Genomic DNA, 288,358 nt, shown 5'->3' with positions numbered 1-288,358 from the left:
TGGAAGACCAAACTGGAAGCAAACATCACAGCAGCAGTCAAAGAATATTTTGAAATCTCCTTAAATGTACAAATCTGGCAAAGGATTTGTAACTAGAGAAAAATATAAACTGGGTAACCAACAATCAGATAGTCAAACATCAGTCAGATTCCATTGTTCTGTACATTTTGGAGACATGAATCACCTACAGTGGGTACCTTAGCATCTCAAGAAGGACCTGAAGAACAACCTTTTAACTCAGAAGAGTGGTCCATGTATAACCATATAATCATTTACAGCGTGTGAACAGGCCTTGTCGGCCTTTCGAGTCTGCGCCGGTTCACTTGAACAACTTCACTAGCTCCCACCTCCCGCTCTCCGCCCATAACGCTCCAACCCCCTCACATCCATGTACTCATCCAACCTTCTCTTAAATGACAGAAGGGACCCTACCGCAACTTTCTCTTCTGGAAGATCATTCCATTCTGCCACCACTCTCTGAGTGAAGAAGCATCCTCTAACATTTCTCCTAAAGTTTTGCCCCCTTACCCTTAACTTATGCCCTCTTGTTTCAACCTCCCCTACCCTCAGGGGAAAGAGTCTATTTATGTCTAGTCTATCTATTCCCTTCATAATTTTAAATACCACTATCAAATCCCCTCTAAGCCGCCTGCGTTCCAATGAAAAAAGTCCCAGTCTCCTTAATCTTTCTCCGTACTCTAGATGCTGTAAGCCAGGCAACATCCTTGTAAATCTTCTCTGCACCCTCTCCATCTTATCTATATCCTTTCTATAATTTAGAGACCAGAACTGAACACAATACTCCAAACCTGGCCTCATGAATGCCTTAAACATTTGTTTAAGGCCGCAGCATCACTTCCCATCTCCTATACTCTATACTATGATTTATGAAGGCCAGCATAACATATGCCTTCTTAACCACCCTGTCAACATGGGAATCCACCTTCAATGAACTCTGTACCATAAACCCCAGTTCCCTCTGTTCTTCTGCGCACCTCAAGACCCTCCCCTTAACTGCATATGTATGTATGGAATGAGCTGCCAGAGGAAACTGTAGAAGTGTGCACAATTTCAATATTCAGGTGGATAGGAAGGGCTTGGAAGGATATGACCAAATGCAGGCCACTGGGACTTGATGCCAACTGATCAGTATGGACGAGTTGGGCTGAAGGGCTTGTACCATGCTGTATGACCCTTTGACTACCTCTACAAAATCCCCTAGATCCATCAGCATCACAAGTAAATCAAAGTCAGTGTCCACTCCCAGATCAACATCCCCCACATCAATGCTCTAATTATTCCAAACCACCATCAGTGCGTCAACATCTTGTATGCACCGAACATCAGAACCCTGACACAGGCAGTCGATTTCAAGTTTGACAAAGCAAGAGATTACTGGGAAAGCAGATAAACCACTTCAAACAAAATACCATCTGCTCTGATTCTGGGGAATTCCTGGTCCATGACCAGTCAAATTAATTGCAAAACATCCAGGAAGACATTGAGTTTCTTCACTGGGAGCCTGTGGAAACTGCAGAAGAATCAAACGGTATTACCCATCTCTGGTAAACTCCACAGATCACCCTGGGACTTCATCTGCCACCATGCAGCCACACAGAAAAGGAGGAAGTCCAGTTCCTGAAACTGATGAATTGGGATGAAATCAGTAAGCTTCAGCAATGCGTGTATCTATGAAGATGAGCTCGCACAGTTCTGTTAATGGTAAATTTTACTCCATAAGAACATTTGAAGAATTGTGCTTCGTGCAGTTTCAAGCACTGGGGTCGATGGGAGTGTATTTAGGAATCAGCCCCTGCTCTAAAGTATGGTTAGCACTGATGACTGAAGGTGAATTTTCAACCTCAAAGGAGTATGAAAAGGAATGTGGACAGGTTAAATAGATGAGGAAATGGAAAACTAAATTTAATATGGGGAAATTATTTGGAAGGACAAACAGAATAATTTTTAAATAGGCGTGAACTATTAAATGTTTGTCAGAGAGATCTGGGTTTAATTTCATTTGAAATATGCAGTGTGTACATACAGCAACAAGCAAATTGAAAGGCAGACAGGCAAGAAGTTTGGATAGGGGAGTGTGGAAATTTAACTGCAAACATCTAACTCCAGGACTTTACCGAGACCTCCACTGAAATAGAGTGTGGAATTGTGGTCTTTCTGGCTGATGAAGGATACACTTGCCGAGGAGAGGATGCAGCAAAGTTTTCCTCATATGATTCGTAGCATGAGATGGTTGCCATGTGAACAGAGATGGTAGGATGGGCCAATGAACTTTACTGTACCAAAGAATGGACGATGAAAAGAAAAAGTAAGATACTACAAAGGTTTGACAGGATAGATGCTGAGACATTATTACCCTGCTGGAAATAATTTCACAATAGGGGCTGGCTATTTAGGACTGAGCTGGAGAGAAATTTCTTCACACCAAAAATTGTAAACCTTTGGAATTCTCTGCCTTAAGGGTATTGTGGATGTTCAGGCGTTCAATGTGCTGAAGCATAAAAATCAAAAACCTTTTTTGGCAATGAGATGTAGGGGTGAGAGGGAATGTAGAACTCAGATTGAGGATCAGTCATGAACTACGATTGGGTTTGAGAGGTACAACTCCTACTCCCATTCCTACTCCTTATGACCGATTGCACACACCAAAAGGATGAAAACAAATGGTGCTATATTCAAAAATGTAAAGACAATTAATATGGTGTTTCACCTGATTAGTTGGAGAAGTTGAAACAGAGCTAGAATGTTTTGTAACCAGGAGAAAATTAAATAGCCCACATTTTTTAAAACTGCAGACACTGGAAGTATATAAAAAATATAGAAAACACTGAAAATATCAAGCTGCATCTCTGGGAAGAGGCAGCATTTCAGGTCAGAAACCCTTAATCCGAAATGAGAAGTTGACCAAAGCTGGAGACACTGCATAGAGGGTGGGGGAGGATTGTCTCTGAGAGGGGAAAACTGGGGTGACCACAGAGATAAGCTGAAAAGAGGGTTATCTGATTAGTGAGTTAATGGGAATAGTGTGAGCATTGACAAAAGAACCCTAACAAAGGAAAGTGGGACATGGATGACTCAGAAAAGGATGATGTACCTCGTTGGCCAGTCTACACATATCATATGGATGACAGATATATTCTGAGAAATCAAGTTGCCTGAAGTTGTAAAATTTAATAATTCCAGAAGCCAGCAACATGCCAGACAAAAAAAAATAATCGAGGTGCTATTCTTCAACTTTGCACTGGGCCTTACTGTGACATTACAAGAGACTACAGACTGATAGGTTGGAGTGAGAATGGGATGAGGAATCAAAGAGGCAGGCAATGGGAAGCTCTGGGTCGCATCTGTAGATGGTACACTGATGTAGGATATTGTTTAACAAATATTTAGAACACTAATTGTGCATTCTATATTTTTTAAAAGAAGGGGTTGACAACGTTTACGAATGTGCAACTATGACCCATTGTCTGCTTTTAAGATAAAATTAAGGGATTACAGGGGAAATTCAGTTGTTAAAAACATTGCCAAATTTTTCTGCAGTCCCTGGCAAGGTACCTGTACTGGGAATAACTCTCTCTCTTTCAATCTTTTTATTCAGTTTTGAAGAACAAGCACACATTGTATAGAGAACACAAGGTTACCAAGTATGAAGAAAATAAGTACATTTCCAAAAATAAAACAATAGCGATATACCCCTTCCCCACACAATGTTGTCAGAATGACAAAAAAGGAAAAAATAACCAAAGAACTCTAACCCCCTAAAAAAAAACTGAAGGAAAAATCATATACATAAATAAATACATTCAATGATCAAGACAAACAGATTTAATGCACATGAAAATACTTCATAAAATGTCTCCAAATTTTATGAAAATTAGTGTTAGCGTACAACACAGAACACCTGATCTTTTCTAAATTAAGACATGACATAACCACTGAAAACTAATGGGTGGACAGGATCTTTCCATCTAAGTAGGTTAGCTCTTGGTGCCATAAGGGTTATAAATAGTATGACTTGCTCATCTAATACTCCAAACAATGCCGTTAAAGGATTAGTTTCAAGATTAATATGTAATATTATTGACAAAACACGAAAAATATCCTTCGCTCCAAGAGCTTGACAAGATCAGAACATAGGTATCAAAGTTGCTTCCCTGTTGTTACATCTGTCACATCGAGGATTTAGATCAGCAAATGTACAGGATAATTTGTCTTCAGACACGCAAGTCCAATCTACAACTTTGAACTGAATAAGAGAATGTCGAGCACAAAGTGACAAAGTGTTAACTCATTTAAGAATCAAAACCCTTTTTTTCTCTGAGATAGAAAACTGTAGATCGTGTTCCCATGCTACTTTTAATCTTATCAGGGGAAACGTGATGTGATTTTGGAAGATGTCATTATATAAAGGTTATTAAGCCTTTCTGTAGGATTGTAATTTGAAAATTACATCCTACATGTTAGATTCACAACCCATGCGAAAATTTGGTAAACTGAACCTGTAAAAAATTTTTGATCTGCAAGTATCTAAAAAAATGTGAATTTGGTAAATGCTGATAACTGTTCAAAAGACAGGAGACAACTGTCAACAAACCAGTCTTAAAAACACTGAATACCATTATCACACCAATTGACAAAACATTGAATCATTATAAGGGAGGAGGAAATACATAATTAGATGATATAAAACTTGATAAGGAAAAACTTTTTAAAAATCCAAACAGTTTCTTGAATTGAAACCAGGTACGCCAGGAATGTTTTACTACAGTTAACTTTAACGAAGAAAAGGAAATGAAACTCCTAAAATGGATAAAACGGAAAACTTCTTGGCCGACCTCAATTCCAAAGAGACCCAAACTGGGCGATCTAATCTATTAAAATGTTGAATCCAAAACAAGATAGAACCTGTATTGATCGCCCAGTAATAGCATCTAAAATTCGGCAATGCCAAGTCTCCATTCCTTTTAGATCTCTGCGAATGAAGCATATTCAACCGAGGTTGCTTGTTTTGCCAAACCTCTTCCTATATTTGGCAAAACAAACAAACTTGGCCAAATAATCTTCATTTGCAGAGATCTAGGAATAACTCTCAGTGCTTCATTTTTGTTGGTTTTTGAAGTATGCTGTAGCATTGTTCTTTAAAAACTGTTTTTTGAAGGTACAGATATGTTTCAGGGTTCAATTTTTCTGTCTTTTTTTAAAACTTGAGAGTATGTTAAAATTGTTATCTCATTGTCTTGTATTTTGAAGTCAGAGAACATAGAACACTACAGCACAGTACAAGCCCTTTGCCCCTCAAGGTTGTGCCAACTTATATATTCCCACCAAATAAATCAAAACAATTCCTACCCTATAAACCTCTATTTTTCATGCCCCTATTGTTCCAGTCTCCAGAATTACCCCTGGCTAACATTCCAGACGCACACTGTGTAAAAAAAACCTTACCCCATGATGTCTCTCCTAAACCTTTCTCCCTTCACTTTCTAGAGATGCCATCTGGCATTTGCTACTTCCACCCTAGGAAAAAGACATGAGCTGTTCACTTCATCCATGCCCCACACAATCTGGTAGACCAGTATTAAGTCATCTCTCATCCTTCTTTGCTCCAGAAGAGTCCGAGCTCTACTAACATTGCCTCAGAAGAATTATTTCTCCAATCCAGGTAACATCCTGGTAAATCTCCTCCGTACTCTTTAAATAGCTTCCACATCTTTCTTACCTTCTTACAGTGAGGTGACCAGAACTGAACACAATATTCCAAGTGTGGTCTCAACTGAGATTTGTAGAGTTGCAACATGACTTCTCAACTCCTGAACTCAATTACCTGACTTAAGAAGCCCAGCATCCCATTGGTCTTCTTAACCATCCCATCAACCTGCGTGATCATCTTGAGAGATGTATGGATTTGGACCCCAAGGACCTTCTGTTCCTCCACATTGTAAAGAATCCAACTATTACCCCTGTACTCAGCCTTCAGCTTTGACCTTCCAAAATGCATCTCTTTACACTGATCCAGATTGAACTCCATCTGCCACTTTTCTGCCCAACACTGCATCCTGTCTGTATCCTTTTGTAACCTATGACAACTTTCAGCATTATCCACAACTCCTCCAACCTTCGTATCAGCCACAAACTTAATAACCCAACCTTCCACTTCTTCATCTAGGTCACTTATAAAAACCACAAAGAGCAGAAGAGATTCCTGCGGAATTCCTCCAGGCAGAATATTTTCCATCCCCTACAACTCTCTAATTTCTACAGGCAAGCCAATTTGGAATCCACACAGCCAAGGTTCCATGGATGCCATGCATCATGTCTTTCTGAATGAGTCTCTCTTAGGGGAACCTAGTTAAATGGCTTACTAAACTCCATACACACCACATCGCCTGCTCTACCTTCATCAATTTATTTTGTAACCTCCTCAAAGAACTCAATTAGGTTAATGAGGCATGGCCTTCCCCTCACAAAGCCATGCTGATTATCCCTGAGTAGACTGTACTTCTCCAAATGCTCATAAATCATGTCCTTAAGAATAATCTCTAATAGTTTGCACATCACTGACATAAGACTCACTGGTTAATAATTCCTAGGATTTTCTCTATTACCTTTTAGAAATAAGGGGACTACATCTTCAATTCTGCAATCCTCCAGCACCTCCCCTGTGGCCAAGGAAGATCAGAGCCAACAACTCTGTTATCTCTTCCCTTCTTTCCCACAACAACCTTGGGTATATCTCATCCAGCCTTAGGGACTTACCAATCTTAATGTTTTGAAGAAGAACCGGTAGATTACAGATTTATCGTCAGAGTACATACATGACATTACAAAAAACCCTGAGATTCTTTTTCCTGTGGGCAAAGCAGAATTACCAAGTTAATAAATAAAGAAATGTAAACAAACTGACTGTGCAATGCAGAGAGAAAAACAATCAATAAAATGCAACGGTAAGAGTCATTAAATGAGTCCCTGATTGAGTTTGTTGTTGAGGAGTCTGATGGTGGAGGGGTAGCAGCTGTTCATGATCCTGATGGGGTGAGTCTTGTGGCATCTAGGCCTCTTTCCTGATGGTAGCAGCAAGAACAGAAAATGTGCTGGGCAGTGTGGATGCTTGATGATTGCTGTTGCTCTCAGATGACAGTGTTCCCTGTAGATATTCTTGATGGTGGGGATGGCTTTGCCTGTGTTGTCCTTGGCTATGTCCGTATGTAGTGGTGGTTATTCCTTTTTCTTGAGGTTGAATCGGGCATAGAAGGCATTGAGTTAATTTGGGAGTGAAACTATGCTGTCTCTTACTGCACCAGATTTCGTTTTGTAGCAGGTTATGTCATTTTGGCCCAGCCACAGTTCTTGAGTATCCTTCAGTTTCCATTTCATCTGGAAACTCCACTTCACCCAGAAGATGGCTTTCGGTAGGTCATACCTACTCCTTCCACAGATTTAGATAGCTAGACTGTGATCTGGCTCTCAGCAAGTTCCAGATTTAATGTTCATCCAGGGCTTCTGGTTGGGGAAAACCCTGAATGATTTGGTGGGGACACACTCATCCACGGCTGTTTTAATAAAGCACTTCCTATTTCATAATCTCAATATGATCCAGCCCACGTTTGTTCTATTCTGACCTCACCTTGACCAAGGTCCTTTTCTTTTGTGAATACTGAAACAAAGTAAGCTCCGCTGCCTCCAAGCACATATTGCCTCATTTATCCTTACGCTGCCCTTACTAAAATTGAGCAAAGTGAATTTTAATCACTTTGTTTCTCAAAAAAAAGACAACACTGATGCTCAGTAAATCGATTATTTAATCTGTGCTTGATTTCTCCAGTTTTGGGGGGCCCATATTTTAAACATAGAAACATGGGAAAAAGGAGCAGGATACGGCAATTTATCCCTTCAAGTTTGCTTCTCCATTCAATGAAATCATACTGATTATATGCAACTTCAGTCCCCTATTCCTGCTTATTCTCCATTGCTAAATTAACTTTTCAGCTCTTTGTCAGGTGTTCATTGTGGGGTAAACTCCAGACTTGATGGAGTTTAGCTAATAGGGCCACATCCAACTCCTTTTTGATTAGGTCAAATGAACTGGCCCCAATGACTTTCTGTCATAGGAAATTCCACAAGTTCATGACTTTAAGTGGAAATGTTTCTCCTCATCTCATTGGATTGGAAAATGTGAAAGTGAATTGCTGCTTCACTTTGAAAGTCTGCTTGGGTCCATGGATGGGGAGAAAACAGTCCCTGCCTATCCAGATAATGCTTGTAACTCAAGCCCTGTACTCCTAGCAACAACCTTGTGAATCTTTTCTTCACTCTTATATCTGCACGACGACCACAAATGCACACAATAATCGTGTGGTCTCACCAATGCCTTGTACAGTTGTCACATGATATCCTAACTACTGTACTCAATGCTCTGACCAAGGTCTCCTTCACCACCTTGCCTACCTGCGTGGTCACTTTCAAGGAGTTCTGCACTTGCACCCCTCAGGTCCCTCTGTTTCACAACATTCTCCAGGATCCTACCATTCACCGTATACTCTGATCAGTTTTATCTTCCCAAAACACATCACTTCATCCTATCTGAGTTAAATTCCATCTGCCATTTCTTTGGCTACTTTCCCAGTTGATCTAGATTCTGTTCACTATACCACCACTTTGATGTTATCCATAAACTTGTCACTCATGCACCTACATGTTCATCCAAATTGTTAAAATACTGATGACAAACAACAGTGGAGTCTGCTCTGATCACTGTTGCACACCACTGGTCACAGGCCTCCAATCTGAGCAACAGCCCTCCACTACTACCCTTTGACTCCTCCCACCAAACCAATGTTATATCCAATTGATGATCTCACACTACATCCTGGGTGATCGGACCTTCTGGACTAGCCTACATGTTAAAGGCCTTGGTAAAATCCAACAGAGTGACCATGGCCTGATATTCAATGGAAGTCATAATCGAAAGGGAGGGAGCTGACATCTACAAGATAGAGGTCAGTTTGGCAGGCACAACAGCACCACCTTTGAGTGGAGCAGACTGATGTGGCTTAGACTAGAAAAGTGTTTCAGACCTACACCAAAGGACTGTGCTGGTTTACTTTGGAGACTGGTACATATTTAAGTTGTGCATGTGGCAAATGAAATCTTGACCTTTGCTATTGACTCAAAAATAGTTTTGGCAAAGAGCGAGGAGTTCTGTTATTTTAGCACTCTGTCATTCACACCAGAAAGAAATAGATTCGAGCCCCACTATTAATAATAATATAAAAAGAAGAGAAAAATAAATTATTTAATTTTATCCCATGTGTTTTAATTTGTTGTTTATCTTTCTTAGCTTTCAGATTTATTGTCAGAGTACATGCTGTACATGACATCCCATACAACCCTGAGATTCTTGTTCCTGCAGGCTAGGCAGAATTACCACTTATTGGTAGTGCAAATAAAAGCACTCAACATACACATGTACTCTATGTGTCCTGTGTAAAGAGAAATTAATATGGAGGGGTATGAATCGTGAATGGATAGATGTGGCATTGTGTAGAGCACAGACATTGTGTGAGCCACTCCCCTACTATGATGTGTTGCATTCAGCAAGTATTTTTTTAATAATGCACTTGTGGAACCTAATAACGAACAAGAGGGCATTCCAAAATTAAGGAATTTTAAGAAATTAGAGATGTTGTTGCACTTTCTTGGCTAATATCAATACAGAAGGCATTGATCTAAAGAGAGCTCACAAAATTAGTGAAGACCATTGTAGTGTGGATTGTGAAGGCTCATGTGATCTCTCCCTCTAAAAACTGGTGGGAGTGTGGATTGTGGGGGGCCATGTGACCTCTCCATCTGGAACAGAGTTGGAAGATGCATCACCAGCCAATCAAGGTTGGATTCTCTCTACCCATTAATGCACTCCTGACCTCTGGCCCCTTTAATCACCTATTGATTATCAGGGCTGGACCCTACAGCTTATTGTACTATAAAGTCCACCATATGCAGTAGCTTTACTTCTTTGCTCTTCAGTCTTGAGACAAACACTTCTCCATTGTAGGTTGCGTGGACAACACTGGAGGATTCATTGGTCAGGTGCTCACTACACAGAGATCGGGGCTCTTAAATAGCGTTGGAGCCACGCCCAAGTTCGACAGGAACGGCGGGTAGAATATTGTAATCTTTGGTTGTTATAAGTCTGTATACAGTTGCTAGCATCAGTCGTGTTAATTCGGATGTGACCAGGTTATACTGTGATTGTAAGAGTGTAAGCAGTTGATAGTATCAGTGGTGTTAAATCCGATCTAATTGATTATGCTGCATTTTGTGATTGAGAGTACTAGTGTGTGTTATCCCTGTTGCAATCCCCTTATGTGTGTTTTAATAGAGATCCTTCCTGTGCTCAGCCTGTGCCTAGACTCTTTGAACCCACTGAACTTTTCCCTTCCCACACAGCAATCCTGACCACACCACATACAGTATTTTTCATCGAGAAAGAGATACAGAAGTATCAGAGACAGAACCACCAGGCTGAGAAACAACTTCCTCCCATGGGTAGTGAGACTATTGAACAACTGCTGAACTGCTCATACAAACCCTCCGAGACTCAACTTTTTATATAAACATAATATTTATTAATTTTAATATTTGTACATGTGTACTGTGTATATGTATCATTTGCCTCAAAGTGTGTTATATCTGTACAGGTGGTTGCAGTGTGTTGCACCGAGGACTGGAGAATGGTGTTTCTTCGGGTTGTACTTGTACAGTTGGATGATAAATAAACTTAAACTTGAATTTGATGTGAAGGAAACGAAATATAGGCTGATGACTAGATTAAGGACTGAAAAACTCAATGGAGATTATGTGCTGTTGATAAAGTTGTAAAAGAGATGGGTATAAGAGAGAATGTATACATTGTCCCAAGATTCTGGAAAGGATAAACTAGATTGGAAAATAGCAATGGCAATACCTTTACTCAGAAAAGAGAAAACAAATTGGCAATAACATCAGCTATTTTTAAGAATGTGATAATAGAGCACATCAAAAAACGTATCTTGATGAGACAGACTTGGCATGAGTTTGTCAAAGAGAAATCAGGCTCAACAAATTTATGAGCACTGTTTGAAGATGTGAATTAATAAGGTTAGCATATATTGTACATTTGGATTTTAAAATGAATTTGATAACATGTCATATAAAAGGACTCTTTTTAAAAATATTTTATCTTTGATTTTCCAAGACTCGCACAAATCCAAAAAAACTATGATATATTCCATTCAGAGCCCCCTTCCTCCCCTCAACTTTCTCTCCCATACCCTAATATCACAAGAAAAAGATTATTTAAATTAAACAAACATTAAAAAAAAAATGCACCAAGTGCAGGTTGGTGCAATACAATTTTTTTTGAATATTTTATTTTTCATTTTCCATCAATAAGTAAGGAGATAACATCATTGACTGTTGCAGAATATATCAACATCTCCCAGCAATACTTGACCCTTGAAGGAACCAAATATAAACCCAAAGTAACATAAAATAAAATTTAAAAAGACAAGAAACAAGAGCGCGCATTCTGCACTACAACTCACTTAATTTATCTCAGTTATTTATTCTTAGTACAGATTTTTACCTTTCTTTTGTTTGGAAGGGGATATGTTCCAGATAGTGTGGCCATACCCCAACAGATGTGTCATATTTCCTCCTTAAATTAAATGTGATTTTCTCAGGGAAATACAACTCTGCCTTTCTGTATTCCACCGTGTGATATTTAGTTGGGAGTCAGACTTCCATGTGACTGCTATATATTTCCTGGCTACTGCCAAGGCGACCTTCACAAACTGAATTTGGTACTTGGACAGTTTAAAATTCCTGTCCATAATGTTCCCCAGAAGGTACAATTCCTGATCCTGTGGAAAATCCACCTTTGTAATATTTTTCAGTGTGTCCCCCCCCCCCCCCCCCCCAGGTCCTCCCAGAAGGATCTCACCTTTGTACACAGCCAGATTGAAGATTGAATGGTAAAGGTTCCAATCTCCACACCACACTTAAAGCACATTTCCAAAATTTCTGGTTTGAATTTATGTAGTTTTGGGTTGTGTGGTGTAGTTGATGCAAGAAATTATATTGCTTTTTTTTTTTGCAGGGTGTGGGAATGGGAGGGGGAGAAACACCGCAAGTATTGCTGGGAGATGTTGATATATTCTGTAACAGTCAATGATGTTATCTCCTTACTTATTGATGGAAAATGAAAAATAAAATATTCAAAAAAAATTGTATTGCACCAACCTGCACTTGGCATTAATAACTGCTGTCATGCTGTCCCGACACACGTCTGACAACCACAGCTCATGGATTGTTATGCCCAAGTCCGTCTTTTTACGTAAGCCTGGCTTTGAGCCGTCGCTTTGGAATAGGAGATACATCATAGAAATAAACTTAATCGTATTCACGCTTCGAATTAGAATCTCTATGTCACTACAAACATATAGGGCCATAGATGGTACCAAATTTTCTCTTAAAAGTTATCTTAACTAAAGATAGCAGAAGTAAATTTTAACAGCACAAGAACTCATTATAAAGCTGCAAATAGTGGAGCGCCTCACAAGCTATATCAATAACAGATGAAAGAACTGAGTATAATGTATATGCTAAGAGAGATGGGTGGGAAATAAAGTGTATGAGGACACAGAGCATCTGCAAAGGGATGTTGGCTCATTATGCAAGTGGGAAAATATTCAAGGCAGATAATAATAGGGGACACATGACATTCACTTTGTCAGAAAAATTTTTTAGAAAAGTTGTGAGAGAGAATTAAAAGAGTACTCAGGGAAATGGTACAAGAAACACAATAAGTAAGTTTACGTGTTCAGCAAGGAATTTAGAAGACAAATTATAGTTTTACCTTGAATGTAAAATGGATAAAGCCCATAAATAAACAATTTACATAGTTGTACAGGACTTTGATGAGATCACTAAAGGAACAAATTTTTGGTCTCATTAAGAGGTTATACTTGCCTTAGAAACAATGCACGGAAGGTTCACAAGATCAATTCCTCTCATAAGGGAGTTGTCCAATCAGCAAACTCTAAGCTCTGGAATTGAGGAAAACCACATGGATCTAATGTAATGTAATGAGAGGTCTTGAAACTGTAGATGGGTGTGCGAATGTTTCCCCTGTGGGTGTACCTAGAACTAGGGCATACCATCTCAGGTTAAAAAATTGACACTCAAGACGGATACAACATTTTTAGGGCCTTCACTGGATGGATTCAGGGATAGTTCCCTCTGGAATGAGGAATCGTAGTGTCTCTGTGGAGTCTCTTCGAAGGATGCCTTCCCTGAAGAAGCTCTCCTCCTCTCTTTGAAGGAAGATCTCTGTGAGTCTCTCTCACTGCTCCTTATTTGCAATCCCTACTGGTCTCAAATTCTACACTCATGTGATCACCCAAACAGCTCCCCATTCTTCCCTTCTCTCTCTATTCAGAGAATAACATCTCCTCCCATCACTTCTCAGCTTTTTTCTCTTTTATCCTCCTGGCTATATCCACCTCTTTTATGTTAGTCTGTGCCCCTCCCCCTACCTCCCTTCTCTCCTCTCCACCCCCCCCCCCCCACTGACACTTTATTCAGGCACCTGCCTGTTTATTGCTTATATTACGATGAAGGGCTTAGGCCTGAAACAGTAGTTACCCTTTGCCTCCTATCCTTTGCTGAATTATCTGCTAAGTTTCTTCAACATCTCATTACATTACATTACATTACTTTAGTGAAGGTATGTTGGCCTTCATATCAAGAGGGTTTGAGTATAGGAACAAGGATACCTTACTGCAGCTGTACAGGGCCTTGGTGAGACCACACCTGGAGAATTGTGTGCAGTTTTGGTCACCTTATCTAAGGAAGGATGTTCTTGCAATGGAGGGAGTGCAGAGGCGATTCACCAGGCTGATACCTGGAATGGCAGGAATGACTTATGAGGAAAGATTGCGCAAATTGGGATTGTACTCGCTGGAGTTTAGAAGATTGAGAGGGCATCTCATAGAGACATATAAAATTCTGGCAGGACTGGACAGAATAGATGCAGATGGGATGTTTCCAATGATGGGAAGATCCAGAACCCGGGGCCATGGTTTGAGGATAATAGGCAAACCATTTAGGACCGAGATGAGAAGGAATTTCTTTACCCAGAGGGTGGTGAATCTGTGGAATTCATTGCCACAGAGGGCAGTGGAGGCAGGTTCATTAAATATATTTAAGAGGGAATTAGATATATTTCTTCAGTACAAGGGTATTAAAGGTTACGGAGAGAAGGCGGGGACGGGGTACTGAACTTTAAGATCAGCCATGATCTCATTGAATGGCGGAGCAGGCTCAAAGGGTCAAATGACCTACTCCTGCTCCTATCTTCTGTTTCTATGTTTCTATGTTTGAGTTTCATTCAGACATGTACAACTGAGAAGAGAAAATATTTCAACATCTAAAGTGTAGTAACCATCTGGACTTCTTCGCACAAACAATGTCAGTCAGTCACTGGGTATTTCCAAGGCACAGATATTGAGGGAATCAAAGGATAATTGGTTCGGAACTATTGTCATTGGGAACTCTTGGGGCAATTAGATTTGAAAACTGCAGCATTGAAAGATTAAGAAAATAAGTCCCATGACTTACCTTGAATAATTCACTCTTCATCCCACACCACACCACTTCCAAAAACCCACACAAATCTCACCCCAGAGCCCTGATCAGCTCAGACTTTTCACCAATCACCCTGCCCCTCAGCAAATCCATTGATTCATTGGGCGCTTGAAGCTGAGGCCTTGATCTCGACCCAAACTCATTCCCACTGACAAAGTGCTCATCTCTAGCCATCTGAATGCCACATTCATGCACCCACTTATTCTACAGCACCACCCCTGGCCAGTTCAACCCTCTAGATCCCTCAGCACTCTCTAGTCTTCATCATACAAATAACCTCCCAAGGATGTTGGGAAACATAGAGACTAATGCAAGGGAGGAACTGAAAGAAATCAGTATCTCTAAGGACATGGTCTTGGGGAAATTGATGGGATTGAAGGCAGATAAATCCCAAGGGCCTGATAATCTACATCCTAGGGCACTTAAGGAAGTGGTCATTCAGATAGCAGATGCTTTAAGAATTATTTTCCAGAACTCGATAGACTCAGGATCAGTACCCATGGATTGGAGGGTAGCTAATGTTACCCCATTATTTAAAAAGGGGGGTAGAGAAAAAGCGGGGAATTATAGGCCGGTGAGCTTTACCTCAGTAGTGGGCAAAATGATGGAATCCATTATTAAAAGGGGGAGAAAACAACATTGCATATATTTAAGAAGAAAAATGTCTGTATGTATCTTGGTCAATATGGTTTATAGTGTGAAAAATAATTTAAAAAAAAAAGGATGTAATAGCAGAGCATATGACTAGCAGAGAAGGGATCAGACAGAGTCAACATGGATTTACAAAAGGTAAATCATGCTTGACAAATCTATTGGAATTCTTTGAGATGGTGACAGGTAAAATAGATGGGGGAGAGCCAGTGAATGTGGTGTACCTGGACTTCCAAAAGGCCTTCGATAAGGTCCCGCATAAACGACTGGCTTCCAAAATCAGGGCTCATGGAATTGGGGGCAAAGTATTGATGTGGATTGAGAACTGGCTGTCAGGTAGAAGACAGAAAGTTGGGATAAATGGCTCGTTTTCTGAATGGCAGGCGGTGACCAGTGGGGTGCCACAGGGATCTGTACTGGGACCCCAGCTGTTCACAATTTACATTAATGATCTGGATGAGGGGATTGGATGTAATATCTCCAAATTTGCAGATGACACTAAGCTAGGAGGGGTTGTGTGCACGGAAGAGGGGGTCAGGAAGCTCCAGTGTGATTTGGATAAATTGAGGGACTGGGCAGATACATGGCAAATGCACTACAATGTGGATAAATGTGAGGTTATCCACTTTGGTAATACAAACCGGAGGGCAGATTACTATTTGAATGGCAATAGATTAAGAGATGGGGAAGTGCAGAGAGAGCTAGGGGTACTTGTACACCAGTCTCTGAAGGCGAGCATGCAGGTACAGCAGGCGGTTAAAAAGGCAAATGGTATGTTGGCCTTCATATCAAGAGGGTTTGAGTATAGGAACAAGGATACCTTATTGCAGCTGTACAGGGCCTTGGTGAGACCACACCTGGAGTATTGTGTGTAGCTTTGGTCACCTTATCTAAGGAAGGATGTTCTTGCAATGGAGGGAGTGCAGAGGCGATTCACCAGGCTGATACCTGGAATGGCAGGAATGACTTATGAGGAAAGATTGCACCAATTGGGATTATACTCGCTGGAATTTAGAAGATTGAGAGGGGATCTCATAGAGACATATAAAATTCTGGCAGGACTGGACAGAATGGATGCAGATGGGATGTTTCCAATGATGGGAAAATCCAGAACCCGGGGCCATGGTTTGAGGATAATAGGCAAACCATTTAGGACCGAGATGAGAAGGAATTTCTTTACCCAGAGAGTGGTGAATCTGTGGAATTCATTGCCACAGAGGGCAGTGGAGGCAGGTTCATTAAATATATTTAAGAGGGAATTAGATATATTTCTTTTTTTTAAGACTTTATTTAAAATTTTACAACATGAATACAATAAAGAATTACATTTAAAGAAAAATAGAAAAAAAAATTTTAAAGATATGATTACAATATTACATCAGAAAACTACACAAAATAACCCACCCCGTTAATTGTAACACAATATTAATAGTCTAACTTAAAATTAGTCCAACCCTCCCCCCAAAATAAAGAGTGAAGAGTTAATAAAATTAACATTATATATGAAAAAAAATACCCACTTACAAAAAAAGAGATAAAATTTAACCTAAAAAAATTCTAACAACAAAAAAAAATTGTCAATACTAAAAATTGTCAATACTTAAACAAATATTTAAATCAAACTTAAATGCATATAATTAGCAAACGGATTCCACTTTAACTTATAAAAAGACATCTTATCCTGAATTGAAAAAGATATCCTTTCCATAGTCAAACAAAATTTCATTTCCAAATACCACTTATCTAAAGTTAGTATATTTCTATCTTTCCAAGTAAGTGCTATACATTTCTTAGCCACAACTAAAGCTAAATAAATAAATGAAATCTGATAATCCTCTAAACCGAAATCGATTAATGATTGCAAGTTCCCTAATAAAAATATATCGGGATCTAATACAAGATGGATATTATATAAACTGTTAAAAACAGATTGAATACCTTTCCAAAACTTGTTAAATGTAGATTATAAAATTGTAGCTAAAATTATGGCTAATAGATTAGCTCAATATCTGCCTAAAATTATACATGGTGATCAAATGGGATTTATAAAAAACAGGTATGGATCAGATAATATTTTACGGTTAATAACCTTGATAAATAAATCTAAATTTCAGTTGAATTATCCAATAGTGGTTTCATTGGATGCAGAAAAGGCTTTTGATAGAGTGCAATGGAAGTTTCTGTTCAAAGTACTTGAGAAATTTTGTTTTGGTTCTTCATTTATTGGGTTGATAAAGGCTTTATATAATAGCCGAAAGGCTAGAATTGCTGTTAATGGCCAAATTTCAGAATCTTTTAGTTTGACAAGATCTACTAGACAAGGATGTCCATTGTCATCTGCTTTATTTGCTATAGTTATTGAACCTTTAGCACAATTAATACATCAAAATGAAAATGTTAAAGGTATGAGAGTTCTGAATGAGGAATATAAGATTAATTTATTTGCTGATGATGTTTTATTATATTTGGTGGATCCGGATATTTCTTTACCTGCAATTCAAGAATGTTTAGAAATTTATGGCCAATTATCTGGTTACAAAGTAAATTGGGCTAAAAGTGAAATTTTACCAATTTGTAAAGGTGATTATTCAGTATATAAAAATATTACAAATTTGAAGTGGACTACACAAATTAAATATTTAGGAATTAATGCTAATATGGAATTTCAAGAATTATATTCAATTAATTATTTTCCTTTAATAAAAAGAATTAAATTAGATTTGATTAGTAAACCTTTGGGTTTACTAGGGAGGATTAATACCATAAAAATGAATATTTTTCCTAGAATACAATATTTGTTTCAATCAATTCCTTATTTTTTAAAAAAAAGTTATTTTAAGGATTTATATAAAGCGATTAGAGAATTCTTATGGAAGGGAAAATTTCCGAGAGTAGCAATGAGAAAATTGATGTGGGATTTTCAATTTGGAGGTTTAAGATTACCAAATTTTCAGCATTATTATGAAGCAGCTCAATTTAAAGTGCATTAATGAATATGGATGACCCACCTAGTTGGGTAAAGATAGAAATGGCGGTTATTTAAAAAAAATTTCCTCATGAGTTTTTGTTTCGATGGAATAAAAATTTACTACGAACTTACGATATGCCAATATTGAAACATTTATTGAATTTATGGACAAGTAAACTTAAAAAATTTGGACTTAAAAATATATATTCTGGAAGATTGCCATTATATAATAATCAACTTGTTCCTTTTACGGTCTCCAATGCCACTTTGAAACAATGGGAAAAGAAGGGAATAAAAAATTTATCTGATTGTTTTTCTGAGGGTTGTTTTTGTTCCTTTGACGAATTACAAAGGAAATATAGTATTAGTGCAAATTCTATATTTGTATATTATCAATTAAGATCTTTTGTAAAACAGTTATGTGGTCGACATATGATTTTATTGCCTGAATCTAGTTTTGAAGAATATGTACTTTCAATACCAAAAAAGGGATATATATCTGATTTGTATTGTATTTTGGAAGTCAGCCTGAAGAAAACTGAGGTCCTCCATCAGCCAGCTCCCCACCATGACTACCAGCCCCCCCACATCTCCATCGGGCACACAAAACTCAGAACGGTCAACCAGTTTACCTATCTCGGCTGCACCATTTCATCAGATGCAGGGATCGACAATGGGATGGACAGCAGACTCGCCAAGGCAAATAGCGCCTTTGGAGGACTACACAAAAGAGTCTGGAAAAACAACCAACTGAAAAACCTCACAAAGATAAGCGTATACAGAGCCGTTGTCATACCCACACTCCTGTTCGGCTCCGAATCATGGGTCCTCTACCGGCACCACCTACGGCTCCTAGAACGCTTCCACCAGCGTTGTCTCCGCTCCATCCTCAACATCCATTGGAGCGCTCACACCCCTAACGTCGAGGTACTCGAGATGGCAGAGGTCGACAGCATCGAGTCCACGCTGCTGAAGATCCAGCTGCGCTGGATGGGTCACGTCTCCAGAATGGAGGACCATCGCCTTCCCAAGATCGTATTATATGGCGAGCTCTCCACTGGCCACCGTGACAGAGGTGCACCAAAGAAAAGGTACAAGGACTGCCTAAAGAAATCTCTTGGTGCCTGCCACATTGACCACCGCCAGTGGGCTGATAACGCCTCAAACCGTGCATCTTGGCGCCTCACAGTTTGGCGGGCAGCCAAACTCCTTTGCCTTTTGTCAGTGAGGTGGGCTCTGCGGTCTTCTTCAAAGGAGGAAAAACCCAACACCCAACCCCAACCAACCAATTTTCCCTTGCAACCGCTGCAATCGTGTCTGCCTGTCCCGCATCGGACTGGTCAGCCACAAACGAGCCTGCAGCTGACGTGGACTTTTTTACCCCCTCCATAAATCTTCGTCCGCGAAGCCAAGCCAAAGAAAAGATTGTATTTTACAAGGAATTCGATCTATTTCTTCCGTATAAGGGTATTAAAGGTTACGGAGAGAAGGCGGGGACGGGGTACTGAACTTTAAGATCAGCCATGATCTCGTTGAATGGCGGAGCAGGCTCGAATGACCTACTCCTGCTCCTATCTTCTATGTTTCTATGATTCACTGCACACCAAGGAAGGTGTTCTGGTTGGCTGAACTTTGTAACCCCTGTACAATGCATCTCTGTTAAACTCTACATTTCCATGATGAAGAGGCTATATAGGCAGTTCCCATTATAAATGTTGATATCAGGTTTTGAAATAGAAACTCAGAAATATGGTCAGAATGAATAATTGTAAAATAAGCACTGAATTATATCAATGAACCTTTCTCTAATTAATTATTTCTTATCCCCTGAACATTATTCTTCTAAGCATTACATCTGAGGGATACTTTGGAAGAAAGTGACAAACATACAGAAAGTTACAAACAAACAAAATTTCCCTAGAGAACCAAGAATGAGGAGAAATATTTTTACAAGGTTCCTTTGTTATCATGTACATAAATACACATTTATTAACTGTTGCCGTAAAGGCACCCAAAGAGCCCCCACCAATTAGAGAAAAAGAAGCAAAGGAAAATCCCTTCACAAACACTGAGTGTCCATGGATTCACCTCCTGTGCACCCTGAACCGCTTCAGCTGCACAGCCCCCCCATCTGTTCCAGCAGTAAACCCGAGCTCCTAGTTCTGAACCTCCATTATGAAATGGGAACCATCAGCCCCTGAGGTCCTTTGGATTACTGCTCATCATCGGCTTTCTCACAAATCATGGACCTGTCACCTGGTTCTCACAAGCTTGTTTCCAGTAGCCCATACGCCCTAGCGCGAGTCCTTCAGCCTCCGAGCCCCAAGCCCCTCACTGGTCTGCTGCTGTGTTCACCTTCCCTGCCAGGTCCTCTCCCAGGTTTTTCCTTCTCAGCAGGGGTAGTTCTCCCCTTCCGGTTCCTTGCACTGGTCCACTGATCCCCAGGAGCCAGCACCCCCTCTTAGTCAGCTGCCAAGCATAAACACTGCTATCCTGGGCACTGACTTCCATGAGCTCAATGATGTTAAAACAAACACTGCTGACCCCTTCTTCAGGCTGTTTAAAACCTACACGGGATGGATGACACGGGAGTGCTGTGATCCCTTCCCCACTCTCCCATGTGCCTTTACCACAGCTGTAGTAGTGTTGCTTTTTTTTAAAAAAAAAACTTTGACATCAAGAGAGAAAATATCATTCTGGGACCTAATTCTATGAATTAGTAGACTAGCACTAATTTTATAAACTTAAAACAGTATTAGTGCAATTAAATGCTTGCTTCAACAACATTTAAAAACTCGACAACAACTAGGAAAAAACGGCCCACTTGTCTGGCACTTTAAATTTTTTATTTTATTTTAACTTTTAAATTTACACATACAGCACAATAACAGGCTCTTCCAGCCTAAAAGCCCATGCTGCCAATTAACCTGCAAGCCCCCATACATTTTGGAAGGAGAGAGGAAACCAAACATGGGGAGAGCCATGGTTGCTGGCGCTGTAACAGCATTGCACTAATCTCTACGCTAACTGTGCCCCCTTCATTCACTAGGCTAAACCTTCAGCCCCAGCACCACAGTGAACTCAAGCTGCAGTGCGTATCATTTCCAAAATACACTGACACACACTTCTCCTGACAGCACTTACAAATGTATGGAATGAGCTGCCAGAGGAAGTGGGAACAATTGCAACATTCAAAAGACATTTAGATAGGCACATGGATCAGAAAGCTTCAGAGGGATCTGGGCTGAACACAGGACAATGGGGCTAGATTCGTCAGCCTGGACAAGTTGAGCTGAGGGGTCTGTTTCAGTGCTGTGGAACTCAATGATTTGTAACCTCTACTGCCTAAAAGGTAAAGAGTAGCAGACAACTGGATAAACCTTTACATGCGAATCCCTTTTCTAAGTCACACACCTTGCTGCCTTGGCAATATATTGTCCCTTCATCATCAATAGGTCAGAAATTTGAAAAACGCCATCTGTATGTTCTCTACATCAACTCAAGAATGGGGGAACACCAGCACCTGCTCACGGACAGTTGGCGATGGGCAATTAATGCTGGTCTTGGTCATCAATGTCCATAGCTTGTGTACAAGTTTCAAAATTCCGACTTCGACTCTGTCCTTGGGCCTGGCATGAGCCAGGATGCTCATTAGCAATGATCCATCTGAAGATTTTGGAATTATAACCCTGCAAGGAATATCCTAAAAGGCTTGGCCCACCGCTCATGTGAACTGTCTACATTCTACTGAGGAAATTCAAGGTGCAGGAAAACCTCTATTGATTCCTGTGGTGCACTGTTAGCCAGAATCAGACACACACAAGGTAAAGACTGTACAACAGGCTTTAATCCACAAAAACTTCCACAGAGCCAGGCTGGCTGTAGCTGCAGTAACTCTGAGTGAGCTTCGGGAGGCCGGCGCTGGCTTATTTCCCGGAGGGTGATTGACACCCGACCAGGTGGGGCTTGATCCCTGCAGGCCGACTGATTGACAGCTGGCCAGGTGTTGTCCTTTCCCCTTACACTCCTGCAGGTACAGAGGTTTCCCTCTGCAGTAGGCCAGCCGTACACTCCTGCAGGTACAGGTGTTGCCCCCTGCAGTAGGCCGGTGGTGTACCACCACAATTTCAATCCTTGTAGGGAGATGAAGACAAATAAATGCTTCCTTAATATAAAGTTCATGCAAGATTTCCCTTCTGAGAGGAATTGAAAATGTGAATTTGATCTTTGGAAATCCACATTCATTTCATGCCCTGTCACAATCAGGTAGCCTGTTCATTAACACACCATTTATGCGAGTTCTCCACATCTCAATCACTTCTTCCTCCCATAAGATTAACAGTTAAAAGTTAGCCTGGAAATTATGAACAATTTGTTTCCTGAATGAGAACACAATGCTATTTATATTTAAAACATAAAATGACTATTGGAGAAATCATGTCTCATTTTTATGGAATTCTCCAAGTGAAATTAATTCCTCAAAGCATATACATGTCTTGTACAGTTTTCCAGTGAATTCATCATTTTGAATGAAAGAAGCTGTTTCTTGCTGACACACAGGGGACTGACTGCAGATGCTGGAATTTGAATTTGCTGGAGGAACTCATAGGAGTGGAAGAAAAAATGGTTTCAAATCAAAATCTTTTACACTGACCATTCTTTTTCTCCCATTGATGCTGCTTGACCCATCGTATTCTCCAGCAGATTGTGTTTAGCTGTTTATTGTTGCCATTTTATCGTTAATACTGGTTTCTAATTTTACATTCTTTAAGTCAGTTCAAAGTTGCAGCTTTCTGCCATTAAACTAATGTCTTGAGGCCATTAAGAAATTTCTGCTTGAACTGCAGTAACTTCAGTCTGAGCACAGCACCAAGGTGTCAAATGATGGGATAACCTTTTCTGAATTGAAGAATGGGAACCGACACTCGCCACCAGTCAACTTTTCTCTCTACGTGGGAATTAATAGATGTGTCGCTTGACACCTGCCCTAACCATTTCCATCTCTCAGTTGTCTAATTTTAGTCAGGAGATTATTTCTATCAGTCTGAGAGACTGGCTGCTACTAATAGAGACTTGACTTTGGTTTCCTGTGTCCTGATTCAGATATCAATGTCAGAGATCTACATTAAGAAGTACTTTCCTGGCCCACTCTTCTTCCATCACAAACCACTGTCAGGCACACTTTCCCCACTGTTGGTTGGATATGTATTTTATCCTATGTTACTGTGCAAAGAACTGGCCTCCAAGATTTTTGGGGGGATGTTTAACATAAAAAACATAACAATTACAGCACGGAAACAGGCCATTAGGCCCTTCTAGTTCGCACCGAACCAAACACCCCTTTCTAGTCCCACCTCCCTGCACAATGCCCATAACCCTCCATCTTCTTCTCATCCATATACCTGTCCAACCTTTTCTTAAATAATACAATTGACTCCGCCGCCACTATTTCTCCCGGAAGCTCATTCCACATGGCTACCACTCTCTGAGTAAAGAAGTTCCCCCTCATGTTACCTCTAAACCTCTGCCCCTTAATTCTTAACTCATGTCCTCTTGTTTTAATCTTTCCCCCTCTTAACGGAAATAGTCTATCCACATTCACTCTGTCTATCCCTTTCATAATCTTAAATACTTCTATCAAATCCCCTCTCAACCTTCTACGCTCCAAAGAATAAAGACCTAATCTGTCCAATCTCTCCCTATACTCTAGATGCTTAAACCCAGGTAACATTCTGGTAAACCTTCTCTGCACTCTCTCCACTCTGTTTATATCCTTCCTATAATTAGGCGACCAGAACTGCACACAGAACTCCAAATTAGGCCGCACCAACGTCTTATACAATCTCAACATCACCTCCCAACTCCTATATTCCATGCAATGATTGATAAAGGCCAGCATACTAAAAGCCTTCTTCACCACCCTATTCACGTGAGTTTCTACCTTCAGGGAACGATGTACCGTTACTCCTAAATCTTTCTGCTCTTCTGTATTCCTCAATGCTCTCCCATTTACCACGTATGTCCTATTCTGATTCTTCTTACCAAAATGAAGCACCTCACACTTATCAGCATTAAATTCCATCTGCCATTTTTCAGCCCACTTTTCTAAGCAGCCCAAATTCCTCTGCAATCCTTGAAAACCTTCTTCATTATCCATTATTCCACCTATCTTAGTATCGTCTGCATATTTACTAATCCAATTCACCACCCCATCATCTAGATCATTAATGTATATAACGAACAACAATGGGCCCAATACAGATCCTTGAGGCACACCACAGGTCACCGGCCTCCAACCTGACAGACAATTATCCACTACCACTCTCTGGCCTCTCCCTTTCAGCCAATGTTCAATCCATTTGACTATCTCAAAATTTATACCTAAAGACTGCACCTTCCTAACTAACCTTCCATGTGGTAACTTATCGAAGGCCTTACTGAAGTCCATATAGACAACATCCACATTCTTAGTCACCTCTTCAAAAAATTCAATCAGATTGGTCAAACATGACCTTCCTCCCACAAATCCATGTTGAGTGCTCCTGATCAGACCCTGTTGGGTGTTGGTATTGTGCATATTGATCAGTTAGAAGTCTCAAACCACAGGTTACACAACACATAATTTTGAGCCATATATTTTTACAGATATTGCCTGTTTTTCAGTTCCAGTGTAATGTATCATGTTTTAATCATACATCCAAAGTTCAAATTTATTGCCAAATACATACATAACATCAACATACATGCCAGGCAGAATTTCTACTTAACTGCTTTAAAAAAAACTGTACTCAAGAAAAGATGCATATACAAAAACGAGAAAATAAACAAACCCTGCAACACAGAAAAAATATTCAATAATGAATAATGTGCAAATTAAGTGTATTAAATGAGTCTCTAATTGAGTTTGTTGCTTAGGAGTCATATGGAGGAGTAGCAGCTGTTCCTGAACCTGGAGGTATGCGTTCGGTATACCTCTTTCCTGAAGGCCACAGCGAGAACAAAGCATATGCTGGGTAATGTGGATCCTTGATGATTGCCACTGCTCTCCAATGGCAGTGTTCCCTGTAGATTTTCGCAATGGTGGGGAGAGTTTTGTCTGTGATGTACTTGGCTGTATCCACTACCTTTTGCAGGAGTTTCTGCTCAGATGTATTGGAGCTGCCATAACCAGGCTGTGATGCAGCCAGTCAACACACTTTCCACTACACATCTATAGAAGTTTGCCAAGGTTTTTGATGTCATACCGAACCTCTGCAAACTCCTGAGGAAGTAGAGACGCTGACATGATTTCTTCACAATGACATTAATGTTTATCCAGCATGTGGTCTGCCTGTTGAGGCATAATTGATTAAATAGATAATATAAACCAATTATAATTATTACCATGCTTCACCCCCCCACCCACCCAACAACACTCCCTCCCAAAATAAGCAACAAAATCATCGCAGGGCCCCAACTAATCCATGGTTGATACCTTGATCTAGAGCTGTTTTGCGTATAAAAGTATTCTAAAGACTTTCTCTTTCTGACTATGACTTTAGTACTACATTGATTTTAATGGCTGTGTAATCCAAAACTCTAATTTAAAAAAAATCTACGGTCAAAGCAACTTCTTAGTGTGTTCCTTGTAATTAGAGACATTGTGGACAAACCTCTTGACACTGAACGAAAAGACTACAGGCAGTCTGACATAACACACCAGGTGCAAGACAAGTAAAGGGAAAATCATTAAAATCTAAAATATAATCAGACAAAGAATTAACATGCTTGCAGGCTGCAACATGTATTGATTAAGAGTGCTGCCTGATATGCTCATATTATTTTCCTCAGGATCGTACATCCTCCATCAGCAGAAGCAGTATTAAAGTGTCAGGACTGTAAATGGGACACAATTTTAACACTGCAGCACAAATAATAGCTTTCCTCAGGAAAGCGCTCGCTGTTGCAGCTCACATATTAATCATGGCTTCTCCACAACGTACGGTGTTTTTAAACTGTACCTCACAAATATGACAAGAATCTCATGTAAAAGAAAAAATACTCTACTTCAGTAGGTTTACTTAAGATCATACTGCAAGTATACATTTGCATTGAATGAAGTAAACTTATCTTGCTTAATGGGAATGACTTATCTCAACAAATATTATGACTGATAATAGATTTACATTAACATTTCATTTTGTGCAATGATGAAGATATGTTCATGGGGCATGACATAGCAATATGCCACAATGTCATCAATTCTAATTTATCATAATTAACAGGTTTACAGTGGGAATTTTTAATCTTATCAGTTCTGTAGACATATACAAGGACGCCTAATGGCAGGGAGAAAGAAAAGTGTAAAAAAAAACCTTTCTGGTCCAGCTATCAAAGAGAACACAGCAATTTTGAAGAGTATGTAGCAGAACTGGTTTACAATGCCCAATGATCACCCTGCAAGAATACCCGATTTCAGTTTGAGCAACATTCCAGCTTACATTCAATTTTTATAAAGCAAATATGTTCAAAGATCATTTCTGTCCTTAAACAAATTAATAAATAGCTTATTTTCAATGATGGAAGAAAGCAATTCAAAGACAAATTGAACAAAATTCAGCTAATAGGACTTAGAAATGTCAGATCTCTGAAATTTGAACTTTCATCTGAATGTCCTGCACTGCCTGATATTTCCTTGCATTTTGCAAAAAAGAGTGATTAATATTTTGAACAATTGATATGCCATAAAGCCCTTTTCCTTTTTGAACCAAACAACAGCTAAACTACCTAGAATAACACAGAAAATACTTGGGGGGAAAAAAAAACTTAGCAGATGACTTTTGAACAGAAAGGTTAAATTTCTTTCTCTCACCACAGTTGCTACCTGATATGCAGAGTATCTCAAATATTTTCAGTATCTGCAATATTTAGCTTCTGCAACAGAAAATTCTGCACGTCTCCAGGGTGATCATTAATAAATAGAACATGATTTGATTTATCTGTTTCCTACACAGTACCCTTTTGTTATGAAAGGTACAAATATGTGCATAAAGACCATAATCTGGAGGTGAGCGCATGGTTACCAATGCCACTAAATCGATGAAATAAATGACACAAGCATATTTGCAATCATGTACATAATCTGTTTCTGATTATATAAAAGTAATATTTTAGTTCTGTAAATTCAAGAAAATATAATGGTAAGAATATTCATCAGGTCATGCAGCATATAAAGAGAGAAATAAACCATTAGGGTGGCCCTTCATTGGAAATGAAAAAGTGAAAAGAAAACAAGTATTTCAAGTTGCAGAGAAGGGGGAGTGATGAAGAGAATAACCCAAATAGGGGGAAGACTAAGATTGACCACATGATGTCGAGGCAGAAGAGAGAGTGAAAACTGCAGGTTACACTGGACAACAAAGATTTTGCTTCCTATACACTTTGGGTGGATATTATGGATTTTGGGCTCCTGATCATGAAAGTCATTGTAATGTTTTCCTATCATGTATTTTTTTAAAAAGATATAACTCATTTTTGCAATTTCCTGTTATATTTTAAGTCTACAAGATTCAATTTATCATCATTGTAATAAAATGTTGTCCTATTGCATGAAATTGATTTTGCCTGCTGTAAAGCAGACATTCGCCATCGGCAGAAATGGACTCTTACGGTCAGAGAAAGAGAAGCAAAAGAGAGTCCCCCCCAGAGTGACCGAGTGTCTGTAGCTTCCCCTCCAGTGCTTCTGCAGTCCCTGAAGCCACACAGAGTCCAGTCCAAACCATTGCCAACCCAAGCTCCAGATCCAAACCTCCAACACGGTCAGTAACCCTTCAGCACCTTGGCACCCCCTTGCATCCATGTTCAAATAGCTGGTACCCCTTCAGGGAGTTTAAAGCCAGTCTCAAGCAGCCCGCAGTCTCCATGGATTCTTTGCCTCGAGGTGCCAGCTGCCCGCCTCCCGCATGGTTCTTGCAGCCACAGACCCCTCTCACTGGGCCACCATCCTGTGGGTTGTCTCCTCCGCTTCTCCTTCTCAGATGGGGGATGGTCTCCCCATTTTCTGGTGCCCTGCACCAGTGCTCCATTCCCCTGGTGTCTGCCGCCCCTCACAGCTGCTGTCAATCAGATGTGCCGCCATCTTGGGTGTAGACCACACAGTTGTGGAATTTTAAATGAAACTACCGTTGGCTCCTTTAATGGGCTGTTCAAAGCCTGTGTTGAGCTGGAGGCAGTTGAATGGGTGATTAGACCCCGTGGGAGCACTGTATCCCTGCTCCCCACTGGTCTGCACCAGTGGTACTGCCAGCATTACAGTAGTTCCGGCAGTGCCACCATTTTCCATCCGGGCCACACACAGCAAGCTGTTTTGTTCAGTTCAAGCATGCCTGGGCATCTACTCAGTGGAGGTGCTATGCAAATGTTGTCTTCAGCTTGGGGATGCTTCATAAGAATATATGCAGACAGGCTGTAAAAGCAGCTCATATGCACAGATGCTGTGCATTATATTATTTATAGATTGAACACATGTCGATGCACGTCCTTCAGGCAATGGCATAGTGAGTGTACTTAATAATAGCATTTATTGTCTTCAGGAAGGTTCAATGGAGAAGAAATGTCTCGTCATTGTCACAACAGTTGCAATACATTCTGTTACATTTGTGGTGAGTATATGCTCAAGTCTCAAAGACATAGCGCGGCCTCACTTATTAAGGAAGCCTATGAGCTCTATTTCAGTTGTAACATTGGTGACCGAGACAAACGCTGGGTTACTCCCATCTGTTGTGCAACATGTGCAGTCAACCTGAGCACTTGGCTCAGCATTATTATGTGATTAAACATGCTAAATTCAATAAAAAAGTTAATTTAATGATTCACCAAATTCCTATGTGATGCAGCAGATCTGAGACTATCTTTGTGTTGAGCTTGAAGATGTCTCTCATAATCCCCAATTTGTTTTCAGGAATCAAACCTTTTGAAAATGAAAAGTTGTCCAGTGTTATCTTAGCTGGTCTGTCTGAAAAGTTGCAAACAGGGTGAGAAATTGAGTCTTTAACATGAGCACTACTTGGTCCTGCATAGCAAAATATCTTCCTTTCTTGCCCTCTTCTCCCTTACAGTATTGTAGTGGATATAAATTATTCCATTTTCTAGATGGTTAGGTTTAGGGCTGGGACCTTCTGATTATCTCATGTCTCTGACATTGTGTCGTTAATCTCTACACGCATTACCTATGTTTGAACATTCTCTTTGGAAGACATTCCCCCTCACTCTCATTAGATGCTTGTTTGTTGATGTAACTTCAGATCAACTGGATCGATACTGCTTAAATGACAACATTGCTACGTTTTTTGGTTTCTTCTTGGCATTGTTAATATTCTGCACACTTTCCATCAGTTCTTTTTGAATTGGGATTTTAACATCTAGGCATAACAGGAGTAGTACAGAGTTGATTGGAAGAACGTAAAAAGTTATTTTGTGTAGTGGAACTAGTGCTACTTGGACCATTAGCTGATTTGCCATGGCCTCTATATCTCTTCCTATTCCTGCACAGCAGTTAATCATGGCCCCCAGTTATATGAAATGCCTTTTTGTTTCATTGCTGTCATCCCAGTCTTGACTTGTTGTGCCAACTTGCATTAGTTCAGCTTTTCAATATTTATTTATATACATGGTCCTTAATTGGTTTAGATCATCATGGAATATGTTCTTACAGTTGATCTTGAGCAAGAAGGAGATGATTGTGATGTGTTGCTTCTGGGATCCTCCTGCGAACTACTCATCTGCAATAAATAGACCTAATATAGTCTGCTCTATTCCTGACAATTGAGAGATAAATGTTGACCAGGATTCTGAGGATAACTTCCTTCCTTCATTCAAGTGATCTGTATGTTCACACAGGGAAACAGCTGACAGGACATGGTATCGCATTCCATAAATAGTTACCAGTATACACAGCATTCAAAAGAAGACTGGCTGTTAAAAGAGAAACATTAAGAGAATCTCAAAAATAAGAGCTGCAAAAAGAGATAGCTGGGTCATTGCAGGAACCCTCAGAAAGAAATGCACCAGAAGGGTTGTGATTAATGTCCTCAGAAAAAGGTCAGCCAATGCTCTAAGTCAGGGGTGTCAAACTCAAATTCACGGAGGGCCAAAATTAAAAACTTGGACTAAGTCGAGGGCCGAACTAAATATTTATTGAAAATTTTCAACAACATCTGCATGTTTTCTCTTCTTTCAACATATGTAATGTTAAACTTTTTCTTATTAAAATAAATGTTTAATAATAGTTTTGGATAAACTCTTTCATTGTCATTGTCATTGGCCCATTTCCTTTAGCGTCTGAAACCGTGCACATGACGAGTCAATGAGGGATGATTAAAGCAGTGGTCTTCAAACTTTTTCTTCTCACCCACAGACCACCTTAAGCAATCCCTTACTAATCACAGAACACCAATGGCACAGGGACACAAGTGGAAAGAAAAAGGTTGAGAACTGCTGTATTGTGGTAACTCCACATCTGATTAGGTTAATTGTTAGGCAAGTGGTCAGAGAAGGACCCCCCCCCACCCCAAGAAAGGCTTAAATCACAGGAACAAAATAAGCTTCCGTCTCACTGCTCCCAATCTTACACAGTCCTGATGTGGAATGTGGGGTCGCAGCTCCACGTTCACCCGAGTTCAGGTGCTGTCTGTGTGGAGTTTGTATGCTCTCCCCTTGTCTTGGACCAACAGGTCGGTCGCCTGACGAAGGCACCCGAACCCCCCGTTGAAACGCCGGCATCCGGAGCGGTGGAGGAATTGGCTGAGAAGAGCGCGTTGCTCCCACCCCCCTCCCATGGTTGGAGAGGAATTAAACTGCGATCTCACGGCGCCGGGCTCGTCTCCAACAAAAGGAGCGGGAGGCAGGGTCCGCCGCGCACGGAGCGAGGGGGAAGGCATCGCCAACGAGACTTTCGGTCCGGCGTCACCGCTGAAGCGCAGACCCAGCGAGGATGGTCCCCAACTCCAGCCGCGTCTGTGTGTCCAGGAGCCGGGCGGGCTGAGTGCGGCGCTCCGATCCCCGGGATTCGGGACTCTGAGATCCCTCCACACCTCCGGCGTCTTCATTTTCACCTTCAGTGTGCATGCGCTATACTGGCGCGGCGGCCAGCGGGCCAACTCTAATATATATTTAATATGATCTTGCGGGCCAAATATAATTATTTGGCCCGCGGGCCAGAGTTTGACATGTGTGCTCTAAGTGGTCATAATCTCATTTCTGTTTGAAAAGTAGGTACCAGATTATCATAGAAGGAATTAGCCAGGGAGGGGAATAGAACAAAGAATAATGTGGATTGAGCAGGAAGAACAGAGAATTAAAACAAGGCCAATTGGTATAGTGTTGAATTACATATCCCCTTCTGGGAGGAGAGTTTCAGGCCCAAGATATCACCACAAGATCATAATGCAGCCTCGTGGTTACAGGGGAACCCCGAATTAAGCCGAATGGGATGTAAACATTTTAGCCGAATGGGATGTAAACATTTTAGGCTTGAGCCCTTCATCAGGCACACCTTGATGAAGGGCTCAAACCCGAAACGTTGGTGCTACACCTTCACCTTTGCTACATAAAGGCACTGTTTGACCTGCTGAGTTTTTCCAGCATTTGTGTTTTTTTCATTTAACCACGGTGTCAACAGAATCCTGTGTTTTAGGCTTGTACTTGAAGTCTCTAGAATTTAAAAGAATAAGAGAAGACCCCCTCCCCCCCCATTAAATTTACAAAATTCGTACAAGAGCTGATGTGGGGGTGGGGGGGGGGTGACGGGGGTGGGGGGTTGGGGTCACAGACCTTGATAAAGAGATAGGCGGTTTAAGACTTAAATCAGAGAAAAATCCTTCCAAATTCTCAATCCCAGAAGACAGTGGAGGTTCAACTATTAAGTTCATTCACAACAGAAATAAAGAGATGTCTAAATACAGTAAATACCCTGTTCTCTGAAATTCAAGCAACTGGCAGCCTCAAGCAACTAGCAAAAAAAAAAAGGAAGAAAATAAATAGATAAAAAAATACAGGTTTAAAATTAATGCGCTTCACTGATAGTTTGCAACATGCAATCTCAAGCAACCGGAAAATTCACTATCCAGCATCAATCAATTCCCATAGGTGCCAGATACTGTATAAAGGATTATGGGATTGAGGAAGAAAATAGCACTGAGGTAAAAGATTAGCCATGATCTTGATAAATGGTGGCTTTGCCTTCAAGGCCAGATGGTCACCTACTATTCAGAGTTTATAAGAACGCAGTTGAGAGTCAATCAAATTGCAATTGTCCTGGAGTTACATAGAAAATAGGGGCACTAGATTTCTCTCATTAGTAAACCAGATGCTTTTATTTTTGTTTGCTAGTTACATTTCTGTGGCTAATTTTCCATCCCATATTTATTTAATTAACTGAACTTGGATTCCCCAGCTACTGTGGGAGGGATTTAAATTCACATTTGTGTGCGATTAGTTCAGTTGTTTAGATTCTTGATCCAACAACATAGCCATTATGTTACCATTTCCTTGCTCCAGGGAATTAAGAAAGTCAATTAAAATGTGTTTCACTGAGAGAAAATTTGGAAAACACTGCTTATAATATAATTAAATTATAGGAAGTTGTAGTCACAGGAAGGGGAAAAAGGAAGATTAAACATAAAAAGTAAACAGAAATGAGCCAGTACAGGTATAGTGGAAACAAGGAATGGCCAGGAGATCAATGAATAAGCAACTGTATGTCAAATATAAGTGAAATATAACTGTACAAAGAATAAAGATCCAAAACTGGGCTGTCTAGATGAGAAAAAAAAATCAAAACAGAATTGAGAAAGGCTGGTTAAAACTTACGTCAGAAAGTAGGAAAACAATGGGGAAACATAAAATGGCAAAGAGAGAATATGAAAACAGGTTAGTGGGTAAAGTAGAGTGAATGTAAAAGTTTTCTATAAACAAGTAAAAAGTGAAAGCCAAGTTAAAGGAAGATTTGGGCTAGCAGAGGAGATCCTCTGTTCAAGAGAGAGAACATGACTGAGGTGCCGAATGAGAATCTGGTATAGATCTTCATGGAACAGAATGGCGTGAATGCTTCAGAGGAGAGGGGGCAGAGATATTGGACAAGAATGAAAGGAGGTGTAAAATTGGCTCATATTGTACAAGGTTAATAAGATACTCAGCCTAGTGGGATTCATCCCATGTCGTTGAAGAAAGCAATGTAAAGGCAGCCGAATCTCTGGTCCTTGGATGTGGTAAACCCATTGGATGGCTAACATTTCCATCCTATATAAGGTTGGGGGAAGGGGTAAACTGGAGAATTAGCAATGAGTTCAACATTAGGAGAGGAAATTCAAGAAACCTTTGTCAAGTACAAAGTTAATATCCAGTGAAGTTGTTTGAAGGAGGGAGTTCACATGGATTTGTTAAATCAAGCCTTACTCAGCTGATTAAGTTATTTGATGAAACAACAGAAAGTGTTGGTGAAGGTTATGGTATATATGCTGTAAATACATACTTTCAAAAGACATCTGATAGAGAAAATAAAGGCACAGGGCAGCATAGTTAGCATAGCAGTTAGTGCAATGTTATTACAGCCCCACTGATCAGGACCAGGGTTTGAATCCTGTGCTGTCTGTAAGGAGTTTGCAGTTCTTTCTGTATCTGCATGGGTTTTCCCTGGGGGCTCTGGTTTCCTCCCACCGTTCAAAATGTACTGAGGGTTGTGATTGATTGGGAGTAATTAGGTAGCATGGACTCGTGGGCCGAAAGGGCCTGTTACCATGCTGTACATCTAAATGGATGACCAGAACATGACTGGCTGTAACTGTGAAGGCCGTAGAGGTGAGTGATTGCTTATCTAACTAGGAAGCTCTATGTCAGATTTCACCCCGCCCCGAGCCAGTATTCACATTTACATTCTTCCTGAACTTTGTGTAAAGTTTCACCATCCACAGAAGCAGTAGGATAAAAGCAATCACATGAAGAGCTTCAAGAAATGGAATTGTTCTATGATACTGTCAACTGTATTAGCTGCATATAGTGAAGGTCACAAAGCCTTATTTATTATTCAGCCTTAACACAATCTCAGGGGATAAACTTCTGTTTGGACTTAAAAGAGCATGGGAAATAGATGCGAGTGTTGTTTTTGAGATGGAAGAATGAGACGAAATTTGTAAAAATATCAAAATAATGTCGAGACCTGAGAGTGCACCTAATTCTGTTTAAGATTCTGCACCATTTTAATTAGACTCCAGAAAGGTTATATAGATTAGGGTTGAAAAATACCTCTGAATGCTTGTACTGTGAGGCAGATATAGGGGACTTAGTTCATGCACTTTGGTCCTCCCAGAATTCAAGAATTTTGGATTATGATACACAAGTATATTGGTGAAGTTTCAGGTATTCAAATTCCTTTTTTCCCCAGCCTCTTTGTCTTGGGAGACATACTTGGGTTATTTGGGGATAAACACTCTCCAAACTGGATTCAGACCAGTATAATGGTAGGAAGACAAATTAAACTTAGAGGTTGGAAGAATTTGGGAGACCATCATTTCAGAAATGGCCAAAGTGGCAGCGTTTGAACGCATGTTTTACAAACAGTTTGATAAATTGGGCATCTATACACAAAAATGGGGAAAATATCTAGGTTTCCTGGTGGATGTTATTAGAGATCTAAATAGATACATAAGGTTATTATATTGATTTTTTTTTGCTGCCATGTTGGTTTCTATTGTATGGATAAGTTTATGTTTTGTAACATGATTTACATAACTTTAACACTGACCCAAGGGTTTGGGGAAACTTTTTTTAAAAGAACTCAATAAAATTTAAATCATAAAAAAAGAAATGGATTCGTTATAAAGCACAGCACAACAAGGTGAGAGGAAATAAATCTGTTAAATGTTATGAGGGGATTTTTCTTGAAGTGAACAGAAGAAAGCAGCTTCCTCTATCAGACCCAAGAATTGCCCAAAGCACTGGAGGGAAAAGCTACAAATTTTAGTTTTCTGACAATTCACCATTGCCTCCCGTAAATGATACTGAATAAACTTCTTACCAACTGTAGGTTCAAAATAAATTGACCATGTTTGGCCATTGATATAATCAGACTAGCCTTTGATTTTGTAATGAAATGTTAATGTGGAAAGCAATATGACACCAGCAGGGATTAAAGTATTATTCCATTTACAATATTCCCCATCATAGGAAAAAAATAATTTACCTAACAAGATACTAAAGGGGGTCATTCACACACCCCCCTCCAAACCCCATCCTCATCTATGCTGGTTCTGAGCAGAGCAATCCCATCAGTTCCATTTCCCTTCTTATTTTCCCTCAACCTTATTATTTACTCCCTCTTAGATCTGACAAACAGCCCAGGCCTGAAGCCTTGGTTACCCTTTACTTCCTGTGGACGTGCGAGATCTGCTGAGTTTCTCCAGCACTTTTGTGCATTGCATTTTACTCCTTCTCACATGCCCACCCACTCCTCATTTATTGCCATTTTCCCCCTAAGGGAATTTTACAGGACCCTGCGAATTAAAGGATATGAATACTAGATTATCCAAATTATTTAAAATTTTTTACATTTTGAATTTAACATATAGACATACTGTACAGTAACAGGACTTTCCAGCCCATAAGTCCGTGCCGCCCAAATATCCCAATTAACCTACAACAGCCCACCCCCGCACAATTTGAAGGAAAATGGGAGGAAACTGGAACACCCGGATGGAACACACGCAGATATGGAGAGAATGCATAAACTCCTTACAGATGGTGCTGGATTTGAACCCTGGTCACAGGTACTGTAACAGGTTTATGCTAACCATGCCACCAGATGTGCTAACCGTGCAGGACAATGACCTTGACAAGTTAGGAGATCAGCATTTTTACTGTAAATTTCATTGGTACCCATTGTGTACCAACCCCGTTAATTTCTGAAACACTTGCCTTCTTTGCCTGCCCTGAATCAGGTTGGCAAAATTATCTCTTATAGTTTAAGAGCTATCTGATATAGTTTAGATCTAATCAAATTCAACACAGAACATGTGCAGGTATTGCAAAAGTGAAAATTCAGAATGGTTAATCATGATTATTCTGTTTTCTCTTTGGCATGCCTCCTTCAGAACTTTTCCAGAGATGCTCATCTACACAAAAGTATTTTTGATATAATCTATCTTTTGAAATTCCATGTGGTCTGGGATAAAATCAGAGCAGCACGTCAGGCAGATAGAAACATCTTTGATGTAAATAAGAAAAGGGTACTCAAAATTCCACTCATATCACACAGAAACAGAAACAGACCTTTCAGCTCACCAATCATGCCTTTGCAATTTAAGCGCCCTTCCAAATACTTTGTGAGAGTATTAAAAAAAAATCCTCTCTAATAATTATGCTCCTCATCTAAGCCCACACCTGCTTGTTTTGATGAAAAGTCTCTTACTAATAGACCCCATCTTTGCCCTTCATAATTTTGAATACCTCCATCGGGTCGTTCCCCCTCAACATACTCGGCCCCAAGGAATGCAAACCCAGCCACTCCTTGTAGCTAAAATGGTCCATTGAAGGCAACATCCTGGTTATTCTCCTCTGCATTTTCGAATAATACAGTAAAATCCCTGGGGATTGGTGGATGCCGAATAAGTGTATTTTAGTTGCTTGAGACTTACTCTAACAATGTCTAACGAATAAATCTGGATTAAGAATAAACAGTTTAAAAGACAAAAGACAACCCAAGTTTACAGATAAAGCCTCTAACTGCGGCAACACTTACTAAGCTTGGATAAGAAGACACTTAGAGAGTCACCCCAATGATGAGCAGCATAAACCAGCTCTTCATCCTGGGCAAGGCCATTGTTGTTTCACACAACTTTATTCAAACAGCTGCTATAAGCAAAGCACAACCGAGGCACTCCGCTGATTGAATAAATGCTCGTGTGGCAGTCCCTCGCAGCCCCCTCAGGGTGCCTCACAAAATGAAGGACAAACGCGATGATCCAGCAGGCTGCACAAGGCCCGCGGAGCTGCCCTCCAATTCACCGCAACTAAAGGAGCCTAATTGGCCTATCAAGGAAAACGGATCGCAAATGCACCAATCAGTGCTGAGGGGTCTTTGACCACGCCCCTCACCTTGAGAATAAAAGCAGGGCTGTGAGCTCAACAAAGCTCGGTGTTAACTACACTCAACTGGGGTTTGTATCTTTCTTTCTGGGATCAGCATGTTCTTTCTGAGCTAACCTGTATACAGCTGTAACCTCTCCTGCATTATAGGTTCTACAGAGACATAGCTTGTATCTACACTCTCATCTCCAGCAAAAGTTTGTGTTACTTCAGAACATTTACTTTTACAATTTTAATCTTTATTTTATTCTTATTTGTTTATTTATTTACCATATTTTTTTTTTTGCTTGTTGCTTGAACTCTGCATAACAGGAATTTTACAGTCATTGCATTAAAAACATAACATCTTCATTTTCCTGTTCCTGTTTTCTGTTCCTTGACTTTCTCCTTGGCCTTCTTGTTCTTTGCTTATAGCTTGAAGAGCATCTCAGGCCCGAAATGTTGATAATAGGTCTTTACCTCCTATGGATACTGTGAGACCAGCTGAATTCCTCCAGCGTTTCTGTGTGTTTTTATTACAATCACAGTATCTGCAGACTTTCATGTTTCATCCCATTTTCACTCATCAAAACAAACTGCAGATGCTGGGACACAAGAACAAAGAAAATAGAAGCAGGAGAAGGTCACCTGGCCCCTGGCACCTGCCTCACCATTCAACATGATGGCACCTACTCCTTACCCTTGAACTCGCTGATCTTAAAAAAAAAAATCACTCATCTCCTCCTGAAAGACTTTCAGTGACTTTGCCTTCACACCCCCTGAGGTGGAGAAGTCTAGAGATTCAAAAGGCAGCATGATTGGTGTAGTGGTTATCACAATGGGAATGGATTTGAATCTGGCGCTGTCTGTAAGGAGTTTGTATGTTCTCCCTGTGTCTATACAGGTTGTAGGTCAATTGGGTGTAATTGGGCGGCACAGGCTCGTGGGCCAAAAGAACCTGTTGCCGTGCTGTGTGTCCAAATCTAAAATGTAAATTCTGCACCTTCTTCAAGAAATTCTTATGCATTTCAATTTTAAATAACTACAACTTTAGAAAAAAGGGTCTTGACTTGAAAAGTTAACTGTTTCACTTTCCATAGATCATGTATTCCAGGATTTGTTTTTGTTTTGTTTTTTTATTACATCATGTTATTGGGATTGTCAGATGAACATCTGAAACCTTATGGCATTCCTCAAATTCTTTCAATAGTTCATATTGTCCTGCTCATCTCCAAAGCAATCTGCATTTTTAAATATTGGGACAATGGACAAGATGGGATTAGTTTGGCCCATCAATGTTCCTACCTCTTCCTCGCCACTGCCAATACCAAGATTTTGCAATGCTATTCAATGTGCGCCATTTAGTGCTGAAGAATCGAATGCTTTGATGCGTCTTTTGAGTCAGCAAAGTTGGTGGGTTCAGTGTGATTTCTCTCCTTGAAGGCTATTAGGGAACCAGATTAGTCTCTTACCACAATGTAGCATTTTATGCCAAATTTGTTTAACTTGTTTGATATTTCCTCAGCTGCCATTTTGGGATTGAGGCACAAATCTCTGGACCTGGATGGTAGTCCTTTATTATCACCATCATGCCTCTGTATCCTATTGTTACAAATTGTTTCATAAATCCAAATCAGTTGAAAATTTGCTCCATCAAGTTAATTTTACAAATAGTGCACAAATCACCAACTTCGTGAATGTTCAATGATTCTTTAACCATCTACACTTGTACTTTCAAACATTTTCATTCTGACGTAAATTGCATTGACCAGCTACTTGAAAAGACTAGTTTCACTTTTGCTTTCTTCAATTTCACTTTACCTGTACCTTTCTTTAGACAATCTTGACTCCAATTCCAATTATTCTTTCTGAGATGTCTTCCTCTATCTTCAGGCCTTTAAGCAGCCTCAATGAATCCTATTTGAACACATCTGGAAACCAGTTTGGAATGGAAAATGGGAACTCAGTCTTCAGAGACCCCTCTGCAATCTACTTGCTCTCTGTCAACAAAGAATGAAGCCGATGCACTTTAGCAGAACGGTTGTGAAAATGTGGACATATAAATGATCTAAAATGAACAGAAATCAATATAGTTAATATGTGAACATATAGTTAAATAGTGACAAAAATATGCAATTATATTTATATCCTCTATATGATTGGATTGTTGAAGACTGCTCCAAAATTGGAATTAAATGTTAACATTTTTTCCCAAATTCCATTTAGAATTTTCCAATTTTTCAAACCTGTGAGGATTATGCATTAATTAATTCCACATGAAAGTTTCTTCTATAGATCAAATATTGCAAGGGATCATTTGAGCAGAGAAGTACTATTTTAAATCCAGAATCGTGTTTTGTTAAATATTATGATTTGCTATCTGAATCTGGCATTTCCTGACGATCAGCCAAACAATTTAACATACTAATTATTGCTTTACGCATTTGTTGAACTCACCTGGCTTGTCAGCATCATTGATCTCAACTCACTGGCGGTACAAAATTTATCTTGCTCGAAAGGTCTATGCCCTTGGGGAAGGAATTTGGATTGTTGGCAGCTCATATATTACCCCTATATACATTGGAATGGCTCAATGCTATCAGATAGTTAACTGCCAGGTTTCACTGAACCACACCTTAGAATGGCAACACTTACAATTACACAGTTCAGCTAACTTGGTTGTCAACAGAAGATCCTTAATTTCCATTTTCTCCCCAGCTCTCTTCATTCCCTCTCCAACATCTGACAGTACAGAATGACTCCCTGAGTGGATGTGGAATGAGGAGACATTGGATTTAGACTTTGCAAGAATGAGAGGTGATTTCAGTGAAATGTACACAATTCTGACAGGACACAACAGACTGGAGGCAGGGAGAATGTTTACCCTAGCAGGGGAGACACTGTGGATCACTATCTCAGGATATTGGGCAAGATATTTAGGACTAACACAAGAAGAAATCTCTTCACACAGAGGGCAGTGAATTTGTGGAATTGCCCATCTCTGAAAATGGTGGAAGTTTAGTCACTCTGAATATTTAAGAAGATGAATTAATTTCTAGAAAGAAAAGGCATTACGAGAATGGGAAGAGACTGAATGTCAACCAGAATCATATTGAATGGAGCACAGGTTTGAGAGGACAACTTGAACTATTCCTTCTCCTCTTTTCTATGTCTTTATACTTTCACTAAACTGGCAACTAGCAAATTTCCCTTTCTGCTGCTAAAACCAATCTCTCGTCCCATGTCTGAATGTCAAGATTTTTTGTAAATCAAAAACCTCTCCTTTCACAACTATCCACCTTTGCAAACTCACAACACATTTGCAGATCACTATTAGAGAGAAAAGCAGACAGGGACAAACAAAGCTTTCAAAGGAAATTGGATAAACATTTTGGGCAAAATAATTTGATGGATTATGGGGAATGAGACCAATGAGATTGCTGTACTGAATGCTATCTTAAGATTCAGTAGGTCAAATGGTCTCCTTCAATACCATGACAATTCTACAATTCTATGCAACGATCTTTTTACACACCGATCTTTTTAATTGTAAAAATTTTTACCACTGCTAAAAAGAAATGATAAGAAAATACTGCCAAGCAGAAGATTTTTTTTTATATATAAAAGAAATCTGCATCCTGTGTAGATAAAGAATTATTTCTTTCACAATGTCAGTGTATTTATTTGTCAGAGTCTGTGGAAACTCACTAATTATAGGGCACATTTCAGATGTTCTAATTCTGCTGGATATAATTACACTGTGTAGTAAATCCAAGTGCTTACAATTTTAAGGAAAATGTACAGTTAAGCATCCAAGAACTCAAAATATCAAACGAAAACCTGCCATTCCTCAAGCAACAATCCACCAGCCTACCTGAAACTGGTAAGGACCATGAGAATCCTGTCCTTGTAGCATATGAAGGCAGAGGGGACCACGGCAGAAGTGCACGTAATGGAGGATATGCGGGTGAGGGCTGAGTTGATGACAAGCCACAATGCTTGAAGAAGGAGGGCATCTTCGATGATCTGGCATGGAAGACCTCATCCTGGCACCAGATGCAAGGGACGTGAAGGAATTGAGAGAAAGGAATGGAATCCTTACAGGGGACAGGGTGTAAATACGCGGAGTCGAGGGAGCTGAGGGAGTTGGTGGGTTTTAGAAGATGTCTGTCAATAGTTTTTCTCCCAAGATGGAGGCTGAAAGATCAAGAGAATGGAGAGTGCTGCTCGAAATGGCTCATGAATTGGAAGTCAGGGTAATAGTTGCCAGCAAAGTAGATAAAATCAACAGGTTCATCATGGTTGCATAAGGCAGCACCAAAGTAGTTGTCAATGTAGCAGAGAAAAAGTTGAGAGGCCTTGCCCGTGTAGGCTTGTAGCTCCACAGAGCCAACAAAAAAAGCAGGCATAGCTGGAGTCCCTTGTGGGTACCCAAGGCTACCCCTTTGACATAGGGAAGGTGGGATGAGTCAAAGAAGTTATTGAGGGTGAGGATGTTCTGCCAGCCGGAGGAGGGTTGTGTTGGATATGGACTGGTGGGGACTGTTGTCGAGAAAGAAAAGGAGGGTCTTTTGGCCTTCGGTATTGGGGGCGGGGGGGGGGAATGGATTTCATATTGACTGGATGTCCAATGGTGAAGATGAGGCAGATGAGTTCAGGGAACTGGAGTTGTTGAAGTGATGGAGAGCTAGGTGTCCCAGATGTAGGTGAGAAGTAACTGAACTGGGTGGGGGGGTGGGGGGGGGCGTTACAAAACAGAGTCAAGGTAAGCAGAAACCAATTCAGTGGGGCAGGAGCACGTGAAAACAATGGGTCCGCCTGTGATGATACGCTGTGTTACATCACTCAGCCAACAGCTGGCCTAGAGACACGGCACCCGGCCTAATGACATCCGACTGCCAGGTGGGCCCAGAGGGCTCATGGTATAAAGCCAAGATCACGACCGTGTGCTCTCTCCCTCTCCCCAGGATCATACTGTAAGCACAGCAAGCAGCCAACTAGATCTTTATGTGAGTGGAATAAAGCTGTGTTGCCCCAGTGTCGTGCTTGTGTTTTCCTTTGGTGCAACCTGCCACAATGCCATGACAATTGGTTTTGTGGATCTTGGGAAGGTGGTAGAACCGGGCAGTGTGGGGTTGGGAAGCAATGAGGTTAAAGGCCTTGCGAGACAGATGACCAGAAGTGATGAGTTCAGAGCTAGTGCATGATACAGTGGTTTGATGAGTTTTGGTGGGGTCCTGTCAGAGGGATAACTAAGAGGAGGTGTCTGAGAGTTGTTGTCTGGCTTCAGCCAGATAGAGGTCAGTGAGCCAGACCACAGCACTGGCAGCTTTGTCTGCAGGTTTGATGGCGAGGTTGCGAATAGTGCGAAGCAAGTGGAGGCCAGACTTTCCAAGGGATGCATTGAGGTGCAGACAAAAGGAGATGAAGGTGAGGCCTCTCCAGAGGACAGAGCATTCCAAGAGGGGAAGGTCAGAGGGAATGGTGAAGACAAGGTCGGACTTGGAGGGGATGGGGGTCATTAGAATGGAGGGTGTCTGGGGGGGCTGGGAGGAGCATGGTGTGGATAAAGAGGTGGAGGGTAGTAAGGAACTAGGTGAGGAAGGGGAGGGTTAGGGAAGTCAGATAGGGGAGGGGGAGAGGGGCTGAGAGGGTCAAGGGAGAGAGCTCGCGATTGAGATTCCATCATGCAGGCCACCAGGGCCAGGGAGAGAGCAGGATGAGATTGGAAGACACATTGCTAGTAATGTTCTTTGTTCTTGCCCCATCTGTGGATGGTGCAGCTTCGAAGATGAAAGAATGCTGCATGGAGATTTGGAACACATTTATATGGCAGTCGTTTATAGATTTTAAGTCCTGAGATTTTGAGATTGAACATGTTGCTGCTGCAGGCAATAATAAGACCTGTTAAATAAATGCAAAGTTAGCACGCAAAGTAGACTTCTCCATCGGCATCACAAAAAACTGGTAATACAACTAAAAGGCTATACACACACACACACACACACACACACACACACACTTATAGCTCCTGTATATAAATAAAAGGTATGCTCAGTTTTGACAAAGATGCTGCTGCGTTATTTAATACAATTACAATTATTTTAAAATTCACAGCACATTCCAGTCTTCCTAGTTAAACATTTCCCTTGTACAAGATTCTGAATTTACCTCCTCTTTTCTGCTGTTAACTCTATGTTAGATCAACTAACATCTACACCAGGCTGTTGTTCATTTATTAGAACTCTGAATTCAACACCAGCAAAACGTGTCCAAATGCAGGGTTCTCACTATCTGTGTCCCTCTGCAACTGGATCCTCGGCTTCCTCATCAGCAGACCTCAAACAGTGGAGAAGAGGCATGTTCACCTCCTTCCTCACTGCCCATCAATACAGGGGCAGCCCAAGGCTGTGTGCTTAATCCCTGGACATTGTAGAATCTAGATGACCTTAAACTCAGTTGATACTAACAACAATGAATTTATTGACATGCACACAAGTACAAAATATATTTGCCCCAAAATTCTTACTGACCAAATCAGTACTTTATACTTTAAATATATACATTGTATACATTAAATTACCATAGTACAAAATAAGATAATAAATAATTGCACAGATAGTGCAAGAAGGTCTTTTTGCGGTCCATTTGGGTAGTAAGGGGAGGTACAGGAGCCTAGTCGCTGTTGGCAAAAAGTTGTTTTTTTAAACTGAGAGATGTTGGACTTCATGCTAACCTTTTACCGAAGCACAATTGAGATGGCTTGTCTGCCCATCATTGTGTGGTATCGTAGGTGCAAAGGATCAGACTGGGAAGTCAGTTCAGAAGATCATTAAAACAGCCAAGAAAATCACTGGGGTCTCCCTTTCCTCTATAGATGCCATTTGCTGGGAGATTGGTCTAAATGGGGCTCAAAGAATTATAGATACCCTTTCCATCCAGCACACAACATCTTCAACTCACTACCATTAAGGAGAAAGTACAGGAGTATCACAACCAGGGTTGACAGGCTGAGGAATAGCACCCCCCCCCCTCCCCACAAGGGGGTGAGACTGATGAACATTAACCTGTAATTGTGAAAGTAATCCCAGATATTTATATAGATAATTTATCTGATCTTGATGTACTGTGTATTATGTGGTTTTTGTGCATGCACCATGGTCTGGAGAGATGCCATTTTGCTGGGTTCTAAATTTACAACCAGATGACAAGAAACTTGAACTTCCTTGCCTTTGTCCTGAAGGTTGCAGTGAGAAAGGTTGTGACCAGGGTGATGGGAGTTCTTTATGATGGCTGCTTTCTGCATTCCTGGGAGTCAAATTACCAAACCAGACCAACCAAACAAAATTCCTGAACTAAAAAAAATTCCTATCTACCCTTCCCCATTTCGCCAAACATTCTCCCAAATAGAACTATAAAAATATCTGAACCATACAACATTAGAGCGCAGAAACAGACCCATCAGCCTTTCTAGTCTGTGCTGAACTATTTTTCTGTTTAGTCCCACTGACCTGCACCCAGTCCATAGCCCTCTAAACCCTTCCCATCCATTAACCTATACAAATATTTCTTAAATCTTAAAATTGAGCCCGCATTCACTACTTCAGCTGGCAGCTTGTTCCATTCTCCCACCATTGTCTGTATGAAGAATTTCCCTAATGTTCAGAGAAGCAATCTTCCAATATTTCCAGAGTTTGTGTAGGAAGATTTTGCCTTTCTATCTTTATAGAGTTGATTGAATAGGGGATTATGTTGGTTCATCATTGGGATTAATGAAGAAAAGAGCAATATTAGGCATCCATGTGTTTATTCTGCTGGGACTGTTTCCAAGTGTATATACTTTCCTGGTCACTAGAGTTCAACATATATTGTAACTATGTGGAGGAGGACAGAATGGGAAATAGACACGAACCTTGTGGGATTGCACCGGAATCTTTCAGATGACCACACTGATTACTAAGCCCTGCTCCCCTCCCTGTTCTGACCCTCTAGCTACACTTAGCTAACAGCTATTGATTCAAAACATCCTGAATACACCCCAGAAATGGTAATCATTGATGAATAAATATAAACCCATCAGACACAGAGTCAGAAAATTACAACATGATAAAAGGGCCCTTCGACTCATCAATCGTAAATTTACACCCATCTAGTATTAATACCCCTTTTTAAAAAAAAAAAATTGAACCCAGGTCTCTGGTTCTTCTAGCTGCACCACAGAAGCTATTTAAACAATGTTGTTAAAGCAGTTATTCTGCCAGGAGGACACATCCATACAAATTTCTGATGCCAGATACTGCATTTACACTGTTATGTATCCACAGTCTGCAAAATATAATACACTACTATTGAATTCTCTCATTTTAAATTCTCTCATTTTATTGCCAATGGACACATACAAATAGCTTAACAACTGCTGTGTCGAAAGTCAATCAGCATAGCCAGGCTGTCATGTACTATTGCATCATCGATCTTAAGGTCACCAGTTAAGTATCTCCACAAATATTTGAGTAATGGTCTCAGCTAAAACCTCAGTATGGTCTTCAGCTAGTACTACAATGTTATGAGAGATGTCCTTTGGATACAATCTTGGGCCTTATGCATAGGATGGAACTTTGCCATTCTGGCCAACACACACCCTTCAATAAATATTACAAATTAATCTCTTTATAAATTTTTAAATTAATTTTCCACACAAAAAAAGAGAAAAAAACAATAATATACAGAAGATATGAAAAAGTAATATACTATGCCCTTGAATTAAAGTACTTTCAAATTAATTTAACATTTCCATATATTGACAATTACATTGAGTAAAGAAATAAAAAGTTAATGCATAGAACAAAAAAAATTCAACTCCAATGAAAAAAATACTGTAAAAAATAAAAACAACTGGACAATGCATTATGAGAGTAATTTCAAAGTAACTAGAAAAGAAATTCTTCCTGAGTAAACACGTGCACTTGGGGAAAAAAAACATACTGGAAGTGGATCAAATTTGTTAATTAATTTGAGTCATTCGAAAGTAATTAAGAAATAGTTGCCAGTTTTCTAAATTAAAGGCAGTGTCAAATGTCCGACTTCCATTATTTTCTAAATCTAAGCATGACATAATGGAGGAAAGCCATTGAAGAAAAGTAGGCGGATTCCAATCTTTCCATTCGAGTAATTTAGCTCTCCTTGCAATCAATTTTGAAAAGGCCACTATCCTTTGGGCTGAAGCAAGTGCAAAGCCTGATCCCAATACTGTGATCCCAAAAATAGCTGTGAGCAAGTTTGGCCGTAAATCAAAGTCCAACGCTTTAGCGAAAGTTTCAAAAATTATCTAACTTCAAACAGGACCAAAACATAAGAGTCAAAGTGGTCTCTTCAGATTTACACATATTCCAAATGGGACTTGTATTAGGAAAAATATGGGCCAATCTGTCCTTAGATACATGTGCCCTATGCACTTCTTTGAATTGAATCAGAGTGTCAGGCACAAATTGAAGAAATATTAACAAGTCAAAAAATTCTTTCCCATAAATCATCTGAAACTCGCTGCTCAAATTCCAGTATCCAAACACCTTTAATTTTAATCATTGGATATAGGACCTCAATTAAGTAAGCTGGAATAAATACTAACTATTAGTCCTTTTTGGGAAGGATTTAATTGAAGAAGAGTATTTATCAAATTAGTTGAAAAGGAAAATGGAAAAGTTGGCAGAAAAGAATGTAGAAAACTCCTAATTTGAAAATATCTAAAAAGATGTGCCTTAGGCAAATGGAACTTTTTAGTTAATTGATCAAATGACATTAAACAATTTCCTTCAAGCATATCAAAAAAGGTCATGATTTCTTTATCTTTACATAAGGCAAAAGCTTGGTCAGCTGATGTTTAAAAAAAAAATAATTGGAATAGATTTTACTAAACAGAACAAAATTATTTCAATCAAAAAATTTACAAAATTAAAACCAAACCCTTAATGTATGTCTGAGAATAGGATTAAAATCTTGATATATACTTTAGATAATACAAAGGAGAGATTGGAACCTAAAAGAGAATTTAAAGAGTATCCTCTAACCAAATTCTCCAATTTCACCCATAAAGGGCAATCATGCATCTCAGGAAAGCAAGTCCAAAACATGAAATATGGTAATGCCATACCACCATCTTTTTTTGTTTTCTGTAGTAATGATTTAGCCAATCTAGGGGTTTTATCATTCCATATACAAAATGTTATTTTAGAATCTAATTTGTCAAAGAATACTTTAGGGACGAAAGTTGGGATAGCTTGAAATGTATACAACTTTGTAAAATTATCATTTTAATTGCATTAATTCGACCTACTAATGACGTCAATGGTAATCATTTTGAAAACATTTGTTTAGCATAATCAAAGTGAGATAATTATATTTGTATAAATCCTTAAAGTTTTTTAAAATTTTTATACCAAGATATGTAAATTGATTGTTAACAACTTTAAAAGGTAATTGATCATATAAATGTAAATGATCAGTAAAAGGAAAAAAGTTCACTTATTTAAATTCAATTTATATCCTGAAAAAATACCAAATTCAGTAAGCAAAGATAACATAGAAGGAATCAATATTTTAAGGATTGGAGATATACATCAACAAATCATCTGAATTTAAAGAAACCTTGTGTACTCTCTCTTCTCTCTGGATACCATGGATATTTGTAAAATCCCTTCATGCAATTGCTAAGGGTTCCAAAGCCAAGTTGAATAATAAGGGACAAAGAGGACAACCTTGATGTGAACCCCTATGTAACCTAAAACAAGGAGATTTATAGTTAATAACAATATCAACACAATAGGAGCTAGATAACTTAGTTTGATCCAAGAGATAAATCCAGGACCCAAGTTAGATCTTCCCAAAACCTTGAACAAATAAGGCCATTCCACTCTGTCAAAAGCTTTTTCAACTTCGAGTGAAGCAACACATTTTGGTAATTTAGCTGGAGTGGAATAAATAATGTTCAATAATCTTTTAATATTAAAATGAGAGTACCTATTCTTAATAAACCCAGTTGGATCTTTGGAGATAATTTTGGGCAAGATATTTGCAAATCTTAGAAAGAATTTTAAAATCTACATTTAATAATGAGATCAGTCTATAAGAAGAACATTCAGACAGATCCTCATCTTTTTTTGCAATCAATGAAACTGAAGCCTCAAAAGGTTTTATGCAAAGTTCCAGAGGAAAATGAATCAATAAAAACTTTGCATAAGTAAGGACTCAGAATATCATTAAATATATTTTTTAAAAACTCAACTGTATACCCATGGGTCCCAGAGCTTTACCTGATTTAAGCTAAAGTATTGCCTTTATGATCTCATGTTTATTAATAGGCATCTCTAATAGATTCAAATCATAATTAAATCTTAGTAATATTCAATGTTTGTAAAAAAATTAAATCACAGAAGTAGTATTATCTGGAAAGTCAGATTTGTACAGGTAAGAATAAAAATCCAGAAAAGCTTTGATTTCCTCATAATTCAAAGTTCTTATACCATCTATTTTATGAATGTTCAAGATTTGCCTTCTAATTGTAGCTGCTCTAAGTTGTCCAGCTAATAATTTACCTGATCTGTCACCATGTATATAAAACTGACTTTTAGATCTAAGTGACATCTCAGTGGGATAAGTCATAAGCAAATTTTCTTGTGTCTGTACATCTACCCTTTCTCTATACAGGTGTTCATTGGGTGTAACTGAAACAATATTGCCTATTTCTTTAATTTTAATTGTAATCCAAGTAATTTCCATTTCAGTTTTTTTTCTTAATCCTGAGAATAAGAAATTATTTGTTTTCTGATAAAGGATTTTAATGTATCCCATATAATCAAACTCAACATTCTCTTGGTAATATTTATTTTTTAAAAAAGTGAAATTTGTTTTTTAATAAAATTTTTTAAAGCAGGATCTTGTAATAATGTAATATTGAATCTCTATTGGGAAGCATTTCACCTGACATCAGGAAGATTCAGACATTTTCAATTGAATCATATTCACAATTTGTAACAAAGGAGCCAAATGATTATCAATCAGAAAATAGTCAATTTGAGAGTATTTATGGTAAACATTAACAAAAATAATCCCTATTCTTAGGATGTACAAGTCCACAAATGTCAACTACATCAAACTCTAGTAGAAAAGAAATAATACAGGTCACAGCTTTAGTAGGTAGCATCAGGTTAGTTGATGATCTATCAATCAATGTGTTTAGACAGCAGTTAAAAAATCATTGCCCATAATTAATTTGTATTCATTAAGATCTGGCAACGAAGAAAATAAGGTTTAAAAAAATTTAGGACTATCTACATTTGGTGCACAAATAGAAACTAGAACCACTTTTTGACCACCCAATAAACTGGCCACAGTTTAGTATCTTCCAATAGAGTCTGTAATCTTATTAAAGTGTATAAAAGACCTTCAGAGTCAATAAGAATGGACAGCCCTCTGATTTTAGCTATTGATGATGAGTGGTATTGAGAAACATGCCAGAATTTGAAAAATCTCTCTTGACCGTCCATGTGAATGCGAACCTCCCGCACAAAAATTGTGTCAGCACGAAGAGATCTTAACTTTTTAAAAAGTTTTCCTTCTTTTAAAAGGAGAATTTAAACCATTTAGGTTGCAAGAGACAATGTTAAGTGCATTAATTTTCATAATGAAATATAATTTAAAATTAAATAATTTACATAATTACTTGTGCAGGAGAGAACCCATATTGCAGGGAGAGATGTGCTCATGCTCTATCAAAAAGAACCCTCAAGACCAACCAGTTAAAAAAAAAACAATTTAAAAGCCCCACCCTCAACCCATAAACCAACTACAATGGGTAACTAAATACCCTCCCCTCTCTCCAGCTGGCAAGTCACAATTATAAAGCCAGGAATTTATACCAGATACCATGAAAACCAATTAATCTCTCATTGACAATTGAGGCACTTCACTGCATGCTAATCATATGCCTTGTGACAACATGTCATTGCAAACATTTTTCCAATTCAGAGGTTTACAGCTCTACAACAGTCCTTTCTGGCCCATGAGACCATGCTACCTAAATTCCCCAATTAACTGACAACCCCTGTATATTTTTAGAGAGTGGAAGGAAACTAGAGCATCCAAAGGAAACCCATACAAACAAAGGGAGAATGTATAAAATCCATGCTGCTTCACCAATGTTCAAATGCAGAAGCATTGTTCCCAATACAAGTTAATATTTAAATATTAATTAACAGTGTAGACCACAAAATGAGAACCTAAAACTGAATAATCAGTCACAGAATGGCAACATGGGAATCCAGGGAAGTCTCTTACAATTTATTTGATATCACTCAGAAGCTGTGGTTGTTGGTGCATGGGAGGCATTTGTTGCTAATCCCTATTTGTCATCAAGGGTGGCAAGAGACTATCTTGCTGACCTGCAGTGCTCGTGGTGAGAGAACACTGCCATTACTATTAAAGTGAATCTGTGAGTATTCATGAAAGGGATGAAGTACTTCTGAATGAAGGTGCCATGTGAAATCATCCAACTTATGGTGGAGTCAAATACAATCACCATGGTTTAAGAGACATTTACACAGGCAATCATCAGATTATGGATCTAACGCAAATAAATGGACTGTGTGTGGATGGGTAAAAATGTTGGCATGGATATGGTGGGTGAAGGGTTCATTTCTGGCCTGCAGTCTGACTGCAAAAGCAAGGAAGCCCTTGACTTCCTTGGTAGCACATGGCAGAGCATCTCTCTGTAATTGTTAGCATCCAGTTGAAAAATGGCACACAATATGGATATGGCCACACTGCTGGGCTGTAGTGCAAAGTCAATACAAGAGTCAGCTTTGTGGTTAATGAGGTGGAGCATTGTCCACGACTTTGCAGTCACACATTGAAAAGCAAGTCATGAACATTTGTTTGTTATTTTGGAGCTGTCTCTCACAGTTCTGGCTTGGAACTTAAAAATGGCAAAATGGATTGACAAAGAAAGGAATCTATCACTATGGGTTATGCAGCCTCTGATGTGTCCTTGTAGCCTAATTCTCCGATAATCATCAAACATTTATGGAAGGAGTTGAGATGTCCACTTGATGGGGATGATCACTGGAAGGTACGACATTAACTTACCAGTTATCAATCTGTTTGTGCTCTGACCTGGGATCAACGGAGCAAACATGGCACCATAAGGCCTCAAAGCCAGAGATGGAATTTTTCTTGGCCACCTGTTGCATTCTTCTGTGCTGCCACTTTTCTTGCCCTTGTTAGGCAGCAGGAAAGACTGGGCCTTAGTGATGATCAGAGTCCAGTGAAGACCAGCACAGACCCCTGTCATGTAATTAGCAAAGGTCACTATGATTGATTCAAGTAATGGTAGCCATAGGGTCCTGAAAGTGATCCAGAGATTATAATTGCACTATCCAGTACAACTAAGAGCTAATAGCAGGTATTGAAGCCAAGGATGCAGGGGAAAGCTTTTGTACCCCAGAACAGATTTTTTTTCACCCTGGTGACTGAAACAAAGGAGAAACTGAGGGCATCAGAATGAACTCATCACTCAAGCTTTCCAGGTGCCCAAGGTGCAGGAAAGTGGTGACATTTTTTTTTTAATTGCTGGTTACACCCCCTGGAGTGACTCCCTTTGTGATTCATGAATATAGATTTCAAAACATATACTGAATGCAGCCCAATTTCCTTGACCGTTCAGGAAAAAAGCAGAACTGGTGCACGTGGGCCTTGGCTCAGAGAGGAAGAGAAAGATTTCCCAGACAGGGAGCACGAGTGTTGAAAAATTGGGAAGTGTGCCAAAGGTTAGCTTCCAGTGTCTGGAGTGATTCAGAATCCAATTAGTTCAGGGTGATTGTGACCATCTCCTTCTCATGCAAAATAATTGGGGCATAGGATAGCCGGGTAGAGATCTACAAGCTAAAAATCATAGACCACTGACACCATTCACTCGAGCATACCTCTTGGACAGTTAGATTTTGGGACAGGGTCACAGGAAGAATCAGTTGACACCCTCTTCCCCCCATCTTTTAATACTCTCTGGCAATGTATCGCTTCATTTTGATCCCTTTTTCTCCTGTTGCTCGTCATCTGGAACCACACAGACATATTATTAAAGCCTTCTGCATAAGCAACAAACAAAACCTCATAATTCATTTGCCTCCTGCTATTTGCCATCTTCACACTGATGGTCCCCTACTATTCAGTTTTACAAATAATACTGGACTATAATTATTTTTCAAAAGGGTTTCTTCCTGAAAAAGATTTGGGGATCATGATAAACAAGTTCAAGTGAACACAGAGATAATTTCAGATTTGTTCCATCACGTAGAAAATTGGAGAAACGTTAAATTCAATAAAATTTAATAAGTTTAATTGCATAATCATGCTGACACATTGTGTTAGTTCAACTAAAAATGTTTTGCTGTTGATTTTCGTTTGTACTTAGCATCTGATGCCTTGTGTCGGTGTCCAACAATTGTCGACCAGCACTGATGGATTCCAGTGGTTTAAATACCATTTTCCCATGATCACAATGTCCTGATGAAATCTTTCATCATATTCATCATTGAATGCACCAAGATCAGCAGGGAACAAGTGCAAATGCAGAAAATGAATTTTCACTGACGTTCACTTCATGGTTTTGTACACTTGAAGTACACTTATAATATGACAGGAAATTACAAAAATAGGTTATATCTAAAAAAAACTGTACATGATAGGAAAATCTTGAGGTGGCTTTCTTGATCAGCAACCATCAAATACATCGAAAAGTGTTAAGGCAGTAAAATTGTCATTGTCTAGTATAATCAATGATCCTCCTAAATGGAAAAGGTGCAGGGTTTATCCCTGTATTTCAGCCTCCTTCTCCTTATACAGCCCCTTCAAAGTGTCAATTAAATATCCATGATTCAGTGCTTATGATACTGTCATTCTAGGTGTCTGTGGGTGGATTAAAATCATCTCTGTGCACATTATTCAATGGGAGCTGGTGTTTCACAAGCATAGGCGCACATGGGCAGATGTCACCTTGTACCTTAAACGACTGTGATTGATTTTATGCCACAAATCACTCACACAGCAGATAAAAACGCAGATCACGCAATTGCATTTCCAGGCCACTGACCTTCGGCCAGCATGCTAATACCATTCTCTGTTGATTCAACTAGATCAGAATTATTTAAACAGTAGAGGGCTTGGATCTAAAAGCAAAAGAGAATAGTGAAGTGGAGCTTGTGGTTAACATTTTAAATACATGGGAATAAAAGAAATCCAGCTGATAAAATAAAGCAAGAATGTGTAGTAAATATGGATACATGTTCAGAAAGGATTTGGAAGGTAAATGAAAGGGAATTGAGGGGAATCATTGACTAAAATATTGGATTGGGGGAAAGTCAAGGACAGAATATATATTGGGTTAGTTAGGAAACAAACTGATACAATGTCACCCACTGGGCTTATTCAATTGGGTACAACCAGAGGAGAAAATTACAGAGGTGTGCCAGAAATTAAAGTATGGTCTGTGGACTCAGACATCTTTGACCCTGGGAGCAGTGATGTAGCAAAGGGGGGTGTAGGGGGAGCAAATGCCCCCCCCACCCCGACCACATTTTTCAAAAGTGGCACCTTTGTCCTCCCCTGGTCAGACGCTATTGCTGCTCCCCCAATCTGGTCCAGCTCTGATGCCCCACCCCCAATCCGACACCACTGAAAAATCAGTGCGACCCACCATTCAACCACTGACTCACCATCTGGTATATGCTGTGGCGCCTTTTTTTAATGTGCTTGCTGCCCCTAACTTTAAAACCTGGCTATGCCCTTGCCTGGGAGGCAACATATTATCCAATAGTCTCAATGTCATTCACAGAACCTCCTATCTATTCACCTAACTATTGAATACCCAATCTTCTCCTACCTTCCCTTCTTTGCTGAAGGGCCAGACCCTGTGCCGGAGATCTGACAACTGTGACTTGTACCTAGTAGATTGTCTCCCCCCAACAGTATTATTGTTGAGGGGAATGGCCACAAGGGTGCTCTGAACTGACTGCCTATCCACTTCCCTCTCCTTACAGTCACCCAGTTACCTACCTTTGGGTCTTTAGGTGTGACTGTCTATGACTATCATTCCCTCCACCTCCCGAATAACCTGGAGTTCATCCAGCTCCTGTTCCCTAACATGGTGTGTAAGGAGCTGCAGCTGGATGCACCTCTTGCAGGTGCAGTCATTATGGACAATTGTGCTCTCCCAGATTACCCATAATCCTGCAATCAGAGCATTCCACTGCCCTATTTGCCATCTTCACGACCTAGTCTGTTACTATGGAAAGACCTTACCTGTTGTATGTCCTCAGTCTCTGCTCTGCAAAGCCTTTCGAGCCAAAGCCAAATCCCCACTCCAACACAGAAAAACATTTACCCCACTAAGTTGTTCAAATCTAGCATGTGTTCAAATGCAGCATTAAAAAAAACTAGAGCAAAATAGGGCTGAATGGCCTTATTTCTTGCTGTTACGGTTTGGTGTAGTGTTTAGCGCGATGCTTTTACAGTGTCAGCAGTCGGGACCAGGGTTTGAATCCTGCACTGTCTGAAAGGAGTTTGCATGTTCTCCCCATGCTTGTGTGGGTTTTCCCCTGGGGGCTCCGGTTTTCTCCCACTGTTCAAAATGTACTGGGGGTAATGATCACAAAGATAAGCGTATACAGAGCCGTTGTCATACCCACACTCCTGTTCGGCTCCGAATCATGGGTCCTCTACCGGCACCACCTACGGCTCCTAGAACGCTTCCACCAGCGTTGTCTCCGCTCCATCCTCAACATCCATTGGAGCGCTCACACCCCTAACGTCGAGGTACTCGAGATGGCAGAGGTCGACAGCATCGAGTCCACGCTGCTGAAGATCCAGCTGCGCTGGATGGGTCACGTCTCCAGAATGGAGGACCATCGCCTTCCCAAGATCGTATTATATGGCGAGCTCTCCACTGGCCACCGTGACAGAGGTGCACCAAAGAAAAGGTACAAGGACTGCCTAAAGAAATCTCTTGGTGCCTGCCACATTGACCACCGCCAGTGGGCTGATAACGCCTCAAACCGTGCATCTTGGCGCCTCACAGTTTGGCGGGCAGCAGCCTCCTTTGAAGAAGACCGCAGAGCCCACCTCACTGACAAAAGGCAAAGGAGGAAAAACCCAACACCCAACCCCAACCAACCAATTTTCCCTTGCAACCGCTGCAATCGTGTCTGCCTGTCCCGCATCGGACTGGTCAGCCACAAACGAGCCTGCAGCTGACGTGGACTTTTTACCCCCTCCATAAATCTTCGTCCGCGAAGCCAAGCCAAAGAGAAAGAAAATGATCAATTGGATGTGAATTGGGCAACACTGGCTCATGGGAAGAAATGGCCTGTTATCATGATGTATGTCTAAATTTAAAAAACTCTCTATGCGACTATTTTACAGTAAGGTGTCACATCTAAACCTTTTTTTTGCAAATACGACAGTATTCAAACAGAAACACTATATTTAAAAAAAAACTCATTGCTTCTCTGACAGTAGATCACAGGTAACACTTCCATTTATATCTTTTTCATCACCTTGAAAAGGATATAAATGCTCAAATCTTCTGAGAAACAGGTCCATAGGTTCCGTCTGTATTCAGAGCCCATTTATACAGTAGGCACCAGCGGGAAATGTTGACATGAAGTAAGAGAGGTTGGGGAGGCAGAGAGGCCGTAAGAGCTAAACACAAGAATACCACAATGTAAATGCAGAAGGAACTGATCCCAAGGCATAGCAGGTGAAGCCATATATCGATCAAAAGCTATTGAAAGTATTGTCATGCAAAATCATTTTAAGCTCAAAGAACAGAATTTCTACAGCAGGTTTGAAAAGCTTTAAAAATTCCTCATTCTCAGGAAACTGAGTACTTTTGAAGTCTTATCATTGTTTTAAAATAGGGAAAGCAGCGCAGCGTCTAATTTGTAAACAGCAAACCTTCAATTAAAAGTAACACCATGACCCAATGCAACCGTCAAAGCAGACAAATTATTCAAAGATAACATTTTTGACAGTGCCCCACTTCCTCAGTATAGATTGGTGCATAGTAAAGTGGCAAAGGGGTTCATAAAATTTAAATATACATGTTTTTCCACACACAAGCACTTGGCACAGACACAATAGAAACTGCAAAGGCTGGAATGTGGAGCAACACATAATTTGCTGGAGGAACCTGATGAAGAGCTCCAGCCCTCAAGGCTGACTTTTCAATTTTCTCTTCCCAATGCTGTTCGACCCATAGAGTTCAGCAGATTATGTGTTGCACTTGGCACAGACATGGCTAAATTATCAACGTGTACGTTACATGATCTGCTCAGTATTTCCAACAATTTTTAATTTCATGTTTCTTGCATCTACAACACTTTGTTTCCAGATGTGTTTACTCTTGGCTGAGGTTTTTTTTAAAAAAAAATGCAGACTGTTTATCAATAGTTAACATTAATCAACCTCCCAGTAGGATGGTGGTTCTCAACCTTGGGCCAGTAAACTAGCCCTAAGATAGCTGCAGTTGCACTTTTTAAACATCCAAATGGAATTGCAACTGGCTTTTTTGTGTTCATCAGGATGATCTTTATAGATTACAGTTCAGCATTTGTGATCTTTGAAGTCTGGTGTTTGTAGCACTGTTGTTCATTTGAAATTGGAAAGTTGTTCATTGCTGCGATTGGGAGGAATAGTTAGGGTTTAAATAATTAATGCTCTAAATTAGATAGTCTATGTAAAAAGATGGCTGCAATGGATTATTTTGCGTGCCTGTTGTCTTTTAGATAGTAACCAATTTATTCCTAATTGTACATTCAGTGCTTTGGATCAGCACGAATTGTGTTAAATGTACTATATAAATGAAATACTACTACTATTTCCTAAAGCCCACCTGGCTTCCAGCCTAATATGCCATGGCCCACTAGTGGCAATGACTGAGCAATATTTTCAAGTCAAAGACAGCTCTGTAAGAAACACATCTATATCTAATTTGAAGCATTTCATTTAACATTTTTAAAGACCCACATGGAAGTACGCTGTGGCCCGCTAGCAGGCCATGGCCAACTGGTTGAGAACCGCTGCTGGGCATGACAACTATAGATGCACTTAAATCATTGGTGCCCCATCAGTCATAATTAAAAGGAAGGCAACAGCACTTCCTGAGGTGGGCAAGGCTCCCAGCCACCCTGCCAACTTTCTACAGGAGCTCTATTGAGTGACCTGCCAGGTTGCAGAACAGCGTGGGCATTGGATCAGAGGTCAACCCACAGAACAATAGAGTGGCAGAGATGATCACTGGAGATGCCTCCTCCTCTCCCCCACACCCCCCCCCCGCCCCCAAATCGATGTGATTTACTGGGATAATTGTTTCAAGAGGGCTCGCAGAAATCAAATGAGGACCACTTTCACCCCGCAAGCAGCATCTTCCGCTAAACCCTTTGGGAAAGGGATACAGGAGTATCAGAGCCAGAACTTCCAGCATGAGAAACATCTTCTTCCCACAGGCAGTGCAAATGCTGACAACTGATGAACTGCTCATACAATCCCTCGAAGACCCTACTATTGGTTTAAAAATATTTAATTTTTTCCACTCTCTCATATATCAAAACAAACATCTACTGCATCTCCCTTATTCAGCCAACTTGTCACTTAAAAGATTTCCAATAGGCTTGTCTAGCATGATTTTTTTTTCCCTTAAGGAAACCATGCTGGCTTTGGCCTACACTGACACTTGCCTCCAAGTACTCCATAACTTTATCCTTGACAATAGACTCCAACGTCTTCCCAACCACTGACATCAGACTAACTGGCTTATAATTTCCTTTCTGCTGCTCCCCTCCCTTCTTGAGTAGGGGGGTGACATTTGTGGTTTTCCAATCCTTCAGTACTGTGCCAGAATCTAACGATTCCTAAAAGACCATTTACCAATCCCAGCACAAACTTTACCGCTATCTCTTTCAGGACCCAAGGATGCAATCCATCTGGTCTGGGGGACATATCCACTCTTAGACCATTCAGTTTCCAGAATATTCTCTCCCTTGAAATAGTAACTGCACTAACTTCCCTTCCCTGATACTCTTCAACATCTGGCACAATACTAGTGACTGATGCAAAATATTCATTTAGTTCTATCTCCCATAGAACATTACAACACAGAAACAGGCCCCTTCTAGTCTGTGCTGAACCATTTTTCTTCCTTGATCCACTGACCTGCACCCAGCCCAGAACCCTCCATACCTCTACCATTCTGTCCAAATTCTGCATTCACCACTTCAGCTGGCAGCTCATCTCCTATTATTATTTCTCTGGCACTATTTTCTCGTGCTCCTACAGTGCCCTCCGTAATGTTTGGGACAGACTTTTTTTCTCATTTCCCCATGCTCCACAGTTTTAAATTTTTAATCAAACAATTCACAATTTAAGTGCACATTCACAATTTTATTCAAGGTTATTTGTATACATTTTGGTTTAACCATGTAGAAATTGTAGCACTTTTTATGCATAGTCCCACTCATTTTAGGGCACAATCATATCTGGGACATGGCAATGTTATGTATTCAAGTCATGTTGAGTACTCTGCTGCATATCCTTTACTGCTTGAAGTCTGAATCACAGACATCACCAGGTGCTGATGCTTTGCCTGGTCTCTACTGCAGCCATCTTCAGCTCCTGCTTGTTTTGGGGGCTTATCCTTTATGTTTTCTGTTCAACATATGGAAGACATGCTCAATTAGATTTAGATCAGATGACTGTCTTAAGCTTTAAAACACTGCTTTGTTGCTTTAGCAGCATGTTTGGGATGAACCACTGTCCAATGAGTTTGGAGGCATTTGCTTAAACTTGGAGGTCAGATGTTTCTACACAGCTCAATTAATTTTGCTGCTACCATCAGCAGTTACATCATTAATGAAGGCAAGTTTGCCACTACCTGTCGAAGCCTTACACCCCAGGTCATAACATCCTCATGACCGTGTTTCATAGGAATACTTTTGATCTTGGGCAGTTCCTTTATGCCTCCACATTTTGCTCTTGCCATCACTCTGATTCAGGTTAATCTTGGTCTCATCTCTCCACCTTTTCCAGGATTCTACAGGCTTTTAAATACAGCGAGGCCTCTGTATTTCTATTCATGAAGTCTTCTCCAGACAGTAGTCATTTACACATCCACAAATACCTACTGAAAAGTTTCCGAGCTCCCAAAAATGGTCTTTCTTTTTAATGATGTTCCAAACAGTTGATTTTGGTAATCCTAAAGTTTGGGAAATGTTGCTTCCTGTTTTATTCTTGTTTTTCAGCCTCATATTGGCTTCTTTGACACAACTCTGGTCCTCATGTTGAAAAATGACAACACCATCTACACCTGATTTGACGACAGTAGCAGTGATATCCCCGATGATCTTATCCTGTCGGAGGATGACATGCGTGCTGTCTTCAGGAGAGTGAATCTGAAAAAAGCATCTGGTCTGGATGGAGTACCTGGCCAAGCATTACAAATCTGTGCTGACCAACTTACTAAGCTATCACTCCAACAGGATGTGTTACCCATCTGTTTCAAGCAGGAATCTGTCATACTGGTGCCCAAGAAGAGTGTAGTAACCTGCCTTAATGACTATTGACCAGTAGCACTTACATCAGTGATGAAGTGTTTTGAAAGGCTGGTGATGAATCATATCAGCTCCTGTCTGAGCAGCAACATAGATACATTCCAGTTCACCTATCGTGGCCACAGGTCTACAGTGGATGCCATCTCAGTGGTTCTACACAAAGTCCTGGAACATTTGGACAGCAAAGATGCATTCATCAGGATGATCTTTATAGTCTACAGTTCAGCATTTAAACACCCATCTTCCCCTCAAAACTGATCAGCAAACTCCAAGATCTGGGAGGTAACACCCCATTGTTTAATTGGATCATGGATTTTTTCACCTCCAGACCACAATCAGTGATGATTAAGAACTTCTCCACAATCTCCATCAGAACCAGAGCACCACAGGGCTGTGTCTTAGCCCCCTGCTCTACTCACTTTACACCTACTTTTGTGGCACAGTACAACAACACCATCTACAAATACCAGAATCAGGATTTATTGTCACGAACAAGCCATGATGCGGCTGCATCATAGTGTAAACATACATATTATAACCATCTTCCAACATTATTGTTAAAAAAGATAATAGTGCAAGTAAGAAAGTGTTCTTGGCTCATTGATTATTCTGGAATCTGATGGCAGTGGGGAAGAAGCTGTCCTTGTGCTGTTGAGTTCTCGTCTTTAGGCTCCTGCACCTCTTTCCCGATGGTAGCAGAGGGAAGAGGGCATGTACACTATTGAAATAATTAAAAAGTAAAAACACAAAATGCTGGAGAAGTTCAGCAGGTCAAACAGGGTCCTTCATGTAGCAAAGGTAAAAGTACATAACTGACGTTTCGGGCTTGAGACCTTCAAGTATGAGAGATTCCCAGCAGGCATCCGAACAAAAGAGTGGGGGGTGGAGGGGGTGGCAAAAGCTGGAGATGACAGGTGGAGAGAGGAGGAAGGAGACAGCAGCAATGGGGGGGATGGGGAGAAAGATGGATGGCTGGGTGGGGAGGGAGAACTGGAAAGACAGGAAGGGGGGTGAAAAGAGGTGAGCAGTTTTAGTGAAAAGCATGTTAATGCCATCCTGCTGAAGGGTGCCCAGATGGAAAACCAGGTGTTGTTCCTTCAATTTTGGGATGGCCTGGGTGGGATAGTACCCAAGGCCATGGATAACATGTGAGTGTGACCCTGAATTGAAATGTTTGCCTACTGGGAAGTTGCTGTTGTTATGGAGCAAAGGTGCTGAGCGAAGCAATCTCCCAGTCTGCAAATGGTCTCTCCAATGTAGAGAAGGTCACAAAGGGAGCCCCGGATGCAGTAAATCAGTCTTGCAGATACACAAGTGAAGTGTTGCTTCACTGGAAAGGACTGTTTGGGGTCCAGATCATGGTGAGGGAAGAAGTGTGGATGCAAGTGTTGAACCTTCTGCAGACACAGGGAAAGGTGCCAGGGGTGTGAAGGTGGGGAGGGAATCACGAGGGAATCACAGAGGGAGTGGTTTCTGAGGAAGACCGAGAGGGGAAGAGAAAGAAAAATGTCTGGTGGTAGGATCTTGAAGTAAGTGGTGGTAATTCCGGTGGATGATGTGTTGGATGCGGAAGCTGGTGGGGTGGTAGGAGAGGAAGAAGGTGTTCTTGTTTGTTGCAACTGGAGAACAGAGGGCAGCCAGGGCAGATGAGTGGGAAATGGAGATGCAGGTGAGGGCTGAGTTGATAATGGTGGAGGGGAAGCCAGGTTTGCGGAAGGCAGACATTTCAGAATATCTGGACTGAAAGACCTTTTCTTGGGACAGATGCAACGGAGACACAGAAATTGAGAGAAGGGGATGTAATCCTTGCAGGGGACAGAGTGTGAGGAAGTGTAGTCCAGGTAGTTGTGGGAGTTAGAGAGTTTGTAGTACATGTTAGTGGAAAGCTTGTCTCCTGAGATGGAGACAGAGATCCAGGAAGGGGAGTGTTATCAGTGATGGACCAGGTAAGTTTGAGATCAGGGTGGAAGTTGGACACAAAGTGGATGAGGTTGACAAGCTTATCGCAGGAGCATGAGGCAGCCCCAATGTAGTTGTCAATACACTAGAGAAAGATTTGAGGGGTTTTGCCTGTTTAGGCTTGCAGTATGGATTGCTCCACAAGCCCACAAACAGGCAGGCGTAACTGGGACCTGTAATTAAATATACTTGAGTAATTGCGAACATGTGTGAAGCCAAATGTCCCAAACATTATGGTGCCCTGAAATGAGGGGGGACTATGTATAAATGTCGTGTACTTTCTACATGGTCAAACCAAAATGTATAAAAATAGCCTTCCATAAAATCTGCAATGTGCACTTTAATTACATGTGAATTGTTTGATTACAATTTTAAAACTGTGGAGTAAAACCCTGATATCCAGATTTCAAGCAATTGGCAGCCTCAAGCAACTGGCAAATAAAGAGGAAAATAAATACTAAAAATTAAGAATAAAATAATGGGTAAAATATACAAATTTAAAATTGTAAATGTTCTGTGAACTAATAACGGAAACATTTGGTGAAGATGGGAGCAAATATTCATCCAGCAGAGTACCTTGGTCATGCTTTGCTCATAGGATCTGTTTGAATAAAGTTGTGTGGTGGCACCCAGGGATGAAGAGCTGATTGATGCCGCTCGCTGTTGGGGTGACTCTCAAAGTGTCTCCTTATCCCTGCTTAGTAAGAGTCACCCTGGTCAGAGGCTTTATTGGTACACTTGGGTGGGGGTGGGGGTTAATTATCTGTAATGTTATTGTTCATCTTTCAGGCAGCTCTGAAGTGGGAGGAAACTGCAGAGGCAGCATGGTCAAATGTTTTCAAAGAATGTGACTGAAAAAAGTTAAATGCTTCAAGGTTGACATATTCTTGCAAGTGAAGTTTGTTAAGTATAAATACAGTATAGTATTTTTGCCTTTTGACTTTTAATCTGTTTGTTCTTCATGCAGTTGTATTAGTTAGTCATCGTAAGAGCAAGTTTCAAGCAACCAGAAAATACACTTCTCCAGCATCTACCAATCGCTATTATAGGTGTCAGATACCAGTTTTTTTTTTTAAAAAACCATATATGCCAGTCTACTTTCATACTTCATCTTTTCCCTCCTTATGTTTTTAGTTACTTTGTGTTTTTAAAAACTTCTATCTTCCCACTATTATTTGCTTCCTTGTATGCCCACTTTTTTGCTTTATGTTGGCTTTAACCTCCCTTGTCTATTTTTACATTCAAATATTTTCTTTTTGGGTACATATTTAAATTGCACCTTCCCTCTTTCATGCAGAAACTCTATCCATTGCTGCTCTGCCCCTTCCTCTCTCATGCTGCTGTAATTCCCTTTGCTCCATTGAAATACCAACACATTAGATTTTATTTTCTCCTTGTTAAATCTCAATTTGAACTCAGTCATATTGTGTTCACTGTACCCCAAATGGTTCCTTTACTCAAAGCTCTCTAATCACCTCTGGTGCATTACACAACACTCAATCCATTTCAGCCAAACCCCTTGTGGGCTCATCAACAAGCTGCTCTAAAAAGCCATCGTGTAGGCTTTCTGCAAAAATCTCTCTCGAGATCCAGTCCCAACTTGATTTTCCCAATCTACTTGCATATTAAAATCCCCCATGACTACCGTAACATCACCACAGCAGATAGAAAAAGCACGTCAGAAGAGCAATTTGTCCACATCAGAGCTACTGTTTGGTCTGTATACAACTGCCAACTGTGGCTTTCAACCTTTGCCATTCTCAACCCACAATGATTCTACATTTTCTGTTCTTATGTCACCTCTTTCTAATGATTTAATGTAGTTCCTTACCAACAGAGCGATGCCACCCCCTTGGTTTATGTGCCCATCCTGTTGATACAGTTTATCCTTGGACATTCAGTTCCTAATAACATCCATTCTTGAATCACAAATCCGTGATGGCGGTGGAGAGAGAAGCCCGCTCCCTCAGGTCGGTAGAAAGTGGACTACAAAAATGGCTCGCTGAGCCGAGTAAAAGTGCGCAACCGCACATGCGCGAGGAGTTGCGCATGCAAAAAAACACCGATGGGAGGGGCAACCAGCTGGGGAGTCGATCTCCACAGCCGGCAATGACAGCTACAGAACATAGAAGACAACGAAAACAAGAAAGAAAAGAAAAAGAAAACAAAGAAACAACAGATGGCCAACCCAGAGGAAGAAAAAGAGGAAGAGTACAGTGAAATGGAAGAAGGGAAAAGCAAGACAATGGATATATTTTCTCTTATTAAAGAATACATGGATTCATTTAAAGAATGGCAAGCACAAGAATTTAGTGATTTAAGAAGTAGAATAAACAGTACAGAAGAGAAAGTGAATAAAATAGATATGACCATATCAGAAATAGGAAAAAGAATGGACAAGGTGGAAGAACGAGAAGCAGCAGTAGAAATGGAGGTAGAGGACTTAAAAAAGAAATTAGAAGAATCTAATAAAAAAGTTAAAGAGACACAAGAGCTGTTAGCTCAGAAAATAGATATAATGGAAAATTATAACAGAAGAAATAATATAAAGATAGTGGGCCTTAAAGAAGATGAAGAAGGCAAGAATATGAGAGAGTTTATAAAAGATTGGATCCCCAGGATCTTAGGATGTCCAGAACTACAGCAAGAAATGGAAATAGAAAGGGCACATAGAGCATTAGCCTTTAAACCACAACCACAACAAAAGCCAAGATCCATTTTAGTAAAATTCCTAAGATATACTACAAGAGAAAAGGTACTGGAGAAAACAATGGAGAAAGTAAGAGAGGACAACAAGCCACTGGAGTACAAAGGGCAAAAAATTTTTATTTATCCAGATATAAGTTTTGAACTCCTGAAGAGAAAGGAGTTCAATACAGCAAAGGCGATTTTATGGAAGAAAGGGTATAAATTTATACTAAAGCATCCAGCGGCATTGAAAATATTTATTCCAAGACAGCAAAACAGACTATTCTCGGATCCAGAGGAAGCACGAAAATTTGCAGAACAATTACAAAATAGACTGAGAGATGAAGACGTGTAACGAGAGTACAAAAGACTGCGAACTAAAAAGACGTGTGTATAGGACTATATACATATATTACATAAGTGTATGTGCATTTAAAAAATATATAGTGTATAGAGAAGAATTAATGAGGGGAAAAAAGGGGAAGAGAGGAGTAAGGAGGGAATTTAGAGAGTGACCTTTGTTGTATATAAAAATTGAAATCTTTTCGGGGGGGGGCTGGGTAGGGAGAAATTACGGTCACTGCAAAATCAGTTGACGCTTGCGAGTGAATTCGCAAATCCAAATGGAGAGGAGAGATGTGGTTGCCCGACAAGGGATAATGGGCAACTCAGGAAGGGGAGGGGACAATGGGGTTAAAATATTAGGTAGGAGAATAAGGGGAATGTTTGATGTGTTAAAAATGTTGTCTTATAAACTGTTCAAAGAAAGAAAGCAGAAATGGATGAGAAGGAAAGGTGATGATGAGGAAACAGAAGGGAAAGATAAACAAAGTATAAAATGGCTACATTAAACTATATGACTTTAAATATTAATGGAATACATAACCAAATCAAAAGGAAGAAACTGCTAAATTTACTGAAAAAAGAAAAAATTGATATTGCATTTGTGCAAGAAACACACTTAACTGAAGTGGAGCACAAGAAATTAAAGAGAGATTGGATAGGACATGTAACGACAGCGTCATACAACTCAAAAGCTAGAGGAGTGGCTATATTAATCAGTAAAAATGTACCAATTAAAATAGAAGAGGAAATAATAGATCCAGCAGGAAGATATGTAATGATAAAATGTCAGATATATTCGGAGTTTTGGAATTTACTTAATATATATTCGCCTAATGAAGAAGATCAAAAATTTATGCAGGATATTTTTCTGAAGATAGCAGATACACAAGGGAATATATTAATAGGAGGGGATTTCAATCTCAATTTGGATTCAAACATAGATAAAACCGGGAAAAAAATTAACAGAAAGAATAAAGTAACCAAATTTATAATTAAATCGATGCAAGAAATGCAACTTTTGGATATATGGAGGAAACAACACCCAAAGGAAAAGGAATATTCATATTATTCGGATAGACATAAAACATATTCAAGAATAGATTTATTCCTGTTATCAGCTTGTATACAAGATAGAGTTAGGAAAACAGAATATAAAGCTAGAATATTATCGGACCATTCACCCTTGATATTGACAATAGAGTTAGAGGATATCCCTCCAAAAATGTATAGATGGAGATTAAACCCCATGCTACTTAAAAGACAGAATTTTAGAGAATTCATAGAAAGACAAATTAAAATGTATTTTGAAATAAATACGGAATCAGTGAAGGATAAATATAATATGGAACGCAATGAAAGCGTTCATCAGAGGGCAAATAATAAGTTACGTAACTAAGATGAAGAAGGATTACAATCAGGAAACAGAACAGTTGGAAAAGGAAATAGCAGATATAGAGAAAGAATTAGCAAGGAAGGAAGACACTAATAAAAGAAGGGAATTGGTAGATAAAAAAATAAAATATGAAACATTTCAAACATATAAGGTGGAGAAAAATATAATGAAGACAAAGCAGAAATATTATGAACTAGGAGAAAAAACGCACAAAATTCTAGCGTGGCAGCTCAAGACAGAACAAACTAAAAGAATGGTATTGGCATCAAGGAAAAAAGACAAACAGATCACATATAATCCAACGGAAATTAATGAAAATTTCAGCGAATTCTACGAACAATTATACCAAACTGAAAACGAAGGGAAAGAAGGCAAAATAGATGAACTCTTAACTAAAATTGAACTACCGAAATTACAAACAGAGGAACAAAATAAATTAATAGAACCATTTGAAATAGTAGAAATACAAGAGACAATAAAAAATCTGCCGAATAATAAAACACCAGGAGAGGATGGTCTCCCAATAGAATTCTATAAAACATTTAAAGATTTATTAATTCCTCCCCTCCTGGAAGTAATCAACCAGATTGATAAAACACAAAGCTTACCAGATTCGTGCAAAACAGCAATAATTACAGTAATATCAAAGGCAGGGAAAGATCCACTTGCACCAGCATCATATCGACCAATATCTCTACTTAACACAGATTACAAGATAATAGCTAAATTATTAGCAAACAGATTAGCTGATTATGTACCAAAAATAGTAAGTCTAGACCAAACTGGATTCATTAAAAAAAAAGACGAACAACAGATAATATTTGTAAGTTTATTAACTTAATTCATGCAGTAGAAGGAAATAAAACTCCAACAGTAGCGGTTGCTTTAGACGCAGAGAAGGCCTTCGACAGAGTAGAATGGAATTATTTATTCAAGGTACTACAAAAATTTAGTTTACCAGAGAAATATATTAATTGGATTAAAGCATTATATAAGGGGCCATTGGCAAGAGTGACAGTAAATGGATATGTATCAAAACATTTTAACTTAAGCAGATCAACAAGACAGGGATGCCCACTATCGCCCTTATTGTTCACGTTAGCCATAGAACCACTTGCAGAACTGATAAGAACAGAAAATAAAATAAAAGGGATAAAAATAAAAGGCAAGGAATACAAAATCAGTTTATTTGCAGATGATGTTATAGTATACCTAACGGAACCAGAAACATCAATAAAAGAATTACATAAGAAATTGAAGGAGTATGGAGAAGTGTCGGGATACAAGATTAATGCAAATAAAAGTGAAGCAATGCCAATGAATAATGCAGATTTCTCAAAATTCAAGAAAGAATCACCGTTTAGATGGCAAATGCAAGCAATACCTAGGTATACAAATAAATAAAAACCTCAGCCATCTATATAAACTTAATTATTATGCACTAATGAAAAAAGTACAGGAAGATTTAGAGCATTGGAAAGACTTACCATTAACACTAATAGGAAGGATAAACTGTATTAAAATGAACATTTTTCCAAGGATACAATACCTATTTCAGGCACTGCCAATACATTTGACAGAAAAATTCTTTAAGGAGTTAAAGAAAATAATAAGGAAATTTTTATGGAAAGGGGGGAAACCGAGGATAGCACTAGATAAATTAACAGAATGGTATAGACAAGGAGGCTTACAACTGCCAAATTTTAAAAATTATTATAGAGCCGCACAATTAAGATATCTATCAGATTTTTACCAAACAAAAGAAAAGCCAGATTGGACTAGATTAGAGCTAGACAAAATAGGGGAGAAGATACCTGAACATATATTATATAAATGGGATGAAAAATTGGTAAAACATAGGAATTCTCCAGTATTGCACCATTTGCTTAATATTTGGAAGAAGATTCATGTAGAAAGAAATAAAACAAATTACCAATTATCAAAACTAATACTGATGCAAAATCAGCTAATCCCTTTTACGGTAGATAACCTGACTTTTAGAGAATGGGAGAAAAAGGGATTAAAAGAATAGAAAATTGTTTTTCGGGGAATAAATTATTATCCTTTGAACAAATGAAGGATAAATATAATATAACTCAAGATACAGTGCTGGCATATTACCAATTGAAATCCTATTTAAAGGATAAATTGGGAAGTAGTCTGAAGTTACCAGAAGGAAGCAATTTTGAATATCTGATTACAGACACAATGATAATTAAAAAATTTATAACAAACATGTATATCAAATTACAAGAAAAGGAGAATGAGGAAATAAATGATAAAACTAAACAAAAGTGGGAACAAGATCTAAACAAAGATAAAAAAGGAAACATGGGAGAGGTTATGTTTAGGAACTATGAGAAATACAATAAATACGAGATTACGTATGATACAATATAATTGGATACATAGGTTATATATCATTCCTCAAAAGTTAAATAAATGGGATCCAACAGTATCTGACAGATGTTTTCATTGTAAAAAAATAGGAACAACAATTCATGCAATCTAGACTTGTGAAAAGGTGAAAAAATTTTGGGAAGATCTAAACCAGATATTAAATAAAATTACAGAAAGCAATATACCAAAAAACCCAGAGATCTTCCTCCTAAGTAACATAAAAAATAAAGAATTTGGACTTGATTTGGAGGGTGTACAAAAAAGATTTGTTAAGATAGCCCTAGCTGTAGCCAAAAAATGTATTATGTCAAGCTGGAAATTAGAAGATAATTTGAAAATACAGCAATGGTATATAGAAATGAATAAATGTATTCCATTAGAAAAAATAACATATAGTTTAAGAAATAATATAACATTATTTGAACAAATATGGGAGTCGTACATGGAATATAATAGAGAAAACCTACCGGGACATCTATCACCTAAAATGACAAAAGGAAAAGAGAATGGAAAGAATTGACTCAGTGGAAGTTTTTGTTCGTTGATGTTGAGTGACAACATTGTTTGATGGGTTTGATGTATCTTGGACTCAGAGTTTTGAATGGATGGAGGGGGAAGGTGGGGTAGAAAACGACACTGTATATATTTGAAAGGAGAAATGTGTCTATCTTGAATAATGTGCTATAGTGTGAAAAATAAAAAAATTTAAAAAAAACAAAAAACAAATCCGTGATGGCCACAACATCATACCTGTCTATGTGTAGTGGCACGACAAGGCTGTATACTGCATGCATTTAATCCAATGGTTCTCAACCTTTTTCTTTTCCACTCACATAAACCACTGTTTTATTGTACCCAATTGACTAGTTATGTGCATGGTTTCATAACTCCCAAGGAAATGGGCCAATGAGAACTTTTCTCAAGCAAAATATTTCCTGAACAATTGGGTCTAGAGCAGTGATTCTCAACCTTCCCTTCCCACTCACATATCACCTTGACCAATCCCTTACTAATCACAGAGCACCAATGGCATAGGGAATACTTCAAGTGAGTTGAAAGAAAAAGGTTAAGAACTACTGTTTTAGGCCTTTATTATTAGACTGTATCCCTATTGCATTGCAACAGATTTACATAGCTGCAATTTTGCCCTGTCTGACAGTCCTTCGACACAAACTCCCTACCAGTTGTCTGTTCGTGAGCCAATCACCTTTATCTCTTCACTGTAGTTCCCACCCACATGTGAATCTAGTTTAACACACACCCACGCATCAGAATTTAGTTTAATCCCCCATCCCCCAAACACATGCAAATACTGACAGATTACGTTATATTTTATATTGTATATAGATATGTTTTAAAGGAGATAAATTGTGGCAGGTTTTTTTTTTTTTTTAAAAAGTTAGGTCACACAAATACAAACACTTCAAAACAGATCTCATTTAAAATGCCGGAGCTCTGCTCAAGCCAGACAGTGCAGGCTCTGGGTGCCTTTGCACAAACTTTGAAGAAGGCCTATAAGGACTCCACAAGTAGGTGCTAATTTGACATGCTGTGGAGTAATGGATTATTGTTTTGGAAAGCAACGGATGAATGGACTCAGAAGATTAGATCCGGAGCCACAGTCTGAATGAGTGCAGTTGGCTGTTCTAAAGGGATCATGAGAGAGCGAGAGCATTCAGTTCTATGGTTCAGCAACAGCAGCTGGGACTGGAACAGGACCCACAAAGACCCTGCATGCACTCTGTTCTCACTGCTGCCATCAGGATAGATGTATAGGTGCCACAAGACTCACACCACCAGGTTCAGGAACAGTTGCTACTCCTCCACCATCAAACACCTTAATGACACATGCACTTTATTAATTTTCTTTTTGTTCTCTGTATTGCAGTTTACATTATTGTTTACAGTTCTTTGATTGTTAACATGTTTACAGTGTCTACAGTTTTTTGTACTACCAATTAGTGGTAATTCTGCCATGCCCACAGGAAAAAGGAATCTCAGGGTTGTATATGGTGTCATGTATATACTCTGACAATAAATCTGACATCTGAGAAAGTTAACCACTGGATCCACTGATCCACCATGTCATATTTTAATGTTTCTCTGATTAGCTGATTGGCCAAGAAAATTAAATTCAGAAATACCAAAGGAACAGTTAAAATACAGGAATACAAATAAAAAGAAATCACCTGCAATGGTAAATGTTGGGAAATGGCTAGGATTAATGCTGTTTGTGTTTGATATAATCAGTTTGGTCTTGAAATAAGATGCACAATTAAAAAATTTGAAAATGATAGTTGTGGCTGAATTTCAGAGAGATTCAAGAAGTGCAAGAAGATGCCAACTTACATAATGGGCAACCAACTGGAAAAATGAGCCTCCTGAAAAGTATGAGGAATACAATACCTACACAGCTTCAAAAATAATTATCAGAATGCAATAGAGGAGCAAAGGGAAGGAAAGTTTAGACACAAATCGGATTAGTGATGCAGGTTAGCTAATAAGCTTGGAGGAAAATCCATATTCACATTCATTCCCACAGGAGTAGGATTGAAGAGCACTAGAAATAAGAGCAGGAGTTGCCCATCAAGCCTGCTCTGCCATTCACAAGATCATGAGGGTCTAGCCATGGACTCACCTGCCTCCCCCGCACCCCCCCCCCCAATAACCCTTAATTACTCCCCTTTACAAAAATCTATCAAGCTTAGTCTTCAATATATTTAACAGGACAGCCTTAACTATTTTGGCAGAGAATTTCTCTGGGAAATGAGTTTCTCCTCATCTCTGTCCTAAATCTACTCAACCCTTGAGTCTTTGTTCCCCAATTCTGCCTTTAACTACCAGTGGAAGCAATGCATTGTCTATTTTACCCATCCCTTTCATAGTTTTATACATTTTTTATATTTTATATATAATTAATGTCATATGATTTAAAATTGTAAATCAATACAAACATTATATCATTGAATGAACCCCCCCCCCAAACCTCCCTCATTCATCCCACTAACACCCTCCCTCCTCCCCTACCCACCTACAAAGAAAGAGAGGAGATCATCATTAAGAACAACCATAATCAACTTTTTAGCTGTGAAAACCGAGACGACTACCGGAGCAAATTGGGAGATCAAATTTTAATACCAAGAATTTTTAAATATGGGCTCCATACTTTTACAAAGAAATGATATTTATCCCTCATTTATCCTTTTCTAAAGGAATACAGGATTAGATTTCAGCATCCATCTTTCCATTCCAAAAACAATCAAGATTTCCAATGTAATAGCCAAAGATTTTTTAGAAACAGCCAAAGCCAATCATAAAAATTTGATTTGGTACATAGTCAATCTCAACCCTAAATATCCCTTAATAAAATAACATTGGATCAAATGGTAAACTTACTTTTAATACTCACTTCAAAAACGATTTAACTTGTGACCAAAAATTCTTAGCCTTGGAGCAAGTCCAAATTGAATGAAAAAAAGTATCGATTTCTAGTCCACACCTAAAACATAATTATTACTTACTAAGGAAGATTCAAATAAATTTTTCTCTGAGATGTACAAGTTATTACAAAATGCCTAAATTGAATGTTCATAAATCAAGAATGAAATGGGAACTTGATTTGAATAGATAAATGAAAGTGTTTGGAGAAATTTGTGTAAAGATAGTATGACTAAGGTTATAAATGCAAGCTATAGATTGGTACAATATAATTTTTGTTCTCATCAATTGTATTTAACTCCTCAAAAATTAAAGAAATTTGAATTTTATATATTCTTGTAAGATTCCTTTCTTTTTTCTAAATTCCAGTGAGTATATCCAAGGAGATGCAGTTCCTCTTCATAGACTAAGCCCTTCATCTCTGGAATAACCTCCAGAGGCAATGTATATTTTCTCAAATAAGGAGACCAGAACTCTACCCAGTACTCCAGGTGTGGCCTTACCAGTACCTACATAATTGCACCAGAAACTCCTGGCTCTTAAGTGCTACATACCCTTCTAAAGTGGATGACCTTGCTTTTACCAACATTGTACCTCATCTGCCAGACCCTCACCCACTCACTTAATCTATCCATATGCAGACTCTCGGCATCTTCTGCACAATTTGGTTTTCCATTCAATTTAGTGCCATCAGTAAACTTAGACATGTTACTCTTGGTCCCCTCTTCCAAATTGTTAATGTATATCATGAACAGTTGCGACCCCTGCAGCATTCTGGTCACCACTGATTGCCAACCAGAGAAACACTGATTTATCCTAACTTTGCCTTCTTTTGGTTAACTAATCCACGATCCATGTTGATATTTCACCCCAACTCCACGTATCCTTATTTCATGGATGACTTTTTTGCCACACCTTATTGAAATCTCTCTAGGAGTCAAAGTACACAGCATCCACCTGTAACTCTCTATCCACTACAGTCATATCCACCAATAACTCCAGTAAATTTGTCAGACAGGACCTGCCATTCCACACTGCACTTACTTGATGAAACAATTTTGGTCCAGTTATTTTTCAATTTCTTCTTTCATGAAAGCTTCAAACCAAGTTAACTGGCCTACAGTTACTTGCCTTTAGTTTGGACCTTTTTCAAAAAACAGGTGTTACATTTGCTGTCTTCCAATCTGCTGGAACCTGCCCACAAATCCAAAGAATTTTGCTAAATTTTTACAAAAACCCAAAATTTCTGCCATTTCTTTCAGTACGCTAGGACACATTTCATAAAGACTAGGGGACCCATCTAACTGGAAGCCCACTAACTTGCTCAACACTACCTCTTTAATGAGGGCAATTGTAATGAGGTGTTCATTTCTTATCACATTGATCTCTCTCTTTGGTACGTTAGACAAGTGTTCCATCGTGAAGACTGACACAAAATAGTCATTCATGGCCTTGGCCATTCTGCATTACTCAATATTAATTCCCCCCTTCTAATCTTCCAAGGAATCTATGTTCACTTTAGCCACCCTTTCCACTTTTTATAACTTAGAATTTTTTTTAACATTTTGTGTGGTTTACTTCAATAATTTATTTTCCCTTTCTTTAAACTTCTTTAGTGGTTTGTTGGAGCTTTTTAATGTTTTTTTTTCCTCCAATCTTCTAGTCTCCCTCTATTCTGGGGACTTTGTGCAAACGAGTTTTTTTTGTTTGACATCTTCCTATTTCCCATCCTTCCTGCCCGTGCTTTTAAGTGGCATTCTTCTTTTGGAAAAAGAAAATCACACACACAGTAAATGCTGGAGGATCTCAGCTGGTCTTGCAAGTGTCCACAGGAGGTAAAGATATATTACCAAGGTTTCAGGCCTGAACCCTTCTTCAATGTATAAGCAAAAAGCAAGCAGGTGCTTTAATAAAGACCAAAAGAGAAAGGTGAAGAATGGGAGGGGAAGAAACCCAGACCAACAAACACAAGGTGTTAATTGGATATTTCAGATGAAAGGTGAGAATTGATTTTGGCTCTGTGAAAGGAGAGAGAGAAAAGGGAAGAGGGAGACAGAACTAGCAGAAAGGAGATGGGGACAAAGATGGTGGGTGGGGGGGGGCAGCTGTCTTAACAGAAAACAGAAGTTGATGTTAATGCCATCCAGTTGGAGGGTGTCCAGATGGAAGATGAGGTGGTATTCCTCTAATTTGTGGATGGTCTCAGTTTGGCAGTGCATGAGACTTTGGATCAGACATGACAGCAAGGGAATGATTAAAATAACCCTGTCCCATTCCCTCGTTAGCATGTCCGCCCATGGTGTTTTTAAAACCACAATCACAGTATCTGCAGACTTCTATGTTTCAATATAGTTTTATTGAGCACCATGAAAAACTTTTTTGAAAGTCTTCCAGTGTTTCTCAACTGTCCCACCAAATGGTGTGCCCTCACTCAACACGAGTCACCTCTTCTCATCCCAATGTAGGCACCTTTGTTTAGGCATAATGCACGGCTTTAGACGAGTGGATCTCAATCTTTTCCTTTCCACTCACATACCACTTTAAGTATTCCCTATGCAATCGATGATTCTCTGTGATTAGTAAAGGATTGCTTAAGGTGGGGGGGGGGGGGGAAGAGAAGAGAAAGGGCGAGAACCATTGCTCTAGACCCAATTTTTTACTGAAATATTTTGCTTGAGAAAAATTGTCATTGGTCCATTTCCTTTGGAGTTCTGATTCCATGCACATAACGAGTCAATTAGATACAATTAAAACAGTGGTTTTCAAACCTTTTTCTTTCCACTCAAGCAATCTCTTACTAATCACAGAGACCTATGACGAATGGATTACTTACAGTATGTGAGTAGAAAGAAAAAGGTTGAGAACCATTGCTTTAGATTGAACAATTGCCACCTCCATTTGTATGAAAAATTCAGTTACACTGTAATCACTTTTTCTGAGAGGATCACCAAAAGCAATATCATTAATTTACGTCTCATTGCACAGGACCAGATCCAAGCTAGGACTGCAAGTTCTGCAACATGCTATTCAAGAAAGCCATCACAGATACTTTCAATGAAAAGTAGAGAAGCTGTGCTAAACTTAACTTAATGGAAACTTAAGCACTAAGAACAGTTCTCTATGAACAGCACAATAAAACCACAGCAGAACAAGGGTTCATGGGAACTGGGAGACTAAAGAGACCTGAACATTCAACTCTGCAAGGTTTAAGGAGCGCCTGTCATGAAGATTTCTGAAAGCATGAGGATGTGGGCCAAAACTTAATCTTAATTGTAGATGGATTTAATAGGGACTTCAAGAGAAAATTCTTTGGGGGGAAAAAAAAAAATCACTGTCAAATGTGACATTTCCTTACACAGTAGATGAAGTGAAGAGCATGGATACACGTTAGACAAGAAAAAATAGGGAATGGTTTGGTCTGGTGTGGTGGGACTGCATGGTGATCCTTTGCAAGCTGTTCCCAGCAGATCCCTTCCTTATACTCATCACAATGGTTCTGCTCTCACTACTTCTTATGTGGGTTAATTTTCCTGGATAGCACCCAAAACAATTTACTTTCTATATCTCAGTATACTTATCAATAAATAAAAAATAAACAGCAAAATGCTCATGTGGAGCACAAGCACTATAAAGAAATCTGTTGTGGTAACTGGCTCACAACTGCATATACCACATGTGGCTCCAATTACAATACAAAAGCATAGAACACAGATCGATCGATGAAGAATTTTTTTTTTTTTTTTTTAAACTTTATTTATTCATTCAAAGTACAGATAAGTAACATATATAATGAACCATAAACATGAACGTTATATTTTTATTGAGAGAGAGAGAGAGAGAGAGAGAGATAAATAAGAGGGAAAAAAAAGAACCCCCCCCTTCAGCCAACTCTCCTAAGGAGAGCCATTCGATGAAGGATTATGATTTGCAATGCAAATGGTATAACCACTTGAGACAGCAAAATGCTCAGTCAGCTTTTTTTAAAAAACCAAAATGCCCAAGTCCCATACTTGATTTTTTTTTTTTTTGATTACAGTATAATTTTTTTGCAATGTGCTTTAAAATAAAACAAGATTGGACTTCCACATTTTATTATTTGTCAGGATGCAGTTTGAGGCATTCAAGTGGAGTCTTTGGTGCAAAGGCACATTTTTAAAAATTGCAACGTTAGACATATGCTGTGTGTCAGTGAAAATATTTAGCATGAAAGGTTTACAAATTGCACAAATGGGCATTCTAAAGAGCTGGGCAATGATTGGATGTGGATCATGATCATTTTTTTTAAAAATCGTGCACCCACATTAGGAGGAGAAAGAACATAGAACATTACAGTAGTGACCCTTCAGGCCACAATGTTGTGCCGACCTATGTAAAGCTGTTCCACAACAATCTGATATCCCCCCCCCCACCTCCATTACATCCAGAATCTTCTATTTGTCTTGCATCCATGTACCTATGTAAATCTTTTGAATGTCCCTATTGTACCAGCCTCCCCACACCATCCCAAGCAACGCATTGCAGAAATCCACCACTTACCTCTGACATCTCCCCTAACTTTCCTCCACTCACCTTAATCCAATATCCTTTGGTAATTTGTTATTGTCACCCCAGGAAAAGGGTGCTGGTTGTCCACCCTATCTTGGTCTCTCATCATCTTGTATTTAAAAAACATCTTGTTGCGAGAAATCTTGGTGCAGCCAACATGAGGGTGCTGCGGGGAAGGGCCACAGTTCAGAGCCCTTCAGTTACTGGACAACAAAGGGATGAGATTGAAAGGAAGCCCCTCAAACAACAGAGGGGGGGGGGTTGGGGGAGTAACAACAAGATGCCATGGTGGTGGGAATGGTACGAATTAGAGCACAAATTTAACAATGTACATTGATGGAACTGTATGGATATGACATGAAGAATATGAGAAGTTTCACGCGAATCCACAGGGGTCATCTACTGCACCCGGTGCTCCCGCTGTGGTCTCTTCTCCATCAGAAAGACTGGACGCAGACTGGAAGATCACTTTGTTGTCCACCTCAGTTCTGTCCACTGCAATAGCGGGCATTTCCAAGTGGCCACCCATTTCAATTTCCCATCCAATTCCCTTGCTGACATGTCTGTCCATGGTCTCATGCAATGCCACAATGAGACCACCTGCAAATTGGAGTAACAGCTCATCTTCCAAATGGGCACCCTCCAAATAGATGGCATTAATAATCAACATCTGTCTTTTGTCAAACAACACAACCCCTCACCCCTTTCACCTTTCCCAATCTCTGTCTCTCCATTCCATCTCTTTTCACACAAACATGATAAATTCTTACCTCATTCCTTATCAGATCCAATCAACACCTTTTGCTCATCTGGACTACTCCCCCAGCCAGCATTGTTTGAATTCTGGGACTTCAAGATTTCCAGCTTCTAGCTTATTCCTTGAAGAAAGGCTCAGGCGTGAATCATCGGCAATATATCGGTCTCCTATAGATGCTGAAAATGAGCGGCTGAGTTCCTCCAGGATTTCTGTGTTTTTAGTATGAAGCACACGTAACCAAAGGAAGGATTCATCTTTTAAGTCTGATGAGATAAATTTTGAATGTATTATTTACACCAAAGACAGCCAATTTTAAATGCAGCTAATACAGAAGAAAAAAAATACAATCCACTGTATGTTTTGTATATCCTTAAAATATATATATATTTTTTTTTAAAACATTCTTCAGCTTACATGCAACCACCACAGATCCAGCACCATTCCATAAGAAAACTCTTCCCTGACTTGTTGCAAGAAATTGTACAAAAATAGCCAGCTTTGATTTTCTCCTTGATCCACCATCCTTATTGAAAAAAATCCATTTCCACCTTAAAGCATCTTGGATAGTTCTGTTCTGTAATTTCACATGGAAAAACATCTAAGGAACAAACAAACTGCACCAGGGATAAACCAGGTCAATAATTTTTTTTCCCAGTTACACATGTTAAGAGGAAATGACTCAAACATATTAGTACTGGTATCCATAATTAATATAACTAGCATAAATAATCATTACTAATTTTGAACACATTGATAAGCAATTTAATGACACTGGCAATATTTCCACATTAATCCAGGACCACACTCTAGACATTATTTCAAATGTATTGTCAAAGAGCATACATGACCTCACATACAACCCTGAGATTCTTTTTCTTGCAGAGAAGGCAGATTTACCACTTAGTGGTAGTGCAAAAATAAACTGACTTAATGTACACGTGTAAACAAACCGACTGTGCAATTCAGAGAGGAAAAAACAATCAATTGCAAAAGTAACAGCTCTTAAAGGAATCCTTGATCAAGTTTGTTGTTGAGGATTCTGATGGCGGAGGGGTAGCAGCTGTTCCTGAACCTGATGGTGCGAGTCTTGTGGCATCTCGACCTTTTTCCTGATGGTAGCAGTGAGAATAGAGCATGTGCTGGGTGGTGTGGATCCTTGATGATTGCTGCTGTTCTCAGACATCAGCGTCCCCTGTAGATGCTCTCGATGGTCAGGAGGGTTTTGCCTGTGATGTCCTGGGCTGGCTCAACTACCTTTGGAGAACTTTACCCTCCCAGGTATTGGTGTGCCCATACCAGACCATGAAGTAGCCGGTCAGCACACTTTCCACCTCACATCTGTGGAAATTCTCCAGGGTTTTAGATGTCATACTAAACCTCCGCAAACTTCTGAGTAAGTAGTGTACTAAAGTAATGAAGCACATCCTATGCAGTGGATGTACCTTAGGTATAAATATACATGATTGCTAGCTGCAGATCAACAACTGAAACACCCACCTGAATCAGATGGTGGCGGGCTCATGATTTTGGTTGAAAAATGTGGGCTTAGATTTTGATACACCTTTCCCTCTGTACTGGGAATACTGGAAGACCAAAGTTGCTATTTCTCCAAACAGACTTAAACCGGAGGGTGTTTCATTTCTCAAGGAAAATTGTCACAGTAAATTTCTAAAGAGCAGGAGAGTACCTCCTGTAACCCAATCAATATTATTTAATGATCACACATTTGCTCTGCCATATTTCAAACAATATACCAGTAGTAATGTACTATGTCATCTGAAAGGTTACACGGGGTTCCGCAAGTTCAGGTCTTTGTATAATCAGCCAACGAGATATGCACATCGAGTTGAATACAAGTTACACCACCCAATGATGTTGAACCTAGATTAGTCAATTTTTAAATATGTAAACATCATTCAGAATATTTTAATATGTAGAGTCATCTCTAAAAATAAGTGGTGTGAGAAAAATAAATGAAGCTGCAATATTTTGTCCATTAACAGCTCAATGGGACTGGATCTAGAAAAACAGATGGTTTGAAATTAGTGTGCCCTTTCAACCATCGCATTTCTTCTGTTCAGCTTTAAGAAGGAGCCAACTTAACTTCAATAATGTCCATCTTAAACCATTAACCATATTTTTGCATTTTACATATGCTGACACATCTGATACTTCCTGTAGTTTGCTCTTACCAAGAAGTGCATTTTGACAGTCAGCAACCATAATTATACAGATAATGTATCAACTGACTTTACAGCCCCACGCAAAGAAGCCAAGAGTAGCAAGCATTCCAATACATTAAAAAAAAAATCTGATCTTGTAGGATGATAGTTTTCACTCAACTACTCTTTTGGCAACGTCAGCTGACCGCAGTCTTACGCAAAGTGCATCTCCATTGAAAAATAATTTTAAGTAGTAAACAAACAAAATGCTGGCTATAACCTTTTTTCTATTTCCACTTCTGCCAATAAGTGGAATTGCATTAAATGACAGAACAAGGCATGGTTCTCACTACTGTTAAACCTTATGAACATTTTTGATTAAGAATAAAAAATTGATTACCAAAAGGGTAATTATACACATCAATGCTTTAGAAACAATTTTCCTTTTTTATATATAAAATCGACAAGGATCATATTATTCTTGTTTACTATCTGTAATTCTAATTTACTTTTACTGAACTTTATAATCATTTGTATCTATGTATTTGAAATTATTTTCTCAAAATATAAAAAGATTGAAAAGAAAAACAAGTTTCTTCAAATCACTGATCAGAAAGCCTGTTTTTACTTGTTTCTTTATATACCCAAGGGATATTACTGTTTAGCATAAAGTGGACTATCATTTTTAAATCCCTTCAGACTTTCATAAACTTACCCCAGTGTGCAAAATTAATGTAATTTCAGACAAAACTACGATTTAAAAACAAAAACCTTGCACATTCTCAAAATCTTACCAAAAAGGAATCAGACAAAACAATCAAATAGAAGTTATTAAAAAGAAAAAAAATACCACAAATCTGTGCTTGCTTATATTTAAAATAACCAGATTTCACAATATTAGCCATTACCCACAACTCCCACTCTTCTTCATAACAAAGTTCCTATATCAATCAAAAGATCCCTTTGACCATTCATGATCAGGAACGAGTCAGCCTATGCAAATGAAAAAAAACATCAACTGCATTCCAAACGGATATTTCAGAAAATGAAATAAAAACTCAAATCTTCAACCATGGATAAGATTACATATTATGACTGAGCAAGAACAACCATGCCATTTCAAACTTAATTACATCTCCCATCCTACAAAAAAAAAAAGACCCTCAAAAATAGATACCAATTTCAAAACTTTTGCCCAAAACACCAACCAACTCCATTACAAATCAAAGCAGACATTGTTTGGGAAGTCTGATTTCCATTTTAGGGACAGAGAGCACCTTTAAGGCATTTAAAGTTTTTTCTTTAAATAAACTCAAAACAAAAAAAATTCCCTCTTTGACAAGAAAGGGAAAAAAAATTACAGTATTTTCATCACAAGCTTGTGTTTTGGATCATTGACAACACCTGAAATATATTTTAATTCAGCTGACAGTAAATTGGATCAGTGTGTTATTTTATTTGGAAGCAATGATGTCTGGAGTTTCTGGGTTACAAGCCAGAAATACTGGTTTAAGAGTCCAAATAATCAGTTAAGTTGATCTAAAAAAGGAGCGGAAATGGCAACTGGGTGCAAAGATTTTCCGAAATACACAAAGTTTAAAGAACACTCTATATGCATATATACAAAGTATTTTTGAAACAAACAATTGGGGGGGGGGGGGGGGAGGAGGGGGCGGGGGTGAAAAAACAGAAAAACAAGAAAGAAAATTTGAGACAAAGAGAAAAGGTACAAAGAGACAAGAAGAAACAAAATTAAAACATTCAATCAACCATCGCCATTGATTAGGGATGTTACAGCCAATGTGCTAAATTATCCATAGCACTGGGAAAATGCAACCAAAAAAAGACAAATAAAAATAACATACATCAGTGAACCGGTGCGGACTCGAAAGGCCAACATGGCCTGTTTCTGCTCCGTAAATGGTTATATGGTTATATCAAAAACAACTAGTGGCACTCTCAGAAAACCTCTACTTGTATTGATTGTGCAAAGTCGTAAGAATGGAAACAGTACATTATGTAGTTCAGATGGAACCTTGTATTCACTATCGAATAATCATTCTAGAGATCAGAGGCAAATTAGTCAACACATCAGAAAAATCCAAACGCACATCAACGAACAGCAACTCAAAAGTTGTCACCGACAATTTGTTGGGCTCAGTTTTTTTAATTTAGCAGCATCCCACTGATATTTAGAAGCTGAAGGAGAAAGAGAAACTTTAGTGGCAAGAAATATCGGAAAGAAGTTAGTCACATGGCGGGCTTTGAAAACCACAAATGATACAAGAAGATGACAGCACAACTGACCTCTAGTTTCACTATAGATAAATAGCACACATCCTTCATAAACAAAAGCATTCAACTGTATAGGTTCTGGTTAACACAATGCTGAAAACATTGAAAAAAACATTTCGGAAGCTACACTTTCATTTGTTTTATGGTAGATGGAGCTTTTGATTGCTTGATGAATTTTTTTTGTTGATAGCAATGAAACAAATAGGATGTTATTGTTTTATTTTATCATGATCAATTCCCCTCTCATCCAGTGACCCAAGTTATTCCTCATTACATTTGAGTTTCTATTCAAATCTATTCCAGAATAATGGTACTGTTATGCAAGCGCCCTTCTGCAGAAGTATACTGGAAGTGTTTTTCAACCAAATACATACGTTAAAAGCAAGCTTATAATGCACTATAATTTTGCTTGAGTTTAACTTGATTTTGGCATGGATGGTGAGAATTTAGTAACACCACAGCTGGATCCTGCTCAGAGGACAGGAAGGCTCAGTATCATTTAAAGTTCACATGTTGTTTGCCTAATTAAGCAAATTAAAATTGATATGACCACACCATGATGACAAATGCAAACATATTTACTGGCCTCACTTTCAGCTGAAGAACAGAAAAAAGGGGCAATTGGAAGTCCTTCCTATATTGGACAGGGCATTTCCTGCCAGTCAGCTGAGATAAAACCACAATCAATTTCAAAAGATTCTCCAAAGTGTTTAATGAAATAATTAAGAGCTGAAAAGAGAGACAAGAAATTCCACACAAGAACACCTCCACGTTGATGGAATCACAAAGAAGCTTTATCAGCAGTTATACTTTGTGAGATGTCTGAGGCAGTTCGGTAGGTCACCGAAGGCTCTCGTAAACATCTACAGGTGTACCGTGGAAAGCATTCTATCTGGTTGCATGACTGCCTGGAATGGAGGCACCAACTCTCAGGACAAGAATAAACTCCAGAGGGTTGTTAACTCAGCCTGCGACATCACAGGCAACAGACTTCACTCCATCAAGGACATTGACAAGAGGCAGTGTCTTAAAAAAGCAGCTTCTATCCTCAGAACCCCATCACCCAGGCCATGCTCTCTTCACTCTGTTACTATCGGGGAAAAGGTACAGGAGCCCAAAGACAAGCACCCAGAGGCACAAGGACATCTTCTTCCCCGTTGGAATCAGATTCCTAAATAATCAATGAACCAAAGACACGGTCTTACTTTTTTAAATTTAAAAATAATTAATAGTAATGTTGTAAGATGGTTATAATATGAATGTTTGCGCTATGACGCTGCCGCAAAACACCGAACTTCATGACAATAAATCCTGATCAGAAACCAACTTTATTTTAATTTGTCACCATTCGGAGGCTCTCAGCAAATGTAGTAGCTTTGGAACAGTATCAACTCTTCCTTTGCTGGAAGAGACCTGGCACATCAAAAGGTAGTGGATGTGTGAATGAGAAATTCAAAGCATTTAACCTACCAGCACTATTGTATATTAAATCTACAATTTGGCTTGTTACAGTGAATTTTGACTTTTTTTTTTAAAAACTTATTTAAGTAAGCTAATTTGCAGGCTTCAAAGAGAATATAGATACCTGAATATTTATTCATATCTAGAATCAGAGTGGGTTGATATGGGTCATCGTATCAACACGAGCCGAAGAGTCCAAACTGTTCCATGTTCTATTGCCCTTTCATCACATTCTTGGATGAATGGAGAGGTTAACATCAGGCCCATTCTCACCGGAGGCAATCAAAGCTAAAAACTGTAATTAGCCAAGATGGGCAACATCTTCACTATTACACTCACTGGCAATGTGTACTCAGTTCCCTGCTAGAGTCATGACTGTACAGCTAAGTATCAACCCAACTTCATTCTCAAATTTGCCAATGACACTAGTAACAAATAACAATGAGATGGAATCCAGGAAAGAGATTCAAAGTCTGGTGGCAAGGTGCCAACAACCTCTCTCAATGAAAAGACGAAGGAGAGCGGGCAGAGTCCACACCCTGTCCACGTCAATTGTGAATAAATACATCCAAAGACCTTACCTGGGACAAGCATATTGACATGCCAGTTCAGAAAGCACATCAATGTATTTCTAATACTTTCTTCAGTGACTAGAATGTATCCCAGTCCTTCAATACTTCCCACAAATGCACCATCAAAAGTATACTTGTTGGCTGCATCACAAAATGGTAAGAGAGCTGCTCTGCTCAAGATCTGAAGCCACAGAAGGTAGAGAATGTTCAGAACACAATGCAAACTTCTCGGACCTCCATCTACATCTCACACCACCCAAGAAAGACATCATACTGAAAGATCCATCGTTCTCTGGACACACTTTGCTCCCATCAGGGAGAAGACTTGACAGTGTGAAAGCACACAACCACAGGCCTAACACATTTTCTTCTCTGCAGCCATCAGGCTCCTGAATGAAGCCCATAACAGTGCCATCATCATCTTGCTCAGTGAAACTTGATTGTTTTCTTTGTAATCCCTTACTGCAAATTGTGCTGTTCATACAGCTATAATGAATGATAACCTATTGGTCTATTTACACAAGAACCCTTCTCACTGTACTCGGCATTTCGTGACAAATCATCAAAAATGCACAGAGAGCATAGTCATTAGAACAATGCTATTATAATGCCAGCGACCCACATTCAAATCCACTGTTGTACATTTGGAATTTGTATACTCACCCTGAGACCATGTGGGCTTCCTCCAAATGTTCCTCCAGTTTCCTCCCATGTTCCTGGGTTAACTGGTCAGTATTTGAATTGTGCAGGTTGGTGGGCTGGAAGAACCCGATACCATACTGCATCTCCAATTTTAATTTAGGATGGAGAAAGCTTCAACTAAACAAGTTATGTCCCTTGAAAAGTGAAAGTCTGCCTTCCAACAATGCCCTTTGCCCGATTCCTAGTAAGCCAAAATAGCCCCATGTATCACAAGTCAAATGCAATGCAAAAATTGCATCACCAGTTAATAAGCATCTTTGATTTGACACAAGAACATTTAATTTAGCACGCTGCCCCCAAAAGGAAAGTTTCTTCCAAATGACCAAAACCAAATACAATAAAACAATGCAGAAGGCAGATGACAAAATTAGAAAAAAACCCTAAAACTAACAAGCAGGAATAGGGCAGAATAAAATATCTGCAGAGAAAACGAGACACAGGGGACCACACACGCTGGAATTTGGAACAAAAATAAACAAGCAGCTATCAAACAGCATCAGCCAAGCCAATGGGATGGTCGGGAATTCAGATTGAGACCCTGCATCAGGACTAAAGAGTGTAAAAGTTGTCAAAGCAAATGAATATTAGTCCAGTGATTCCAAGTTAATAAACTCTAAGTTTTAACAGCCTTAATTGTGAAACCAAATTCCAAATGACAACTGCATTCCACTAATTTGCTTATGGCCCTCAGGGAAGGAAATGTCACACTTCTCATGTGGTGTGGTCAAAAATGTAACCCCACTCCCTTAGAATGCGGTTGATTCTTCATGCCTTCAAGGCCACAGCCTTTCTAACGTTGCTTTCATCACAAAAAAAAACACACAAAAATGAAGTGGACGCAGAAATGGGGACACAGTATTTAAAGAAAAAATAATTCAATATTTATTTGCAGTATAAACATGTGTTGTATTGGTTCAGAATACTATACAATATAGAGTTTTTCCTTCATAATCAGAAAGCAAAAACTACCCTCTACCAAGCTCATATTGAAACATGTATGCATCTCAACCATGTACAGCACAAAAGCTTTTACAAATCCACTCAGCTGTAACACGATAACCGATGCATTTCAAAATCCCTGAAAAGTCCTCAGTGAGGTAAGATGCAAGATGATCCATTTAGTAATGAACCAATTTTCCCCTCCCCCAAATAATGCCTGTGTTCTTGTAACTGTTAAACCCTCTTTGTATTTTACATTGACATTCCTCCACATAAAAGGCTATGAAAATTGGACAATATTACTTTTAAAACTAGGAAACAGAATGCACAAAAAAAATGCAGAAATTTGGACCCAAAAAGCTTCTGTCATCAATACAAATTAAGTTTCATCATTTCTAATACCAAGCATTTCAGTGGATTTTCAATACATTTAAAGAGAACATACTGCAACAAAAATAAAATGTTGAAATAGGTTACAAGGTCAGCCAAAGCTGAAGTCTTAGACAAATTTCCAACCAAGCACAACACTGAAATCACCTTCGTTTCTTTACAGCTAAAGGAGCTTTTAGTTCAACTTTGTCTGGGACCTCAGAGTAGCAGCAACAGTTAAAAAAGAGTTCAGTATGTAGTATGCATCTACAATTACTTCCCACTGACAGACTGACCTGGATCCGATTTAACCCAGCTGTTTAACATTAATCATTGCCTGTGAATGCACACAGCCAGGGCAGGCATGCTGTAAAGAAATTGGCTTAGGACTTCAAAAAGCCCATCTTATACAGCTCAAGTATTTTGAAAAAACAAATTAAATTGATTTCTTGCAATGCTAACCTTCCAAGTCAGATCCGGGTAACACTCAAGTCTGCCCCATTCACATTTGCCAGATTCCTACTACAATGAAGGGTCCATTATCTCTGTGGAGTACCAGTGAAGTGCCCTAACTCAAAGGCTTCACAACTGTGCAAACTGCATTAGGTCAACAAGTAACAGAAAACAATCAAAAATGTGATTGAACAGTAACTGTTTGTACAACAGTGTGGTTATTAGAGGGAAAAATGCAGCAACCCTACATTTTGTAGAGGAAAGCTACCTCAAAATGCAAAAATCAGGAGGGTACTGATAAGGCACCTTCCTGCAGACGTCCAAGTCTTTTCATCACATTTAGCCAACAGGATCGTAGTGGGATCATTGCCACCCTGTGTGCTTGACATCAGATGTCACAGAATGCAACTTCACGCTGAAAACCAGTCTTTCTAATGAACTTTTAATAGCTTTCGAGAATGAAACCTCACTCTTCAGTGAACTTCAGTCGATTTCCGATTGCTGTCATCAGGGTGAATCCAGATCGCAAGCACATTCTCCAACAGCGATCAGGTTCGTCCGCCTGGTCAGACCAGTTCGCCCCCCCCCCCCCACCCCACCCTCCCAAGATCACCTGATATCAAGCTTTTCAAACGGTCAGGATCAAAATTTGCACATGTTCCTTTTTTTTCATGTCGACTCAAGAGATTCCAACTGGAAAACATTGTGATTGGTAGGAGTGGTGAAGTACAGCTGTTCTTTAGGAGCCCTGTTGTCGCAAGGACTGCTATGTCCCAGAGTCCTTTCGAAGTCCAAGAGCTGCCCCATGAAGTTGAAGTTCGGAGAGATGTTAGACTTTTTCCTTTTCACAAAATCATAAGCGTCATTGAGTGAAAGGTTCAATTTCTGCATGAGATACGCAACAGTCACAGTGACTGACCTGCTAATCCCAGCTAAGCAGTGAACCAGAATGCCACACTTCTTGGATCGAGCCTCATCTGTCCCAAAATAAATAGAATACAAGTTTTTAATAAATATTTTTTTTATTCACAAAACTGCTCCACATTATTTCATCAATATCAATAAGTGAATCAAAAACTTGCAATTTAGCAAATTTAAATCTTGCAAGTAATTAGCAATTTAAAAAACACTTGGGGCTACCCCAGCAACAATTATTTTCAGTACTAGTTTCTATAACACGTGAATGCAGCTCAACTTCACAAGCTGCATTGGTATTAAAATACAAACATTGTTACACCATTTTTCAGTGTATATTAATGTAATTCCATAATTCTGTAAAACTACCTTAATTATAAAGGCATACAAAATGCCACAATTATAGTTTTTATTCACTCAAGCTTTAACTGAAAGTGGCTGCAAAGCTAGCCGATGAAATGCAAGAAACATCTTTGGATTTTAAAATCAAAGAGATTCAATGCACCTTGTAAACAGAAACAAAGTAAGATGCACTTCTCTTGTGTTGCAATACAAACCATTCTTGAATGATCATGCCACAACTAAAATTAGGAAGAGACAAGAGTACTCCTCAGTCCAGGGGTGGAAGCGAAGGTGGGATACTGAAGCTTTGTTATTTTAGTGGGGTTATCTCAGGTTCAAGGAGGAATTCATCACATGACAAGACAAATATTGCCATCTCAGGTACAGTTTTTAAAAACTGTCATCGCAAGGCAACTGGAGAAAGTTGTTCAATTAAACCCTTAACAGAAATACAAAAGTTCACAATAAAAATAACACAATTACTCCATTTTTAGTGCCTCCAGCCACGCTCCCATGCAAAAAATTGAATTGGTGCTTTCAGGATTTTGTACTCCAGGAAAACGTGTGCCATCAGACAGCGAGGACGATGCAACATGCAAACAAATACAGTAATGCCAAAGCCATTAAAAATTCACGTGAGAGTTAAAATAGTTGGCCACAGATGGAATCAACTTCACCCAACTTTCAACACTTGGTACAATCGGGAAGTTTAGAAAAAGAAACCAAATGCTTACCAATGAAGGAAATAGCTTCAGGAAAGAACTGTGAAAGGTTCTGACTCCAGTGGTCTGAAATTGGAATCTGCTTGTACTTAAACTGCCCGTCGTTCTCAAACATGTTGGGGAGGTTAGGGGTGACATTCAGGATGTACTTGATGCCGTATTTTCCCAGGACGTCCAGGTTGGTGGAATCTTTGGCACAGCCAAGGTACAGGTACGGCAAGATCTGGACGGGGAAGGCCGGCTGATTATTGGGCAGGGGGCTCCCTTCGGACTCGGTCGCGCTGTTGGGCTCCCGGTCGGCGTCGGACTCCCCGTCCGAGCAGTCGGAACTGATTCGCAGCCCTCCGAGTCCCAGAACGGACACGGGGGGAGAGTTGCTGGGGCAGGAGCAGTCCAGGTGGGTTTCGCAGTGTTCCAGGTATTCGGTTTGAAACTTGTTGAAGCCCCCTGTGCGCGCCAGCAGGGGGGAGGGAGAGAAAGGACACATTGTGTGTGAGCAGGGCTCGAACCCATTCCCCAAACCATCCACCCACACGTCCCACTGACCCCCACCCCTTCAAATAACATTCCTCCATTCATTAAAACTGGGGGGGGGGGGGGGTTAACTCCAGCAAGACAACATGGCGGAGCCATCTTAGTGGAAATGTTTGCTCCCAACGTTAAAGCTCCCTTGGAAAACAGTTTCCTTTCTGCAACTCCTCAGCACTCGTCCAAAAGTTACTTTCCAACTCTGAAGGCGCCAAGAGATTTTAATTTTATTTTTTTAAAACTGCCCCCTCTGGAAAAGGTTGTTCAACAAACCGACTGCATGAAATAAATTCACAAGATAACCCAGCGACTAATGGTCAACCTTCAAAGATTAGCTTCCGCTGCCCTACAATGGTCTCCCCCCCCCCCCCCCAATAAAATCCCGCATGGAATCGGATTAACGGCGCAGGAGCTCAGAGGAAACAAAAGCACAACCTACTCTGGAGAGGCGGGGGTAAGTAAAATTACAAAATCGGGGCCAACCAGCCCAAATGCCGTCAAAAAAGTTTGACCCAACCCACCTTCCACCGGCAAATTTGGGAAATAACGTGGCGAATCCAAGAGAAAAGTTCTCAGCCTTCCCTTACCTTCCAGGTAGTACGCCTTGCAGCCGTCGTCTCGCAGTTTTTGGAGCAACAAGCCCAGCACAGAACTCGTCCCGTTTTCGTGCCAATCGATGGTGCACTCGTCGTAGAGAAGCACCGTGTCGGTCTTGCACCGTTTGACGAATTTCTCCTTGTCCTCGTTGTTGGGGATCAGCGACTTGATGGGCAAGTTGCCCTTTTTCAGCCTCCGGAGCATCAGCCCCGGGATGACCACGTTGATCGCCGAGTCGATGTGCGAGGACTCGTACAGCTCGTGGGAGCGGCAGTCGAGCAGCAGCAGGCTGCTGGCATCCCCGGATTCCAGTCGCTCCTGGAGCCAGTCGACACTCTTGTTCATCGTCATGGCCGAGGTAGCAGTACAAAACAGCTGATTTTTCATGAGGAAAACCTTGTAAGGAATCGCCGACGGGGCTGATTTCTTCCCTCCGGATGGCAGCGATGCCCCGACAGCGGGGTTTAAAATAAAAAGGCACAAGTCCAACGCAATCGTTCCTTTTAAGATGAGCTCAAATATTTGGCTCCCAAGACTTTCGCAATGAGAATGCAGAACCAATTCCACTGTGAGAGGACGCGGAGAGAGGAGCAGCAGGGACCCCAAGTGAAACTATGTGTCCTGTCTCGCTGGTCTCCATTCACCATCTCCCGTGTGTAGTGCTGAAGCACTGAGGTCAGGGCCAGCACGTCCCCCCGATGTGTTAATTTCCTCCTCCCTCTCAAGCGCTCGACACACCGAGTTAAGGCGGCGAAGATCCGTGACGCGCCCAGATTGACAGGTCTCTCCACCACTCCGCGACCTGGCCTTCCTTGTCAGCCTCTCCGCCAATCCGCCGCGCCTCCCTGCTTCAATCGGCCAATCAGCGCCAGGAACTCGAGTGCCGCCACCTTCTCATTGTTACATTGATTAGGAAATGGACAACAAAAGTTGCCGGCGAATGAGAGGCCAGCAACGTCACGTTGCCGTGACAGCGGCCCTGTCGTATCTCCTTGTTTGGGTTCAGAAAGCGCGGGGCTGGTGCGAGTCAATGAATATCGAGCCTGTGCAGTCTTATTAATGAAAGTTCAGGAGGAAGAGGATAATCGGGCTTGTGATATACAGTCGACCAATCTTGACAATAAAGCAACCTAATCGCCTGGTAGCTTTAAGAAAAGCGCCCAAGGGTTCCTCACGCAAGGAAAAAAAAAGAATAAATTAATTGGCGGTGTTTAATACTGCCACGCAATAAAGCCTGCAGCCACGGGGCAGATGTGCAAAATAGTATCTGAAATGATCCTGCCCAAGGAACTGGTGTCAGCATACTTGTTTTGACCCGTCTCCGGGGAGTATCAAAACTGTTTCCTGCAGCGGATGACTATAATGCGATTTCCTGTAAAACAATCTGAAACGCGATCCATAACAGGATTAGCAACTTGTCTTTAATCGGGTTACTTAAGTACAATATTCGGGTTTCATTCTTTTAAACTGTACCAGCAACGAATAACCCGATTCCCAGCTGCTAGTAATTTTTTTTGGGCGGGAGGGGTTATGCTCCATATATAAATAAAAGTATATTAACTTGCTTTATAGCTTTGGCAAATGGTTTTCATAAATTAATTGGGATTTGTTGGTTTAGGTCAACATTTCCGTGCAATATAAACGTATTTTCATAGCGCCTTTTACGTGCATTTCAGTACATACCAAAGCATTTTATAGCCATGGTGGCACTTTTGAAATCATAGCCAGGTCATATTTTTAGCAATATTATATCTAGGTAAATATTGACCTGTGTCGATCACCTGATATTTTAAAAGAAGTTGCAAACAATTTCATTTAGCCTGTGTCTTTAATTGCTACTACACAATTTGGCCTGACCTTTGAATTGCTCGCCACCACAAAGTTAACAATGATCCTGGAGGATGTCGAGAGATCATTGCACAAGATAGATGGACACAAAAGGGGCCAACAGAAAATCATTCCAGAAAAATGTGATCACAAATGGTGGAAAAAGGTCAAGAAGCCAAGGGAATGTACAATAAATGATATGGAGGAAAAATATAGATTACTCACTTATCTTCATTGGCGGGATGGTTGTGGAGTCAGCTAGGATCTTCAAGTGAAGAAAACACCCCAAAACTTCTTGATGAAGTGCTCACACCAAAAAGTTGGTTACCTATCTGCTAAATAAGGTACACTGTATGACTTGCTGGATTTCTCCAGCACTTTTGTGAATTGAACACCAAAGCTTCTACTTTCGAAGTAGAGGTTTGAGGAGATTTACCATGTCATTGAACACGCTGTTTATTCTCTACCTGGGTACACGAGTCAGACTAGTTGTATCACAACCTGGTTTAGAAACTTCAGCGTCCAGGAATGCAGAAGGCTGCTGAAAGTGGCAAATATAGCCAAGTCTAACCCAGGCACAGAGCTCCTGGCCATGGACATCTATGCGAAGTATTGCCTCAAGAAGGCTTCGAGCATCATGAAAACTGCCTGTCATGATCTCTTCATGCTGCTACCTCTGGGTTCAAGAACAGCTCTTTTTCACAACAGGTATCAGGTTCTCCAACCTCTTTGCACTACCCTCACCAAAACACTATTTCAAGACCAAACCACCATTGATTCAGCACATTTTTCTCACTACAGGCGACTGCAAATATATTTATTCCCCTTTAATATTACTATTTTTTTCTCTTCTTAAGTGATGTGCTTTTATGTGCATGGGAAGTCTCAGGAAGTCTTTCACTGCATCTGTACGTTGTATTTGACAATAAACTTCATTCATTCAAAATGCTTGCCTTGAATTGACTGAGATGTTGAATACAAGAAAAAGGTCATGCTATAATTTTATGAAATATTAGAGCAAGGTTCTGTGTGAACTCTGATTACCCCTGCAGATCATGGACATAATGTTATAGAGTGAAGAAGATGTCAAGAAGGATGTTGTCATTGAAATTTTGCATCTGAAAATAGACTGTCTAGCCTGGAGTTATTTCCTTTGAAACAAAGGAGATTTCATTGAGTCTTAGAAATGTTGAGAGAGCCGGACAAGTGAACAGGAAAGAAATACCTTATTTTATTAAAAAGCTAATAACTGAAAGATACTGTTTTAAATTAACTAATATAAAATTGGAGGAAAGTTGAGTAAATTATTTTACACCCTAAAAGTAGATGGATTTCAATGTATGAAGGGGTGAATGGGGCAGAACATCCAACTATTTGATAAAGAGCATATGAAACAGTAGGGGGATTTAAGAGACTCTTAGACAATCAAGTCAAGTCAGGACCTGAAGTGACTGCTGCAACCTTGTGGACTGCCATTTTATATCAGGCACATGAAGGGAAAAAAAATAGGTTTATGAGGTGGGGAGGGTTTCGTTTTTTTTTGGTTGGTTTATATGGGTTGGCACAACATCGTGGGCTGAAAGGCCTGTATTGTGCTGTAATATTCTGTGTTCATAAATGTAGTGTGGATTGTGGAGAGTCATGTGGCCTCTCTGGAACCTAGTGGGAAATCACCTCACCTGCCAATCAAGGTTGAACTCTGCCCTCCCAGTAGTGTCCATCTGACTATTTACATCACTTTCTGATTACCTGGGTCAGACTCCCAGCTTACTACACTTTAAAAGCCTACTATGTATTGAAGTCTCTGTATACTATAGCAAGATTGTACTAGTTATCGAATATCACTGCACATGTGTGAGAAAGAGAGAGAGAGAGAGCAGCCACTGGTATCGGACATCGCTGTATCCGATGCGGCTACTTACATTGTTTACAGTTCCGAGTGTTGTTTTGTGCTTTCCCTGTTACTATTTCCCCGTGTGTACAATAAAGATCATCTGTTGTTTCCTTAACCTGTGTCTGGACTTGTTTCTCTGTGAACCCACCGAACCTGATTTGATCATTCATAACAATTATTAAAACTACAGAAAAAAAGAGCTAGGATTGACTAAAATGGTTTCTATTGCTGGGCATAATGTTTCTCTCTCTCTCTCTCTCTCTCTCTCTCTCTCATCAATTTCTATGATACATTGTTGAAAAAATATTGTTTCTAATATCTTAATTACAAATATTTTAAGGATTTCAACTATTCTCAGTATGATGGTAATTTTGATGTAAATAGCTGCAATAGCTGGAAATCAAAACTACAAATCCAACTTCGCAATATACTACAGTTTATTGTCAGAAAAAGTATTATCCAATAGAACTCTCCAAAATCACAATTCATCAAAAATTAGTTATCAGGTGCAAAGACAGTCTTTCTTAATTAGTATTCTGTTCAAACGAACAGTACTTAATTATCAGAAATACACTTTGTGAGGGTGTGGTTTATAATTTGTAAAGCATCATCTCAGACACTATATTTTAGACCAGACTATAAATAAAAAATGTAGTCCACCACTGTTGATATGTAACTAAATCCACCCTTAAACTCTCCCCAATATTAATTCAAAGTTTCGATGAAAATGCTTTTTATTATAGTGACCTTTAAAGAAATTTCTTCACAGAATCTAAGGTTTTAATTTTTTTTTTAAATTGCATGCATCTCCATGTGGCTATTCTTGCAATACTTTTCCACCAATCAACTTTATCTAATATACGGAACAGCCTTCCTCTCTAGAGACTCCAATTCAATCCCACTTTAACCAAAAGGAAGGATCTGTACACATGGCATACAAACGAGATAACTTCAATACAATGCATAGTGAGGAAGAACATTAAACTCTGTGAACGCCTAGTATTACCATGCAACCTCTTTAGGTTGGTACTACACATCTCAAAAAGGCTAACAATGCTAGACTTAGAAATAAATAGACTCCATTGTTTTAGTAGAGATAAACATTATGATTAGCTTCTCAGTATAGTGGAAGTAATATTTTGCAAAAGGTATTGTCACTGAGCTGTACAAAACTAATATGTTGCCTAATATGGATGCTAATTGTCAGCATGTTGAGAGGTGTACTATTTAATACATTAATAAGGAGAATATGGCACATTATTAATCCCCTCATATATATTTTGAAGCTTGAGCATGCTCTTCTCATTTAAATATTCTTCTTTAAATATTGTGAGTTTAACATATAAGCATACATAATTAATGACAATTACATAATGATTCAATTGTATACATGTAAATACATACAAAAGGGGAAAATAATGAGTACATAAGAAAATATGTACAACTATATCAATAGTTACTTATCATAACTCAATCTAGTAATAAACATGTTTGCAACCATGTCAGACCCATTTATTGGGATGTCTTAATAAAATAATAAGATTGAAAAAAGGAAAAAAAATCCAAAAAAACAAATGAAACTAAGCTAATCTAATTTATCCCTTCCCTCTAATCAAGGCTACCTTATATGTTTGTAATAAAGAAAAAAATAATAAGGATGTGGAATCACTGGTGACCCCATCTTCTAATTTAAATGGGTTTCAGTGTTCACCAACCAATGGATTGATGAGATGCAACTTTAAGTGAAATTCTTCTTAAAATAAATTGTTAAAATAAAGCATGGGTTTTTAAAAAAAAATACACAAAAGTAAATACCTTAGACATGTGATTTAGAGTAACTCTAAAACGAATTATAGAATTGGATTGGATAGATGAGAGATGCTTTAACATGCACAAAAGGAGGTAAAATGACTACACAATAGGTGGAAGGTAATACCCCAAGCAAAGGAGAAAGGCATTATTCAGGTATGTATCTGGAAAATAAAAATCTACCAACAAAATGTTTCTCATATTGGTAATACAACAATTCAGTAATTTTTCATAAATTTTATTTTAATCAAAATGAATGTTTTTCTTCTTGTGACTCCACACAATTTGGTATATTTTGTATTTTCTTCTCCATAGTTGTATTTAAAATCCAGGAGTGTAGAGGATTGCATGCTCCATTGTTTAATGGCATTACTTTATGACAACAAGAAATTATTGTTCCAGCCCATTTATGATGAGCAACAGCTTATTATGCATGTGAGTGCTTGCTTTTCTCATTGTTAGCAAACGATAACTAAACATGATTTTTTCCCACAAAAGGACGTAATAGAGATAACAGTCACCTCCTGTAGCGATGATGTTGTTAGTATTCCAAAATACCAGATGAACAATGATTCATTAAGATTCTTATTCCCACTAATCTTTCTGGATTGCAGTTAATATTGAAGATGTGCTTCATGGCTTGGATAGGAGCAGGGTAGCAAATGGCAATATAGTCTAGAGGATATTTCAACACTGGTGATGGTGGTCAACCATGATAAGAGCAAAATATTCTGTGCATTAAGGGATTTGATGAAGTCTGTCAGGTGACTATGAACCTGGAAGACAACCTATGGCCAAAAATCAACCTATTAAAGAAATCTCTTGACTGACACAATAGATTATAACTGATATACAACTTAAATTTAATCAGAACCAAAACCTGGTACTTCCATATTTTTATGGAAGTGTTTTAAGAATGAATTCAACAAGTTGTGCTGAGAATATATCCAATGACTGAATACTACATTCACAATTTGGGGCAGACAAGAGTCCACGTTGCTGAAGATCCAGCTGCGCTGGATGGGTCACGTCTCCAGAATGGAGGACCATCGCCTTCCCAAGATCGTGTTATATGGCGAGCTCTCCACTGGCCACCGTGACAGAGGTGCACCAAAGAAAAGGTACAAGGACTGCCTAAAGAAATCTCTTGGTGCCTGCCACATTGACCACCGCCAGTGGGCTGATATCGCCTCAAACCGTGCATCTTGGCGCCTCACAGTTTGGTGGGCAGCAACCTCCTTTGAAGAAGACCGCAGAGCCCACCTCACTGACAAAAGGCAAAGGAGGAAAAACCCAACCCCAACCAACCAATTTTCCCCTGCAGCCGCTGCAACCGTGTCTGCCTGTCCCGCATCGGACTTGTCAGCCACAAACGAGCCTGCAGCTGATGTGGACTTTTACCCCCTCCATAAATCTTCGTCCGCGAAGCCAAGCCAAAGAAGAAGAGAGTCTACAACATACATAATGTGGACAAATATGAGAAAAGGTAGAGTTCACGCCAGAATCCATAGTTCCCTAAAAATGACTAAATAGGGTGGTAAAGAAGGCAGAAGGCATATTGCCTTTTTTGGTAGAGGCACTAATCACAAACTTTGGGAAGTCAACTGCATAATAAGACTTTGGTTAGGCAACATTTGAACTATTGTGTATAGTTCTGATCACAATATTTCAGAAAGGATGTGAAGGCTTTGGAAAGGGTGCAGAAGAGGTATACCAGTGTGTTCCTTGAATTAGAGCAGTGGTTCTCAACCTTTTTCTTTCCACTCACATACCACTTTAAGTAATCCCTATGCCATAGGTGCTCTGTGATTAGTAAGGGATTGCTTAAGGTGGCATGTAGATGGAAAGAAAAAGTTTGAAAACCACTGTTTAAATTGTACCTAATTGACTTGTTATGTGCACTGTTTCATAACTCCAAATGAAATGGGTCAATGACAATTTTTCTCAAGCCACCTTAAGCAATCCCTTACTAATCACAGAGCACTTATGGCATAGGGAATACTTAAAGAGGTATGTGAGTGGAAAAAAAAGGTTGAGAACCACTGGATTAGAGAGTTTTCACTAAAAAGGTTGAACTAACTTGGATTCTTTTCTTTAGAGGTTCAGAAGCTGACAGACGCCTGCTAGAAGCTTATAAAATGATGCGAGGCATTTACAGGGTTGATAGAGTCTTTTACCCGGGGGAGGGGGGAATGTCACATACTCCAGAGTATCAGTTTAATGTGAGAAGGGAAAAGTTTAAATGAGATTTCCGAGGCATTTTTATATGCAGAGTGCTAAGTGCTTGGAACATGCTGCCTGGGATGGAGCTGTAAGCCGATATAACAAAATGTTTAAAACACTTTAGTCAGCCACATTGTCAGGAAAGAATAAAGGGAATTTGACCATGTGCAGGCCGATGCGCAGTTTCTATTGCCATCAGGTCAGAACACATATTGTAGGCTGAAGGGCCTGTTCCTGTGCTGTACTGTTCTATTATGAATAATAACTGGAAATTTCCTTGGACCTAATTGCTCACATTATATATTTCTAAAAGAGATCTCTATGAAGAGAGTGAAAGTGGCATACTTGTTATCACCCAAAATTCCTTGTATTCTAGAAATGTCTGAGTTTTGCAAATATTACATGAGAATTAGAGAAAATAGAGAAGGCATCAGAGTTAGTCTGACATCAGTTATCAAATTCATTATTGAGTAGAGGATGCTTAGAAATCATAATTAGGCTGTGTCAAAATGTTTGCGACAAATCCATTAATTTTTTTTCTTTATGCAAAGGAAAGAGCCGACAATCTGATATACTTGAGCTATTCAAAGGTATTACGAAGTTTGTAGCATAAAATAAGGCTTCACAAGATTGTGGCTATATTGACCATGTCAGGGCTAATTAGAAAACAGAACAACAGTAGAAATTAATGGGACTTTTCAAATTCTAAATCTAGCAGAGTGGAACTTAAGATACAAATTCACAGCTTCTATTTCATTCATCCAGGAAAGATAGAGCAATGTTAGGGTATCATTAAAAGTTTTTCAGTCAGGGACGCACATCCCCATTTATTTGTGCAACATAACAGATAAGATTATGGTCATAGTCTAAATGCCCCCTTTGGCCCATCAACTCATGCCTATTTGCATTAATCCCTTTTTCCCACATTAGGATTACATCCTGGTATTCCTTGCCAATTCAAATGCCTGTCTAAATACTTCTTAAATGTAATGATTGTATCTGATTCCACTTCCTCCTCTGGCAGCAGGTAATGAATATCAGCCATCTCCCATATTCTGCCTTCTCCATGCCTGAAGTTCAAGCAAACTATGCTTCACTCATTGGAGTCCTGCTCACCCATGATCCCAATCTTAAGAAAGAGTGGAAATTCAACATCTTGATTTTATTTTAGTATAAATACTTTCATGATCTTGCTCCTTCCCAACCCATCTCAGTCTGAAAACCCTCAGAACTCCTTCAGTCATAAATAAGTGGAGTTGTTCAAGTGAACCAGTACGGACTTGAAGGGCCGACATGGCTTGTTTCCGTGCTGTAAACGGGTATATGTTTATATGGTTATAACAACATGCAATAGGTCCAACACTGACCTATTCTCAGCACAGACTAGGGTTAAGTAAGGCTGTGTTATCACTCCAAACCATTTCAAAATCTCTCTTACCACAAGCTGCACTTTACCCCCAACAAGCTTTCCGATGAAATGGAGCCAGTTTACTCAATAAATGTAAAATTGTTCAACCTATATCACCACAGCTCTAGAACCAAATCCACTCAAGACTCTGTCATCAAGCTATAGTATACAGGCATGTTTGGATAAGCCATGCTCCGTCAACTTTTGCGCATTCACAAAAGTTTACTAAGGAATATGCCTTATTTTAAAGATTGGCATAAGATGATGTCTATCAGCCTGTCCTTGTTGCATGACACCAATCTTCACAATACCATCCTTTTTCAATATTTTTATTGGTTTTATCAAATAAATGTTCCAAAGGTATATAACTATAATATAAGGTATTAACAAATCTCGTATAGCAATACAAATAGTACTGAAACATATGTTACGTAAAAAGAAAGATAAAAAGAAAACCACTATACTAAATATCTAATTCAATTCTTGACCTTAGGAGGTTACTGACTAACACAAATCATCCACTACTAATAATTAAAAAACAGGAAGGTAAACATCGTGTTCAAAAAGCAAAAACTAGTTGATCTTACAAATTTTAAAAGTAATTAAGAAAAGAACCCCATGAAAAAAACCACAATATTAAGATATCATTTCATTAGCGGAACATCTAACTTTTTTCTAAAGTCAGACATGTCATCACATTGGACAACCACTGATTATGAGTGGGAGGGACAGCATCTTTCCATCCCATTAAAATGCCCCTTCTAGCGATAAAGGAGGCAAGGGTAACTACATGAGATTGTGCTGCATTCAATGTCAAACCTGTTGGCCCACTTACTCCAAAGAGAGCAATAGAAGGATTTGGAGTCAAATGAATATTAAGAACTAAAGATAAGGTACAAAATACCCCTTCCCAAAAATTGGAAAGAGAAGAACACAACCAGAACATATGATACAATTTACTTTCTTCAGTTATACATTTGTCACATTTACAATTTAACCAATTGGTCTTTGAAATAGTGGGCCCAGTATACTGCCTTAAACTGTAATAATGAACGTCTAGCACAAAGAGAGGATGAATGCACTAGTTTCAAATTAGAACTCCATGTAGTTTCACAAAATGGCTGTTGAAAATCTTGTTCCCATAGTTTTTTTAATTTTGTCCAGGGAACTATCCCAATAATTTAATAGTAATTCATAAAGGCCAGATATCACCCCTTTATAATTAAGTTGAAAATTATAAATCATCCCTACCATATTAGGTTCCAGGTCTTCACGGAGCTTCAAAATTTAAGAATTTAAAAAGCTCCTTGCCTGTAAATAGCAAAAAAAATGATGTCTAGGTATTTTAAATTTGGTGGATAATTGTTCAAAAGAAGCAAGATTTTGATCAGTAAAAACATCTACAAGATAAGATACCTAAATTTAACCACTGATGATAACTGCTATCTGGAACTGAAGGTAAAAAGAAAGGCATTATCTAAAATAAGTCTAATTAATAAAAATCTATGGTACCTGAAATGTTTCCTAAATTGAAACCAGATCCTCAATGTATGTATGACTAACAACAAAATTATCAGTTCATTTGGATGGCAAAAAAGGTAAAGGTGCTCCAAGTATTGAAAAAATATGTTTTGGTAGATTAATTTCTAAATTAATCCAACTTGATGCATCTAAATTTTCCTTGTGATGAATCTAAAAAGTAATGTATCTAATATTAGCTGCCCAATAATCAAATTGAAAGTTAGGTAATGCCAAGCCCCCGTTCCTTTTAATATTGTGAAGGAAGATTTTCCTAAGACAGCGGCATTTATTTTTCCATATAAAAGAAGATGTGATAGAATCCAATGAAATCAAAAAAAGGATTTGGAACAGAAACAGGTACAGCTTGAAAAATGTATAGAAATTTAGGAAGGATATTCATCTAATAATATTAATGCGTCCAATTAATGTCAAGGAAAGAGGAGATCACTGAGCTCCACTCCAGATTGTGGGCCGCGGGAAATGCTGAGGACTAATTGTAAGGTGTGTACTTGTGCAGGGTGAGGCTATTTGTGGTATACATCCAGGAGAGACCGTGTCTCACCCGTTGTAACTTGTAGCTAGATTTGTATATCTTTGTTAATTGGTGCACCCGTGCCTGCTTGTCGGGGGAGGGTGGCAGGTACTATTTGTTTTAACACTCACTGTATCATCAGGAATTGCGATCATTAGTAGTTAACTTATATCCAATTTGCACAATTTTTACATTACTGGTTTGTATGTGTATGTGTCACCTGTTGCGTATTTCTCCCATGTGAAGATAAAGTTTATGGTTTGGTACTAACATGTGCCCAGCAGTATAGCATTTGGCCCTCTGAGGAAAAACATGTTCCAAGCATTAAGGTCATGGTCTTCTTAGTATGCTACCTGAATGACCTCGCAGACACCTAAAGGCACTTAAGGGAGTTGGATGAACTCTGAATCATTTGGGAGTCTGATGGTTGATAGATAGGAGTTACAAGGACACAATCAAACCTAAGAGGTGGGAGGGAGGAAGCAGGATGACAGTCAGGAGAATGAAAGAGAATAGGCAGGCAGTGCAGGGTACCCCTGTGACATTTCCCTCAGCAACAAGTATACCCCTTTGAAGACTGCTGAAGGGGATGACCTATCTGGGCCAGGCAGCAACCAGACCAATGGCACTGTGGTCTGCTCAGAGCCTCAGAAGGGAAGGGTGAAGTCAGATAGAGTGATAGTCATAGGGGACTCAATATTCAAGGGCTCAGATAGGAGATACTGTGGCTGCAAAAAAAACAAAGCCTCAAGGATAGTGTTTTGCCTCCCAGGTGCTCAGGTCCAGGATGCCTCTGAGCAGGTGCAGAATATTCTTAAGGGGGAGGGTGAGCAGCCAGAAGTCGTGGTACATTTTGGCACCAATGACATAGGCAGGAGTGGGGTAGTGGTCCTGTAAAGTAAGTTTAGGGAGTTAGGAAAGAGGCTAAAGAGCAGGTCATCCAAGGTGTTAATCTTAGGATTACTCCGGGTGCCATGAACTAGAGAAGGTCATAACAGGAATATAGTGCAGACAAACATGTGGCTGAAGTGATGGTGTAGGGGTCAGCTTTTGGAACATTTTCTGGGGAAGTGGTGACCTGTATAAGTGGGTTGTATTGCATCTGAACTTGAGGTCTTGAGGTGAACCAATTTCCTGGCAGGGATCTTTGCTAATGCTGTTGTGGGTGTGGGGTGTTTAAACTAATTCATAGGTGGGTGAGAATCAAAGAAAAGAGGCAGAGGGAGATATGGTTGGCACACAAGTTAGAACACCTGTAGGGCAAAATTACAAAATCAGGATGAGTTGCAATGCTAACAGGGACACAGCGTCTAAAGTAACAAATAAAGGGCTGAAGGTTTTGCATTTAAATGTATGCAGCTCAAGTACAGGTGTACATTGGCAGTTATGGATTCATCGCTAAAAGGTTGGATGTTATTGGGAACCTAATGTCCATGGATACACAGTGTATCGAAAGTGTAAGCAGAGGGGGTGGCATGGCTCGGTTGTTAAGGAACAACATTTAATAATTCGAAAGAATTGACAACGTATCATAAGATGTAGAATCATTGTGGGTTGAGTTAAGAAATGACAAGGGTAAAAAGACACTGTTGGCAGTTATATACAGTCCTCTGGGATCTGGACAACAAATTGCAACAACAAATAGAAAAGGCGTGTCAGAAGGGCAATGTCAGATAGTCATGGGGAATTTTAACATGCAAGTAGATTGGAAAAACCAGGTTGGGTCTGAATCTCAAAAGAGAGAATTTTTAGAAAGCCTAAAAGATGGCTTTTTTATACCAGCTTGTTGATAAGCTCCCTGGGGGAAATCAGCTGGATTGGGTCTGTGTAATGTATGAGAGGTAATGGGAGAGCTGAGAATAAAGGATCCATTAGTGTGCAGTGGTCACAATATGATTAAGATTTGAGATTTAAAAGGGAAAAACTAAACTGAGATATGTCAGTACTGTATTTCAGAGAAGTAAAGGAAATTGCAGTGGCATGAGAGAGGAACTGGCCAAAGTATATTGGAAGGGGGCACGAGTAGGGAAGATGGCAGAGCAGCAGTGTATGCAGTTTCTGCGCGAAATGAGGAAGGTGCAGGGTAAATACATAACTGCACCAAAAAAAAAGAGGAAAAATTCAAAGGGAAAAATGTCACAACTGTGGCTGACAAAGGAAATCAAAGCCGAAGAAAAAACAGAAGAGAGGGCATACAAGAAGCAAAAATTAGTGGGAAGATAGGAGTTTGGGAATTTTTTTAAAAAATGGAGAAGGTTACAAAAAAACCTATAAGGAGATAAAATATTAAATATGAAAGTAGACCAGCAAATAATATCAGAAGGGATACATAAAGACTTCTTCAAGTATATAAAGAGTAAAAGAGAGGTGAGAATAGATATAGGATCATTAGAAAATGATGCCAAAGAAATAATAATGAGAGTCGAGGAGATGGCAGAGGAACTAAATGAGAATTTTCCATCAGTCCTCACTGTGGAAGACACTAGCAGTGTGCCAGATGTTGAAGGGTTGCAGGGAAGGGAAATGAGTGCAGTTACTATTTTGTGGGAGAAGGTGGTCAGAAAACTGAATGGTCTAAAGGTGAATAAGTCTCCCAGACTAGATGGATTGCACTCTCTGGTTCTGAAAGAAGTAGTGGTAGAGAGAAACATTGGTAATGATCTTTGAGGAATCAATAGATTCTGGCATGGTCCCAGATAACTGGAAAATCACAAATGTCACCCCACTATTCAAGAAGGGAGGGAGGCAGCAGCAGAAAGGAAATTATAGACCGGTTAGCCTGACATCAGTGGTTGGGAAGTTGCAGTTGATTGTCAAGGATGAGGTGACAGAGTACATGGAGGCAAATGACAAGGTAAGTCAAAGCTAGCATAGTTTCCTGACAAACCTATTGGAATTCTTTGAAGAAATGACAAGCATGCTAGATAAAGGAGATGTGGATGCTGCATATTTCGATTTCAAAAGCCTCTGACAAGGTGCTGCACACGAGGCTACTTAACAAGAAAAGAGCCCATGGTATAACAGGAAATATATAAGCATGGATAGAGCATTAGATGAATGGCAGGAAGCAAAGAGCCAGAATACAGGGATCATATTCTGGTTGGCTGCCATTTGCTAGTGGTGTTCTGTAGGGGTCAGTGTTGGGGCCGTTTCTTTTTATGTGGTATATTAATAATTTGGATTATGGAATGAATGACTTTGTGGCCAAGTTTGCAGTTGATGCAATGGTCGGCGGAGGAGCATAAACTGTTGAGGAAACAGGGAGGCTGCAGAAGGACTTCGACATATTAGGAGAATGGGCAGGAAGTACAGTGTATAGTTATGCACTTTGGTAGGCAGTCTATTTTTCAAATGGGGAGAGAATGTAAAATACCCACATGCAAAGGGACCTGGAAGTCCTCATGCAGGGTAGCCTGAAGGTAAACTTGCAGGTTGAGTTGGTGGCGAAGGCGGCAAATGAAATGCTGGTATTTATTTCAAAAGGAATCGAATGTAAGAGCAGAGATGTGATGTTGAGGCTTTGTAAAGCACAGGTGAGACCTCACTTGGAGTATTGTTAACAGTTCTGGGCTCCTCATTTAAGAAAGGATATGCTGATGTTGGAGGGTTCAGAGAAGGTTCACAAGAATGATTCCAGGAATTAAAGGTTTATCACAAGAAGAGCATTTAACAGCTCTTGGTCTGTACTTGGAATTTAGGAGAATGAAGGGGGGATCACACTGAAACATTTTGAATATTGAAAGGCATGGTCAGAGTAGATATAGAAAGATTGTTTCCCATGGTGGGAGAGTGAAGGACAAGAGGGCACAAATTCTGGATTGAAGAGTGTCCATTTAGAACAGAGATGTGTTGGAACTTCTTCAGCAAGAGGGTAGTAAATCTGTAGAATTTGTTACCTTAGGTTATTTCATTATATTTAAGGCAGAGATTGATATGACATCAATCAGAGCAGCAAAGGATATAGGGTGAAGACCAGGCAGTGGGGGTGAGTGGAAAATGTATCAGCTCATGATTAAATGGTGGAGCAGACTCAATGGGTTGAATGGCCTATTTCTACTCCTATGTCTTATGGTCTTTTGAAACTAGCAGCACAATCTTTAAATAGCCTGCAAATTGACTGACTGGATAAAAGAACTAACATCAGTGTCCTCTCCAAGGCCAACATGCTAGATTCTTATTACATCCAGGTAGCTCCCTCCGATGGGCAGGTAATATAGTTTGCATGCCTGCCATCCAATTCCTAAAACAGTTCCTTTACTTTGAATGCCTTCCACAGCACAAGGTTACCACAAGGGCAGACAAAAAAATTCAAGATATCCTTCACTGTGCATTCCCTGATCTATTACATCTCAAAATAGAGAAGGAACCACTTGGACCATTCTTTTTGTCAGGTGCACATGGAAAGCCATCAAAAATGACACAAGAAGTGTACAAATTCCCATCTATTCCAGACTCTAGCAGACTCTGTTAATTCCACACTGGCCTCAGCAGTCTTCTCAGACCCACAGACCGAGAAGAGTAACAAGTAATCCCTGATAGAGGATCTACCTCCAGGTGGAGCCAAGATCCAATCCAATAACTGCTCTTTTTGGGGTTGTTGACCCAGACATAGGGAGTTTTTCTGTATCTGAGCAACAGGTTGTGGCCTGCTCTACATTGTTGGCTAGAAGAGCCATCTTATTCAAATGGAAAGACTTAAGACCTCCAACAGTGTTTCAATGGTTCTCTCATATAATGTCTTGTCTAAGCTTAGAAAAAAATAAATTAGATGTTATGTATTTGATTCATCGGTGAAATTTGAAGATACATGGCGACCTTTTATGTCGTATGTTTTTTTATTTTCACCCTTTGCAGTGGAGGGGGACCAAGTTTATACTGTTTGAAGTTTTATCTTATATATGTGTGATATTGTATTTTCAGTTTCCTTCCCTTTTCTTCATTGCCTTGTATTTCTTATAAAAACCAATAAAAAAAAGATCTAACAAGATAGAGGATCTACCTATGAAGATGGAAAGAAACAGTGATGGTTCCTAGGTTATCTACGATCTGAAGCTCAGTGAAAACAGATTTGTACAGAGGACCCAAAGGTTTTGCAAGAAAATATAGACAAACTGTGAAGGGTAAGAAGATGGAAGATAAAATATTATGGGAAAATTAAATTATTTACTTTGAGAGTAGGAAGCAAAAAAGAGAAGTGTGTTCTTGCCAATGCAGCTTAGACAAACCTTCCTTCCCTCCACTGATTCCATCTACACTTCCTGCTGCCTTGGAAACAGCCATCAAATTAAATGATTCATCCTACCCAAGCCACACTCTCTTCTCCCTCCTTCCTTTGCGAAGAGGATTTGAGTGTGAAATCAATCTCTACCACATTCACTGCTAACGGACTCCTGAACAAACCTCATATTTGTAAAATAATATTTTTTTTGCTCCATTCTATCTGACCTTTCTATGTAATTCTGCACTGAATTGTGCTGTACTTGAGCTTGGATATTCAAAAGAACCTTTTCAATTCACACACACATAAATTTGAACTATAATCTCCAGTACTCATTGGGAATTGTTAGAGCAATTTAACTCGAGGTTTCTTCATTATGGGAAAACAGTTGAATTTCAGAGACAACACTGAGAAATCTTGGTAAATCTGAAGCCAATGGAAATCAGGAAGAAAACGTACCAATCGTTATTTTCATACTTCACACAAAAACATGATTGTAGTTGTTGGAGGTCAAATTATTTCTGGTGCAGGAGTTTCTCAGGGAAGTCCTTCAGCTGATTGTTTTCTGCCACTGTTTTCTCATGTGTCAGTATTCATGCAATTCATCTTTGAAAACAGATTGCAAAACTGATTCCACTTACCTTTTGTACAGTGTATTCCTGACCAGAACTTACCGTGTAAAGAAATGTTCATTACTATCTGGACAATTTGAGAAAACAGTTGAATTTCAGAGACAACACTGAGAAACCTTGGTAAATCTGAAGTCAATGGGAATCAGGAAGAAAACGTACCAATCGTTATTTTCATACTTCACACAAAAAAATGATTATAATTGTTGGAGGTCAAATTATTTCTGGTGCAGGAGTTTCTCAGGGAAGTCCTTGAGCTGATTGTTTTCTGTTGTATCATCAATGACCTTCCCTACAACATGTGCTCAGAAATGTCCATTTATAATTACACAATGTTCAATTTCATTCTTAACTCCTCAGCAAATGCTGCATACAGAAAGACCGAGACATTCAGGTATGGGTTGACGGGTGCCACAAAATTCCCAGACAATTGCTATATCTACTTTGGATATTCTATTGCAGTTTAATCACAACTTGTGGTTACCATTGACCAGAGCATCCATATAAATAAAGTGGCTGCAAGAGGAGTACAGAGGTTGGGTATCCTGCAAGGAGTGACTCATCTGGATCCTCAAGAATTTTTCACAAGGTACATTTCCAGAGAGGGATAAAATGCTCTCTCCATTTGCCTAGATGAGTACAGCTCCAATAATTCTGAAGAAGCTCAACACCACTCACAAAGCAACCTGTTTAATTAGCTCTTCATCAATGATCTAAAACATTCATTCCCTTCTCCACCAATGCACATTCACTGCAGTTGTACTATTTACAAATCACCAAAATGTGAATGTACAGGTATTCCGACATTTCTTCTGCACCCACCACCTCTGCTACACCCTTCCTTGATCTTGATTTGGTTCCATGGCTCACTAGTAATGGTTGTGTGGTGTGGTCCTGTGGGGTCCACAACTTCAAAACATACCAGAGGTTGTAGGTCAATTGGGTGTAATTGGGCAGCATGGGCTCATGGGTCGAATGGTCCTGTTATTGTGCTGGAAGTAAATCCATGGACATATGGGGGACTCTGGGGGAACTGTTTTGCTTCTCTTTCCCTTGCAGTAAGGGGTGCTGGGGAATTTTTGCTGATAGCAAATCTTTGTCTGCCTTATGGTCGACTAAAGGGAATTTTTGTAGTACTACATTTTGTTTTATTATATAACAAATAAAATAATCTTGAATCTTGATAATTGCTTTAAATCAGTACAGGCTCATTTGAAGAGTGGGCAGGATTTTTGAAATTACTCCATTATTATTCACTAATGAGTAAATCATTATATTATCATTACTGAAAACATGCAAGTTGTTACACAGGGACTTTCTTTTAAAGTATGGACAAGAAGATCCTCCTACATTTCCACTTCAGGACAATGTTTTTTTCTTACCTCTTATTCCAGCGCTGCCTTTTTGGCAATATTATTCAATTATTCCTCCTGCCTCATTCTTTTCTCATAATGCCACAGTTTTCTCATGTGTCAGTATTCATGCAATTCATCTTTGAAAACAGATTGCAAAACTGATTCCACTTACCTTTTGAACAGTGTATTCCTGACCAGAACTTACTGTGTAAAGAAATGTTCATTACACAATAATCTTAAATCTGTCTCTTAGTTACTAATCAGGCATCTTGTATAAACATCATGGATTAAATAACCCCTACCAGGATTTCCTCAGGCCCCTGGCTTCGCTCTAGAATGGACATCCAAACTGTCCTCAAATACCACTTAATTTCACATGCCTGAACTTGTTCATATTGAACAATCTATTGTTTGATTCCATAAAGTTAAAGGTGTTGCTATACAAATATAGGTCCAACTATGTATACATTTTAAGAGGTACAAAGGATACTCTTTATTCCAGTCTACTCATGCAATCTCCCATACAATGTTTTTACCAGAACATTAACTGAACTTGAATAAGCTGCACTCATGGAACATTTAATCAGCATAGCTTCTAGATTCTATGCTCCGTCACCTTCATATGGTCCATTCTTGATTTCCTTTCTTTCCTTCCTGAGAGTAGGCTACTGGACAGAATTGCTCTCACCTTTCATCCCACTACTACACATCATCTCTCCTTTAAGTATTCTGATGAAATGCATACACCATAGCACCCTGGACCATTCCTCACAACAGCACCCGAGATCCAGGTTTGAATCCAGTGGTCTCTGTAAGGAGTTTCTACGTTCTCCCTGTGTCTGCATGGGTTTTCCATGGGTGGTCTGGTTTCTTCCCACCCTCCAAAACATATGGGGTTATAGGTTAATTTGGGTGTAAATCACCAGAATCGACTTCTGTCATGATGTAAGTAAAATACAAATTTTAAAATATAATATAAATTTAAACATTCTATATATTCTGACTGTTCTATAGCACTCTTCCTTGTAAACGTAGATGATACATCTGGCTCTGTATTTTGTTTCTTTGCTTGATGGAAGGTCCCGAATAGTCCTTCTGAGCAAAACAAATGATTTGCTTCATCTTCCAATGTGAAAGTTACAATTAAAATGTAATTTCCAATCCATTGGGTAAGTTGGATGGAATATCTATGTCCATTCAGCAAGTGTGACCTTGACCTTGTTGTTTCCTGTCATAACAACCAAAAGAGTTTGAGGAGAGGAAGAAGACATAAGTGAAGGCAGGGAATGGATAAAGCCAAGTCCTGAAGAAATTCAGCAGTGGGTTTGGTTGTTTTACAATGGATTATTTAATTTACACAATGAATTCTTCCAAGTATTGTTGGTTCTTCTCACCTTGCCTGAGCACAACAGTAAAGGCTTTCCACTCACTGAATTATCATGCCAGAACTTGACTATCCCTAGTTATTTCTTTCCACTGGTTGTACTCACATCAATTTGAGTAATTTTATCATGCAGTCCCAAGATCTTTTTCCGCTGACTTACTTGGGCTTAAAACATTTCTTCTGTTGTCTCTGAGCTCGGTAACTGCTGAAACAAATGATATAATTCTGTCTCATTATGATAAATTTTACTTTAAAATGTATATTTGATCACCACAATCCGCTAAGTAGTTTACAAGGGTTCCAAGTCTAGCAGGACACCTTTTCCCATTCCTAAATGTTGCCAGTCAGAATTCACACTAAATATTTGGACAGGGCTGACTCTATTACATATGAGTTAGCATTGATGCAGTTGAGAAGATGGGTCGGGGAACGTGAGCTCTCCTTGTACTGGCTGGGGAATGAGATCTCTCTCTGGCCAGGGAATGGGGAAATGGGGCTGGGGGACACGACCTCTCCCAGTTAAAACAAAATGAATGGCACCGGCTGGTGGCATGTGGAAACAATTGCCGTCTTCGTTACCCATAATCCCCCATGCAGCTGGAACCACTCTGCATTTTCCTGGTGCTGAAACTGGCAGAGCAGTTCCAGCTGCATGGGGGATTATGGGTAATCAAGACAGCCATTGCTTCCGCATTGAGGTGTCGGGGATAGTCTGTGTCAATAACCCAAATTAAATTTAAGGTGGTGGATTTTAGCCAATTATTACCTTTAAACAAGGTCATTAACACAAACGATCAGTGGAATCTGATAGCTGTTGTGCAAAGATAAAAACGAAAATGTTTCTCAAAAATGATAGTACATAAACGCGGAGGCCCTTGAAATTATAGGGCCTGTAGCATTTGCTACTCTCGCTACTACATTAATCCGGCCATGACTCTTTAACTATTGCTATAATTTGAAAATAATCAAATATCAAATTAAACCTAAACATATGTAGATCACTAATGATCGATTGGAGCTGAGAGATTTAAAATTTACTAAAATGATGGGTCAAAAGATATCTAGATTAGTCAAATTAATGCTTTCCCCCCCCCCCCCCCAGATATTGACAAATCTGGAATGCATCTTCTGCATAATTATTCAGGTAACAGTTTTTAGTGCCAAACCTACAGTGAAGGAAAGGTGGATCATTTGTGATTAACTCAGTCAAGATTTTCTTCTTAGATCGCTCTCTAATGACCTCTACTGGTCAGCATGCCTTGATGAGGGCAGAATCAGATTAATTTTCAGAGTAAATCATTAGTATTGATATTTTTACCTTTATCAAAACTGTTCAAAAAAAAATAACCAATGTCCTGGAACAAAAATTTCATGGTTAATAGTCTTCCTAGCTGCATTATCTCCCAACCATGTAAAGGCTCAAGATTATCTTTGACATTTATGGATCTGTCATTTGCTAGCTAAGAAAATTCCAAAAGACATATTGGAACTTGTACAAGGGTAAGCTGTAAAAGTACAAAGTATCCGATTGTGTTTGATTTTTACGATTGGACTGATGTTGGCAGAATAATAATTCCTCCTTCTCTCCTGTTCTGTGATAGCCTTTCCTAGAGATATAAACAGATTGACAACTCAAGCAGGAAAAATAAAATTGAACTTGCCTCAGAATGAAAAAGAAGCAAAATATAAAATGGAATATTGAGCTGAAAACTTCAAGAGGGAATTCTGGATTCTTAACAGGATTGTACAGTAGTAACATTTCTTATAAATTATATTAATCTATTAAAATAAATTTATAATTCAAGAAATGGCCTCTCTTCTGGGCTCAAATGTTTAAACTCAAAATTCAAGATTTGTTTATTGTGATGTAATAAGAGGTGTAATATTACACTAACTTTCCTATCAGATTTGCCATTCGAAGAAAGTGCCGGGCGCCTCACAGTCAGAGAAACAAAAGAAATTCCCCTAGAGTCACTGTGTGTCTGTGGATTCGCCTCCAGATGCAGCCACACAGACGCCAGTCCAAATCATTGCAATCCAGGCTCCAGATCCAAACTTCTGCCATAACCAGGAAGTCTTCAGTCCCCTCTGCACCCTCTTGTATTCCAGTTCCGATATCTGGTACCCCTTCAGTCAGTTTTGAGGCAGTCTCCAGCAGTCCCCAGTCTGGTGTGAGTCCTTTGACTGCAGTCGCCAGCAGCCCGCAGACTGTGTGGATGTATCACTTTGAGATGCCAGCAGCCCACCCCATGTGTTCTTCAGCCTCACGGTCCCTCACTGGCCTGCCACCATGGTCACCATCCTGTGGTTATCTCCTTTGCTTTTCCTTCTAAAACGCGGGATGGGGGTTTGTCTTCCCATTTACTGGTGCCTCTGCTTCCCCAGAGTCTGCAACACCTCCAGCTGCTGCCCATCATAGACGTCACCATCTTGGGCCCAGACTTCACGGTCATAAAATTTTAAAATAGCTCCTTTAACAGGCCATTTAAAGCTGTACAGAGACGTCGGTAGTTGAACCTTGCAGAGGAGTGCTATGTCTCCTGTCCTCACCCTCTACGGGGCTGCACCAGCAGCAGCTCTGGCAGCGCCGCCATTTTTTAAACCAAAAGTTTGCTTCTTCCGACAGATGCAGGGACGATGGAAAGAAACAGTGAGGAAAATGAAGGAAAAGGTTACACTTTATCATGCATGTCAATATTTCAGTGCACAGAAGTTATACTCATTTCACACCGACTGTTAATAAACAAATAGAATGTAAAAAATTGTGGTCCAGCAAACTGTTTTGATTATTTGTTATGGTGCAGTGGGTTATGCCCGGTAATTTTGGTTGTGGGAGCTGAATGAGGCTTTTTTTTTAATCTGCTTTATGAAAATGGGAACAATAACATCTGATTTCATCACAGCTGCTCTCTTGGGCATAAAAGCATTTGTGTCACTGCACAATTACAGCTTTATATCCCCGTTAACTTTCAGTTACTTGAAACTAACAGCCTCTTGTATCTGAATCACCAGAGTACAATAAAATCAATACAAATAACAGAACAGATGAAGAACTTTGCTTTTATAATTGCACAGACAAGTGACAGATCAGAAGATTGGATAGAATATTAAAAAAAAACCAGAAAATTAAAAATTAATAAGGAAGGAAAACAATGAAGTATGGGATAAAGCAATTATTTAAAAATGCTTAACGCAAGTTTGAGAATTTAAGTATTACGGCGTAGGCCCTTGGCACACGTTGTTGTGCCAACCTATATAAACCTACTCCACAACAAACCATTCTTCCCTACCTCACACTCATAAACCTCTATTTTCTTACATTCATACACCTGTCTAATAAGAGTATTTTAATGGTCCCCATTGCAACAGGCTTCACCATCACCCATGGCAATGCATTCCAGAAATCCACCACTCTATGTAACAAAAAAACTTACCTCTGAAATCTCCTTTCAATTTTAACAGATGTCCATAACATAATAGGATCAGTAAGCCATTTGGCCCATTGAGTTTGCTCTGCCATTGCAGCAAGTGGTGATCTATTCTCCCACAGTCCCTCTCCCCTGCCTTCTTCCCATAACCTTTGATACCCTGACTAATCAGATACCTGTCAATCTCTGCCTTATCCGTTCAACAACTTAGCCTCCACAGCTGCCTGTGGTAGCAAATTCCAGAGGTTCACCAATATCTGGCGAAAGAAATTCCTCCAGATCTTTGTTTTAAATGGGCATCCTTTCATCTTGAAGTTACACCCTCTTGTACTAGACTCCCGTCCATGGAAAACAACTTTGCCAGTCTAGTCTGTCCAGACCTTTCCACATTCATAATGCTTCTATGTGGTTCCCGCCTTATTTTTCTGAACTCCTAGAAGTTCAATGTTCCTCATATGCCGATCCCTTAATTCCAGGAATTAATGTTGTGAATCTTCTCTGAATCCTCTCCAATGCCAACACAGCTTTTTTTAAATAAGACCAAAACTGTACCCTGTACTTCAAGTGAGGTCTCATCAGTGCTTTATAAAGCCTCCACATCCCTGCTCTTACATCCTATTCCTTTATTTATGAATGCTAACATTGCATTCACCTTCTTCTCCGCTGACTCAATCTGGAGGTTAACCTTTAGGGTATCCTGCATGAGGACTCCCAAGTCCCTTTGCACTTCTGAATTTTGAAGTTTCTCCCCATCCAAATAATACCTTTTATTTCTTCACCCAAAGTGTACGACCATACACTTCCCGACATTATATTTCATTTGCTACTTCCTTGCCAATTCTCCTTATCTAAGTTCCTCTGCAGCCTCTCTGTTTTCTCCTCACTACCTGCCCCTTTATATCATCTGTCCTCTGGTATTTGCTATTGCAGGTTTGAGGGATTGAATTTAAGAGTAGGCAGGTTCTGCTGCAACTTTACAGGGTACTAGTGAGGCCTTACTCAGAGACCAGAACTATACTCATGGTTCTGTTCTGATCTCCTTACTTGAGAAAATATATACAGGTGTATTTCCTTTGGAGGCGGTGCACAGGAGGTTCTCCAGGTTGATGCCAGAGATGAGGGATTTAGCTTACGAAGAAAGATTGAGTGGCCTGGGATGATACTCGCTGGAATTCAGCAGAATTAGAGGGGATCTTATCGAAACATATAAAATTATGGAAAGGATTGATAAATTAGAGGCAAAATATTTCCTCTGGTAGGCAAGACCAGAACAAGAAAACAGCCTCAAGATTGGGAGTGGATATAGAACAGAGATGATGTGGAAATACTTCTCCTGGAATGTAGAAAACCTGTGAAATTCTCTGACCAAGGAAACAGTAGAGGCTGCCACATTAAATATATTTTGGACACAATTATATAGATTTTTGTATTGTGGAGGTATTAACGATTATGGGGAAAAGACAGGTAGGTGGAGCTATGTCCATGGTCAGATCAGCCATGATTGTATTAAATGGCTGAGTAGACATGACAGGCCAGATGAATGCTCCTATTTCTTATGTTCTTTTGTGACGATTAAGTTGCATAGAGCGCTCTGAGAATGTGGAGTAATTATTAATAAGAGGAGCTGCGCAGATGTAATCCTACTTGATTTAATAACAGGACCCAAGTGGTTCATCTCTAATAACAATTGCTGGTTAATGTACCTTGGCATGATGTAAAAAAGGAAGTTGTTATTGTATATTTAAAGAAATTAAGAGTTTGCACAGACAAGCTCACAAGTAGTTTTCAAAGCAACAGGAAAGGACCGACAATTACAGATAACTATCAATATAGCCAAGCATAGCATAATACTTGAGAAAAGGTTTAGATTTTCATGTGTCTAATTAGCCACTAAAAGGGAGGTAGACCTTACAGTGGTATTTCATGAATTACTAAAAGTCAATGAGCAGTATAATGAAGCTATTACAAAGCTGACTGATGGTATGCATGGTTAAGTTAATTAAATGTAAAATTAGGACAATCCCTTTAGTCTCAGGCATTAGTCAGATTGCATCCACTAGTGCTGTATCATAGAACAATATAGTATAGAAACAGGCCCTTCAGCCCATCTAGTCTGTGCTGAATTATTTTTATGCCTTGTCCCATTGATCTGCATCTGGAACATAGCCTTCCATACCCCTCCCTTCCATGTACCGATCTAAATTTCTCTTCAACATTGAAATTGAACCTGTCCACACTTTTGTCACTTGCTCGTTCCACACTCTCATCACCTTCTGAATGAAAAACTCCCCTTAATGTTCTGCTTAAAAATTTCCCCTTTCACCCTTATCCCATGTCTAGTTCTTGTCTCACCCAGCCTCAGAGGAAAAAGACTGCTTGCATTTACCCTATCTATACCCCTCAAAATGTTGTATACCTCTATCAAATCTCCCCTCATTTTCTAATGCTCCAGGGAATAAACTCCTAACCTATTCAACCTTTCACTATAACTCTGTTCCTCAGGTCCAGGTAACTTTCTTGTACATTTTCTCAACACTCTTTCAATATTATTGACATTTTTGCTATGGGCAGGTGATCAAAACTGCACACTGTACTCCAAATTTGGCCTCACCTATTATATATCTGTATTTCCAGATCCCTCTGTTTTATTGCACTCCCTCCGCTGGCCATAACATTCACCATGCAAGTTTAACTCTGGCTTGTCCTCTCAAACTGCAATACCTCACACAGGTCCAAATTAAATTCCATCTGCAATTTTGTAGCCCTTTTTTCGAGCTGGTTCCAGATCCTGCTGCAACTTTTGCAAACCTCCCTTGCTGTCCACTGCACCCCAATTTTAGTGCCATCTGCAAATCCAGTTTACCACACTGTCGTTCAGATTGTTGATGTAAATGACAAACAACAATGGACCCAGCACCGATCTATGAGCTGCACCACTAGTCACAGACCTACAGTCAGAGAGATAATCAGCTGGTACCACTCTTTGGCTTCTCCCAAGAAGCCAATGTCTAATACAATTTAATACCTCACTCCAAATGTAATAGTCCAGCAATTCTCCATTTGTGGGTTATCAAGATTCTGGGAAACATTTTAGAGGACAGAGGACAGAGTGGTATCTAGTTGAATGGTCCTGAGTCACAACAATCTTAGAATATTGTTGAATTTTACTTTGGAAATTTGGAAAAAAAAGAATAGGGCTCGTCTGTATATAATGAGAGCATTATACATTGTACATGTGCATACTAAAGCGAATTAGATCGGGACAGGAAAAATGGAAATATGTCAAGTGTTAAAGCCTCAAATTGAGTTCAATGACAGGAAAAAACACCTTTTTATAGAGAATTGCCACTGAAATAGATTAATAGATGGGCTCCAATCAAAAAAGGAGACTGGAGAGGCTGAATTTCTTCACTGAAACATAGGAGGCTGAAAAGTGACATCAGATAGGGTAGATATTCAAAGTCATTTTTGCAGGATAGTACTGTCTAAAATTAGAGATCTGTTTAAGGCGAGAGGAGGGTAACTTAAAGAAGATCTGGGGAATAATGTTTCTTTCCTCACACTGAACATGGTGATTAAATGGAACAAGCTACCAGAGAAAGTGATGGAAGCTGATAAATTATTGCTTTCAAAAGAGATTTGGACATGTGCTTAGATAGGGGCACAGAACAATTACAGCACAGAAAAAGGTCACCTCGACCTCTTTTCCTCCCTTCCCTTCTTTTAGCCACAGGACCAGACACCATTCCAGAGACCTGATCACCATGGCTTGTGCCCGGTAGGTCACTCCCTCTCAACAGTATCCAAAATGATATACTTGTTATTCAGTGGAATTCCCACAGGGGTGCCCTGCACTTCCTGCCTTTCCATTTCCTTCAATTGACTGTCACCATCTACCCTCCTCCTGCCTCCGAGGTGTGATAGTGTCCCTGTAACTCCTGTCAATCACACCCTCTGCCTCCTGAATGATCCGGAGTTCATCCAACTCCAATTCCTTAACTTGGTTTGTCAGGAGCTACAGCCAGATACATTTCTCACAGAAGAAATCATCAGGGACAATTCTGGCTTTCCTTACAACTCACATCACACAAGAGGAGCATTCCCCTACCTTGGCTGCCAGGAAAGGAGTAGAGATGTTCAGGGAATAATGTAGGAAAATGGGATTAGTATAGATGGCTATAACATTTGACATGGAAGAGATGGGTCAAAAGGGCCATTTTGGTTCTGTACAACTCGATGACTCTATCGTAAGTCTTTAAAAAAGGTCCTCACTTGTTCCTATGAGTGCACGACATCTTGCATTGGAAGTTTATCAGGGTTCTCCTGTTAATTAGGGACGAATTTCCCTGCTTTTTTGCCACCTCCTAACAAATGTGTGGAAAATTGAGATGTGGTTGATGGTGAAATGATAAGATACACAGGAATGATAAAGGACAGGATAAAGAATAATCTATCAAGCTTCAATCTTTGATGAGAAAATATGAAAAAAATAATTGTAAAAGCTATTTAACAACTGAAGGGAATTCATTTATCATTTTGAATAAATACATTTTTAATGAGGCAATAAGGTTTTATAAATGATGGATAAATCAACAAAAAATCTATGACAAACATTATAAAATCAAGTCAGGTGCATGAACAAGCAGAGAAAAGGATGGTATCATTTTTCATAAATTAATACGTCTCACTCTTCTCACTATTTAAATAGTTTACAACAGCAAACTGTTCGTTATATGTTAACTAATTACTGCTAACTTCTCATGAAAAATGAAGTACTCATAAATGTATCCAGAGGATTGTACAACTGCTACTGAGAATTAGAGTTTAATTCACATTTTTGTGCCAGATTTAATGTACTCAAGCTCTTGCATTTTTAAAAAAAACCAAATCTCTATTGCACTTCCACTCACCAAGACAATGTTGTCTCATGACAACATAGTTCATCAAAAGTAAGCATGCCTGTAACTGCATATTTTATATCCAAATGTGATCGCGAGGGAAATAACAAATTTGAGTCATTAATTTCCTTTAAATCAACATTTTATTTGAATATATGGTATCTGAATATGTATGGGTTAATTCTGGAGAGAAACAAAATCTATTTATTGTTTAAGAAATACTGGCTCTTGTAGAGGGCAAAAGTACAAAAATTACACACACACACACACATCACAACTTAAAATTTCACTGTAGTTGTTATTGGATAATATTAGAGAAGGATTAAACACTTTATAAAACTTGGATTGGTAATTGCCGGATTTATACACATTAAACATGCCTCCTCGGTAAGGTGGCTTCATCTGTCAATTCACACATTTCTTTCATCAGTTTTCAATCATCTGACTTTAATCATGTCCTTTCCTGATGATCAAGATATTCTCGCAGTTTGTCTTCTGTTAATGTAAGTCGCTGTTCAAGAATCGTCACAGTCTGAATAATAAAATTGAAATAAAAGGTATTTTCCATGAGAGATGAAGGGACATGAAGCACTTAAACTATTTTATTTTTCGTAAGATTCTAATTTTGCTTGGTGTCATTATATAAAAAGCTGTAAGAGACAAATATGCAGGCCAGGAACAACTACATCAGTGGTTCTCAACCTTTTACTTTCTACTCATCTACCACTTTAAGTAATCCCAATGCCATAGGTGCTCTGTAATTAGTAAGGGATTAGTTAAGGTGGTATGTGGGTGGAAAGAAAAAGGTTGAAAACCACTGTTTAATTGACTCGCTATGTGCACAATTTCATAACTCCAAAGGAATTGGGCCGATGACAATTGTTCTCAAGCAAAATATTTCAGTAACAATTGGGTGTAGAGCAGTGGTTCTCAACCTTCCCTTCCCATTCACATACCACCTTAACAAATTCCTTACTAATCACAGAGCACCGATGGCATAGGGAATACTTAAAAGTGGTATGTGAGTGAAAAGAAAAAGGTTGAGAACCACTGAACTACATTTAATTTACATTCTTAAGCCCTCTCAATAAAAGTACATCGATCATGCTACAATTCCTTGATTTTTTTCAATTACAGAATGAAAATGGCATCACACAAACCATGTAAATTTTCACATTTCCTTTTGTTTTTTTTAAACTGCAGGCTCAATATCAAGTTCTGGAAAGACAAGAGCATTGCTGCTCTCTTTCAGCCCATAATTCAGATACCATAACTTAACTCTTTCTTTAATTCATGCTTCCAATATCTGGCAGCGTGAGATACAACTAAACAGATCATAGTAAAACAATTGCTTTAATTGTCCCTTGAAGTAGGGGCCCATAAGGGAGTACATTTACAGGACAGATTACAAGTAGCTTCTACTTCCTCAGAGCAGTACACCGTAAACTTTATTCCATAATTTACAAGGATATAAATACCCCATTATTAAACTTTTGATTGAAAAAACTGAAAGATTAATAAGTCTCAATTTTTTTTCCCAATAGTTCAACTTAATTCTTTCTTTGATGCATGAATAAATAAATGTACAACAATATTTACCTGGACCACATCACGTAAATGCAAAGTTATATGCATTGCTCAAAGGTCATTGACCGCTTTTTGTCTACAAAGCATTTCTGAGGTAATAATCGATTTTGGTAATACTGAAATATCCAATTTTTAGTGAATTTCCCAGATACTGCACATTATACATTTTAAATTCACTCTTAAATAATCCATATTTTGTGTTAATCTGTTTTAACAGCAGAACGCATGCAAAATGGAATAGTTGGCTCCACCTGAGGCAGCAAAAGTAGCCACAAAAATTGTAAATTGTATTTTAATGACAATCATTGCCATTGCACAACATTTGTGCCACAGATGATGTCAAAGTCACCAATGGGAAAATTGTACCACTAAAGTTGGAAATGAAAGATAAAATATAAAGAGGGAAATGGGAGCAAATTAGATTAAAATTGAAATAAGGATAGAATGAGAAATAAATGGAAAAGCCTGAATAATATACTGTAATAGGATAGTACATTTATCTAATATTGTCATTTCACAAATATATAAGGTGAACATTCCAACTCTAGTTTGGTAAGATGAAGAAACTAATTTTCTAATCAAATAAAGCAAGTTCCCATCACTAGGGGCTTATTACAAAAATATGAACCTGCCATTGATGTACAAAAATTACATTTTGCATTGATGTCAGGTCAGCAAATGATAATAGCTACATATTTGCTTAAAATATACAATCTTTTACAAAAATTAAATGTTATTTGTCATCAATAGCTAAAGCTACCAGTACTTGAAGCTTTAATCTTAAAAGGAAGATTGCTGGTTCAATCCATGTCTTATTCATATGTTCACATCGGCAATAATAAGGCAACAAATGGACCAATGTAAGCTTGGGGAACAGTATGTATTCTGGATCTTTCTGTCTCCATTTCAGGAGACAGAATCTCCACTGACATTTATTACAAACCCTCCAACTCCCACAACTACCTGGACTACACGTCCTCACACCTTGTCCTGCATCCCCTTCTCTCAATTTCTCTGTCTCCACCACATCTGCTCCCAAGATGAGGTCTTCCAGTTCAGAGCCTCTGGAATGTCTGTCTTCTTCCACAAACATGGCTTCCTCTCCACCACTGTTAACGTGGATCTCACCCACATCTCCTTTATTCCTCGCTCTAGTTCTAGCCCCCTCTGCCCTAGAAACAATAAACACAGAATCCCCCTCGTCCTCACCTACCACCACACCAGCCTTCCGCATCCACACATTACCCGTCGGAATTTCTAGTACTTACTATGGGACCCCCACCACCAGACACATTTTTCCTTCTCCTCACCTCTCAGCCTTCCGTAGGGACCGGTCCCTCCGTGACTCCTTGTGCACTCTTCCCTTCCCACCCATCAACCCCTGGCACCTTCCACTTGTGGTCGTAGGAGGTGTAATACCTACTCCCACACCTCCTCCCTCACCATGGTCCGAGGTCCCAAACAGACCTTTCAGGTGATGCAACACTTCACCTGTACCTCCAAAGAACTCATTTACTGCATCCAGTGCACCCTCTGTGGCCTTCTCTACATCGAAGAGGCTGGTCACAGATTAGGAAATCGCTTTGCCCAGCACCTCCTCTCCATCTGCAATTAAAGCGACTTCCCCGTAGTCAACCATTTCATTTCTGAGTCACACTCTCAAGTTCACGTGTCTGTCCATGGCCTTTCACGCTCCCCCACCCTGACCACCCGCAGATTGGAAGAACCGCACCTCATTTTTCATCTCGACACCCTCCAACCCCAGGGCATGAACACCGAGTTCACTGCATTCCACTAATCAGCTTGATTTTTCCCCTCTCCCCCCCGTAACTAGCTATTCCAGTTCCTATTTCCTTTCTCTCTCCACCTCATCTAGACTCCTCCCCCTTTCCTGCAATCCTCCCCCCACCTATCATGTCCCACCCTCACCACCCCCCCCCCCTTTCAGTTCAGACATCTCTCATGTTCCCCCACACCTTGATGAAGGACTCAAGCCCGAAACATTGGTGATGTATCTTTACCTTTGCTACTTAAGGGCACTGTTTGACCTGCTGAGTTTCTTCAGCTTTTGTGTGTTCTTTTCACTTAATCATGGTGTCCTGTGTTTTACCCCCCGCATGTATTCCACCATCTGGGCATGTTGCAGCTTTCTAGACTTAAAAACAAATTCCCCAACTTCAGTTAACTTGTTTTCTTTGTATCCAAATTGATCATTTCTGCAATTAGTCATCAATCTGTGATATTGACTAATTTCCCCTTTCCAATAATGCAAGAGACCTGTCTCTTATCCTCAGTCCTGCTATTTGCAATACATTCCATTTTCTTGTCTGTACTGTCTCCTAATTGTTCCATTAAAGTGTTTTACAGGAGCATTCCTACAACTTATTCCTAATGACAACACTGATCTCATCCTATTGCAAATATTCTCTTTATCCTGACCATCCCTACCACCACACCAGCCTCCGCATCCACACATTATCCGCCAGAATTTCTAGTACTTACTATGGGACCCCCACCACCAGACACATTTTTCCTTCTCCTCACCTCCGTGACTCCTTGTGCACTCTTCCCTTCCCACCCATCAACCCCCGGCACCTTCCACTTGTGGTCGTAGGAGGTGTAATACCTACTCCCACACCTCCTCCCTCGCCATGGTCCGAGGTCCCACCTTCTCCGCAACTTAAAGTGACTGATTTGTCTTTCTTTCCCTTTTCTGATGAAACATCCTCTCTCTGAAACATTAACTCTATTTCTCTTTTTCAGAATATATTAAAGAGAAAAAAGAAGTATGGATACTTCTGAATTTGATGGAGGTATAATTGTTATATTGCTTATCAAAGGCTAACTTCTCTATTCATTCTCCTTGAATTAACTAATTCTAAAGAATGATGAGATTTTCTGGATACTAAATTCTAGCTTGGGCTCAAAGTCTTCAAAACAGAGGCCAGGGCAAAAAAAAAATAGGAAAATGCCTGAATAGATAATTTATAATTACAAAGACTCTCAGCCATTGTAATAATCGAGGAGGAAATTGAGAACAACTGGAGCATGCATATATACTGTTAAGTGTAGAAATACTGCAGATGCTATATTTGAATCCCTGCTCACTCACATTGTCTACTGTTGTAACCTTTTCCAAACTGATTTGACAAAATCACAGGACCATCCATAACAGTGATTCTCAATTTTTAAAAAAACCCACAGAACACTTTGGGTATTCTTTGACTTACTACAGACCATCTATAACAAACTCATGGACTGTGTGTGTATGTGTGTGTTATTGAGGTGGGACAAAGTCTTGAGAATTTTCGTCTGGTAGACCTGTCTGCCTCCTGGCTGAAGTTCCTGTCACTAGAGCCCACTGGTAGTCTTTGGGCCAAGTATTGAGAGGCACTGATCTACAACATCAACTACTCTGTTCTGATGCTAAAAAAAAACTTAATCAAAATCATTATGTTTTGTTGAATAAACTCAGCCATAATTAATGATTTAAGATGTCTTTATAAAAAAAGAATAGCCCTCCATACAAAATTAAAGTTTGTCATATTTCAACTCTCATTTAAATCTCATGTGTATTTATCAATATTTAACTTGTTTTGTGTAAAATGCTTTTTATCTTGTTTTGTGTAAAATGCTTGAAGTTTTGTTAACATTTAAAGCTTTACACTTCTGTTTTAATGTCCTTGAGAATATTTCGAAGTGCTGTCTGCTGCATCTTCATGGCATTCCTCTTGGCATTAAGGAACACTTACTGATGAAGCCAGCCAATAATTTAAATCAATGTCACGAAGTTTGTAGTACCTTTGAGGACCACTTTCTTCAAAGTCAGTTCTGAATATTTTCCACAAGGCAATCAAAATTAATATTTCCTATACATCAGATGTCTATGCTGTGGATTACAGTTAAAAAAGTTCTTTAACTTGCTTGAACTAAACATATACAATGGATTAGAAATTTATAAAGAGGTAAATGAGTGAGTACACACCTTTGTAAACAATATTAAAGTATTCTTAATGATAATTTGTACTGGCAGCTAACTGGAAAAAGTTATCCATGCTGAAGCATTATTAACAAAATCAACAAGCCTAAGTAATAGTATTGTGACGGATTATATCTTATTTTATATTGTATATAGATATGTTTTTGAATGAGATAGATTGTGGTAGTGTAGGTCACAAACAAACATAAACACTTCACAAAACAGATCTTATTTAAAACACAAGAGCTCTGCTCAAACCAGACACTCTGGGCCTAGTGCCTTTGTAAAGCAGGTGCAAAAAGAAGGACCCGAACTCAAGAAACTTCAAAAGCAGGTGTAAATGGATTATTGTTATGAAAGCAACAGAACGGGCTCAAGTTTGGATCCAGTACCACAATATATCTGGTTGCAGTTCGTTGTTCTAAGAAGGTCATGTGGTTTTGCAAGCAAAGAGAGAGAAAGACAGAGAGAGAGAGAGAGAGAGAGAGAGAGAGAGAGAGAGAGAGAGAGAGAGAGAGAGAACTGGTTTCTGCAGTCATGGCAAGTTGGCAGCTTGATGAAACCCCATTTTGAAGACTGTTTGTGAGTTCTGAGTTCAGCCTGTTGAAAACCCTTGTGGTCCATACAAGAGGAAATGGCTGCCTAGAGTGTTTCGCTTGCAATAAGGAAAACAAAAGGAACTCTGGTGACCTGCAGAAGAAGAGGTTATCATTTGGAAAACCGATGGGGCAAGTTTCTTTGGCAAGACACTGAAGTGGCTGATCAGAGGGAATCAGTTTATTTGTGTCCAACAAGCAACAAATATCTCTCTGAAACCAACAAGAACCTTCCTGAGCGGTAACCATTTACCTTTAAGCACCAAAGCTTTGTGAAAATTCATAAATGTTAAAATCTGTGCACAGTATAAGAATTGCCTGATACCGGTGAACTGGGAGGAGTGAGAAGTGAGAATGGTCTGTGAATCAAAGAACTTTTCTGAACTTATATACACATTAGATACTCGTGCACTTAGAATTAGAAGGGGGTTGTTAGGTTAAGTTAAGTTAAAAATTAGATCCTGTTTTTATGTTTAAAGAAAATTAAAAATGACTTTTGTTTAATTAACCATTTGTCTTGGTGTATTTCAAAATGCTGTTGGGTTTTGGGGGTCCTCTGGGCCGGTAACATTATGTAAAGATTGAATTTCTCTAAACTCGACTGGAAGGAAAAATTATAGTATCTTCTTTCTTTGGCTTGGCTTCGCGGATGAAAATTTATGGAGGGGTATGTCCATGTCTGCTGCAGGCGCGTTGGTGACTGACAAGTCCGATGCGGGACAGGCAGGCACGGTTACAGCGGTTGCAAGGGAAAATTGGTTGGTTGGGGTTAGGTGTTGGGTTTTTCCTCCTTTGTCTTTTGTCAGTGAGGAGGGCTCTGTGGTCTTCTTCAAAGGAGGTTGCTGCCCGCTGAACTGTGAGGCGCAAAGATGCACGGTTGGAGGCGAGATCAGCCCACTGGCGGTGGTCAATGTGGCAGGTACCAAGAGATTTCTTTAAGCAGTCCTTGTACCTCTTCTTTGGTGCATCTCTGTCTCGGTGGCCAGTGGAGAGCTTGCCATATAACACGATCTTGGGAAGGCGATGGTCCTCCATTCTGGAGACATGACCCACCCAGCGCAGTTGGGTCTTCAGCAGCGTGGATTCGATGCTTGTGGACTCTGCCAGCTCGAGTACTTTGATGTTGGTGATGAAGTCACTCCAATGAATGTTGAGGATGGAGCGGAGACAGCGCTGAAGGAAGCGTTCTAGGAGTTGTAGGTGATGCCGGTAGAGGACCCATGATTCGGAGCCGAACAGGAGATTGGGTACGACAACAGCTCTGTACACGCTGATCTTTGTGTGTTTCTTCAAGTGGTTGTTTTTCCAGACTCTTTTGTGTAGTCTTCCAAAGGCGCTATTTGCCTTGATGAGCCTGTTGTCTATCTCATTGTCGATCCTTGCATCTGATGAAATGGTGCAGCCGAGGTAGGTAAACTGGTTGACCGTTTTGAGTTCTGTGTGCCCGATGGAGATGTGGGGGGGCTGGTAGTCATGGTGGGGAGCTGGCTGATGGAGGACCTCAGTTTTCTTCAGGCTGACTTCCAGGCCAAACATTTTGGCAGTTTCCGCAAAACAGGACGTCATGCGCTGGAGAGCTGGCTCTGAATGGGCAACTAAAGCGGCATCGTCTGCAAAGAGTAGTTCACGGACAAGTTGCTCTTGTGTCTTGGTGTGAGTTTGCAGGCGCCTCAGATTGAAGAGACTGCCATCCGTGCGGTACCGGATGTAAACAGCGTCTTCATTGTTGAGGTCTTTTATGGCTTGTTTCAGCATCATGCTGAAGAAGATAGTAAAGAGGGTTGGTGCGAGGACGCAGCCTTGCTTCACGCCGTTGTCAATGGAGAAGGGTTCGGAGAGCTCATTTCTATATCTGACCCGACCTTGTTGGTTTTCGTGCAGTTGGATAACCATGTTGAGGAACTTGGGGGGGCATCCGAGGCGCTCTAGTATTTGCCAAAGCCCTTTCCTGCTCACGGTGTCGAAGGCTTTGGTGAGGTCAACAAAGGTGATGTAGAGTCCTTTGTTTTGTTCTCTGCACTTTTCTTGGAGCAGTCTGAGGGCAAAGACCATGTCAGTAGTTCCTCTGTTTGCATGAAAGCCACACTGTGATTCTGGGAGGACATTTTTGGTGATACTAGGTATTAGTCTATTAAGGAGAATCCTAGCGAAGATTTTGCCTACAATGGAGAGCAGCGTGATTTCCCTGTAGTTTGAGCAGTCTGATTTCCCGCCTTTGTTTTTGTACAGGGTGATGATGATGGCATCGCGAAGGTCCTGAGGCAGCTTTCCTTGGTCCCAGCAGAGCATGAAAAACTCACACAGTTTGGTATGCAGAGTTTTGCCGCCAGCCTTCCAGACCTCTGGGGGGTGAATTCCATCCATACCTGCTGCTTTTCATTTGTTCAATTGCCTTATATGTCTCTTCCTGGGTAAGGACCTCATCCAGCTCTAGATTCAAGGGCTGTTGAGGGAGCTGGAGCAGGGCAGATTCTTGGACTGTGCGGTTGGCACTGAAAAGAAATTGGAAGTGTTCTGACCATCGATTAAGGATGGAGATCTTGTCGCTGAGAAGGACTTTGCCGTCTGAGCTGCGCAGAGGGCTTTGGACTTGGGGTGAGGGGCCGTACACAGCCTTTAGTGTCTCATAAAAACCCCTGAAGTCGCCAATGTCGGTGCTAAGCTGGGTTCGTTTGGCGAACCACCACTCATTTTGGATCTCCCGGAGTTTGCGCTGAAGATAGCTGCATGCGAGGTGGAAGGCTCGTTTTTTTCTCTGGCCAGGAAGGCTTTGCAAAGTGAGCCTGGTGGGCAGTTTGCTTCTTTGCCAGCAGCTCCTGGATTTCCTGTTTGTTTTCGTCAAACCAGTCCCTGTTTTTCCTGGAGGAGAAGCCCAGTACCTCTTCAGTGGATTGCAGTATGGCCGTTTTCAGCTGATCCCAGAGGGTTTCAGGAGACGTGTCCGTGACATATTTCAAAATGCTGTTGGGTTTGGGGTCCTCTGGGCTGGTAACATTATGTAAAGATTGAATTTCTCTAAACTCGACTGGAAGGAAAAATTATAGTATAAAGAGCAAATAATAGACAAGCAGAGATAAAATTCTGTCATAGAACACAGAAAGATACCCCACACGAACATATTCTTCAGCCCATGTGACTGCAACGAACACAATGTTCAAGAAAAACTCTTCTACTTGCACTTAATATGTATCCCTCCATCTTGTTCATATTCATATGTCTATCTAGAAGCCTTATAAATGTTACTATTGTACCTGCGCCCACTACTCCTGGCAACCCATTCCAGGCTCTGTTGGAAAATATTAGCCCTGCATATCTCCCTTAAACTTTTTCTCCCTTGCCTTTGGCCGGTATGGTTAGTGTAGCAGTTAGCACAATGATATTAGAGTGCACTGTCTGAAAGGAGTTTTCCCCATGTGTAAATTGTGGGTTAACAACTCTTTGATGGCCACATACCTTCCTTGTTCTAGGGGCTGCTGCAGGAAGTCAATGATGCAGGCTGCGGTGTCCTGATCGAGGGAGATGACCACGTGGTAGTAGCAGGTGTCATTGGTGGAGATCTGACAAGGCCAGATTTGGAGTCTTGTGTACAGTTATGGTCTCCTAACTACATGAAATATATCAATAAGATTTAAAGAGTGCAGAGATTTACTAGGATGTTGCTGAGACTTCAGGAACTTAATTCAGGGAAAGGTTGAACAGATTAAAACTTTATTCCTTGGAGTGAGGAAGAACGAGGGGAGATTTGACAGAGGTATTTAAAAATTATTAGGCATATAGACAGAGTAAATATAGGTAGGCTTTTTCCACTGAGGTTAGGTGAAATACAAACCAGACAAGGGGTGAAAGGGGAAAAGTTCAGAGGAATTTCTTCACATTTAAGAATAATTTGGAAAAGTACGTGGTTGGGAGGGGTATGGACTGGGTGCAGGTAAGAGGAACTAGGCAGAAAATGGTTTGGCACAGATTAGAAGGGCCTGTTTCTGTGCTGTAATGTTTTATGGTTCTATTTTGGACAAATTTGCATAAAATGGCAAGGCACTATACTGACCTTTGGGCTACCGAATAGTCACAGAACTCATGAGAACTGAACAAGTAATGCTGAGTAAGGCAGCATATTTTTTTTTCAAACATTCAACTCATTACTCCACAGTCTGACCAGTTTTCCAACATAAAATATGCATTAACCGAATCAACATCTCAAATTAAATTTCTCCTTTGAACTGATCAAAAGCAAATTAGCTCTGCAAAGTGCTTCTTTAATTATTAGAATACTTCACCACCTCACTGTGAAGCAATTGATGTATTTGTGGCGTCTCACCACAAGGCAGGCGAACCGGCCCCGCTTGTAAGCCACGTGGCAGGGCAGCCGGCCAAAATGGTGCTGTCAGGGGTTTCCCTTCCTTCCAGCACGGGGCTCAGAAACCCACGCTGGGGACCAAGTGACGCCCAGGTGACATCAGCGTCCTCCAGCGTGGTTCTAAGCCAGGTCCGGGCTGCGAGTATAAGAGCAGCCCAGCAGCCTGCAATAAACTAGTCTGCTCACTGAGCTCAACCTGTCTGGTTGTGTGTGTTATTGCAGGAGCAGTGTAGCCGCCACTACATATTTTTCATAATTTTACGTACTGAATTCATTTTCTGGGCAGAAATTCAACATTAAAATCAAGTGTCATTTTGGAATAAACTTCATGATGAAAATAAACAAAATAGACGGCTCACCGTGTTAATGCAGCTAGTAGCTAGTTACCATGGCACATCAATAAAATAAATGAAGTAAACTGCCATCTTCTAAAGGTAATTCCATTCAGTGCCACCTCAACAGGCAATGTTGTAAGAGAGGCATGGAGCTGATATATTCAATAAGATCATTGATAATATTTTACCTCAGTGCCATTTTCCAACACCAATTCCATATCCTTAATTTCCTTCAATATCAATAAATCTGCAAATCCTCTCTTGAACATCAAGTTCAAGTTTATTGACATTTGATTGTACATATACATAAATAACCAGACGAAACAGCTCACCTCTGGACCATAGTACACACACAATACACCCTACACTTAAACGACATTTGTACAAAGCAATCCAATATAAATAATTTATAGATTTCTAGAATTGTTCAAAAGTCTTAGCGCCCACAGGAAAAAGTGGTTAGTTTTTTGTGCTCTGAGCTGCCTCATAATTCCTACAATATACTTAACAACTGAGCAGTCACTGCCTTTATGAACATGAAATTCCAAAAACTCAACACCCTCTGGGTTGAGAAAGTTCTTTCAATCTATCCTGAATGGTCTCTCCCTTATTCTTCTATGGAACATAAATACAATGTGCTGAAGCAAAAGGAGACGGACACATTGATCAACCCAAGACATGCACTCCCTCAATGCCAAGTGCATACTTCTTCAACTCGTCCAACAGATGTGGCCTGAACGTTTTCTGTTTTCATTACACTTCTTTAGATATGAGGCCAGAACTTGACACAAATTATAGACAATGGTTTCAATAGGCTCCAATGAATTGGAGCAAAATGTCTGTGCTTACACTCAAATCCCTTTGCAATAATTTCATGTCACATTTGCATTTCATCCTTCACTAATTTATGTGCAGACACTCTCAGGTCACTATGAAAATGAGCTTCTTTCCAACCCTTCACATTTAGAAAGTATTCCACCCTTCTATTATTTTTCAAGCAAATTGAATGTCTTCACAGTTTCCACATTATATTCCATGCATCACCTGTTCATTTAATTTGTCTACATCTCCTTTCAGCTTCTCTGCATCCTTCTTCCAGTTCACCCTGCCACTGAGCAACCTGCCTTATAGTTCTAGATTTATTTGAATTGTCCTAAAAGAAGTCTGTTCATTTCTGGGATCAAAGAAACTGAAGGAGCTGACCGCACAAGTAAGACTGGCACTTGAGTGAACATTTTTCACAGAAGCAATCCTGCTGTGCTGGCATGCCTATTTATTAATAAAATAAAGAAAAAGCCTCATGAAGCATCATTCTACTAAGCTAATATTCTGGCAGAATGCACACAAATTGGCACCTGTATTTCTCGAGTAGCAACTGGTGCAGTTTCAACAATAATTCATTGGCTACAAAATGCTTTGTAGTATTTTGAGAAGTACAAAATATAATCTGTTTCCCTTTTATCAATAATCAAAGGATTCATCGATTTATCCTATCTTTGTAGCCCCGTAACACAGCTTTGCATACACTGAGTTGCATACCCTGGCCATTAGCATAGAGAAACATAAATAATAATAACTAAGACATCAACCGTCTCAACTTCACCACTCCTCTCTCTTATTCTAATCTCAACACTGAACCACCTATCCTCCACTCTATCTGTACAAATCTTCACTACCAAACCCACAGACAAAGGTGCTGTTGTGGTGTGGCGCACTGACTTTGCCTAGGCTAAATGACAGCTGTCAGACATCTCCTTTTACTTACCCCTTCAACAGGATCTCAGCAAAGAATATCAAGCCTCATGTATCATCTCTAACCTCATCACTTCTGGTCATCTCCCTTCTACAGCCTCCAAACGTTGTTTCCCATCCCTGCATTGTTCAGTTCTACCTCCTACCCAAGACATACAAACCCAATTTTCCAGGTAGACCCATTGTTTCTGCATGCTCCTGGCCCAATAAAGTAGTATAATCTTTCCTTGATTCAATTTTTTTCTCACCTGGTCCAGATACAGCTCTAGATACAGTATAACCAAAAAATTTAATTGCCTTGATGTAGCAAAAACATTTCTGAATTTCAAGACTCATCTATTTAAAATATGAGCATTTCGAAAGCCCCATCCATCTACTCCATACATTTATGCCCGTTGCCTTCGAGCTTTACTGGCAATCACAAATGACTCAGATTACTAAGAAGAACCACTTTGGGTTTCTTTGAAACTGTTGCAGCAACCAAGGAGGCATGGTTAGCATAACGCAGGGGTGGCCAAACCTGGCTTATGAGTAACATTCGGCTCTTTGACATGTAATGTGTGGCTCATGGAAATATGTTGGCTTCCAAAGCCACTTGGGACACCCCAAATCACGGCAGCTAGACCAGGGGGTCCTGGGATGGTTAGAGGGAAGAGGGAGTGGTCACTGGAGGAACGGCCCCCACAGAGGATCGGCCTCTGCAGAGGACTGGTGAGAGCAGCCAATGTGGGATGTGCAGTAGGAGGGTCAGGCAAAGCTGAGGGTCAGGCAAAGCTGAGGGTCCTCTGCTAGGAGCGGCTGCGGAGGTTAGGAAGTTGGGGCTGGGCCAGGAAAGCTCCAATGAGGCATTTCCTGCCCCAGAGGCGGATTGTCTCTCCAGGCACTCTGACTGGGGATGAAGATGGGGAGGAGAATGGTGGGGATCCTTGTTGTTGTTTAACAGCTGATACAGGTATTCTGCTGATGCCACTGTGCTGCTTGTTACCCTAAACACATTATTGCAAAATCCGAAGAAATCCAAAATCTGAAACACTTCTGATCCCGTGCATTTCAGACAAGGGGTACTCAACCTGTAATTTAAAACGAACACGAATTCATCGAACAAATTTGTGGACATTTCCTTGATGGCATTCATAGTTTATTTTTACTTCCAAAAGTTTTTTCTTTCAGAGGCAAAAGTGGGTTTCTAACAATATTACTCAAACTGCTGGAAATTGTACATAATTAAATGTTTGTGAAGGGTATTTTCCACAAAGATTAGGGAAAGAACCTAAAAATTCAACCTTAACCAGGAATTTTCTAATTTTCTGAAGGGCCTGTTCATTGTTCCAAAACCCTATGACTCTATGACACCAGATAATATTTTTAGTCCAGGATAGTTTTGTTGACTTGTCTCATGAAAAAGGTGAAGCCACATCTATTCCAAGTTTATAACTTGGAGTCTGCAAAATAAATGTAATTTCCTGAGGTATTTTTCTGGAATATACAATTGCTGCAGATTTATGTTGGAGGAATACATATTTAAATGTGACACCTAGCTTGATAAAGTCAGAATTGATGACTAGTTGTTCAGTCTTCTCATTATTTCTGAGCAAAGAATTACTGAAGGTCAGGCAACATCCATGGGTAGAAATCGCTAGTCAACATTTCAGGTCTGGGTTCTTCATTGAGAGCTTTATGAATGGTTTTAAGCAATGATATGAAGCCTCAATGTGCCTCAAATCTATAAATCTGCTTAATGTGTAGCATCAACTAGATTAATCAGGGCCAACTAAAAACAATAGATTTTAAACATATGCCCTTAAATGAAACCTGGGTCATCTTTACTTAGGTGACCCAGAAAATAAAATCTTCCTTCATATTTTATTGATGCCACTGCAATTCATGCCACTCACCTGAGTAAGAACATCCAGCTGACCTACTATGTGTTCCAGAGTACTAGCAAGGGCTGAGGGGATCCCACTCTGTTCTTGAGGGTGAGGCTGGTTTAAGGGAAGAGCAGCCATTGATTCTGATGACAGAATACTGCTTGGATATTTCTTTTGTTGACTTGGGTTGGTTAGCACATCATCTGAAAAGTCAGTCTTCAAAAGCCGCTGTAATAAAAATAGGAGCTATTTTTAACCTGAATCTTGTTAAAAGGCAATCTTATTTTTCTGTAAAATTATCCACAATGTTTAAAATTGATAAATGGAATGCCTAGATTACTTCAATTTAGTGGGCAGTATATACCGTATATTTTGGTGAATAATATTATGTTATTAACTGATAAAATCATTTAAAAGGTGCAGCATCTCTAGTGCAATTGTCGATATGGAAGATGATTTATTGTGGGACACTGATGACGAGGCTGAAACCACTTCATCAGATTCAGACTGGGACCCATATGATGACTGTTTCAATAGTCATGGATGTACTTGCCGCCATCTTTGTTTCAAACGATGACAGCAAGAATGATTTTGAAGGGTTCTAAATGTATTTTTATTTTCAATGCTATTGATTTTGAAAGGTTCTAATTGTATTGTTGTTTTCAATATAAATCTCAATGAAAAGCTGTCGCAGTCGAGTTATTTATACACCAAATTGGCGTATAAGTTGACCCCCAATTTTCTGGATGCCTGAGTTGGCCCATTGACCAGCATATAAGTTGACCCCCAAAGATCACGATGCAGGAGATGGGCGGTTGACTGGCGTATATGCGGATCCCCCAAAGATCGCGTGGATTGATCTGCTGAGGGTTGGCTGGAGGTGATTGCTATCATGGAGGGTCCATCGACGCAATGCAACTTGCGATGAAGATATGAAGCATTTTAGTTGAAAGTGATAGAAATGGCCAAGAAAACTACCAACTGGGCTGCTACAAGAAAATTTGATGTATATGAGAAGTTGATAAGAGATTGCAGGAAGAAAGAGGAGATTCTATTAAAAATACCAAAAAGGCAATGTTTGTTGAAAAAAGGAATCACTCGTTGGCCAGAGTTGGAAAATCACATTGCAGAATGGGTATGTGAACAGAGGCAAGTCTGCTACATAGTCACCCGAAGTAAATAAGAACATTTGCACTGCAGTGGGCAAAGTCACACCCAGACCTCAGTAAAGATTGTGAGGCTACAGTAGGCTGGTGAAATCATTTCATGAACAGGGAATATCTGGTATTGCTCAGAAACTACCAAAAGATCTTGATCATAAAGTTGTAAGTTTTCACCAGTTTATTATATGGAACTGACAGAAATACCAGATTGCAATGGCAAATATTGGAGACATGAAAAAAATCCCCATGAATTTCAACATGAAAGGCAAAAGAACAGTGGAATACAAAGGTGTTAAAACTGTGCAAACCAGAAATTCAGGCTATGAAAGGACCAGGTTTACCGTGGTGTAATCGTGCATGGCCCACAGGATGAAGTTAAGTGTTAACCGCCATGGACTCGAAAGGCCGATATGGCCTGTTTCCGTGCTGTAAAGTGTCATATGTTTATAAGAGCCATGATAATCTTCAAACATAAAATTAAACTAAAAATGAAATTCCCTGCAGCTATTTTTGTACATTTTCATGAAAAAGGATGGATGGATGAAAATGGTGTAAAACTATGGATGGACAAAGTGTGGAACAGGCAGTCAGGGGGTTTGCGCAAGGAATAGAATTTGCTGGTCTGGGATATGTTTCAGAGCCACTTAACTGAAGACTAAAAGTAGATTAGCAGTACATAATACTTTCATGGCAGTTATCCCAGGTGGTTTGACATTTATATTCCAACTTCTTGATTCTGCTTGAACAAGCCATTCAAAGACCATGCGCGTGAGGAATGGAATACATGGATGTCGAGTGAAGAAGTCATTTACAAAAGGCGGGGCAAGGTGTGCTGCATCATTTGATGTGCTGTATCACTTTGTGCTCAAGGCATGGGACAAAGTTAATATAGAAACTGATAAAATCATTTGAAAGGTGCAGCATCTCTAGTGCAATTGTTGATATGGAAGATGATTTATTGTGGAACACTGATGACGAAGCTGAAACTACTTCATCAGATTCAGACTGGGACCCATATGATGACTGTTTAAACAGTGAGAGTATGGATGTACTTGCCGCCATCTTTGCTTCAAACGATGACAGCAAGAATGATTTTGAAGGGTTCTAAATGTGTTTTTATTTTCAATGATATTGATTTTGAAAGGTTCTAATTGTATTGTTGTTTTCAATACAAAATCTCAATGAAAAGCTGTCGCAGACGAGTTTTTAAAATTTTTAAAAAAGGGTTGATTTATACGCCAAATTGATTTTTCTTGAATCGACATAGGCTGGATCGGGATGGATTGGATTTTCAGCTGAATTTAAGGTCTCAAAAGCATATCTGATGTATAAGTTGACTCCTATTTTTTGAGAGATTTTTTTGGGTTTCATGATTCAACTTATATAAAATATATGGTAAATATGAATAAGCAGGTTAGAGGTTTGTTTGCTTGCCCTGCAAAATAGGAAGTTGAAAAATCCCCATCCAGAAATTAATTCTTCCCTCTAACACTATTTCCTTTTTTGTAACATTAGCCAAAGTTTTGTAATTCATTTTTATGCCAATCATGTCTAAAAATATGAAATTCTTCCTCTATTATACTGAAACACAACCTCATATATTGAATGTAATTCAGTACTAGGTTTATACAAGACCCAAACCTACCTGATATTTTCTTTATAAATGTTCATCCATGAAAGATGTTGCTTTTTAAATATTCCAAATGCCAAAGAATTTTAGAAAGGATTAACTTAAAATAAAGGTGAAAAGGTAGAAATCTCAATAAAAATGTTCATACATATTGAGTCAAACATGTAGCCCTGCTTGTCTCAAGTGATAATCCTATTTGGTGTCAACAGATGGTGGGAGACAGTATGCTGCAGTTATGTAAACTTCAACTGGAATTTATACTCCTTCTATTTATATAATATACACAATAAGAAAGAACATTTGATACTATTCCATCCAACAAAACACCCATCCATCCATCCATTCAAAACAATTGCATAATTTATTTTGATATTCACATTTCTGTCAGCTCATTCCAGCAATCTACCATAACCTGCTGCATAATTTCCTTCACTGAATTAAGTAATAATTGATTTGTGTAATATCTGGTCTCTAAGTTGTATGTTTGCATTACATCTGAAATGAAAAGTGTAGGTCTTCCTCCATGTTTGAACATCACATTATAAGCTCTTAAGTTGGTTCGTCATCCACACTAATTAATTGGAAAATTAACCTTTTAATTATAATATACTCCTAAGAATGAGATACTTCCCCATTGTTTGTGGTTTTAAGTGGTATTTTTGCAACAAATTTGGCAATTCATCTCTGGCCCTAGAAATGGATATTGAAACTGCTCATTTCTATGCTCAAAAAAAAATCACTGTGTCACCAACCACAATATTCTGCAATACCTAAATAGCAGAAGTTCCTAACAATGCTTTGCCCAATTTCATTTCCCTTTCCTAAAGGAGATTATGAATTTAAATACAAAATGCTGCTGATAACAACTGAGAGAACACATGGAGAAGGCCACTTAAATGTGACTTGTCATGCAATGTGTCACGGAGTAATGTTTGAACTTTTGGTTGCCCAGCTCGAAGGAGGATGCTATAAAAATGGAAAGGCTGCAGAAATGAGTCAGAATGATGTTACTGGAACTGGAGGGCTTGAGTTACAGGAGAAGAGGCTGAGAGGTGATCTTATAGAGGTATATTGGGGCAAAGATAAGGTGAATAATCATAGTCCTTTTTTTTTCCCCCAGAGTGAGCGAGTCTGAAATTGGTCAGCATACATTTAGGATGAGAAAGGAAAAATTCAAAGGGAATGAGGGACAATTTCTTTCCACACAGAGGGTGGTGGATATATGATGAGCCACCAGAGAAAGTGCTGGAGGCATGGACAATTAAAATGTTTGAAAGGCATTTGGATAGATACATTAATAGGAAAGGTTTTTAGAGGGATGGACCAAATGCATGCAACCAGATATGCTTAGGTAGATAACTATATCTCTTGAAATTCTCCAACTAGTGGACATATCTTGATCTATAACTTATTATCCCCATTAAGGATGGCAATGGGGGTGTGGCAAGATGGCGTAAGGAGTAGACGTGCCTTCCAGTCCTCTCCCGACTCTGGTGTTGTTTTGTCTTTAAATGACCGTTAAAGTCTTTTCAAGGTTAGATATAGTTAGGGGTGTTAAACTAGTTTCCAATGGTACAATTGTTGAAAAAAAGCAAGAAAAAACGGCCACAGATTGTTAAGAAATTACATTTTCCGAAGATATCAGAGCCTACTTGTTTACAAGAAGCCAGGACTCAGCGTGGAATGGATCCAGGAGGAGAAGGACTAGAATCAGCAGCGGAGCTCCGTTCTCTGCCGGTAGGGCTCTTTAAAAATGACACCCGGCAGCCCTTAGGACAAAGGGCTAGCCAGGTGCGTGTATTTCAGTCAATGCCCGCTATGAGCGCTGTCACAAAGCCTTTGACAGCTGAAACAACTGGGAAGCTGCCAGCTGAAGGCTTGCAGTTAAAGGGACGTCCACTGACTGATGTAGTGGTGGCGCTGCGAAGTGCACCACCTGAAATGAAGATTCCTATAGACCACGATGCGTCGGAGATGCTTGACAGAATATGGCTTGGGGATAACCCTCGCCATCAACCTCCAAATATTACTGGGGAGGATATGGCGGGGGTTTATACACGAAGTCACACTGCAAGAAAAGCAGTTAAATTAAGGGAGGGAATACAAGACCTTTTGGCTATTCAGAAACAACTGGACCCTACTGTGTCTGAATCTACTTCAGTGGATAAGTTTCTTAAGAATCTTGAATCTAAGTTAACTGCTATATTGAAAGAATTTGTTAAAGCTTTAGATCAACTTGATACTAAACTTAATACCTTGGTGGATATTAATAGTCAACAGATGGCTGATGATGGAGCTTTTAAGCTTAAAACGAGTGAAAGACTTGATTTTTGTGACCAAGGTTTAGTTGAGGTACAAGATCAATTACAAGGTGTCAATAAAACAATTGAAACTTTACAAATTCAGAATAAAAATTTAATGAAAAAGGTTGATTATTTGGAGAATCAATCCAGACAGAATAACATAAAAATTGTTGGTTTACCAGAAGATATGGAAGGATCAGATCCAAGAAAATTCTTTACTGAGTGGATTCCACAAGTATTAGGACAAGATAAGTTCCCGGAAGGCTTAATACTGGAACGTGCACATAGAGCTTTGGGAAGAAAGCCTTCTTTTGGACAAAAGCCACAACCTGTTTTGGTTCGTTGTTTAAACTATTATGATAGAGAGACAATTTTGCGTGTGGCCATAAGAAGTGCACAACAAAGAAGATCTCCTTTGATGGTTCAGAATAATCGTGTTTTTTTTAATCCGGATTTGAGTCAAGAAGTTATGTCTCAACAACGTGAATTTAATTCTGTGAAAGAAGTGTTGTGGAAAAAAGATTATAAAGCAACATTTAGATATCCTGCGGTACTGAAGATTTTTCAAGATGGTTACCAATCAAAATTTTTTAATGATCCTAAGGAAGCTGTGGATTTTCCTCAATTGTTACCAATTATACAATTTCAGGAAAGACGTAGTCCTCCACGGTTTCCAAAGAGAGTGGAGATACAAGATGGGAATCGAATTCCAAGGAGAAATGGAAATAATGGTGGTCGAAGTGATAAAGTTGATTAAAAAATACTAAAAAGAATTTTTTTTTCTCTTTTTGAGAAAATTTTAAATAATGATGATAGTTTATGTGAAATATGAGTTGGGAGAGGGAGCTGGGTGGGCACTATTTTCCAGAAGTCATCAGCTACGTGTGAGTTATCTCACACCCGATATTGTGTGGGAGTTACCGCAATGAGCGGTTGACCCAGGAGGAGGTAGCAGTTGCCTCCTGCCTGGTTTATTTTTCTTATTAATTTTTGGATTGAGGAGTGAAGGTTTTTTTTAATTATTTAAAAAAAAATTTTTATATATATATTTTTTTGTAGTTTTAGGAGGGGATAAGGGGAGGGAGTGTTTTTTTTTCTTTCTCTCTTTTTTTTCCTTTTTTTTCCTTCTCTTTTTTTTGTGTGTTCTTTTAAGTAATGTTTAAATTTAAATTTGTTTTTTTTTAATATTTAAGGTTTTAATAATTTTATTAAGTATAAGAAAGCTTGTTTAAAAAATTTAAAGTTGATGTGGTTTTTTTTGTAAAGTTTATTTAGTAGATAAGGAATATTTGAAATTTAAATCTGAATGGGATGAATAAGCTTTTTATTTTTTATTTAACTTCAAGGTGAAAGAAGTGGCAATTCTGGTGTAAATTATTTTATTATCTTAGTTACAGAACGAAGGGAATAATGGTGAAAGTTATAAATTGAATTGTACAATTCTTAATAAGGCTTGAATTTTGTTTGTTGTTTATGCTCCATTTGTTGAAGATATAGTTTTTGTTGTAGATGTGTTTTTATTATTTGGATATGTGAATTTTAAAGTAATGATTGGGGATATTCAAATGTGGTATTGGGGCTTTTATTGGATAAGTATTCAAGAGCAAAAGAGAAAAATGGTGGAAGAGTACTAAAATTGAATTGTATAATGCTTAATGAGGTTTGGATTTTGTTTTAAGATGGTGGTTTATGTGACTAATATGATGATAGATGTGAAGTTAGTTGATATTTGGTGAAGGTTTATTTTTATAGAGAAAGTTTTTTTTATCTTTTTTCTCATGCTACAATTCTTTTTTAAGAATTGATTATTGTTTAATGTTTTTGTTTTTTTTTGTAAGTGGGTTTTTTTCTCTTACATATATTACTAATCTTATTAATCCTTCACTCTTTATTGTGGGGGGGAGAAGGAGGGGGGGTTAGATTAATTTGAGTCGGTTTATTAATGTTGTGTAATAATTATTGGGGGGGTATAGTTTGTTTAGATTACTGATGTTGTATTGTAATTTCATTATTTCATTTTAAAAATTTTTTAATGTAATCTTATATCTTATTCATGTTATAAAATCTTAAATAAAGTTTAAAAAAAAAGGATGGCAATAAAGTGTTTTGAAAGGCTGGTATTGAAGCATATCAGCTCCTGTATGAGCGGCAACACTGATCCATTCCAATTCACGTCATGGCAGATGCCATCTCACTGATTCTATACAAAGCCCTGGACACCATCATCTTCTCAAAACTAATCAGCAAACTCCAAGACCTGGGACTCAACACCCCACTGTGTAAATGTTCCCTGATTTCCTCACCTACAGACCACAATTAGTGAGGATTAGTAAGAACATCTCCTCCACAATCTCCATCAGTACCAGAGCACCTCAGGGCTGCACTCTTAGCCCCCTACTCTACTGGCTTTACACCTAAGAATGCGTGGCTCAGTAAGACAACAACACCATCTGCAAATTCGCTGACGATACCATGGTAATGGGTTGTATAAAAAGAGGTGATGAGTCAGCATACAGGAAGGAGATTGAAAACCTCACCAAACAATAGCCTTGCACTCAATGTCAGCAAAACCAAGGAGCTGATTGCTGACTTCAGGGAAGGAAAATCAGATGTGTACAATCCAGTGATCAGAGGGGATCAGAAATGAAGAGGGTAAGCAAATTTAAGTTCTTGGGATTCACCATCTCGGATATTTTCTGGAGCCAACACACCAATAGCATTGTGAAGAAAGCACGTCAGCACCTCTACTTCTTCAGGAGTTTGTGGAGGCTTGGTATGACATTGGAAATCCTGGCAAATTTATACAGACAAGTGGTGGAACGTGTGCTGACCTGCTGCATCACAGTCTGGTATGGGGACACAAATATCCCTAAATGTAAAGCCTTACATAAAGTAGTGGAAATAGCCCAGGACATCACAGGCAAACCCATTCCCACCATCGAGAACAACTACGGGGAATACAGCCATCGAAGAGCAGCATCATCAAGGATCCATACCATCCAGCATTTACTCTGTTCTCGCTGCTACCATCAGGAAAGGGGTAGAGGTGCCACAAGTCTTGCACCACTAGGTTTAGGACAGCTTCTACCTCTCCACCATCAGACTCAATCAGGGACTCATTTAAGGACTCTTACTTTTGCACTTTATTGTTTGTTTGCTTTTACCCCTGTGTATTGCACAGTCATTTACATTTATTTGTTTACATGCATATATTGTGTACAGTTTTTTTTTTGCACTACCAATAAGTGGTAATTCTGCCTGGGCCGCATGAAAAAGAAACTCAGTGCTGTATGTGATGTACTCGCACAATAAATCTGAAATCTAAATCTAACGATCTTACATATTTCAATAAAGTTTCTTCTAAACAACAAAGAATAAAACTATCATTTATTCAGCTGCTTAATGATACAGCAAATCTTCTCGACCCAGTAAATAACCTAGTGAATCTATTTTGGATTCCCTCCCTTTCTCACTGTGCTCACAGAGTCAAGCACCCCACTCCTACTGTTTATTTTTCCTTTATTTGCCCCTGTGCTCCAGTTTTAATTTTGTGATCAAACAATTAACGTGATTAAAGTGCACATTCCAGATTTTATTCAAGGTCATTTCTGTTTATTTTGGTTTGACTATGTCGAAATGACAGCTCTTTTTATACATAGTCCTCTCATTTCAGGGCACCCTAACATTTGTGATATAGCAATCATATTTAGAACTTTGTTGCATATCCCTTGCATGAATATTCTGCTTGAAATCTGTGATTCACAGACATCACCAGGTCCTGAGCATCTTCTCTGGTGATGCTCTGCTAGGCCTCTACTGCAGCCATCTTCAGCTCCTGCTTATTTCAGAGTCTTATCCCTTCAGGTTTTCTCTTCACCATATGGAAAGCATCTACAATTGGATTCAGATCAGCTGACTGACTTGGCCTTTCAAGAATTTTCCACTTTTTAGCTTTCAAAAAGTAATTTGTTGCTTTGGCAGCATGTTTGGGATCATTGTCTTGCTGTAGGATGAAGCACCGTCTAATGAGTTTGGACGTATTTGCTTGAACTTGAGCAGATGTTTCTATAAAAATCAGAATTCATTTTGCTACTGCCATCAGCAGTTACATCATCAATGAAGGTAAATGCGGCAGTATTTTTAGCAGCCACTTATGCCCAGCCCATAACACCCCACCACCATGTTTGACAGAGGAGGTGCTCTGCTTTGGATCTTGGGCAGTTCCTTGAGGATGCCACACTTTGCTCTTGCCATCACTCTGATTCAAGTTGATCTTGGTCTCATCTGTCCACAAGACATTTTTACAGAATTATATAGGCTCTTAAATAATTCTTGAAAAACTGTAATCTGGCCATCTTTTTTCTGTGATTAACTAGTCTTATCAGTGTAGCCTCAGTATTTCTGTTCATGAAGTCTTTTGCAGACAGTAGTCATTGACACATCCACATCTGTCTCCAAAAGAGTGTTTCTGATCTGTCGTATAGGTGATTGTGGATTTTTCTTTATTATGATGAGAATTCTTCTGTCATCAGCTATGGAGATCTTCCTTGGCCTACCAGTCCCTTTGCGATTACTGAGCTCACCAGTAGACTCTTTCTTCTTACGATATTCCAAACAGTTGATTTTGGTAATCCTCAGGTTTGAGCGAGGTCTCTTATAGTTTTATTCTTGTTTTTCAGCCCTGTAATGGCTTCTTTGACTTTGAGTGGCACAACTCTGGCCCTCATGTTGAAAAATGGCAACTACAGACTCCAAAGGTGATCAAAAACTTAGAAGCAAACCTGGCTCTTTTATTCTTGTGCCAATGAAGCAATTAAACATATGTGAGTAATACCAAATACCTGTGAAGTTAAATATCCTAAACATTGTGTTGCCCTGAAATGGAGGAACTGTGGCGGCTCACCACGAGGCAGGCGAACCGGACCCGCTTGCAAGCCACGTGGCGGGGCAGCTGGCCAAAATGGCATTATCGGGGGTTTCCCTTCCTTCCAGCACAGGGCTCAGAAACCCATGCTGGGGGACCACGTGACGCCGGGTGACATCAGCGCCCTCCTGCGCGTTACTGAGCCAGGTCCGGGCTGGGAGTATAAGTGCAGCCCAACAGCCTGCAATAAACTAGTCTGCTCACTGAGCTCAACCCATCTGGTTTTGTGTGTGTTATTGCAGGAGCAGTGTAGCTGCCGCTACAATTGGTGATTCCGATTGGTTCAAACTTCTTTGAACCCATCATGAGCGAGCCTGGGATCAGCGCTATAGCCGTGAAATTGCCTGAATTCTGGGTTCAGGAGCCAGAGACCTGGTTCTGCCACTTGGAAGCTCAGTTTCACCTCCGCCACATCTCGTCCAACACGACCAAATTCTACCATGTGGTTGCTGCCCTGGACCAGGCCACCGCCAGACGCGTGCTGCACCTTGTTCAGCACCCACCCTCCGAAGACAAATACGAGTTCTTACCGGGTCCCTTGGACTATCCAGACACCAGCGTGCCACTCGGATGCTGCACTTCAATGCCCTGGGGGACAGGTCCTCGATGGAACTGATGGACGAGATGCTTGCGCTCATGGGTGAGCACACCAACTGGTCACATTTCGAGCGCATCTTCCTCGACCACATACCTGGGAACATCCAGCCGCTGCTAATCCAGGAGAGCTTCACCGACCCAAGGAAGGTCACCCAGAAGCCCAAAGAGCTATGGCTCGCACAATTCCTGGAGGGCTCAGTGGTCCACCAGGTCACAAGGCACGAGCACGACCACGCCAAGCCCAGCCCTAGTGCTGCAGTAGAGCACCCAGTCCCTACAGGGGCCCCCGAGAGAATAACCAAGGCCACAGCATCCGCTTCAGGCCTCTGCTTCTAACACCAGCGCTGGGGAGCCAAGGCTTGGAAGTGTCATCAGCCCTGCTCGTTCCAGGGAAATGACCAGGCCGGCTTCTGTTAATGGCTGCAGCGGCTGGCCAACGCTACAGCCTCTTCTACCTGCGGGACTCAGTCAGCGTCCGGCGGTTCCTTGTTGATCAACGTCATCCCAGCCACGGCCGTCGAGTCCAGGAACCAACCTCGTAAACCTCCCGTCTGTGCGGCCAACGCAATGGCAATCCGGACGTTTGGAGACAAGACAGTCCACTTCCAGATCGGCCAACAGAATTTCGTGTGGAGGTTCACCGTCTCGTCCCTCCCAACTGCCATCCTGGGTGCAGACTTCTTCCTCGTACACGGGCTTCTGGTGGACATTCAAGGTAGGCACCTGGTGGACACCCGTACCTTCCAGGCCGTTCACCTCGACGCCTCCCGCTCGGAGCAACCGCAGATGGCCACGATCAACACGCCCAGAGACGAGTTCCAGTGAATCCTGGATGAGTTCCCGACACTCCTCAAGTCACAGTTTTCTGCTGCCTCGCCGCGCCACGGGTTGTTCCACCACATCCCCACCAGTTCACGCCAAGGCATGCTGGATCCCACCTGACAAGCTCCAGGTAGCAAAGGAGGAGTACATGGTGCTGGGGATCATTCGGCAGTCCGACAGCCCGTGGGCCTCGCCGCTCCACCTAGTCCTGAAAGCCTCCGGAGGCTGGCGTCCCTGCGGAGACTATCGACGGCTCAACGAGGCAACCATTCCTGACCGTTACCCCATCCCTCACATCCAAGACTTTATGCCCAACCTGTACGCTGCAAGGGTTTTCTCTAAGGTCGACCTGGTGCACGGATATCACCAGATCCCAGTGCAACCTGAGTACATACCCAAGACGGCCATCATCACCCCCTTTGGCTTGTTCGAATTCCTGCGCATGCCGTTCGGGCTCAAGAATGCCACTCAGATCTTGGATTTCGTCTTTATTTATTTGGACGACATCCTCGCTGCCAGCAAGGACCGGGCGCAACACAAGGCCCACCTACGTGCCCTTTTCTCCCAGCTGGCTGACTTCGGCCTTACCATCAACCCGGCCAAGTGGCAGTTCGAGAGAGTCCATGCAGTTCCTGGGCCATACCATCACGGCCAAAGGAGCCATGCCTGCCGCTGCGAAGGTCGCTGCTATCAGGGAGTTCCCATGCCCGGAAGCCTCAAGGGGCTGCAAGGAGTTCATAGCTATGATCAACTTTTACAACCGCTTCATCCCAGGAGCTTTGCGCATCATGCAGCCACTATTCGCCCTCATCGCGGCCAAAAACAAGATGCTCACTTGGAACCCAGAAGCCCGCGCCGCATTCGAGGTCACCAAGGACACCCTCGCGAAGGCCACCATGCTAGCCCACCCGCATACCGACCTGCATATGGCACTCTCTGTCGATGCCTCTGCCACAGCCAATGGTGCCGTCCTGAAGCAGCAGGTGAATGAACATTGGAAGCCACTGGCATTCTTCAGCTGCCTGCCAGAACGCAAGTATAGTGCCTTCGACTGTGAGTTACTGGGCATGTACCTGGCGGTGCGGCATTTCCACTATTTTTTGGAGGGGAGGACTTTTACCATCTTCACCGACCACAAACCCCTCACCCAGGCGCTTGCAGTGGCAAAGGATCCCTGGTCGGCCCGCCAGCAGCGTCACCTCTCCGTGTCGGAGTTTACCACCGACCTTCGGTGCAAGGCGGGGAAGGACAATGTGGTTGCCGGTGCACTCTCACGACCGGTCATCTGCGCGCTAATGCCTGGCCTTGAAGTCGACCAGCTCCCCCGGGACCAGGAATCTGATATGGAGACGAGGGCCTTCAAGACCGCCATCACGGGCCTGCGGTTCCAAGACCACCCGACTTCAAGCGGCGAAGGCACCATTCTGTGCGATATCTCCTTGGGTACCTCGCGACCAGTGGTTCCCCAGCAGTGATGCAGGCAGGTCTTCCATCACATCCACGACCTTTCACATCCGTCCATCAGGTCCACGGTCCGGATGGTGGCAGAACGGTTCGTATGGAATGGGCTGCGGAAACAGATTGTTGGCTGGGCCAGAACATGCACCCATTGCCAGACATCCAAGATGCACAGGCACACCAGAGTGCCCATACAGGAGTTCAAGCACGTCCGGGAACGGTTCAGCCACATTCACGTGGACATCGTTGGGCACTTACCTGTTTCCCGGGGCAACCATTATCTGTTTACGGTGGTGGACCGCACCACTCGCTGGCCTGAAGTGATCCCAATGCCAGACGCCTCCACCGACTCCTGCTCCCGAGCACTGTTGCATCGCCCGGTTCGGCGTCCTGGGTCACCTCACCAGCGATCGGGGTGCCCAGTTCACATCTGCGCTCTGGGCACAGCTCGCCAACAGGTTGGGGTTCCAGCTACACTGCACCACAGCCTACCATCCGCAGACCAATGGATTGGTCGAACGTCTGCACTGCCACCTTAAGTCGGTGCTCATGGCCCGCCTCACTGGTCCTGACTGGGCGGACGAACTGCCTTGGGTGCACCTGGGCATCCGCTCCATTCCCAAGGAAGATCTGCAGGTGTTATCAGCTGAGCTGGTCTACAGTGCGTTGCTGGCACTAACTGGTGAGTTCGTCAACGCACCTCACAATCCCCAGCGGTCGCCGCACAAACTACTTCCTTGCCTCTGGGCACGCTTGGACTTATTTGAACCCCCACCACCGCCTAGGCATGGCACTCGCCTGTCTCATGTTTCTGGCAAACTGCTTTCTGCGGAGTAAGTTTTTGTTCGGCAGGGCCCAACCATGGCACCTCTGCAGCGACCGTACGAGGGGCCGTACAGGGTATTACAGTATTTCGGCTCAACGTTCACGCTGGACATTGGCAGCAAGTGGGAGATGTTTACCATGGACAGGCTGAAACCAGGGCACCTCGATCCCACCGAGCCCATGGTTGTTGCCCAGCCCAAGAAGCGAGGCTACCCGGCGAAAAAGGACATTGGCGCCGGTTCTGAGGGGGGGGGGAGGGCTGTGTGGTGGCTCACTACAAGGCAGGTGAACCAGCCCCACTTGTAAGCCATGCGGCAGGGCAGCCGGCCTAAATGGCGTGGTTCGGAGTTTCCCTTCCTTCCAACACTGGCCTCAGAAACCCGCGCTGGGGGACCACGTGACGCCCGGGTGATGTCAGCGCCCTCCAGCACGGTTCTCAGCCAGGTCCGGGCTGGGAGTATAAGTGCAGCCCAGCAGCCTGCAATAAACTAGTTTGCTCACTGAGCTCAACCCGTCTGGTTGTGTGTGTGTTATTGCAGGAGCAGTGTAGCTGCTGCTACAGAACTATGTATAAAAGGTACTGTAATTTCTACATGGTCAAACTAAAATGTACACCAATAACCTTGAATAAAATCTGGAATGTGCACTTTAATTACATGTGAATTGTTTGATTACAAGTTTAAAATTGTGGAGTACAGCGGCAAACAAAGAAAGTGTCTTTATTGCAAATAAAGTGTCTTTATCCCAAATATTATGGAGGACACTATATCTTTAACTTTGCAATGTATACAACTGTCTGACTTGCTTCATTTCTCCAGCATTGTGTCTTTACTTCAAACACGGTGCCTGCAGACTTTTGCTTTTTACAATAAAGATTGTCAGTTTATCTTAGAAAGCATTTGCAATTTACCACAAAAGTATGATTCCCTAAAAATGATAATACTGGATATTTTTTACCACTTTACCTGAAACTCATGTCGTTAGTACTGTTCACATCTGTTGAAGAGGTGAAAAATTAAGCATCCACTTTCAAGTTACATTCTAAGGTGGAAATGATCATCAGTATTTACTGAATGCAAAAATACTGTTAGAAAGTAGATAATAGGTATTCTACTCCTTTTGTCAAAACAAAAGTATTTTTTCATCTACCTTCCTTCTTATCAGGTATTTTAGGCTGTATCATGTTACACACTATTCAAAAAAGGGCAGCATGGTTAGTGCAGTGGTTAGGGCAGTCCGGTTAGTGTTGTGGTTAGTGCAACACTGTTGCAGCACCAATGACCAGAATTCAAATCCCATGCTGTCTGTAAGGAGTTTGTTCCTTCTCCCCAAGTCTGCATAGATTTCCCCTGAGTGTTCTGGTTTGCTCCAACCTTTCAAATTGCACTGGGGCATGTTGGTCAATTGGGCATAATGGAGTGGGGAGGAAATGTCTTGTGATGTGGTGGAGTCAGGACTTGGAAATCCACCTCTCCTGGGAATTAGTGAAAAAAAAGTGCTGTGTAAGTAAAGTGCAAATAACCAAACCTATTAAAAACTGTTTTAGAACTTCTATATAACGTTTTAATTTTGACACCTTAAAGAGTGAAGACTGTTGTTGGCCCGTCGTGAATACAGATAGTAAGAAGACAAGATAAAGAAAAAAGGCCTACCATCTCCAAGGATCCAGGAAGTGAGGCAAGCGCTTATCCTTAACCAAGTCGTGCCCCTGTGGGGGCTGTCTGACACTCTGTAGCGCCATCGCAGCTGCTCTCTGGGGCAATGGCATTGCCAAAGAAGTTGTTGAACTGCATTTGCTTGAGGAGATGTGCATGCGCAGGTCAAATTAACTTCAAGTTGTTGCTGGAGCCAGCAGTGTTTCTGCTGGCTCAGAGACTTCCCTGCACCTTTCCAAAAGCAAGAAGAGATTTTTCTGACAGATTCGCAGGCCAGCAATGAAGAGGAAGAAAATGAAGAGGATCAAGAAGAGATGACAAGACAAATGAGAATTTTTAAAGATAAAGGTAGGAAATTGAAAGTGCCACAAGAGGAAGAATGTACTAACGCCCAGTTATTAAAAGAATTGAGGGAGATAAAAACAAATATTAAAAAGATAAGCAAATGAAGAAATATTTTACTTTTGTCCAGAAATTGCAAAATAAACTGGATATGGTAGATGAGTCAAAACTTTGGAGGCTGGTATAGATGTACAAAATAGAATGGTCAAAGTGGGAATGACGTCTGGCCCTTTGAAAAGAAGGATCTACTAGAGAATTTTAGTAGAAGAAACAATATTAAAATTGTTGGATCTTAAAGAAGGTGAGGAAGGAGATCAACCAATAAACTTTCTTCAATGATGAATTCCAGAGGACCTAGGACCAGATAAATTTGAAAATATTATTGAAATTGAAAGAGCATGCAGAGCCCCAAGACCACGACCTCCATCAGATCAAAAGCTAAGATCTATACTTATAAAATGTCTTCGATATCAAGACAGGGAGAAAATATTGACTTTAGCAGCACAAGGTACTAAGGAGAGACAGGGTCCGTTGGAATTTCATGGAGCAAAGATATTTTTCTATCGTGACACAAGTTTGGAATTGTTGAAGAGAAGGAAAGCATTTGACATGAAGCATGCTTTATGGCAAAAGGCGTAATAGTAGATAAAGAATATCAAAATTTATACAGCTTGAACTAAGTGCTGTTATTAAATAAGATTAAATTTCATCTAAATAGATGGAAGGAGTTACCGTTAACATTGAATGGATGTGTAAATTGTATTACAATGAATAAATTAATGAAATGTTTAAACAATTTTGTTCTCAGTTAAATAATCTGAGTTGGAGAGAGACGATAAAGGAAGATTTTTTTATTACAAAAAAGTTTGCCAATGCTAACTTTTCAAGAGCAAACAGAGTTGGATGCTCCTTTCACATCAATGGAGGTGAGGGAAGCATCAGCTCATTACAAAGAAATAAATCTCTGGGAAAGGATGATTTTCCAGTCTGAATTTTATAAAGAATTTAAATATTTATTGATTCCTCCTTTTATGGGTGTATTAGATCAAGTGATGGTAACACATAAACTCCCGGAATCTTTCTCAACTGCGGTAATACCAAATAAAGATAGTGACTCTTTAAAATCATTGTCCTATAGACCGATTTCTTTGTTAAATATAGATTATAAGATTATTGCAAAAATTTAGCCAATAGATTGGCAACATTTTTATCTCAGTTGATAAATATGGACCAGACGGGCTTTGTAAAAAAGAAAAATCTGCAGATAATGCAACTAAATTACTTAGTTTAATACACTTAGCACAAAAAAGGGAAGATTTAAGTGTGGCAGTTGCTTTGGATGTATAAAAAGCATTTGATAGATTAGAATGGGATTTTTTTTAGTTAAGGTATTTGAAAAATTTGGGATGGATATTTATAAATTGGGGTTAAAGTTTTATATAATAGTCCTAAGGCGAAGTTACAAATGGGCAAGCCTTGACTCTGTTTTCGTTAACTAGATCTAGTAGGCAAGGATGCCCTTTATCACCTGCTTTATTTATCTTAGTGATTGAACCTCTTGCAGAACTGATCTGGACTGATCCGGACATTAAAGGATTTAAGGTTAATCAAGAAGAATATAAATTAATTTATTTGCTGATGATATTCTGATTTATTTAAAGGAACCAATAGGTTCACTTCATAAATTGTATTCAAGATTGGAGGAATATGCAAGGTATCTGCTTATAAAGTAAATTTGGATAAAAGTGAAATTATGCCCCTTACTTTAGAGGACTACACTCAATGTCAACAAGATACTTAATTTAAATGGCTGGTGAATGGAAATAAAATATTTAGAGATATGAGTAGATAATAAGTTGGAGAATGAATATAAATTGCATATAAATGAATTCTATCAATTGAATTATGTACCTTTACTTAAGAAAATTTGTGAGGATTTGAATAAGTGGAAATTATTGCCAATAACATTATTGGGTAGGGTTAACAGTGTTAAAATGAATATATTTCTTAAAGTACAATATCTATTTCAAACATAACCAATAATGAGACATTTGATTTTTTTTCAAAAATTAAATGAATATATTAGAAGTTTTCTTTGGAAGGGTAAAATGTCAAGAGTTTCTCTGGATAAATTGTTATGGAAATTTGAGTTAGGAGGTTTACAATTACCAAATTTCAAAAATTATTATGGAGAAATTCAACTGAGATTTTTGACCTTTTTTTTGATGAGGAAAAAAACCAGTATGGGTTAAAATAGAAATTGACAAAATAAGAGAGAGAAAATCAGAAGGTTTTAAAAATGGGAATCAAAATGATTGTCTGGGGAGAGGGAAGTACCCTTGTTGATGCATTTGATTAATGTATGGAATAAGCTATATAACAAAAATGGAATGAGGAGTGCCCTCTACCCAAAATGCCTTTGATTCAAAATCAACATTCTATTTTCAATGGATAATCAATTTTTAAATATTTGGTCTCGGAAAGGAATTAGATGTATAGAAAATTGTTACGAATGAAGGAATTTAATGTCATTTGAACAACTGAAAAATAAATATGGGACACAAAATAATACGCTTTTTATTATCAAATGTGGCCTTTTTTAAGAGATAAACTAGGTCCTACAATGCTCTTACTGAAATGTGATAATGTAGGAATGTTGATTCGTAGTAGATACATCAAGAAATTTATTTCAGCTATGTATACTTTATTGCAGAGGGAACTTTCAAACAGGGGATACATAGGTCCAGACAATGGTGGGGAAACAGACCTAAATATGAATATTGATGAATCAAATTGGTCAGATTTGTGTTGGGATAGTATGTCAATTACTATAAATATTAGATATAAATGAGTTCGATATAATTTTTTACACCAATTATATTTTACATCACAAAAGTTAAATAGATTGAAATCAATTTATCGGATCAATGTTTTAAATGTGGTCAGGAGATAGGTGATTTCTTTCATTCAACTTGGTCTTGCCCCAAAGTGATATCTTTTAGTCATATTTGGTGAGTTATTTAGATTGAGTTATAGGAATCAAATTTATTTTTAGGAATTTATTTATAGGAATCAAATGTTATTTTTAATGTCCCAAATATTCTGCTGGAGAATATGATGGTGAGCTACCTTCCTACTCCCACAAAGCTTCTAGATGGGTTGTGGGGGGGCAGAGGGGAGATGATGAAGGAACCTCAACCTTGAAATCAGTATGTTGTGCAACTTGGAGAGGAACTAGCAAATATGAGAAGTATTGTTAAAGTAACCTCAGCATGCATTTTGTAAATGGTTCACAACACATTTGCTGTACAGATAGTTCCCCAGTCCTCGACTTACGATGGCCCAACTTAAGATTTTTCAAAGTTACGATGGTTCGAATCTATACTATACTTTGGATTTTCAGTGTCTCCTGACTGCGCTGTATTCAGTTCCCACACTTATTCCATTGTCCTGCTCTCTCCCCACAGCCCCGTGTCAGTCCCTACACTGATTTCACTGTCCTTTTTCGATCTGTGATTTTTTTCAACATCCAATGGGAGTGCCGGAACATAACCCTATCGTAAGATGAGGACTACCTGAACATTTGTGATGAAGAGTATGACTGCATTATCCAGAATTGTTTCAGCTGCACTCATCCAGGAAAGCAGGGAATATTCCATTACATTCCTAATTGCAGGCTTAGGAGTGTCAGGATTTAAGTCAGGCTGCAGGAAAACCACATCAGGTCTGTTCTTACAAACAGGACAGCGTTTACATAGCTGTTCCAGTTGATGGTTGGAGACTTAGCAATTCATTTCAAATGCAGGTGGTAAGGATTTGTTGGGAGATGATCACTGCCTGGTAATACTGTGGCACAAATTGGCATGGACTATTCCATTTCCAAATAGTTGTGAATAAAGTTGAATGCTGCATTAATTCTAGTGAGATGGCCTGGCATAGGACACTACCCTGAGGAACTCCTGCAGTTACGTCTCAGAACAGTTATGCGAGGCCAAGGGACCGCGCACCTGTCTGGATAGATGGGATGGAGGAGGAGAGGGTTAGCAACTTCAAGTCCCTGGGAGTCCACATATCAGAGGACCTCCCGGCACAAGCAATCATGAAGGAGACACTCCAATACACCTACTTTCTAAGAGGTCTGAGGAGATTTGGCATGTCATTCATCATGAACTGGTTTTGTAATTTGAGTGCCTAGTAATGCAGAAGGCTGCAGAAAATAGCAATCATTTCCAAGACATCTATGTGAGGCACCTCTAACCTCCAACCCATTGAAGATATCTATGTAAGGCATTGCTCAAGAAGACAGCCAACATCGTAAAGGACCCTCATCATCCTCGTCACAACCTCTTCTCACTGCTACCTTCAGGAAGTAGGTACAGAAGCCTGAAGTTCAGCATCCTCTAGGTTTAAGAATCATATTTTTTTCCAAAAGCTGAACAATCTCTTGAATCTCCTTGAACTAAATTATCCAAAACTACTCTGGCACGACATAAAGATTTGTCTGCATCATTGAAACACCACTTTTTTTCTCTCACATTATCTAAAACTGTGTATCTTTATATCTATCCATATTTTATATTTATTATTTCTTTTCATACTGGGGTAATTTAAGGTATACCATTGGAACTGTTTTTTTTATATACAAAAGTACCTGTTTGGCAGCAGCAAGCAAGAATTTTGGTGTATTTATATATTGCACTTATGTGTATGACAATAAACTCATTCTCATTGCCAAGTGATTTGCAACAACCACAAACAAATTCCTTTGTGAGGTACAAGTTCAACCATAGAATTGGCACAGAAGTAATATCATTTTATCTCTGAAGGTGTTTATTTCTGACCTTTTTCTGCTTCTATATATGTTCTCAAAAGTGGGATCCATATACTGATGAAAACAAGAAGCAAGTTGCTCATATAAAAAAAAACTAAACAAAGGCGATTTCCACTGCCATCTTCATTTACAACACTAATTTACACCTTTATAAAGGTACCAGATGATAAAAAAGTTAAACATTTGATGGGTCACAATAAGCTTACTTATCATCAAATCTCACATAACTATACCTTTACCATTCAAAACACATCTTAATTATTTAGTAATGTGCCCCTTTACTGCAATCCAAATGCAGACCTTGGTTTTGCAGAATTCCCCATTAAAACACTGTGAGACAGCCACTGTGATCCTATATTGGCAATAGATCCTATATTGTATTGAGTTTTAGATCTACAAATCAGGAGAATTAAAAAAAATACTATTTTACTGTAACTTACTGTTTTAAGTTACTTATAGAGTTTGAGTTTTTTAATAATTTTATTTTTCAATTTCTAAAAATACATTTAATTTCAATAATTTTAAAATATTAATTGCCCAGACTGTGCTCAATCCATCCTTTGCCTCACATTCATTTGTCCATACAATCCTGGGATCACACTAATCATTTACAGCCTTATGGCTGTAGTGGAGCTAAATGAAACGGAAGCTTCTCTGTTGCAATCATCTGTAAAGAAAAAAAACAGTCTGATCTGAGATGAGAACCTTGCTCACTCTTCCTTTCATTACTGCTGGACAAAGTAATTACAATTTAAACTATATAAAATTCTCAACAGTCTGGACAGAAGACAATGCTCCATTCCTAACTTTAACCATCATCAAAGTCCAAGACAATAGTTTGGAGCCAGGACCTCTGGACCAACCCACCAGAGGCCTGCTTGTCATCTGACATGAGAGATTATGTGGGCCCATGCTCCAGTCAATTACAGTGCCCTGTCGTTTTGGACAAAGACACATCTTTTCCTTTATTTGCCCCTGTACTCCACTGTTTTAAATTTGTAATCAAACAATTCACATATGATTAAAGTGCACAATCCAGATTTTATTCAAGGTTATTGATGTTTATTTTAGTTTGACCAAGTAGAAATTACAGCATTTTTAAATAGTCTCCTCATTTCAAAGAACCGTAGTATTTGAGACATAACTATGATATGTATATTAAAACAATCACGTTTAGTACTTCATTGCATATCCCTTACATGAATATTCTGCTTGAAATCTGTGATTCATAGACATCACCAGGTACTGAGTATCTTCTCTGGTGATGCTCTGCTAGGCCTCTACTGCAGCCATCTTCGCTCCTGCTTGCTTTAGGGGGGCTTGGACCCTTACATTTTCTCTTCAGCCCATGGAAGGCATGCTCAATTGGATTTAAATTGAATAACTTGGCCATTCAAGAATTTTGTAGGATTTAGCTTTCAAAAAGTAGTTTATTGCTTTAGCAGTATGTTTGGGATCATTGTCTTGCACCTTCCAATTAGTTTAGAGGCATTTGCTTGAACTTGAGCAGATAAGAATTCATTTTGTTACTGCCCTCAGCAGTTACATTATCAATGAAGGTAAATGGGGTAGTACCTGTAGCACCCATATATGCCCAGCCCATAACACCCCAACACCACGTTTGACAGAGGAGGTGCTATGCTTTGGATCTTGGGCAGTTCCTTTAGGCCTCCACACGTTGCTCTTGCCATCACTCTGATTCAGGTTAATCTTGGTCTCATCTGTCCACAAGAACATTTTCCAGAATTCTGCAGGCTCTTTTAAATACTTCTTGACAAATTGTAATCTGGCCATCCTGTTTCTGTGACTGACTAGTCTTGTCAGTGTAGCCTCTATATTTTCTGTTCATGAAGTCTTCTGTGGACAATAGTCATTGACATATCCACACCATCTTCCTGAAGATTGTTTCTAATCTGTTGGACAGGCATTTGGGGATTTTTCTTCATTATGATGAGAGTTCTTCTGTCATCAGTAGTGGAGTCTTCCTTGGTCTACCAGTCCCTTTGCCATTATTGAGCTCACTAAAATGCTATTTCTTCTCAAATGATATATCAAACAGTTGATTCTGGTAATCCTAAAGTTTGAGCGATGTCTCTTAGTTTTATTCTTGTCTTTCAGCCTCATAACGGCTTCTTTGACTTTCAATGGCATTACTCTGGTCTTCATGTTGAAAAACTGCAACTAGACTCCAAAGGTGATCAAAAACTTGGAAGCAAGCCTAGCTCTTTTATACCTGCACCAATGAAACAATTAAACATACATGAGTAATCACAAACACTTGCAGAGCCAAGTGTCCCAAACACCATGGTTCCCTGAAAAGGGAAACTATGTATAAAAAGTGCTGTAATTTCTACATGGTCAAACCAAAATGTAAACAAATAACTTTAATAAAATCTGGAATGTGCACTTTAATCCCATGTGAATTGTTTGATAACAAATTTAAAACCATGGAGCACAGGGGCAAGTAAAAAAAATGTGTATTTGTCCCAAACATTATGGAGGACACTGTACCTCAATTCACCTTTGTGACGTACATCAGCTTGTGATCCCCAATATATGAAACATGATCAGGAATGGGCTACTTATCCTTTAAGCCAGCACTCTCATCTAATAAGATCCAGTCTTGTCCTCAACTCCACTGCCCTGCTCTCCCACCTATATTACTCGACTCCTTTCCAGTCTCTGCCTTGAACACATCAATATTCCGTTTCCACACCTCTCTTCATCTGAAAAGGCATCCCTTAGATCAGGTTACTTTCACAAGGAGAAACATCTTCTCAGCATCCAATTTGTCAATTCCCCTCATTTCACATTTTAAGACTAATATTTGTGTGTTTGGAGGCAACATGTGAAGGCAATGAAATTAATTAAGAGAATTTGGTACTGACAAGGTAGAAACATAAGATGATTGCATTCTAATCCAGAACACACATTCTCTGGTCTTTTCAAATCCCCTTTCTTTATTTCACCATTGACAATTATATTTTCAACTATTCATGTTCAGAATTCTTTCATTATATCACTTTGTCTACACCCCTTCTCCTCTTTTCCATGAGATACACCACCTTCAGGTAATTTTATTTCCTAATACTCTGACTCAAGATGACTGTTCCTCCTTGATTTATTTTTCTTGCTCAGGCGCAAAATAGAATGTGTTGTTGCTATGGTTTCTTCTACATGTATTACTGTATTACCTTTTAGCCATTTCATGCTAATTGAAGGACCTTCCAGAATAATGCCTCTGTGGTGAACAGTTGGCACCCACTGCAGATGTGTTATTGCTATGAAAACAATGTAACAATCAGCCTCGTTTCTCCACATTAGCTTCTACATGGTCATATTTCTTAGCAATTCTACGTATTATTGTGATTCTACGCAGCCGTGTAATATAAAACTCAAAAATACTTATTTTCCAATATTACTGAAACCTGAACTAATCAGATGCATTTTTATTTTTGTATCTGACTGGCTTGAAAGCTGGAAAAATGCCATGAGTGAATTTGGTTTCTGCCTGGAAATAATACCTCAGGGGGATCCTACACATACTAAAATTAGGAGTTGCAAGTTGGAGAGAATATTTCATCGTTCCAGCTTGGCCAAGACAAGTTATTCTCTCATGAAGAGCAGAATATAATTTTCTTGAAGTGCCTGATATTATTGCTTAAAATATCCACTGCCAACTTCTTTAAATTAGTTACTTAAAATAGAATATAGGGAGCTTAGCAGTTGCAAGTGTATTATGGAATTGATCTCACAACAGTGATGCAATAGAACTACAATCCTGAACAATTTCAAGTTAGGACAATCATCCTGACAAAATCTGTGTTCTGATAATTGACGAACTGCAAACAAATTTCTGCATGTTTACAAGATATGAAAACATTAGAAATTTTTAGATGATCCTACATTTTCTTCAAACATATGAAGGCAATGTAATTAATTCTGAGAATTTCGTACTGACAAGGTAGAAACACAAGATCAGATAAGGAACAAGATGATTACAAGAGCATTACTGCTTCAAATGATGGATATTGGGATATACTGCATAAAACAGATGTAACAAAATCGAGTTCTGAGGCCCACATTCTTCTATTTAAGTATGGCTCAATTTTTACTTGTTATTTTCAGGCATTCCTGCTAAGTCCTCAAATCAGCTCTTATTCGGCCTCTATTTGTAAAAATGTGTTTAATCCCTACTTAGTAACCTTCCAGTTTAATTAAGCCTTATTTTGTTGGGATAACTGCATAGGACCAAGCTATCAATCAAAAGTTAAGTTTCAGACTGACTCGGTACATGAGTGGTCTTCCAGGTTCCATGGAGCTCCTAATGGATATTCCTGGCAGCAATAATCTCACTAAAACAGACACAAGGCTGCTGCAGTTGAGACATGTAAACCAATAAATTACATATAGAAGCACAAGCAAAAGAATTACAGATATTGGCAACCTACCCACATTATTTAGATGAGGCCCACTCTCAGGTCAGCCTTGAATTTTCCAGTTTGTGCAGATATTTCAGCCATATTGTTAGTTTTTGACCCAAAACTACTTGAGATACATTTCTAGACCATGGTGTCAATGTCAAATTCTGTTTGCTAATTTATTTAAACAGATTAGAGAGGCTCAAGAAATTCAGGAAACCGCAGATGCTGCAATCTTGAACAAAGATAAGCTGGATCAACTCAGCAAGGTCAGGCAGCATCCATGGAAAGAAATGGACATTGCCTGGAAATTTAACTGGAGGAGCAACTTAAACATTGTGGTGACAAAACTATTCAAAATCACAATCACCCTTTGATACCCAAAGTAGCACAAGTCAGGAGCATGATAGAATACTCCACCTTTTGCAAGGTATGTGAAAATCTAACAACTTTCAACCTCAAAATCATCCAAATCTGCAGGCTTGATTGGTAGCCCACCACCAACTTAAAATACAATCCACCACCACCAGCTTTGTACCATAGCTACTGTACATCACCGACAAAATCCATTGGAGTTATTTGCAGGGTTGGACTGAAACACTAATGAAACCTTCAAACTTTTAAACAAAACAAACAGGGGTATCTGGTGCCTGGGGATGCCACAACCTGCAAATTCTCCTCCTACTCATACTGAAATGTTCCTTTGTAACCACAGATTCTAAATCCTGAAGCCTTTGATCCAACAGAAAAGTATTCTCACAAGATGTACTTTAGTGGAGCACATTCACAGAAATTCAAGATTCCATTGTTGTCAAGTAATACTGAATACATGTAATATTACATGAAATTGCCTTCTGCCTGCTGTAAGCACAGCAAGCACAGTCAATCCTACTCAATTGCTCCTTACGGAACATGCCTCTAACCCAGATATCAAACCAACAATTCTGTACACTTCTGCCTCCAACTATATATTTCAAGTAGAGGCCAAAACTACACAAAATACTGAATTGTCATAAAAACTAAAATTCCAATTGTCCAACTTCTCCCCAATTTGTTGGCATACCTGCACATTTAAATTTCCACATGAAACAGCATCCTGAGATTTCAACATACACCAACTTGCTTTTCTCTCTTTTAAAATGAATGCCCTCACATTTGTCCACATAATTTTTTGTAATTTTCCCCTCCTCTCATTTAACCTGTATATTTCCCTTTGCAATCATGGAAAAGAGCACAGCACAGGCCTCCTTTCCAGAAGGATAAAATTGAAAACAGAGCATTATATAAGTTACATAGTGACTTAATTAGATCATACTTGAGCATTGTATTCAGTTCTGGTTTCAGTGTTTTTTTTAATAGGAAGAGTCTGAAGAAGATACAGCAAGAAAAAGTTTATTAGAGCTATATTAAAACTGAAAGGTTTTAACTATTACTGGTAAGAAAAATGAACAGACTATGGCTCTTTTCTGTCAAAAGTATATCATAGAGGTCATAATAGATATGAAGAACATATTTCCATTCACAGAGAAGTTGTTTAGCATAGCTGCTTTTAAAGGAAAACATGAAAAATGTAAGCAGAAACAAGTAGGCTACACATGGAGTAAGATCAAGTGTGGAGGTTCAAAGGCAGATTGATCCAAAAAGATATTTGCTGCCGTATAAATAATTTGTAATATAAGCTTCTTCTTGGGTTTCCCTTCTGGTCAAAAGAACCTCAAAGGCATATTTCTGCTGTGATGCAGAGAGACGTAATTATATATTGTGAACCAAGATTAGCAGCACAGTATTTTCACAGTGAGTAATCTAAAAAAAATCCTTTCTAGGATATCTGAAAATTATCCCAGATTCTATCTCTCTACATATATATTATGCATACAGTAATATCCCCGGTATCTGGAATTAAAGCAACAGGCAACCCAACCAATTAATAACATTTGAATAAATAAAAGTTTAACATTGTAAATGTTCTCCAAACACAACCCCATGGCGAAGTTGGGAGAAAATATTCAGCCAGTGGAGCACCCTGGTTGGATCCTGCCCACAGCAACAGACCAAGCGACTCTCCTTCTTTGTTTTATAAATGACCTGGATGAGGAAGTGGAAGGGTGGCTAAGTTTGTAATTGACACAAAAGGTTCGTGGTGTTGTGGATTGTCTGGAGGGTTGCCATAAATTACAGAGAATCATTGATAGGATGCAGAGCTGGATTGAGAAGTGATAGATGAAGTTTAACACAGAAAAGTGTGTGCATTTCAAATTTGAAGGCAGAATACAATGTTAATGGGAGGTCCCTGAGCAGTATGGATGAACTGAGCGATCTTGGGGCCATCCCCAAGATAGCATTGTTAAGAAGGTGCGTGGTGTGTTTTGACTTCATTAACCATGGGATTACGTTCAAGAGCCGTGAGGTAATGTTGCAACTATACAAGACCTTAGTTAAATCCCACCTGGAATATTGTGTTCAGTTCTGGTCACCTCATTACAGGAAGGATGTGGATGCTATAGAGAGGGTGCAGAGGAGATTGACAAGGTTGTTGCCTGGATCGGAAAGCATGCCTAACGAGGAGGATAGGTTGAGTGAACATGGACTTTTCTTCTTGGAATGACAGACAATGATTATGTAGATGGCCAGAGGCTTTTCTCCAGGACTAACATGGTTAATACAAGGCAGAGCCTTAAGATGCTCGGGATTAAGTACAAGGGGGTTGTAAAAGGCAAGTTTTTCACACATAGAGATGTGGGTGCATCGAATGTGCTGCCAGCAATAGTATGGAGGCAGGTACAATTGGATCTTTTAAGGGACGATTAGATAGTTACATGGAACTAAGAAAAATGGAGGGTTATGGGCAGTTGTTAGGAGTAGGTTATAGGATTGGCATAACACTGTTGGCAGAGGGGTGTTCTGTGCTGTGGATTTTTATGTTCTATCTTAAATTATCCTCAGTTCTCCATTTGAGTACACTTGCAAAAGTTTAATTTCTGCAAAAATATGCTGCAAAACTCAGCAACTATTTCTCTTTTCATGAACATTTTTGTGGGGGTTAAAAAAACAAGTAGCCATCATAAGTATTACTCTGACATTTCTGTTCACAATCAGCAGGTTAGGAGCACCAGTAAAGGATATTTATGGAAGCAAAGGAACTATTTTTCAGCTGATGGAATTGAGGAGATTTGAAAGGTAGCAAAGAGATTTGAATTACAACCTATGCACAACTTGTGGAATAATATGACAAAAGGTTCTTGATCTGCTGTTTTCACGTTCTATTTTTTTTTAGATCGGCATCAAATGATATATAAACAGGAAATTGCCTACCAGATCAAGCTATAATGAGGTTTGCATTATAGCACCCCATGTCATTATCAGTGACATTGAATCACTCAAAACCGAATAGTCTCATTATTAGCAAAACAAGCAAATTAATGGAGAACTAATTATTCTACCTAAACCATTACAGATGGTTTCAGTGTTTCTACCATGTGTTCCTGTCTTTTGTTAAAGCTTATTTTAATAAAACATCCTACTTTAACTTTTACACCACATCACTATATCCTGTAAATATTGTGCCAAATTTTAACAGAATTGCATTGCTGAGTTGATCTGTCACATAGTCTTCTATCTCATTCCCAGTCGGACCTCTGCGTCTCAGAGATCTTGCACTGATCGATGGAAGCTTCAATCCAAACACAAGTAACTTTTATGATTGAGCACATTACAGGAGTTTCTCCATTAAAAAACTGCAGTGACCAGTTATTACAGTTTGCATCGAAATGTTCTGATTAAAGATCATCAATCTGTTACATTTATCCTTTTTCTCTTTAAACGGATGCTGCTTGGCACAATTACTTCCAGAATTCCCTCTCATTTTGGATTTCTAACAATACTCGATATTTTATGCCTCATAGTACCAGCAGTATATATTTGATTTTATCTCCTCCTACATGCATTACCTCTGAAAAGCTTACATGCATTTAAGCTTTCTCCACCTTCCTGCAGCTAGCACCACCATTTGAAGTTTCTTGGTTTCCACCAAAATCATACGCCTTCCATTTCTTCACTCCATCTCTCACTTTTCTCTGCTCCTCAAAATATAAGAAATGACTTGGTAAAGACGGTGAAGGTATGGTCGAGGAAAGCAAAGGAGTGCCTGCAAGACTGTTTTGAATCAGTGAACTAGACCCTATTCAAGGACTAATCTTCTAACTTGAATGAATATGTCATGGCTGTCACTGACTTCATCAAGACCTGATTGGATGAGTGTGTGCCCATGTGTGTACCATGATTACCCCAACAAGAAGCTGTGGATGAATCAAAATATTCGTAACCTGCTGAAAGCGAGGCCAACGGCATTTTTGACCGGTGATCCAGATCTCTACAGGAAGTCCAGGTACAATCTACTGAAGGCTACCTCAGCAGCAAAGAGGCATTTCTGAGGGAAGCTAAAGGCAGTCAGATACTCGCCTACTATAACAGGTCATTACATCCTACAAGGCAAAGTGTAACATCATAAATGGCTGTGATGCTTCCCTACCCAATGAGCTGAATACCTTTTGTTCTCACTTTGAAAAGGAGAATTTAATTGGTACCAATGAAAATGCTTGTAGAAGCTGACAACCCTGTGATATCTGCCTCTGAGGGCAACATCAGAATATCCTACAAGGTGAACCCTTGCAAGGCATTGGGCTGTAATAGCGTACCTGGCAGGATACTGAAATCTGTGCCAACCAACTAGGTGGAGTGTTCATGAAGATTTACGATCTCTCATTGCTGCAGATGGAGGTCCCACCTGCTTCAAAAGTGCATAAATCATAGGCATAGGGATTGCTTAAGGTGGAATGCGAGTTTAGGGGGGCAGTTTGAAAACCACTGCTTTAAGATGACTTAGCACAGCACTGTGGCATAGCTAGTTGAGCTGGTGCCTCACAGCTCCAATAACCTGGGTTCAATACTGATCTCTGGAGCCAAAAGTGTGGTGTTTACATCTTTTGCCTGTGACTGCAAGGGTTTCCTTCAGATGCTCTGGTTTCCTTTAACGTCCCAAAATGTACAGACTGATGAATCAATTGGCCACTATAAAATGTCCTTAATATATCGATGAACAGTAAAATCTGAATATGAATTGATGGCAATGTGGGGAAAATAAAATGAATTGGGATAGGATCAGTGTAAAAATAGATGCTTGAAGGTCAGAGTCTGTTTCTATGTTCCATGTCACAATGACTAAGATTGGTTGCTTAACCTAGCTGATGCCTGTGCTGTTCCTGGATGCCACAGACCTTCTTTCAATCCTGCCTGAGCACAATTCATGCCACATGTGGCAAATTTGGTCAATTTGTACTCTTTAGAGGCTGCTAAACCTTTGAAGCTAGATTTCTTCAAGGTTATTGACAAACTGTTGACTTCGAAATCTAGATCAAGATTTTCTTATATTTCCAATGAATCAATTCCTCCTCACAAAATGTCATAAATAAAGAGAATCTTCTGCATATATAAATGGTTATCATGTTACCAATACCAATTGATGAAAAATGACCTGCCATCAGGCCAGAAAGGTTCAGATTTTTTTTTAAAAAAAGTGCCTTTTCTACCAGCAGATATCAGTAACATCTTTAAGAATTTAAAAAAGAATATCGGCTTTGCAGGTAAGGCTGGGAGTTTCTGCTGATCCATAATACCCTTGAGAGTTACTTTTTTGAAATGCTGAAGTCCTTTGGGATATGGTACTTTATGAGTATGGTCAAGTATAAGGTTTTAGAATTTAGAGCAAAAATAAAGAAACAACAATACACAAAAGTGCCTGAGAAACTCAGTAGGACACATAGCATCCAAAGGAAAAGGCAAGCCACATTTTGGATCTCAGTCCTTCGATAAGAATTTGCAAACATAAATTATAATATGATCGTTTGAATGCTATGTAAACAAATTACTTTGGCCTGTATGGTATTGCACTCTTGAGTGCTGTTAGAACTGCACAACCCTGTAGATGGTGGAAAGACTTTGGTGTGTTGGATATCTATGAAATTAATATGGGTATTAAGGTATCTTATAAAATAAATCCCAATTCTGGAATTAATTCATAAGAAACCCAAACTCTTCCTGATCTTGTGACCATAGTAATTAATATTGCTCGTTCAGTTTAGATTTTAAATTCATGATTGCCTCCAACTTAGAGGAGCAGTAGATTTATTTCCCTTAAGTATATCAGCAATCTGTTTAGGATTTTTTCAGAATTACATAAAAAATCTTTTAAAATTCAGGATTATTAACCAAATTTAAATTTCCTAGCTGTCGTGGTGGGATTTGACTTTACATCTCTGAATTAGAATCCATTGGACAGTAATTTAATCACTGTTATAACATTTAATCTCTGACAGATTAAACTAAAGCAATGTGCTTTGGTGACTGGAGAGCAAAAAAGTCACAGGTTTAACTTTCCTGCCCAATGCTATTCTAACTTGACCATGGTTTCATCTAGTCTGGCATCATTCATCCAATCTAGCCAACATCCAATTTGTCAACACAACTAGAAGGGATTTCCCAACTACATCTATTTGAATATTAATTTGTTGAAGGACTTCTGGTGTAAATAATTAATTGGAAACAGATTACTGATTCAGATTAAAAGGTCATACTCTAAAAGTAACATGTTCTATTTGATCAGCACCAAACAAAATATATATTTTGCAAAGATGCAATGAATGTAATTCAGAAAATGCAGATATCTGAGAAACTTTTCAAACATTTAATGGACCATCCAAACCAGATTTTCTTAATGGTCAATGAACCCAGAATTTCAAAATAACAGCTAGATACATTCTCAGAATATCAGGGCTGTTTAATACTTAATTAATTTTTTTTAATATATATCGATCTTTTTTTTAAGATATACATTTTTAATTTTTAAAATTATACTAATAGTATTAATTCTTCACTCTATCGTGGGGGTGGGGAGGGGGGTTTAGGGGTTAAAAATAGTTTTTTTTTAGTCTTAGTTTTTAGTTGTTAGGGGGAGATGCCGAGATTGGTATTGTTACTTTGTACTTGTATTACTTTGTTTTGTATTTTTTCTGTACGTGAATTACTTACTTTCTTCATATGTTAAAAGTAATAAATAAAGTTTCGAAAAAAAAAGAATATCAGGGCTGTAATATTACGATGACCAGTTTTAAAATTTTCATGATTCTAGACAAAAAAAATCAAAATGCTCATCTTCATGGATGTGAACCATTAAAAAATGATATTACTAGTCCTAACAATGATTACTGTTTTTTGTGCAAAATGATTAATGCACAAGCCATTAAACTGATTCATCATGAGCAAATCATGTTTCTCTTCCCAATTTCCTTCTGAATTCCTTGGATGGAATCAGTGGATAGCCATATGGATAACACTTTTAGGATGAAATGCCATACATTATCGAGTAAAGTGCAGTTATCATGAAGGATGATCCTTTGTTTTAATGGTTACATTCCAGTCCCTCATTCAAATGGGGCAGACTTTGGAGCAATACTCCAATTGATATCCTAATACAATGAAATCTGTATTAACATTTTCTGGGTACATTCAGCATAGTGAGCATCACCTTGTGACATGGAGCACTTAGCCCTCTACACACATGAAATACTAGAAAAGCACAGCCAAACTGATCCTTCCTCAGTCCCTGACCTGATAACCTTAACTAATTTTTCTTTCCAAAATGCTGCTTGGCAGGCTGAGCTTTTCCAGTATTTCCGTTTTTGTTTCAGATACCAGTATCTGCGATTTTGTTTTCTAACCCTTGACATGCGGATCAATTAGCAATAACGTCAACATTTTCCAACATAACTAAGCTCATGCCACAAAAGGAATATTCACATCATTGCTAATCTAAAATTACTTTACACTCTTCTTTTAGGGGTCAAATGCAAATAAACAAACCCACTGGTCACATACTGAAAGCCCTTGATGAGTTATCTTTGGCTTCGCTGACTACTGTATCCTCTGTGCTATAAAAGTAACTATCTTAATAAATCAAAATGTATATGCTTATAAAGTAAATCTTCCCCTGCCTTACATAAACATGATCCATAGTTGTCCCCAAATGATTAAATTGATATACTGTTAAATGGGCTACATACTTACAACTTAAATTACCCACACTCTGCTTTTCTATAGCAATATAAGATTTGGTCTGCCTGGACAGCTTGGATATTTAGAATGGAAATACATCCTATGGGTTTTTCCTAAATTGCTAAAGCTCCAATTATCTTCAACAAAACTGAATTTTGCTTTCTACCAGCAGACAAAGCAAGGTGTTAGATAAGGGCAAAATAGAAGATAGATTAATGGACAAACTTTCATTTCCTTGGTGCTTTTTGCAAACTCACTATGCGCAAAGTGTTTTTAAAGTCACCACATTCAAAGTACTTCAGAGCTAGTATTTTGAAGTGTACTCATTGATGTAATGAATTTGCAGATCCTCATTACTTTTCTTAGTAGCCAATGGCAATTGACAGAAGAGATATAGAGGAAGGGCATGCAAATGCTGAAACCAACAAATCATTAGTTCACACACTGTGCAATTAGAGGTTTGTATGAACTAATTTTACATGCAAACAAAATAAAGGTAAAAGTGATTAAGTAAACAGCATTCTCATTTATAACCCATCAATCTAAGTACTATTTCGCTATGGTTACAGAATATATTTTTGCAGAGAAAATATTTGTAGATGTACAGATATTGTGTTTTATGCCACAGAGTTATTTTTTGAAATGAAAGCCAAATATTGTTTACAGGAAATCACAGGTACAGTTTTAAGTAATCAAAGTATTATATTAAAAATATAGACATTCCATAACCTCGCCTCTTTAATGTTAGACTTCTTCATACAGAATGTTAAAGGTTTAAGTTAATTAAATGAGAGGATTCTGTTTCAAAATGGATCGCAACAATACAAATACCACCAAATTAAAATGACTACACTTAATTCAAGGGGAAAAAAAAATTGATTTCCTGCCAACACAAGGGTAGACGAGACGAGTGCCACCTCGTGGAGACCATAAAAACTTCTAACTAAACAATGGACTTAAAAAGGAAACCACGGCTCAAGAATGAATAGAATTGTTTATTGTCAGATGTGCTGGTATACAGTAGAAAGCTTTGTTTTGTGTGCTATCCAGGAAACTCAATAATAACAACAAATAAGTAAGACAACTGTGTGAGGAGTAGTGACACAATTGCCATGTACACTCATAGTGTTTTTGAACATCGAGCCAAATAGGTATTCAAAAGGCCAACTCACCCTCGATCCCATGTGATCTGACCTTCCAGACTAGTCCATCATGCAAGTCCTTGTCAAAACCCTTTTCAAAATCCATGTTGACAACATCTACTACTCTGTCCTCGTTATTATTCTTGGTCATATCTTCAAAAAACATTGCAATTCGAGAGACAGGATCGCCTATGCAAAAAACCATGCTGACGATGCCTAATCTGTTCATGCCTTTCCAAATGTGTGTAGATCCTATAACTCAGAATCTCTTTCAGTAACTTACTCATAGCTGATGTTATGATCACTGCCCCGTAGTTCTCTGGCTTTTCCTTGCAGTGTTTTTATTTGAAAAGACATATAATTAGCCGCCATCCAGCAGCTCATCCATGCCTAACAATGATACAAATAATCTCCCCATCCAACATTAGGATTCCACCACAAAACATTGACTGACCAATTACCACCAGCACATATCCTGCAGTACCAGAGGTCCCAGCACACTTGACCACCATGAAAAGGAAGACCTACAATTTTTTCCCCCAAGATCGCACTTTGGCAAGTCAGATCACCGGGTGGTGCTCCTTCTGCCTTCATACTAGACAGAGCCTATAAAGAAAGGATTCAGAGATCAGAGCAGGCAGAAGTGGTCACGAGAGGCTGAAGAACAGTTACAAGATTGCCTCAAGTCAATGGATACATTGGTGTTCAAGAACTCAGCTGAGGATTTGAATGATTACACCAGGGCCAATACAGATTTTATCAAAACAGTTATTCACGAGTGCATTCCCACCAAATCATTCAGGTTTTCCCGAACCAGAAGCCCTGGATGAACAACAAAAAAATGAAAGCCAGATCACAAGTGTTTAAGTCAGGAGATCCAGAACACTACACAAGGAGCAGGTACAATTACGAAAAGCCATCTCCCAGTTGAAGTGAAGACTCCAGACAAAAATGGAGATAAAATATATTGGACAGCTGCAGCAGGGCTTAAATGACATAAATGCTATAAAACCAAATTGAGTGAAACCTTCACTACCAGATGAACTCAATGCCGTCCATGCCCGATTTGACGACAAGAACAAGGAAGAGCCCCTCCGAACCCCATATCCCATGATGATCCTCTACTGTTAGAATCTAAGGATGCCTTTGGGAGAATGAATCCAAGGAAAGCATCTGGTCCAGACAGAGTACCTGGCTGTACTAAAAGCCTGTGCTGACCAACTTGCCAATGTTTTTACAGATATCTTCATCATCTCACTTCTGCAGGGTATAGTATCCACCTGTTTCAAACAGACCTCAATCATACCTGTGCCCAAGAAGAATGTGGTAATCTACCTAAATGACTACCGACCAGGGACATTCACATCCACAGTGATGAAATGCTTTGAGAAACTGGTTTTGAAGCATTGGGATGACATGGTTCTGCCCAATTTGCCTACCACAGCAACTGGACTACAGCAGATGCCATCCCATGCACAAAGCCCTAGAACACCTGGACAGCAAAGATGCATACATCAGGATGCTCTTTATCAACTAGAGTTCAGCATTCAACACTTACTTCCCTGAAAACTGATCATCAAATTCCACAAATGAGTAAAACATAAAAGTCTGCATATGCTGTGTTTATAGAAAAAACACAGAAGCGGAGAAACTCAGCAGGTCTCGCAGCGTCCATAGTAGGTAAAGATATATTTCTGACATTTCGGGTCTGAACCATTCCTCAGGGTATGAGCAAAAAAGTAGGCAAGGGGCCTACTATATTCAATGCCCTCCATTACGTTTGGGACAAAGGCAATTTTTTCTTTATTTGTCCCTGTGCTCCACATTTTTAAATTTGTCATCAAACAATTCACGTGTAATTGAAGTGCACATTCCAGACTTTATTTATTTGTATACATTTTGGTTTAACCATGTAGAAATGACATTACTTTTTATACATAGTTCCCTCATTTCAGGGCACCATAATGTTTGGGACATTTGGCTTCACAGGTGTTTGTGATTACGCAGCTAGTTTAATTGCTTCAATAGTGCAGGTATAAGAGAGCTAGGCTTGCTTCTAGACTTTTGACCATCTTTAGAGTCTGTATTTTTCCATATGAGGACACATTATGAGGCTGAAAAACACCCGTACCTCCAGGTTCAGGAACAGATGCTACCCCTCCACCATCAGACTCCTAAACAACAAACCCAATCAGAGACTCAATTAAGGACTCTTGCTTTGCACGTTATTTATTACTGAATATTTATTTTCTGTATTGCACAATTTCTTTGCACTTCCTTCTAGTTTACATTTCTCTCTTTTCTTACTCATCTTTATTTGAGTATAGTTTTTTTTCACTACTGACAAGTAGAAATTCTGCCTGGCCCACAGGAAAAAGAATCTCAGGGTTGTATGTGATGTCATATATGTACTCTGACAATAAATCTGAAGTTTGAACCATTTCTATCATGGATACCATCTGGCCCATTGTGTTCCCCCAGCTTCTCTTTGTTCACTCACGATTCACTCAGTATCTGTGGCTTTTGCGTTTCTCCAGTAAAGTTGACCAACTAACTTTTATTGGAATTAGTTAAATGATCTGCCATGTTTACTTTGGCATTGGCAATGGAAATTAGTGCTGCTGGATGCACACCAAACTCGAAATGAAAAACAGCTTCATGAGAAGAAATGTATTGGATTATTCAGACTACGATCTTAGTGCATTATAAGGCATAGCACTGTGTGAAAATATAAAATAAATAGAAAATCTAATCTTGAAATGTTCAAATTATTTTTTTAATGAATGGATGGACGAAATAACATAAAGGTAGCAGATAAATTAATCAAATAAAAGAATTACCTCTGCAACACCTGATCTTGAAGTACGCTCCAGGGACTGAGAAAAGTCCAACTCCTTTAGCACACGATCAGCTGGTTGAGATTGTTCTTTTAATTTTTGCTCATAGTTTGCAGTATCAAAATTAGTCTTCCATACCATAACCTGAAAAATGCATTGAACAAGGTATTCATCACCATAGCTCAACATTGATCATTATTCCAATCTGGGACATTTCCTAACTATGATCTATTTTTTTTTTAAAAAAGCAAAAATTAACCATATATACTTGTGTAATAGTGGAGTTTTTTGAATCAATTTTTTTGGGTCAAATTTGGGGGTGGGAGGGGAGGGAATTTTACACAGCTCATACTTTTGACTGCAGTAAGTACCTGAATCATTCAAGGCATCAGGAGCTCAGATGACCAGGATCGGATGGTAAATCTATGTCTGGGGCATCAGGAGATGGGTTGGGCGGAGCTTACATGGGTGGGGGATTGTGGCCAAGTAGAGAGACTGGGCCGGGGCGTTGGGAGCTCGAATCAGCTGGTGGTCGAGACATTGGGAGCTTGGATGGGCAGGTGGCCAAAGCAAGGGTCCGCAGTCGGGAGCTCTGGTGGGCAGGCGGTCGGAGTGAGGAACTGCAGTTGGGGGTCTGGATCTCCAATGAGCAAGTGTCTAGGGTGAACACACATGGTCAGGGCATTGGGAGCTCTGATAGGCAGGTAGTCGGGAGCTCGGATGGGCAGGCAGCTGGGATCAAAAAATAAGGGGGGGAGGGCACTTTTATATTGGTCATATGGAAAGCACACAATTTTTGAGCTTAAAAAAAGGGGGAGTCAAATATTGACTATTACATGAGTATATACAGTAATCAACCACTTAAGAAAAGTGAGTGCAACAGTTTTTTTAGCATCTTTAACAATTTGGAAAAATCTTTAAAATGCTCTACAATTGATGGTTTACTGCTGGTGTAGTAACTGATGTAATGCTGGAAACACAAGTATGGATACTTAAAATGTTTAATTAATATGAGTTGAAGATTAAATTTTGGCTAGAATACTAGGAGAACTTCCCTCCCCTTTGAAGAGTGCTGTGGAATTTTTTTACCTTCATCTACAAAATCAAAGGAGTTCAGTTAATTACATCTTACCTGAAGGACAGCATTCTTAATTATTTGCTTTCATTCCAGAGTGGGATTGAGTCATAGTTTTAAACTCAGTGTCAATAAAGGCTACGTTGGGCCAGCAAGCATAGATCACTTCAAATTTGTATCAAACTTCTCTCAATAATACAAATAAAATACTCAGTTCAAATTTGAAATGGTGAACAATTCATTCTCAAATGATCCAAGCACAAAAAACAGATTTCTCTTCCTTTGCTATTTCACGGATATAATCAGGGCGTAGAGACTGCCTTTGATGCTCACCTTGTCCAAGCTGACCATGATCCCCACCTACGCTTACCACATTTGCCTGCATTAGTCCCATATCTCTTTGCACCTTTCCTATCCAAGTACCTGTTCAAATTCCTGTTAAATGTTGTAATTGCACCTGCATTTCTTGGTATGCATATAGTACATGCTGCTGATGTTCTTGTTGTCTTTTGCCTTCAATCTTTGAATATATATAATATATTTTCTTGGTTTCCCTTTCCTTACACAGAACAATATAGTTCTCCCTTTCTTTCTGTCTCCATTAAAGGGAAGAAGGAGGAGAGGAAGAGGAAAGACAGAAAAAAGGGGGACAAGGGCAGAAAAGGGTAAAAAAAAAGGTAATTTTGAATCTCATTTCCATGGGACAATACCCCACTGCATTAGGACTTTAGGGTAGCTGGTGTGCAAAAGTAACCATATATGAAAAGAAGTCACACACAACATTGTCTATTCTTTAAAGGGATGCCAAAAATTTGCAATGTAGGGCCCGAATAGACATCCCAACACCTGAATATCACACAGTTATCAACAGCTAGAAACTCAGACAATAAAACAAGGACACTAACAACTTGAAAGAGAACCAACCCACAAGAGATTAACTCCAAAAACAAGGCATTTTCTGGAGAGGGTGTGCCATTAAGAATGAGTTAGAGTGGCATCTTAATATCTCCTTTCTCTGCAGGTTATCCGCTAATTTTCCCCAACCCAATAAAGCTACAGACAAATTAAGTAATTCAACTCTGACCTGTCAATCCTTGGCCTATGCCACAGAAGGAAATAAATGGATTTTCATGAACATCATTGGCTTGTTCATCCAGGTCAGAAACATCTAGAGATGTATACTGTTAAAGAAGTGGAAACAGGCAGAGCAGTGCCCCACCTATCAAAAATGGAGAGATCATGTCCTTATCATACCCAAATCCTGCTTTAATCACAGAGACATGTATAAGAAGTCATGACAACACACTTGATCCCAGCACAATTAGACTATGTAACTGTCAGAGTAAGGTAAATGTCCACAACACCTGCATATTGGCAAATGCCAACAGATACTCAACAGACCTTACATTTCAATCAACTTGACACCAAAACAATGACAGCAACAGAAATTCTGCTGCCAGATAATCAAAATCAAGATGAAAGTCCTCAGCCAGTGCCTCACAGACACACTGCTGGAGTGAGAAGAAGCTGGAGATCCAAAAGCAAATTCACCACAAATGAAAGGCTTCTTGGATTGGAAACATCACCACAGCTCAAAGCAACAAAAAAAAACCAACTCATGAAGAATGAGTTTTGTAAAATTACCACAGCCATGAAAAGAGCACAATTTTTAGACTACAAGATTATAATGAAAATGAAAAACAATTAGCACCAAGCAAGGGAAGCATGATAGCACTGTTATGGGATTCATTCAGTCGCCTGATGGCAATAGCGAAGAAAGTGTCTTGAAGCCTATTGGTGTGTGCTGTCACACTCTTCTTTCCAATAAGAGGAGGGAGAAGAATGTGTCCTGATGCAATCAGTTTTTCAGTATATTGGCTGGCTTCCTTTGGCACAAGGATATGTTAATGGAGTTCCCAAAGGGGAGGAAAAGGACATCATAAAGCATCAGTATAGACGATGAAGAAAGTTGTGAAAAATTACACCAGAATCAACTGGGGAAGCAGGACAAGGAATAGCAGATGGTATTTAACTCCAAGCATGAGTTAGAGTATTTAAACATAGAAAACATATCAGCATGATACAGGCCCTTTGGCCCACAAAGTGGTGCTGAACATTAGAAATTACTAGGCTTTCCCGTAGTCCTCTATTTTTCTAACCTCCATGGACCCATACAAAAGTCTCTTTAAAGATCCTAACATATCTGCCTCCACTACCGTTGCCAGAAGCCTATTCCACGCACCCAACACTCTGTGTAAAAAACTTACCCCTGTCATCTCCTCTGTACCTACTCCCCAGCACCTTAAACCTGTGTCTTCTTGTGGCAACCAGTTCAACCCTAGGAAAAAGCCTCTCACTATCTACATGATCAATGCCCCTCATCATCTTAAACACCTCTATCAGGTCACCTTTTATCCTCCGCCAGTCCAAGGAGAAAAGGACGAGTTCGCTCAACCTGTTTTCATAAGCCATCTTCCCTAAAGCAGGCAACATCCTTGGCTTCCACATCCTTCTGGAAGTGAGATGACCAGAAATGAACACAGTACTCCAAGTAGAGTCTGATCAGGGTCCTATATAGCTGGAACATTACCTCTCGGCTCTTAAATTAAATTCCACAATTAATGAAGGTTTAAACTAATTTGGCAGGGGTATGGGAACCTGAGTGATAGGGAAAAGGGTAGGGAAGATAAAGAAATGGCCAGGAAAAGTAAAATAGGAAAAGTAATGTTGGGCGGAGAAAGTAAAAAAAAACAGACGGTGCAGTGAGTTTTCGGGTCAATGATAGTGTTCAGAAAATTACAAAGAAAAATAGTGGGCAGAAAAATCAAAAGAAAAGGTTACAGAAGTCACTAGATATTAAAAGAACAAGAGCATAAGGGGACTTTATCTGAATGCCCGCAGTATTAGAAATAAGGTTAGTGAACTTGAGGCGCAAATCTGTACCCATGCCTATGATTTGGTAGCCATCATGGAAACATGGCTACAAGGTGACCCTAAATAGGAATTCAACTTTCAAGGGTATCAGGTGGTGCAAAGAGATAGACAGGATGGTAAGGGAAGTGCAGTTGCACTCTTAATCAGAGATGAGCTCCAGGCAATAGTGAGGGATGATATAAGATCTAAAGAGCATAATGTTGAGACCATTTGGGTAGAGATAAAGAATAAGAAAGGGAAAAAATTATTGGTGGGTGTTATCTATCGCCCACCAAATAACAATAGTTTAGTGGCACAGGAAATAAATAGATCAGTGAGGCATGTAATAATGATACCTCAGTAGTCATGGGGGATTTTAACTTCCACATAGATTGGGAAAATCAAGCTGGTCACTTTAGAAAGGCCTTTGACAAAGTCCCTCATGGGAGGTTAATCAGGGTGGTTCAAATTTTAGATTGACCCTGTATTGAATGTGCCCAGAAGTATTGAACTGCACGTTTCACAAACATTTCTACGACTGATTCCACCTGCATTGAATTCGCCCATCGTTATTGAATGAAGATCTACCGGGACCAATGCCTGAAGAGGGCGCACAAAATCAGTGAACCGGTGCGGACTCGAAAGGCCAACATGGCCTGTTTCCATTCCGTAAATGGTTATATGGGAGTCTGGAAGAGGACTTCATAGAATGATTCTGCGATAGCTTTCTTGAGCAGCATGTTAAGGAGCAACAAGAGAAAATGCTCTCCTGGATCTAGTGTTGTGCAATGAGATAGGTAGAGTAAATGATGTAATAGTCAGAGACCATCTGGGAAATAGCTATCATAGTATGATTGAATTTCTCATTAAGATGGAAGGGGAAATAGTTAGATCTAAAACTAATATATTATGCTTAAACAGGGGTGACTACCATAGGATGAGGGAGGAATTGGGCAGAGTGGACTGGGAGCACAGGCTAATTGATGAAACAGTTGAGGAACAGTGGAAGATTTTCAAAGAAATATTTTGTAATGCTCAACAAAAATATATTCTGGTCAGGAAAAAGGGCAGCAAGGGAGGGAAAAATCAACCGTGGTTAACAAAGGAAATAAGGGAGAGTATAAAATTGAAGGCGCAGGTGTACAAAGCTGCAAAGAGCAATGGGAAACTGGAAGATTGGGATAACTTTAAGAGACAACAAGGGTTACAAAGCGGGTAATAAGAAATGGGAAAAAAGATTATGAAAGTAAAATGGCACAAAATATAAAAACAGAAAGCAAAAAATTTTATAAATATTTAAAACGGAAGAGGGTGGCCAGAATTAACATAGGACCCTTGGAGGATGTGAAAGGAAAAGTGGTAGCAAGAAATGAGGAAATGGCCGAGGCATTAAACAAATATTTTGTGTCAGTCTTCACGGTTAAAGACACGTCCAGCATGCCCAAGTACGGAGTTAAGGATGCGAATGTTGGGGAGGGCCTTGATAAAATAGTTGTTACAGAGGAAGTAGTGATGGAGAAACTAATGGGACTAAAGCCAGACAAATCACCTGGTCCTGATGATATGCATCCAAGGGTTCTGAAGGAAATGGCAGAAGTTATAGTTGATGCATTGGTGGTCGTATACCAAAATTCCTTGGATTTTGGGCAGGTCCCGGCAGACTGGAAGACAGCAAATGTCACACCACCTTTTAAGAAGGGATGTTGACAGAAGAATGGAAATTATCGGCCAATTAGCTTGACGTCTGTAGTTGGAAAAATGCTTGAAGCCGTCATTAAAGATGAAATAGTGAAACTTTTGGAAAGTAAGGCAGATGCAGCATGGTTTTAGAAAGGGAAGATCTTATTTGACAAACTTGTTAGGATTCTTTGAGGATATAATGGGTGCGGGATAGAGGGGAACAGGTTGATGTGTATTTGGATTTCCAGAAAGCATTTGACAAGGTGCCACACAAGTTACAGGAAAGAGGAGCCCAGGGAAGTATATTGGCATGGATTGAAAATTGGTTGTCTGACAGGAGGCAGAGGGTCGGGATAAGTGGGAGTTTTTCAGGTTGCCAGAGAGTGGTAAGTGGGGTGCCGCAGGGGTTGGTGCTAGGCCCACAACTGTTCATCATTTACATTGATGACTTGGAGGAGGGGACAAAATGTGGTGTAGCCAAGTTTGCGGATTACACCAAATTGAGTGGAAGAGCAAATTGTAATGAGGATGTGGAGAGTCTGCAGAGAGATATAGTTAAGCTGGATGATTGGGCAAAGGTCTAACATATGGAGTACAATGTTAGTAAGTGTGAGGTTATCCACTTTGGCAAGAAAAATAAAAGAGCTGAATATTATTTAAAGGGTGAAAAACTACAGCTTGCTGTTGTTCAGAGGGAGTTGGGAGTGCTTGTGCATGAATCGCAAAAAAGTTAGGTTGCAGGTGCAGCAGGTTATCAAGAAGGCAAATGGAATGTTGGGCTTCATCACTAAAGGAATTGAATTCAAGAGTAGGGAGGTAATATTGCAACTGTATAAGGTACTGGTGAGACCGCACCTGGAGTACTGTGTCCAGTTCTGGTCTCCATATTTGAGAAAGGATATACTGGCTTTGGAGACGGTCCAGAGGAGGTTTACTAGGTTGATCCCTGGGATGAAGGGATTGACTTATGATGAAAGATTAAATCATCTAGGATTGTATTCGCTCGAGTTCAGAAGAATGAGAGATCTTATAGAAACATATAGAATTTTGAAGGGTATGGATAGGATAGATGTTTTGAGCTGGCCGGGGAAACTAAAACTAGAGGACACAGTCTCAAAATTTGGGTGAGTAGATTTAGGACAGAGATGAGGAAAAATAGTTTTTCCCAGAGAGTAGTGAATGTTTGGAATTCTCTATCCAGGGAAGTGGTTGAGGCTGCTTCATTCGACATATTTAAAATTTGGTTAGATAAATTTTTACATGATAGAGGAATTTGGGGATATGGGGAGAAGGCAGGTAGGTGGAGTTAGGTCATAAATTAGATCAGCCATGATCTTATTGAATGGTGGAGCAGGCTCGATGGGCCATTTTTGGCCTACTCCTGTTCCTACTTCCTATGTTCCTAATACACCAATTCTTAACCACAGAATTGGGTATCCTATGGACTCAGACCCCAAAATCCCTCTGAACCTCCACATTGCCAATAGTCTTACCATTAATACTATGTTCTGGCATCATATTTGACGGACCAAAATGAACCATCATGCTTATTTGGGTTGAACTCCATCTGCCCCTTCTCAGTCCAGTTTTGCATCCTATCAATGTCCCACTGCAACCTCTGATAGGTCATTTATAAAAATCACAAAGAGTAAGGGTCCCAGAACAGATCTCTGAGGAACACCACTGGTCACCGACCTCCATGCTGAATATGACCTGGCTACAACCAATTTTTGCCTTCTGTGGGTAAGCCAGTTACAGATCCACAAAGCAATGTCCTCTTGGATCCCATGCCTCCTTACTGTCTTGTTAAGCCTTGCATGGGGTACCTTATCAAATGCCTTGCTGAAATCCATATACACAGCATCTACTGCTCTTCCTTCATCAACGTATTTAGTCACATCCTTAAAAAATTCAATCAGACTCATAAGGCACGACCTGCCTTCTATCAAGCCATGCTGACTATTCCTAATCATATTACACCTTTCCAAATGTTCATAAATCCTGCCTCTCAGGATTTTCTCCATCAACTTACCAACCACTGAAGTAAGAATCACTGGTCTATAATTTCCTGAGCTATCTCTACTCCCTTTCTTGAAAAAAGGAACAAAATCCACGACCCTCCAATCCTCCCATACCTCTCCCATTCCCAATGATAATTCAAAGATCATCACCAGAGGTTCAGCAATCTCCTCCCTCGCCTCTCACAATCTCCTCCCTCGCCTGGGGTGCATCTCATCTGGTCCCAGTGACTTATTCAACTTAATGTTTTCCAAAAGCTCCAGCACATTCTTTCTCATAATCTACATGCTCAAGCACTTCAGTCTGCTGCAACTCATCACTACAATCACCGAGATCCTTTTCCATAATGAATACTGAAGTAAAGTATTCATGAACTACTCCTGCTATTTCTTCCAGTTCCATACACATTTTCCCACTGTCAACTTGATAGGTCCTATTCTTTCATGTCTTATCCTCTTGCTTTTCACATACTTGTAGAATGCCTTGGTGTTTTCCTTAATCCTGCTCGTCAAGACCTTCTCATGGGTCCTTCTGGCTCTCCTAATTTCCTTTTAAGATTCTTCCCATTGGCCTTGTAATCTTCTAGACCTCTAACATTACCTAGCTCTCTGAACCTTTTGTAAGCTTTTTTCTTTTCTTCTTGACTAGATTTTTTTTAACAGCCTTTGTACACCACAGTTCCTGTACCTTACCATAACTTCCCTGTCTTATTGAAACATACCCATGAAGAACTTCACACCAAGATCCCCTGAACATAGGCCACATTTCTTCTGTACTTTTCCCTGAGAACATCTGTTTCCAATTTCCTGCCTGACAGCGTCATAATTCCCCTTACTCCAATTAAAAGTTTTTCGAACTTGTTTGTTGCTATCTCTCTCCAATGTATTGCAAAGAAGATTAAATTATGATTACTATCTCCAAAATGCTCTCTTCAAAAATCTCAATTAAATTGGTAAGACCCGACCTGATCCTCCAAAATTAGGCTGTCTCTTCCTAAATAGATCAAGGCTTTCCAATGTGCATATATCCAGTCCCTAAGTATCTTTTCCAGTAGTTTACCTACACTGATGTGAAGCTTACTGGCCTATGATTTCTCAGATTATCTGTTTTCTCCTTATTGAACAAAGATTAACATTAGCTCCTCTCCAGTTCTTTTGGCCCTCTCCTGATACTCAAGATGATGCAAAGATCTTTGTCAACACCCCAGCCATATCTGCACTTTCCATATAGTATGATATATCCCATCAGACTAAAGAAACTATCCACCTTAATGCTCCTTGAAAGATCAAACACCACCTCTTCCTTGACTCAAAATGCCCTAAAACATGAACATTCTCTATTTTATGCTCCTTATCACTGTTCTTCCCCTTGGTAAATACTGATGCAAACACCTCACTTATTACCTCACCTGGATTAGAGTATGATTGGTGGTCAGCATGAACTCCGAGAACTGCAGGGCCAGTTTCTGTGCTTATACGACTACGATTCCAGATTAACACCCTATTAAATGTTTAATAATTATTTAAACATTGAAACAGAACTGCATTTTAAACATAAGGAAGTCATAAGCAAGTTAAACAAGAAAGGCTGCAGATCCTGTTATTATAGTTTAATACACCAAAGTGCAGGAGAGACATATAAGTTGCATTCAAAAATTTACTTATTTTTTTTTTAAAAAGAGACACCTACCTGTTCATCTGAACCACCCGAAGCAAAGAAGTCACCAGCAGTGGAAAAAACTACACAAGTCACTGGACCCTTCAAACAGACGATAAATAATTGCACATTATTTTTAATTCACACTTCATTAAGCAATGTTTTCAATGCTGAAAATCCTACAGAAAACGACTGTATTTGTGCAGATGGTAAACATGTGACGATGAAATTGCTTCCAAAACAGTCAACTTCCTCTGCCCTGCTTGTAAATTGGATTTATTAAAGATAATGCTTCATCCTCAGCATTTATTTGACCTATTCAAATATCTGTTCATTCAAACTCACAAAAAGCCAGGTTTGGATGTCAAGAAAATTTGAACAGAAATGTACATTAGATTACTAAACACATCATTCTCCAGCTGTATCACATGAAGATTAGTGGGGAAAAATGTCCACGCTGCTTCCACAATATGCTGTTTAGAAGCCTGTATAAATTCTCTTGAATAATTTTAAAAATTTCTTCTCTTTCTCCACTGTAAATAAGATGAACTAATAGGAATAGGGTTCTTAGCTTCTGCTATAAGTGGATTTAAAATTCATTCCCAGAAGCTTGGAAGATAAACATTCTCCTTCCATGGAGTCAAGTTGAAACTTGAAGTCATTGGAACACAACAATAATAACTTTACATAATCCAATGGGATTATAGCAACCAGCCAAAGGCATTTTGCAAATGTACATTGCTAAAAATTAGGTCTCAAAAAGCATCTTAACTGAAAAATAAATATAATTGATCAATGGAGGAAATTCCTAAACTTATCACTCAGCCACCATAGGCACAATCGGCAATGGAGCAAAAATTAAAATCAGATGTATGCGAAAGGACTAAAGAGTAAAAAAAATACTTCCAAGCTAGTGGAGTTTGTGGGTAGGAAGAAGCTAGATCATGATGTATTTGAAAGCAAGATGAGAATTTCAAAACTGAGGCATTGCTTAACTGGGTGCTGATATAGAACAGAGACCACAGGAGAAAAAAACAAACAATGGATCAAAATCAGAATTTATTGTCAAGAACAAGTCATGAAATTCTGTTTTGCAGTAGCATCAGAGAGCAAACATTCATATCTGAACTATCTTAGATAAAAAAATTAAAATAGTGGTGCATAAAAAGTCAGGCAGTGTCTTTTGTTCATTGATTATTCAGGAATCTGATGGCAGCGGGGAAGAAGCTGACCTTGTGCCACTGAGTGCTCGTCTTCAGGCTCCTGTACCTTTGTCCTGATGGTAGCAGAATGAAGAGGGCATGGTCTTGGTAGTGGGCGTCTTTGATGACAGAGGCTGGTTTTTTTTAAGACAACGCCTCATGCAGATGTCCTTGATGGAGTGGAGTCTAGTGCCTATGGTATCGCAGGCTGAGTTAACAACCCTCTGAAGTTTATTCTTGTCCTGAGATTCGCCGCCTCCATACCAGACAATGATGCAACCAGCCAGTATGCTCTCCTCGGTACACCCTGTAGAAATTTTCTTCAGTGACATACCAAATCTCCTCAAGCACCTCACTAAGTATAGCCGCTGGTGAGCCTTCTTTGTGATTACATCAACGTGGAGGCTCCTGGACAGATCCTTGGAGCTGCTGACACCCAGGAATGTGAAGTTCTTAACTCTCTCCACTACTGAGCCCTTGATGAGGACTGGGTCATGTTTTCCTGACTCCTTCTTGAAGTCCACAATCATCTCCTTGGTTCTGCTAATGTTGAGTGCAAGGTTGTTGACACCACTCAAAGAACTGCTGCAAGGTCAGATACAGAGAGCAGTCTACGATGAGTTTAAATCTATGTGAGGTAAAAGATGAATGAATAATCAAACAGGTGTTAAAACTATTACATCTAAAACAGAACAAAGGCATGGATTAGAGTTTCATAATAGATGAACAGTCAGCAATGGAGTCAAGAAGTATTAATGAAGTTGAAATAAATAGACTTTGTGTTGCTATCAGCAGATCAAATGGGACATGAAAATTGGATAAACTCAGCAGGTCAAACAATGTCCTTTATATAGCATAGATAAAGATACATAACTGGCGTTTCGGGCTTGAGCCCTTCATCAAGGTATGGAAAAATGTCGGCAGGTGTCCAAACAAAAGATAAGGAGGAGGGGTTGGGGAGGATCATGGTAGCAAGGGCAGGAGGTAATAGATGGAGAAGGAAGGGAAGGGGGTGCAGAGCTGAGAGAAAGGAGACAAGGAGAAGGGAAGGGAGGGAGAAAGCAGAGCACATTAGCAGAAACCAGAGAAGTCGATGTTAAAGCGATCTGGCTGGAGAGAACCCAGATGAAAAATCAGATGTTGTTCCTCCAATTTACGGGGTTCTTGGTAGTATGATAGTATAAGGCCATGGACAGACATGTGAGAATAAGAGTGGGGCGCAGAACTGAAATGGTGGGCCACTGGGAGGTCCTTGTCACTACTGTGGACAGAGCAAAGGTGCGAAATGAAGCGATCTCCCAATCTGCACCCAGTGTCTTTGATGTAGAGAAGGCCACAAAGGGAGTAAATCAGTTCTGTGGATATATACAGTGAAGTGTTGCTTCACTTGAAAGTTCTGTTTGAGGCCCAGAACTTTGGGGAGGAAGGAGGTATGTGCGCAAGTATGGCACCTCCAATGGCCATAGGAGGAGGTGCCGGGAGGGGGTGCTATTGGTAGGGAGGGTTGAGTGCATGAAGGAGTCAAGGAGGGAGAGGTTTCTATGGAAAGCAGAGAGAGATGAGGGGAAGATGTGTCTGGTAGTGGGGTCCCATTTTAAGAGCTGGAAAGTCCGGAGGATAATGTATTGGAAATGGAGGCTGATGGGGTGGTCCATAAGGGCAAAGGGAATCCTGTATTTTCAGTATCTAGGGGCAGAGAGGGCCAGGCCAGAAAAGGGGAAAATGGAGGAGATCATGGTGAGGACAAAGTTGATGGTGCTGGAGGGGAAGCCACATTGGTGGAAGAAAGCAGATATTTCAGATGAAATATTCTAGTCCAGATAATTTTAAATGATCACCTGAGACCAATGTGGGTTCCCCTCCGGCACCATAAACTCAGCCCTCACCTGCATCTCTTCCAATTTCCCACTCATCTGCTCTGGCTACCTCAATCCCTGGATTCAACAAACACAGGATACCCTTTGTCTGCATCCAACACATTACCCTCCAAAATTTCCAGTACTTACAATGGGATCCCACTATCAGACACATCTTCCCCTTTCCTCTCCTCTCTGCCTTCCATAGGGACCACTCCCTCCGTGACTCCCTCATGCACTCATCCCTCCCTACCAATCACCATGCCCCTCTCTCTAGTACCTTCCCCTGTGGTCACTTGAAGTGCCATACTTGCTCCCACACCTCCTCCCTCCCCAGAGTCCGGGGCCTCAAACAAGCCTTTCAAGTGAAGTAACACTTCTCTTGTGAATCCGCAAAACTGATTATTTACTACACCTGCCGATATTTTCCATTCCTTGATGAAGGGCTCAACCCAAAACATTGGTTATGTGTCTTTATCTTTGCTACATAAAGGACACTGTTTGACCTGCTGAGTTTCTCCAGCTTTGTGTTTTTACTTCAACCTCAGTGTTCTTACTTCCTTCAAATTATGAATGGTCTATTTTAGCCTAGTCAGTTGTACAATTGAGTTATTTAATGATTTGGCAAAAAGTTCCTGGCACGAAAAGAAGTCTCAGGGCTTGGTCTTAGCTGTTTAAAAATTCTTGCTACTGAATAAGTAGTCTGATAATTTACAGAGGGAAGGGAGCAAGATAGAATCAGGGTAAAAATGAATAAAATATGCTAAAGTAAATTACCCTAGATATCACTCCATAGGATTTACACATTTCTCAAGACATTTTTGAAATTGAGCAGTCATGATGTATCTATACTTCAAATAAGTGGAAGAGAATAGGTACAACATTTCTGATTACACTGCCATCATTTATTAGCCCAACAGACTAAAACATTCTTACGTACACCTGACAACTCCACAGAGAATCATTGCTAATGTCCTCCTTGTGGATTAGCTTATTTCTGACTTCTGTGTTTGTTTATTGAAATGTAGAAGTCAGAGAGAAGCTGCAGCCCAGTTGCCGAAGCATTTTACCTCCACCCATCTATGTATTTATCACTGATTTCAGTGGAGTTACCAGATGCAATTCACATCCTATCCATCAGCACTAAAAGTAAACAACTAGTTTGACACCATTCATTTTAATGGGGTCACCAAGCTTTTTTAAACATTACACTTAAGTGGGTGTTTGCTGAAAATAATTCTGGAAAATCACAAAAATAAAGACAATTTTGCTCTGTAATTACTTAAACCCATTTGAAATGTAAGTGTCTGATTGTCATAAACATACAAAAATCATTAAAAAAGGTCTTTAACAACAGCAAGCTGTTGAAGGTCAACAAAGTATTCTTGGGTTAGGGCTTCAGGTCCTCAGAAACTGCAGCCTGAGATCTAGCCATTACGTGCAATTGCTCCACATGTAAGCCAATACCTTCAGGTGAATCAAGACCTCAAAGCTACAAAAGGAAAGTGTGACTAGAGGAAGTATTTAGCTTACACACTAGATTGAGGAGTGGGCTAACCCATGAAAAACACCTTGCAGGCATTCCCCATGGAACCACCATCTAAAAGTACCATCACCCTACCTACTCTCCCATTAGAGACCCAACAAACTCAACCACTGCCACACAACCTACTGCCTAGTGCGCCATTCCTCCATTTGGGAAAATCAGATATCAGGCTTTACTCCTCTCTGCTTATACGCAGATGCTGACATATTAGGATCTGAAGAAAGTCACACTACACTGCTCTGAGCACATATATGACATCCTACTTGATTTCTTTGAGTCAACAAAGAATAGAAAGTGCCCTATTTGGATGCATCACTCTTGGAATATAAACTGTTCTTTCCAAGACTGCCGGAAATTGCAGAGACGTGAATGCAGCTGAAGCCATCACATAAATCAACCTCCCTTCTGGTAAGTTCTTCACCTTCCACTGCATTGTGAAACCAGCCAACATATTAAAAGACACATCCCACACTAGCCACACTCTCTTCTCCCATTGGGTAGAAGATAAACAAGTTTGAAAACATGCATCTTCAGATTTAAGAACAGTTTCTTTCCTGATTTTATCAGAATCTTAAAATGGTCCTGTCATGAGTAAAAGAGGATGCCTTGCACTATTGAACTATACTTTTCTCTTTAACACTATACCTTGAACTTGTCTTTTCTGTTTTTTATCTAGCAATGTTGTTTTTAATCACTAACCCCTTCACCTTTGTATTTATGATTGTATTACCTGTTGCAATATGCTTGGATAGCATGCAAAACAAAGTTTTTCCAATGTATCTAATATCAACTTGATATCACAAAGCAGAATGCCCAGCACACTGATTTTAAAAAATTAGAGTTACAATGGTAAAATTATTTCATAATTGTATTCACAAGCATTAAAAAAATGGTTAATTCTCCTTATTTTGGTATAATAATTAAACAAATACATTGAGTGTTCCAAGTTTCTGAAATTACTGCTTGCAGATTTTCCCTGAACATTTTCACAGAACCTGCTGCCATTTTAAATGTTTCAGAAATATCTGAAAGATATTTCTTTGAGAAGTGAAATTTGAGAAGTGAAATATGAAAATAATGATTGCCTTTTTTAATATGTAAACTCTGATGTGGTATTTAATTTCAAGGACAGATAATCCTGAAATTTGACTCTTAATTTAATATAAAGTAAAACTGGTTTATGGTCACGAAGAATCATTTCAAATCCTACGAGTGTTTTTTATATATAGGAAGAATGCACATACTTAACTAATGTTCTGAACAGCAGATACTTGAAGAATAAAAGCAGCAGAATAAACACCACTTAATCAATTCTGTATTAGCCTAAGTATTGTTGGTCCCAATTCATTTGCCCCAAATGTACATAATCTTATGTGAAAATACTCTGGTTGCAAAGACACCAAAGATTTTTCTAACGAAATGACTTTGTGATTACTGTTAAACTAAAACAGATTAAATATATTCAGATGTAAAATTAACATCCCCAAACTCTCAAGTTTTCTTGTTCAATTAATCCATCACTAACTTCCTTCAAAAAACAGGTGCATATATGAAAAAACAGCTGTAAAATGTCATCAGTTTGAGAAAGACAAGTCCTTGCTTAACACCAACCTTGGAGAGGAAGGACCATCTATGCTATATTTATATACAGGAATGTAAACTTGGCCACATTCCCTGGGTAAACTAACAACGATCAGCTGGTATCTTGCATACCAGGCGCCTGAAACAGATCTTATTACGTCAAAGCATATTTCTGGAATACAATCACTTCCCCTTCTAATCTATCACTTCCTCAGTTCCCTCCCAGAATATTAGTGAGCTGCCAGAGAAAAACATATGTCAAGTCTGGACAGGCACATTCACCCATATAAATAAATACAGCTGCCATATTTTTCTGAACAAGCTGTTCTGCAAGCACAAGCACCATTCTAAACTGCTGCATATTTTCCACTTTTTTTCCTCATGAATGTTGTACTATTCCATGTACATTGCCAACTTTACATCAGTTGAAACAAAGCAAAACAACACTTAGCATAATTATATTCAAAACATTTATATTTCAAGATGTTAACACAACTTTATTGTTAAAATTAGAAGGGAGAAATAATATTTCCAGATTTCCTATGGAAATTAACAATACAGAATTGTACCAATATACTAATTTTATCAGCAATCCAATTTTGAAAGTAAAAGGTTTACAAAATCTAAGGACATTTATTGTGTATCAACTGAAGACTTACAAATCATATTGAACTAGATAATATCAAAAATTAACAATGAGGAGAGTCAAAAGATGTTGGAAATATTTCTACTAAAGGCAAAATGGTAAAGAGAGTTTACAGATACTGAAAATATTCATTTATTTTCCAATTGTAATTGATTCTGTTGAAGTACAACACTGATCACACTGCCATGGGCCCACTTCCCAGAATCAATACCCATAGTTCACACCTTTCTGAATTTAACTGGAGGTGGAGCTTTGCAGACTGGAAAAACCCAAAATGATCAAAAATAATCAAAACTAAAAGAATCAGATTCATACAAAAACAGATTAAAAATATTAAAACAAAATAACTAAAAATCAACCTACCCTTTTATCTCCTAATTCACAGGGCTGAGACCATCATTGAAATCTATAAGGTTTCAAATCATGCACCTACACTCATGATGACTTCATCCACTTTGCTGCCAACTTCTACCCCAACCTCAAATTCACTTGGTTCATCTCTAGCAACCCTCTCCCTTTCCTCGATCTCTCTGTCTCCATTTCAGGAGACAAACTCTCAGCAGACAAGTTCTGCAAACCAACCAACCTGCACAGCTACCTCGACTACACTTCTTCACACCCTCTTCAATCCCTGTAAGGATTCCATCCCGTCGCATCTGCACCCAGGATGAGGACTTCCATGCCAGATCATCAGAGATGTCTCCTTCTTCAAACAACATGATTTTTCCTCCATCACCATCAACTCGACATTCACTCGTATATCCTCCATAACCCAAACATATGCCCTGGCCCCCTTAACCCCCATACACAATGACAGGATTTCTCTTGTCCTCACCTATCACCCTGCCAGCCTCTGCATTAAACACATCCTTCTCCACCATTTCTGCCATCTACTACGTGATCCCTTTCCTCCTCTCTCTGCCTTCCTCCATGACTCCCTTGTCCACTCCTCTCTCCCCACCAATCATTCCCTTGGGGCCTACCCCTGTGACCACAGGAGATGCTCCACTTGTGCCCACACCTCCTCCCTCAGCACCATTTGAGGCCCCAAAAAGTCTTTCAAGAGAAGCAACATTTCACTTGTGAATCTGCAGTGCTCCCACTGTAGTTTCCTCTACATTTGGAGATACTGGATACAGACTGGGAGATTGCTTTGTTGAACACCTTCGCTCTGTCTAATGCAATAGCGTGGATCTCCCAGTGGCCACCTACTTCAATTCTCCATCCCATTCCCTTTCCGACATGTCTGTCCATGATCTCATGTACTGAGACCACCTGTAAATTAGAAGAACAACATCTTATCTTCTGACTGGGCACCCTCCAACCGGATGGCATTAATATTGACTTCTCTGGCTTTTGTTCCCTTCCCTGTCGCCTCTCCATTCCTTGTCTCCTTTCACAAAGACATGATAAATTCTACCAAGTCCCTTACCACATCCAACCTTTTGTTGATCTGGATTCCTCTCCCATTGTTTAAATCCTGATATATCCTGCTTCTGCCTTTTCTGATTTATTCCTTGAAGGGCACAGGCCCAAAACATCAGCAATATATCTTTCTCTCCAATAGATGCTGAAAAGACCAGCCGAATTCCTCTAGCATTTCAGTGTTTTTACTGGAATCACAGTGTCTGCAGCCTATCGTGTTTCACTCTGCACCTGAAACGACCTGGTATTGGACTTGAGAGGTCATTTAACAGCATAAAGATGGAAAATTCCACGTGAAGCTCAGAGATGGAGCATAACAAAATATAAAGTACCATCCGTCATTCAGCAAGTCCCGTATTTCCAGAACTGGCAGTGCATATGTGGGAGTCTAGGACTAAAAGCTATTCATATGGATATGTGCCAACAATTCCAACCAAAACTGTTAGTGGAATTCAAGGAGATGTGGATAACAACTTTTTCTGGCAGGGGAGCAAATGACCCAATGTCACCAATTTTAAGTTATCACCAAGAGTGTAAAGAAATAGATGAGTATAAGTTTCCTTTGATAGGATGTCACTGATATATCCTTTAAGACTGAAGTAACACAAGTACATAAAATAGGATTGATGCACAGTAGATAGAGAGAAGGCAGTAGGACTATTTGACCTATTACAGAGCAATCCATTGGTCATACAATTATATTATTTTTCTTCCATTAAACCATGAATAGGGATAAAAGGAACCACAAACATTGGGAATAAAGTTTAATTCAGGCAGGTTGTTAATGGCTGCATTACAAATAACAAAGCCAAAAACAGATAATTGCCAAAGAAAGTTTTAAAGCATTATCCCCAGCTAACAGTCAGAAACCTTAAGAGGTTGAGTAAAGAATTAAACACAGTTCGGGAACCAACTGCTAGTTAAAACATCAAATAATGTTGCAGGCATGGAACCTGGTGGTAAAATCTGTTGACTACAAATACTTATTTAAATAAAGAAGGTACGTAATAAATTACCAGAATGCTTGACAACAGGAGACAGTCATTTAATGAAACCATGGTTGACATGTGACAATTTCCCATGAGGCATTTTGACCCATAATCCTATGCCATCTTGTTTAAAAAAAACAACCAATGACAGAATTAAAAATTAGCCACTGACCTCGTATAGATTTTGTTCTGAATTCCAGCCACTTAAATTCCCAAAATGCCTGGCTTTAACTTTTAACATACTCCTGCTTCAAGGCTCCAATACTGATTAAATCACTCTTTAATCTTCTAAACATTACAACAATCAACATTAGCAGACCGAAGGAGATGATTGTGGACTTCAGGAGCAAATCAGGAGAACATGAACCTGTCCTCATCGATAAGTCAGCAGTGGAGAGGGCCAAGAACTTCAAATTCCTGGGTGTCAACATCTCTGAGGATCTGTCCTGGTGCCTTCATGTTGATACAATCACAAAGAAGGCTCATTAGCAGCTCTACTTTGAGAGGAGTTTGAGGAGATCCAGTATGTCACCAAAATTCTCAAAAACTTCAACAGATTACTGTGGAGAGTATTCTAGTTGGTTGCATCATTGTCTAGTATGGAGGTGACAACACTCAGGACAGAAATAAACTACAGAAGGTTGTCAATCCGGCCTGCGACATCACGGGCACTAGTCTTCACTCTATCGGGGACATCTACAAGAGGCGATGTCTTAAGGAAGCAGCCTCTATCCTCAAGGACACCCACCACTCAGGTCAAGCCCTCTTCACTCTGCTACCATCGGGTAAAAGGAACAGAAGCTGAAGATGAGCACCCAGCAGCACAAAAGTAACTTCTTCCCCTCTGCCATCAGATTTCTGAATGAATAATGAACCACAGACACCACGTTACTTTATCTTTTACATTTTCTTGTACTATTTTATTTATTTTGAAAAGTAGTGCCACAAAACAACAAATTTTGTGACATGTTCATAACAATAAATTATGATTCTGATTCAGAATATAGCAAGGTGACAACGAACAAATATATTGGTTGGCATTTACACAAGCATAATCAGATGAATAATTTACAATAGTGATTCCAAAAATGAGCACTTCCACATCCCTGGGGGTGGTGGAAAGATCCAAGCAGGAGGTGAGGAGAAAGGGGGGCTGTCAGGGGGCAGTGAAGAAAGAGAGGGCGGATAATGTTTGTTTGTTTCTTGATGACGTGCTCTGGACAGGACATGTACCAATTCATGTCTGCAAGGGCCAAGGCTCCAGGTTTGTAAGAATTTCAAATGATCTTCAGGGTGTAATGTACATTAAATTATGTGTAAATACACTGACCCCCTCTATTTTTGGTCCGGATGGCTCGATCACAGATCCTCGCCCCAGCCGCCCGTCCATCTAGCTCCCGATGGCTAATCCTCATTCCGACCACCTGTCCATTGAGCTCCCAACAGCTGTTCCTCCCCCCGACTGCCCACCCATCGAGCTCCAGATGGCCCGATTGTGGATCCTTGTCCCGGCCACCCGCCTATCCAACATCTGATGGCTGATCCTCGGCCCAACCATCGAGCTCCTGATAGCTGATCCTTGTCCCAGCTGCCCGCCCATCGGGCTCCCATCAGCCCAAAGACAATGTAGTTACAGTTGAGATGTAAATTTACCCTTTCATATTGCTAAATAAATTGGTTTACCAAAAGTTTTATTTGTGAAATACATATGCTTGTATATAGTGTTAGATTAGTTGTTTGAAATTTGTGGTAGCCCTAATGCCAAGAAAGAGTTGTGTGTTCATTGTATGTGTGTGTTGTGGCCTGGCAGTCCAAAAAAAGTTTGGGAACCACTGGTTTACAATATTGCAATTTGAACCCTTTCAACATAATGAATGAACGGTGTGTTGCAAAAGTTGAAATTTCTTAAATTCAAAAGAAACAAAAGGATGAAAAAACATGTGAATTGTTGTTCTTATAAACCTTAAGACAGATTCTCATCCTAATTCCAACTTCTTTGACATGTTGCGAAAATAAGTAACTTGTTATGAACTGGTGCAGTTAGAAAATAAAAATCAAACTCTCACTACAATCAAACACGAAGTTACAATCTGCAAACACAGAACCTCAATATTAGCAAAAAGAATCCTGGCTGAAATATGGAACTCTAATAAAACCATCTCACCTGATGACCATGGAGAGTGTACAGTAACTTGCCCTCCAATAAGTCAAGTATCTTCAGTGTTGAATCATTCGATGCAGTGATCAGATAATTTCCAGATGGATGAATTGAGATGCAGTTTACCACAGCACAATGCACTGCAATAAGTTAAAGATTTCCCAAATTAAACTCACATCAGAAGATCAAAAGGTGAAAACCTGAACTACTTTGGAATCAATGACCCTTATTCAATGCCCTGTTCCTTAACATGGTGAAAAGTATTCCTCCATCTGTTAAAAAACATATTTTGGCCCAGAACTTTGAAAATGAAAACAAGCTTAAAAATAGCATCCCAGGGAACCACTGGATTAAGACTTGGATAATGCCTACATTTTAAAAATTTAGACAGATGAATTTTAGGTCCTTACTTTTCAACTTTCAGAAACAAGTATCAATTAGTTTTGAAACCAATGTAGAATGATCAGGCACAGCATCCTCACATACAACTCAAACAGAGCAGGTCTTCACCAAGGCCACTATAATAAGTGTAACTTGCTTTGAGCATCTTGTGCCACATCTTAATTCATTGCTAACAAATTTCTCTTTTGTGTCCTTTTTTCCACAAGTAATAATTTCCTTCTAACTAGAAGCTTATATAAAACATTTACAACCATAATTAATATAACAATTTTGTTATCAACTTGCAATACAATAACTTAAAATTATGATCTGGGAACCCAAGTTTCAAACCTTCATGAAAACCATTGAATTTAATATCAAGTAGTAAATGAAATAAATCTGTTAAAAAAAATGAGCAACTTAAATAATGACAATGAAACAATTACAATACCATTAAAAAACATCTGCTGATTAAAATATTTTAACAAATCTGCTGTTCTGACTCTGTCTGCTCCACACAGCTGCAGAAGTATTAAATGTCCTAACATGACCTAATTCATCACTTAATTGCATCAAAATCACAGACACAACAGTACAATCACTTGGGTTGCAGTCATGCATAGTTGGCTCAACACCATCTTCTGAAAGGCAAACAGAAATTGGCAACAATTGCTGCCTTCTCAGCAATTCCCATATTTTATGAATAAGTAACAATTGGAAAAAAAAACGTTATCCATACTAGCTTCATTTTCAGCCTGTTGTCACATTTGTGGCCCGAAATGTGAAGTTAATAAAACATTAAACACAAGTTTATCAGGTAAACTTCTCTTGGTCTTTATTCTCCCGTTTCCTTTGCTCTCCTGCTTGTGTTCTTATCTCTCTCTCCTACCACGTGACTTCCGGTATAACTCATACATATTCATTATCATGACATCCCTCCTTTAATCAGAAATAAACATTACCTTCACTTACCAATATCCATCGGAAACTTACAAACATCGTAACTAATGGTAATACTATAACTCAACTACATAAAATTTACTTCCTGCAGCACTCATACATGCACTTTATGATATAAGATTAAAATACTGTCCCAAAGTTCTTATTAAAACTATGGCACAAAGTCTTCGTATCGTTTGGGCACTTTCCGGTTTCGTTTCGGCCTGCCTGCGATATTGTCGTCGCTTCTCGTTTGTTCACTCTCAGCGTCGGAAATACTGCTCGCCACGGCTTCGGTGTTTCTGGCGCTCTAGTCACTTCATCAGGAGTGCTGGGAACTGCCTCTGGAACATCATCAGGTCTCTCAGTTACAACATCTCGTATTGGCCTTTCAACCTCTTCACTCGATGTATCTCTGGACTGGTACCTTTTTACACTTGATACATTTCTCTTATACAGGACTCCAGTCGGAGACTTGACTGTCACCATACTGCCACTTCTGGATACGACAGTATAGGGTTGATGGTAATAAGGTGTGTCTAGCTTACCACCAGTTTCATGCCTCACTAGAACATTATCTCCTGGCATGATGTCTGAGTACTTGGCTCCACGTTTCGAATCTGTGTACAGCTTTGCTGCACCTTTCTTTTCAGCATCATGGTCCCTCATCTCCTGGTCGTCTCGGATTTCCTTTATTTCTGGAATTTTTGTGCGGATTTTTCTCCCAAAAAATGCTTCTGCAGGACTTTTTCCAGTGGTTGCATGAGGCGTTGCTCGATAGACAGCCACATAAGATAGCAATGCTTCTCGCCAATTTTGTCCTTCTGCGTGTGCAATCCTCAATCGTTTTTCAATGGACTGATTTTGTCTCTCTACTTCTCCGTTGGCTTGCGGCCATTTCGGAGTTACTTTATGATGGTGGATACCTGTGGTCCTCATGTATTCTGCAAATGTCTCTGAAATGAATTGTGGACCATTGTCAGAGTATAATGTAACAGGTAATCCATATCTTGCGAATATCTCTGCTAATGCTTGTATTGTTTTTTCAGTGGTTGTGAACTTCAACACCACGTACTCATAGTATCTGCTGTAGTAATCTATCACTACCATAATTGATTCACCCGTCGGTAAAGGTCCAAGAAAATCAACAGCTACGTCGATCCATGGTCCTGTCGGAAGTTGCGTACTTTGGATCGGTTCTGGCGGATTACTCCTACTTGTGATTTGACATCCGTGACAAGTTTTAACAAATTTCTCGGCGTCTTTATCACAACCTGGCCACCATACCTTGGTTCTGAGGTTTTGCTTGGTACCAACAATGCTAAAGTGTCCTTCATGCGCTAAGGATACGATCTTCGGTCTCAATCTTTGCGGTATCACCAATCTGCAACCTCTCAATACACACTGTCCAATGCAACAAAGTTCGTCTCTAATGGGAATGTAAGCCTTGTGAGTACACTTGTCCCATTGTCCACTCTGTATGCATTCTCTTACTTCCATGAGTTCTGGATCACGTTCGGATTCTCTCTTGACCTCCTTCGTAGTCACAGCTTTCGGTGTCGACTGAATAGCTACGAAGCGTACAAAGCTCTCTGTTTCTGTTCCCAATTCTGACTTGGATTGTGGACATGCATCCTTCACCAATCTGGACAGCGGATCAGCAATGTTTGTTTTCCCTGCAATGTGGATTACTTTATATTTGTAGGGTTGTAGTCTGAGTACCCATCTCTCTATTCTGGCACATGGTTTGGATCTAGGTGCATAGATCACCTCTAATGGCTTATGATCTGTGATGAGTTCAAATTCAATGCCGTATAAATATGCATGGAACCTCTCACAGGCCCATACAAGTCCAAGTGCTTCTTTCTCTATCTGAGAGTATCTTCTTTCCACATCAGATAACGATCTGCTGGCAGAGGCAATGATTCTTGGTCCTCCATCATGCATCTGGACCAACACGGCTCCTAAACCAACTGGGCTGGCATCCGCTATGACTTTGGTTGGTGCCGCCGGATCGTAATATCCAAGAGTTTTTGCATCTGTCAGGCTTTGCTTCAGCGCTGTGAACGCTTTCTTCTGCTCAGATCCAAAATGAAATGGTACACCTTTCCTGGTTAGTTTCCTTAGTGGTTCTGCCACTGTAGCGAAATTAGGAATGAACTTTGCACAAAAATTAACCAATCCTAGGAAACTCCTCACCTCTATTGCGTTCTGAGTTGCACGTGCCTCTGCAATAGCTTTCACCTTGGCCTCTGCAGGGTTTAGTCCTTCCCTTATAAGTCTGTGTCCCATGAAGTCCATTTCTGACACACCGAACTGGCACTTGTTTCCATTCACGGTAAGGCCCGCCTCCTGTAGTCTAGATAGTACACGCCTCAACCGTTTGTCATGCTCTTCCTTCGTTGGTGCATGAACTATGATGTCGTCAGAAATATTGGCAACTACAGGAATGCCTTGAATCACTCGATGGATTTCATATTGGTAGATCTCCGAAGCTACATTAATTCCAAATGATAGTCTCTTGTAACGATACAATCCACAGTGAGTCACAAATGTAGTTACATCTCGGGAACCTGGATCTAGCTCTAATTGATGATAGCCCCATTTCAGATCAATTTTTGAGAATATCTTGCTGGTAGTTAGTTCTTGAAGTATTTCTTCCACTGTTGGTATAGGGTGTCGTTCTCTAATTATAGCTTCATTGGCCATTCTCATGTCAACATATAGTCTTATGTCACCCTTTGGTTTGGGCACAATCACTACTGGGCTGACCCATTGCGTCGAATGTTCTACCGGTTCAATAATGTCTTGTTCGATCAATTCTTTAATTTTGGCTTCAACTTTCCCACGAAGTCCAAACGGAGTTCGGCGCATTGGTTGTGCCTTGGGTTTGACCGTTTCATCTACTGCTAGCTTCAATTGTCGACCTTTCAGCTTTCCTACTCCTTGGAAGACTGCGGGGAATTCTTGCTTCATATCCTCGTATGACTGAATTGAATTGACACAAGCTGAAGTATTGCCAGGTCTTGCGCTGTGCTTCTACTCAGCAATGGTTCTCCCCTCTCTTCTATGACCATAAACTCTGCTTCAGTGTACTTATCTCCAGCTTCAACAGTTGCAGTAAAACATCCAATGGTCTGCAATGGCTTGGTTGCTGTGTATGGATACAGTTTCTTGGAACACTTCTTTGATACAGACACAGATGATCTTTTTCCTTTTCAATTTCTCCCATAAATGTCGATCAATCACATTACTGACACTGCCTGAGTCTACAATGACCTGAACTGTCACTCCACCAATGATCACTGGGACTTTCTCATGATGTACTTCATTCAACGTAAATTGGTAACAACTCTGTTCCTCCTGGGTATCATCATCGTCACCGTCTATCTGGTGAATGGTATCTTTCTTTCCAGGATACTTTCCTTTCCCCCAGGCTTTGCCTTTGGAAGTTGTACTCTTCCTCTTCTGGTCTGCATTGGACTTGCTTTTGCACTTCTTTGCAAAGTGGTCCTTGCCTCCACACTTTCTGCAAACTTTGCCTTTGGCCGGGCAATATGGGTCTTTTCCAAAGTGACCTCGGTTTCCACATCGATAACACTCCACGTCCTGTGTCAACGTATATCTTGGCTGATTATGGCGATGTGAGAGCCTCTTAATTTGCTGGCTTGAGTTGTCTTTCAGAGTCATGGTATGAAATAGCCCTTCAACAGCCTCTAATGCAGCAGCAATGGCTAAAGCATCGGTGAGTTCCAACTCACTCCCTCTTTCCAGTAGACGTCTTCTGAGTTTATCTGATCTGCAGTGCTGTACGACTTGATCCAGTAGTTGGTTGTCCAAATCAGCTGGCATGTAATTGCATCCAACAGCTAGCTGGATGTACTGAGCAATTGTCTGGCCATCTTCTTGTCTCGTTCTCCGAAACAAATGGCGTTGAAATGTAGCATTCGGTGTAACTACATAGTGTGCATTTAATGCATCTACCGCTTTCTGGTACTCATCCTTTCTTCCAGTATTCAAAAGTGTCTTAAACGTTTCCCGAACTGAGGGTCCTGCAGTGAAAAGAAGTAACGCCCTTCTCTGCGCTTTTTGTTGAACTGTACCGGTATCTAGAAATAGGCCACGACTGTCGGCGTAGGATTCAAATTCTTCCAGTCATGCCTTCCACTTCACACTTACAGTGCTTGCATCACCAGTCGGGTCAAAATGAGCAATTCCACTATGTGTTAGAAAGTCACTGTCTGCTCCAGCCATGAGGAAAAATTCCAGCCCCAAAAGTACTGAGTCACAGAGAAAATTCTTATCACCTTGAAGTTGTCTGTAAACCTCTGTAATCTTGTTTAGTCTTTAATTTTCTTCAAGCTTATTTCATCCTCGTCGCCAATGTCACATTTGTGGCCCGAAATGTGAAGTTAATAAAACATTAAACACAAGTTTATCAGGTAAACTTCTCTTGGTCTTTATTCTCCCGTTTCCTTTGTTCTCCTGCTTGTGTTCTTATCTCTCTCTCCTACCACGTGACTTCCGGTATATCTCATACATATTCATTATCATGACATCTGTGGCCACAGTTCAAGTTCATAAAGTGACACTTCAAACTTGTATGGGTCATTGGTTAAGCATTCTTTAACCATGCCTTGGTTAAAGAATGCATAACCTAGATATTTAGAGTTAATTTTTTTTTAATTTAGAGACAGCACAAACTGGTGCTGCTCAAATACACCTGTGACCAATTAACCAATGAACCCTGTGCATTTGAAGGGTGGGAGGAAGCAAAAGCAACCATTGGAAACTCATGCAGACACAGGGAGAATGTACAAACCCTGGTCATTGTAATATACAGCATTGTAATAATCATTATGTTAACCATTACACTAACCATGTCATACCTCTGCTAGTAATGTCCTGGAAGTATTCAAGGGAGAATAATTTGTGGAACTAAATAGACAATCAGGTGTTGTAGTCCACAAAGCAAGTACTGCAAACTCATTTTCAGCTCTCAAATCCTTGTAGTGATTAAAGAAAGGTAAATGGGTGTCCAAAATTACTTTCAGAAAACATCTACCCAAGAATGGATGCAAGTATTATAAACCATTTAGGGGAGTCATTATTTCAAGCACATTTGCCTTCAGCTATCCAAGATACATAAGAGAAAATTCAGTTCCTTACCTCGATAATGTTGAAGAAGCTTATTCATACGAATATCCCAAAGTTTTACAGTATTATCTGTTCCTGCTGCTGCAATACATGTACCATTGGGATGGAAATCCACATAGTTAACAAATCTTTAGGGAGGATGAAAAATTAACTTTTAGTTACATCTTTTAGAAAGAAAAAGTACCTTGGAAAATGCTTTTTTCCTTTTACACATATTTTGTTTCTGTCAGGTTACTCAACCTTCAAGTAGGTGAATTATTTTTTTTATTTTTATTTTTCACACTGTGAACCATATCAACCAAAATACATACAAATATTTCCTTCTTAAATATACACAGTGACATTTTCTCCCCTTTTTCCCCCACTACCTTCCTTCCCCCCTTCCCACCCCACTCCAAAATCAATAAACATTCAACATATACAATATAATAAAACCATTAAACAATGTCATCACACAATGAAAATAAACAAGAAAAATATGACATCTACTTTTACACACTGGATCAAGTCATTTTGTCTTCTCATTTTAGGGAATGGAGGTCTGAGGCAAGCCGTCTCTGTTATGTTCCATGTACAGTTCCCAAATTTATTCGAATAATGTGACTTTATTTTTTAAATTATATGTTATTTTTTCCAATGGAATACATTTATTCATTTCTATGTACCATTGCTGTACTCTCAGGCTCTCTTCTGATTTCCAAGTTGACATTATACATTTTTTTTGCTACAGCTAAGGCCATCATAATAAATCTTTTTTGCACTTCATCCAGTTTGAGGCCGAATTCCTTGCTTATATTACTTAGAAGAAAGATCTCTGGATTTTTTGGTATGTTGTTTTTTGTGATTTTATTTAATACCTGATTTAGATCTTCCCAAAACTTTTTCACTTTCTCACATGCCCAAACTGCATGTACTGTTCTTCCCATTTCCTTCTTACAGCAAAAACATCTATCTGATAATGTTGGATCCCTTCAAGTAGGTGAATTGAAGCAATTTGAGAAATGTAACAGTCTTAGAATTTGATAAAACAATGACTATGTTCAGTTGGAATACCTATAATCCCCTTCAATATTCTTCCTCCAAATGAAATAAATTTGAGCCATTATTTGCAAATTTTCACAAAATGCTATACCTTAGTTTGTTAGTCACTGAAAATTACATTTAAAAGGCAAAATAAATGAAAATGAATACTTTGGTGGCAAAAATACTATGCAAGATTTTCCTGTAGATATAACTGTGAGGCCAACACAGCTCACGATTATTGATGCATAAAATACACAGCAACTTAATGCAAGCAAAATATTCAATGGTATGTATTTCTATCAGAAATATACTGCTTCTTTATAGATGCATGGGAACCACCACCATTCTGACCTCTTATCTAAAAATTATTTAAATTTCCTTCAAATATTGCAAATTGGCACTTCATTCTGTGACTTTTTAAATGTTACGATACATCTTAATTACTATAAAACAACCTCTGTATCTCTGAAGAAAAGTCTATTTGCTGTTAAGAAAATAGCTCTTCACTCCCATATACTAATCTTGCTTTTACTCAATTTCACTCCCTGCACCCAAATTCTTTTAAACAAATTCTCTTTAACAAATGGAGTATCACAGCCAACAGGTACATCATGGAAATATGTCACAGAATTTCTTCTTTTTTTTTTTCTTCTTTGGCTTGGCTTCGCGGACGAAGATTTATGGAGGGGGTAAAAAGTCCACGTCAGCTGCAGACTCGTTTGTGGCTGACAAGTCCGATGCGGGACAGGCAGACACGATTGCAGCGGTTGCAGGGGAAAATTGGTTGGTTGGGGATGGGTGTTGGGTTTTTCCTCCTTTGCCTTTTGTCAGTGAGGTAGGCTCTGCGGTCTTCTTCAAAGGAGGTTGCTGCCCGCCAAACTGTGAGGCGCCAAGATGCACGGTTTGAGGCGATATCAGCCCACTGGCGGTGGTCAATGTGGCAGGCACCAAGAGATTTCTTTAGGCAGTCCTTGTACCTTTTCTTTGGTGCACCTCTGTCACGGTGGCCAGTGGAGAGCTCGCCATATAACACGATCTTGGGAAGGTGATGGTCCTCCATTCTGGAGACGTGACCCATCCAGCGCAGCTGGATCTTCAGCAGCGTGGACTCGATGCTGTCGACCTCTGCCATCTCGAGTACTTCGACGTTAGGGATGTAAGCGCTCCAATGGATGTTGAGGATGGAGCGGAGACAACGCTGGTGGAAGCGTTCTAGGAGCCGTAGGTGGTGCCGGTAGAGGACCCATGATTCGGAGCCGAACAGGAGTGTGGGTATGACAACGGCTCTGTATACGCTTATCTTTGTGAGGTTTTTCAGTTGGTTGTTTTTCCAGACTCTTTTGTGTAGTCTTCCAAAGGCGCTATTTGCCTTGGCGAGTCTGTTGTCTATCTCATTGTCGATCCTTGCATCTGATGAAATGGTGCAGCCGAGATAGGTAAACTGGTTGACCGTTTTGAGTTTTGTGTGCCCAATGGAGATGTGGGGGGGCTGGTAGTCATGGTGGGGAGCTGGCTGATGGAGGACCTCAGTTTTCTTCAGGCTGACTTCCAGGCCAAACATTTTGGCAGTTTCCGCAAAGCAGGACGTCAAGCGCTGAAGAGCTGGCTCTGAATGGGCAACTAAAGCGGCATCGTCTGCAAAGAGTAGTTCACGGACAAGTTTCTCTTGTGTCTTGGTGTGAGCTTGCAGGCGCCTCAGATTGAAGAGACTGCCATCCGTGCGGTACCGGATGTAAACAGCGTCTTCATTGTTGGGGTCTTTCATGGCTTGGTTCAGCATCATGCTGAAGAAGATTGAAAAGAGGGTTGGTGCCAGAACACAGCCTTGCTTCACGCCATTGTTAATGGAGAAGGGTTCAGAGAGCTCATTGCTGTATCTGACCCGACCTTGTTGGTTTTCGTGCAATTGGATAATCATGTTGAGGAACTTTGGGGGACATCCGATGCGCTCTAGTATTTGCCAAAGCCCTTTCCTGCTCACGGTATCGAAGGCTTTGGTGAGGTCAACAAAGGTGATGTAGAGTCCTTTGTTTTGTTCTCTGCATTTTTCTTGGAGCTGTCTGAGGGCAAAGACCATGTCAGTAGTTCCTCTGTTTGCGCGAAAGCCGCACTGTGATTCTGGGAGAATATTCTCGGCGACACTAGGTATTATTCTATTTAGTAGAATCCTAGCGAAGATTTTGCCTGCAATGGAGAGCAACGTGATTCCCCTGTAGTTTGAGCAGTCTGATTTCTCGCCTTTGTTTTTGTACAGGGTGATGATGGTGGCATCACGAAGATCCTGAGCAGTTTACCTTGGTCCCAACAAAGCTTGAAAAACTCATGCAGTTTGGCATGCAGAGTTTTGCCGCCAGCCTTCCAGACTTCTGGGGGGATTCCATCCATACCTGCTGCTTTGCCACTTTTCAGTTGTTCGATTGCCTTATATGTCTCATCCAGGGTGGGAACCTCATCCAGCTCTAGCCTTAGGGGCTGTTGAGGGAGCTGGAGCAGGGCGGAATCTTGGACTGAGCGGTTGGCACTGAAAAGAGATTGGAAGTGTTCTGACCATCGGTTGAGGATGGAGATCTTGTCGCTGAGGAGGACTTTGCCGTCTGAGCTGCGCAGCGGGCTTTGGACTTGGGGTGAGGGGCTGTACACAGCCTTTAGAGCCTCGTAGAAACCCCTGAAGTCGCCAATGTCCGCGCTGAGCTGGGTTCGTTTGGCGAGGCTAGTCCACCACTCATTTTGGATCTCCCGGAGTTTGCGCTGAAGATGGCTGCATGCGCGACGGAAGGCTTGTTTCTTCTCTGGACAGGACGGCTTTGTAAGGTGAGCCTGGTGGGCAGCTCGCTTCTTTGCCAGCAGCTCCTGGATTTCCTGGCTGTTTTCGTCAAACCAGTCCTTGTTTTTCCTGGAGGAGAAGCCCAGTACCTCTTCAGTGGATTGCAGTATGGTAGTCTTCAACTGATCCCAGAGGGTTTCAGGGGACGGGTCCGTGAGGCGGGTTGCATCGTCGAGCTTTGCTTTGAGGTTTGCCTGGAAGTTTCCTCTCGCTTCGTCTGACTGCAGGTTTCCAACATTGAACCTCTTTCTGGGGACTTTATTGTTTCTGGGCTTTGGTTTGAAGTGAAGGTTGAGCTTGCAGCGAATAGAACATAAAGAAGACCACGAGTTTCCTTCCTTTCCTTTAGATTATGAAATGAATGACTCTGTAGCCAAGAATGCAGATGACACAAAGTGAATAGGAAGGGCAGGTAGTGTTGAGAAAACAGGGAGGCTGCAGAAGGATTTAGATTAGGAGAATGGGCAGAGAAGTGGCAAAAGAAGTACAATGTGGAATATGTATGGTCATTCACTTTGGTAGAAGAAATAACTGAGTAGATGATCTTGTAAATGGGGAGAAATCTGAAAATCCCAGATGCAAAGGGACCTGAAAGTCTTTGAGGAGGATACACTGTCAGTGGTGACAAAGGCGAATGTAGTGCTGACGTTCATTTCAAGAGGAATAGAATGCACTAGCAGGAATGTGATGTCAAGGCTTGAAAAAGGCACAGGTAAGACCTCACTTGGAGTATTGTGAGCAGATTTGGGCTCCTTGTTTAAGAAAAGATGTGCTAATATTAGAGAGGGTTCAGAGGACGTTCAAAAGGATGATTCCGGGAATAAAAGCATTATCATACGTGAAACTTGAAAATCTGCAGACATTGTGATTGTCGTAAAAACACAGAAATGCTGGAGGAACTCAGCTGGTCTCGCAGCATCCATAGATGGTAAAGATATACAACCAATGTTTCAACCTGAGCCTTTCTTCAAGGTATTTGAGTAATCATATGAGGAACATGCGACACTCTTGGTCCACTCATTGAACATTATGAATATTTAAAAGGTGTTTAATATTAGAGTAGATGTAGAGAGGTTTTTTTCTTCCCCCATGGTGGGAGAGTCTAGGACAAGAAAGTATAACTTTAAGGTTAAAGAGTGTCCACATTGAACAGAGGTGCGGAGAAACTTATTTTGCCAGAGGGTGATGAATCTGTGAAATTTGTTGCCATAAGCAGTTGTGAAGGCCAAATCATTGGGTGTATTTAAGACAGAGATTGATCAGTTCTTGATTAACTAGGGCATCAAAGGTTATGGAGAGAAGGCTAGGTTGAGGGGCTAAGAGGGATAATAGATCAGTTCATGATTAAATGGTGGGGCAGACTCGATGGGCTGAATAGCATATCCATGGTCTTGTGATCTCTTGGAAAGCTTAAAAAAACCTGTATCAGCCCACAACTGCACACATTGGTCAGGGACTTGGTATGCCAGAATAGCATCATTTCCACCAACTGCACTGTATGACGATGCAATTATTATCATATTGCTTCTATCCAATTTTTGACAGTCTAAATATGACTAAAAAAAACTCACCCTCCATGTTCATAAAATGAATGTATACATTCTCTGGTAGCTTTGTCCCAAATTTTAACAGTTTTATCATCACTGGCAGAAACAATGAGTCGTCCATCTGGAGAAAACCTAAAATATAATTTTTTTTAAAGTTGAGAAAAATGCAGATTCTCAATTTTCACAGCCATTAACCAGAAAGAATAACCCACAACAGAAAATAAAGCATACCAGGCATAAAGGTTTTTTGACTTTTTGTTTCAAAACTGTTCACACTTAATGTAAAATGAGGCTGCAACTGCAGCATGTGAATAGGTAAATTATGCTCGACATGGCTAATATTGCTCAAAATTTATCACAAGGAGAAAGGGAAAGTTGTGCAAACTTTTGTGATCTCCACATTTTTCAACCAGTTTCACTCCTTTTTAGTGACTCCCCGATATTCAAGTGAGATTCAGATCAACATTATTTTAGTAAAATGGTAAACATTTGTTGGATCAAAATAGTGAGAAAAAAATCTCAATTATTTAAATATTATATCAAAATATGAATATTTTACTAAAATAAACATTAGATCATCTCTTTTTTTTCACCCTGTTTTTTTAGGACAGACAATTTTAATTTTATACAACAGCTTGGATTACCTGCAGTCACAGAGAGAATACAAAATACAGTATATACAATAAAACTATTCCCCAACTCCTTTCTTTATTTAATAGGTAGATTGCTAGCATTGAAGTTCTTACTTAGCAAAACGAACCCAATTTATGTGCTGGCTCAGAGAAAAAAGGAACTTCTGTCGGTGAACCGTCCAAACTTTGATTGTTTTGTCATCAGAAGCAGTAACCAACGATTGGCCATCTCTGGAAAACTGAACACTTCTTATGGTCCCTGTATGAGCTTTTAATACAGTTGACTCACCCTTCCTAATAAGAAATTAGAAAAAATAATTTCAACACATGAAATATAGTATATACAGAAAATCCCTTCAAAGATCAAATCTACAACTACAGATGATTCACTTCTCGGAATGAAAGATTGCTTCCATCTTTTCCCAAGATCCCAATATTATGCAAGTTAAATAACTCACAAGAGAGGAGGAAGGAACTTAGTTACTGGTTCTCCCAGGGAAAAAAAATACACTCATTGCAAAGGTGAAAAATAATTTGATAAATTTAAACAATTCAAATCTAAACATCCTTGTTAAATTAATGTTTCAAGTTTCCAAAAATACAATCGATTGATTATGTTCTTAAATAAGTGATACAGGTTGCCAGACTGAGGAATAATTAAATATGGAACAAATCCATGAGAACCAAGTCAAAAGAGATGCATTTCCACATTATCCAATACTTGTGTTAATCTGCTTCACAGTTGATACAAGTTGTAAGTTATGAGGACAAACTTACAAATGGCTTAATGGAATTTTTGAGTACCTAAGGCACCTGCAAAGATAACTTCCAAAAAATGAAATATACCTTTTATTTATACAATTCAAAAGGAACCCAAACTGGAATTGTTCAAGTAAAATTGCAAAAAGTTTCAACCGCTGGTTCAACTTTTAAATATATGTTGGGCTAAATTCAAAATCTCCCGAAAACAGCCAGTCAAACAAAAGGAATTAATCTGCTGTTTCTGATGTAGGCATTGAGCAAACTACCACTTGTGCTAAACGTGGTCCATTTAAAGCACTGCAACAACACCAAGTGGCAGACCAGAGTCCTCACTGAAAGCAGTTTCAGAATCATAAAACACTACAACATAAAAAGAGGCACTTTGGCCATCTAATCTACACTGAATTCGACCACGTCCCATTCACCTACAGACAGAACAAAGCCCTCCTTACCCATCCCATCCACATACCTATCTAATCTCTTAAATGTTGAAATTAAACCCACATCCATTTTTGCTGGCAGCTCCTTCCACACTCCCACCACTCTCTAGTGAAAAGTTCCCCTAATGTGCCCCGTAAACATTACACCTTTCTCCTCAACCTGAGGCGCCTGCAAGCTCACACCAAGACACAAGAGAAACTTGTCCGTGAACTACTCTTTGCAGACGATGCCGCTTTAGTTGCCCATTCAGAGCCAGCTCTTCAGCGCTTGACGTCCTGTTTTGCGGAAACTGCCAAAATGTTTGGCCTGGAAGTCAGCCTGAAGAAAACTGAGGTCCTCCATCAACCAGCTCCCCACCATGACTACCAGCTCCCCACCATGACTACCAGCTCCCCACCATGACTACCAGCTCCCCACCATGACTAACAGCCCCCCCACATCTCCATCGGGCACACAAAACTCAAAATGGTCAACCAGTTTACCTATCTCGGCTGCACCATTTCATCAGATGCAAGGATCGACAACGAGATAGACAACAGGCTCGCCAAGGCAAATAGCGCATTTGGAAGACTACACAAAAGAGTCTGGAAAAACAACCAACTGAAAAACCTCACAAAGATAAGCGTATACAGAGCCGTTGTCATACCCACACTCCTGTTCGGCTCCGAATCATGGGTCCTCTACTGGCATCAACTACGGCTCCTAGAACGCTTCCACCAGCGTTGTCTCCGCTCCATCCTCAACATTCATTGGAGCGCTTTCATCCCTAACGTCGAAGTACTCGAGATGGCAGAGGTCGACAGCATCGAGTCCACGCTGCTGAAGATCCAGCTGCGCTGGGTGGGTCAAGTCTCCAGAATGGAGGACCATCGAATTCCCAAGATCGTGTTTTATGGCGAGCTCTCCACTGGCCACGGTGACAGAGGTGCACCAAAGATAAGGTACAAGGACTGCCTAAAGAAATCTCTTGGTGCCTGCCACACTGACCACCGCCAGTGGGCTGATATCGCCTCAAACCGTGCATCTTGGTGCCTCACAGTTTGGCGGGCAGCAACCTCCTTTGAAGAAGACCGCAGAGCCCACCTCACTGACAAAAGGCAAAGGAGGAAAAACCCAACACCCAACCCCAACCAACCAATTTTCCCCTGCACCCGCTGCAACCGTGTCTGCCTGTCCCGCATCGGACTTGTCAGCCACAAACGAGCCTGCAGCTGACGTGGACATTTTACCCCCTCCATAAATCTTCGTCCGCGAAGCCAAGCCAAAGAAAGATCCCTCATAATTTTGCCTGCCTTTAGCAAATCTCATTCTCCGACGCTTCAGTGAATAAAATCCTAATGTATTCAACCTTTTCCCCTAACTTTCCTCATGAACTCAGCTTCCTGCACATTCTCCACAGATGTACCCTTTATCTTTTCCAACAGATTACATTACCTTGTGTTACTTTTGTTCTCCAGCTAAACTTAGTGTTCCAAAATGAGAGCAAATAGTTTGTGAAAATTCACTAAACTAGCAAAGCATCCTTCAACTTCTGTTGCTAATTTCAGCAACATTTAAAAGATACTCATCACCATCAAAGCCCTGAAGAATTGTGCTAGTTAACAACAATCATCTGAATACATTCTTCCTTAACACATGTGTGTTCAGTCAAGTGTGATTAAGAGAGGGGGATTTCTAGAGATCTGATCTCCACTCCACCTATTATGTGATCCCACAACTAGACACATTCCCCTCTCAACCTTCTGCAGGGACCGCTCCCTCCATGACTCCTGTGTCCATTTCTCCTTCCCACCAATTGTCCCCTTGATACCTACTGTGGGAACCAAGGAGTTAATTATTCTGGAAAAGTAGAAAGAATGTCAGAGTGGAACAAAATGGATAAACCACATTGGTAGGTATGATGAGTCATAAGGGTACACAGGAGGTGTTGATTAGAACAGAAGATTATGGTCAAGACGAGAACAAAGAAATAATTGGAAATATCTGGGGTATGGATTGACTTCTGATCAAAACAACAGGATGTTCTGGCCTTGGGGATTAAGATAGGAGGTTTACACCATAGATAATTGCAGAACAAGAAATTGCTTGAGATAAATCTTATGCAAGGAGCCTATCAAAGAAAGCCAACTCTTGGTCAGTGTAACAATGTTGATCTATATAAACAGAAGAAACTGGACAGATGGGGTCAGTCTTGGGAAATAAGTTCAATGAGAAGGTGACCTATGAACTAATGACTGAATCAAGTCACATAATGAGCTCTATTAAGCTTTATTCTTGTGCTATGTAATAAACTGATTGTGAAACCGAATAGCTTCTCCTATCACTTCATTCAACGAGCATGCTGGACTCAGCCGACACATAGACCAAATTGAGAGTAGGGTAAAGCCAGAGTCTGACAATTTGGTGACCCCGACGTGATGAAGATGGAGAAGTGACGGAAGAGAAAGAGACGAAACAACAGTTGATTGTGGTGTGGTGATAACAAGTGGCCACTTGACAAAAGGAGGTAAGCAGACGCCTGTTTAAATGAAGTTCTGCTATTGGCAACAATAAAATTGTGTGTTGTCACTATTCTGCAAAAATCCTAGTAGAAGCCAATGAATAAAGCCTAAAGAAAACAGGGGTTAGAGTCCCCTGGAAGGAAAACAGGGGTTAGAGTTCCCTGGAGAAAACAGGGGTTAGAGTCCCCTGGAGAAAACAGGGGTTAGAGTCCCCTGGAAGGAAAACGGGGGTTAGAGTCCCCTGGAAGGAAAGTGGGGGTTAGAGTCCCTCAGGAAAAACAGGGGTTAGAGTCCCCCGGTAGAGACATAGAGGTAAGGGTTAAAGTCCTTTGCCAAATAAGAATTAGTTAACATATTGTATAACAGTTATTTGTTTTAGTATTGGAAAAACAACCACCTGAAGAAACGCACAAAGATCAGCGTGTACAGAGCCGTTGTCATACCCACGCTCCTGTTCGGCTCCGAATCATGGGTCCTCTACCGGCATCACCTAAGGCTCCTAGAACGCTTCCATCAGCACTGTCTCCGCTCCATCTTCAACATTCATTGGAATGACTTCATCACCAACATCGAAGTACTCGAGCTGGCAGAGTCCGCAAGCATCGAATCCATGCTGCTGAAGACCCAACTGCGCTGGGTGGGTCACGTCTCCAGAATGGAGGACCAAGATCGTGTTATATGGCGAGCTCTCCACTGGCCACCGAGACAGAGGTGAACCAAAGAAGAGGTACAAGGACTGCCTAAAGAAAGCTCTTGGTGCCTGCCACATTGACCACCGCCAGTGGGCTGATATCGCCTCCAACCGTGCATCTTTGTGCCTCACAGTTCGGCGGGCAGCAACCTGCTTTGAAGAAGCACCTCACTGACAAAAGACAAAGGAGGAAAAACCCAACACCCAATCCCAACCAACCAATTTTCCCTTGCAACCGCTGCAACCGTGCCTGCTTGTCCCGCATCGGACTTGTCAGTCACTAACGAGCTTGCAGCAGACGTGGACATACCCCTCCATAAATCTTCATCCGTGAAGCCAAGCCAAAGAAAGAAAATTGTGCAAAGTTTTCCTTTTGTGTTTACGAGAAAGCGTGAAGGTTCAAAGTAGGTTGACGGGCGGTAAAATTCCACCAGGTGAGATAATCATTAAATTACATACGAGGTCTGAAGGGGAAAAGGTCAGAACATAAGATGGAAGGAGAATTTGGGGATGACTGTCAAGAGTACGGGGGATGTGGATGGATTCCTCCATCTGTAAACCAACAGTGAGAAAAAACAAGGAGTCAATTGGTGGGAGGCCTACCAAAGGAAGAGGAAGTAAAGGCTATGAGGCAATATGATCAGATATGGAAGGAAATGCAGAGTCAGGGGAAGGTGCTGCCAGGATTAGAAAAAATCAGGCTCGTTTTGTACCTAGAAGCCGAAAGGGAGGCAGCAAAGGCGGTACAGGAGCAATAAAGGAATGGACAAAGGTCTATCTTAAATAGAAGAAAGTAGGGAGAGGAGAGGAGAGGAGAGAAAAGGAGAGAGGAGAAGGACAGAAAAGAAAAGAGTCCGGGGCAGGTAAGAAAACTTTTTTAAAAGTCTCTTACCAGGGTCTGCGGGGAGGAGTCGGTGTCGGAGGCGGCCATTGGTCGAGCGAGCGTACAGGAGAGTGTGACGGGAAGGTAAGGTCTTTTTAAAGACTCTTACTGGGGACAGAGCCTAGCAGAAGGGAGAGGAGAGGAGAGGAGAGGAGAGGAGAGGAGAGGAGAGGAGAGGAGAGAGGAGAAGGACAGAAAAGAAAAGAGTCCGGGGCAGGTAAGAAAACTTTTTAAAAAGTCTCTTACCAGGGTCTGTGGGGAGGAGTCGGCGTCGGAGGCGGCCATTGGTCGAGCGAGCGTACAGGAGAGTGTGTAGGGGTTAATTGGTAAAAGGCCAATAAATAAGAGGGACAGCGAGCGGGTGGCCCAGTGAGTGAGTGGCCCAGTGAAGGAGTGGGACTTCCAGGCTTTGGCTCATCAGGCTTCGGCAAAAGCAGGCGGAGAGAAAGCTAAGAAAGTCTTTATTACTACTTCATTGGGGTAAGGGATGAGTGTTAAGGCTGTGTGTTGTCGGGAGTGCCAGATGTGGGAGGTCCTGGAGTCTTCCAGACTCCCGGATGTCCATATCTGCACTAGGTGTGTCGAGCTGCAGATTGTCAGGGACCGTGTTAGGGAACTAGAGCTGCAGCTCGATGACCTCAGGCTGGTTAGGGAAACAGAGGTAGTCATAGACAGGAGTTACAGCCAGGTGGTCACGCTAGGGCCACGGGAAGATGAAAGGTGGGTAACTGTTAGGAGAGGGACAAAAGAACGTAAGGTGCCAGAGACGAGCCCTGTGAATGTAACCCTCAGCAATAAGTACACCTCTTTGAGCACTGTTGAGGGGGACATCAAGGTTGGGGGGAGTGACAGTGACTGTGCCTCCGGCACGAGGTCGGCCCCTGTAGCTCAGAAAGGGAGGGAAAGGAAGAGGAGGGCAATTGTGGTAGGAGACTCCATAGTTAAGAGGACGGATAGGGGATTCTGCGGACTCAGCAAGGAGAACCGGATGGTGGTTTGCCTCCCTGGTGCCAAGGTCCGGGATGTTGCTGCTCGTGTCCCAGATATCCTAAAGTGGGAGGGACAGGAGCCAGAGGTCGTGGTACATGTAGGTACCAATGACATAGGGAGAATTAGAGAAGAGGTCCTAAAAAGTGAGTACAGGCAGTTAGGTAGGGAGTTAAAAAGAAGGACCGCAAAGGGGGTAATCTCTGGATTACTCCCTGTGCCACGTGACAGTGTGAATAGAAATAGAATGAGGTGGAGGATTAACACGTGGCTGAAGGGGTGGAGTAAGGGGCAGGGTTTTAAGTTTCTGGATAACTGGGACCTTTTTTGGGGGAGATGTGACCTGTACTGTAAGGACGGGTTACACTTAAATCCCAGGGGGACCAGAATCCTGGCAGAGGTATTTGCTAGGGCTACTCAGGATCCTTTAAACTAGAATGGTTGGGGGGAGGGAACAAAATAGTACAGAGCAGTAAGGAGAAGGTTAGAATGCAAACAAAGAAAGTTTGTAGTAAGTATTTGAATATGGATGGGCAGGTGATAGAGAAGGGAAATGCTCTGGAAGAAGGTGAAGGGCAATTGGCAGGAAAAGTAAATAATGTTGTTATTAAAGATGAGGGAAAACAGGGATTAAAAATTGGGAAATCTCTGAAATTCATATATTTTAATGCCAGGAGTATTGTAAAAAAAGGTGGATGAGCTGAAGGTGTGGATTGATACTTGGAAGTATGATGTGGTAGCGATTAGTGAGACATGGTTGCAGGAGGAATGTGATTGGCAACTGAATATCCCTGGGTTTCGTTGTTTTAGGTGTGATAGAGTCGGAGGGGCAAGAGGAGGTGGGGTTGAATTGCTTGTCAGGGAAAATATTACAGCGGTGCCTAGGAAGGATAGATTAGAGGGCACATCCATGGAGGCTATTTGGGTGGAACTGAGGAGTAGGAAAGGAGAGGTTACACTTGTAGGGGTGTATTATAGACCACCCGGAGGGGACCGAGACCTAGAGGAGCAAATCTGTAGGGAGATAGTAGATATTTGTGATAAGCACAGGGTTGTAATTATGGGAGATTTTAATTTTCCACATATAGATTGGGAAACACATTCTGTGAAAGGACTGGATGGGTTAGAGTTTGTGAAATGTGTGCAAGATAGTTTTTTACAACAATATGTAGAGGTGCCGACCAGAGAAGGAGCAGTGTTAGATCTACTGTTAGCAATTGGGATGAGTCAAGTGACGGAGGTTAGTGTTGGCGAGCACTTTGGGACCAGTGATCATAATGCCATAAGCTTCAATGTCATTATGGAAAGAGAGAAATCAGGGCCAAGGATTGAGATTTTTGATTGGGGAAAAGCTAGATTTGAGATGCGAAAGGACTTGCAGGGTGTGCATTGGGACAATTTGTTTTATGGGCAGGATGTAGTAGAGAGATGGAAGTCTTTTAAAGATCAGATTTTGAGAGTGCAAAAGCTTTATGTTCCTGTTAGGTTAAAAGGAGGGGCAAAAGGTTTGAGAGAGCCGTGGTTTTCAAGGAATATTGGAAACTTGGTTCGAAGAAAAAGGGAGGCGTACATTAGATATAAGAAGCATGGAGTTAAGGAGATGTTTGAAAGATACATTGAATGTAAGAGAAATCTTAAGAGAGGAATTAGGAAAGCTAAAAGAAGGTACGAGAAAACTATGGCAAGCAGGGTGAAAACTAATCCAAAAGAGTTCTACAAATATGTTAATGGAAAGAGGAAAGCTAGAGACAAAATTGGTCCCTTAGAAAATCAGAGCGGAAAACTGTGTGGAGCCTAGAGAAATGGGAGAGATGTTGAACAGTTTCTTTTCTTCGATATTCACTAAGGAGAAGGATATTGGGAGATGTGAGATAAAAAAAAGCAAATTGGGTAAATATGGGGAATATAGAGATTACAAAAGGTGTAGTTTTAAGGCTTTTGAAGAATATAAAGGTGGATAAGTCTCCGGGACCAGACGGGATCTTCCCCAGGACATTGAGAGAAGTGAAGGAGGAAATAGCAGAGGCTCTGGCGGTAATTTTCCAAATGTCATTAGATATGGGGATAGTGCCGGAGGATTGGCGCATTGCGCATGTGGTTCCGTTATTTAAAAAGGGTTCAAGGAGGAAGCCTGGCAACTATCGGCCTGAAAGTTTGACGTCTGTGGTAGGTAAATTAATGGAGAAAATTCTTAGAGATAGTACTTATAAACATCTGGATAGACAGGGTCTGATCAGGCGCACTCAACATGGATTTGTGGGAGGAAGGTCATGTTTGACCAATCTGATTGACTTTTTTGAAGAGGTGACTAGGAATGTGGATGAGGGTAGCGCAGTGGATGTTGTCTATATGGACTTCAGTAAGGCCTTCGATAAGGTACCACATGGAAGGTTAGTTAGGAAGGTGCAGTCTTTAGGTATAAATTTTAAGATAGTCAAATGGATTGAACATTGTCTGAAAGGGAGAGGCCAGAGAGTGGTAGTGGATAAGTGTCTGTCAGGTTGGAGGCCGGTGACCAGTGGTGTGCCTCAAGGATCTGTACTGGGACATTGTTGTTCGTTATATACATTAATGATCTAGATGATGGGGTGGTAAATTGGATTAGTAAATATGCAGACGATACTAAGATAGGTGGAATAGTGGAAAATGAAGAAGGTTTTCAAGGATTGCAGAGGGATTTGGGCTGCTTAGAGAAGTGGGCTGAAAAATGGCAGATGGAATTTAATGCTGATAAGTGTGAGGTGCTTCATTTTGGTAAGAAGAATCAGAATAGGACATACGTGGTAAATGGGAGAGCATTGAGGAATACAGAAGAGCAGAAAGATTTAGGAGTAACAGTACATCATTCCCTGAAGGTAGAAACTCACGTGAATAGAGTGGTGAAGAAGGCTTTTAGTATGCTGGCCTTTATCAATCATTGCATGGAATATAGGAGTTGGGAGGTGATGTTGAGATTGTATAAGACGTTGGGGCGGCCTAATTTGGAGTTCTGTGTACAGTTCTGGTCGCCTAATTAAAGGAAGGATATCAACAGAGTGGAGAGAGTGCAGAGAAGGTTTACCAGAATGTTACCTGGGTTTAAGCATCTAGAGTATAAGGAGAGATTGGACAGATTAGGTCTTTATTCTTTGGAGCGTAGAAGGTTGATAGTGGATTTGATAGAAGTATTTAAGATTATGAAAGGGATAGACAGAGTGGATGTGGATAGACTATTTCCGTTAAGAGGAGGAAAGATTAAAACAAGAGGACATGAGTTAAGAATTAAGGGGCAGAGGTTTAGAGGTAACATGAGGGGGAACTTCTTTACTCAGAGAGTGGTAGCCGTGTGGAATGATCTTCCGGGAGAAATAGTGGCGGCGGTGTCAATTGTATTATTTAAGAAAAGGTTGGACAGGTATATGGATGAGAAGAAGATGGAGGGTTATGGGCATTGTGCAGGGAGGTGGGACTAGAAAGAGGTGTTTGGTTCGGTGCGGACTAGAAAGGCCTAATGGCCTGTTTCCGTGCTGTAATTGTTATGTTATTATGTTATGTTAAAAAAGGGAACCAAAGAAACAGAGGAGGGCAAATTTACATAGTATGACATTGGCATGCATGGCTGTGGAAACAAACCTTCAGCATGCTACTAAAAAGGGATCCCCTATCCAAAAGGAGAAAAAGGTGGAGGAGGTGACAGGGGAGGTTAAGCCATCAGACCCACTCTATCCAAAGTTACCAGAGACGTTGCCACCACCTTATCTGATTCCCCAGATGCCAGTGATACAGATAAATGAGGGAATAGTGAATGACACTGAAATAGGAGGACAAGACCTCCAGGAGGCGAAGGAGAGACTTAAGATAGTTGTGCAGGAAAGTGTGGAGGCAATGAAGGAATTGACGAAGGGAATACAGGACGATGTATGTGAAGTAAGGGAAAATAGTATGCGACTGGAAAGAATAAATAAGAGAGAACAAGAACAAACACTTGAGAATGCCTTCTCGGTAGGAATGCCAGAGGATCACTCCGCCCCTTATAATAGAGAATAGGGGAAGGGAAAAAACAGGAAAAAGAGGAGGCAATGAGGGGAGGTGACCCAGTGAGTGTAAGATGGCAGCGGGAAAGAGTCCGGGACGAGGAAAGTGAGATAGCGAGTGCAAGTGTGGAGAGCGAGGATGAGGAACAGCCGATCACCATTAGAGGAAGAATGATTACACACAAAGGACAGGGTCAGGGAAGAGCTCGTTCCCCCCCGAGATATGGGTTGCGAGATCGGGATGAATTATGTCCTCCAGAAAGGTATGGACAGATGCCGCTAATCTATAAGAGACCGCAAGTCGGGGAAAGGTATCAACCATTCTCGTTCACCGATATGAATCGTGTTTTAGATAAAATGCCACCTCCTACTGAGGGAGGCGGAGCATGGATGGGAAAGTTCTGCCAACATACGATGGGACATAAGATAGCTATGGGGGACTGGAGGGCGTTATTGGGCAAACGGCTTGGGTTGTGGGAGATACAGCAGATGGAGATGGCTGCACAGTCTACTATGTGCCCTGATGCTGAACCATTTGCAAAATATGCTACAGCACTAGGAGGTGCAATGCGGGATAAGTTTCCCATTCGCCCCAGGGTCATGCAGTCCCTGACATTTTCCATTAAGGAGGACGAGGAGGTCTCGACCTTCTTGAGTAGATGCAAAGAGATTTGGACGGATAAAGCCGGAGTACACTCGGCCACAGGACCCTTGCAAACTACACTGTTTAGGTCTGCCGTAATGAACGGGTTGCCAGCTCTGCAGTCAGGGAGGCGTTAGAGAATAATCCCGATATCCCTGGTTGCTCGACTGAGCAATGGGAAAAGCATTTGACCCATCACATGAAGTGTCATAGGGCTAAACAAGAGGATGGCAAACAAACTACGGAGTCTGCACAGGTGCAACTCCTTAAGCTCCAATTAGAAGAGGCAGAAAAGAATCCCTCGAAGGGTGCAAACCAGATGGTTCAGCAGCCGCCACAAGGGAATAATACGAATTGGCACCCAGCCCCAAATTGGGCACCAGGTCCCACCTATGGGGACAGGACTGGGTGTCCAATGGGAGGATTCCGAGGAAGAAGGAGAGGTCAGGGTGTTCCACGAATGCTGCCATCCGTATATTTTGGATGTGGTCAACCAGGACACTGGAAAAGAGAGTGCCCCCTAGAATGGAGTCCTCAGGGCACTAGGGGAAGGGGATATGGGCCACCACAATATGAGCCTTGGGTCCAGCCCCAGAAATCGTCAGTACCACCCGTGGTACATCAAGCACCCCATGCAGCTATAGCTCTGACGGGACAATTCCCATTGCTGATGGAGGAGGAGCAATGGTACCAGCAGTGACGGGGCCTGATCACCCAGGAGCAGGCTGGGTTGGCAGACCCCTTCCTGAAGATAAAAGTGATGGACATGGAAGTATCCTTTTTAGCAGATACGGGTGCTAGATTTTCAACACTTACCGGCACTAAGTTCCAATCTAAAAAATCATCCCTTAGCGTCCAGTTGATAGGGTTCTTGGGTACACCAGAAACTCTGCCGTTTTCTATGCCACGAGTCACAGACTTTCGCACACCAATATATTTTGTCAGCAATGTGCCCTACTAATCTTTTGGGCAGAGACCTGCTGGTCAGGTGTGAAGCATCAGTCCTTTGCAGACCCAGCGGAATAGAGGTCACCTTTCCAAATGGATATTCACTAGCTACACTTCGTTCCAGTTCTCATGTTGTTGTCAGCCGCTGGAGGATCCGCGTCTGAGGGACTGTGGGCCGACATTTACTGGGGACTACTGGAACCGGAGGACCCACAGAGGGGAGGGCTGCTAACACTTTAAAATTAATGGAAGCCATGGATCCAGACGTTACACCCGTATACCCCTCCCTTGGACCCCTTCCATGTTACACTCTTTTACGATAGAGATGGGGATGAGATTTATCAGCTTGCCTTTTATGAAGAGGTAGAGGGCATGAAATGGGAAATTAATTCGGACTACATAGTGTTAGGAAAGGAGGGAGTGGCCACTCCGGTTGCACTGACATCGGAGCATCTTGAGTGGTATGAGATGGCCGGTGAGGCTGTCCCTCATGTTACTCTTGCAATCAGCACCAATCACTCGGCAAAGGATTTGGGACCAATGTGTCGGAACTTGATGTTCTTGAGGGACTGGTCCAATACACAAATACCAACGGTGCAGTTTTCTCCATCTGGTCGGGTCCTCATTGAGCATAGACAGATTGAATGCTTTCATGGTAGAGAAAGGATGGATCATCCCGACTCTGCCCCTATGTTAGATTCTCTCCCTGAGGACCTTTGGTCAGTGGGACCAGCAGACGTGGGTTTTTGCCAGCAGGTTGATCCCATAACATTTGAACTTTCGGATTATACTCCCATTTTACAAACACAGTATCCCCATAAACCCGAGGCTGAGGTGAGTCTGGCAGATACCATTGATGGCCTTATGTATTCAGAGGTTTTGGAACATTCGTGTTCAAGTTGGAATACACCCATCTTACCTGTTCCGAAACAGGACATGGGCAAACATCGGATGGCCCATGACTTAAGGCGCATTAATGGTATTGTGCGAACACCCACAGTTCCAGTACTGAACCCATATACCACCATGACTGCTTTAACTCCAGACCACAAGTGGTTCTCTTGTATAGATTTAGTGAATGCTTTCTTTTGTTTGCCGCTGGCAGAACAGTTTAGAGATGTGTTTTCCTTTACATATAGAGGTATAGAGTTACATTATACTCGACTCCCGCAGGGCTTTATCTTATCCCCAGGGATTTTAAATCAGGTTTTGAAAGAACAGCTGGGGGGGCTAGTACTACCAGGTGGGGTAGTTCTGATCCAGTACGTAGATGATATCTTATTGGCAGCACCTGAGCCTGTCTCCAGTTTGGAGGCCACAAAACTCCTGCTAGTGCAGCTGTTCAAGGGAGGTTTTAAAGTCTCTCGTTTAAAGTTGCAATGTTGCAGACAAGTGGTCTCCTTTTTAGGAAGAATGGTCTCAGCGATACTACATCATCCAAAACCTAAAATAGTTAAGGAGATGCTTTCGTTTTTGGGTTTGACGGGTTATAGTAGGCAGTTTATCCCATCGTCTGGTGTGTTGACACATCCACTGCGAACTTTGGTAAATGAGCAGGGGATGATGAATCTGGGGGCTACACTTGATTGGACTGCACAGGCCGAGATGAGTTTTATTCTACTTAAGCAAGCTCTTACAACCGCCATAGATTTGGCGATTCCAAATTATAGAGACCCTTTCTTTTTGGAAGTTTCTGAAAAAGCACACACAATTAATGGTGTCCTTTTTCAGAAAAAAGGGGGTGGAAGATGTGTGCTTATGTATGTATCACACTGGATCCATCTGAAGAAAGACACCCACCATGTACAAGACATGTGGCGGGGGGTAGCAAAAATTTTACAAAAGGTGGCACGCCCTGGCGGTATTAACAACACACAGTATTGTGGCATTTGTGAACTCGACGGCGTTTACAATGACGCTACTGCAGCAGACAAGACTGGAGAAGATCTTGAATGCTCCAAATATTACGTTTACCCATGAAGGCATTAACATGGCAGACAATATGGGAGAGGGAGAACCACACTGTTGTGAAAAGAGGGTACTAAGGGATATTAAAATAAGACCTGATTTACAGGGTACACCCCTGAGAGAACTAAATGAAACCTTATTTACAGATGGTTGTTGTTACAGACACCCCACGGATGGATTAAAAGCCGCCTATGAGGTAGTACGGAAAACTACAGAAGGATTTGAAGAAATTATTACAGGGACAGTAAGAGGAAAGGAGTCAGCACAACTGGCCAAACAGGGAATGATAGCAGCATTAAAATGGGCAGAAGGAAAGAAGGTAAATATATATGCAGATTCGGCATATGTGGTAGGGACAATACAGGTTGAGCTTAGTCAATGGATTAGAAGTGGGTTTTTAACAGCAGCAAGGACCCCAATTAAACACGAGAAGGATGTTAGTAAATTGGCTGAGGACCTCCTGAAACCAAGAGCAGTAGCAGTTATTAAATATAAGGGCCATGATAAAATGGATACAATGGTAGCTCAGGGAAATCAGGAAGTGGATAAGGCTGCAAAAAGGGCAGCAGGGTACGGCCCTCAGTTTATTACAATGCAGGCAGAGAGAATGACACATGTGAGGTAGGAGTAGTAATTCAGGAACAAGCGAAGGCCTCACCCCAGGAAATGATGGTATGGAAAGAAAGGGGGGCAACCGAAGATCAAGGATTGTGGAGATCAATGGACAGTAGGCCAGTATTACCATCTGGACTCAAGAACCCCCTCCTGGAGGAGGCGCATGGGTTAACCCACTGCGGGAAGAAACAGATGATAAGGTATTTGATGCATTGGTGGAACTCCTTCCTGCCAGCGATGGTGGAGAATCATATCAGAGAGTGTAAGGTATGTAAGATATATAATGTCAGGACAACTGAAACCTCACGAAGGACAGTTTCTGTTGCCTAGATTACCAGGGCAGGAAATTATAATTGATTACACTGACATGATAGAGAGGGTAAGGGGATATCTAAACCTCTTAGTAGCAGTAGATGTGTATACAGGTTGGCCAGAAGCAATCCCTGCTAAAAGAGAAGATGCAAAGATGGTAATTGAGTTCCTAATCAACCAGTATATTCCTATACATGGATTTCCTAGGAAGATTAGGTCGGATAATGGGACACATTTTAATACTAAAGATTTACAGGAGGTAAAAGCAGTGTTGGGATTAAAACACGCCTTTGGAACGGTGGATCATCCACAATCCCAAGGGAAAGTGGAGAGGATGTACCAAATAATAAAAGATAAGATCGGGAAAGTGCAGGCATGGATCAAATTAAATTGGATGGATGCGTTGCCCCTGGCATTGATGTCAATAAGGAGTTCGGTAAGTTCTGTGACAGGATTTACTCCGTATGAACTACAAACGGGGCACCAGTTTCCGGGACCTGGAGCAGGGATTCAGACTACGAAGCCCCATGAGATGTAAGCTTTATTATGATAAACTAACGGCTCTGGTATCAGCTTTTTCACAACAGGTTGCAAGTACCGAATGAAAAGGTGAAACCCCGATACCATCCGTTGCTGAGTGGGTTCTGCTGATGGTGATCAAAAGAAAATGGTCGAAGCCCAGGTAGACCGGACCCTACAAAGTGGTGGAAAGAACGTCCCACGCGGTTCGACTACAGGGAAAAGGAAAGATGTGGTATCACTGGAGTCAGTGTGCAGCAACAGATCCACCTACTTAGATCCTGGAACAGACTCGAACGGAGATGGCTGAGGACCTGTGAAGAAACTGTGGACTGAATTTTTTTACGGGTCCCTTTAAAGATACTATTGGATTACGGTTACTGTATATCAGCATTTGGAGTGATATATCTACATTGCAGTTGACAGAATGACGCGGTTGATTGTGATACCATTGGTGTTGACAATAGTAGTTTTAGTCACCGACACCGATACTAATGCAGCACGGGGGCGACATTGCGTGGACTAAACGGAATACGAATAGATCGCAGGGAAATTTTACGTGCGCAGCGGAAGAACGATGTGTGATTGGGAATGGAATGATTGTATGTAAGGAATGTGAGCTATCTTCCCATTGATGGTACGCTTAAATTATTCTGAGTAAGGGGGAATCAGTTAACCTGACGATAAAATGGGAACCAGAAGTGACAGTTTTGTGAAGTCAACATTAACTCTTCCCAATATGAGAATAAGCAATGGCTAAGGGAGTGGTCAAAGAAGAAGGAAAACTCGACTAACAGTGATAGGCATACCGTTGTGCTAAATGGGACCAAGTGGTATGGCTATAAAAACAACACTGAAAAGACGGGGAAATCAATGGTGGTAGGATGGCTGTTCAGGTCGGCACGTCAGGAAGAAACTAATATGGGACATTTGAGACGCATGCTTACCACTTGTACTCCAGTAGTTAGATTCCCCCCATGTGTTAAATGTAACAGTCCAAATAAAATATGAAACTCAGACTTCGGGAATCTGCAATGTAACTGAGATAGAGATGAGTTTGGAAAAACCATCTAACAAAGTTAGAAGTAAAAGGGACTTGTTGGGAACGGTGTTAGGCGTGGTTGGAACGGGGATAGGAGCTCTAAACTCCATGGACATAGAGACCCTGCAGGATAAATTACAGACTGTGGGAGGATTAGTTGGTGAAGGAATAAAGCTACGGAATGTGTGGGATAAGAGATTGCAGCTTGCACAGCTGTCAAACTATCTCACGGACGTTATGACATGGAAGCAGAATTCGCAAGTAGAGAAGGAATTGGAGAAAGTGATAAAGGATCAGACAAGCCTGAATAATAATTATACTTATTGTATGATGAAAGAAGTGGTAAGGCAACTGTTACGAGCAGAATTAGAGCGAAAGGTTTATTCCTTTCACTCGCAGACCTGGGAGCAAATGTTGGGGATTAAGCAGAGGGATGAAACTTTGAATTTGACGGTCCGACCTCATCCTAAATATACTCGCTGTGATAAGAAAGAATGCAACATTACTATGGAAATGATTAATGCTACGAATGCTCAGATTTGGTGTCAGTATCGGATACTGCCCCAGTTGTTTGGGAATAATTTTTGGTATCCAATATTTCAAGGAAAGTGGGTAGATGTTCAGAATAGGACCCATTCTGCTAAGGGTTGTGTCCACTGGCCATTTGGGATGGTATGTCCATATAAGACAGCTGTTTATGAGCCATGTTCTATGGAGCACTCAGTAGGCACTTACCAGTGAGAACTGAGACCCTCGAATGACACTGTTATATCCGAAATTGGACCGCAACAATTATGTGTGTCAGGAACTTGGCCGATATATTTGGATGGTATTATCCACAAACCCCCGATAAATAAATGTGTAAAAGGAGTATACACTTTATTTGATCCTAGGACGGAAAAGACACATAGATTTGGCCATTGTACACAGGTAAAACGCTATATGACAGTTCGTTCCATAGATCCTGTGCCTCCGGTGATTAATCTTACTAGGCCGCATGACCTGGTGATAGCCAATAAAGAAGTCACCCATGCTTTTCCCCGTGAGGGAAGAGAACTGCATCAGCTTGTACTTGAAATGAGTTATAAGGAAGGCCAGCTGGTGCGTATCGCAGACAAAGTCACTTCCCTCACCATCCATCATTGATGGGACATATTTTATGGATGGTCCCCAAAAGTGTCAGCTGTTTTTAGATTAGCTATACACTCAATTGTAATCTTGGGAGTAATTCTTATCCTTTTAATTTTAACCACATGTATATTTAAAATTAGAGTTAGAAGGCTGATTACCACAGTAACAGGTTTGGTTGCTGAAGTGGAGGATCGTACTAAGGCAATAGGAATTTGATCCAAATTACTCACCTTAAAACACGAGGGAGAAGTTTAATTGGTTGGTCTCATTTTCTTGAGACCAAAAGGGGGACTTGTGGGAACCAAGGAGTTAATTATTATGGAAAAGTAGAAAGAATGTCAGAGTAGAACAAAATGGATAAACCACATTGGTAGGAATGATGAGTCATAAGGGTACACGGGAGGTGTTGATTAGAACAGAAGATTATGGTCAAGAAGAGAACAAAGAAATAATTGGAAATATCTGGGGTATGGATTGACTTCTGATCAAAACAACAGGATGTTCTGGCCTTGGGGATTAAGATAGGAGGTCTACACCATATATAATTGCAGAACAGGAAATTGCTTGAGATAAATCTTATGCAAGGAGCCTATCAAAGAAAGCCAACTCTTGGTCAGTGTGTTGATCTATATAAACAGAAGAGACTCGATGGGTGGGGTCAGTCTTGGGAAATAAGTTCACTGAGAAGGTGACCAATGAACTAATGACTGAACCAGAGCTCTGTTAAGCTTTATTCTTGTGCTATGTAATAAACTGATTGTGAAACCGAAAACCTTCTCCTATCACTTCATTCAACGAGCACGCTGGACTCAGCTGATACATAGACCAAATTGAGGGTAGGGTAAAGCCAGAGTCCGACACTACCCCTGTGACCGCAGATGTTCCACTTGCGCCCACATCTTTTCCCTCAGCACCATTCTGGGCCCCAAACAGTCCTTCAAAGTAAAACAATATTTCACTTGTGAATCTGCAGGGGTCATCTACTGCATCCCCTGGTGCTCCTGTTGTGCTCTACATTGGAGAGACTGGATGCAGACTGGGAGATCGCTTTAGTCACCACCTCAGCTCTATCTGCCACAATAGCGGGGATCTCCCAGTGGCCACCCATTTCAATTCCCCATTCCATTCCCTTGCTGACAATTCTGTTCATTGTCTCATGCTCTGCCAGACTGAGACCACTCGCAAATTGGAGTAACAACACCTCATCTTTCGACTGGGTACCTTCCAACCAAATGGCATTAATATCAACTTCTCTAGCTTTCGTTAAAACCCCCACCCCCCATCTCACTTCTTCCCCCGTTGCCTTCCCCCAGCTTTTCCTCCCTTCCCTGTCTCCTTTCTGACATACATGATGAAGTTCTTACCTCCCCCCTTTATCTTATCCAGTTAACACCTTTTATTGGTTGAATTCTGAGACTTTCTGAGATTTCCTGCATCTGACTCATTCTGCTTATTCCTCGAAGAAGGGCTCAGGCCTGAAATGTCGCCATATATCTTTGCTTTTTATAGATGCCGAAAAGCCTGGCTGTGTTCCTCCAGCATTTTGGTGTGTTTTTCCAAAGTAACAGAACTATCGATAAATAAACGATTAATCTCATGATATGTCTGCACAGCACAATACTTGAAGGTGCAAATCAATTTACTAATTCCATTAAGAATATAGGGTCTGCTATGGCTTGCCTCAAAATTCTACATTGGTGCATTTGGAATTAAAAGACTCCCTGTCATCCTAAAACTAAAATTAACTGACTTATGAGTTAATATAAGGGATAAGGATTAAGCACATCGGAAATTTTTCATTTTGTCCAGGCTTGTTTTCTTCCCTAATTCACATATCTAGAATCTGCAGGTGATTTATTTCCATTAGTCAAATGGTTTGAAAACAAGGGTACAAATTATCACAGTGTAAGATTTTAATTCCACCCCCTCCCATCACACACACAAAGGACCAGGATTGGTATGATATCCCAAAAACACATACCGGTAGATGGGCCATAGCTGCATGGCTCAAAGAAATAGGAATTAGTGTTAAGTAACACACTTGCTCAATAATTATTCTAGAGTTCCAAATTGTAATAATTAGTTTGCTGACAACAAAAATTCTGTAAATGTAATATAGCAGGTATGGTGCAAATAAGCTCTGTGAGAGACTGGTTAAAGCAGAGAAAGCAAAGGATAGGTAGGAGTGAAACTACTTTGAAATGGCTAGGGATGTCTTGCACTATCCCACCGCTCAGTACTTGGCATCACATATTTAAGTGACTTGGAGTTAAATGAAAAAGATCAGGGCAATTTTGTAGATGACAAGAAAATCATAACACATAAGCTGAATGCTAATGGGGTTTAAATAGGTTGAAGTTGTACTGAAGAATGGCAAATGACATTTACTGTGAACAAATACTGTACAAGGTGATGAGACTATGAACAATGAAAACATGAACTAAGTGGTTCAAGGGGGAGTTATGTGGGTAGTAGCAAGAAAACCCAACTAGATCCTGGCACATGTAATGCCAAGAACAATTCCCATTATAAGTTTTTACAGCTCAGTCACTTCTGGATCAGCTTTCATAATTCTAGTTATAACAGCAAAGATATCCCCAGGCACAAGATTCAGTGCAGAATGGTGTGAAATTGCTTCCTAATAAAACTAAGAAGCCGAAGAGCTCGGGACTGGTTCTTCTGTGTAAGGGAAATATAATTTAAATATTGAAACTTTGTGAAGGACTAGGTAATTTCAAATTCCTTACAGGTATGTAGAATTGTGCCATAATCTGGAATTAGGAAAGACTCGAATTTAGAATCAGAATCTATTGTCATGAACAAGTCACGAAATTTGTTGTTTTGTGGCAGCATCACAGAGCAAATAATGCTAATATTTACATTTCAAAATAAATAAATAATGCAAATCAAAGGAGAAAGTGAGTGTGATACATTGTCCATTCAGAAATCTGATGGCAGAGGGGAAGAAGCTGTCCTTGTGCCAGTAGGTGCTTGTCTTCAGGCTCCTGTGTCTCCTTCCTCATGGTAACAGCATGAAAAGGGCATGGCCTGGATAGTGGGGGTCCTTGAAGATAGGGGCTGCTTTCTTTAGACACCAGCTCTTGTACGTTATCGATGAGAGAGTAGATTATGTCCATGATGCTGCTGACCAAGTTAACAACTCTTTGGAATATTTTTTTCCTTGCCTTGTGCATTGGCTCCCCCATACCAGACAGTGATGCAACTTGTCAGAATGCTCTCCATGGAAAACCTGTTGAAATTTTTGCATGTCTTGGATAATAAACCAAATCTCCCCAAATCCTTATGAAGTATAGCCACTGGTGAGCCTTCTTGGCAATTGTATCAACATGGAGGCCCCAGAACACATGCTCAGAGATGTTGACATCCAGGAATTTGACCCTTTCCACTGTTGACTCCTCGATGATGATTGATTAATGTTCTCTTGATTTCCTCCTGAAGTCTAGAATCAGCTCATTGGTTTTGCTAGTGTTGAGTGCAAGGTGGTTGCTGTGACATCACTCAAAAAGCTGATCTATCTCCCTCATGTACACTTCCTCATTGCCGCCTGTGATTCTGATGACGACCATGTCGGCATTGGCAAATTTGTGCCTAGCCACACAGTCGTGGGTGTACAGCAAGTAGAGCAATGGGTTAAGCATACATCCTTGAGATACACTTGTGTCGATCATCAAGGAGATGTTGTTACCGATTCATACTGACTGTAATTTTCTGATGAGGAAGTTAAGGATTCAGCTGCAGAGTGGAATTCAGACGCCCAAATTTTGGAACTCATTGACCTGCACTAAAGGAATGATGGTGTTAAAGGCTGAGCTGTCGTCGATGAAAAACAGCTTGATTTATGTGCTGCTGTTGTCTAGATGATCCATAGCCAAGTGGAGAGCCAGAGATATTGCATCTGCTGAGGAGCCATTGTGACGGTAGGCAAATAGCAGTGGGTCCAGATCTTAACTTAGGTACGTGTTAATTCTGGCCATGTGAAGAAATGGTTCTCAAAGCATTTCATCACAGTAGATGCAAGTGCTACTAGGCAATATGAGGCAGCTTACCCTGCTCTTGGGCACGGGGATGATTGATGCCCTTTTGATGCAGGTGGGAACCTCAAACTACAGCAATGAGAGATTGAAAATGAAGCATGAAGGAGTCCAGACATTTCCCTCAGAGGATGCTGAATGTGTAAAGTGAATAATCAGGAAAAGTAGTGGGGGAACATTTAAAAGAGAATTGATTGGACAATAAAAGTTATTGTTATCAGAGATTCATATTCAAGTCTTGTACTTCTACTGAAAATCAATAAAACTCTAGTTGCTAGAAATAAAAACACAAAATGCTGGAGAACCTCAGCAGGTCAAACCATGTCCTTGATGTAGCAAAGGTTAAGATACATATCTGACATTTCGGGCTTGAGCCCTTCATCAAGGTAAAAATCCAGAAACGTCAGTTATGTATCTTTACCTTTGCTACATAAAAGGACACGGTTTGACTTGTTGGGTTTCTCCAGCAATTTTGTGCTTTTACTTCAACCACAGTGTCTACAGATTTTCATGATTTACTTCTAATTGCTAGAAATGTGAAATTAAAAAAACATGAAGCATTAATCAGGTCTGGCAATATTTGTGGAAGGAAAAGCAGTTAAAGTTTCAGGTCTCCAGCAAGGCTGGGGAACTGTTTTCTATCTTCTACCTGGTCACATTGTAACCTTCTGGACTATACACTGAACTCCCCTTTATAGAACACTTTCTCTGAAGGTATCAGAACTGGTTACTTCATTTGTGATATTGGCTCACTTTTTCTTTCAGTCCATTTGCACATTCTGACTTATTTTACAAAAGCCTACTTTTCATACCTTAGCATGTTACGATTTTTTTCTATTTTCCTGCTCTAACTGCTCCTATTTCATTGATTTTGTTCAATTTCCCCTTTTTATGAATATTTTATTTGGATTTGATCAATAAACTACCAAAATTACCATCACAAATAAATAAACTGTAAATTAATCATTGATATGTTTCTAAACATAACCCCTAATTCCCCCTCTCCCCAAATAAAACCCTGAATAAGAGAAAGGAAAGAAGAAATGTGGTATTGGTTGACAGTGTCATGAAATTAATGTGCTGGGTATAAGTGTAATAAGTTAAAAACAATTAATATAGTAGACTTTTGAATGATTGCTGTGGCTTACTGAGAAATGGGTATTGGAACCCCCACCCAGACAGGTTAGCTGCAACTAACAACATTCCAGACAACTATCCATTATCACGTCTTCCACAAAGCCATCTCCTGGTCCTCTGCGCACTACAAGCTTGTCAAGCAGAATGTGGAAACATCAAAAGGCTGCAGAAAGATGGGTCTACAAAGGCTTTGAATCAAGTATCTGGAATTCAGCTCACCCTGTTAAAGATAATGAATATGGAGATGAGTGGGGGCAGCAACCATTTACATGTGCCAAGAGCCAGGCTAACAGTTCTGCACTGTCTTAAAGGACCTTTTTGAACTACTGTTATCATGTCTGCCACAAATCCATATTTTTAAATTATGACATGCCACACATTCATATCTTTTAATTATGTCATGTACATATAGAAAGCCAATCAATGATAATCCTTTTCCTGTCTTTAGAAATGAGCAAACACTATCTGTAACACCTCAGCTTGTAACAATCCCCTCAAAGGAATGGTTACTTAATCATATGCAGCAAAAATGCTTTAAATATTGTATCCTGTAACCTTGTACTTTGAATGAGGCTCAACAGTATTAGGGAGGTGACTTTGTCCACCCAACCCTAATTACTGCTCCTTCCTACTAGCAGTGACTCTAATAAATTCTTTGTGTGTTCTACTTTGTGATTTAGTTGTACTTCTTGCAACTTGACAGAGCTAAACTATCACAGAAAGACAGAAAAAAGAGAAGAGAGGAGCTGTCAGGATCTGGAATCCAATTCAACAAAAACAGGCCCAATTAATTTTGTCTAAATCTCAATAACAGAAAGAAAGAAAAATAAATAGAATAAATATCTTATTTATTAAGTATTCAACCCTACACTTTCCAGGTAAGGTTCCAATACCTACAAAAATGTGTTCTATTTATTCCTTAAACTGGAACTAATTTTCTCCAGGGGAACACAACTGTCCATTTCAATATTCCAACAGGTTATTTCCAAGAGAGAATCAGACTTCCAGGTAATCACAATACATTTCCTGGCTACTGCCAATGCAATTTTAAGAAATTCTAATTGGTACTTAGTCACCCTCATTTTAGGTCTTACATCCACAATATTTCCTAAGAGAAACAATTCTGGACTGATAGGCAATTGTTTCCCAATAATTTGATGAAGTAAAACTCTTAAATTTTCCCAAAAGGTTTTCAATTTTGAACATGACAGGTCAAATGTAAGAAAGTACCTGTTACTTCCCCGTATTTAAAACATATATTGGAAAAGTTAGAGTTTAATTTATGTAATTTTTGCAGGATAAGATGCAGTTGATGCAAAAAATTATATGGCACCAGCCTCTATCTTACATTAATTGTATTGGTCGTACAATCATGAACTAAATTCAACTAGGTTTTGTCATCAATACTAATATCAGGTCTCATTCCCATCTTTGTTATGATCTATAATCACTCCCATTTAGGATTGAAAAATACAAAACTGATTTTTTTTTGGAAAAGTTTATTTAAGGATTTTACAAAACCAAAAAAAAACAAAGTATAATCTAAAACTACCCTCTACTACCCCCTTCCTTCCCCCTCCCATCTATCCAACCCCCTATAACCTTCCCCCCTACGGAGCTTATGTTAAAAAACACAATAACATCATATCATAACAGATTGTTGTACGGTATGCCATCTATTTACATCTTTCAACACATATAAGGCTTTTACTTAACATCTAAACCCATACATTCCAAATACAAACTCCACATCTTAATAAAAAAAGAATAATTATTTCACAAATTATACGTTATTTTCTCTAAATAAATGCATGATTGAATTTCATTGTGCCATCTTTGTATATTCAATTCAACATTGTTTATGCACTTTCTAGCCACCGCCAATCCTAAACAAATAAATATAAATGCCCATTTATATATATATATATATATTTTTCTGCCACTCTCTCCCCTTGTGCAGTTCAATTTTGACCCATGAAGGTTTGTCTCTTCCATCAAGCAGGGAAGTGACAAACTTAATCTGGGCTGCCCAATAATAATATTTAAAGTTGGGAAGCTGTAATCCTCCCATATCATATTTTCCTATTTTCCATGAAGATATAGCTAATTTACCTTTCCATAATGTGACATATTATGTTATATCTTATATTGTATACAGATATGTTTTAAAGGAGATAAATTGTGCCAGGTTTTTTAGTTTAGGTCACATACTGATACAAACACTTCAAAACAGATCTCATTTAAAATGCTGGAGAATTAAACTTTTTTAATGCTTAAAATGCTTTCCCTTCTTGTTTGTTGTTGTTTAAACTCTGTTACAAGTGATTTGCTGTTGCTACTGGGCTGTTTTTAAAAAATGACCAGTTCTCCGAATAAAACATTTATCTGAAATGGTCCCGGTCCCAACTATTTCGGATAATCAAAGTTGTACTGTAATTTATTCAAATTTTGAAAGAATTTCTGTGGTAGTGGTATCAGAAGAGTATGGAAGAGGTACCCCAAACGAGGAAATATGTTCATTCTATTAATCAATGTTATCGGGAGAGTTACCCATTTATTTAAATCCTCTTCAAGTTTCTTAAGCAAGGGGAGGTCATTCAACTTATATAAAATATTTAAGTCAATATTTACTATAATCCCCAAATATTTGATCCCATTTGCCGGTTATCTGAATTGTGCATTTCTTTTGCTGCAATTTGTATAATCTCCATTCGTTAAAACTATAATCTCACTTTTATTTTGATTTATTTTATATCCAGAAACCTTCCCATAATCTTCCAATTGCAAATACAATCTTTGCAGAGAAGTTACAGGCTCCATCAGATATATTTGTACATCGTCTGCAAAAAGACTGATTTTATGCTCATCTTGATCCACTCTGAAACCCTTAATGTTTGGGTCTTGTCGAATGGCTTCAGCTAAAGGTTCTATGGCCAGTACAAAGAAAGTTGGTGCTAGAGGACATCCTTATCTACTAGACCTAGACAGTGGGAATGTCAAAGAGATTTGATCATTAATCACAACCCCAGTCTTTGGCTCATCATAAAAGAGCTCAAATCCAATTTATGAAATTTTGACAGTCCAAATTTCTCCAGTACTTTAAATAAAAAGCCCAATTTCAATCTATCAAAGGCTTATCTACATCCAAAGCAACTGCCACATTATGTTCACCTCTTTTCTGAGCCAAATGGATTAAGCTAAGGAGTCTTTATACATTGTCTACTAATTGTCCTTTCTTCACAAATCCTGTTTGGTCCTTATTTATCAATTTAGGCAAAAATTTAGCTGATCTATTTGCCAAAGCTTTAGCTAATGTTATAATCAGCATTTAACAAAGAGATCGGACTATATGATGATGGTTTCAATGGGTCCCTATCTTTCTTAGGAATCACTGTTATTACTGCTATTGAGAAGAATTCCGGCAAAGTATGGGATCCCACCACTTGATTCAATACCTCCATAAAAAGAGGCATTAACAAATCTTTAAATTCTTCATAAAATTCTGGTGGAAAGCTATCTTCACCAGGGGATCTATTAACATTTAGTAAATTCAATGCATTCTATATTTCCAATTGAGTAAAGGGGGCATTTAATTCATTCTGTTCAATCAAATTTAAATTTGGCAAGGCCAATCGTGACAAAGTCATCTAAATTATTAACTTCTCCTTGTGATTCTGATTTATATAATTTAACATAAAGTGATTTAAAAGCCTCATTAATTTCTAATGGTTTATAGGAGATTATATTGGTTACTGTTTCAATTGCATTAATTGTATGGGAAACCTGTTCTGTTTTCAATTGCCAAGGTTGGACTTTATGAGCTTCTTTCCACCCCCCCCCCCCCCCACCCAGCTCATAAATACCTTTGTTTAGTTCTCATTTTTGCTTTTTCTATCTTATATGCTTGTAAGGTATTATATTTGAGCTTTTTACTAATAAGTATCCTTCACTTTTGTTCTGAGCTCATTAACTGCAAGTCCTTCTCCAAATAGTGTATCTCTTTTTCTAATTTATCTTCCTCTCGTGAATTCTTTTTTAATTTTCAAGGTATAACTAATTAAGCTTTTAAGGAGACCCATATAATAAATTTGTTGGCAACAGAATGACACAGAAAATTCCAATACGTCTCCTAACAAAATCACAAAATCCCGATCTTCTCAACAACATTGAATTAAAACGCCACCTCTAGACCACGTCCTGTTTATCAGGCATAGTAATTGATAACAATATAAATGAATAATCTGACAGGACCCTTGTCTTATACTCAACTTCCATGATTCTATCCTGTAATTGTGCAGATAGCAAAAATAAGTCTATCCTGGAATATGAGTCATGCCTGATAGAGTAAAAGGAGTAATCTCTTTGTCTTGGATGAAATTTCCTCCAGATGCCCACTAAATTCAGATCTCTCACTGAAACTAGGGTAGCTTTAGCCATCCAAGTCCTGGCTATCATTCTTATTGACTTATCCAAGACTAGGTCCAAACACGAGTTAAAATCTCCCAGTACTATTATTTTATGTTGTGCATCAGTCAATTGAAAGGAAGTTTCTTTTATAAATCTTTCATCATATTCATTTGGGGTGTAAAATTTAACAAAGTCAAAAAGTCAGAATATATATGACAGTGTACCTTAACATATGGAAATTAATTGTAAATGCCTTGATTTCATACTCCAAGAGGAATAATTATGATACATCACAGCAATTATTTACTAAAAATAGAATATAAATCCATTAAATTCTGTCAGCTTTTAGGACCAGTAATTGATTTACAAAGTCAGGAGCACATTTTATACAGGTACACGATCCTTTATCCGGAACCCTTGGGGAACAGTCTGTTACGAATTTCGGATTTTTCCGGATTTCAGAAAGCCCTCCCTAATTGTGCTGCCGTATTCACCCCTACCCCCTTCTAGTCACCCCGCCATCTCCCCCAACCTCCGGTCCCTCAGCCGCCTGGACATCTCCCCCAACCGCCGATCTCTTGCTGTCTCCCCCAACCACTGTCCCTCAGCCGTCCGGCCACCTCCCTCAACCGCGGTCCCACGGCCATCCGGACGTCTCCCCCGACCGCCTGTCCCTCGGCCATCTGGCCACCTCCTATCCTTCAGTCTTTATTCTGATGCCTGCCTGTTCTTTGCATATTCACTGAAGAAAGGCTCATGCCCAAAATGTCAGTAATATATCTTCACCTCCTATGGATGTTGCGAGACCTGCTGAGTACCTCCAACATTTTTATGTTTTTACTACAATCACAGTGTCTGCAGACTTCTGTGTTTCACTTTATTTTTTATTAGATCACAGTGCTGGACACATTGAACACTTGAAAAATTATACAATCCAACATTTTTAATTAAAGAGCACAACCTCAAGTGTCTCTATGTGAAAACAAATTGCTTTAAGCCTATACAACCAAATATAGATACCACCTCTCCTTATCATAGACCATAATTGCTAGTTATTTTTGAATTTTTATTTTAATACTCTACATTGTCCAGCAACAACCTAGAAGTATTTTCAGACCTTTTAATTTAATCATCAGCCCTCTTGGTCATGAAACTTTCTATAAATGATTTAGGGAGCCATTCAGAAGTTATTGAAATTTTCAGCCAAATAAGTGAGCACTCAATTACTTTCAATAAATTGCTAACAATGATTAGTACCATATTATTTCAAAACACAAAATTCAGAATGAACTTCTGCAAATCAAATGAATTGTAAAGGCAGATCACTGTGCAACTACTCTCATTACTTGTATACATAAAATACTTTTTAACCAAATTCATTGCTTTATTGCTTATTCAACAATGATCAAATAGCATTTACATTTTAAAGCAAAAATGTATCCAAATAATTTGACACCAAAACTTGAGCAGTTGGTTGCTGAACATTAACTGTTGTCATAACGATTTTTCACATCACCATTAAGCTATGAGAGTTGGGCAAATGGATACAGTGGGAGAACAATGGGGGTGTTTCTACTGAGCCGGGAAAAGCGCGGTGATGCGAGGTAATGCGAGGTGAAGCGCAGTGACACCTCGAATCTGGCCGCACTGTAAACACATCCGGTTGTAGCCGATGTGCGGCGATTCGAGGTGCTCCGGCGTCCTACTTTTGAGGTGGTCGATGCGGGGTGATGCGAGGGACGACCTTGCAGTGGAAACACCGCGGGTGACTCACCGGAAGTCGCAATTTTTCACCCGCGGTTTTCAATTGCTCGTCGGACTTCCTGGTCACCTCGCATCGCCCTGCATCATCGCGTATTCAATCGCTCAGTAGAAACAGTTCAGGTAGTCCAAAAATGCGCGGTGATGCAAGCGACAAAAAAATCACGGTGATTCGAGGTGATGCGGGGTGATGTGAGGTGTCCTTAGTATAAACACAGCTAATGTCAGGGAGACTCAGATCATTCCTAGTGGGCATGCCTTGATGAGAACCTGCAGTATTGCAATAGTAGCAGTGCAAAGATTCAAGAGAAAGCAGATGCTAGAAGCTGGAGTTAAAAACAAAACTGCTAGAAGATCTGAGCAAGTCATGTAGCATCAGTGGAGGCAAACGGATAAAGTCCTAAGGGCTGCCATTTAAAAAAATCTTGTTCATAAATGCTTTCAGGGATCGAAAACCTCTATCCCTATCTAGTCTGATCAAGATACGAAACCAAATATTCAGCATAGGGTTGTTTCTTAATCATAATTTGAAATGCCACTCAGATGATCATGACAGCAGAAAAACAATAAAACCAGATGGACCATCTGGTATTGATGGAAGCACAGACTTAAGGCACAACAAAACTATTCCAAGGCTCACATTACAAATGATAGGACAAATAAGGGCTGCAGAAAGATATGTTGGGAGCAGCCCCAGACAAGCATTAAATACAGATTCCAACCTGGTGATCCTGTGTGCAATAAACAAAGCTAAATAATCCCATAACAAACACATCTAATCAAAGTTCAACAATAGTATAATAACTTGTCATGAATGGTAGTCCACACAGCAAAATAGAAGGAAGCAACTCCAAAAACTTCTCCACCATCAACTCAACCAGGATCCAGTGCATGTGTGCTAAAGACAAAGGTGATGTATGTACATCTAGGTTTATCCAGATGTTCTGCATGGATGAAGAGAAACAAACAAAAATGCAGATGCAGGTATCTTGAAGGAACAAAGAGAAACTGAAGGGACTGAGCAGTGATGAAACCAGAATATATCTCAGCTGCAGCACTGTAAACTTGTGCTCCAGAACTAAATGAACATCTAGCCAAGCAATTTCAGTCCAGTCACAACAGTGCATCTAACCAAAATGGAAAATTGTCCTTTACTGCCCTGACCCACAAAATGGTCAAATCCAGCTAAATGTCCAATAGTTCATTTTCAATCAAAGTAATAAATGATGGATGAAATAACACTTGATCATCAACAACATGCTTTCCGATGGCTATCTAGAATATTATCTCTTCAGCTCCTGACTTCATTATAGTCTGGCTCCAAATTTGAACAAAAGGGTTGAATTCCCAAGTCAAAAGAGAATGACTGCCATTGATATCAAGAGAGATTGAAACATGACATCAAGCAAGTCTGGAAAAACTAAAGTCAGTGGACAAGGAGAAAGCACTTCAATAGCATGGTCTCATCTTATACAAAGTAAGAACAGCTATCAGTTTTGAACACCACTTGCAAGCTGGGAAGTTATTGGAAAAATTCAGAGGAACTGAATTAATGTATACTTGAAGGGACAGGAATTAATCAAGAATAGTTAGCGGGGCAATCCTAAGTCCATTCAGACCATCATTTCTCTTAAGCCATTCGATCATGAGCTGATCCATTTTCCCCGGACTTCCTATAATCTTTGATACCCTGATCAATTCACATACCTCTCAATCTCTGCCTTAATACACTCTACAACTTGGCCTCACAGCCATGTGTGGCAGCAAATTCTAGAGGTTCACAACCCAGCTAAATAAATTCCTCCACATCTGTTTTAAACTGGCAACCTTCAATCCTGAAGTTCTACCCTTTTGTCCTATACTCCCCTACCATAGGAAACAACTTTGGCACATCTACTCTGTCCAGGCCTTTCAAGATTCAAAATCATTGTAAAAGCATTGGTCTACAGGTTGGCAGAATATTTGCCTAAATTAATGAATCCAGACCAAGAAGGATTTGAAGAAAGGAGACAATCAGCAAACAACATAACTAGATTGCTTAATATAGTACATCCGGCACAGTCAGGGTGGATCCAGGAGTGGCCATAGCTCTGGATGCAGAGAAGACCTTCAACAGATTGGAGTGGGACTTATTATTCAAGGTACTGAATAAATTTGGACTGAGTCAAACATTTATTAATTGGGTGAGAACACCTTTCTGTAAACCTCAAGCTAAAATTATTACAAATAGGCAGATGCCTCCAGAGTTTTCATTGAGCAAGTCCAGTTGACAGAGGTGCCCATTGTCCCCAACACTGTAAACTGTAAACTTGTGCTCCAGAACTAAATGAACATCTAGCCAAGCAATTTCAGTCCAGTCACAACAGTGCATCTAACCAAAATAGAAAATTGTTTATATTGGCAATTGAGCCACTGGTGGAAGCCATTTGGTGGAATCTAGACATAAAGGGGTTCAAGGTGGGCCAGGTGGAACACAAAAATCAACCTTTTTGCTGACAATGTGTTACTATATTTGATGGACCCTGGTGGTGGGTGGGAGTCATTGGCTAGGGTGAGGACCACACTGGAAGATTATGGAAAGGACTTGGGGAATAAGGTAAATCTGGACAAAAGTGAGATTATGCCTTTGATGAACAGGAATTATAGACAATATCAATAGAAAAGTCAATTTATATGGCTGCAAGAAGGCATTAAATACCTAGGGATAAAAGTAGACAAGAATTTATGCAACTTATACAAACTTAATTATCTCCCTTTGCTTCGGAAGATAGAGGAGAACCTTGCTAGATGGAGGATTCTGACCATAACACTGGAGGGCAGAGTTAACTGTGCCAGAATAAAGGTGATACCAAGGGTCCAGTATGTTTTTCAATTGTTACCCATTTTGTTGTCCAGGGCTTTTTTTAAGATGCTCAACTAATGTGTCAAAAGGTTCTTGTGGAATGGTAAAGTGGCTAGAATCTCTATGGAAAAGTTGACATGGAACTATAATTTGGGGGGTTTAAAATTACTTAATTTCAAAAGATATTACTGGGCAGACCAGGCAAGGTTTATCACTTCACTCAATGAGGGAGGGGGCCCCTCACCCCCCTTCCTGGGCACAAATTGGACTACATGCTATAGGTGAAAAGATAGCAGGAGAGTTTATATATAAATGGGACACTAAATAAATTTCAAATAAAACAGAAAACCCCAAACTAAAGCATGTACTTCAGATATGACAAAGAATAAATCAATGTATTGGAATGAAGGTGGGGATATCTCTGAAAACACCTTTGACCTAGACAACTTAATTCCCTTGACTCTGGGTAATAAAATCCTGGACATCTGGTGCCAGAAAGAGATCAGGTATATCAAGGATTGTTACAAGTCAAGGCAGCTTATGCCATTCAAGCAGTCGAGGAAATAATACAATTTGTCTAATAGAACATTCTTCTGCTATCTGCAAACAAGATCTTTCTTAAAATTGAGGCCATCTATGACCCTACCTCGATGTAGTAACGTGGAGTTTCTAATTCAACAGGGGAATGTGTGTAAATGTATCTGTAAGATGTATTAGATATTTCATAGTGAGGGCCCAAAACCAGGCTTACACAGTTTGAGGGAGATAGGGGAGTCAGACTTAGGCACAACCATCAATGAAGAGTGGTGGCAAGACCTGTGTCTGGTCAGTGAGACTGGAGCAATATAATTTCATGCACCAGATGTACCTCACATCACAAATATTACAATAATCAAAGCCAGAAATTTCAGAAATGTGCTTTAGGTGTGGTGTGGAGATTGGAACCTTTGTCCACTCCAACTGGCTGTGTACAAAGGTGAGATCCTTCTGCGAGGACCTGAGGACATTCTGAAAAAAATTACAAAAGTGGATTTTCCACAGGATCCGGGCTTGTACCTTTTATTGGGGACATGAGTTTTAAGCCCCTTTCACACTTGCAAGTAGTCCCTGGAATTAATGGCCAATTGACTTTCAAAGTGTCTAGTGTAAAAGCAAAATCAGTTCAATGCCAGCATCAGATGATGTCATCTCACATCGGGGATTGATGGCCCTGACTTCTAGTACAATCCGTGGTGTCTACAGATGCCGGCATTGCTATCATTCAAGTGTGAAACAAACAATTGCATAGTGGGATTGAAATGACCCAAGTTTTTTGCATGAGTGCAGGAACACGAAAGAAGATTAAAATGAAGGTATAAACTTTACCAAGGGAAAGTCAGCTGGGGGGGGGGGGGGGGGGGGAGGGGGGGAGAGAGAGAGAGAGGGAGAGAGAGAGAGATAGAAAATAAATAGCAATAATTGAGTTTTAGCTTTAGCACACTATTTATAGACCATGGGAAAAAGCTACTAACATTCCTATGCTGTATAAATTGTGCGCTATAGCACAACCAACTTTCCCACACTGTTTAAAAATTGTCCGCTATTGCTATTTATTGCTAGCACCTTCCCACAGTCCCTTATAAAGATGTATATGTCAGCAAAATGACAACAGGGTCTGAAGGTGTAATGGGTTATATTATATATTATATATAAATATGTTTTTAAAAGAGATTGTGGGGGTTTAGTGTAGGTCACTTCACAAACAGATACTTACACTTCACATCTCAAAAATAAAATGCAAGAGCTTTGCTGAAGCTGGACAGTCAGGCTCTGTGACTTTGCAGTGACAATGAAACTGCTTTGAAAAGAATTTCAAATGCAGGTGCAAATGGAAAAGTCCAGGCTCAAGTGCTGATAAACATCTTTCAAGGATTCAGTTTGGAACCTTGCGAGGGGTTCTGGTTTTTACAAGCAGAGAGAGGAAAGAACAAACAGGATTCTTCTCTGAGGGGGAGAGAGAGAGTCAGTTCTACAGTAGAAGTGGAGGCTGCAAAATGGCAAGTTGGCAGGCTTGTTGAAAGACACCATTTTGAAGACAGGTTATGAGTTCACCCTGTTCAAAACCCTCATAGACCTTACAAGACAAAATGGCTGGCTAGAGTGTTTCTCCTGAAATAAGGGAACCAAGTGGGACTCTGTGGTGACCTGGATGAAGATTTTATAATTTGGAAAACCCACGATGGGGCTAGTTTCTTCGGCCAAGACAATAAAGTGACTGATTGGAGGAAATCAGTTTGCGTGTGTCCAACAAGCAACTAATAACTCTCTGAAACCAACAAAAACCTTCCTAAGCGGTAACCATTTAACTTAAAGCAGCAGAGCCTGGTGAAAATTAATAACTATTAAATTCTGTGCACAGTATAAGAATTGACTTATACCGGTGAACTTGGAGAAGTGAAAAATGAATGATTGGACAGTGAAACAGATAACTTTCCTGAACATATACACATTACATATATATGCATTTCCAATTAGAAGGGGGTTAAGTTAGGTTAAGTTAAGTTAATAGCAATAAGTTAAAGTTTGATCTTGTTTTTAATGTTTAAAGAAAATTAAAAGCAACTTTTGTTTAAGTAACCATTGACTTGGTGAATTTCTATTGCTGCTGGGCTTTGGAGTCTTGGCTCATAACAAAAGACTTGTACTGTGCTGTACATGAAGCTTAATTACTTTATAATTAGGCATGATTAATTATGTTCAATTTAAGATCATATTACATTGATCAGGATTTAAGGCAGGTCCACCATCGCTCAATGCACCATGACATCATTGGTAGAAGATAGAACAGTCCTAACCTCGGGGATGGCTCCCTATAAGTGTGAAGTGGTCAAGTATGAAAAGTCAGAGTCCCCATTCCTATCCCGGGACACTGAATGGCCAATTTAGTGGGAAGCAAGTGTAAAAGGGGCTTTAGACTGTCCAAATACCAAATTTAGTTGGTGAAGGTGGCCTTGATGGTAGCCAAGAATTGTATAGTGGTTATGTGGAAGTTTAACTCCCAATTAAATACCACACGATGGTATATGGAAATGCAGAATTGCATTCCCTTGGAGAAAATCACATACAATCTAAGGAGGAAATATGACACATTCGTTAGTGTGGCAACCATATTTGAAATACATTGACACACAGATTTGTATAGCTCCTCCCCTCCAAAATACACATATTACAGGTACACGATCCTTTATCCCGACATCTAAAATCCGGCAAGTGGGGAGAGAGACGGCAACACAAGTCGGGTGGGCGAGAGACCGGCAGCACGAGTCGGGCGGGCGAGGGGGAGAGACCGCCAGTGCGAGCCGGGCGGGTGAGGGGAAGAGACCGCCAGTCCGAGCCGGGCGGGCGAGGGGGAGAGACTGGCAGCACGAGTCAGGCGGGCGGGGGGAGACTGGCAGCGCGAGCCGGGCGGGAAGTTTCAATTTACAAAATTGTGGGGCTCATTCTTGGAATTTTTTTATAATTAAAAGAATTAACAATTTTATATGTTCCAGTGATTCATTGCCTGTTTTCCAGGGGTTGCCAGTGGTTCCATGTTATTGATTTTTAAAATTAATTTATAAGGTAACCTTGATTAGACGGAGGGGTAGATTAGATACAATTTTCATTTTTAGATTTTATTTTGTTTTTTTCCATTATTTTATACAACTTACTTCAATAAATAGGTTTAACATGGTTGCATAGATCATTTCAATTAAATGTTTTTGAGGTATTATAACCAATTATCGATGGAGTTTTATCTATTTTTGTTTCATTGGCTTTTTTTGTGTGTGCTTATTTGTATACACATGAATTATTATGTAACTGTTAATTCTGTATTTATGCTAAAATGTTAAACTCAAAAATATTTAAAAAAAGAAAAGGTTAACAGCATTCCTGCCTTCATCATCAGGGATATAACAAAAGAGCAGAAAGATTACAACTAAATTAAATGTTAAGTGACTTCTGGTGTACAGAATGCAGTTCTGGTCACCCCACTATCAGAAGCAGGTGACTGAATTGCAGAGAAAGTCCAGAGGAGATTTGTAAGGATGTTGCCTGGGATTGAACATTTCAGCTATGAGACACTATATAGAATGTGTTTGTTTCCTTTAGAGGAGAGAAGGCTGGGGGAGTGGGGGCCCCAAATGGGATGCACAATATTATGAGGAGCATACATTACGTAACTGAGAAGGATAATTTTCCATGGCACAGGTGCCTGTAACTAAAGGGAAAATTTAAGGAAGAATGTTTTCACCCACAGAATGGTTGGAAAATAAAAGCACACAGGCAAGTAGTTTAACACCATTTAAGTAGTATTTAGACAAGCTCTTGAAACCCAAATGCTGGAAAATGGAATTGGTTTAGTTAGGTACTTAATGGTCAGTTACGTACAGAGAGTTAAAGGCCCTGTTTCCATGCTGTATGATGTCTTGTGCTCATCAGCATTCCAGTTGCAGTTTCACCAGTACCTTATACAGCTGCAGCATAAACTCTCTGCTCCTAAATTCAATCCCTCTAACAAGGAAGGCCAAGACTCCATTTACCTTCTTAATAGTCCGCAGTATCTTCAAATTTTGCAATTCATTCACAAACACTCCCAATTTTTTCTGCACGTCTGCATGCTGCAATTGCTTGTCATTTAAATGATCTGATCTTCCATTTTTCCTTTCAAAATGGATAGTTTCACATTGACCAACATTGTACTCCATCTACCAGACCCTTGCCCATTCATTTAACCTATCGATATACCTCTGCACTCTCCATGTCCTCTGCACAATTTGCTTTTCCATTCAATTCAGTCTCATCAGCAAACTTAAATACACAACACTCTGTCCCCTCTTCCAGATCATTAATGAACATTGTGAACAGTTGCAGGCCCAGCACCAACCCTTGCAAAACCTCAGTCAACACTGATTGCCAACCAGAAAAACACCCCTGTATCCCAACTGTTACGGAGTCCAAAGGACCTCAAAAACCAGCAGCAATATATATATGCACTACAACACAGGGTTATTTAAACAAAAGTAGTTTTTAATTATAATTGAAGAAAACAGAATTAAACTCTAACTTACTACTTAACCTACTTACTTAACTACTTAATCCCCCCCTCTAATACTAAGCACAGGTATGTGTAATGTATGTTTACGATTAGAAAAATTCTTTGGATCATAGTCCAATCTCACTGGTTGCAGGCAATTCTTGTACTGTGCGCAGAACTTAGCATTAACAAAGTTCACCAGTCTTTGGTGCTTAACAGGCAAACGGTTACCACTCAGGAGGGTTTTTGCTGGTTTTCAGAGAGAGAGAGTCCTTTTCCAGGACATCCACAACTGATTCCTTCTCAATCAGTCTTGTTGACGAAACTTGCCCCTTTCAGGGTTCTCCAGATGATCCTCTTTCTTTCAGGTCACCTTTCAGACTACCAATCTTCTCCGTTGACCAGGCTGGCTTCCAAAGTTTGCCAGCTTGTCCTTCTGGAACTGATTCCTGTCTCCTCTCTCTCTCTGTTTCACACCCTCCATCTCTGAGAACAAAACTCTTCTCTGCCTGCAAAGATCACATGCTCTCCCAGGCAAGCTGCTGTCGATACTTTGTTGACTTCTATAAAAAGCATTCTGCAAAAGTCCTGCAAATATTCTGTGTTTTAAAATATGTGTGCATACTGCTCTAACAATTCCTCCCAAACCACCTCTAAATACACTGTCACACAACTCTCTGCTTTTTATTGGTTAACTTATCCTTAATGCTAATACATCACCCCCATCTCAATGCATCCTTATCTTATGTACAGGGTATTTCATGCGGCACCTTATTGAATGCCTTCTGGAAATCCAAATAAATAACATCTATCTGCTCCCCTCTTTCTACCGTGCTCATTATATCCTCAAATAGCTCCAGTAAGTTCATTAAACAGTGCCTGCCTTTACTAAATCTATGCTGCATAAGCCTGATGGATCTATTTTGCTCCAGATGCCTCGGTATTTCTTCTTTAATGATAGCTTCAAGCATTTTCTCAACCACAGATGTTAAACTTACTAGCCTATAGTTCCCTACATTTTGCCTACATCCTTTTTTAAATAGTGGCGTGACATTCACTTTTTTCCAATCCATTGGGACCAGCCCAGAGACCAGAGAATTTGGGAAAATAATCACCTAAGCCTAACTTCTGTCATTTCTTTCAGTACCCTGGGATGCATTCCATTACAGCTAGGGGACCTATCTATCTTTAGACCCTCAAGTTTTCTAAATACTACATCTTTAATGATAGTTATTGCATCTAGGTCCTCACCTCCCATTACATCTGGATCATCTGTGTCATGACGATCTTCCTTTATAATCCCCTGGAGAAACTAGAATGTTGTTATTTATGACTCATTCAAAAAATAACCATACCAAAGATGAGTTGAATTTTCCAAGGTTTATTAAACCTTATGCAGGTTACTACATTATTACAGCTTTGTTATATGGTACTAAAACTAAAACATTCAAATAATGTAAACAACATCTATATACACAGACCTCTTGGAGAATCTGCATTTTATCACTTAGAATTTGCCTTTGGTATAGTGGACATGACCTCCACCATGAAGACTGACAGAAGACAGTCATTCCAAGCCTCAGCCATTCCCTCATTACCCATTATCAAGTTCCCTTTCTCATCCTCCAAGAAACTAATCTTCACTTTAGCCACCTTTTTCTGCTTTATAATATTTAAAAAATTACGGCCCATTTTTATATTTTATGTTAACTTTTTTTTCCATAAAAAAATCTACATTCCCTCTCTTTATTGCATGCTTCCATAGCACCATAGAACATTACAGAACAGAAAACAGGCAATTTGGCCCTTCTAGTCTGTGCAAGAACATCATTCTGCTAGCCCCATTAACCTGCACCCATTCCATAATCCTCCAGACCTCTCCCATCCTTCCATCTATCCAATTTATTCTTAAAACTTAAGTATTCCCACATTTACCATGTCAGATAGCAGCTCATTCCACACTCCAACCACTCTCTGAGTGAAGAAGTTCTCCCCAATGTTCCCCCTAAACCTTTCCCCTTTCACCCTAAAACCACGTCCTCTCGTATTTATCTCTCCTAATCTAAGTGGAAAGAGCTTACTTGCATTTACCCTGTCTATTTCCTGTAATAATTTGTTAAACTCTGTCAAGCCTCCCCTCGTTCTTCTATGCTCCAAGGAATAAAGTCCTAACCTGTTTAATCTTTCCCTGTAACTCAACTCGTAAAGACCTAGGAACATCCTAGAAAATCTTCTCTGCACTCTTTCGATCTTACTGATATCTTTCCTGTAGTTTGGCAACCAGAAATGCACACCATACTCCAAATCTGGCCTCACCAATGTCTTATACAACCTCACCATAACATCCAACTCCTGTACTCAATATTTTGATTTATAAAGCCCAAGATGACAAAAGCTTTTTTTTTACAACCCTGTCTACTTGTAATGTCATTTTCAGGGAATTTTTATCTGTATTCCCAGATCCCTTTGTTCCTCTACATTCCTCAGTGCCCTATCATTTACAATGGGTGTCCTACCTTGGTTTGTCCTTCCAAAATGCTTCGTAGTTCTTTGTTTTTATTTAAAGCTTTCCCAACTTCTAGTTTCCCACTATTCTTGGTGACTTTGTACGCATGAGCTTTTAGTTTGATGTCTTCCTTTATTTCCTCAGTTATCCAAGGTTGGCTGTTCCCACCCTTCCTCTCCTTGCTTTTAACTGGAATATACTTTTGGTGAACAATCAAAACTCTTTGTGAAAAAAAAAGATAATCAGATGATAATGTAAGCAGGTTGATCAATATAATTCATTTGGCACAAAAGAGAGATGATCTGAGTATAGCCGTGGCATTAGATGCAGAAAAAGCATTTGATAGATTGGAATGGGAGTTTCTATTTAAAGTATTGGAAAGACTTGGATTAAGGCATTATACAATAAACCGAAAGCTAAAGTAGTGACTAATGGACAAATTTCTATACCATTCCAGTTGTCAAGATCTAGTAGACAAGGATGTCAATCATCTCCAACTCCATTCACTTTAGCCATAGGACATCTTGCTGAAGCAATCCATCGAGATCCAGACATTAAGAGATTTAGGGTTAATCAGGAGAAATACAAAATTAATTTATTTGCTGACAATGTATTGATATATTTGACAGAGCCAGTAACTTTGCTACAGAAATTGTAAATTGGGTAAGAGTGAAATTATGCCTCTTACAGGAGGAGATTATACTCAGTTGTCACTGAGTATAAAAGGCCAGCAAATGAGATAAAATATTTAGGAATACATGTAGATAATAACTTAAAATATTTATACAAATTGAATTATTTACCAATACTCAAAATTATTGAAGAAGATCTAAGCAGATGGACAGCCTTACCTATAACATTAGTGGGAAGAATTAATTGTATTAAAATGAATATATTTTCAAGGATACAATATCTCTTTCAATCACTGCCCATAACATTATCTGAGAAGTTTTTTTTCCAGGGGGTAAATAAATATGAAAATTTCTTTGGAAAGGTAAGATATCGAGGGTCTCTATGGAAAAACTAACCTGGAAATACAAGATGGGAGGTTTACAACTCCCTAATATTAAGAATTATTATTGAGCAGCTCAGATGAAATTTCTTGCCTTCTTTTTTTGAGGAAAACAATAAACCTGCATGAGTGAAAATAGAATTAGACAGAATAGTTGAGAGAATAGCAGAGGATTTTATATATAAATGGGAAGCGAAATTAATAACTGGTGAGAGAGAACTCCCTTTGTTAAAACACAATTAATATTTGGTATAAATAGTGATTCTGGAGGCATATCTTCCAAAAGTCCTTTCACTCATTACCTTGAACTATAGGTGATCAAATTTTTGAAATGTGGTCTCAAAGGAATCAGATATATTGAAAATTATTATAAGTGGGGACAACTGATATCATGTGAACAATTAAAAAATATGCTCCTTCATTGTTGAGGTATCTACATTCCTGAACTCTCTACCCAAGAGCATTATGGAAGTAGCTTCATCGGCAGACTTGCAACATTTCAAGGTAGCCAACCAGCAACTTCTCAAAAGCAATAAATGAAGGCCTTGTCAGTGATGCTCACAGTCCAAAACAAAAAATGGAAACAACTTGGTTATCCATTGTCAATATTTGGCTTATTGACTTCATTAATGAAAAGTTGTATAATAAATGGCAGCTTCTACACTACATGTTTGGCCATTGCATTTGATAATTAATTATTAAATGCCTAATTTTTCAAAAGAACAGCAGCAACAGCACCATCTACTGACTATTTTGAAGAAGAAAAACTATGCACAAATAAACATATCTATGTCTGTGGTACTGCACTGTGCAGTGACAATTGAGCAAAGGTTACAATTATTTGCAATAAACAAAATTCATGCAGTGAAATTAAGGACATTTGCTTTTAATAGCAAGGAAAGAAAGTAGTCCAACATGAACATCAAGCCCCATGCTGCTCTTCTCAAAGCAGTATGATCTTTGATTCTCATTTCAAGAATTATACCTTAGGAAATGATGCACTCACTGCAACCCTAATTATTGTAGAGTGAAGATTAATAACAAACTCAGAACATTTCTAAAAGAGCAAATAAAATTAAAGTACATGACATGCTGTCACCTACTATACTCTGTACAGTCTCAAATGCGTGGGCTCCAACTTCATCTACAAATTGGCTGATGGCTCCCTCTAAGCTGTGCGCATGTGCAAACGTGTTTTTCAACCAGTGCACAAAGGAAATTAATGTGCACACAAAAGGTTATAATCATATACAGCACAGAAACAGGCCAGTTTGGTCCTACTAGTCTGTGCCGAACATCTTCTCCCATCTAGTCCCATTGACTCGCATTCAGCCCATAACCCTCCATGCCTCTTCCGTCCATATACCTATCCAACCTTTCCTTGAATATTAGCATCGATATCACTTCTACCACCTCTACCAGAAGTTCATTCCATACCCCCACCACCCTCTGTGTAGTTAACTAAAATAATGTAATTAATAATTATACTTAATGAAAATAATCTCTTAGCTAACTAGTTAGTTGGTTTTTCAAATACCACATTTGCACATCACTAATTTACGTTTCCTCACTTTTCCTGTTTCAGTTTGCATAGCTGCAGCACGATTGCAGCCATGTTTGGCGGAGAGTGTGTTGATATCATAAAGTTTATGAAGATCTGTTTCAAGATAGCTTCCTAAGTTTTTATTCAAAAAATATTAATTCACTATATCAAATTCAAAAGTAGCGAAGAGAATGAAGTGCAAAAGAACTGTGTTTGTTTAAAGTTGAATGACTTAACAAAATTGTAGAAACTGCTACACCTAAACCTCATGAGGTCATGAACATTCAGCTGTGAGAAATATTTATGTATGGCTCGGAAACTGGAGTCAAGTGTTTGTATTGTCGTGTTGGGAAAGTTGCTGGAGTATTTTCTAGTGAAAAGTAGTGGGATGATATTTGGAAACTTGACTTTTTGAAACATCATTTGGCAAGTAAATCACATTCGGAGAGTGTACAAAAGCTCAGGCAACAAAAGCCATCATTACCCGTTAGAGGAGTGCTATGCATGTTACTCAAGAATGCAGATGAGCAAGAGTGAAACGGTCAAACCCAGAGATCAAAGTTCTTATTGACAGCGTGTTGTTAGCTGTTGAAATGAATAACTCTTTCCATTCAACACATTAATGAACATATGGAAAAGTATGTTCAACTCCCAGACAGCTGGCGAAGCAAAAATTATGCATTCAAATTTCTGGAGACTATCAACTAAATTGTTCAAAAAGACACAATTGAAAAAATAGCATCAGCAGGTTTTTACACGTTAACAGATGATGAAACCACACACCTATCGGTCAACAAATGACTCATTCTGTACTTCAGATTCAGATCTAAAGATTGTACTGCATACAAAATGTTTTCGGCAGAATAGTTCTGCTGTGGGGTGTGCAATGCTTCTATTGTTTCAGCCATCAAGTAGTTTTATGAAGAGAAGTAACTTGACCTCCATTAAATTGAGATGATTACGTCTGATGGAGCGTCAGTAATGTTGGGCAGAGTTAATGGTGTCGCAGCAGGACTGAAACAGGGCATTCCACACTTAGTTCAGCAACACTGTGTAGCACTCCATGAAGATATGGGGATTTGTAATGCATGAAAAGAAGTCAAGTTTGAGAATAATCTACAGTTAAAAGAAGCAAATTTAAAGAAATTGCAGACGCCTCTGAAAATGAAGCTATTGCTTTTAAACCACTTAATGAAGTCAGATGGTTATCTAGACATTTTGCTTTGCAGGCAAGAATAAAAAATTATGAAGCACTCATGACCTACTTTGAAGATAAGTCAAATGATCCTGTGACTATATACTGTCACGAGAAATTGATGAACATACATACAAAGGAGCTTTACAGGTTTTAAGTGAAGAACTGGTTGCGTGAGAAGATTTTCACATTAAGCATCTGGATAGTTTGTCAACTAGCTTTGTAATTGAATGAGTTTTGATTTAACCATTTCCAGCAACTTTAATAATAATCCAGCTGCGCTGGATGGGTCACGTCTCCAGAATGGAGGACCATCGCCTTCCCAAGATCGTGTTATATGGCGAGCTCTCCACTGGCCACTGTGACAGAGGTGCACCAAAGAAAAGGTACAAGGACTGCCTAAAGAAATCTCTTTGTGCCTGCCACATTGACCACCGCCAGTGGGCTGATAACGCCTCAAACCGTGCATCTTGGCGCCTCACAGTTTGGCGGGCAGCAACCTCCTTTGAAGAAGACCGCAGAGCCCACCTCACTGACAAAAGGCAAAGGAGGAAAAACCCAACACCCAACCCCAACCAACCAATTTTCCCCTGCAACCGCTGCAACCGTGTCTGCCTGTCCCGCATCGGACTTGTCAGCCACAAACGAGCCTGCAGCTGACGTGGACTTTTTACCCCCTCCATAAATCTTCGTCCGCGAAGCCAAGCCAAAGAAGAATAATAATAATCTGTGAATTGATGGGTGTTATTGTTAATTTATTTATACATTGGATCACATAAAAATAAGAAATATTCATTGATATTTCATTTAATGCAACAACAAACTACGTTACTTGTATTATATTAAAACATGGCAATACAGTTTTATTAGGCACGAGAGACAAGTTGTGCCAAAATTATCTTGAAACAAATTCAGGTTTACATTTGCACAAGTATTTAGTGCACATATACTTTTGCACAAACTGACGACTAAAAATTAGAGGTAACATTGCCGCCATCATATACAGAATATTAAACAATGACAAGTCAGAGAACACAAAGGACTTAGAGGGACTAACAAGTTGGTAACTGGACAACAACCTCATCAAAATCAAGAAGCTCGTCATAGACTTCTGGAAGTATGGAGTTCACTCCCCAGTCAGTGTCGATGGTGATGAGGAGGAGCTAGCAGACATCTCTATTACCTTGATTTGGTCCACCCTCATTGATGCAATGGCAGACAAAGTGCACCAGTGCCTCTATTTCCTCAGAAGCTATAGGTAATTTGACAAGTCACCAACATCCCTTGCAATTTTTGCTGTGCACCTGAAAGCATCCTGGTAACTCTGGCTATCACACATCCCCCTTTTCCCTTTCAGTTGACTCCATCAATAACTCCCATTGCCTTGAAAAGTTGCCAACATATAAAAATACTCATTTCATCTTTACTACACTCCCACCACCCCCCCCCCCCATCCCCACCCACTCCTATAAGGACAAAGATTCACAAATACAAGATCACTAGATTCAGGAACAGTTTCTTTCTTGCAGTTATCAAATTTTTGAATGAGCTGCAAGAGTAAAATGCTTTATACCTCCTGATCTTTATCTGTTACTCTGCACTGAAGTGCTCTCTCTTACTTATACAAAGTATGATACGTCTAACTGGTTTGCTCACAAAATAAATGCTATCACTGTATCTTGGTATGTGACAATTGTGATAGTATATAGATATGTTTTTGGGAGATAAATTGGCAAAGTTTGTTAGAGTAAGTTGCATACAAACACTTTAAAACAGATCTTATTTAAAATACTGGAGCTCTGCCCGATGCTAGACACATCAGCTCCACATATTTTGCAAGAGCTTTGAAGAGTGCTCAAGAGACTTCACTAATGGATTGTTGTTTACAAATAGAAACAGATGGAAGATCTTGTTGGAGCCGCAGATTGTCTGGAAGAGAACTTGTTGTTCTAAAAAGGTCATGTGGTTTTACAAGCAGAGAGAGTCAAACAGGCTTTCTCTCAGAGAGAGAGAGGGAGAGAGAGACACAGAGATCACTTCTACAGTGTCACAGCCAGCAGAGGCAGCTGGGACTGGAACAGGACAAACTGGCAAGCTTGTGGAAAGCCCCATTTTGGAAGACAGCCTGGTCAAAGCCCTTGTGGTTCATGCAAGAGGAGAGGACTGGCTGTCTAATGTTTCACTTGGAATAAGTGAAACAAAAAGGAACTCTGTGGTGACCTGAAATAAAGGGGTTATCATCTGGAGAACCCTGAAGGGGCAAGTTTCGACAGCAAGACACTGAAGTGGCTGATTAAAAAGGAACAAGAAATCTCTCTCTGAAAACCGACAAGAACCTTCGTGAGCAGTAACCATTTACCTTTCAAGTATCAAAGTCTGGTGAACTTTATAAATGTTAATTTCTGTGTACAGTTTAAGAATTCCCTGCAACCAGTGAACTTGGAGGAATAAGAAGTGAGATTGGACTGTGAACCAAACAACTTTTCTGAACTTACACACACATTACATACGTGTGTGCTTAGAATTAGAAGGGGGTTAAGTTAGGTTAAGTAAGTCAATAGAGATTAGTTAAAGTTTGATTCTATTTTCATGTTTAAAGATAATTAAAAGCAACTTTTGTTTAAGTAACCATTTGTTTTAGTGAATATCTATTGCTGCTGGGTTTTGGGGTCCTCTGGTTTCATAACACAATAAACTTCAATTTGAACAAATTAAGCATCTATAAACTATTTTCAGAACAAAGTCTTCTGAAGTTCCGCAAGGTTACTGCTCCATCAGTAACATCTTTTCATTAGGAAAAAAATAAAAAAAATCTTAAAAGCATTTTTTCCGCCTGTACAGTGAAGGAACGGAATGATTGAATCAGGCATACAAATGTCACGAGAAGTCTACAGAATTACAATTTTCAGAAAGACAATTTTACTACTAAAATTCAGAAGTGTTATATAAATATCTGTATGAGGTACAGGTTTTCTAAGTTAAAAGGGTGCATTAGTGTCTTGGGTAAACTTATACCTCTCATTTTGTTCATTTTAGATTGGTCACAGTGTTTGAGCTACCGAAGGAAAATAGACACACACACCGAGAGCAGTTCAGTTTATACAAAAGTTTATTACTAATTTAAAAGCTGATTTCACACTACAATATGCAAGCCCTTTCCAACTATACTTATCAACGCTTGGACTGGTCCCAACTGCCATAGCGAGGCAACGACTGCACACTTGTAGTAGGTTGTCAGGGCGCCGGTAGCAGCTTCTTCACCTCCCCTGACCGGGACGTTGCTCGGACTCTGGCTGTTCTTCCTTCTTGACAAGGGGTGTTCCCACCCCTCGGAGAGTCTAAACTTCAGCAGCAGGACCACAGGCTTATATACCCCAAAAACAATTAATCATGCGCCTACTCCTTCTAATATTTGTCAGTCAAAATCAAATTGAACATTACATTCTACAATTTAGAAGATTAATTATTATGGAACCAGGATGTTATGATTTCCTGGTTTATCTCGTAGATACAAAGACTTATTAAAACTTCTCGAGCAAGACAGGTTGTGACCAATTCGTCAATTTCAGAGTGTTGCATTTGACAACTGCTTTCCCTGGGCCTCACAGTGGAATTCCATTTCAAAGTGTATCTTCAGATAAGTCCCCATGGCTGAGTTTAATTACATCTGCTAGTTCTGAAAGTAAGGTGACCCAGTGTCGTCAGTTCCACATAAGCAAAAAGCATCTGGGTACATGGTTTTAATCCTACATTACATTCCACCCCTTGGTCACAATCTGTCATTTGCGAGGCCTAATCAGTATTTGAGTACAGAGGGAGCGAAAAAAGAGAAATCAAAACAACCATTACAAAGATAAGCAATGATGCGAGCAACCAACGAAGGATAGTGTGGCCCACTCCCCCAAATGTAGCAGTTAGCCATGAGAAAGGATTCCAACCAAGGCTCAAATTATCCTTGTTGGCCACAATACCCAGATACTGGAGCTCATGAACAGATTTTGAAACATCCTGAACAATAACATATTTATATAAGCTGCACTTGAGGCTGGTGACCGAGGACTTCCTTGGTGTAATGCATCGGACCGTGTTTCCCACGGGCAACTCCCTTGGAATGTCCTCGACATTACAAATCCAATTGCTGGCATCAAAGCAGCTGTTAAGCCAGATCACCAGGAGTGTAAAATGGAGAACCTGGAACAAAGAAGCCTGACACATGTCACTCACGATACCATAAGCGTTCAGTGTTTAAACAGACTAAATCATCCTGTCCCTCAATAGCTACCCATCGAGTGTTAACCTGGGCAGGTGTCACTATTTCTCCTTTTACAGGAGGGCCACTATCTGGTGGTGCCACCCATACCTTTTGTCCAACATTCTCTAGTTTGGGAATGGGGGCAATGACTGTTTTTCCTCTGGAATAGGCTGTAATTCAGGAGCGTGAAGAAGTCGGTGGAAAGGTGTACCTCCTTTTAAAGAGCGATGATTCAAATTGTCGACTGCCTGCTGCAGCATATGGCACCATCCCTTCTGGGTCCCCAGTGATGTTAACAAACGAATTTGTTCCTTCAGTAAGCCGTTCATTTGTTCAACTAACCCGGCAGCCTGCGGGTAATAAGGAATATGGTGAACCCATAAGATACCGTTGTCATTTTCCCAATCACAGATTGCTTTCCCGGAGAAGTGCGAGCCGTTATCAGAGTGAATCTCCTCTGGAACATCATAACGATAATTCAAATGGTTTAGTCCTTGGATAGTGCTAGCTTGGTCAGCCGTCTTGGTGGGAAAAGCAAAAACAGGCCCGAAAAGGTGTCAACCATTACTAGGACGTAATGTTTACCCATACTGTCTAGCATGGGGCCTATGTAATCAATTTGCCAGACCGCTGCTGAGTGAGCATCCCGTTTTATTCGGCCATGCGGACCAGGTGGAACGGTATGGAACTTCACAAGCTGACATTCTGGGCATGTACATACGACCATGCGGACATCATCCTGATGGACGGATAAAGCATGTGTACGGGACCACATAGCTGATCCCTTCTCCCCCAAATGACCACTCTGTTCATATGCCCATCGAGCCAGGGGGACGGTATCAGCACAGCTGATAGTGGCAAGCTGATCTGCTACTGCATTATGTTGAGCCATGTTAGTCGCCATATTGGTATGGGCATCAACGTGATAAACGGTTATCTCATGATGGTGGGAAGTATCCCACAACAGCTGCCACAACTCTTTGCCGCATACTGGGCGGTCATGTATCATCCAGTTGTTCTTTTGCAAATCAGGCATCCATACCACAAGTCCATTAGCCACAGCCCAGGAATCAGTAAACAGGCGAAAAGGGTGATCATGGGGATCTAGTGGTAAAGTGACTGCCTTCAACTCAGCATACTGACTGGAGCCACCATCCCCCTCCTCCGATAAGTGAATTCCTGGCCTGGGATGGTAAGCCACCTGTTCGTGTACGCGGCCCACCCCTTCAGGCCCTCTGGTCGCACGACTCTGAATATACCATTTCCATTTAACAATAGAAAACCGCTGAGCCCGCCCGATCTTTAGATTAGCATCATTAGCCAGGACCCAATTCATTATAGGAAGTGCAGGTCGCAATTGAACATCTGCATCACCTGTCATTCTTTCAGTCTCTAGCAGGGCCCAGTAACAGGCTAGTAACTGTTGTTCAAAAACAGAATAACGAGTGGCAGCCTCAGGCATGGTACGTGACCAGAATCCCAGTGGGACTCGGCGACCCTCTTGTTTCTTCCAGAGGCTCCAGGAGGCCACATCATCAATATAATGGTGAATTGAGAGGGAAGGCGATACTGGAAGGTGGGTGAAGGTATACTGGCACCCCTTCCAGGTAAAGGCGAACTGATCCTGTGAGTCCTCAGCTATAAGAATACTGAAGAAGGCGTTAGCGAGATCAATGACAGCATACCATGTTCCTGAGTTCCCAGTAGCAATGTTTTCAATAAGGGTGACAATGTCCGGAACTGCTGAAGCAAGTGGTGGGGCATCTTTGTTCAAAAAACGATAATCAACTGTCATTCTCCAGGAGCTGTCCGGCTTCTGGACCGGCCAAACAGGGCTATTAAAGGGCGACGTTGCGGGCCTCACTACCCCTTCTTCTTGCAGAGCATCGATGGTGGCAGTAATCTCTTCCTGCCCCCCAGGGAGACGATATTGTGGAATGCACACTGGTTTCATGGGGGCTGGCACCATCACAGGATCCCACTTAGCCTGACCCACAACTAGTTTTTTTTGTAATAGTTCGAATTCCAAATTCAAATCCCCCTTGGCTAGTATTAAGGGCCATACCGGCCAACATATTAATACCCAGGATACACTCGTCAGTAGCAGCCACCAGGGCATGTAACCAGAGAGGGGAAGGGTTATCACCCACCATGGCACAGACTTTTATTTCCTTTGCCAGGGTGACCGCTCCTCCCAACCCCTCTATTCGAAAGGCCGGTCCAGTCCAGAGGTCGGGATTACCAGGAATCACCGAGTGCTCTGCACCGGTGTCGACCAAAGCCAAGTATTGGCGATCATTACCCCCACCCCAGTGGATTGTTAACGGTATGTAGGGCCGCGGATCCCCGTGTGTACGCCGTGTCTCGATGGAGTAGACACGGGAATCCTGCCCACACCTTCAGGCTTCAGAAGGGTTCGGGGGCTTCCAGGACCACATGCTATTGTTAACTTTAAGAGCCTGTTTAACCCATTGTTTTACCTCATCATGAGTAACTGGAGCAGGAGAAACCAGCTCGATAGAAGCAGCAGTGGGAGCAGAAAGCACAGCTGGGCCAGGAGGACTCAGCAGCTGGGGATGAAGTTCCCCGGCTTTTCTCTTATAAAGGGCATAAAGGACCGCAGTAGGTTTCCCATCAATATCACTTTTAGGTACGCCTAACTTTAACAAGGTTAGAAAAAGGTCCTTTCTTGTCGGTCCGTTATTAGCAGCAGGCCCTCTCTTTTCATCCTGCTTGTCTGATTTAACCTGGGTTGTGCGTGAGTGGATTTTACCTCCCAATTCTAATTCTCTAAGCCCAGATAAGGTGTGCACAGCCTCAGACACAGGATGCCCAATTAGCGGACTAGTTACGGACAGAACCAATCCCCGTGTGGTGGGTTGGGCAGAACGAACCAATCTGGTATGCATTCCGGCAGTGAATATCTCTTCATCAGGACTCCCCCCATGTACCCACAGCCTCAAACGCCCTCCATACAAGGCAGAGGCCAGGGCCTGTTGACGAATTAATGCTATACCCTCCTCTGGGGTTCTCCAATTGTTTTGCAAATGTAAATCCCAATCTATTGGTGATGGGTATACTCGTAGCAGGGCATCCCCTAGAGTAGTAAGTAAGTAATCCATCTCTCTCCCTCTACCCCGCAGCTCAGCAGTGACCCGGATATCAGTAGTCAATGTTCCTAATCCCAACAATTCCTCAGGGGTTAAAAATACATTACCCCCTCCTTGTTCCCAGACACGCAGGAGCCAGGCCGCCAGAGTTTCTCCCGCCTTTTGCCTAAATCGATCTCCAATGGCAGCCAGCTCTTTTACAGAGAAGTCACGGATCATTGACTCCTTCCGACCCCTGTTCCCACTTTGGCCCACAGGGTCCTCCACCCAGTCTAGGGGAGGAGGTCGAGGCCATCCAACAGAGGGAGTAGGCCATAGAGCATAAGCAGGGGTTTGGGTATTTTCCCCTGGGTCCACATGGGAAACTGGGGTATCTATCCCTTCCATCTCTACCCTTACATCATCCCCCCTTCTGTCTGTTTGGGAAATCTGCTGCCTTATAGGGCGGGCATGAACAGCAGATGGAGAGGGTAGTATGTTAGACACATGCTGAGGAGTATCTGCATTATTACCATTGTCATCATTCCAGATATTCCCATCCCAATCCTCAATTACATCAGGATCGTCGCCATTCATTATCATGGCACGAATACGATATGGATTGGGTTCTACTCCATGCCTTTCCTTATCTGCACAGAGCTGCTGCCGGAGTTTAATATTACGGCAGACAGTTTGAACATGCTTATCTTCCAATTCTTTGGCTCTGTCCTGACTGGTGCAAACAATTTCACTCATCATGAAGCAGTGTTGTCGCATGGCTTCTAGCTCCTCCTCTAATTGCTTTCTCTTGCGCTGAGATTCTACTTCTCTTTAAACTGATTCTGCTTCATGCTGAACGAAGTGGTGCAAGGCTGTGGCCAGCAACCAAAAACCATCCGTCAGCGTCCCCTTTTTATCAGGAAATCTTTTTTCTCGAAGGAGAGTGGCAACCCGCTCTCCCAGAGGTGCACTTGATGAATCTAACTTCTCATCCCAACTAATGGGTGGTCCCAACAAAGCCAGGGTATTGGCCAACATGCCAAACCCATCGTCTTTGGAAGTCCATCCAGGAATCAAGAACTGCTCAGGGCTCACCTCTTTCTTTCGGCGAAACATCTTGAGACCAACCCTGCTCGCTGCGCCAATTGTCTTGGGTAAACTTATACCTCTCATTTTGTTCATTTTAGATTGGTCACAGTGTTTGAGCTACCGAAAGAAAATAGACACACACACCGAGAGCAGTTCAGTTTATACAAAAGTTTATTACTAATTTAAAAGCTGATTTCACACTACAATATGCAAGCCCTTTCCAACTATACTTATCAACGCTTGGACTGGTCCCAACTGCCAAAGCGAGGCAACGACTGCACACTTGTAGTAGGTTGTCAGGGCGCCGGTAGCAGCTTCTCCACCTCCCCTGACCGGGACGTTGCTCGGACTCTGGCTGTTCTTCCTTCTTGACAAGGGGTGTTCCCACCCCTCGGAGAGTCTAAACTTCAGCAGCAGGACCACAGGCTTATATACCCCAAAAACAATTAATCATGCGCCTACTCCTTCTAATATTTGTCAGTCAAAATCAAATTGATCATTACATTCTACAATTTAGAAGATTAATTATTATGGAACCAGGATGTTATGATTTCCTGGTTTATCTCGTAGTTACAAAGACTTATTAAAACTTCTCGAGCAAGACAGGTTGTGACCAATTCGTCAATTTCAGAGTGTTGCATTTGACAACTGCTTTCCCTGGGCCTCACAGTGGAATTCCATTTCAAAGTGTATCTTCAGATAAGTCCCCATGGCTGAGTTTAATTACATCTGCTAGTTCTGAAAGTAAGGTGACCTGCGTGTGGACCCAGTGTCGTCAGTTCCACATAAGCAAAAAGCATCTGGGTACATGGTTTTAATCCTACATTACAATTAGTTTCCTCATTTTGTGTTTTTGCTGGTTTCTTGGAACATACACTCAGCTGAGTTTTTATAAAATGTTCTCTACAGTGCTGGTTACGCTTCTATTTATTTTTTTCGCCTGCTGTCTTTCAGGATTTAAGGAAGTTACCCAAGGGTTTATCAATATTCATGGAACTTCCAAAGCAGAAAATATTCAAAAAACCCTGCTCTCAACCAGGCAGTGGTTTGAGGCAAATTCATACCATTACAGCTTTGAAGCCATTTTTTCTTAATTATCAACTCCCTACTTTGAAACTGTGACTCTCACCATGGGAAACATCAACTCTGCACTTGCCCTGTCAAGTCCAATATAAATTTTGTTCTTAGTGTTTCAGTGAGATCACCTATCACACTTCTAAACTCAAGAAAGTACAGGCAAAATCTACTTAGGCTCTCCTCTGATGACAATCCTGTCATCACAGAAATCAATGTGGTGAACCTTTGCTGTACTTCCTCGGTTGCAAGGATCTCTTTCTCTCAGTGGAGGTATTAGAAGCATACATAAGATTCCAGATGCAATCTCACCAGTGTTCTATTTAACTGAGGCAAGACAAACAGAACATAAGAAACAGGAGCAAGAGTAAACCAATCAGACCTTCAGTCTTGCTCTAAGAATATTATGAATGATCTCATTGTCTTGTCATATTCTTCAATATTAACATTCTCCCAAAGAGTTACAGATAAAAGAGAGCTATTTGTTGTGAAAGAAAATATACCTGAATTTAGCTTAGTTATAACCATATAACCATATAACCGTTTACAGCACGAAAACAGTTAAGTTGCTTAGGCAACTGGCATGTTCAAAAAATAAATATCATGAGCTAATTAATTTACAAAAGATTTGGGAAGTAGATTGTACTGAAGGGAGGTGTAACCATCTGGATAGAAAGATGATTAAAGGCCAAAAGAAAAGAAATAACAGCCAGTGCCCAGTATATATAACTAGTATTAAGCTGCTGAGATCAGATTTGGGTGTAAGATAGAAATGGATATAGAAATCAAGAAGGAGATCAATTGGGTGGAGTTTTACAGACACTTTCAACCTCTCACTGGTACAGTCTGATGTCCCCACCTGTTTCAAAAGGATATCCATTATATTGCTGCCAAAGAGCAAGGTGATCCTTCCCTCAACAACTATCAGCCAGTAACACTTGCATTTAACACTTTGAGAGATTAGTTATGGAGCAAATCAACTGCTGTCTCAGGAAGAAACTTGAATCACTTCTACTCGCATATTATTACAATAGGGCCACAGCAGATCTCATCTTGCTGACCTTCTATCTGTGTTAGATCACCTAGACCACAAGAATATCCAAGTCAAGTTCTTGTTTATTAGCTACAACTCAGCATCTAACACCATTATACCATCAAAACAAAATTAAATCAAAGGATCTGGGACTCAGTTTGTCCCTCTTCAACTCGATCCTCGACTTCATCAGTAGACCCTAATCAGTCCAAACTGGCAAAATCACTACCTCCACGCTGACCATCAGCACAGGACACCTCAAGCCTGCATGTTTCATCCATTCTTCACCCTAAACACTTATGATGGTGTAGCCAAGTTCAGCTCCAAAGCAATTGACTGACAACCCCACCATTTTTAGGTAAATAATTGGAAAGGATGAGTCAGAATATAGGATGGAAATCAAGAATCTCGTTGGGTGATGGCAAAATAACCATCATTCTCTAAATAACATAAAAACCAACAAATTCATTGTGGATTTTAGGAAGGGGAGATCAAGAGACCAAGCATCTGTCTTCATTGATGAGTTGGCGGCAGAGAGGGTTAGTACCATCAGGTTCCTAGGAATTCACAAATCAGAGGACCTCTTCTGGAGCCAGCACTTCAAAGCAACTATGAAGAAGGCAGACCAATGCCTCTACTTTGTAAGAAATCTGAGGAAATTTGACATGCCTGCCAAATACTCAATTAAAATTTCTACAGACGTACTATGGAGACCATACTGACCTGTTGCATTATGGCCTGGTTTAGTAAATTCAACTGCCCAGGAATGCAGAAGGCTGCAGAAATTAGCAAACATCGCCAAGATCATCACTAGTTCTGGTCTCACATCCAGTGAAGAAATCTTTATGAAGCAATGCCTCAAGTAGATAGCCAACATCATGAAGGACTCCTATCATCTTGGTCATAACCTAGACTCACTACTACCTTCAGGAAGATGGTACAAAACTTGATGTCCAGCACCTCCAGAACAGTTTTTAATCCAAAAGCTATGAGATACTTGAATCTGCCCTTCAAGTATATCAAAAAGATTTGCCTGCACTAGTGAAACATCTCTTTTCCCCCCTTGATTTACCTATAAATTTATGTATTTATATTTATTACCTCTATCCATACAAGGGTAGTTTAAGATATACTATTGAAGTTGGCGTACCTTACGTACCTGTGGCTGTATCAAGTAAGAAATTCATTGTACTTATGTGAATGACAATAAACTTCTTATCATTAAAAACCATACAAAACAATGCAGATTTAATTGAATTACAGAAAGGGCATTGTGGTTTCAAATGCAAATTGTGCAGATAAATTCAAGTAACCTCTTTGAAACATGCAATATTTTCCCAGAATAGAAAGAGAATACAAAGCCTGAAAAGTAAAAATCTTAAGTAAAACAGAATTCCAGATACACGGATATCAAGGAGAGTGGATAAGTTGAAACAGTCACTTAAGGAAAAAAGCTCCAGATTTTTAAAAGCTGAAATCAAAGATATACTGTTAAAATGTATGGAAATCGTAATTCATCAGCCATTTTGTCCAGCTTGGAAGACACTTTAGGGAAGACAGATTTTGAAGAGGTTATAACAAAGATTCAGGAATATCCGACCAGGAACAAAATACTTAGGTTTAAAATATATATTGGAGAAATTGGGGTTTTTTTCCATAAGGACAGGGATAACACTGGACAATGAAGACTTTTCTTCCTGAACGCTTTTGGGTGTTTTTTATGGATTTGAGGGTGCTGATCACAAAAATCACCTTAAAATTTTCCTTTCTTTTTGTTTTAAATGACATATTTTTGTGATTTCCTGACATATTTTAAATCTCCTCCAAGTGTACAAAACTATGAAGTGCCATTGAAAATTAATTTTCTGCATTTGCACTTGGACTTCCTCCCTGCTGATCTTGGTGCAGTGACAAACATGGTGAAAGGTTTCACCAGGATATTGTGACCATGGAAAAGCGGTACCAGGATAAATGGAATCCATCAATGCTGGCTGACTATTGTTGGACACTGACATGGGAGGCATAAAAACAAGAATCAGCAGCAGAACCAATTCTCTTTTGACAAACATACAGAATGATCCACAATAAAATGAAACTCATTCAAATCAGTAAAATGTATTAATCAAAAATAACCTTACACACTGGGAACCCAAAGGCGGACTGTTTTATCACGTGAAGCAGAAGCCAATAAATGACCAGAGGGTGAGAACTGGATTGATAGGACTGCATCTTTGTGACCAACAAATCGATAAGCTCTCATCTGTGGTTTCAAATTCCAGATCATGACACACGAATCCATAGATCCAGTGGCTGCCAAAAGAAAACAACTGTAACTTATATATTTTAAACCTGCAACATAATTCACATAATCTCCTTACTTCAAGTGCACTTCCCTACAACAACTTGCCTAACTTTATTTAGCAAATATACAATAAGCACACAGAAAAATTATTTGTGGAATGATTCTGTTATGATACAAATATCCTACATTCAACAAACCTGCCAATTTTGACAAGCTGAAAGAAGCAGAAAAAGTCAATGCTACTCTTAGATTTTAGGAGATCCCTTTGTCCATTTCAGGAACAGAGGCTGTCCACAGGCTCTAAAAATAAAAGCATCAGGTTTAATTTCCTTCCTCTTATGCTTTCCCTCCATTGGCATGGATTCGCCCATCTACATGCACAATTACAACAGCTATTATTCACCTACGGTGAAAGTATTAAAAACCTATTTAAGAGAAGATGCTACAGCCAAACCAATTTCTGTTCTCATCCAACAACTGTATTCAAACAACTACTGTGAATCACTGAATGCATAATAGACCAAGACTGCCTGATGATCTGCCAAGGATGCTTAAAATCAATGGAACCTTTGTGGTGATTGCAGGAGCTGAAGGAAATCACTGCAACCAATGGTTGTTAATGACTGTTTTCACTCAAATTCAGCTCGCCCCTTTAAGGGCAGCATGAGCTCAAGTCACCTGGTGCATTGTGACGTCATAATTGCTACCCAGGGCGTGTGCTGGAAGGGATGCTGGAGTCAGAGAGAAACCTCTGACGACGCCATTTCCCCTTGGCTGCCCCACCATGTGGCGATACACGTGGGGCCAGTTCACCATGAGGATGTGTGCAGCCACACAACCCCCCCCCAGAACCGGCTACGTGTCTTGTCACTTTGGAGGCCTGCCCCGGCGCTTGGGCGCGGCCATCTGCACCAGCTGTGATAAGTCCAAATGAGCAGCTTTTCAACGGTCCACAGTAAACAGTTCTTCCCTGCCCCCCACATCTAAAGTAAAAGTCCCACCCGACCGCTGTAGAAGTTTGTACAGCACTTTGTATGGGTGCTGCAGCAGGGGCCTCTGTGGTCCTCTCCGAACGAACACAAATTGCACCACATCCAGATCTTTCAGTCGATGGGATGGTCGGGTGCCGTGGTGCGATGGGGGTGGCGGGGTTAGGTTGTCCAGTCACTTACGGAGGTCTGCGAGCTGCTCACCTTCGTTGTGCGTCGTCTCGGCCTCCGGGCCAAAAAATACGCCTGGCAGGGCGCACCATAAACCATTTCTGCTGATGAGGTTTGCAGGTCCTCCTTGGGCACTGTCCTAATCCCAAGGAGAACCCAGGGCAACTCGTCCACCTGGTCGGGGCTGGAAAGTCTTGCCATCAGAACAGACTTTAGGTGTCAGTGGAACCTCTCTACGAACTCGTTAAACCTCTCTACCAACTCGTTAAACTGTGGGTGGTGCAGTGTTACCCCTAAAGCCTTGCCAGCTGCGACTATAGTGCGGAGGTAAATTGGGTGCCTCTGTCACACATGATGTGCGCCGGCACGCCAAAAAGAGTGATCCACTGGCTGACCAGGGCTTTAGCACGTCTCCGCCGACGCCTCACGGACCGGGATGGCTTCCGACCACCTGGTTGCTCTGTCCACTATGGTAAACAGGTATTGCGACTCCCTGAACATGGGCAAGGGGCCCACGACATCCACGTGGATATGCTGGAATCTCCGCGATGTCGAGTCAAAATATTGAACAGTGGCCTGCGTGTGACTGTGGACTTTAGACGTCTGGCACTTGATGCAGTTGCGGGTTAGCACTGCCACCTTCTTCTTGAGCCCATGCCAGACAAATCGCTGAGCCACCATACGCACGGTAGTTTTTAACTGAGGGGTAAGCGAGATTGTGGATAGAGCTGACGACCCTTGTCCTCCACTCCTGTGGGACTACTGGGCGTGGTGAGCCAGTGGAGGTGTCGCAGAACAGCGGCTGGGCGGAGTCAGGAAGCTGGATATCCTCGAGCTGGAGACCTGAGATGGCGGTCCGGAGAGCTTAAGTTTCGGCGTCGTGCTGCTGGGCCTGCGCTAGTTGCGTGTAGTCGAGGTTGGGAGCTAGCGTGCTGATGGTCGGGCAGGAGGGCGCATCCGTGACCACATTGTCCTTGCCCGCCCTGTGCCAGATGTCTGTCGTGAATTCGGACACGTAGGACAGATGGTGCTGTTGCCTGGCTGACCACGGGTCGTTGGCCATAGCTAGTGCTTGGGTGATGGGCTTGTGATTGGTAAAAACAGTGAAAGTTCTGCCTTCCAAGAAGTATCGGAAGTAGCGGATGGCCAGGAACAGCACCAGGAGCTCCCAATCGAACGCACTGTATTTAAGCTCCGGCGGCCGCAACTGCTTACTGAAAAAGGCCAGCGGGCGCTACTGCCCATCCAGCCACTGTTCCAATACTCCCCCGACCGCCATGGCGGAAGCGTCGACTGAGAGCACCATGTGCGCTTCGGGGAGCACCAACAAAGTCTCCTCGCGAGGACCTGTTTCGTTACAGTGAAGGCTTCGTCCACTTTCTCAGACCAGGTCAGGGTCTTCTCTTTCGCTGCGATCAGCACAAAAAGAGGGTGCATGATGCAGGCGGTGTTGGGGATGAATCTCTGGTAAAAATTTACCATTCTCAAATTCCTGCAGGCCCTTGAGGGTTTGGGAAAACGTTGGATGGCTGCTACTTTCTCCGGTGCCAGAGCTGCTCCAGACGCTGAAATGGTGTGCCCCAGGAACTGTTTCCCAAATGGCATTTGGCCTTATTGACCGTGAGGCCGAATTTTGCCACCGGGTGAACAAGGGTATAGAGATGGGCCTTGTGCTCTTCGCGACTGCGGCTGGCTACCAGGATGTCATCTAGGAGGATAAAGACAAAGTCCAAATCCCTACCCACTGTGTCCATGAGGCGCTGGAATGTTTGGGCCGCGTTCTTCAACCCGAACTGCATCCGGAGGAATTCGAACAAGCCGAAAGGGGTGATAATGGCAGTCTTTCCAATGTCATCGGGGTGGACCAGGATCTGGTGTTATCCGCACACCAGATCAACTTTTGAAAAGAACCACAAGCTGTGGAGGTTGGCTGCGAAGTCCTGGATATGGGGGACCAGGTACCTGTCTGGAGTCGTGGTGTCATTTAGTCGTCTGTAGTCTCCGCAGGGCCTCCAACCTCCTGATGACTTCAGGATCATGTGCAGTGGCGCCGCCAAAGCACTGTCCGACCGCCGAAGATGCCCAATTTCTGGAGCCTGGAGAATTGCTCCTTTGCCTGTTTTAGCTTGTCCAGTGGCAGCCATCTAGCTCTTTTGTGGAGATGTGATGGAAAACTCCGTGGCAGGGGAAGTGACGTCGAAGCGTGGCTCCAGGATGGCAGAGGACTCACTGAGGATCTCAGCGAACTTGTCTGTGGCAGTGGCTACCATGGCGATTTTGGGTCAGTCATCATCCACCTTGTCTGAGCGAAAGGTGCGGGCGTTGAGCAGCCTCTTGCCCCTCATGACCAGCAGCAGAACATGAGCCCTTAGGAAGTCAGCCCCTAACAGCATGGTGCCCACCGAGGCCAGGACAAATCTCCAAGTGAACCTTTCATCCCCGATCTGTATCTGTGCCCTACGGGTGCCATAGGTCTTGATTGCGGAACTACTGGCAGCCCGCAGGGTTGGACCAGGGGATCCAGGTTCGAGTTTCCAGCGCTATAGGGGGGATGGCGTTCAGCTCGGCCCATGTCCACCAGGAACCAGCGGCCCATGGACTTGTCAGTGATGTACAGGAGGTTGTTCACATGGCCAACCATGGCAGCCATCAACGGCGGTTGGCCTGGCTGTTCCCCTGGAAGTCGCAGGGCTGGCGGCATTTACGGGCTTTCACTCCCCAGCGCTGGTGATAAAACTGCCACGTTGACTGGGTTTCCTCCGGATTGTGCTTGGGGGTACCCTGCAGACGGCGGGGCCCCGGCTTGGAGACTTGGCTGAGAGCTTCCTCGTTTTCCGTTTTGCGCACCAGAGGGCATCTGCCCGGGTCGCGGCCTTGCGGGGGTCGGAAAAATCCTTTTCGGACAGGTGGAGCCAGATATCTTTTGGCATCTGTTCAAGGAATATCTGGCAGAAGAGGAAACATGGTTCATGATCCTCCACCACGGACAGCATTTCATCCATGAGGGCTGAGGAGCTCCAATCCCCCAACCCATCCAGGTGTAAGAGCCTGGAAGCACACTGCTGGGGAGTGAGATCAAACTTCCCCAGTAGATTTTTGAGGGTGGTATACTTGTCCACTGCTGGTGTTCAGTAAATGATGTCATCCATCCTCGTCGCCATGTCCTGGTTCAGTGCGCCCACGACATGGTAAAATTTTGTGGCGTCAGCTGAGATGTTGCAGAAGTGGAATTGTGCCTCTGCCTGCCCGAACCTCGTCCGTGGGCGATGGAGCCAGAATGGGGAAAGTTTGAGGGCTACAGCGTTCACCTCGGCTGCATCCATCGTTTGCTGGGTCAAGATAGACATCTGGGCCCGTCGGGGTCACCACTGTGGTGATTGCTGGAGCTGAAGGAAATCACTGCTACCACACCGATGGTCGTTAATGACTATTTTTATTCAAATTCAGCGTGCCCCTTTAAGGGCAGCATGAGCTCAGTCACCTGGTGCATTGTGACATCATAATCGCTGCCCAGGGTGCGTGCTGGAAGGGATGTTGGAGTCAGAGAAAAACCTCTGACGATGCCATTTCTCCATGGCTGCCCCGCCAAGTGGCGATATAAGTGGGGCCGGTTCGCCATGAGGATGTGCGCCGCCACACCCTCAAATTTGAAAGGGAATCTTGAGTTTTTCCTGGTATTCATCAACGTTTTGGACACAAAATAAAATAGCACTGACATCAAATGAACCAAACAAATATATTTAAAAAATGGCAACCATCTGTTTGCATCATTACGGACAAGATAGATGAAGTATGGTGCCACCCTGTGGCAAAATGTGATTTTATTGTACCTATTTACAGAACATAAAAATTCGAAACCAAATGGAAGTTTCAGATGACCAATGTAATTTTGCTCCACTTAAAAAAAACCTTCTTATAAAAAGGTTGTAATCTGCCATGACACAATTGACTGCATTTCTCTTCTCATCACCTTCTCATGGGCCTTTTTAACCTCCCTTATTAGGGGAGAATTAGTATGGACCAGAACGATCTTCACCTTAAACAAGAAAAAGGTTTGAATTTTCATAGAACCATTCATACTTGTTTCAAGGACATCCAAAATACATACAATGGTCTTGAATTGTAGCAAATATTCCATGTGTCTGGAATTTGCCAAGTGGTATTTCATTGCTGTTGGATTCCATTTGAAATCCAATGAAGCCCAATTTCTGGCGTACTTTAGCATTACTCTGTGGGAGGAAAAAGAAAATCAGCTCTTTGATCCTGCATTCGGTCAGACTGGGCACAGGTTGTCTATACCTAATGATTTCAATGGGGAACACAAGACAAATATTTACAAGATAAAAGGAATATTCAATTGCTATAACATTACTGTTTTTAAATAATATAATGATAATAGGTTTTTAAAAGCCATTTGAATTATCTGCAGCTTTGAGAGAAGTCCATTTTCTACAACAAGCTTTGTGTTCTGTTCGTCTGTCAGACTATTTTAAGGATTGGACAGATCAATATACTACAGTACCAAACTTCTGATTAGATGTTGCAATTGAAGGGTGTCGAGGCCCAGCAAGATCAGCATTCCACATCCAGCCAAGGTACCTAGAGGTCTATGATGACTGCACACAATACCTGGCATTCAGCCATATCCACCAAGTTTCTGCCAAACAGCACTCCTACAGTTTGATAAATATGAATACCAATTGTTTTCCGTGAAGGACAATTTACACGAAGAGTTGTTCGAATTTGCATTGTTGTATGTCCTTCAACAGCCATTAAATCAGATGATTTTGGTGCAAACAGAAGAGATTCTAAAATTTAGTTCTACATCCTAGTTAGGCAACAGTTCAGTTAGCAAGACTTCCAATTTCGATGGCAGCAATGTCTGTTGTGTGACATTTGCTAACAACAAAATTAAACTTAACTATGATGACCTTGCCTTCATAGTGTCATCCAGGATATTAAAGGGTCTTAGAGCTGGGCATTTGATGAAGTGTGGATCTGGCAGTATGGTATTACTGCTGGTAGTGTAGCTGTCTCACAGCTTCAGAAACCAGGATTCAATTCTGACCTCTAGTGTTAAATATGTAGAGTCAGCACGTTCTCCCTTTGATCGACACATTCTCCTTTCATTTGCAAAAACATGTTTGTTGTGAGATTAATTCACCATTGCATATTGTCCCATGTGTAAGTGGGTGTTAAGGAACATATTGGAGAAAATAGTTTGGAGGGAAATAAGTGAGATAATCAGAATGACAGTATTTTTGAAAGCTGACACAGACTCATTGAGCCAAGTGGTCCTTGTCTATACTTTAAGGAATCAAACAAATAACTGCCAATTATTTTTCTCATTAGTTAAATATATGCACTCATCCTTTGTAATTAATTATATTTTGTAGATGGGTTGGTCCTGTAAAAACATGTGAACAGGCATTTATTCAAGAACTGAAAGAAAAGGCAAGCAGAACCTTTCCTTATATCTGTCAGAGAACATAAAATTTGCAAAAGAGGTAAACTTGAGAAGTCATTTATTTTGTGATCAATTCTAACATTTGGATTCTTAAATGCTGCAGTCACTGTCACCAATGAGAGTGACAGCAAGTCAAATTTATGATACCCAATATCAAATTGGATGCTTTGATTCTACATGATAAACAATTATGTTGTCTGATTTCCAAATACAATGGGAAAATCTCATGTTTATTCAGTTTCATTTACCTGATCCCCCAATTTATGCCTGTCCCTAAATTTTATCAACCAATAATTTCCTCTTGTATTGAAACATACCTAATTGCTTCATGTTAGCGTTGAAGTCGACACTTGTGATGGTGTCACGATGGCCCTTAAAATGCTGTTCCAATGTTGGATCCTCCTATAAAAATGAAAATTGAACCTCAAGTATTTGAATAAATCCTAGCCACAGCAAGCAATATTTTAAATTGTAGTGAATGCTATATTGTCATTGTAAATGCTTGGTGGTCAGTGAGGACACAGGAGGCCAGAGCAACTAAATAACCAAACACTTTATTAAATAAAAGTAAACACAGCTAACCACGAGTCCCAGGGAGGGGAAACAGCCACTCTCCCCTAGCTCCACTCTTGACTGGGGTTTTACCAGTTGCCCCCCCCCCACGCATGTTCACAGCGTCCGACATGTACGGTGTCTCACACACGCTGTGCACATAGTGTGAGGCGGTCTGGAGGCAGCTGCCAACGTCCTCTTTCTTTAGCTCGTACCTGTGGAGACACAAGGAAGAATGACACCAAGCATAGTACTACATCATGTGTATGCAAACATACCAATAATGATAAGTCCATGTCAGGGTGACTCCATGTCGTTGCTCTAGGGAGGGCATGTCCCGCGAAAAGGGTGCTGACCGTCCCTTGCCCTGTCAGGTTAGGTGCGGGTACCTGCTAGTCCAGGTATTTTGGATTAGGCCAAAAGACCCTTCCGGCCCTCATCCTAAATAAACTCCTTAACCCCTGTCGTTCTCGACGGCGACTCAGGGATGTCACTCTCGGGCTAATTGGCCTCTGCTGTGAATTGTGCTGCTTCCCATGGATTCCTCATTAGGTCCTTCCTTGTCATCATTTATACCTGACAGTGTGGCTTGTTCATTTTGTGGTGGCCCATTGCATTCCTCTCTTGGGTTTCCGGTGGCACTGGGTTTGTCCCATGAGGTGGGGCCAGCTCTCTTACCGAGAGAATGTGGTACCGATTTCTCCGGTATTCTTTCCCTTCTGACGAAAGCAGATATGACTGGAGCTCGTTGCAAGCTTTCTTTACCACTGCCAAATGGTTGCATCCTTTGGGGGGGTTTATAACTGGACAGTCTTGCCCTCACGGAGTGGAGGAAAGGGTTTGCTCATCTTGTCATAATGCTTCTTTCGTAGGGCACATTTATGCAATATCTGGGAATGGATTACATCGGAGTTGGTGGGAGCAGGCTTCAACATTTCCTAAGGGACTGGCAGGATTGTTCTGGTTTGCTGAGACATGAACAACTGCGCCAGCAAGCCAAGGATGTGGTCTCTGGTCACATTTCTAAGATTCAATAGGTCCAGGAATACATCTGTATTGTCCCTAAGTGTTCTTTCCATAGCGTTCTTTGCGTTGCAGATCGCTCCTTCTGCTAGCCCGTTTGGGGAAATTCCAGGCTGCTCGTGATGTGTTGGAAGTTCCAGGTATTTGGAAAGTCTCTGAATTTCTGGCTGGTAAACTATGCGCCATTGTTGTACAGCACTGTTCGTGGTGATCTGTAAATGGAGAAGTAGCATTTCAGCTTTGTGATCACTGCCAATGCCGATGTCTCTTTGGGAAGGTCTATCTCAAACCAGCCGAAGTAGGAGTCGACTAGCACCAAGTATTGTTGTTTGTTCCACTCGAAGATATCCGTTGCCATAGTGCACCACGGCAAGTCCAGTACCAGGTGTGGCTGAAGGGGTTCTTTGACCTGGTGGGTTTTGGTACTGTTGCAGACTGGACAGCCCTGAATATGTTTTGTGATTTTCACATCCATACCAGGCCAGAATACCAGATCCTGGGCACATCACTTAGTTGCCTCGATGCTGGGATGTCCCCTGTGGAGGATTGCTGTGTACAAGGTGTGGAGTGATGCTGGAATGATTGGTCTTAGGCTTTTCATTATTATGCCTTCATCATAGATCAGTTCATCTCTGAACATGAAGTAAGGTTTTACTTCACATGGCAGGTTCCTTTGCTTTGCAGGCCATCTGGCCCATATAAAAGTGAGTCGTGTTGTTGACACTCGGTCATCTGTAGTATATTTTATTAGCTCTTCTTGTCTGGAGGCTGAAAATGGAGCACATTTCCATGACATCACACGTGTTGAGTTCACCCAGAAGGCATGCTGTACTGCTGATGGGTGCCCTGGATAATGCGTCGGCCAGATGCATCTCCTTCCCTGCCTTGTGGATCAACATAACGTTGTATTTTTTACAGTTGCAGCATCATTTTCTGGAGCCTTGCCGGAGTGAATGGATTTATTGACAAGTGGTCTGTCTCAATAGTTATCAGTCTCCCATCAACATAGTTGTTGAATTTCGTGCATGCGAAGACTACTGCCAGTAGTCCCTTTTCAATTTGTTCGTAATGCATTTGTCTCTGTTAGTGACCCTGAGGCATAGGTAACGAGCTTGCCGTCTTGTAGGCAGGCCGCTCCTAGACCATATTGGGATGTATCGCATGTCAATAGTACTGGTCGTTTGATGTCGTAATATGCTAAGACTGGTGGACTCACCATGCGTTTCTTGAGTCCTTCAAATGCCAGTACCATTCTGAGTCTTTTATGGGTGAGAAGTTGTAGTGGTGCAATCAGCTCACTGGCATTTGGAATGAATTTGCCCAAGCAGTTTGCCATACCTAGAAATCTTTGGAGTGATGTGACATCATTAGGTATTGGCACTTCATTAATAGCTCTGGTCTTGGACGGACTGCTTTTAGGCCGTAGTTTGTGAATATGTGGCCCCCATATGCCACTTGGTCCACGCTGAACCTGCACTTATTAGCATTCAGATGTAGGTGTACCTTTTTTGCTTTATCCAGTACCATTTCTAGGTTGGCGTCATGTTCTGCTGTGGTCTTGCCTCCTACTAGGATATTGTCAATGATAATTGCTCTTGGATAACTGGCGAATATCTGTTCCATGGATCTTTGGAACACCTCACTGGCTGATTTGATGCTGAATTGTGTCCTCAGAAATCTGTACCATCTGAAAGTGGTGCTAAAAGTTGTTAGTAGGGAGGATTGGTGGTCTAGTGTTATCTGCCAGAATGAACTTTTTGCATCTGGAATGGAAAAGACCGTGGCTCCTGCCACTGGCTGTTGCTGGGCGTGGCCATCCATCAGCTGCTGCTTTGGCTGGGTTCCCACCACCAGGAGAAGCTTGGCACCATATCTCTGTAATGGCCACCGCTGGGTGTGGCTTGGACCATGTCTATGTTTGCTGTCTTCTCTGAGGATGCCACCAAGCAAGCCCCTGTGCTGGCCTCCACCATTTCATAGGTTAAGCACTTGTCTATAGCTTTACGCAGTGTTAATTTGTTGTCTTGTAGCAGTGTTTTTCTCATTCCGTTGTCGAGCACACCACACACTATACGGTCCTTTATCAGGTCATCGGTCAGTGCGCCAAATCCGCAGGACTTGACTTTCAGCCTTAATGCACTCACAAAGGACTGTATAGGTTCTCCTACCTTCTGATCCCTTCTATAAAACTTCAGGCATTCCAGGGTGATGTTAACCTGTGGGCTGCACAATTCCCGGAACTTTTGTTTCAGACACTCCAAGTTCTCTCTGGACTTCCCGCCTGAACTATTTGATTCCAGTCTCTAATCTCAGATGCAGACACAAACACTGGCTGGTCAAGTTGAGCAGAATATAGGCTTTTATGTGCGGCGGCCGTGATAAAGATGTCATATTTCTGTTCAAAGATCCTCCAATTCTTGGCCACGTTGCCCTCGAACGACAACAGGTCGGGGCGTCTACATCTGCCAGGCATAGTGGTCAGGAAAACGTGGTTGTGTACTTACTGCATCACAAAAGATACTTGGTCTCTGCCTTCAAGCTCTGCTCATCTCACTTCTGACACCATATATGTTTGGTGCTCAGTGAGGACACAGGAGACCAGAGCTACTAAATAACCAAACACTTTATTAACTAAAATTAAACGCAGTAAACCTTGAGTCCAGGGGAAGGGAAACAGCCGCTTCTCCTGAGCTCTACTCTCAACTGGGGTTTTATCAGTTGCCCCCTCGTCCATGCTCACAGCGTCCATCTTGTACAGTGTCCCACACATGCTGTGCACATAGTATGAGGCGGTCTGCAGGCAGCTATCGACAGCCATGTTTTTAAAAAAAAACAATTCCATCAAGGAAACTTAGTTTTCGAGGATCTGATTCAGAAGAAGAGAGGTGCATAGCAGGTATAGGCAACACGGAGCAAATAAGATACATGAGGAGTATAAAAAATGCAAGGAAAAAAAAACTCAAGAAAGAAATCAGGAAGGCTAAAAGAAGACATGAGGTTGCTGTGGCAGACAACCTGAAAGAAAATCCTAAGGATTTCTGAGGTATATTAAGAGCAAAAGGATAGTGACGGATAAAACTGGTACCCTTGAAGATTAGAGTGGAGCCAAAAGAGATGGGGGACATCTTAAAAGGCTTTTTTGCATCATTATTTACTCAGGAAACTGGCACAAAGTCAAGGGAAATTGGGAAAATAAGCAGTGAGATAATGGAACCTATACAGATTGGAAGAGGAGGTGTTTGCTGTCTTAAAGCAAATAAGGCTGGATAAATCCCAGGCCTGACAAGATATTGAGAGAACCTTGAGAGAGGCTAGTGTAGAAATTGCAGAGGTCCTGGCAGAAATATTTAAAATGTCCTTAGCCACAGGTATGGTGCCAGAGGATTGGAGGGGAGGTCATGTTGTTCTGTTGTTTAAAAAAAGGCTCCTTCAAAATTATTTCTTTTATGTTTTATTGCATCACCACGACTGTGCTTCTGAATTTATACAGATGATCATTATTGTAACTTTTCCTAGGCCTGTAGCACATTTCATAATTGTATTGTTCAATTTTTTTTATTGTAAAAATATCAATAAAAATATTTTTCAAAAGAAAGAAAAAGGCTCCAAAAATAACCCTGGACATTACAGGCCAGTGAGTTTGATGTCAATACAGGTACACAATCCTTTATCCTGACATCTAAATTCTGGAAAGCTCCAAAATCCAGAAACTGGAGAGAAAGAGGGCAGCGTGAGTTGGGTGGGCGAGGGAATGGCAGCGCGGGGCGGGCGGGGGGTAGGTGAGAGCGGCAGCATGACTGGAAGGGGGTTGGGGTGGATATGGTAGCACAATTCGGGTGGGCTTAAATCTGGATTTTTGAAATCCTGAAAAATCTGAAATTTGGAATATACTGTCCCCCAAGGGTTCCGGATAAAGAATTATGTACCTGTAGTTGGAAGGTGTTTTAAGAGATCAGATATGCAAACATTTGGATAGCCAGTGACTGATTAGGGATAGTCAATGTGGCTTTGTGCAAGGTAGGTCATGTTTTACCAATCTGATAGAATTTCTTGAGGAGCTTACCAGGTCCATTGATGTGTACACGGATTTTAGTAAGGCCTTTAACAAGGTCACACATGATAGGATAGTCAGGCAGGTTCAGAAACTCAGTATTCATGGTGAGCTAGTAACTAGATTTAACATTGGCTATACAGGAGAAGCCAGAGAGTGGTGGTCCATGATTGCTTCTCAGACTAGAGGTCTGTGGCGAGTAGTGTCCCTCAGATATCAGAGCTGGGACCATTGTTGTTTGTCATTGATATCAATGATCCTGATGATAATGCGATAAATTGGATCAACAAGTTTGCTGATGACACTAAGATTGGAGGCATTTTGAAAAGCAAGGAAGGTTTTCAAAGCTTGAAGAGGGATCTGGGCCAGCTGGAAAAAAATGGGCTGAAAAATGGCAGATGGAATTTAATGCAGACAAGTTATGTGGTGTTGCATTTTGGAAGGACAAATCAAGAAAGGACATAAACGATAAATGGTAGGGCACTGAGGAGTGTGGTAGAACAGAGAGATCTGGGAGTTTAGATACATAATTCCCTGAAAGTGGCATCATAGGTAGATAAGGTTGTAATGAGAGCTTTCAGCCTATTGACCTTCATAAATCAAAGTACTGTTTTTATAATTTTTTTTATTTTTCACACTGTGAACCATATCAATCAAAATACACACAAACATTTCCCTCTTTAAAAAAGGATAATAAAAAAAGACTTCACTCCCTAACCCAAAAATTAGAAAGAAATAAAAACCCTTTTTAAATAATTTTTTTTTATATATATAATCTTTTTTTAATTTTTTTGTGTCTCTGGTTGTAATTTCAAAGGGGAATTAAGGGTTTTTTTCTTCTTTTCTTTTTTTTTCCTTTTTTTTTGGGGGGGTTTCTTTTTTTCTTCTTTTTTTTCTTTTTTTGTTTGTTTTTTGTTGTTGTGTTTTATTGAGTGTAAGAAATGTCTAAATTGAAGTTTGCTTCTCTTAATGTTCAGGGTTTAAATAATCCTATTAAGGGTAAGAAGGTACTTGCTTATTTAAAAAAATTTAAAGTTGATGTTGCTTTTTTTACAGGAATCTCATTTAACAGATAAGGAACATTTGAAACTCAAATGTGAATGGGTTGGGCAAGTTTTTTATTCTTCGTTTAATTCTAAGGCAAAAGGTGTGGCAATTTTGGTACATAAGAATCTACCATTCCAGTTACAGAACGAAGAGAAAAATGGTGGAAGATTATTAAAATTAAATTGTACAATCTTTAATGAGGCATGGACTTTGCTTGATGTTTATGCTCCTAATGTTGAAGATACAGTTTTTGTTGTGGATATGTCTTTATTACTTGGACAATCGAACTCTAATGTGATGATTGGGGGAGATTTGAATGTGGTATTGGAGCCTTTATTGGATAAGTACCCAAGAGTAATTAAGAAGTCTAAGATGGCAACTCAAGAAACTAATATGATGGCAGATTTGAATTTAATTGATATTTGGCGAAGAATTAATCCTATAGAGAAAGATTTTTCTTTTTATTCCTCGCGACATAATTATTTTTCTAGAATTGATTATTTTTTAATATCAGCACATTTGCAGGATAGGGTTACATCTGTGGAGTATAAGGCTAGATTGGTTTCGGATCATCCATTACTATTATTAGAATATTTGAGTTCACAAGATGTTCAGAAAGCTTCAAGATGGAGATTTAATACTATGCTATTACAAAAACCAGAATTTATTAGTTTTTTTAAAACAGCAAATTGAAATTTTTATTGGTATTAACTGTAATTCTGTTTCTAGTCATTTTGTTTTATGGGATGCAATGAAAGCTTTTTTGCGAGGCCAAATTATCAGTTATGCCTCTAAAGTAAAGAAGGAGAGAATTAAAGAGATTGAAGACTTAGAGAAAAAGATAACTGCTACTGAAAAAGAATTTCAAAAACATGCTACCGAAACGCAAAAGAATCAGTTAACTAATTTAAAATTTAAATATAATGAATTACAAACATATTGGTTTGAATGTTTAATGAATCGAACTAAGCATAAGTTTTATGAATGGGGTGAGAAAGCTCAAAGTTTTGTCATGGCAATTAAAAAAGGAACAATTATCTAGGATTGTACCAGCGATTAGAAAGAAATCAGGTATTACTTTTAATCAAAAGGAGATTAATGAGGAATTTTGTAATTTCTATAAACAATTGTATACTTCAGAATGTAAAGATGTAACTGGAGATGCAATAGATTCTTTCTTGAAAAATATTAACTTGCCACAATTGAATCAAGAAGATAGACAAGAGTTAGATAAATCTTTTACAGACGATGAAATAGAAATGGCAATAAGAGATATGCCGAATGGAAAGGCACCTGGTGAAGATGGGTTTTCTATAGAGTTTTATAAAGTTTTTTATGCTGATGTATCTTCTATTTATAAGGATGTATTACAACAAACTTATAATACTTTTCAATTACCTGAGTCTTGTTCTAACGCAATACTCGAGATGGCAGAGGTCGACAGCATCGAGTCCACGATGCTGAAGATCCAGCTGCGCTGGATGGGTCACGTCTCCAGAATGGAGGACCATCGCCTTCCCAAGATCGTATATGGCGAGCTCTCCACTGGCCACCGTGACAGAGGTGCACCAAAGAAAAGGTACAAGGACTGCCTAAAGAAATCTCTTGGTGCCTGCCACATTGACCACCGCCAGTGGGCTGATAACGCCTCAAACCGTGCATCTTGGCGCCTCACAGTTTGGCGGGCAGCAGCCTCCTTTGAAGAAGACCGCAGAGCCCACCTCACTGACAAAAGGCAAAGGAGGAAAAACCCAACACCCAACCCCAACCAACCAATTTTCCCTTGCAACCGCTGCAATCGTGTCTGCCTGTCCCGCATCGGACTGGTCAGCCACAAAAGAGCCTGCAGCTGACGTGGACTTTTTACCCCCTCCATAAATCTTCGTCCGCGAAGCCAAGCCAAAGAATTACAGTTATACCAAAAAAAGATAATGACCCTTTACAGGTTTCTTCTTATAGACTAATATTGTCGTTAAATGTAGATTATAAAATTGTAGCTAAAATTATGGCTAATAGATTAGCTCAATATCTGCCTAAAATTATACATGGTGATCAAACGGGATTTATAAAAAAATAGGTATGCATCAGATAATATTTTACGGTTAATAACCTTGATAAATAAATCTAAATTTCAGTTGAATTATCCAATAGTGGTTTCATTGGATGCAGAAAAGGCTTTTGATAGAGTGGAATGGAAGTTTCTGTTCAAAGTACTTGAGAAATTTAGTTTTGGTTCTTCATTTATTGGATTGATAAAGGCTTTATATAATAGCCCGAAGGCTAGAATTGCTGTTAATGGCCAAATTTCAGAATCTTTCAGTTTGACAAGATCTACTAGACAAGGATGTCCATTGTCACCTGCTTTATTTGCTATAGTTATTGAACCTTTAGCACAATTAATACGTCAAAATGAAAATGTTAAAGGTATGAGAGTTCTGAATGAGGAATACAAGATTAATTTATTTGCTGATGATGTTTTATTATATTTGGTGGATCCGGATACTTCTTTACCTGCAATTCAAGAATGTTTAGAAATTTATGGCCAATTATCTGGTTATAAAGTAAATTGGGCTAAAAGTGAAATTTTGCCAATTTGTAAAGATGATTATTCAGTGTATAAAAATATTACAAATTTGAAGTGGACTACACAAATTAAGTATTTAGGAATTAATGTTAATACAAAATTTCAAGAATTATACTCAATTAATTATCTTCCTTTAATAAAAATAATTAAATTAGATTTGATTAGGTGGAGGGATCTACCTTTGGGTTTACTAGGGAGGATTAATACCATAAAAATGAATATTTTTCCTAGAATACAATATCTGTTTCAATTAATTCCTTATCTTTTTTTAAAATTTTTTTAAGGACTTATATAAAGCGATTAGAGAATTCTTATGGAAGGGAAAATTTCCGAGAGTAGCAATGAGAAAATTGATGTGGGATTTTCAATTTGGAAGTTTAAGATTACCAAATTTTCAGCATTATTACGAAGCAGCTCAATTTAAATTTCTTAGTGCATTAATGAATATGGACGACCCACCTAGTTGGGTAAAGATAGAAATGGCGGTTATTTTAGAAAAATTTCCTCATGAGTTTTTGTTTCGATGGAATAAAAATTTACTACGAACTTACGATGTGCCAATATTGAAACATTTATTGAATTTATGGACAAGTAAACTTAAAAAATTGGGACTTAAAAATATATATTCTGGAAGATTGCCATTATATAATAATCAACTTGTTCCTTTTACAGTCTCCAATGCCACTTTGAAACAATGGGAAAAGAAGGGAATAAAAAATTTATCTGATTGTTTTTCTGAGGGTTGTTTTGTTCCTTTGACGAATTACAAAAGAAATATGGTATTAGTGGAAATTCTATATTTGTATATTATCAATTAAGATCTTTTGTAAAACAGTTATGTGGTCGACATATGATTTTATTACCTGAATCTAGTTTTGAAGAATATGTACTTTCAATACCAAAAAAGGGATATATATCTGATTTGTATTGTATTTTACAAGAAATTGATAGTAAAAAAGACTGAGATAAAGATAAGTTGAAATGGGAAAATGATTTAGGACATAAAATAGCTGAAGAAGCTTGGATGGAAATTTGTCAGAATAGTATTCGGAAATTAATTAACGCTAGACTAGCGATGATTAATTATAATTTTATTCATCAGTTATATTTAACGCCGGAGAAATTTAAAAAATTTGGTCTTAGTAAGTTGGATTCTTGTTTTCGATGTGATCAGACGGCCAATACTTTTTTGCATACTGTTTGGCTTTGTGATCGATTGCAACAGTTTTGGAAAGGTATTCAATCTATTTTTAACAGTTTATATAATATCCATCTTGTATTAGAACCCGATATATTTTTATTATGGAACATGCAATCATTAATTGATTTAGGTTTAGAGAATTATCAGATTTCCTTTATCTATTTAGTTTTAGTCGCGGCTAAGAAATATATAGCACTTACTTGGAAAGATAAAAATATATTAACTTTAGATAAGTGGTATTTAGAGATGAAATTTTGTTTGACTATGGAAAGGATATCTTTTTCAATTCAGGATAGGATGTCTTTTTATAAGTTAAAGTGGACTCCGTTTGCTAATTATATGCATTTACGTTTGATTTAAATATATGTTTAAGCGTGCTATTTTAGTATTGATAAAAAAAATTTTTGTTGTTAGAATTTTTTTAGGTTAAGTTTTATCTCTTTTTTTGTAAGTGGGTATTTTTTTTCCATATATAATATTGTTAATTTTATTACCTCTTCACTCTTTATTTTTGGGGGGGGGAGGGCTGGACTAATTTTAAGTTAGATTACTAATATTGTGTTACAATTAACGGGGGGGAGGGTTATTTTGTGTAGTTTTCTGATGTAATATTGTAATCATACCATTTTAATTTTCTTTTTATTTTTCTTTAAATGTAATTCTCTATTGCATTCATGTTATAAAATTTTAAATAAAGTCTTCAAAAAAAAAATATTTCCCTCTTAAATATACACAGTGGCATTTTCTCCCCTTTTTTCAACCCTACCTTCCCTCCCCCCTTCCCACCCCCCTCCAAACCCATTAAACGTTCAACATATACAAAACAATAAAACCATTAAACAATGTCATCACACAATGAAAATAAGCAAGAAAATTGTGTCATCTGCTTTTACACACTGAATCAAGTCATTTTGTCTTATCAGTTTATCATTTTAGGGGGTGGAGGTCAGAGGCAAGCCCGCTCTGTTATGTTCCAAGTACAGTTCCCAAATTTGTTCAAATAATGTGACTTCATTTTTAAAAATTATATGTTATTTTTTCCAATGGAATACATTTATTCATTTCCATGTACCATTGCTGGACTCTCAGGCTCTCTTCTGATTTCCAAGTTGACATTATAATTTTTTTGCTACAGCTAAGGCCATCATAATAAATCTTTTTTGCACTTCATCCAGTTTGAGGACTGGATATACTTCTTATATTACTTAGAAGAAAGATCTCTGAATTTTTTGGTATGTTGTTTTTTTGTGATTTTATTTAATACCTGATTTAGATCTTCCCAAAACTTTTTCACATGCCCAAATTGCATGTACTGTTCTTCCCATTTCCTTCTTACAGCAAAAACACCTATCTGATAATGTTGGATTCCATTTTTTTTTATTTTTGGGGCATGATATATAGCCTATGTAACCAATTATACTATATCATGCATAACCTTGTGTTTATTATATTCTTCATAGTTCCAGAGCATAACTTTTCCCATGTTTCATTTTTTATCTTTTAATCTTTTTCCCCACTTTTGTTTGGGTTTATAGCTTATCTCATAATTTTCCTTCTCTTGCAGCTTAATGTAGATGTTCGTTATAAATCTTTTTATTATCATTGTTTCTGTAATCACATATTCAAAGCTGCTTCCTTCTGGTAATCTCAGTCTGTTTCCCAATTTATCCTTCAAGTAGGCTTTCCTCTTGATGGTACGCAAACATTGTACCATGAGTTATTCCATATTTGTACTTCATTTGTTCAAATGTTAATAAATTATTTCCCAAAAAACAATTTTCTATTCTTTTAATTCCTTTTCTCTCCCATTCTCTAAAGGAAAGGTTATCTACTCTAAAAGGGATTAGCTGATTTTGCGTCAATAATAATTTTGATAATTGGCAATTTGTTTTTTCCTTTCTAAGTGAATCTTCTTCCATTTATTGAGTAATTGATGCAGTACTGGTGAGCTTTTATATTGCACCAGCTTTTCATCCCACTTATAAAGTATATGTTCTGGTACCTTCTCCCCTATTTTATCTAGTTCTATCTTAGTCCAGTCTGGTTTTTCCCTTGTCTGATAAAAATCTGATAAATACCTTAATTGTGCTGCTCTATAATAATTTTTAAAGTTTGGTAACTGCAAACCACCTTGGTTGTACCACTCTGTTAATTTATCTAACGCTATCCTCGGTTTTCCCCCCTTTCCATAAAAATGTCCTTATAATTCTCTTTAGTTCATTGAAAAATTTCTCTGTTCAGGGAATTGGTAACGTATTGTATCCTTGGAAAAACATTCATTTTAATGCAATTTACCCTCCCTATTGGTGGCAATTCTTTCCAATGTTCTAAGTCTTTCTGTAATTTCTTTATTAATGGCTGATAATTTAATTTGTACAGGTGGCTTAAATTATTATCTAATCCCTAGGTATCGGATTGCTTATGTTTGCCATTTAAATGGTGATTCTTTTTTAAATTCTGTATAATCCACATTACTCATTGGCATCGCTTCACTTTTATTTGCGTTGATCTTGTACCCCGATATTTTGCTATATTCCTTCAATTTCTTATGTAGTTCTTTTGCTGATATTTCTGGTTCTGTTAAGTATACTATGATGTCATCTGCAAATAAACTGATTTTATACTCCTTCTTTATTTTTATCCCTTTTATTTTATTTTCTGTTCTTATCAGTTCTGCCAATGGTTCTATTGCTAAAGCGAACAGTGAGGTAGATAGTGGACAACTCTGCCTTGTTGTCCTTCTTAATTTAAATTGGTTCGATACATATCCATTTACTGTCACCTTCGCCAATGGTTCCTTATATAATGCTTTAATCCAATTAATATATTTTTCTGGTTGATTGAACCTCTGTAATACTTTGAATAAATAATTCCATTCTACCCTGTCAAAGCCTTTTTCTGCATCTAAAGCAACAGCCATTGTTGGCATCTTATTTCCTTGAACTGCATGAATTAAATTAATAAATTTACAGACATTACCCGCTGTTCGTCTTTTCTTAATAAATCCAGTTTGATCTAGTTTTACTATTTTTGGTACACAGTCGGCCAATCTGTTTGTTAATAATTTTGCTATTATCTTATAATCTGTGTTGAGATATCGGTCTATATGATGCTGGTGTTAGTGGATCTTTCCCCACCTTTGGTATTACTGTAATTATTGCTGACTTGCGTGAATCTGGGAAGTTTTGTGTTTCTTCTATCTGGTTCATTACTTCCAGGAGAGGAGGAATTAATAAGTCTTTAAATGTTTTATAGAATTCTATTTGGAATCCATCCCCTCTAGGCGTTTTATTGTTCGGCATCTTTTTTAATATATCCTGTACTTCCTCTATGTCAAATGGTTTTATCAGCTTGTTTTGCTCCTCTTCTTGCAATTTGGGCAGTTCAATTTTAGCTAAAAACTCTTCTATTTTATCATCTTTCCCCTCGTTCTCAGTTTGGTATAACTGTTCATAAAATTCCTTAAAGTTCTCATTAATCGCCATTGGATTATTTGTAATTTGTTTGTCCTTTTTCCTTGATGCCAATACAATTCTTTTAGCTTGTTCTGTTTTAAGTTGCCAGGCTAATATTTTGTGTGTTTTTTCTCCTAGCTCATAATACTTTTGCTTTATTTTCATTATGTTTATAATGTTTCATATTTTATTTTTTTGTACACCAATTCTCTTCTTTTTTGTTATATCGTCCCATTTTTGCTAGTTATTTTTCTGTACTTACCATCTCCCTTTCCAACTGTTCTATTTCCCGATTGTAGTCCTTTTTCATCTTAGTTACATAACTTATTATCTGCCCTCTAATGAAGGCTTTCATTGCATCCCATAATATAAATTTGTCTTTCAGTGATTCCATATTTATTTCAAAGTACATTTTAATTTGATGTTTAATAAATTCTCTAAATTCCTGTCTTTTAAGTAGCATGGAGCTTAATCTCCATCTATATGTTCTTGGTGGGATGTCCTCCAGTTCTATTGCTAATAACAAGGGTGAATGATCAGATAGCAATCGAGCTTTATATTCAGTTTTCCTAACTCTCCCTTGAATATGTTTTATGCCTACTCGAATAATATGAGTATTCCTTCTCCCTTGGGTGCTGCCACCTCAAGATATCCATAAGTTTCATTTCCTGCATTGATTTAACCATAAATTTGGCCACTTTATTCTTTTTACTAGTCTTTTGTCCAGTTTTATCCAACATTGGATCCAAATTAAGGTTAAAATCCTCTCCTGTCCCTGCGTATCTACAATCTTCAAAAAAATATCTTGCATAAACTTTTGATCCTCTTCATTAGGTGCATATATATTGACCAAATTCCAGAATTCTGAATATATCTGACACTTTATCATTGCATAGCTCCCTGCTGGATCTATTATTTCCTCCTCTATTTTGATTGGTACATTTTTATTTATTAATATAGCTACACCTCTGGCTTTTGAATTATATGATCCTGCCACATCATGCCCTACCCAATCTCTCCTTAATTTATTATGTTCCACTTCAGTTAGATGTGTTTCCTGCACAAATGCTATGTCTATTTTTTTTCAGGAAATTTAATAGCCTTTTTCGTTTAATTTGGTTATGTATTCCATTAATATTTATAGTCATCTAGTTCAACATGGCCATCTCATATTCTGTTTACACCTCATTTCCACTTCCTCACCACCACCATCCCCCTTTTCCCCATTTTCATCTCTCAATTTTCCCTTTTTGAACTCAATGTATGACAACACTTTTAAAACATAAAATACTTCAACAACTCCCACATCTAAAATTCCCTTAACCCCAAATGTCTCCCCCCCCCTTCTCTGAATTGCCCCTTGTCCCTTGCTGGGCAACCACAACTCCCCTCTCCATTTGGATTGCAAATCCGCTCGCGAGCGTCAACTGATTTCGCAGTGACTGTCATTCTCTCCCACCCAACCCCCTCCAAAAAAGACTTTTATTTTCACATATAACAAAGCTCACCCTCTTTTTTTCCCCCTTTATTTCCTTTCTTCCCTTTCTTTCCCTTCTTTAGATCTTACTTATACATTATTTTTACATCTTTATATGTATTTTGTCATTCTTGTTACATCTCTTAACTCTCCTTATGTCCTGCAGGCATTCTGCAAATTCTCATGCTTCCTCCAGATCCGAGAACAGTCTGTTTTGCTCCCCCGGGATAAATATTTTAAGCGCAGCTGGATATCTTAACATAAATTTACAACCTTTTTTCCATAGGATCAATTTTGCTGTGTTAAATTCCTTCCTCTTCTTTAGGAGTTCAAAACTTATGTCTGGGTAAAAAAATATTTTTTGACCCTTGTATTTCAATGGTTTTTTGTCTTCTCTAATTTTATTCCTTGCCCTCTCCAGTATATTTTCTCTTGTGTATCTCAGAAATTTTACTAAAACGGATCTTGGTTTTTGTTGTGTCTGTGGTTTCGGGGCTAGTGTTCTGTGCCATTCTATTTCCATTCCTTCCTGTATTTCTGGTATTCCCAGGACCTTTTGGATCCATTCTTCTATAAATTCTTTCATATTTGTGCCTTCTTCATCTTCCTTTAGGCCCACTATATTTGTTGTTTTGCCTACTATAGTTTTCCATTATATCCATCTTCTGAGCTAACAACTCTTGTGACTCTTTAACTTTTTTGTCACTTTCTTCCAATTTTCTTCTTAAATCATTCACTTCCATTTCTACAGCCATTCTCGTTCTTCCACATTTTCTAATCTTTTCCCTATTTCTGTCATGATCAGTTCTATTCTACTCACTTTTTCTTCTGTACTTTTCATTTCACTAAATTCTAATGTCAACCATTCTTTTAATGCTCTCATTTGTTCTTGAAATTTTTTTTAATATATATACTGTCCATCTATTTTACCTTCTATTTCTCTGTGCAGAGCTTGGTCTTCTACTTCCTTCCTTGTATCTGTGTCTCTTCTGACTTTCTTCTTGAGTTGCTTGCCTCACTTTGTTGGGCTTCTTCTTGCTTGGCTTCTTGCTGTTGGTCCTCTTCTTCTGGGCTAGTCATCTGTTGGGCCTCCTGTTGCTGTTCTTCTTTCCTATCACTCCCTTTCCTGATGCTTTCCTCTTCTTCCAGCTGAGAGCCCTGGTGTCGGGCATCCCTCAGCTGGTCGTGCTGTGTTTGCTCGCTCCTCAGCTGGGCCCCCCCTCCCGTCGGTGTTCTCTTTTTCCTTAGTGTGCGCATTGTGCATGCGTGAGGGCACGCTTTTGTTTGGCTCAGAGAGCCATTTATGCAGTCCAGCGGTCGGGAGGTCGTGACTCTGCGGGGTCGTCACCAAACTTGGGGAACGGGCTCTTTTCTCCACAGCGGCTCCCTGTTTCTTCATGCAGGTATGGCCTTCTTTCTCTTCCGGCGTCTTTTCTTCTTTTTTTCCCGTTGTATTTACTTTTTCCTTCTTGGGTGCCATTTTCTTTCTTTTATCCACAACTTCATCTTTTATTTGTTATGTTTTGTGTTTCTTGAACTTTGTATTTTTTTCACTTTATTTCTTCTTTTTTGGAGATGGCTGGTATTCTCCTACTGGCCACTACTCCATCACGTGACTCCTCTCATCAAAGTACTAAGTGTAGGAGTTGGGATGTATGGTCAAGCCGTACAAGACATTGGGGAGGACAAATTTGGAATATTGTGTGCAGTTTTACTCACCTAACTACAGGAAAGATACCAATAAGATAGAAAAAAGTGCTGAGAAGATTTACTAGGATATTGCCCAGACTTCAGGAACAGAGTTATAGGGTAAAGTTAAACAGGTCAGGATTTTATTCCCTGGAGCATAGAAGAATGAGGGGAGATATATACATATTTATGAAGGGTATAGATAGAGTAAATATAGACAGGGTTTTTGCACTGAGGGTAGGTGAGATACAAACCAGATGACATGGGTTAAGAATGAAAGTGGAAAGGGGAAAAATTTATGGGGAACATAAGGGGGAACTTCACACAGAGAGTGGTGGGAATTGGAATGAGCTGCCAGCTGAAGTGGTGAACACAGACTCAATTTTAACATTTAAAAAGAATTTGGAAGGTACACAGATAGGAGGGGTATGAAAGGCAATGGACTGGGTGCAACTCTGTGGGACTAGGCAGAAAAATAGTTCAGCACAGACGAGAAGGGCCTGTTTCTGTGCTGTAATGTTCTATGGATCAAATACAAATTTTATTTCAAATAGTAATTTAATATATAGACTGCATATCCACCTTCTTTTTTCAGAAACCAACCATCCCTACTTAGCACAAGCAAATTTCATCTAGCCTATATGAAAACGAACAATTTTCCTGCCAACCTACACACAATGAGCTGCAAATATAACACCTGTTACAAACTGGTACAATATCAGAGAGGAGCCAGCCACTAGAAACAAGTGACATAGCACTACATATATCTGCATAATTTTTAACTGAAGGAAATTCTGATTTAGCTGGATATTGAAAGAATAGCTGGTCACATAAGTAGTAAATAGGGTTTAAACTATAGTGCAAATTAGAACCTGGTAGACAAAAATATTATGAGAGAAATTAATAAGACTGAAACTTGATTAACCCCTGGGAACTGGAATCTAGCATACCAAGGTTTTGAAAAAAGTAGCTATGTAGATAGTTGATGCACTGCTTGTCAAAATTTCATAGAATCTGGAACAACTCCCACAGAAGGTAAGAATTGTAACCCTACTACTTATGAAGAGAAAGGGAGAAAACAAGAAAATGTAGCCCAGCCACCCTGATATCTGTTGTAGGAAAAAAGGCTAAAATGCATTTTTAAGGAAGTGACCCTTGCAAGTAGCAATAATCTGGGCCAGCACCAACAATGATGGATGAAAAGGAAGTCATGATGCGGTAGAGAGGTAAAGAAGTACCTGAAAGGGTGAGGGCAGAGCAGGCAGACCTGAAAGGAATTCGGCAGCTTGTTGCTTAAGCGGATCTGAAAGGGTGGGAACATCACAAGTGGACCTGAAAGGAATACCACAGCTGGCTGATCAAGCGGACCTGAAAGGCAATGAGCAGTCTGATTTTTAAGCAGACCTGAAACGATGAGTAGTTCAGGCAGACCTGAAAGGGTGAATGTGCACAATAGACACAAAACGAAATATATTGCTTAAGCAGACCTGAAAGAAATAGACAGCTATTTTGTCAAGTAGACCTGAAACAGTGAGGTCAGCACAGGCACACATGACAGGAATTCAGGCAGCTTGTTATAGAAGGGGGCATGAAGGGGGAATGGCAATGCAAACAATCTTGAAAATAACATGGTAGCTTGGTGCTCAAGCAGAACTAGAAGGGTGAGAACATTGCAAATGGACGAAAGGAATAAGAGAGCTTGATGCTTAAGTGAACCTGAAAGGGTGATCACACTGCAAGCAGACCCGAAACATTGAGTGCACAGCACAAGCGGGCCCGAAATGAACATGGCATCTTGATGCTCAAGTGGATTTGAAAAGTTGTGGCCAGCTTGATATTTAAGCAGACACGAAAAGGTGAGGTTAGCGCAAACGCACATGATAGGAACAAGGCAGCTTCGTGGATCTGAAAGGGTGAAGGCAGCACAAATGGGCCTGAAAGGACGTGGGCAGCTTGATGTTTAAAGGGACATGAAATCAGACGGGAGCTTGGTGTTCAGGTCGTTCTGAAAGGGTGAGAACAGCGCAACATCGATCTTGGGACCCATCTCCCGACCCAAGGGAGGACATACTTTCAACAGAAGGAGTGCAAGAAAAAAATCGCAATCGATTCCCAGAATGCAGAGCTTGTTTACATTAAAAGATGAAGCAGAATGGACCAATAGTCTGATAATTTTGAAAAATTAAAGATTTCATTAAAAAAAATTTAAAATTTATTTACTCATTTGGAGCTACACTACCAGCCTACCAAAATGGTGGGAGGAAATCGAAGCACCCAGAGGAAACCCAAACAGACACAGGGAGAACATACAAAAAATGTTATATTTAAACCCAGGTTGCTGGCACTTGACTGAATGGATGCAGAGATGATGTTTCCCCTTGCTGAGGCATTAGAACAAACATTATTGTCTAAAAATAAGGAGCTAGTTATTCAAGAGTAAAATTAGGAGAAAATTATTTACTGAGACAGCAATGGATCTTTGGAATTCTCTCTCCAAGGCAGCTATGGTTAAGTCTATTTAAGACACAATTTTTTGGATATTAATGAGAATTTTGGGATATTGGATTAGTACAGTACAATGACACTGTGGCTAAAGATTAGCCATGATCTTTTTGAATTTTGGGGAAAAAGTGAGTCACCAAATGTTCAAAGCCTGCTTCTATCAGGACATCGTGCAATATCTTCAGATGATATCACCAAAAGAACATTCAGAATAGAAACAAAAAGGGACAAATTATGAATGTATGAGCGACTCCAAAGAGAAGGAAGAAGAGGTAAAGGAGGAGGCAAAATTAGAGTCTATGGCTACTCTTTGGCTTGGCTTCGCGGACGAAGATTTATGGAGGGGGTAAAAAGTCCACGTCAGCTGCAGGCTCGTTTGTGGCTGACAAGTCCGATGCGGGACAGGCAGACACGATTGCAGCGGTTGCAAGGGAAAATTGGTTGGTTGGGGTTGGGTGTTGGGTTTTTCCTCCTTTGCCTTTTGTCAGTGAGGTGGGCTCTGCGGTCTTCTTCAAAGGAGGTTGCTGCCCGCCAAACTGTGAGGCGCCAAGATGCACGGTTTGAGGCGTTATCAGCCCACTGGCGGTGGTCAATGTGGCAGGCACCAAGAGATTTCTTTAGGCAGTCCTTGTACCTTTTCTTTGGTGCACCTCTGTCACGGTGGCCAGTGGAGAGCTCGCCATATAACACGATCTTGGGAAGGCGATGGTCCTCCATTCTGGAGATGTGACCCATCCAGCGCAGCTGGATCTTCAGCAGCGTGGACTCGATGCTGTCGAACTCTGCCATCTCGAGTACTTCGACGTTAGGGGTGTAAGCGCTCCAATGGATGTTGAGGATGGAGCGGAGACAACGCTGGTGGAAGCGTTCTAGGAGCCGTAGGTGGTGCCGGTAGAGGACCCATGATTCGGAGCCGAACAGGAGTGTGGGTATGACAACGGCTCTGTATACGCTTATCTTTGTGAGGTTTTTCAGTTGGTTGTTTTTCCAGACTCTTTTGTGTAGTCTTCCAAAGGCGCTATTTGCCTTGGCGAGTCTGTTGTCTATCTCATTGTCGATCCTTGCATCTGATGAAATGGTGCAGCCGAGATAGGTAAACTGGTTGACCGTTTTGAGTTTTGTGTGCCCGATGGAGATGTGGGGGGGCTGGTAGTCATGGTGGGGAGCTGGCTGATGGAGGACCTCAGTTTTCTTCAGGCTGACTTCCAGGCCAAACATTTTGGCAGTTTCCGCAAAGCTAATAGGTATGCAAAAATAATGAGAGTCCTCGCGTTTATAAAAGTCATTTAGAGTCCTGGGCTTTTTATCGCTCCAAGGCAATCTAGATTTTACTGTTTGGACTTGGATTTCTGCCAAGTGCTGCTAGTTGAGTCACTGTGGCAACAGAGCAAACCAATACCATTTATTTAGTCATTATTATTATTCTTTTTTCCTTGTTTGCTTAGGGAGAAAATAAAGGTCAAGACCCCAAGAATAATTCCCAAGTACTTCAAAATAATGCCATGGGACCGGTAAATCAAAGAACTTCTACTTCACATCTCATCTGAAAATGAGAGAGCTCTTCACTGAAGTGTCGATGTAGATTTGTACTATGCTCTGGAGTGAACCTTCTCCCTCAAAGGCAAAAATACCATCAAGCAAGTTCAGTGACAATGAATGATCATGGAATTGAAGAGACACAGAAAAAGATGAAGATCCAACCGTAGACGCTAGCCACGAGTACCAGAACTATTTCTGACTTAAAAGAAATTCAAAGGGAGGACATGAAAGATCGTTACAACTCATCTAAAGATTTTAGAAATATGGAATTTCATACATCAGGCAGAATTTTATACATCACCCCCCCCCCCCTGCCATCAATGCAATCTCCCTGGATTTTTGTCTGAAGAGGGTGCACAAAATGAGGACCCCTTCCTCTCTGGAAACGGTATTTTTAAGCTGCTTCCGTCGGGGAACAGATACAGGAATATCAGAGCCAGCCCCACCAGGCTGAGAAACAGCCTGAATGAAAATGCTGAATGATCAAAGCAACTGCTCACGCCGACGTTCAAATCCACCAAACAATCTTATTTTTTAAAAACTGCATTGATGAAATTGTCGTGCGCAGGGACTGTGTGTTTGTCTGGTTGGGCATCTGCATGTTTTGCACCGAGGACCGGAGAACACCGTTTCGGACTTCGGACTTGAACAATCAGATGACAACAAACTTGACTGGAGACCTGAAAGTCATTGAGCAGCTGACGACAAAGGGCAATTTTCCATACGAGGAACCACACGAGGGTCCACACTAGGAACCATACTAGGGTCCACACTTGGAACCATACTAGGGTCCATACTAGGGACCATACTAGGGTCCATACTAGGGTCCATACTAAGGACCATACTAGGGTCCATACTAGGGTCCATACTAGGGTCCATACTAGGGACCATACTAGGGTCCATACTAGGGTCCATACTAGGGTCCATACTAGGGTCCATACTAGGGACCATACTAGGGTCCATACTAGGGTCCATACTAGGGACCATACTAGGGACCATACTAGGGACCATACTAGGGTCCATACTAGGGACCATACTAGGGTCCATACTAGGGACCATACTAGGGACCATACTAGGGTCCATACTAGGGTCCATACTAGGGTCCATACTAGGGTCCATGGGTTCGGACGGCAGCGCCAGCTGATCTGTACTTCAGTGGGGCCAAAATAAAACAAGAGGGGAAGTTCTGGGTGCAATCGGGAGATGGAGGGAAGTTTAAAAGACGCCCCGAATCGCTCGAGGAGAAAATCCTGGTTGGAGCGGGGTCGGCGAGGGACTTTTTGAACGTGGCGCCAGACAAGGTTTGCCCGATGATTGAAGTCTTTAAAATATTCGGGCACGGTGCTGTCGGATTCGGGCCTCAATCTATTACTAGTCAACGTGAGCTGCTGTCGGTGTGAACAGCACGCACTGGGCTCGGGCCGCCGCCGCCGCCGCAACCCCGGGCCCCGCAGGCCTCTGGGGCAGACGGGCCCGTCCCGCGCAGCGAAACGGACTGTGCAACAAGCTCGTCAACGAGCCCGAGGCCGCACTCACCAGCAGGGAAGTCATGGTGTACGCCGAAGATGAGGAGGAACGGAGCCTTTCCCGGGCCCGGCGTCGCCGTGGTGACCGCCGCCAGGCTCCGCGCGCAACGCGCCGCCGCTACCTGCTTAAAGGGAGAGACCCCAATTAAAGCAAATACATTTTTGCCGACTAAATATAACATTTCACAAAATAGACACCTCCCCACATTAGAGGTCCACCTCTATTCTACCTCGAAAGGACGATGACAAGCCGTCAAGAAACCATCAGAGCATCATATCCTTCGCTGAAAATGCCTGCCCTTGGAAAGCCGAGACAGCTAAAAGCACCTGTCCCTTACTTCATCGCACTTTAAGGGGGTCACTCTGCTGTATTTTCAAAGAAACAATATTTTTTTAGGCAATTGGTTATTTTTATTTATAAAGCTTATCAACATGTGGCAGTAAAGGTTGTCCTTTCATGTTTTAGAAGTTGCCAATAAGCTTCTGTAACCAGCCATTAAACTAGAGAAGTCCAAAAATCTGCATGCCAGAAATTAAGTCCACCCGAGAATCTGGACCTCTCTAAAACCCTCGGCTGAAATCCAGACCATCCGACAATCGGACTTCTCTAAAACCCTCGGCTGAAATCCAGACCATCCGAGAATCCGGACTTCTCTAAAACCCTCGGCTGAAATCCAGACCATCCGAGAATCCGGACTTCTCTAAAACCCTCGACTGAAATCCAGA

General features: G+C 40.2%; 2 protein-coding genes across 14 annotated transcripts; both read right to left on the bottom strand.

Annotated features, from left to right (window-relative positions):
- Positions 1 to 24,496: 24,496 nt before the first annotated feature.
- LOC138763324 (dual specificity protein phosphatase 7-like) lies at positions 24,497 to 90,809 on the bottom strand. 7 transcript variants are annotated; one of them, XR_011357489.1, is made up of 5 exons: positions 89,639 to 90,808; positions 88,536 to 88,970; positions 77,605 to 77,854; positions 39,239 to 39,485; positions 24,497 to 25,652 (listed from the first exon to the last, which is right to left on the bottom strand). XR_011357489.1 is itself a non-coding variant. In XM_069937279.1 (4 exons), exons 1-3 carry the CDS (start codon positions 90,033 to 90,035, stop codon positions 77,649 to 77,651), a joined length of 1,038 nt encoding a protein of 345 aa, XP_069793380.1. In that variant the 5' UTR covers positions 90,036 to 90,808; the 3' UTR covers positions 38,977 to 39,485; positions 77,605 to 77,648. The 7 variants fall into 7 exon arrangements, 5 of the variants coding, with proteins under 5 accessions (XP_069793380.1, XP_069793381.1, XP_069793382.1 ...); XR_011357490.1 differs by having other exon boundaries at positions 39,245 to 39,485; XM_069937279.1 differs by lacking the exon at positions 24,497 to 25,652 and having other exon boundaries at positions 38,977 to 39,485.
- A 27,243-nt stretch (positions 90,810 to 118,052) lies between these two features.
- On the bottom strand, positions 118,053 to 287,953 carry LOC138763323 (POC1 centriolar protein homolog A-like). 7 transcript variants are annotated; one of them, XM_069937269.1, is made up of 12 exons: positions 287,863 to 287,952; positions 287,643 to 287,754; positions 265,304 to 265,388; positions 258,196 to 258,367; positions 202,668 to 202,847; positions 201,946 to 202,053; positions 196,540 to 196,655; positions 190,057 to 190,190; positions 178,681 to 178,749; positions 169,308 to 169,448; positions 132,276 to 132,476; positions 118,053 to 118,306 (listed from the first exon to the last, which is right to left on the bottom strand). In XM_069937269.1, the coding sequence occupies exons 2-12, from the start codon at positions 287,655 to 287,657 to the stop codon at positions 118,226 to 118,228; spliced, it is 1,302 nt and encodes a 433-aa protein (XP_069793370.1). In that variant the 5' UTR covers positions 287,658 to 287,754; positions 287,863 to 287,952; the 3' UTR covers positions 118,053 to 118,225. The 7 variants fall into 7 exon arrangements, with proteins under 7 accessions (XP_069793370.1, XP_069793377.1, XP_069793371.1 ...); XM_069937276.1 differs by lacking the exon at positions 132,276 to 132,476 and having other exon boundaries at positions 287,863 to 287,953; XM_069937270.1 differs by lacking the exons at positions 287,643 to 287,754; positions 287,863 to 287,952 and adding an exon at positions 263,628 to 263,748 and having other exon boundaries at positions 265,304 to 265,389.
- Positions 287,954 to 288,358: the final 405 nt, after the last annotated feature.

The sequence above is a fragment of the Narcine bancroftii genome, chromosome 5 (genome assembly GCF_036971445.1).
Source record: "Narcine bancroftii isolate sNarBan1 chromosome 5, sNarBan1.hap1, whole genome shotgun sequence".
NCBI classification, from domain to species: domain Eukaryota; kingdom Metazoa; phylum Chordata; class Chondrichthyes; order Torpediniformes; family Narcinidae; genus Narcine; species Narcine bancroftii.
Note: the sequence above shows the minus strand (reverse complement) of the source record. Positions and strands in the feature narration are given on the sequence as shown.

Excerpts from the sequence above, each read along its gene's own strand:
- LOC138763324 (XM_069937278.1), bottom strand. The coding sequence starts at position 90,035 with ATGAAAAATCAGCTGTTTTGTACTGCTACCTCGGCCATGACGATGAAC. Across the intron at positions 88,971-89,638 it reads CAAGGCGTACTACCTGGAAG|GGGGCTTCAACAAGTTTCAA; the intron begins GTAAGGGAAGGC and ends TGGCGCGCACAG. Across the intron at positions 87,522-88,535 it reads TGAAGCTATTTCCTTCATTG|ATGAGGCTCGATCCAAGAAG; the intron begins GTAAGCATTTGG and ends ATTTTGGGACAG.
- LOC138763323 (XM_069937269.1), bottom strand. Across the intron at positions 196,656-201,945 it reads TCATTTTATGAACATGGAGG|ATTTGTTAACTATGTGGATT; the intron begins GTGAGTTTTTTT and ends TCCTCCCTAAAG. Across the intron at positions 169,449-178,680 it reads CGGGTGGTTCAGATGAACAG|GTTATGGTATGGAAGACTAA; the intron begins GTAGGTGTCTCT and ends TGCATTTTTCAG.